At 35.8% G+C, this 288,358-nt stretch overlaps 1 protein-coding gene across 1 annotated transcript; it reads right to left on the bottom strand.

Moving 5' to 3' along the window:
* Nucleotides 1-89,877: 89,877 nt before the first annotated feature.
* LOC138694480 (uncharacterized) lies at nucleotides 89,878-192,023 on the bottom strand. Its single transcript, XM_069818235.1, has 3 exons — nucleotides 191,861-192,023; nucleotides 191,246-191,549; nucleotides 89,878-99,647 (listed from the first exon to the last, which is right to left on the bottom strand). The coding sequence occupies exons 2-3, from the start codon at nucleotides 191,258-191,260 to the stop codon at nucleotides 96,162-96,164; spliced, it is 3,501 nt and encodes a 1,166-aa protein (XP_069674336.1). The 5' UTR covers nucleotides 191,261-191,549; nucleotides 191,861-192,023; the 3' UTR covers nucleotides 89,878-96,161.
* Between the last annotated feature and the right edge of the window lie 96,335 nt (nucleotides 192,024-288,358).

Below are 288,358 nucleotides of genomic sequence, written 5' to 3'. Positions count from 1 at the left end.
GTGAACCTTACAAAATTGTAAACATTTTACATACCTATATAACATTAAGGAGCAAAAAGTCTCCGTAATTTGTAAGATTAATAATAATAATAATAATAATAATAATAATAATAATAATAATAATAATAATAATAACAATAATAATCATCATCATAATCATAATAGTAATAATAATAACAATACAAAAGTAGACTGCATTCATCATTCTTGATTCTTGATTCATGCCGCTCGCTACAGACGATACGCGGTTCACAAACAACGCATACTATCATTCTGTGGAGCTGTGTACAGTCGTGAATAGTTTGAAGAATATTGTTAATTTATATTAATTGTTTCGTTGTGAACAAAGTGAGGTATTCTGTTATTATTGTATTATTTACACAATGTTAATGTTATACATGAATCATCTGTTATTAAATAATTATGCAAACAGGAGTGTGTAACGCGTTTATTTTTCCCGGATTATTCTTCGTTAAATGTTGACGTCTCGTGCTGCTATGCATTCGGTTGCGTTACAGTCCAAGTTCAACATCGGAATTACGATACGAACTCCTTATTACAATAGAAATGAAAAATATTCATGAATTATGGGTTTAATATTACAATGCTACATACAAGATAGACTATTAAATTCACAAAGTTGTTGTTCACCTGAAGATAGTAAGAAATACTGTATCATATTTTAGATTTGTTCCAGTAACGTCTTGTGACGTAGAATGAATATTTTCTGAGTACAAATATTGTTTTTACGTTTTTCTGAACATAAAAGGGCTATTTCTTTTGATAAAATGAAAATGTTCATTGCTATTTGTTATAAAGATGCTAGTATCATTAGTGTATACTTTGTATGTTATTTTTATATGTATGGGTAAATTATTTTAGATTGGGAGTTACAAAGTTTTTAATTACAAATTATTGTTTTTTATATTATTCGTTTATTATTTTCTTGTTCTAAGGCCGTGGACGATTGGAACACATTCAAGTTTGGTTACCACCCGGCTGTATGCATGTTTGTCGTTCTAGTTCACTGACATTGAGAGCTGCGCTACTAGACTTTTCATTCGGAAGAGATATAATCAAAGTTCACACAACTTAACAGTTTTGAGCTCTGCTTATAAATGACACCAATAAGGCATCACTCATGAAGCAACTAAGCTAGGAGATAATGCGGTAGGGTATAGTCAGTTCCTTTCCCTCCTACACTGTATACATCGCTAACTAGTAATATATTACATTTCAAGTTTAAGACAATATTAGATAAATATTCTACGTCAGAAAACAGAGGACATCTTAATGACAACGAACAAGCGTTCATATTCTAGGCGGCATTCGAAACGGAGGAAAAGGAAGTAAAATCTTAAAACTCCTTCTTTTTTAGAAAGAAAATAGCTAAATATATGAAAAGTCGTTAACGTCTCTGATGGTATCCCACGTCCAGAAATGCTGTGAAATAACTAACGAGAATTTTACAAGCGAGCCAAGTGGTGTCTGATCAATATTTCATCATACTTCGAAAATTCTCACTGCTTCAATTTGCATTGCAAATTATTCACAAATTCTCAAGATATTACTCTGCTACAACATGCATCTTCCTCTGAAACAAGTCTGAAGCCCTCTACTAATTTAACGGGAAATGAACAAAATCCTATAAATTATTCAGGCAAAAGAACGATTACACAAATATAAATAAACAAAACGTTTGAAACAAAAATAATATATATATATATATATTATAAAATAATAACAAACAAATAAATAAAGACCTATAGTCAAATTTAATTAATAAATTGCATAAGAGTAACTTTCAGTTCTGTGCACCGAAGTTCCCTGTTTCGATGTATGAAAATAAAAGGGAAATACCATTCTGTTTGTAGAACGGCAGTCGTTTGTACTACACAGCCCGCCGCTGTTACGTCACCTGTGCAGTACGATCACTCTCTTATTCTAGTCATAGACCAGGTCTTTTTCTTTCCCACAGTGTAACAACATAAGATCACAGCGCCGCTGTTTACGTTTCACGTATAAAATGGTCACCTAATAACTATATAATTGTAAAAAAAAAGCAGTACCAAACAACATAAATACCTACTCTAAATTTTATAAATTTAAATTATGGTTTATTTAATGACGCTCGCAACTGCAGAGTTTATATGAGCGTCGCCGGTGTGCCGGAATTTTGTCCCGCAGGAGTTCTTTTACATGCCAGTAAATCTACTGACATGAGCCTGTCGCACTTAAATGACATCGATCTAGGCCGAGATCGAACCCGCAATCCCGAGCACAGAAGGCCAGCGCTATACCAACCAGGCTACCGAGGTCGACCATTTTATATAAAAACTATTGGTCCGTTTTACATGTCATTCTGTAATGTATGTGAAGGTAATATCCTTTCAAAAGTCTTGTGCGACGAATTTAAATGCATTTAAATGTGTAGGCCTATGAAATGTACATTTAGATATAAAGGTTGCTCCCAATTTTTCGAAAACATTTATAACAAGTGACAACAGTTTTGGGATAATAGTTACAGAAAATATGTTTTAACCATTTTTGTACTTAAAACTTACGTAAATTAACCAACCCTTTATTTTTCTGTTTAATATGTGCTTATCGGGAATGTTTCATTATATCTTGTGGCAACAAAAAAATTCTTCACAGATAGATATAGAAGAATCACACCAAAAAATTAACAATGTAACCTTCGTTCAGAAGAATTTGAAGTAAATACATCTTCTATTAAAATTAATTGTTAGGCATAGTAACCCTTCGATATAGATGTATTTATGTAAAAAAAAATACAATTATGGGTTCGGACATTTAATTAACAAATTTTGAAACGCAATAGTCCAAATATGCCCTATAATTACATAGGGAATGGAGCGAGACGGACTTCTGGAAACCAATGAATCAATGAGGGAGAAAAGAAGAAGTGTGAATTAAAAGGTACATTGTTATCACGTCCTTCCAAGGGTTCTTGGGACCATCTTAACCTAAAGGTAATTTGTCTCCTTCGTTCACCGTCTCCCACTTACGGAACTTAAATAAACTTTTCAGAAAAAAAATCGAAAGAACAGTCAACTATGAGTGGAAAGAACGTTAAATGGCCGCACAATTAAGTCAGTCACGCACGAATATCCACAATAGTATAGACAGATATACCGTCTCATCACAGCGTGAAAAACCACTGAAATTAGTGAGCAAGTGAGTGAGTGACAGGAGAAACATTTAAAAAGCACCGGTACGCGAAATCGCGTCCTTCTCAAGGAAACTGAGGCAGAGAAGAATTGTGTGTGTGAGTTCAAAGCTTGTTGACCACTTGTCTCACTCCGATATTCGCCGTTTCACATGAAGGAATATTAGAGAATTTTGAAGAGAAAGCCGAAAATAGATGTAACCTATTAGTTACTACATACGGAAGGAAAAGGCACGATAAAACTGCAACAGGGCAGGATCGCTGAAGAGTTAAAAAGCCTGCACAATGAGTGGGGAGAGGGGGCGCCGCGGCCCTCGCAAAAGAAGGGATCCGAGCCCTTTTGCTGTGCGAGTGACACTCGTGTAAATTCGCCCTAGAGTACCAAAGGCAACACGCGAAAGCCAAGGTTCCGATTTCAGAACGCTTTAATTTGGAAAATGCCGACATAATATGTAGGATATGTAGAGCCATAGTCCATTTGTTTTAGGGCTCATCCCGACATTTACATTTGTTCTGATAATTTTGGAAAGCTACGGAAAGCAGGTGGTGATAGGCTTATGTGTGCTAATTACAGAGGTATAACTCTCTTAAATACTGCATATAAAATTTTTGCGAAAATTATGAACAATAGAGTGAAGTCCTATGTTGAGAAAAACATCGGAATGTACCAGTGTGGATTCATGTCTGGGAAATCAATCAATCAGATATTTGCGATAAGGCAGATACTGGAAAAGTGTAACGAGTATAACATAGGACTACACTTTTTGTTCCTGGACTTTAAAGCAGCTTACGATAGTATCAATAGAAACGAATTGTTTAAGGCATTGCTCGAATTTCAAGTTCCAGAGAAATTGATAAGATTAATAATGGCAGCAATGGAGAATAACAAATGTAGAGTCAAAGTAAATGCAGAATTGTCGGAAGCATTTGAAATAAGTAAGGGATTAAGGCAAGGAGATCCTTTAGCTTGCCTGTTGTTTAACGTCGCCCTAGAGAAGGTAATAAGGGCAGCTGGAGTGCAAATAACTAATACTATTTTCTATAGAACATCCCAGACCTTGGCATTTGCTGATGACGTAGTTATCATTAGTAGAAACATCAAAAGTCTGAGTAATGAATTTGAGAGACTGAATGAAAAGGCTGGACACATGGGATTAGCTATCAATCAAGAGAAAACAAAATATATGTTTAGTGGGTATTCTAGAATATCAATACCAAATGAGCCTAAGGTACAGGAATTTACGTTTGAGAGGGTCAAATCTTTTTAATATTTGGGATCAGTAATAACAGAAAACAATACCATGGATAGTGAAATAGGAGCTAGATTAATAGCAGCCAATAAGAGCTATTTTGGATTAGCAAATATATTAAAAGCAAAGAATGTTCCTTGTACGATCAAAACTAAAATTTATAAAACAATGATAAGACCAGTGTTGATTTATGGAGCGGAGACTTGGACCCTGACAAAAAGAGAAGAAAATTCTCTGGGAACTTTCGAAAGAAAGATCTTAAGAAGAATATATGGAACGATTAATGAGGGAGGAATGTGGAGAAAAAGGTTTAACCGGGAATTATACCAGTTATATGAAGAACCAGATATAGTGGCGATTATAAAAGCAGAAAGGATAAGATGGCTTGGTCATCTCATGAGAATGAGCGAAGACGAAATAGCCAAAAAGCTGCTTTTTAATGAAACTGGAGGGATAAGGAAAAAGGGAAGACCTAAGCTCAGATGGTTTGATGGCGTGACAGATGACTTGGTGGCATTGGAATTGAGAAATTGGAGGAGGAAGGCACAGGAAAGACAAACATGGAAAAGAATTGTTGAGGACGCCAAGGCACATGTGTGGCTGTAGTGCGGAGATGATGATGATGATGATGATGATGATGATGATGATGATGATGATGATGATGATGATGATGATGACGACGGAAAGCAGGTAGGATGAGGTGTTTTAATTTAGTAGACAAGCCAATGGCTGTAATGACTCTAATAAAATAGGTATGACCGGTTGTCCCTAAGAGCATAATATGGGGTGTGGTTTTCTTACTAAGGGGAAAAGGGAAAATGTGTCCCTGCCCCATGTATGGACTCGTACTGCGCTTCTTTTCCAAGGTTACTTCTTCGTCATGCATCTTCTCTGCAGACCTTCTTCCAAATCGCAGTCACAATTGCAAATAAGGCAAGAAATTAAACGCAGACATTGGTGGCCTAACACTTTCAGGAACAAAAGCCTAAGAACTCTTTTACTGGAGAGTATTCCTTTTCTTGGTGCAGATATAGTTCATTACAGTAATGCTCATTCACATTCTTCAGTTTAAATTGAAATAAAATCTATAATATGTAACTAGACTCAAGATTCATGAATGCACGAAAAGTAATATTATTTCCCTCCTCTAGCAAACTGCCAGCATTACGTCTGAATGAGTTTTAAAATAATTAGTGAATCAGTACAGCAGAATTCTTGGGGCGTCACATCATAAAATTAGTGTTATATGAAGGCATCTACGCAAGTTTTGAAATTAGTGAATCAGTGTAGCAGATTACTTGAGGCACCATGCAATGAAGTTAGTGTTAATTACTTATAGAAATAATTACTTATAGAAATAAATAGAAAGCTTGAAATTCACAAATCACAACTACTGAAGTGCCAGACCATGGTTTTCGATAAAACAACGAATGGACAAGCGTTTAAGCAAAGGATATGAGATGCCAGTGGCTACTTTTATGTCATATATCAACATCAAAATATTTTTCAAATAGCTAAAATCCTCCATTTAAAAGTCTATTAAAGATTATTTAAACATAATTAATTTGTTTTCGAGTCTGTTTCTTTTCCGGTACGGTAACAGGGAGTTTTTATTTTAGACGGTGCGGCGTACCGCCCAACTGCAGCACTGATTACGCCTATACAGAATCGAGTGAGACGAACTGCGAGAAGAAATCACGAAACACCTGGAATACTATACATATAAAACTTACGGCAATAAATTACAAAAATATTTGTTTATTAATATAAAAATAATGTGTGTATGTATCCGATGCCCACCCATTTCACTTGCGTGATTCGGGTTCAACATATGGTGGACAGACGGCAGGACTGTGACCCATTTTAAAGTTGCACACCATTTTGACGGACCACGCTATGCATGATGCATATCTGTGGAGAGTTATGCCGTGTACTAGGGTGAGCGAATGTGTAAGTGTAGTGTAAGGAATGGGTGAGGATGATGAAGGGAGAAGGGGAAACCGGTGCCGGCACGTAGGAGTACTTTCGAATAGCACCAAGAGGGCCGTCAGGCTTAACGTCCCCGTCCGATGAGCGAATCACTACCAACAGTGACATATTATGTCTTCTCTTCATATGCACTGCGGAGAGATTTGGGATTTAACCCAGGCATAGTGATGCACAATTTAGTGATTAGAAGTTGTGCACCGCCACCTCCCCTAGTCCGGAGGTAAAAATTTTACGTGAAAATATCTGACCGCGCCGGGAATCAAACCCGGGCCGGCTAGTCTGGAGGCAAACGCGCTACCATAGAGCTAACTCGGAGGACTTAATGTAAAATTAATGGAGAATTGGATCGAGCATAGGAAGGTTTAATGTTGCGTAGTATGCAAAGAAAATACAGGTTCAGGAGATATCAAGGTTACAATATTAGTATACACCTGACTTACATTTTGTCCATTTCAGTTTAGAATTCAGCAAATTTTTCAGATTTTTCAGTAAATACGTCTATGCGCGGAAGGGTCATTCGACAAAAATAGCGTTACGTTAGACACAATTGAGGGGGTTAGAAACAAAGGGATGTGAGTGACATTTCTAATAACATGACTTAAGTGTATCCAAGGTAAGCTAAAGCATCTAAAATTTTATTAGTGTCAAAGGGATATATTATTTTTAACCACATCACACATTAAAATTTAAATTAAAAATTTCACGTAATTTAGAAAAGCTTAAACACTTTCAACTTCATTTTCTCAAAAGTAACTTACCTGCACTTACATCCCTTTGCTTCTGATCCCCTCAATTTAAGTGTAAGATCCAGTGCTGATATATATTCAACTGTTGATTACTTAGGATTGGATAGTGTATTGGTAATACAAACTCTATGTAAAATAAGCAGAAAATAATGGCATTTACTAATCTGTATTGTATTTTATTGTAGATACGAAACTTCAGTTCGTAGTAATGCAGTACATATTAGAATATCAAACCTTCATTTATAATATATGGGTATATCACGAAAAAAATAGTACAAAATTGTCGTATTAGCCTATATTTCTACGGAAATGTGCTGGCGTTCAACAATCATCTGATTCAATAATCCATAATTTAGTGGGAAAAGTGAGAGAAAACGGCTCCTTATTAAATAAAAAAAAGGAAGCGCATAAATCTAGTTATAATGTATGTATACAATTTGCGCCACGGTTGGGATTTTAATTCTCAAATGTACGAGTACACTGGTAAACATTGCAACAGCGCCACAAGATTAGAGCAATTACTGCAAATACAATATCAAAATGCGCCACGGCACCTTAATTAATTTTAAATGGGCATAGTCTAAAGCTGGTAAATTTTTAGGTTGCTCTTTTGTACTTCCATTTCCACCAATAATGATTATTGAAGACAATGATGACTGCTTCACAAATGACTTCATGGTTAGCAAACCTAAAGGACACAGAATAGATTCCTTTTGCTATTACGTATATAGCCTATTCAAGAACTAAATGTTTCCAGATACAAATTTCACCTTTTCACAATGTAGGTAAACGTAATGGAAGAAATCACAAATGCCGTAGAATCGCTCATTTTGAAGTTTAGTTCTTCCTTTTATCACAACCATCACAACACATTTATCTTCATTGACACTGTTGGAATTCTACACCTTAACATAAGTAAAAATTCAATGCAGTCATCAACATGAACCAGTAAGATGAATTCGTAAAGTCTATGACTGATAGGAATGAACTGCGATTCTGAAAGAATAGTATAGGCCTACTGAAAACAAAATAACTTACTTACAAATGGCTTTTAGAGAACCCGGAGCTTTATTGTCTCCCTCACACAAGCCTGCCATCGGTCCCTATCCTGAGCAAGATTAATCTCGTCTCTACAATCATATCCCACCTCCCTCAAATTTATTTTAACATTATCCTCTCATCAATGTCTCGGCTTCCCCAAAGATCTTCTTCCTTCTGGCCTCTCAACTATCACCCTATATGCAATTCTGGTTTCGCTCATTAAGTGCTATATGCCCTGCCCATTTTAAACGTCTGGATTTAATCTTCCTAATTACGTCAGGTGAAGAATACAATGCATGCAGTACTGCATTTTGTAACTTTCTCCATTCTCTTGTAACTTCATTCCTCTTAGACCCAAATATTTTCCTAAGTACCTTATTCTCAAACATCCTTAATCTCTGTTCCTCTCTCAAAGTGAGTATCCAAGTTACATAATCATAGAGAACTACTGGTAATGTAACTGTTTTATAAATTCTAACTTTCAGCTCTTTTGAGAACAGACTGGATGACAAAAGCTTCTCAACCGAATAATAACAGGCATTCTCCAAATTTTTTCTGCATTTAATTTCCTCTCGAGTAGACTGCTGCTTTGAGATATTTGAATTTTTCCATCTCTTCAAAGGATAACTTTCCATTTTTTATATTTCCATTTCTTATTATGTTCTGGTGACGAGATGTAATCATATACTTTGTCTTTTCGGGATTTACTTCCAAACCTATCTCTTTAATTGCTTCAAGTAAAATTCCCGTGTTTTCACTAATCGTTTGTGGATTTTCTCCTAACATATTCACATCGGTATTGTAACCCGTTCAATTCCAAACCCTCTCTGGTATCCTGAGCTTTCCTAATGGCATATTCTAGAGCAAAGTTAAAAAGTAAAGGTGATAGTGCATCTCCTTGCTTTAGCCCGCAGTGAATTGGAAAAGCAACAGACAGAAAGGAACTGACCTATATGGAATCTGCTGTACGTTTCACTGAGAAACATTTTAATTAATCTAACTAGTTCCTTGTGAATATCAAATTCAATAAGAATATTATATAAAACTTCTCCCTTAATCGAGACATATGCCTTTTTGAAATCTATGAATTACCGATGTACTGTGCCCTTACACAATCATTTTAAAAGAAAATAACCCAAGCACATTTTGTTAAGAGATCATCTTATGAAAACAGATACTGTAAACCAGTGGTTGTCAGCACTCGCTGAAATGTGCAAAGGGTACGCGGTGCTGTCCCGTGTGCACTGTCGTGCAACAGGGAGAGATAGAGAGCATACCCGCTAGCAGCTACGGAGTGCACCCTAGTGCACTGCGTTTTCCGCGGGTAAGAGAGACTACCCCAGCGTGTTCTGTGCTGACGACCCCTGCTCTAAACTTAAAGAACAGTATTAAATGATATATCAATATGGTAACGCTAAAGAATTGTAACCAATACTGACAAAGTGTATTGAGCAATTACTATTTTTAACCACACTTACTGTACGTAATTTCGTAGCCTGTCCTAAACCTGGTGAAGTGATAAGGAAAAAGATATGTCATTAGCCAATTATGAAACTATGGCGTATCTCGGACCTGGAATCGTGGCGCAGCTAACATTATCTCGGACCGGAAATCATGGTGCATCTAGGATTACGTCGGAGGTCAGTTAAGGTGATCGTGGTGCATTTCGGTGTCTCCCGTTCTAACTAAAGAAAAACTAGATACAATAGGAAGGCCTACAGTTTCTCTCGATATAGAAAGAATACACCGTGTGTCTATAAATCTTTTCAAAGGGTGTTAAATGTGCATTAGATATAATAGTCGGCAGCTCCAGCACTTATTATAAGTTAAGCCAATAAATTAAATCTGCAATGTAATGCAGATGTGGCGAGTTTTTATTGCCGAAAGCTGACAGCTGAATCACGACTAAGCGGACTGTTACTTCCAATGTCACTTTTCGACCGGCGCTGTACTAACAGTAAGTGAAACTCGTTTCTCGTCGTAAACCCGTTATAATACTCTTAAACAAAGTATGTCTGTTCACCTTATCTAACCTTTGTTGGTCTCAGAAAAGGAGTTATACTGCAGTTTTTAATGCACTGCCTAAATTGTCTTAAAGCTTTAAGGACTAAAAGGAAAAGTTCAGAATAGAATTACAAAAATTTCTCCGTATTCATATTTTTCACTCCATGAATTCTTTATATTTGTAAATTAAATTAATCTACTTAGTATGCATTGTAAATTAATTACATATGTTTGTATAATTTGTTGCACATCTCAAAGCTACAATGCTCATCTAAGATCTATGAAATACAACAAATGAAATTAAAATGAAATAAATATACAATAATCATTATTTTTATTCATCCTCTCGCCGTTTTCTTGATCTATTAATTGTCTTCAAAGTGTATTTATGTAAAAAAGAAAGTTTTGCATAACGAAGGAATATAATCATTATAGTTCAGACGATTAAGTTAAGTGTACTGCGAACTAATTTTAACAAAAAATGTGTTTTATTTGCAAATTAAAAAGAAAAAGATAGTAAGGAATAAATAAGGAAAAGGAGGCGTGGTGAAATCTTACAGAAATTCAAAATTTGTATAATATCCTAACCTAGCAAATATTCTGGGAAAAATTTTGAGGATGTTTACATTTTGGTTTCTGAGAAATCAGAATTGTTACTTAAAATGTTAGGATTGTAACAGAAATTCAAGAATTTTCACCATAAAAACAAATCGTCATTATCCTTATTACATATTTAACACCAAATTACTTTAAACTTTCCCACAATTTTCGCAAGAAACATTTTATATATTTCGGATAATAGTTGAATTCTATCCAGATTCAATTGAAATTTTCACAAGATGCCACAAGTAAGATTTTGACATCTCCCATCATTTCGCCGCGTCTCTAATTATTGTTGTTTTACTGTCGATAATGTCTTTTGCAGTAGCCTAACTTTTACACTTCCTTCATTCGTGTGAACGACATTCTATCAACACCTTTCCACTTACTGAAATTCTGAAACGAAAGCTACATTTCATAAGAGTATCTTCTATTTATTATGTTGTACTGGACAATATTGTTGAATATAGGAATATGGTCCAACATGCAATGTTTATAACACAACACGAGAATAATAATTTAAAAGGAGAAAAGGGGGTAAATGTTAAGAATTGGTATAAATTGGTAATGTTCATATTATTTTTAATGAGAAAATGTCAAGTATTAAAACCTAACAATAAGGCGCAGAATTAAATTTCATCACATAAACAATGAACACAGAAAAATGCTCTGCTAATAAATTGTTAAAAATAGCTGGCAATTAAAGCAACGTCACATTGAAATTAAAAATTAAATACGGTTTCTGATAAAAATTGGCGTGTTTCCTGATATATGTTACTAAATTTAACAATTTCCCCTGAGTCTTGTTTGTAGTGAATCATAAACAATAACGAAAAGTGATAAAATGAAAATAACAAGCATTAAAATTACATTTTCCGGTTCACTTTTTGGATACAAAAGGACATATGATAAATCGAAGAAATTAGGCGAGCCTAAGAATACTAGAACGCTATGATACTCGTAATACAGTAAAACACATATCGCTGGCTTACTTTTAAAACCTCGCAACTAGATTTGAGGAACTTGCACAAAAGAGCAAAATAACGTCTTATTCTTTTTGTAACCCAGCTTACAACTGTTATGCATTTGTTATATATATAAAATATAGAAGCATTTGCGTAATTACGAAGTGTTGTAAGCAGATTCTTTTTACAAATTGACAAAGATTTCGACATTCCGGAAAAATTGGACTTAAGAGGTTTTAGAAGAAAACCGACGATATGCAGAAAGTATATCAATCAATCAATCAATCAATCAATCAATCAATCATCAATCATCAATCAATCAAAGGACATTGCGGAATAGGTCGACTCCATGTAGATTTCACAAAACGCTTCCACTCTGTTCTGTCTTTTGCTAGTTTCTCCCAGTTGCTAATTCCCAATTCAATGCATTCCTTCTGAATTTCATCTTTCCATATACTTCGAGGTCTTCCTAGTGGCCTTGTGTTGTTAAAGGTGTTCACATATATTCGTTTTGCACTGCTGGAGTCATCCATACGTATAACACGTCCTGCCCAATTTAATCTTCTGGTCGGTATTACATATAAAATTGACGGTTGATTGTAAAGTTTGTGAATATCATTATTATGTCGAATTTTCCACTTGTTTTCAAGTGGGTCAAAAAATTGGACCAAAAATTTTCCTGGACACTTTATTTTCAAAAACCATTTATTTGTGTGTTTACCTTTTAGTTAAGCTCCATGTTTCCGATCCACATAATAGTACAGGTTGGATTAGTGTTTTGTACAAAATGATTTTTAAATTTTTTATTAAAAAACGGGAACATGATAATTTGTGAACAACATAAAAAGTTTTATTTGCATTATGTAGTCTATTAAGTATTTCATATTTTCTGTCATTAGAATTGTCTTTCAAAACACCAAGATATTTGAACTGGTTGAGAAAGTGATATAGGCTTCTCGAGATAATATGAGTATAAAGGCTTTTTTCTATGGTGAAACTTAAGACAAGGATTCAAGGAGGCCAAGGAAACGCGGAAGGAGCAGTAATGAGTTATACAGTAGGCTATATATGTACTTTTAGTGGGTTATTTTACGACGCTGTATCAACATCTCAGGTTATTTAGCGTCTGAGTGAAGTGAAGATGATAATGCCGGTGAAATGAGTCTGGGGTCCAGCACCGAAAGTTACCCCGGAAAAAACCTCAACCAGATAACTTGCCCCGACCGGGATTCGACCCCGAGCCACCTGGTTTCGCGGCCAGACGCGCTATCCGTTACTCCACAGGTGTGGACACTACATATGTAAATGTAAAACCTCATAAAATGCAAAAGGAAAACGGAAGACGTATAACTTCGAAATGTAATATGTTTGAACATTGGAAATCCTTGGTTCTAAAACTCTCAAAACAATGAACTGAATTCAAGTAAGTCCTAATTTTTGTAACGAAGAAAATGTTAAAATATAAAAAATAGCTCAAGACAATTAACTAAGCCTTCAAAAGTCATCCTAATATAGTCATACACAGGCACAATGGACGAGTTTACTCGACTTCCACTCGTATTGCGAAAGGACGCGGCACCTTTCAATGTGCAGGCTTAAATCTCCTTCATTTCTCCTCTCTCTCTTTATGTGGTAGCTATTAGGTTACGTCCATTTTCGGCTTTCCCCTAAAAAATGTTCTAGAGTTCCTTCAATGGAACAGCAAAACTCGGAGTAAGACAAGTGACCAACAGGCTTGGAGCTCACATAGTTCTATACAGTTTTTCTCAGCCCAGACGTGTTTTCGCGTAGGTACCATTTAATGTTTCCCCTCCCATTTACCTCTCATTCATTCATTCATTCATTCATTCATTCATTCATTCGTTCATTCACTCATTCATTTACTTGGACACAGCTCAGGCGATAGCACGTCACATGACTGATGTTCTACGCATGCTTCATATTCCTGCTACAATGAACTAATAGGTGACATGCCATTCCGAAATTTTACGGTGAAAGAAATTACATTTTTTTAAGGAAATTTATATGCAGAACATAAAACTGATCTAGATCAGATCTGATCTGTTATCAGGTAGTACATGTCACTTGTCGATATGTGTCAGAAGAATAATAATAATTGTTTATATATGTGAAGTCTGATTAGTGTAATATGTTACTAATCAGTGATGTTTGCAATGGAGGGGGAAACGTCACCTTATCCCATTATCTCCTGGCTTAACTACCTTATGAGTGATGACTTATTGGTGTTACTTATGAGGTTCAAACTTGTCTTTGGACAGTTGATTAAAAAAGCATACACACACACGCACGCACTCACACACATATATACACACATACACACACATAGAGATATGCCTGTATGTCAGGTATTATGTAACAATTGAAAGTGTTAAATTGTTTGTAACATCTTTGCAGATTTGAAGTTGGTTTTGATTAATTGAAGATTCGTCTATTGTGTAATGCCGGGAAAGAACTGAATTTCCATGACAAGGTTGATTTTTGTCCGTTTCGCAATACTTCTATATCGTGCACGTGAAAGTACAAACAATCGAGAGAAGTGTGGTATACAAAGGTACAGATCCCTTCACCGCTCTTGTTTCTATGAGTCTTCAAGAAGAGCCGGAAGTCCTTAGTGACCGAAGACATGTAGAGCGAAAGTTAAAAGCTTTTCTGATGTCATCACTTTATTATATCATAACCATAACCTGATTTCATTATTTCGCAATTTTAGTTTTAAATGGAACTGTACTGACATGTTTGCGCAAAATACTCGTCTTTCTGACTTTCTGTTTAAGTGGAGTACAGATAATCGCTCATTCCGAGTGTAAATCTGCGACTCCGCCGTTCACTTCATTTTCTTGTAAGATTTCTGTTCTAATTTTCACGCGTCGTATGTGCCTGTTATTCTGACTCCTTCAGCGTATTTCTTCAGGAAATCAAAGCATTTATGATTACAAAGAATCCTACATATTGTAAATTAGAATTCGGAGAAAGAATATGTAATACAACATTTAATACAATTTAAATTTGTCTGCAAAATATTCACCAAAATGTAGATTACATAAATTAATTAATTAATTAATTACACTAAGTAAAATGAACAAATAAAATAAATTAATACATTAACTAAATAATTGATATAAATAAAATAAATATATATAGTATAAATAACATGTCAGGATTTATGGCTTTATTTTCGACATGTAACGTGAAATGTTAAATAACAACTGATTATTTCTAAAATAATGAGTCCTAAAAACATTGTCAGAAATGTAAAATTGTAACCTCAGAGTAATTTTTGTCTTCGCTTAGAATAATAAGAAATAATGTTACAAATATCAAAATTTAAACTTATAAAATAATAAAATTATTACACCAATTCAGTGTATATCTATTTATAGTATATTTATATTTATATTCATCTATGAAAGTGAGTCTCGTGAACAGAAAATAATCCAACTTCTAAGTACAGAAGAAATAATACAAAAGCCGTGCTGGGTAGAATTATTAAAACAGGTATAGACCTACGAATTGAATGTGATATTACAGAATTCTAAAATGATTAAAGGGATGCCACAGACACTGAGATAAGTATGTTAAAAGAGCAGTGAAGTTGAACTTAAGCTACAAAAATATAAAAGAATGAAAAATCATTGACCAGAACTCGTGTAGGAAGACTATCATCGGAAAGAATGATTATTAACAGGAATCTCAAGTAAACATAGATTAGAAAGAACAAGGAGAAGAAGAGAACAAAAATTGTAAATGTCAAATTTCGTTTTGCATTCAAAATCAGAATCAATTTCTTTACGCTTCAATACGAATTATGATTTATTATTATCGATACTCAAATTATAAAAGTAAACCTATTTTGTCCTATTTGAAGTAACTGTTAGCGCGTCTGAACGTGAAACGAGCGGCCCAGGTTCAAATCTTGGTTGGAACAAGTTACATGGTTGGGATTTTTTCGGAGTTTTCCCTCAACCAATTGAAGGAGAATTACTGAGTAACTTTCGGCGTTGGACCTCGGACTCATTTCGCCACCCTTAATTCACATAACATCATCCATACCACAGTCCGGGTTGAGTTCACGGTGCAGCGTGCTGTACTTGTACAAGAGCGGGGCCGTTCGGCTACCCAATCATTAACACAATAGGAGTGGTAAACACAATAAGCCTCAAGGAGCAATGTTAGCCTTCGCGTCCCTCCTCCATAAAAGAAACAAAATCTCTTATATACTGAAAAATGCCAAAATCATTGTTCCCATGTTTAATAAAATTTTGTTAAATTCTCTCAATATTATTTGCTCAAAAACTTTTCTTCCATAATATTAATAAAATAGGCTGACCTTGACCAATTTGCATGCGCTAAACACGAAAATGACAGTGAAAAGTTCGTAACACGTCACGTTTTTGTGTTATAGATATTTACTTGATACACTGAAAAATCAGGATTTTTGACCTATTAAAAATTACTTTGTTCTCATTTTTTGTAGGAAAATTTCCAAGGGCAGCTTAGATGTGATGAAACTGATACATTAATAACCGACCAGCTATTAAGGCTTATAAAATCACTCTTCGTGCAATAAAATAGAGAAAGATAAAAAAATACCTTAATTTTTTCTCTTATGAGAACTGGAATCTTCCCTTTTTAAAAACCAGCAACAATCTCCCACCATTGCTGGATCCCATCTTTCTTGATACCGTTGCTCCATTGTAGCAATATCCTGGTGAAATCGCTCTCCCTGCTCATCAGTTACAGCCCCCAAGTTCTCAGGAAAGAAGTCCAAATGTGAATGTAAGAAGTGGATCTTCAGTGACATACTGCAGCCCATTTTTTGTAATTTCTTAGTGACGTCTCTATTAATTGACGACAATTTGTTGCCTTGTGTTTCCCTACAAATCCTTTGACGACAGATGCAAAAGACTTTCATGCTGGTAATTCCTTGGGGTTAATTCTTTTCTGAAAATGCTGTTCATCAAAAGTTTTCTAATTTGTGGACCGACAAATATGCCTTCTTTTAATTTAACATCACTAATTTTAGGGAACAGAGTCTTTAAGTATTGAAAGGCTTCTCTACTCTTATCTAGAGCTTTCACAAAATTTTTCATTAGCCCTAGTTTTACATGCAGTGGAGGAAGAAGTACTTTTTCACGTTGCACTAGCGGAGGATATTTAATATTATGCTCACCAGGAATATAACCTTGTCTGATAGGTCAGTTCTTCACACACTGTTGTGCTATTGCTCGACTGTTCCACAAACATAAAAAACAATATAACTTAGTAAACCTTCCTTGCAATTCAAGCAATAAAGCCCATTAAGCAATAAAACTGATTTTAAGCTTAGTTTTGATGAAACGATGAACAGTCTCTATTCTTCTGGATTATATTCAATACCTAATCCATCCATAAGCACAAACAGAATTTTCCATTGCAGAATATCCAGTCATCTTATCGTTTCGTTTTGTGAACATTGAAATCTTGGTATCTTTTGCTAATAAGTTCCATTCTTGTAATCTAGAACCTAATAGTTCGGCGTGTTGCTTGGAAAGACCTAAATTCCTAACTAGGTCATTAAGTTCTGCCTCTCGTATCAGATATGGTGTTTTGTGATGTTCAGGAATGTAGGTGCGGTCAGCAGAAGTTGAAGGGTAGTCTGAGGATGCTGATAGTTCGTGTTCTTCTGGAATGACATAATCTTTCCCACTGGGCGGAGGGATAGGGACAGGAAGTTCAGAAGAATGTGGCACGGGTCTTATGGCTGATGGAAGATTAGAATACACAATGTTATCTTTACTTTTCCTTGAAAATCCCTTTGTTTCGGTAATGCAAAAGTAACAATCTTCCAGATGACTAGTAGGCTGTCGCCAGCAAAAGACGTTTTTTTTCTCCCCCCCCCCCACTCTGTTAACTTCACGTAACACGTTTCACAACACACGTGTGGTGTCTAATTTTTATCTTGTTCATCCACTTTACAGCCAAAATACAAGTAATATGCCTTTTTTTACATTGTCTGTAATTGATCGACGTTTTGATTTCAGAGTTAATTCCCCACAAACATAGCAGAAACTATTTGGAGAATTTTTACATGAACGACGTTTTCGACCATTTAACACTATTACAGAATAACTAGTACCGCCCACAACACTTCCACAATCAGTACTAATTGCTAAATTGTTCATTTCTTGTCTCACAATACAACAGCAACCATATTTTCTTTCAGTTAGGCCTATAGCCGAATATGACCTACCCTCCGTGCAGCCGCATAATAAGGGTAATAAAACAATAAACCACCGCGAAGGGTAACACTCATTCAACCCACAAAAGTGAAAGTATGTTTCAAATGGTACCTTAAAAGAATGGAAATGATATATAATTGTCTAAAAAATCTACGTTAGAGAAAAGAACCTTTTTCAAAGTAGGTAGGTTTAACACAATTTTATACGATTCACTAACTAAAAAAAAATATATATATAAATAAAAGTTTCTAAAAATATGACGTGTAGGCACATTATTCATAATCAGGACATACAAATTACATAAAATTAGTTATTATTGTCCATGTTATAAAAACCTTGTTGAATAGTGTTATTTATTGCATCTTAATAAAGTGAAATTTTCTTTACATCCGAAAAAATATTTACAGTATTAAAATTTTACTCAATACAATATTAGTGGTGTAAAAGCCTACTCACTACAAACAAATTAACTTTTCCTGCAGGAAATTCGAGGTAAAACAAAAACCATTACCGTTTCCGCCGCGTTACAAGAGAAAGAACAACCTCAAGAAGGCTGTGAGTAATGTTACATTGTGCTGTTCTTTATTCTGTGACGAAATGCCGCATTGTTTTATCTCTGGCGTCCATGGTAATCGATCGAAGTGGAGTATAAAATTCAATGCCCCTACAAATAATTGTGTTTGTAGCTAACGAAGTGTTCGCAAGGATAGAGTGCATCATTAAAACATTCGGGGTGAAGGGCCCAACAAGCTGATAGCTGCGAGGCAGTTGCGAAATGCTGCAAATGGATAAATGATTAGGTGAAGAACTGGAAAATTAGTTACAGTCGTACTTTTAGGGCTTTTGATTAAAGTATAAGCTCTGAAATAGCATTTAAATAAAGTTAACATTTTTAATCGATACCTAAGTGAACAATAAATGAAAATAATATCTACAAAAAATGTGAGGATAACATTTGATGATACTGAACCAACTAGAAAACGAGAATAAATTACTACCATACGTATTATATTGCCTTAAAGAAGTTATTTCTCTTAATTATTTGGCGTATTCAATAGAATATTGCGATACAAGAGAAGATCTTTTTAGAGTTTAAAAATGTTCTTCATTTAATTTTAATAAATTATTTGTTGGTAATTCTGAATAACTGTGTTCTGCAGGGGATAAATTTTGTAATCATTCAATTGAATTTCTTGTCTGTGTTGGAAATAAGATTTGTCGATTAGTTCCTATTCTTTCTCATATAATGAAGGTAAATATTAATACGCCGGACTGCCTCCATTTTTAGGATTTCTACCAAAATGAATTATTATTCAACATATAATCATAAACAATTTCTATATTATTAATTATTATGTCTGTATTAATAATTAATAATAATAATAATAATAATAATAATAATAATAATAATAATAATATAATAGTGGGTAAGTGCATTATAACAGAATCGAGGAAAAGTGAAAATAGACGGGACGAAGTCTATTTTCGAGATTATGTTACGCACTTAACACATGTGTATCGCATATATATATATATATATATATATATTTTTTTTTTTTTTTTGCACGATCATGTTTTTAGAATTTCAGATAGGCCTACAGTGTAATTTCAAACAATAAGTTATATATATATATATATATATATATATATATATATATATATATATATATATATATTGCATTGAAAAGGTACAATTTATTTTTCAAGGGCTTTGCTTATTGTTTCTTTGTAGACCAATAGGCAACTAAGTAACCTCAAGAATAGAGTTTGTTGATGTTTCGTAATTTTAATCAATGTAACTATTATACATTCAAGCGATACTTTTTGGTAAATATATTAGTAAAAGTTGATCTTATAATACATTCCACACTGATACAGCATTACAGCATAGCAAGTAACAAGTAAGATGAGCGAATGCGATGATATTCTGACTTGTTAGTGGACATAAATATTGAAGAGTTATGGAAAATTGGCTGCAATTCATGGTTCCTGAAAAATCTACTCTAGTACTGTTATAATTATATTATGTCCTATAACAAACAGCACTAATGTTGTTATAAGTTGAAATAACAATTTGTTTCTCTAGCAAGTAGCAACCATCCGCGTGTTGTAAATCCAACTTACAAGGACTGCCAAAAATAGCGTTAAGAGCAAAAAAATAATCCTGCCAAAAAGATCATTAGCCATAGACTTTTAGTTCTTTAACGTTTAATTTCTTCCCAGTGTTTTCTATTACTTCACTTTGCTCTTCTGTCGCCATAGTCATACGTTTCTCTTGCGTCATACAAATACTTAAATGTTACTAAGTTCATGATGTGTGACAAGAGAAGAACGATTCGCGTGCTTCTACGATAAACTAATACTGTATAATAAAACTTAACTACAAAATCATCTACCGAATAAATTTGTAAATCTGAAGGTTTTGTTCAAGAGTCACAATAAAAATAATGCCAGCCTGACAGAGAAATCTCGGCCAGTGAGGTTTTCGACATTGTTGATGATGCTCTGTGAACTTCAATGGAAGAAGTATTATTAGCAAGCATCTGATAACTTCATTATTGCCAGCGACACTACTTAGTTTTTCGAAATCTATTCTTTTCTGTCACTTTCAAATTATTCAGTTTACTAATGGTCTTCACAAGATCAATACGAAATGACGAATGCACAAGTCACACGAGGAATATATTTTTATCTGCGTTAACTACTCCACACTATTTCCTATTAAGTATAACCAATTCTGGGACAGAACCATCACACATGATGGAAAGTTGAGAATTTTACGCAATCCAGACAAAATAAAGCAGTGGTCATTCTACAATCAATAATAGCAATCAGCTTTAAGCACTACACTATAGTGTAACGTTTGATCGAATTTCCATATGATGTTTATATTTAAGTGTATTTTTAACAACTTGGTTGTATGTACGACGTTTTGAAAAATCAGTATCCGTCTTCAATGAACCGAAAGCGTTTTCTTACCAGGATGACGACGCTTCAGCTCATGGACACACATAATACAAACTATGATTCAGCAACTGAAAATCATTCAGATTTCACCGCATCGAACTTATAGTCCAGGTATTGCCCTTCTTACTGTAGCTTATTTGGACCAATGACCCAGTTTCATCATGAACGACATTGGCTAATTTAATAAGATCAATACGACTCCAAGTCTAAATAATCGTTTCATTGCCAAATTGCACTAATGGTAGAAAGATGACACAGAGTCATAAAAAAGGGACTTTATTTCGGAAAATGACTTGTGCTTGTTACATGTATGGACTTTCGAATTAATCTAGTATTTAGTATTTATTAAAAGATATAAGGTCCAATGCAAATAATCCAATGAGCTAAAAGGTCCAACAGAAGTTGTCCAGACAACAAAATGTCCATGATATAAAGTCCAGAAGAAATTAGTCCAAAGCACGAAATGGTCCAATATTTATATAATCCAAAGTACGAAATGGTCCAATACTCACATAATATGATCCAGATAAACATACTGTCCAGTTAAGTTATTGTCCAATGCAGAAAAGGTTCTATAGAAATATAGTCCAAAAGAAATAAGGTACAGTACAAGCTGACATAAAGTCCAACGGAGAAGTCATTGAGTTTTAATCTGAACAAGTCTAAGTTTTCATTTTTGTATGTTACCAGGTAACTATAATTTCAGAATTCTCATGAAGTAAGCTGTAAAGGAATTTCGGGCAAATTGAACACGGCAGAAATAAAACTGACGCAAAAAGATAAGCCTATTTTGCTGTAAAGAAAAAATTTATATCACTATCATTCAGAGAACCGAATTAGAACGTAAAAATATTGGAAATGTTATAACAGAAAAGTTTGCAATGCAAGATGTGTTAGAAATTCAGATATGCAGGCTATAGTTGTAACTAAAGACGATACTCGAATCACCTGCATTCTCCGAATGTGGTTGATGTACAGGGACATCATTTTATTTTTACTTCAATTTTTATTGTACCTGAGTTTTTTAATGTACTTCACTCCCACCCCTTCTACTAAGGAAGTTCCAACTCCACACAGAACCAAGACCGCAGATAGTAAGCAGTACTGACTTACTGAGTATAGTACGTTCCAGAAATATGTTCGCGTTTTCCAGTGACGAAAGAGCTTTCAATATTGAATCATATTTTCGCACAGGTACTGTCCGTTTGCCTACGTCGCATCCCGATTTCCCCCACCTGCTTCTGCTCGCCCCTCTGTAATAGCTGGGCTGTCTTAGCTCTTTTCTGAAAACATTAATTTCTCTTAGGAATTGGAAGTTTACGTAATATTATACAGCTGTTTAATTTAACTTAAATAAAAGGGCCTCGTTAAGTAATTAACTGTCACGTGATTTTCTCCCTTTCTACAATCCTGCGACATAACCACTTGGACGGACAATAGATAGCATGTCTGAGTAATTTTATATTTTCGGGTCGGGCAGAAGTGAAGATTGAATTTACAGTACGTAGAGTAGGTACAGAATTATTTCAACATGAGTTACTAGTACGAAGGACGAAACTGGCAATTGGAATTAAATGCAATAGTCTATAGTGCGATAATATGCACAAAAGAACTGAAGCCTGTATCGAAATGAACGGCCACCATTTTCAAAATTGTGTTTAAATATTCATATTATGATTATTTTTCAATTTAACTTCTTTCCCTATATTGTACGCTAATGTGCTGTAGACAGTATAATATACACTGCATAATGAATACGTTCGCATGGATAACTCACTTCGTGAGTAAAACACTTATTCTTAATACAGTACTGTACTTTGATTAAAGAAAAACCTAATGAAAATTATCAAACTCAAAATCGCGATATTTCCTAGTTTACGTAAATGGACGAATTACTTTTCTTCCTTCCTATACCTAGTAGAGTGATTTGTGTTTTACGCCAGTATCATCGAACTCCAGTCTTGGAGGGGGGAGCAAGCGGTGTTTCCGGTTCTCTAAAGGTATAGACAGGTTAATATTAAAAATGTTAGTAAAAATAAAATGATGTCCCTGTAGAAGTAAGACAAATACTACACATAGTTCGAACAAGGACTCAAGTAAATCCAAGTGTGCCTCCAAGCAGCGTGGCTCATAATGAAGTTGTAGAAGTAGAAAATGAAGTTCTAGTGAGCATTCCTCATAGAAATACTCTTATTAGAATGACATCTTATCAACAAAATAAACACCGACATTGATTTTTTTTTCTTATTTACTGGTTAAGAATAATTTCTTATTTTGGTACATTTACCACTGTCACTGGACAATTATTTATGTTTGGAAATTGAGCATTTTGAATGAAGGGCTTATTTCAATGGATATTATGAAAAAGGGATTTTTCACTTCGCTGGACCTTTTGGAAAGTGAATATTTTGTGTATTGGACCTTTTGGAAAGTGGATATTTTGTGAATTGGACCTTTTGGAAAGTGGATATTTTGTGTATTGGACCTTTTGGAAAGTGGATATTTTGTGTATTGGACCTTTTGGGAAGTGGACTTTTGTGCATTGGACCTTTTGGGAAGTGGACATTTTGTGTAGTGGACCTTTTGTAAAGTGAATATTTTGTGTAGTGGACCTTTTGGAAAGTGGATATTTTGTGTATTGGACCTTTTGGGAAGTGGACTTTTGTGTATTGGACCTTTTGGGAAGTGGACATTTTGTGTATTGGACCTTTTGGAAAGTGAATATTTTATGTATTGGACCTTTTGGAAAGTGGATATTTTGTGTATTGGACCTTTTGGGAAGTGGACTTTTGTGTATTGGACCTTTTGGGAAGTGGACATTTTGTGTATTGGACCTTTTGGAAAGTGAATATTTTGTGAATTGGACCTTTTGGAAAGTGGACATTTTGTGTATTGGACCTTTTGGGAAGTGGACATTTTGTGTAGTGGACCTTTTGGGAAGTGGACATTTTGTGTATTGGACCTTTTGGGAAGTGGACATTTTGTGTATTGGACCTTTTGGGAAGTGGACATTTTGTGTAGTGGACCTTTTGGGAAGTGGACATTTTGTGTATTGGACCTTTTGGGAAGTGGACATTTTGTGTATTGGACCTTTTGGAAAGTGGACATTTTGTGTATTGGACCTTTTGGAAAGTGAATATTTTGTGTATCGGACCTTTTGGAAAGTGGACATTTTGTGTATTGGACCTTTTGGGAAGTGGACATTTTGTGTATTGGACCTTTTGGGAAGTGGACATTTTGTGTATTGGACCTTTTGGGAAGTGGACATTTTGTGTATTGGACCTTTTGGAAAGTGGACATTTTGTGTATTGGACCTTTTGGAAAGTGGACATTTTGTGTATTGGACCTTTTGGGAAGTGGACATTTTGTGTATTGGACCTTTTGGAAAGTGGACATTTTGTGTATTGGACCTTTTGGAAAGTGGACATTTTGTGTATTGGACCTTTTGGGAAGTGGACATTTTGTGTATTGGACCTTTTGGAAAGTGGACATTTTGTGTATTGGACCTTTTGGAAAGTGGACATTTTGTGTATTGGACCTTTTGGGAAGTGGACATTTTGTGTATTGGACCTTTTGGAAAGTGGACATTTTGTGTATTGGACATTATGGAAAGTGGACATTTTGTGTAGTGGACTGTATAGAGACAAGGACGTTACCTTGAAGACTTTATTTCAGCGTGGACGAATTGAAATTGGACATTGTCTCTGATAATCTTAGTATTTGATATTTTTTTCACAAATTATATAAATGTTTATAAAACATGAAAAAGAAATTTATACGGTACTGGAACATATAACATGAAATAAAATACGCATATCAACACGTATTCTTAAATGTTCCAAGTAACGAATAACATAACTTATCTTATCGTTGGAAAGTGCTATTTTAAAAAAGACAGTTAAAGGATTAAAGTGAAATAAGTGTGTAGGTATCCTAAGAGTAGAAGCAATAGACTACAAACTATTACACAAGAAATGGAAAGAAGATGTATGTATGACAAACATTAAGTAGGCCTATCAACAGCCTAACTTATAAAAGACAAAAAGTCCATATACGTATAATGATACGCCACTGAAGCGTATAAGAAGCAATAAGATTGGTCAGCCATACTTTCGTAACCGGACACTAAAAAGAAGTGATTTGATAAGCACACGCTCCGGTCTCTTTTACTGTCCGGAAAACCTGGTAGACAAGTTTATAGGAAGCTTACTGGGCTCCGGAGCTATTCTGGAAGTTACAGAGAGATGAAAAATCCTGTTTTTTTCAGATGATGATGATGATGATGACGATGAAATAAAATAAAAGGACGAAACGCCTAGAAGTTCCTCGACATTTTCTCTAAATTGAGTTGAGGAAAACCCCCGAAAGAGACCTCAACCATGCAACTTATACCTACAGTACAAGGATTTGAATCCTGACCTATTAGTTTCGTTGTTAGACGCACTGAAAATCACTCCATAGCCGACAGCGAAATAACTAACATGTATCATTAAGACATTATTTAAGAAAAATGGAAGAAACTATTTGTCACAAATTGAAGATAGGCCTACCATAGTTTAATAACTAAAACAGATTATGAATACTGACCGAAAAGACAAAGGCTATAAAATTAGGATGTTGTGAAAAGTGTTGGAATGGCTAATTTCGTCTGAAGACAGAACGAATCAATTTGTTCTAATCCTTAATGTTACTATTTCTGTATCTCTTGGTAAAGATGATGGTAGATGATTCGTCGATATTAAAAAAAAAGTATGTACTCGTATTTGGGAACAGCTGAGTTAGGTCTAAATTGGTTTTGGAAAGAAATAGGGATTTTGGACGTTAAGATTATTATTGAAAGAAACGGTAAACAAAATTTCGAGACAGGATCTTTTCAATATTATACAGCAGTTGGGATCTATAGGAAAATGAAAACGATTTGGGAACAGAAAGATTGCATTAGATTAAATGCACGAGAAGAAAGAATAGGACGAGCATGGTAGAGTCTAAGCACACAGGAAGGGATATTAATTGCTCCCTATGCGGGGAAGTGAAGGACGCGATCCATAATATAGGCCTACTCCTAAAATGCACAGCGACCAATGATTTGATAATTGTCTGGATAGAGAATACATTTTTTAATATGAACGAGAAGATAGCTAATAAAAAAATTAGTGGGTTTTTAAACATCAATAAGCTAAACAAATTATAAAAATTCCCATTCAGAATATAAATAAGGTGGGAGGAGAAGATAAAAGATAAATATAAAGTATGAGTACAAAGAAAAGGCGTACAATTTTAAATGAAATTTAGATACCAGTAATGGATAAAAAGTTGTATAGCACACGAGAGTAAACAGATTTTACTCTCTTATACTATAAATTACTAATATATACATACATATAAACAAATAAAGACATAGATAGACAGACTGATAAATAAGAAAAAAGTATATTAAATAAATAGAATATCCATTCCTCTATCCAATCCCCTAACCATCTATCCATCCCTTCATACGTCCTTCTAGCGATCCGTTTGCCAGTCAGTACACCCATCCACACATCCATCCATCCATCCATCCATCCATCCAGTCGACCTGGTTGGCGAGTTGGTATAGCGCTGGCCTTCTATGCCCAAGGTTGCGGATTCGATCCCGGGCCAGGTCGGTGGCATTTAAGTCTGCTTAAATGCGACAGGCTCATGTCAGTAGATTTACTGGCATATAAAAGAACTCCTGCGGGACAAAATTCCGGCACATCCGGCGACGCTGATATAATCTCTGCAGTTGCGAGCGTCGTTAAATAAAACATAACAACATTCCATCCATCCACCCATCCAATCACTCATCCATCGATCTATTTAATCAATTAATTTATTTATCATCCATTAATTCATTCATTTATCCATCCACCCAACCATCCATCCACCCACCCACCCATACACCTACTTTATTTATTTATTGTTCTTTCATTCATTAATCCATCCACCCTCTCACCCATCCATTCATCCACTCATTCATCCAGCACATACATCTATTTTATTTATTTATGTATTATTCTTTCATTCATTCATCCATCCACCCATCCATCCATCTATCCATTTTAATTAATTCATTCAGTTATTTATTTGTATATTTACTTATTCGTTCCGACGGTCGGTCATTTAACCATTTTCCAAATTAATTAATTAATTAATTAATTCATTCATTCATTCATTCATTCTACTTTTCCACTACCCTCCATTTATTTCTTCAATTATTGTCGTATTCATTCATGATCCATTTTTTTCCTTTCTTTCTGTATTCGTTCATTTATTCACTTCCTTCATAGTTAATAATATGTTTCTCCACTTATTTGCTCGTTATTTTAGTTATTTATTATTTAACATATCCAGTTCTCTCTTGTGTACAGTATTTTTTCATTCAATCATTTGTTTATCTATTGCCTCTTTCGTAGTCGTCGTGCCATTATAACTAGATCCGCCACTGGCAAGAATCTAGAATCCATAACGCATTCCAATGAAGTAAAATTCCATTGGCTTTTACTTCAAACATAGAAAGCCCGAGAGAAACTCCTTAGCACTTAGTAATAAAATTGAATGATGTGTACACACACGGGGTCAGTGGAGGAGGAACAATATCGGTGCCGCAGCCTCCTTACCTCCTTCTGCGACTGTCAGATGGCTCACGCGGGCCAGGGTCGACCAAACACGCGGGGAGGCCTACTTGCGCGTACCGTCAATTCATCTCGATAAATGGAACAGAATGATCCAACCTCCCCAGCTGTCGGAACTTAACTACTGAACGAAGAGAGAAGCTCATGCCTATTCAGCAGCGCCAGATCTCGAAGAGAAGGTTAACAAATTGGGTACTTATACACATCATAATTAATAACGGTAGAGTAGGAACAGATACTCTTGTAACGCGGACTTACTATTCCACGAACTCAGGTTCTATTTCCGGCGTTGACTGAAGCAATGCTTGTGATGGACAAAATGAGAGAAAGGTTTTTACCTAGTTTCCTACTTTTGTTTTCCTCAACAATACAAATTTCATTTCACCAACACTCTCGATTTCGTCCTACTCTTTTCTTTGTTTCACATATTTTCACGTTACAAAAAAATCTACAAATGCATAGTTTTGCTACGCTGCGTATCTTAACGTACAACTACATGTGGTACGACCACCGGTCGACAGGTGCATAGCTTTACTATGCTGCATATCTTTACGTAGAACTACGTGTGGGTACGAACACCTGTCGACAAGTACATAGCTTTACTATGGTGCCTATCTTTACTTAGAACCAGAGGCCGGAAGTTTAGGCATTATGAATCATTAAAATAGGCAGGCAAAAAGGCATCATAAATAGCTAAAATAGGCAGGAAAAAACGAATTATAAATAGCTAAAATACGCAATAAAAGGCAATTACGAGAACCTTGCATTAGACCCACAACCTTTCACTTTCCACAAAGGGATTTCGGCAGCAAGAAAAGCTTTACATAAATCGAATGCAAATTGAGATTTTCGACTCGATGTTGCAATTACTGTTGGAAGCAAATAAATCTTCTTCCCAGTAGCCTTGGAAAGCGTATTTTTGTGTTTGGTTGTACTGATATGTTGCGATATGAAATATATAGCTACAACAACGTTGCAATGAAAACTGAAAGAAAAATAACCGTTAAAAATAACGTTAGACCCGCACTCATTGTTTATTTTTTATTGGGTTATTTTACGACGCTGTATCAACATCTAGGTTATTTAGCGTCTGAATGAAATGAAGGTGATAATGCCTGTGAAATGAGTCCGAGGTCCAGCACCGAAAGTTACCCAGCATTTGCTCTTGTTGGGTTGAGGGAAAACCCCAGAAAAAGCCTCAACCAGGTAACTTGCCCCGACCGGGATTCGAACCCGGGCCACCTGGTTTCGCGGCCAGACGCCCTGACCGTTACTCCACATGTGTGGACACTCATTGTTGCCTTGTCAAATAAACACAAGCGATAATTAAAACGCTTACTGTTGTACATTTTTGCTCGGCAGCACTCACTGTTGCAAAGAGAATATGAACTGACTGAAAGACAATAATATACATTCGGTGAAGCCACTTTCATTGTAGCGGTTATAGAAATTAATTAAAATATACCTGTAGGCAATTTTAATAATAAATATTAATAAATATTAGACAAATAATCAAATAAAGGTAAAAAAACATTTATTTTGTAAATTAGGCATTTATATTAAAAAGGCAGAAAAGGGCAACATAAAACTGTGACGTTTCAATCACAAAGATATAATTCGTACAGATTTACTTTCAAAATGAAGCTAGATTTAACACATTTAAAAAGGCATTCTGCCAAAGTTCCGGTGTCTGTTTAGAACTATATTTTATGTGGCTGGTGCAAGAAATGAAATGAAATTGCGTGTGAAATCACCATTAATTTATTGCGCGACAAATCACTGTACATTGCAGATTCAATGGAAAATTTCTTATGAAAGTCATACCGATGCACGAGCCGTAGAGTGTCGTAGACACCGTCATCGAGACAAGGTATACAAAATCAATTCCAGGAGAACAAGTGAATATATAGAAAACAAGAGGAATATAAGAACAAGAAAACATATGGAAAATAAGGGCAATATAAGGAGAACAAGGGGAATATAATAATAATAATAATAATAATAATAATAATAATAATAATAATAATAATAATAACACAATGAAAACAAAAAAACGACGAGAACTACAAAGGGAAAGCAAGGAAAACAATAGGAGAGAAAGGAAAACAAGGAAATACAATTATAACAATGGGAATGCAATAAGAACAAGGGAACGACGAGGGGAACAATAGGCAGACAAGAAAAACAAGGGGAAGACAAGGAGTATGCAAGGAGAATAAGGGGAATACACTAGGAGAAGGAGGGAAAGACAATATAAACAAGGAGAACAAGATGAGAGGGTATTGAATTTTTATGTGATTGTCAATTTCCAAGTTATCACCTCTGTATCTAGTGAAGAGAAAGGCGTAGCTCTATGTTAAAATGTGGTTTCATAGGATGCCGGATAGACCGATCATTCAGACTACTGCTTCTCTGTACAACGCTCGCTATCATGTACCACTGCCAGGCGGAGACGCTCAATAGGTGATACTACTGGCACCCGGGAGTGTTCTCGTTGCTGAAAGAAGGACGCCTTGCGTCTAGACTGCTATAATCCGAAGCGTGGTCACATGGCGCCAGTTGATGCCCATCTAAATAGCGTCGAACTGGAATTCGGGAATGTTTTGTGATGTCTGGTGACAGTTTTGAACCTGCTTGAGTTATCTCTATAATATTTCCGGAGCTGAAAAGTCACCTGTAAGGTTTCCCACTCATCTTACCCCTGCCTCCTCTGGATTGTAAACATAATTTGCATGCAGGAAGAATATAGTCAGTCCCTTTCTTAGATACAGATCTACATAAGAGAATGACTAGAGAGGGTAAATTTTAGCATATTAAAATTACAAAATTCGCGTTTTATAATTAAGATGAAGAAAAATTTAGCATTTTCACGTTAGCATTTAGCGTTTTTTTTTTTTTTTACTTTTTTTACTAAACTTGTTTCATTTAAAGGAATAATTAATTGTATGGTGGAAAATTAACTTTGCACTTTATTGCTTTCTCAGTTTAATATTTTTATTGCAAGCAAATGAACAGAAATTATAGTTATGAAACCACATAGGACATAGTCATAGATTATCAATTCAATCAGATAATCGTTTTGAAAGCATACACATCACATGCATGTCTAAATATATATATATAGGGTGAGTCTCGAGAAAGGTACACGGTTTGAGGGGTGATAATATTGATGATTCTGAACAAAGAAAAGTTTATGTATGTATGTCCTGTTTTTAACGGTTTCGGAGAAAACTAATGAAAACAATGAGGAATGGGAAAAATGCAGGCAATAGTAAATTAAAACATTATTACCTTAAGCATACAGAGAAATAATTTATTACAGTTGTATGAACACAGTGTTCATACAACTGTAATAAATTATTTCTCTGTATGTTTAATATCTCATTTATGAACACTGTTGAATTTGACCTTACTTATGCAAATTCAATTATTACCTTATGTTCTGTTTAATTGTATACTTTTCTTTACAGAACATATTCAGAAAGTCCATCGTTAACTTCAAGGCACTTTGCAGCTCTTGTAGACCCTGCTGTGTTGCTGATCTGAGCTGATTCAGATATTCCTTTACTTGAGCACAAGCATGTAAAATTCGAGCGAAAAGTTCCTCCCTTGTTTCCACTTTGCGCTTGTAGACTTCGCTCTTAAGCCAACCCCAAATCACAGTAATCCAATGGAGTGAGATCGGGTGACCTCGGTGGCTAAGAAATGACTCCACCGCGAGCGATACAACGCCCAGGATACTTTCATTGATCTTACTACAACCTAATGTGTTTTCTTTGCGTCCGCATGTGAGTACTGATCTAGGACATGAGATTGAAGACCGTGATTTTCAAACAGCTGTATGACAGATACTTTAAAAAACAGGGCATAAAATACATGTGGAATAACGGTTAGCGCGTCTTGCCGCGAAACCAGGTGGCCCGGGTTCGATTCCCGGTTGGAGAAAGTTACCTGGTTAAGGTTTTTCCGGGATTTTCCCTCAACCCAATATGAGCAAATGCTGGTAACTTTCGGTGCTGGACCCCGGACTCATTTCACCGGCATTATCACGTTCATCTCATTCAGAGGGTAAATAATCTAAGATGTTGATAAAGCGTCGTAAAATAACCTACTAAAAAAACAAGGCATATGTTCATATGAACTTTTTTGTCCAGAATCACCAATATTATCACCTCTCAGAAAATGTACCTTTCCTCTTGACTCACCCTGTATATTTATATTGAATACCCCTTCTTTCAATTAACCTTAAATCGCTCAAAGTTTAACACAGAATAAATTGCAATATTGCTCTCCTTTAATCTGTTTCGTCTGTCTGTGACAATTAAATTATAGGTATTTGCTAAAAAATCGTTCTGCATCTACGCTATTTGTGCGTGCCCAGATGGACTGAATAGCTGCTTCAGCGAAGTGTAGAAATTTCAGTTTCAGTACTAGTAACATATGAAGGCAGTTTACTTTTGAATTATTTTTATCTTCAACAGCTACTCTAAGGTTTTTATGAAAATATTCATAAGCACATAAAAATTATCTGCATCTAGGTTCCTAAAATAAAAAATATTTGACTTGTAAGTTATCACTTTCTAAGGATTTACATTACAACTCTGACCAGAAACTCCTGGATTGAAGAGCTGATTGAGAGCTTGGAAAAGCACAAATGATACATTTTCTATGATGTCGTTACGATTAGAGAGTTTTATTTGACACCTTTTCATACATACAATAAACTTTTTGTAATTTTTTTTTTTTTTTTTTACTTTTTTATTGGAGATACGCTTTAAGATTTCGTATGTGTCAGATGGCAACCCTCCAGTAGCATATCTATCTAAAGCTAAATTTAGTTAAGTTCATCCCACAATTTATGGGCAAAAGGGTAGGTACACTCTTCAAGTTGTGTTATTAACTTACTAATTTGCTCTCACACCTCACTGACTAATTTACATTGAATCTCTACTGTCATAGAACTAATTTCATCTTTCAAAACAGCCTATCTACAATGAAGGAGAAAATACTATTTAAACATTTTTTCCTCAAATGATAGGAAGAAGTCTTTCAAAGCCAAGAAGTATTTGTCTAAATATACTACGCTTTGAAAACATGAATTCCAGTGTGTTATAACCGGGCTAGGAATGAGAACAGGAGCTAGATCTCGCCACTTTTCCCGAAGAAAATTTAAATACGTACTTTTCATTTTTCTAGAGTACGAAGAGGCAAGCTTAAGCTTGGACACAAAGGTATTCAATTCTGATATATATCTCAAAATGGTATCTCCTATAAAGTTTACTTTGTTGCGCAAAAGGCCCGAAAACATACTGTCATATATGGAGCTGAATCTGAAACCAAATTCAGGACGTTATCGAACTCAATGTTGTAATCTTTCAAGGCACTGATAATAGCTCTACTACTGGTTGTACCATTCGCCCCATCAAGAAAACAAATATTTGCCAGATGCACCTCCTGGCTTTTAATTGGTACCATCGTTCTGAAGAGCACAGCGAAGGCACATCTGCGACAACGATCGGTTTGCCTTCCAATGTCGTTATGTACCGCCGTTTCACATCGAGGCAGATACCTTCTCATTTCTCATTCTTGAACACGTAGGTAGATAACCCAAGCCTGGCACATACCTATAAAGATAGAAATAATCGAATTAGTTTTATTTAGAAATATAGTAATATGCATACACTTTTGTGCGCATAATGTCTTTAAAACAAACAAGACTGTAAAATACGTAAAGTCCTAAGCTTAAATATAGAAATATTAAACAAAACAGTATTTTTAACAGTTTAAAATATTTTCAAATCCTGAGTTTCATTTTTATTTTAATGTAGCACTTACGTATTCAAATATTCCCGTACAGCTGGATGATCCAGTTTATTCATTGGAATATTGGCTCGCAAACACATCTTCACCGTGTCTTCGGCAAATTCATTTTTTCTTCACGAGCATTCTTTGCTTTTCTTTCGAGCTCTGATAATATTGCCTGCCGTTTAAGCCCATGTTGTTCTTCAGTTGTTTTTGAAAGGAAGTTTTCCTTTGTGCGTAAGTGGTGATTGGATTTTTATGTGTTTTTCTAATACAGCTGTTTTCTCCCACAACAACTTCTTATTACAATTTGAGCATTAAAATATTTGAATCGCTTACATAAATAAAACTGCTCACGTTTATAACTATTTGCTAGTTATTTAATAGTGATTTTGTCTCGGGCCAGCTTCATGCAATTCGTGTGCAACCTGCAAAAATGGAACAGGACAGAGAAACGAACAAGTCAATAATTACTTTTAAATACATCGAATTCAATTTAAATGTCTTCGGCAACAATGAGGAGGCAGTTTATTTTATAAAGAGTGACCGGAAGCAAAGGATGTCCCAAGTGTGAGAAAAACTTAAGGGCTGGCCAAAATGCATGCAAAATTTAAAAAAATGGTATTATAATTTCCCACTTATTCGCAGAAACTCCAACATTTCGCATTTTGTATTAAATTTCTCATTTTATCGCAGACTAATAAACCAACTTAAAGTATGAAATTCTTTCTCTAATGGGCAATTACGTGATTACGTAGCATTTGGATACTTTAGGCTTTTTTCGCGACTGTGAAATTCTACTATCTCTAAGAATAACGAAACAGATTAAATGGATAATACTCGTAATTATTTATTTTATTTGTTATAATATTAATACTAATACTATTACTAATAATTTAATGAGTAATTATTATTATTATTATTATTATTATTATTATTATTATTATTATTATTATTATTATTATTAAACATAGTTATTTCTGTTGATGATTATCGGGGGAAGATGCTTATTTCTTTGTAGTTTCACATTCTTCCAAGAGACAACGCCACGCGCATGTCTTCATGATCACTGAGACAGTTGAATGTCTGTAGAGAAGAAGCTAACTCATTTTGCCACGTGTTCTTGTTGTGAGAAGAAGAAAAGCAAGAAAACAGCTCACTTTTCTGCTACAAAATAATTGCAAAGGTATGTTAAAATTTTAATACATCCTTGAATTCGTAATAACTGTCAAACCTTTGCAATGGATATTGTAGTAAAGGTTCTAAAGTTTGTATTGTTAACAACAAACGACCTTCTTCCGCCATCTTAGGCTGCGTCACAGCACTAGGCATCTTACGCCGATAATTGGAGAAGATGATCACTTTTTTCGGGGTAAGATGACAACTTGTTGCAAGAGTTTTATTTTTTGTTTTATTGCAGGGAATGTGTAAACATTACGTAAGATCTTCTGATAGAAGTCAGTGGATTGAGGACAGTCTTCAACTTGCTATGGAACATGTTATAACAGAGGGTATGAACTCTTTCAAAGTATCGAAATCATACGGGATTCCTTACCGTACCCTTAAACGCCGCCTAAAAAAGAATGATGACAAAAACTGTACTGGATTGAACTCATTGTGTGCAAGAAGTGATTTCACGAGTCTTACACATGACAATAAAATATGTGCAATGACTGTGTTACTAAGTAGTGATAAACGAATGAAAAAGTGTCCATGAGCTTTAGATTAAGTCAATTTTGTTATATACATGTATCAAACCAAGTTCAGGTAAAATACATATATTAGTAAATGCGTTAATTGCATTTGCCATCTTACCCGACTATCGGGGAAAGATGCCTACAGTGCAGAAAAGAAGAAAACCTGTATCTATAAACAAGGTTGTTAATGTTTTCTGTTTTGTAACAAAAATATAGTTTCAAAATACCTTCCAGACTTTGATATTTCAATATGAAATTCAAAACTAAAATGAACAGTATCTTAAATTTTCAATCAAAGAAAAAGTCAGGCATCTTCCTCCGAGCCACTCTAATGAACAATGAAATATGAATTATGGTGATGTTTACGAAATTAATAATAATAATAATAATAATAATAATAATAATAATAATAATAATAATAATAATAATAATAATAAGTGAGAATCGTAAAAGAAAAGAAGATGAATAATTGCAATTATCTTGAATTTTAAAAAATTAGTCTCTTTTGCCTGTTTTATCCTCGGTGTTTGAAATATTTTAGTTCATTTCCTGATAAAAGAAGATATTTTATCATGAACTTTCTACTAGTGTACGGGACTTGTGCTCTCATCCAGCTTCGTGATGAATCTCGAAAGCTGCAGTCAGTAGCGAAATCCGGTTACGGAAGCCAGCAATAGGTTGGAGGATTACTGTGTTAACCAAACGTTACTCCCGCACTGTTTGGATGATCGCACACCTTTGGTGAGGCATGTAACAGTGAGGTCAGCAGTTGGCTGTTAAGACTTGGCCCTCTATGGACTGGAAGATTTTGTTTGTATTATTTGTTTAGTATATTTTAGTCAGTGCTACACATCCTTAAGTACCGGAACTCTAGTAATGCGATCAACAGGATGCAGGGTCATCATTTAAGGGGACACAGAACATACAATAGACAATAGATACGCACCCAGCCTCTGTGAAAGGGAGATATATCTTCAGTTCCGTTTTAGGTCTCCCACTTTTGTAATCGGTTACTATAACGCTTGATCCACACAGTAAAAGATATGGATGATGATGATGATGATGATGATGATACAACATGTAAGACTTAAAAAGAGAAGATTTATGTAAAAGAATGAAGAAAAGATGTAAACGAACGAGAATATTGTTAGTGAAGTGAACTGTATAAGCAAGGAACACAAAAAACGAAAGAGAAGGAAAGCATGAAGACAAGAAAAAAAAATTGAACGAAGGTGACACATACCTTTTCATTATTCATAGAATGCATATTAAAACTACTGAGTTCCTTTATCATATTGTGAATTATACAGTGCTGAAATAAATTGTTGCATAATATTTTATTGCAAAGTTATGAAATATGCGATATATATGTTTTTTCCTAAAAACAATAATTGTTGCATAATATTTTATTGAAAACTTATTAATTATGCGATATATTTTTTTGCTAAAAACAATTTGTTGTTGCATATTGGTTTACTGCGAACTTGTGAAGAAATATGTAATATTTTTTGCACACAAAAATAAATTTCCATATTTCTTCATAAGTTTGCATTAAAATAATATATAACAATTTCTTTGAGCACTGTATAACTGTTTATACGATATAACTACTTATTTACAGAGCGAATTTCTCATGTTGTATATAACAAAAGAAGACTGATACCATGATGGTCGGAAGTTCGTAGTTTTCTCTGAAAAAACAATTGTCAAATGTTTAACACCCTCTAATTCGAAAACTATAGTGAGTGAGATCGTGATTTCTGTCCATGTCGATAGAAAAACCAATAAAGAATAATTTATCCCTTTGGCGTATTTCAATAGAACGGATGGTTTTCGTGTAAATTTGATTTTTGAAACCACACATTCGAATTTAGCGTGTAATGCGAAGAGGTTGCAGTACCTAGAAAGACATGCTTAGAGAAATCAGCTGTATAGGATTTGCGCGGTCGGTTTCGTTCCGGCCGAACATTTCTACAGGACAATCCATGAGCAGGGCATGCTCTCAAGACTAATATGCCAAATTCAATTCATCTTGTCGATGCTTTTTTCCGATAGAATAGGAGAACGTCCACCGCTGTGGAATAACGGTTAGCATGCCTGACCGTAAAACGAGCGGGCCCGGGTTCAAAGCCTGGCTGGGACAAGTTATCTGGTTGAGATTTTTCCGGTGTTTTCCCTCAACCCAGTAAGAGGAAATGCTGGGTAACTCTCGGTGCTGGATCCTAGACTCATTTCGCTGGCATTATCACCTTCATTTCACTCAGACGCTAGGTAACCATCTCAGTTGAAAAAATTTGTAAAATAAACCAATACAAATTAGGAGAATAATAACCGAATTTAGTTTAATACTGAATATCAGCCAGAACCTCAATGAAAGAAGATATTATTGTTATTATTATTATTATTATTATTATTATTATTATTATTATTATTATTATTATTAAAGATTTCACGTACAATTCCCATCTCGTGCTTTTCACCTCTCGTAGGTTTGTGGATCTGATGTTAAATGCGCTCCATGATTGTGAAGAATGATGCAAGACGTTTAGTTCAGTATTTCGCCGATACGGCTGGACGCTTCGTCGCATAATATAATGGTAGATTGTCGAACAAATAGACTTCATTATAGTTATTATTACCATTAAAGTTATTATTACTAATACAACTACTGCTGTCGTCAGTAGACTGCGATAGTTTATGCACTAAAAAATTAGAAAATATACACAAATTTATGCACTTAATATTGCAGAAAAATTCACTAAAACGTTTTCATAATATGCAGTAAAAATGAATGTTGAGCCAAAGTATTGTGTTGCTACTTTATTCTAGCCAAATGTAAAATATTTTATAACATAAATAATGCAAGAATAGTGATATTGAAATAATAACATAAGTTTATATTAATGGTAATAATGTAAGACTGGAATGGAATATCGAGAGAGGGGCACTACGACCCAGTACTGAGACATTTCAAGATCTATTGCGCTAACACTCAAGTTAGGAGCAGTCCCAAACCTGCACCGGCTGACTACACTAAGGTTCGTTGCGTTTCGAGCAGGCAACTCCACTCTACCTAGGCCAGTACCTTCCTTGCGTCGCCAGCCAGCATTCGGGGAATGCTATTGAATGATGAAATGGAGAAATGTTGACGGAATGTTGTAGATGCCAAGTAGCCTACAGGGAAACGGGAGAACCCAGAGAACCACGCCTGACCGAGACTCTAACCTGGATCGCCTGCGGGACAAGGCTGAAGGTCTGATCACTTAGCCACCGCAGGGGTTATTGTAGACCTATACTTTACATTTTCAAAACTAAACAAAGAAAGAACATTCAAACCAATACAACTGTAATTTCATTTCTGAAATGGAGTGACGTATTCTATGTGCCGCTGTATCCCTGATAGAGTTAAGATTTTTTTTAAACAATAGAGTTCTTAGAAGAACTCAAGGGCGCCGCGAAAGCACTGCAGACAACTGTGAAGCCGGAACGAGCAAGATGCCTAATCCGTGAAGTGATGATGATGATGATGATGATGATGATGATGATGATGATGATGATGATATTAATAGACTACTAATGGTGATGGTGATATAGTAATGATAGTTATGGAGAAGAATGCGAACATACAGGTAAAAAGTAAGCCTACGTGGTAATAAGTAATAATAATGATCTAAAACAGTGGTTTTCAGCACTCACTGAAATGGGTATCGGGTAAGGAGTGTATCGGAAAACGAATTTTAGTGCAAGGAAGAGGAAAAATGCAGTCGTAGCTGATGTGGGTGATCAGAAGCTGACGAGGACGCTATTTGCAGCACCGTTAAACATTATCATGTCGTAGATCCTATGACATCTTAGTCTTGGGCTCACAAGCAACCATAAAAAAGTTAATAATGTGTTTATACAAATTTTGGCCACTCTACCGCAATTACGAAGCCGTCCAGAAAGTGATTTTCTCTGGGATCGTTTACAGAAAAAAGCATAATTTAATGGAAAGATTTATTGAAATGGATACAGCAATTGTTGCGATATTTTTCAACATATTCCGCACTGGAATTGAGACATATTATGTCATGGGATCAATTTTTGTATCCTTATGTCGTAGAAGACTGCCGCCTGGATCCGAACTGTTATGATAAATGTCACTTTCTGGTGGGGAATATGTTGAAAAATAGTGCAACAATTGCTGTATTTGTTCTAATAAATCTTTCCATGAAATTGTGTTTTTTTCTGTAAACGGCCCCAGGGAAAATCACTTTCTGGACGGCCTCGTAATTGCGGTGGAGTGGCCAAAATTTGTATAAGCACTTGTTTTGGCATTTTTAACATGGTGGAAAAAAATAACATTTTTATCTGCCCTCATGAAAATGTTTGCTTTTCAGATGAAAGGTAAAAATCCCAATAATGAGATATTCTACATATCAGTGATGATGGTTACGATTGTTAAAATGATGATGATGATGATGATGATAAGGGAGAGGAAGAGGAAGAGTAGGAAGGAGGAGGGAGAAGAAACAACTATACGGTTTCAGTGGCAAATAGATTCAAATTTCACTTTCGTTTTTGATTCCGTTCGCGGAACTGAAACATCGACCGGCTGCGAGAGACGGGTTTTTCCGCCAATTGCCAACCTGTAACAGAGTTACACGCAATTTGTTAGTAATAACTACATTCACACGCCTGCGCTCTACAGTATCAGTGGTGCGTGTCAGTTGTTAATCTTCAATCGAAAACATCAAGGAGGGTTGAGGAAAATTTTTCAGCATTTTGATGCATCGTTCTATAATCAATTAAAAGATCGGTGAACCACTCAGAGGTGAGAAACATTATTCTTGCATTAAACATAGGCAATTCCTTAAATTGATATTAAGAGTGCAAGTGAAATAATCTTGCAGATTTTCAGAGCGAATAGCTCATGTTATATGTAACAAAAACGGTAATATATCGGTGGAAAGTTCATAGTTTTCTCAGAATTTTTTTTTTTTTTTTTGTAAATGCTTAACACCCTCTTATTCGGGAATTATTGCGAATAAGATCGTGATTTTTTGTCCATATCGATAGAAAAGCTAATAAAGAATATTTTTCTCTCTGACATATTTGAATATAGTGGACGGTTTTCGTGTAAGTTTAATTTAAAAACCACTAATTTCAAAGCAGTGTACAATGCAAGAGATGGCAACATAGTAGCTAGAGTACCGGTAGGTTACCTACCGAGATAGATCGAGTTCGTTGATCTCTTATATCTGTATTACGAGAAGAGTGCGTTAGCGCGATGTTGCCAAACTGCTGAAACTTTGAACTTAATTTTCTAATTAACCGTGCATTTAATCACAAAACGTAATATAGGTTTTCTATTCATTTAAGTGTACTCTATCGTCCCATCCATTCTGCAATGTTATTTCACTTCATTCTGTATAGTAATAATGGAGCAATGAAGAAACGAAAATTATCCAATGTGGCTATTACGGCATCTCTTTTTATTTTATCTTAATTCTTTCTTTCTTACTCCTCCATCTTCTTAACAAATACGGTTAAAGTCACAAATGACCTGTTCTGAGGATAAAACTGGTCGTCCCACCTTTTACGGGGTCGATCCGTCCAATTATGGGATCCTAAGGATAAGATGGTCTTTCCACTGTCTTTGAGTCCTCTTCCACGATTTTGATTTCTCCTAATTTTTTCATTATATCGACGTTTCTCCGTCATGTTTTGCAACTCCATACAATGATAATATCATAAAGGTAATTTGGGCTGTCTATTGTCTTTAAGTACTGATCATATGTCTTAACGTTGATACGTGTATCACTGGCGTAGTTTAGAGCTGTTCTTTTTTTAATATTGTTTCAATTAATAAGGACAGTATTAAATTCTTCTCATTTACAAAACTGTTTTCATTACAAAGAGAAGAGAAGAGAAGAGAAGAGAAGAGAAGAGAAGAGAAGAGAAGAGAAGAGAAGAGAAGAGAAGAGAAGAGAAGAGAAGAGAAGAGAAGAGAAGAGAAGAGAAGAGAAGAGAACTATGAAGCATAATAAAGTTACTTCCATGAGAAGAGAAGAGAAGAGAAGAGAAGAGAAGAGAAGAGAAGAGAAGAGAAGAGAAGAGAAGAGAAGAGAAGAGAAGAGAAGAGAAGAGAACTATGAAGCATAATAAAGTTACTTCCATGTAAAAAGTTTTACGGAGTGCAGGAATATGATTAGCATCACTTTAGTACTACAGATGCTATTAAGGCACTACGAGACGGCATGGCGACAGTGGATTATTGTAAAATGGGAATGACAAGGCAAGTCGAAATACTGGGAGAAAACCCGTTACTCAGTCGTTTCATGCAGCGCAGATGTAGTAAATAGTTCTTCGATGAAAGTTGTGAGCTAGATGAACTTTGAAAGCAGTAGCAACGGCTCAATCGGAAAGACTGTACTCTGGACAACCCTGCTGTAACGACAGAAGAAGGGGAACGTGAAATTGTCTGCGCTGTCGTGCGCGCGTCTGGGTAACGGCCCGCTGCACCGAAACGCGTTAAAATGAAAAGTGGAGACCAGCTAGCCGGGAACTGGAGCCACCGCCTCGGCATCGTGTTGATACTTTCATTTAACACTATTCAGAAGCAATGGGATTACGGTACGGTACTAAGGGAGCAGTGGCGAAATGACAACGGCACGGCAGTAGGAGAGAGAAGTATTCTCATAAAACCTACCACAAAGTCACTGCCTCGACCTCGTACTTCAAAGAATCTACACCAACCCCAAACCCGATCTTCTTTGGTAAAAAAAAATTAAAACCGATAACTACTGCGGTACGGTGAGGATAATGACACGCTACTGCAGTGACAACAATGTCGGAATGAAAATATTAGGGTACACCGAAGTACTCCGAAATAACAGATCTACTGTTACAATTTCCACCACACGCCCAGAACTGAAATACTATATGATTCCAATGAGTGAGAAATCGACACTTGACAGAGATGTAATTTTTAATTAGTTTATTTGACGACGATTTATCAACTGTGGTGGTTATCTAGCATCTGAGTGAAATGATGGCGATAATGCCAGCGAAATGAGTCCAAGGTCCAACGTCAGAGCTACCCAGCATTTGATCTAAAGGGTTTAAGGAAAACCCCGGAAAAGCCTCAAACAGGTAACTTGTCCCAATCAGGATTTGAACCCGGGTCCACTCGTTTCATGGGCAGACATTATAACCGTTACTTCACAGCGGTAGACACTGAGTTGTAATAGAATGAGATATAATGTTAATGGAGCAATGATGAAATCATAATGGTAGGCCTAAGAGTATCGAAATAATTTTATTCTAAAATACCCGGTTCATATTTATATACAAAGAAAATCAACAGAAAACAATACATTTCTTTGTTGGTAAGAACTCTTGGCTTAGCCTACTGATTGAAATAAAACTGCATTACGAAAAGATACAACGAAGTGAAGCAATAGTGGAATTAAAACGACAAGGAAGGCGAACTTGTTACAGAGAAACAGCCTTATAGTCACTTCAAACAAATCTCAAATAGTATCGAAGATCAAATATGTCAGTTCTGACAAAAAGCGACTAAACCATGAGATTATGTTGTGTTAATTATAGAGCACTAATGAAATTACAGTGTCAGAGAAGCGGAATACTGCCTCTGTCACTATATTTACACACATTAAATTATTGTCACATTACGTCGCCTTAGACAATCTAGTCGTTAATAGAGTTTTTAGGTGCCGGTACGACAATGGAGTGAGAACTGCAGAAGAAATTGATGTACTCGGAAAACTTGTCAAAAACTAATTGTGTGAATTGCAAATTGTTCAGGCTTATATATGTACTGAATATAGACCTACATATAAATAGGCTATCCCGAAAAATTTTACACCAATTCACTCGCCACTTTAACACAATATCTTTGTTAACTTTACCATAATTTCATTTTATCACATCAAATGAAAAATCTTATATTCTGAGACTGAAAACTTTAGTTAATTAATTTCCAATTAAAATTTATTTTTAATTTTTTATAAGAAACAAATATATATATACAAAGAAAAAGTATAATTACACACAAATAATAGATGGAAGGATCATGAGCAGGCACAATAGTAATGTAGTTACACATATGACGTCTCTTTTATCGTGAATCTCTGAGATGTATAGTCTTCAATATGAAGTTCACTATGTTCAGAAAGCCTGCGAGATTTTCAGTGAATAGAGCGACTGTAAACAACAATATTTCCGAGAACTTCGTTATTATGATCTATTAGGTATTGGTCTACTTTCATAGGATCTCATCAGACTTTCAGTATTGAGAAAATTACAATTAGGGTTTTTAGATGCCTGAGTTTTTATAGATTTATAGAACAGAATATTATAATATACTTTGAAAGAAGGGATTGCTTACAAAATACAAATTACATTTTAAAGTATTGTTCTCATTGTATTATCCTTTCAAACACTTCGATGTTCATCTTACAACATTCAAACACATCACATAACACATTTTAAACAGCAATAAAACAAACAGAAGGCCTTACAGAATTCGTATCAATTAATTTAGCACTTATTAAATGACACCAAAAATAATTTACGATTAATTAATTACTGATTTAATTTAAATTACCAAACTTACCACCACAGTGGTTTCCCTAACATGACAAAGTATACTAAATAAAATGTAATATTATACATACAGTGTATATATATATATATATAGAGAGAGAGAGAGAGAGAGAGAGCGAGCCACCGGCGTAGCTCATTCGGATAAGGCGCTTGCCTGCCGATCCGGAGTGCGTTCGGGCGCGGGTTCGATTCCCGTTTGGACTGATTACCTGGTTGGATTTTCCCGAGGTTTTCCCCAACCATAAGGCAAATGTCAGGTAATTTATGGTGAATCCTAGGCCTCATCTCGCCAAATATCATCTCGCTATCACCAATCCCATCGACGCTAAATAACCTCATACTTGATACAGCGTCGTTAAATAACCAAGTAATATATATATATAAAGAAATAACCTCCAAATTACATCTTTCCTATTTCATCAAAGATTCATATTTTACTCATAGCAATTTGATGCTTAAAATAGATTGAAATTTCGAGATTATTAACACAGGATATAATATATTAGAATCTAAAAGCATGGGTTCATTTACCACCACATAACATTACAACTTCAACTGATAATAATTTCTGTAGTTTATAAGAAACAGATATAATAGACATTGTTAATATATTTATTCTTTCTTCATCTCAGACGATCCACCTCTTTTCTCCCTTTCGTTTGACTGCCCTCTCTCTTTTGACATTTATTTACTCCTGTGTCTGTATATTTCACATTCCTTTTTTCTCCATCTCTTCTACGTTATTAGCATCACCACCATCATTATTTTTCCTCATTCTTCACTCTTAATTTTTAGCAATGTTCACTTTTCCAGTTTTATTGCTTTACCTTTTCTTCAGTCCTATTTCTTTGTAATATACTTTTCCACTTTTACTTTGCTTTTCTTTATTTTCGGTTTCTTTTCATCATTATATTTTCTCTTCTTCAACTTCCTCCACTTCTATATTTCTATATCTCTTGATTTTATTATCGTTCTTTCTTGCCTACCTACTATTATAATTTTTCTTTCAATTTATTCTTATCACATAACATTCTTATTAATAAGATTTTTTTCCTCTTTTTCCTTTAACATTTCTTTCTGTTATTGTCCTTCTTATATCTTCTCTTCTTTCTCCTACATTTACTCATCTCCCGGCTTCCCTGCCTTCTTCTCCTCTCTCATAATTTACAGTCACCTTCCTTTTCCTCTTATACCCCCATTTCTCATCTCCCTTCCTCTTGCCCGTCGTTTCCTTCCTCGTTCCTGTCGCACCTCTCATGCAGCACGCTTGCCGTTTGCTCTGTTATGTCACAGGTCCGTGTGAATCCGGAGCGTGTCCAGCAACAGGTCATTGTTTCGTAACTGCCGGGCATGCGTGCGAAACAATTATTTGCACAAGTGCGTCTCTAATTACACTTTCCCACCTTCCGACGTGTTTATATTAAATGTTGATGTTTAGGCGTGTTTCACTCAGATAAACCAAGTCTTCCACTTTAAATACAAGCAGAGAAGGCGCGTGGGACATCTCCCATGTTTTTTGTAACATCGGCTTTTGAAAACAGAAAGAGGACGATTGTGTCAATGGGTGATTTAGTAAGGCGGATGGGGGAGTTCGCAAGTGGACGTATAAGTGAGTGAGGTGATAGGGTTAATTACTAGGTAGGTTAGTGGCAAATTGGGCCAATAAGATTGTGGGTTCGTGAGCAAAGTGAAAAAGAATTTGAGTGCACGATTTAGTGACTGGAAAGGTTGATATCTGATGATTGAATGTGTGAGTTTGAGATAACTGAGGAATGATTGGGCCGAATGAGTGAGTTAATTAGTGAGCTAGAGGGTTTTTGTGTGAGTGAGTGAGTGAGTGAGTTAGTTTAAGATAATTGGAATAATGGAGTGGATCAAATGAGTGACGGAATTATGGAGCACGAGGACTGACATAGAATGAATAATTTTGAGATGATTGAGTGAATGATGGGTCAAATGAGTGAGTTAATTAGTGAGAGAGAGAATTTATGAGTAAGTGAGTAAGCGAATGTATAAGTTTTTATTATGCAGGATGTTTCCGGGTTGATATTACAAACTTTAAGGGATGATGGGGAAGGGCACATGTATCAATTTGAGATAAGGAACCCTGGTCCGGAAATGACTGAGTCGAAAGTTATAAGCAAAAATAGTTGTGTGGAAATGGAATTGTAATTTCGCACCACGTGCCCTCCTTTCCTTAACAGTCGTGGAAAGATGGTATGGGCCGGATGTCTCCTACATGGGTACTTGTCCCGATACAATCTGTGAGCTTGTCTACTGTTCCCATTGGCTCTTCTGTATTCGAAAATCAGGTCTGCATATTCCGCTCTCATGCACTCCTCCATTTCACTAGGACTGATCGACTGGACACTGCAACTTGTACACATACACTGCTGTCTACAGACATGCATATCAGGACCGACCATGTCCGTTACACATTACTCTAACAGCACTGCTTTAGTGTAGTTTCCTGTCCCCACCCCTCAGACAGCGCACTGAATGGAATACTGCAAGCAGACAACGTAAACAACGTCAGATGAATACAATATGTGTAAGATGTACAGATAAATATACATAAGTAAGGTGTACAGAGGAATAAAATTATTTCATTTCTACACGACTATTTTTGCTTGTAACTTTCGATTCAGTCATTTCCGGACCACGGTTCCTTATCTCAAATTGATACATATGCCCTTCGCCATCATCCCTGAAAGTTTGTAACACTAGCCCGGAAACACTTTGTATAAATGAGTCAGTGAATGGGTTCGTGTGAGAGGTTAGATTAGTGCCGCACAGTGTAAAAGAGATTGGGAAATGAGTGGATGAGACAGCGTGAAAGAGCGAATGGGTGGACAGGAAAATATTTACGTATAAGCTTAAGCGTGTAAGCGAGGGGATAATTATAATGTGTTTCGAACACATGTAATTTACGTTCTATGAGTCTGAGATGCATGAAAATAGCACCTATGGAAAGAGAAACTGAAAAAGTTTAGTTGTGGCAACACTGGTTTCCTAGTTGGTAACACTGCCTCATAATAGCGCATATAAACAAATTTGTTTATTGTTGAGGCGAAATGGCTGCTATAGAGGGCAGGAAAGCTTGATTTTCATGTGAACCAGTTGGTTATTAATGTGCAACAGCATTACCGAACAAAGTTTGGTGCAGATCCACCCAGTGAGCCTACAATCCGTAAATGGTACACTGGTTTTAAGGCAAGATTCTTCGCAAGCGGTTGCGATTTCATCCGTACCGACTAAAGTTGCTGCAAGCCCTAAAACCAGACGACAAAGTGCTATGAAGAAATTTCTGCATAAGTATGCACTCTTTTATTCAAAACGATTATGAATTTATTTGTTCCGTGGTATTTTCTGACGAAGCCACTTTTTCTTTCTGTTGAGGTAAACAGACATACAGTAACCTCAGAATCTGGAGATCGGAAAATCCGCGTACCTACGTTGAACTTGACTATATGCTTGATGTGTGCCGTGTTACCAAGGGGGGACCATTGAATATCTTTATGGTAAGGAACTAAACTTTTTGAGTTTCTCTTTTCATTGGTACTATTTTTATGTATCTCAGATTCATAGAACTTAAATTGCATGTGTTCGAAACCGGGAAGGTCTTTTGTAGGAGCCCTGTATAGTAGAAAGGATGTAGATATTGTAGACGAAGGAGTGAATGTAAATGCGATATTCTGACAAGTAAGACTTCTTGTCTAGTTTATTCTTGTAAGTTATTTACGGTAACAACTCTCAAAGCATACAATTAAAGCAAAGGAATTGATTCAGATTAATATTCTCTCCCGATAGTCTCGAAAGGAAATTGAAAACTGTCGGCTTTATACGGTACAAAATAACATGACAATAATAGTCTCTCGGATTCATAGATGCAAATTTCTGCAAAATATCTTTAATAGTTTCTAACGTAAATATTTAATGAGAAATCATGTGCAGATCTTAACACTACTGTATCAGCATATCAGCTCACTTTTGTTACTGACAGAAGGGCCAAGCATTCGCGCAAACTATGGACAACACTGGTCAATCAGATTGCGACAGTTGGTTTTATGGAACGGAAAAACCAGAACAAAGTAAAATTGACAACATGGCCGGAATATCTGGATGTCAGGTCGGGGTCATAGTCAGCAAACAACTCCATTGTTCTTCATTCAGGGCGTAATATACCCTGCATCCAGCATCCCCATTGCTGCGAATTGCGTCTTTAACGGTGAAACATGGTTTCATTTGACGAGACTTCCACAGCAGGTTGCCCAGTCCTGGTGAAACTGTCACTAGGATTCCGGCATTTTTCCAATACGTAACAAATCAGGCTTTCAGCATAGCGTTGTTGCTTCTTTATGATTATAAAGCGCGCATTTACACAGAGGTTCGGCATATCCGGTGTCAAGCTGCCAGGGAAGAAAGATGGAAGAGAGAAATAAATTAAATAAATATGTATATAAGAAAGAAAGAAAGAAAGAAAGAAAGAAAGAAAGAAAGAAAGAAAGAAAGAAAAAGAAAGAATGGAAGGAAATGAGGGAGAATATGAAGGAAGAGTGTACAGATGGGAGGGAAGAACATAAAGAAAGAAAAGAAGAAACACGAGATATAAAGAAGCAAAAACATACGAATGGAAAGAAAGGAAGATGCAAGGGAAAGAAAAGAAAGAACAGAAAAAGCAAAAAGTAATTTTAAGAAGAAACAGGATACAGAAAGGACGAGTAAGACGTCAAAAAGAAAGGAAGAAAATAATTTTAAAAAGGAACAAAGGCCGAAAAAAAGAACACAAAGAGAGCTAGAGACAGAAAGAAAGAAAAGAAATTAAAAAGAAAATAAAGAAATAACGGCAAAAAAAGGAAGCATTAAAGTAAAATGGAAAATATCGAATTAAAGAAAGAAAGAAAGAAAAGATAAAAGAAAGGAAAATAAGAAGGAAATACAAATAGGAAATAAAAAAGTAAGAAAATGAATGAAAAGTAGAAGAAGAAAATAAAGAAGGATGCAAATGGAGAAACAAGTAAGCTTACTGCAAGTAAAAGTGAGTGAGTCAGTGAGTGAGTGAGTGAGTGAGTGAGTGAGTGAGTGAGTGAGTGAGTGAGTGAGTGAGTGAGCAGTGGAAAATAAAATTAATAATACTGGATATTTAAAAAGTCTTCCTTCACATCTGATAGCGAACGTCTTTCCAATTTTTTTTTCCTAGTAAAACTTACAGCATGGTTGTAACAGGTCAGATAGTTATGATCATATAAATCGCATATAATATTGTATTCGACATCATTCCTACAAGATCGACTCGCGAACGTCTGATAATGAGCAAGTATCATTTTTACCTAAGTTCACTTTCAACTGAAACGTGATTTGACGACAGTGTCGGTCGTGCATGAAATAAACACACCTACCACGTCCGACTACATCTGCGAGAATTGCACAGTGCTTTGCAAAATGACAGAAACAAGAAAAAGAGTACTGAAAAATAATAATAAATACTTTCACTAATGAGAGAGCTATGCCTGTGATTATAGCATATACAAATAAGATTCAAGTTTACACTAACAGACAATACCTTTCAAACACTTTTATAGAATTACACGTCTTCCTGATAACGTGAACACTGATCATTATCATTGATTTTTCTAAAGAAGAAAAAAATAAATTGAGATGGGAGAATGGAAAGAATTATGCATCAAGAAACAAATGGAGAAAGAGACAAATGAAATTAAAGATATTCATTCATTCATAACGTTCTGCCCAAGGGCAGGTCTTTCACTCCAAACCCAGCATTCTCCAGTCTTTCCTATTTTCTGCCTTCGTCTTTGACTTCTCATATGATCCAAATATCTTAATGTCATCTATCATCCGAAATCTTCTTCGGCCTCGAACTCTTCTCCCGTTCACCACTCCTTCCAGTGCATCCTTCAGTAGGCAGTTTCTTCTCAACCAGTGAGCCAGCCAATTCCTTTTCCACTTTCTGATCAGTTTCAGCATCATTCTTTCTTCACCCACTCTTTCAAACACAGCTTCGTTTCTTACTCTGTCTGTCCATTTCACACGCTCCATCTTTCTCCATATCCACATTGCAAATGCTTCTATTCGCTTCTCTTCATTTCGTGTAATGTCCATGTTTCTACCCCATACAATGTTACACTCCACACAAAGCACTTCACTAGTCTCTTCCTTAGTTCTTTCTCCAGAGATCCGCAGAAGATGCTCCTTTTGCTATTCTCCTTTTGACTTCTTGGCAGCAGCTCATGTTATTGCTTATAGTACACTCCAAGTACTTGAAGCTGTCCACTTGCTCTACTGCCTCATTTAGAATTCGCAAGTTCACCTTCTTTACTGTTCTTCCTATGACCATGGTCTTCGTCTGAGGAACAGAAAATGAGAAGTGAGATAGAAAAGAAAAAGAAAGAAAGAAAGAAAGAAAGAAAGAAAGAAAGAAAGAAAGAAAGAAAGAAAGAAAGAAAGAAAGAAAGACGGAAGGAAAGATAAAAGTAGAAGTTAGAAAGAAACAGAAATATATAAAAGGAATTAAAAAAGTAATTGAAGGAGAAAATAATTTTTCCTCAATTATAACTGGTCTACGTATACCTGTATCACATCACAGGTCTTTCACTGCAAACCCAGCTTTCTCCAATCTTTCCTATTTTCTGCCTTCCTTTTTGTCTCCTAATATGATCCATATATCTTAATATCTTCTATCATATGATATTTTCTTCTGCCTCGAAATCTTCTTCCGTTCACCATTACTTCCAGTGCACCATCCAGTAGGCAGTTTCTTCTCAGCCAGTGACCCAGCCAATTCCTTTTCCTCTTCCCGATCAGTTTCAGCATCATTCTTTCTTCTTCCACTCTTTCAAACACAGCTTCATTTCTTATTCTGTCTGTTCATTTCACACGTTCCATTCTTCTCCGCATCCACATTTCAAATGCTTCTATTCACTTTGTCATAATGGCCATGTTTCTGCCCCATACAATGCCACACTCCACACAAAGTACTTCACTAGTCTCTTCCTTAGTTCTTTTTCCAGAGGTCCGTAGAAAATGCTCCTCTTTGAATTAAAAGCGTCCTTGGCTATTGCTATCTTCCTTTTGACTTCCTGGCTGCAGCACATGTTACTGCTTATATTCATAAGAGTCTGTATTCCGTGGTAATTAGTTGTAATGGACACAACACTGTCGAGAGTCGTTTACTCCGAACAGATATCTGATTGCCTTCCTGTAGCTACAAGAACATAAAAACATGTGTTGTAATGTTAAAATCTGCTTATACACCTAATCTCCCTAGTTACACATTGCTACGTTAAAGTAGGAAGACAAAATGAGTTCAGAAGATATTACATAACTCTTAGGAAATATCACGACTTTAATGTTACCTTGATACTTCCTCGGCCACACATTACTTTTGCTTTTAATAAAAAAGGAGCATCCTGTGCGGACCTTTCGAAAAAGAAATAAGGAAAAGACCAATGAAATGCTTTGTATGGAGTGTGACATTGTATGGGGTAGAAACCTGAACCTTACGACGAAGTGAAGAGAAGAGACTAGAAGCATTTTAAATGTGGATATGGAGAAGAATGGAGCGTTTGAAATGGACAGACAAAATAAGAAATGAAACTGTGTTGGAAAGAGTGAGTGAAGAAAGAATGATGCTGAAACCAAACAGTAGTGATGGAAGTTTGGACAGCGAACCTATGAAGTTAACTACGCCGCGTGTTATGCAAGTTGTGTTGTTTACACCAACTCAAGATGGTACAGAGACTTATACAGAGCACTACTTTGCCTGAATCAAAACATTGCCCGGGATAGTCAGGTGACTAAAACGAATAGGATATAACACACATTTACGAAATTCCATCGGGAATCCAACTAGCGACCTACCGACTTCTAAAGCAACACCTTAACCGCGACGCTACCGTGTGTCTCCAAGTACTCGTTTAGCCAGCAATGAACAGCACAAGTATAGCACAGTTTCGTCGCCTTGTAAAAATACGATCTACAGTTTCGTTTAATCTAATTCACAGATTTTGTCAGAACTCTTTTAAATCGTATAAATGTCAACCATCGTATAAATTTCAACCAATTCATGTAAGTAAAATACCATGTCACTCAAAAAAGGAATGGGGTAAGCTATACTTAAATGAAAATCTACAGTTTCGTTTAATCTAATTCACAGATTTTGTCAGAACTCTTTTAAATCGTATAAATTTCAACCATAAGGTTTCACGTAAGTAAAAATACCATGTCACTCAAAAAAGGAATGGGGTAAGCTACATTTAAATGAAATTTGCCTTCAATTGTTTAAGTTCCGTAGCTTTGTGATGGTTTACTTCAAAATTTAACAAGTCAAATTTATTCCATTCCAATGTGGATTATCGCGCTCCTTTTCAAAGATTTATATTACGTACGTAAAATAATAATTTTGCATCTTAAGTCCCGAATTTGTATTATGTATTGTACTACGAATGTAATATACAATCTGACAAGGCCTGAGAATATTTAGAATTCTGAATGGCTTTAGGTGTGAGAATTGTAACCTGTAGGCCTATATTTCAATGCCTGTTATTATTCGGTTGAGAAGCTTTTATCATCCAGTTTGTTGTCAAAAAATCTGAATGTTAGAATTTATAAAACAGTTATATTACCGGTTGTTCTTTATGGTTGTGAAACTTGGACTCTCACTTTGAGAGAGGAACAGAGATTAAGGGTGTTTAAGAATAAGGTGCTTAGGAAAATATTTGGGGCTAAGAGGGATGAAGTCACAGGATAATGAAGAAAGTTACACAACGCAGAACTGCACGCTTTGTATTCTTCACCTGACATACCTAATTAGGAACATTAAATCCTGAAGGGCATGTAGCACGTATGGGCGAATACAGAAATGCATATAGAGTGTTAGTTGGGAGGCCGGAGGGAAAAAGACCTTTGGGGAGGCCGAGACGTAAATGGGAAGACAATATTAAAATGGATTTGAGGAAGGTGGGATATGATGATAGAGACTGGATTAATCTTGCTCAGGATAGAGACCGATGGCGGACTTATGTGAGGGCAGCAATGAACCTCCGGGTTCCTTAAAAGCCAGTAAGTAAGTAAGGCCTATATTTCGGAAGCTTAGTGCATAATTTGAGGAGATACGTTTTGTGACAGAGAAAAATATTCTGAAAACCTAAGTCCATAAAATACGGTACAACGCTAAGATGATTGTTACGAGTGCAGTAAATAAGTGGAAATCTCGAATGTGGAACATGCAGTACGAAGAAAGTTGTGAGACAGGTGAAGATGATCTGGTCAGCAGTGTGATAAACTCTCAGAAGACAGCTAAAACTGTATTCCTATAAAATTGTAGTGGTTTATGAACTTAAGATAAATTACAAGGCGATTCGTGTCTACTTCGCTTCTTACAAATCAACAGATCTCCAAATGAACTGGGAATGACTGGATACATTTTGTGTACGAGTGAGAAGAATTCAGAGTTAAAAGGGTATTCCTGTACTTACAGCTGCGGAATTTTGTAGAAAAATAATTCCAATAACATAATTAATTTCCTTTCAAATAATTAATAATGGACACAATTATGCTGGTATTTTCCCAACACCTGGCCTTCACGACCACCATACATAAGTTAAGTCAATTCCTAGCTACGAGGATGTCTATAAAAAGAGGTTATATTCGTCGTCATTCCCATTCTGAAGAACTGGAAGAACTGAAGCGATAGAATACTCGTGAAAACCGGAACATGTTGCAGAATTTTCTTCAGAATTGTCTACAGACTCTGGAAGAGAGGCTATTGCTATTTATTAATGGTTGAAAGACTGACAGAGGATTTGAGGAAATCCTTATGATTAGGAATTAGGATAATGGAGTTACGATAAATAAATACTTTTTTTATTTAAATGTGTCTAATGAAGGAATAAATAAGGTATGAATAACAGTTAACCCTTCGATAATAATAATAATAATAATAATAATAATAATAATAATAATAATAATAATAATAATAATAATAACAGTGCATCAAAACAGAATGTACAATGAGTAGGACAAGTAAAGAATTGTTTTTGAGCCACAGACAATTAACAATAAATTAACAATTAATTATACTCTATGTAATCACATAGGAATATAGCGTAAATATTGTTATTCTTATTTATCCATATGTATGTAATATCAACCTCATAGAAACTTTCTATACTTACGCATGTATTGTGCACGCATCTTTTTCGCGTCCATGGCATAGCACAAATTGAATTACATTATTTTTATAACAGACGAAAATCACCCATGAATTTTATCATAATAAACTCTTCCAAGTAGGTTATGTATACAGGATGTATCAAAAGGTCAGGTCAATCCTTAGGGAGGTGATTCAGGATCTTATTTGCAACAAAAATCCTAATAAACTTTTTCAAAATGCATCCCTGTTTCCGAGTTATACGAATGTCACCTACCCTATTTAGTTCCATTTGATTCCATAACTAATGGACCTGTCTGCTTGAGAGAAGATAGGCTAATTGTCAGTTGTCTAGAGCAGATGCTCAAAATGTCTCCCACACGCTTCAACACGTCGTCTGACCTCTTGCTGCACATTATCGAATCCGTGCTGGTGTTGTATAACGATACCTTTCCATAGTTACGGTTTCACATATCATTCAAACAAAATTATAGGTCGAAGGCGCGGTTATGGGAGACAGCAACCCCCTTTCCCCACCGAACATATGGAACTGCTATGATAGGATCTTAATGGAATTGTCAAGAACAACAAACACCTATGAAGCTTGGCATAGGCGACTTAACCTTCTAATGGGAAAAGCGCACCCCTCACTAGGTTATATCATCTTCTGACACTCCTTCGGAGAGAGATGGCAGAAATCAGCGTGGAAATAGAAAGAATAGCAAGTGGCATATTTCCATGGAAGAAAAAGAAGAAATATATTGAGTTAGATAAGAGAATTCAGAGAATTGTTGAAAAATAAGGGGAGTACAAGGATAAAAGTTATATGTTGGGCTACTTACGGTCTCTTGGACATAACATAGCATGAAATTTTTTACTTTTATATATTAAAACATAATAAAATTAATGATATTTTTAAAATTACAATATTCATTTGTACTGGCAGCAAGTAGTACTGTGACCAAGTTGTCATTGTAACGAACATGTCACATGTTACGAAAAAATACTTGTGACCAACTTATCATTGTGATCAAATTTTCATTGTGACGAACTGCCGGTGACTAAACTAGCCGGTGACGAAACATTTGTGACGAAACGTCCTAGATCCATGCTCAAGATTCGTCCCTTAAAAATTTCCATTGAACATGTACACCCTATACGTTTCAAAGCATAGAAACAACAATAAAAAGTAATAAGTAATTAACAGAATTGTAAACTGTAAAATAAGCAATTTTACATACAACTTACAGTATTGCTAAATGAGGCAGGATTACATCGTTGAAACATAGAAAGCGAAAAAGTGAGAGTTTTAACGAGCGAGATTGGCAGCCCTGAGATCTAATGTATTATAAAGCAAGTGACCATGTGACCCGCAGAGTAAAGGTCGCCCGCTCTTTCACTGTTGCGGCCCCTTCCAACATTCTTCTGCCATTAGCGCCCGCATTTCCTTGTCTGGCGCAACTTGCTGCAATCCAGAGCTGCACTATCTCTCGCAGGTGCAAAGAAAAGTGTGGTTTCAGACTGCTATTTAACGTCGTCTTTCAACTAGAGATGCTATTATCCGTGCGAGTTATCTAGGAAGTTCGGTTATCCCTCTTCTAACTGGAACTTCTTTTCTCTTGGGTGGTTACATTTTTCAAGGAAGAAAGCCCCAAAGGTTTGCACTGCAGACTTGTTCGTAAACAGCACGCTGCACCGTGACTTAACCTGAGCTGTAGCAATGATGACAATGGCATTAGAATTAATTATTGCAAATGAGTCCAAGGTCCAACGCCGAAAGTTACCGAGCAATCCTGCTTCAATTCGTTAAGGGAAAGTTCGGACAAACCTCCAACCAGAATTTGAACCCGGGCCCGATCCTTTCACGGTTAACCGTTACTCCACAGTGATGGACATGTTTACATATTTAACGACGTTGTATCAACTACTAGATTATTTCAAATCAATAGAATTAGTTGATAGTATTTGGCTAGATGAGGCCGCCTGACATTCGCCTTACGATTGGGAAAAAACTCAGAAAAAACCCAACCAAATAATCAGCCGAAGTGAGAATCGAACCCACTCTCGAGGGCAGCTCCAGATCAGCAAGAAAAACCACCTGCCACCTGAATTACGCCGGTGGCCTGAGGCTTCTTAAGCAGTTGTACTGACTGTTACAGAACATCGTTAGGCTTTATTTTAGACATGTTCGCACTTCATAGGAGCGTAAAACGTGTATTAGTAGTAGTAGTAGTAGTAGTAGTAGTAGTAGTAGTAGTAGTAGTAGTAGTAGTAGTAGTAGTAGTAGGCCTAGTAGAATTGAGTGGCCAGGGGCGGGTTAGGGACGACCCTTCAGCATGTTGCACAGTAGGATATTTGGCCGATTTAGGCGGCCAAAAACCGATTTTCTAAAACTCATTCTAGGTGGGGAGGGAAACACATGGCAAAGCTGAATAGTCGGAGAACAATTAACTACCCTACTCCCACCGTTTCGCGCAAACCTTGAAGCTGTATGATAGTCGAAACTTGATCATTTTTTAGTGCACATATCTTTTCTCGGCATTGTCTAAGTTTACATTCTACAATTAATATTATTTATTCGGTGTAAGGTTTGAAGTGAATAGTTACGGTACTGATTCTGATGAAGTCGGCAAGTGTGAATACATTGTAAATATTTTCATCGATATTGTAACTATCTTGACGAAGACAAAGCGCTCTGAAGAAATGTCGTTTTTTTTTTTTTTTTTCATTATTTTCATAGGCTAATTTTAGCAAACTCGAGTATATTAGTTCGCTTCCGGGTATTTCCCGGTACTGTTTTTACTGTAATAGAAAGGTTAAGGTTTCTGCTTCACGATTTCGTAAAAATCAGCTGCAGTATCGCGCAGTTTTCCAAGATATAGGTTCATTAACCCTTTCCGACCCTGTGTGTATAATTATGTACGTCACCAAAATTTCGGTTTTTTCTGCAATAAGTGCAAAGATTTTATAAAACTGTCTTTACTTTAGGACGCTGAAATAGTAATCTATAAATTACTTCTTAAAAAATATATAAACGTGTTGAAAAAGACGGAGGGGAAGCTAAAATCAGTTTTCAAATTTCGAAAATTTAATTTTTTCAAGAAATAACCTTTAGCGCTCCACATTACAAAGTATGAAGGGGAGGAAAATAGGCCTATATTATGTAAAAGTGAGAATTCAGATTTGAAGGGATGAAGTAGGGTATTAGTGAAAAGTAAACTAGGCCCGTTAGTAGAAATGTATATATTTTTCGACTCTATGTTTACTTCCATTTTATATTATTCGAATTTTTAGGGCAACCGGACGTCAATACAATGAATCGAAGGAAGTTGTGTTACGTGATGCAGCGGTAAAGTTTACCAAACGTTGTGATACAAGTCTTCCGTGCTAAGATGCCGTGGTCTACTGGTGTTGTTACTACCAGACGTTTCGCCTGCTACTGCGGCAGATATCATCAGTGGTGAATGAAATTCTATGTCTCTCCTGTATACTGTATCTCATTTGTCTTGGACTTGCCAACATGTAAGCTCATAAATTTCTCTAATTATCTCTAATTTGGCAAGTTTTTATTCCATTTCGATAAGAAATACGTATAATGTATGTAAACATTCGAAACGAGATGAAGTGCGTTGATTTCATGTTGTAGTGTTTCATGTTCAAGCACAAATACAGGTGAATCTAAAGTTTTTCTGTGTTTAAATTGCAGCGTTTTGCGTCACCAATCCGGCATGTTTGGTTAGATTTTGTTTTGTTAGAATGTTTAATATTTTCCCATCAATTAAGAATGACATCAGACAAATTTTACATTCGCCGTATTTTCACTGCTTAGAGTTATTTAAACGTTTTCATCTCGTCGTTTTGGTTGTCGATATTAGCCTTCTCTTGCAGGGCATACTCTTTCGTTTCTTTGATATGTCGTAAATTCAAAGGGCGACAGAATCTTACTGGAGGACTTGGTTGTTCCAAATAATATTTAGTGACGAACTAATCATTCGCAATGGAACTGTAGTTGTTTCAAACAACACAGTCTAAATTAACCGTCGCTTACCGACTCGAAATGTGTGAATTTCTATTTGTATAGTGCTTACTCCAAACTTTTATCAAATTCATAGCTACAAATTAGTTCCACATTGTATGTATGTATTTATTTACATTGCAAGTGAGCAAGCACCTGGTGGCAGTGGTATACACAATATAAACAATACACAATAAAATTACAATACACAATACAATTATATACACAATACAATAAGAATACACAATACAGTTTAACACAATAATTACAATTAATAATAAAACATAAAATAACCTAATTTTTACAATACAACCTACATATGTATAGGCCCTACATAAGTTTCAATAGTCTTTCACTTTACTCTCATCTCACTCACTATAGTGGCACTATGACGCATTTCACTGACACTTTAGGACACATTTCACTGACACTCTACAACATATTTCACTGACACTATAGAACACATTTCATTGACGCTATAAATTATCACTGATCGGAACTATTCACTGCACTGTAAAACCATAACTTCACTGACTCACCTCGCTTCACTGATACAACAGTTCAAATAAGACAAATAATTACACCCTTATGCATACTTATAAACAGGACTACATTTAAGCTAAACATTTCTAATCTAAGGCCCTCTTACACGCTATTTTTAATAATTTACAATTCAAACCAAGGGAGTAACTCGTCAGGCTAAATAAATACATGTCACCTTAAAAAATTAAATGTTACATGTCACCTTAATTTTAACTTACACTTCATACACAACTTTTTAAGTTATTCTTGAATCTCCTTAAGGAAGGACAGCCCTCAAAGACCGCTGCAGGTAGGTCATTCCAATCATTTATAGTTCTATTTAAAAATGAGAATTTACCTACATCCGTTTTCTGTTTCCTACATTTTATTTTGAAATCATGATCGTTCCTACCATAGTACGTTAGCTTCTCTAACCGAGCCGTTGTGTCTACCCATGCTTTCTGACCTAGATGTGCTCTATACAATGATGTTATTCTAGTTTTCCTATATCTGTTTTCCAAAGTTTTCCATTTAAGTTCTTTTATCGTATCGTTTTCATCTTCTCTTTTACCTTTAACAAATTTAGCTGCCCTATACTGGATTCTTTCTAAGGAATTTACCTGATATATTCTATAGGGATCCCAACATGTGTTTCCGTATTCCATTAACGGTCGCACTAACGTTAGATATGCTATTTCCCTCGATTTGGGGCTAGCCTTTTTCAAGATTCTCATAATAAAGTGAAGTGCCCTCCATGCTCTATCCGTAACATTATCAACATGCTCTCCCCAAGAAAGTTTGGAGTTTAAATACACTCCTAGGTATTTACAACATTGTTCTTGCGGAATTACAACACTACTGAATTCGTAATTAAGACTAGTTTCCTCTCGGGTTTTACAAAATGTTATAGAATACTTTTAGAACCATTTATTTTCATCCTATGCATTAACGCCCAGTTATAAATTTTATTCAAGTCTGTTTGAATAGCATCCACATCTGAATTATTTCTAATATTTCTATAGCTAATGCAGTCGTCTGCAAATAGCCTCACATTTGATGTAATATTCTGGCATAAGTCATTTACGTATATTATAAAGAGTAATGGCCCCAGAACGCTGCCCTGTGGCACCCCTGAACTTACATTTCCAATTTCCGATATTTCATTACCTACTCTAACTCTCTGGGTCCTACCTTTTAAGAATTTTTGGATCCATAGCACCACTCTTTTATCTATTCCTAGTCTACTTAACTTATCTATTAATATGCCATGTGGCACCAAATCAAATGCTTTCGAAAAATCAATCACAACTGCATCGATTCTTCCGCCTCTATCTACCTATTCAGCTAGATCCTGAACCAGCGACGTAATTTGACTATCACATGAGAAGCCTTCCCTAAAACCATGCTGACGGTTGTAAAACCAGTCTTTCGCATTTAGAACACGACGAATATAATCCGATATCAAATGCTCCATGACTTTACATACGACAGATGTAAGGCTAAACGGTCTGTAGTTTCCGACATCTAATTTATTTTCACCTTTATGTATGGGTACCACTATAGCTGATTTCCAGTCACATGGAATAGCTGCATTGTTTATGGAAACATGAAATATATGCATTAAGTATGGAATTATGGCCTCGGAACCTAATTTAAGAATATCTGTAGCAATACTATCTGGACCTCGAGACTTCCGATTTTTTAATTTCGTTATTCTCTCTCTAACCCCTTTGGAAGTTATTTTGAAAGTCGAATTTAGTTCACATTCACGCTCTGTGACACAACCACTCCTATCAGCGGGATTATTATTATTATTATTATTATTATTATTATTATTATTATTATTATTATTATTATTATTATTATTATTATTATTATTATTATTATTATTGGAAACCAAAATGAAATAGGAATTTAATAAGTCGGCCTTTTCTTTGTCATCAGTTATACTTTCTCCGTTATGATTTCGTAAAACCGCTACTCCTTCATTTTTTCCTTTTCTCCTGCGTACATAATTATAAAACTGTCTCCAATTGTTACTTTCATCTTCTTTTGAAATGGTTTTTAGAAACTTTCCTGAGCTATCCTTTTTTCACACTCAAGTTTCTTAATTAATTCGACATATTTATCCCAATGCTCAAGGCTTCGCTTATGTTTACTAAATGCGCGCCTTGTATTTTTCTTTAAGTAGCGAATATAATTAGTGTAATATTCTGGGTCCGGATTTTTCTTAATTATTTTAGAAGGTACACATTTTACTAATGCCTCAAAAATTATACTCTTAAATTTATGCCACACATTTTCCATATTTCCTTCAGTCCTTAGAAAGTCATCATGCTTTTGTCGTAGAACCGTTTGTAATTCATGGACATCGGTTTTGTTGAAGTTCCAGCCAGACACTGGACTTGACCTCGGATATACTGTGTATTCCCAGAAGATTTCAAATAAGACGCTATTATGGTCACTTATTTTATAAAGACTTTCAGACTATGAAGACTTTCAGAATTATGAAGACTGCAAAATTCGCTATTATTTGTTAACATGTCTCGTAGTATTATTCCTTTCTTAAATGAATATAATCTTTTAGCCCTGTGTTTCAGCGATAGATTCAAAGGAATTTCAGCTCATGTGTCACTAATTTGTAGGCCTAAAGATTTGATTAAAGTTTTGCTTCCTTAATGCTTTGATAAAAACGGAAATATCGGCGTTCTGGTTTTTACATATAATCTGATAATCACTTCAAGGTACTGGTAATGGATTATTGGATTATTGTAATAAAAACATTTTTTTTTTCTGGAAAAGGAAACAAAATCTAGCAAAATTGTATGAAACGTTTTTGCTTGAAATATCTCAAAGAATAATCCCTTGAAATTAATGACCTTACTTACGGTTCACTATATATATATATATATATATATATATATATATATATATATATATATACATATATATACGTATATATACAGGGTGTTTAAAGATACGGGGAAAATTTCCCACATGTAGACAATCAAAATAGTTCATTACAACATGTGTCCGGAAATGCTTCATTTCCGAGTTATGGCCTTCACAACATTGAAATTCACCGGAACGTTTTTCTTTCCGCAGGTCGTTGTCATTACAGAAGATGTTCAAAATGTCCACCTCCTGCTTGAATACAGATCTCACATCGGTGTCTCATTGAACTGCGAACACGATCCCAAACTCCAGGAGTATTGCGTATGTCCTCAGAACATGACACAATTCGATTCCGAAGGGATTCCAAATCAGGCACCGGAGACGAATAAACCAATGATTTTAAATGGCCCCACAAGTAGAAATCGAGAGGGTTCAGATCAGGTGAGCGTGGAGGCCAAGCAATTGGGCCACCTCTACCTATCCATCGATCAGGAAACCTTCGATCCAGGTACCGGCGAGCCGTACGACTGAAGTGTGCAGGAGCACCACCATGCAAGAAGTGAATGTGTTGACGATTCATCAGTGGAGTGTCTTCTAAAACATGAGGTATGGTGTTTTCCAAGAAGTTTGTGTACGCCTGCCCCATAAGTCTGTTTACAAGTACATGGAGTCCAACTAATCGATCACCAATGATACCGGCCCACATGTTGAGGGAGAACCGCACCTGGTGATGAGATGGAACAGTTGCCCGTGGGTTTTCATACCCCCATACATGCTGATTGTGGAAATTTGTTATGCCAACTCGTGTGAACTGTGCTTCATCTGTAAATAATAAATACTAAGGCAGGAAAGTTCGGATTTACACCACACTGCTGCAAGAACCACTGACAGAACCTAACTCTGCAGGGTAATCTGCTGGTGACAGGGCCTTTACACGTTGCAAATGATAAGGATACAATTGATACTCTTTCAACAGTCTCCAGACAGTCGTATGAGGAACATTGACTTGCAACGCTACCCTTCGTGTGCTGATAGAAGGAGTCATGTTCACAGCCTCCACAATCTCCTCCTGTACTTCTGGAGTTGTAGATCTTGGTCGTCCCCTTCTCCAAACCAGGAGAGTTAAATTTTCCATACTCGCACAGACGGTAATGGAGACGTATAAATGTCTTCCGATCTGGACATTGTCGCTGTGGGTACCTCTCCTGGTACAAACGACGAGCCAGCGCAGTATTGACGTCCGCCTTACCGTACATGAAGTGTATCTCTGCCAGCTCTTGATTTGAATACATGTCGCACAGTCTAACGCCTACACAACACTGAATGTAACCGTCGCCTCGGAATGAACTGTCAGAGTGCCCACTTAATGTCTCCTTTGACGGCAACGACCTGCGGAAAGAAAAACGTTCCGGTGAATTTCAATGTTGTGAAGGCCATAACTCGGAAATAAAGCATTTCCGGACACATGTTGTAATGAACTATTTTGATTGTCTACATGTGGGAAATACATAACTGAAATTATGCCCTGTATTTTTGAAACACTCTGTATATGTATACAGCGTGAACAAAATTCAATCATTAGGAGACATTTGTCATACCGTGAGATCAACTTTTGTATCTGTGTTGTAGAAGTCAGCCGCCTGGGGCCGCAACCAGCGTTTGACATCCGTCAGCACCTCTCTGTTGATCCCATGATATGACACATGCCTCAATTCCGGTGGGGAATATGTTGAAAAATAGCTCAACAATTGCTGTATCTGTTCCAATAAATATTTCAATGAAATTGTGTTTTCTTTCTGTACACAGCCTCAGGTAAACTTACTTTCTGGGCGGCCCTCGTAATTGCGCTCGAGTGGCCAAAATTTATATAAACACTTATTTTGACATTATTAACATAGTGGAAGAAAAAAAACTTTTTTATCTGGCCCCATGAGAATATTTGCTTGTAAGTAGTCGGAGAAAATTTGCCCTACAAATGCACTGTCGAACACAAACTTAATAGGATATGCCTTAGCTCTACTTAAAGTATCTTCTTCAATGCAGTAGGCTACCAAGCGGAATTACAACTTATAGTCGATTACTAACGGCTTGTATACGGAGTGTCCCAAATTGATCTATACACACTTTGAAATACTATTTCACAGCAAAGAAATTAGATAGAAATATGATATTTGCTGTTTATGATTCAGAAGGCAGTGGAAATCATGGAAACATGTTCATCTGTTTACAAACAAACATGGCCGTGCAATTATCGTTAGATGAACGTAAGTGGAATCTGAAAAGTTATTTGAAAGTGGAGAATGTTGTTGAGGATCAACGACGTTGGAGGGTTGAATTTGGAACACAACCACTAACAAGATTAACTATAACAAGAATCCGAGACAAGTTTGAAGTCGACGGAAAGGTGCAAGATGTGTTGAAAGGGTGGTGCGGAAGAAAGAGAAGTTCTACCGATAACGAGAGTGTTAATGCAGACATGCAGACTTTTGCACAATCCCAAAAGAAGTCAATGAGGCAATGTTCTCGTGAGATTGGTATCAGCAAATCCAGTGTCCATCGAATTTTGCGAACTCAAAAATGGATGCCTTACATTCCGATACTTGTCCCCGCAATAAATGAGGACGACCCAGAGCTGGATAGGACGAAGAGGAAGTACTGCGGAGTCCCGCCTCGACCTCCGGATCTAACCTCGCCAGACATCTACCTATGGGGAGCTCTAAAGGATACAGTGTACGTCACAATACCACAAACACTGGAGGAACTGAGAGTTCAGATTGAAAATGCCTGCAATGATATTTCATTAGCAACAATCCAGTTGGTATGTCGCTCTGTTGTACGTCGTTGTTGGGAGTGTATTGTGGCGGAAGGGGGCCATTTTGAACATCGGGCTTAAGGAATACAAAACCGCAAAAATCGCATTTCTGTCTCATCTCGTTGCTGAGAAATAGTGTTTCAAAATATGTATACATCAATTTGGGACACTCTGTATATCGTAATAATACTAATAATCATTATTTAACCTACATGTTATCATTTACCTGACTTAGCTACGACTTAAATAAATGAAAAAGAAACAAAATTAACAATAAAATACAGGAAAGAACAAGAATAGAGATATAAATAGGAAGGTAAAAAGAGAGAAAAGAAAGTAACAAGAAATAAACAAGCACGTATGGCGAAATTATAAAAGAATTGAGGTGACAATAGGAAATACCTGTAGGAAGAAAAAACGAGTAGAATGAGAGAAGAAAGAATAAGGAAGTGAAGCAAGAAAAATGACATTACGGAATTCAAGGAAGGTGGTAATTAAGAGAAGAACAGAAAACAAGGAAAAAGAGAAAAGATATACGAAATAGGAAGGGAGAAGAAATATACAGAAAAGACATAAATTAAAAAATAATTATAGGAAGGCGAAATTATTAATTTAATGTAACAGAAGAAATGGTAAAAATTAATAACAAAGAAAATAAGAAAAAGAAGTAATAGTTCCAGCCGTAAATAAACCAGTTGATGTAATGTCACTAAAAGGATCTAGGCTCGGTTCCCGGAATAGCTTATGCATTTGTGGTGGGGAAAAAATCGAGTTACCAACAAATAACATAGAAATCCATTACAAAATATAAATATAGAGCCAGTAAATAAAAAATTCTCTTAAAACAATAAAAATAAAGTCTAGGTATGAAATAGGTCCTTTAGAGTTTCAGCATTCCTTCATTAATAAGTTCTCTGTTGGAGGTTTCCGACCCATGTTTACATGTAACATGTAGTAAAAGTGGGATGTGAGTGTGAACGTAACGAAAACAGACTGAAGAAGGCCTTGTAGGTTACTGTGGCAACTAACCAGAATATAAAACATGTCACATACGATTTATTTCTTCTGCAACATCCAACACTTCAACTTTCACAACTTTTACGATATATTCTACAAACTGTGGGGTATGACATTGATAGCTATGTAGTAAATATTTCTGCCTTCGCTATAAAAAATTTTACGGGATTAATTTTGCACAAATAAAATGCATCTCAGAGAATTCAGTAACACTCCGTATATTTGTGGCGTGGAAAGTCCTGGTTAAAAACCGGTTTCTACAACATGTAAAGTAACTAAGGTTCTGTAAAACATAAAAATTATATTAGTTTGGTGCATAATTTCGTAGCGTTTTTTCATAGGTTTATTAAACACATGAGATACACATAAGAAAGAAGTTAATCATCAACAGTATATTCTCTTTCACTATTTACAACACACTGCCAACGCTGGAGTAGTTTTTCGATTCCATGCCTTTAGAAATCGCGTGGTTTTGAGTTAAAGAATTCGTCAAGCCATGTTCGGAGCGGATTTTCATCCGGAAAGGAAGTTTCTTGAAGGTTGTTCGATAGAGAGCGGAAAAGGTGAAAATCTGAGGGCTCAAGATCAGGTGAATAAGGTGAGTGCGGATTGACTTCCCAACCCAACTCCTGGTTAGTATTTTGTGTCAGGTTAGCGGGGTGCTGGAGGGCGTTATCGTGGCGTAGCATGCAGTCTTGTTGGTCGTTTTTTTTTTGGATCACGTGTGCAAGACGTCTCAGTTGGTGACAATAAATGTCGCACGATGGTGGAATGGTCACAGTTCATCACATTTGCCAGTTCTCGGGTACACTAACGTGGATCATTGTGGATTAATGTGTTTAAATGGTCTTCATCAAACCCCGAAGGCCTCTATGAACGTGGAGTGTCACTAATGTAAAAACGACCCCCTTTAAAACGAAAAAAAAAAAAACATTTTCTTGCCGTGCTCTCTACAATAGCATTGTTCCCATACACGGTGCAAATGTTTCTGGCCGCCTCCGCTGCTTTCGCCTCTCTATTGAACTCAAAAAGAAGAATATGTCGGAAATGTTCCACTTTCTCACTTGACACTCCATTTCCTAGCGTCCACGGCTCCACTCAGTAGCTTTAAAAATGAAAACTTCAATATGCAAACTCAATCACAACAACTGAACTTCAAAGAAAAAATGACAATCGATAAATAAACTCATAGCAACCGGAGTACCAACATGCGAAACAAAAACGCTATGAACTTATGCACCAACCTAATAATATTACCGTGTCGTGTGGTGATTTCTTCCATGTGTATGTATTCGGCTTCTACGCCTGCTCGCAGTCTCGGTGTTGCCAATATTCTTAGTTCCAACATTTTCCTTCCTTTGAGTGTTTGAAGATCGTCTCACTTTCATACAATGGCTTTTTTGGCTTGTCTATCCTTCCATTTCTTCCTATCCTATACGAATATAATACGATCTGTTTGTCTGCTTGCTTGCCTGCCGCCAGGTCTACTTTCATTACCTACAGTACACAATCTATCCGCTATCTATACACCCATCCATCCATCCATCCATCCATCCATCCGTCCGTCCGTCCATCTACCCATCCATCCATTCACCCATTCATTCATTTCTTTATCCTTCTACTTTATCATTACACCAAATATAGAGAAAAAAGTATTTTAGTACTGCAAAAATCGAATTCGAAGTTTTCACGTAAATAAACCTTTCCATAATCCCCGATACAGAAATGCTTCTCTGCATGCAATCTGTGTACGACAATTCTCTCTAAAACTATTACAGTGTACATAAATTTTGTTCATATTCAGTACCTGCAAGTCAACTAAACTGTAATATATGTAAATGATGCTCATGAAATATAATATTTTTCTCTGAGAATTCAATGTGTCTTAATTTAAAAAGAAACACAAAATGGTGCTGTATTGGAACTTGATTCTAATGATTCTTTCCAATTTTTGTCCTTGCATAAGTTAAAATTATAAATTAAATTATGAACGTAGTTATGTCCCCAAAAGTCTCGTCTTCCCGAGGAATTAATTGCTGCTTATCTAATTAAACATCCAGGAAAAATCTTTAGACAAAATAAATTTAAGGTTTAGAGATATCTATCCTAATTGGATGCCACATTTTTGGATGTTTGCACTGTTGTAGATTTAGAGACATCCAACATTTCGGAGCTACAGTCTATATCGGCTCCATCTTCAGGGAAGGCAAGGAAAGGAGAACCTATCTGTTTGATCCGCTATCAAGAGCTGAAGTTCTCCAACTAGGCGTCGAGTGTAATGCGGGGTGAGTCTAATAAGTTTATATATAGGCCTATTATAGTGGTAAGAAATGGGTTGGAGCTATTGAAAGAAATGCCTGCTTAATGGGTTATTTCGAAGGTTCAATTAGCAAAAAATACAGCAACATAATTCTTGTGTGTTCAAATAACTAGGCCTAAATTATCTCGGTCTCATAAATTGAGATCACTCATCCTGCCTTTGGTTTCCCTGTGGTTTCTCTAAGGCGTTAAACCAAATCTACTCTAAGACCTCGTAAGTCCAAATTTTCTGTAATGTTGATATCTGACATTGAATATGATCAAAATCTGTCCACTTCTTTAGCAGAAGTTTTTGTACACTGGCACACCACCTTTCTGTATCACTGATATTGTGAACGAGTATTTCCTCAAAACCTTAAAATCTAATTTTCTGCAACATCGTCAAACTTCCTCTTAGAATTTGTATAATGAGAAAGTAAAATAATAGAAATAATTGGAAATGCTTGTAACGATGAAATGTCGTTTTCACTCTGCATTGCTAAAAATTTCCAAGAATGCTACTAAAAAAGATGAAACAATTCTCACGCATTAAAAGTCAGGGTAACAAAAAAATTATATTGGAGGCGTGATAGAACAATTTCAGAAACTGCTCTTGCTGCTGACTATAGTTGAAAGAGACGAAAGGGACGCAATCTGTTTAATGTTCTTAAGCAGTGATGAGGTTCTTTCACAATTCTACAATAGTCTCGAATGACGCTGACGGGTGAAAGCAACGCTCGTTAAATAAAGAATGTAAAAATATATAATCATTACAGCCAATTTAAGTACACAGACATTTTAAAAGTATCCTTCAGCACTCTAGCGAATACTGTTAACCGAACGGCTACATGACTAAATGCAATGCTGGCTATCTCGTTTAAAATGCAGAAGAATGTAGATGGAAGTTTTTCGTCAATAAAAATGTTATATGTTTTCTCAGAATATTTCAGTTTTCAATAAATAATGTTGTCGCCGGTAAAATTTAATTAAACATATTAATATTTTTTCCCGTGCTGCAGCGTCGTGATTTGAGGAACCATGTCAGGACTCGTGTTACGGAATGTGTGGCCAATGTATGGGACTTGTGCCCACGCAGCATCGTGATGTATGTGAGGAGCTACGATAGGTAGCGAAATCCGGGTTCGAAAACCAGTTGCAACGGCTGGGAAAATCATTGTGCAGACTACACGTAACCCCCGTACTGGTTCAATGATCGTTTACCTCTGTTGAGGCATGTGGACGTGAGGCCAGCAGTCGGCTGATAGAATTTGGCCCTTCATGGGTTTTCGCTTCACGGATTACTATTATTACTTTAATGTGAGATTTTTATAGCATAATAACTCGGTTCCACAGTGGTACAGAGATTACAAGCTAGGCATTGGATTCTAGCTTCGCGGGACAATAAATTGTGAAGAACACTAAAATAATAATAATAATAATAATAATAATAATAATAATAATAATAATAATACCTATAATAAATATAATAACACTTATGGCTTTTAAGGAACCCGGAGGTTCATTGCCGCCCTCACATAAGCTCGCCATCGGTCACTATCCTGAGCAAGATTAATACATCCTCTACAATCATATCCCATCTCCCTCATATCAATTTTAATATTATCCTTCCATCTACGTCTTGGTCTCCTAACTAACACTCTATATGCATTTCTGGATTCGCCCATACGTGCTACATGCCCTGTCCATCTCAGACGTCTGGGTTTAACGTTCCTAATTATGTCACGTGAAGAATACAATGCGTGCAGTTCTGCGTTGTGTAACTTTCTCCATTCTCCTGTAACTTCATCCCTCTTAATTCCAAATATTTTCCTAAGCACCTTATTTTCGAACACCCTTAAACTCTTTTCCTCTCTCAAAGTGAGAGTTCAAGTTTCACAACCATAAAGAACAACCGGTAATATAAGTGTATTATAAATTCTAATTTTCAGCTTTTTTAACAGCAGACTGGATTATTATTATTATTATTATTATTATTATTATTATTATTATTACTATTATTATTATTATTATTATTATTATTTCCCTGGCAGAGATCTTATTTCTTACATTCATGATATTTCAAAATAGCACTGACTAAAATAAAATTATTGTTTAAAAGTGTTATTACCTACAAAGTTTCACCCGTTTCAAGCAGAGATTTCTCTACAGGTTGTAGTGTAAATTGCAACTTCAGATGTCTCTACAGGAAAATACTTAATGAAAATATGGGATATATCTTATAGATAAAGCAGGATATTAAGCAGGAAATATGAGAACGAGAACAATAAGGCAATAGGCTCCAATTCCGGGTTCGATTCCCGGTCGGGGCAAGTTACTTGGTTCAGATATTTTCCGGGGTTTTCCCTCAACCCAATATGAGCAAATGCTGGGTAACTTTCGGTGCTGGACCCCGGACTCATTTCACCGGCATTATCACCTTCATCTCATTCAGACGCTAGATAACCTAAGATTTTGATAAAGCGTCGTAAAATAATAGGCTCCAATGTAACAGGAAAAGGATACGATGCGATGGGGGCCTCCCAAATATAAACAGACACGAATAATTCTCCTTATAAATTCACACAAGTTTTAAGTAAGCGTATGCAAATACGTAAATATCTATCTAGCTGCAGCAAATTAATGCTTATTTAGTCTGATATAGACGAAAGCGGAAAACCATAAGTCCAGGGCATGAAACATATGATTTACTTAAGTCAGTTCGCGTATTGGCCATCATGTAGCGCGCATTCAAATGAAGATAGACACAGCGAAACGTGAAGCAAATTGTTAACCCGTCACCTTGACAACCCGCGGCATGTTCAGGAAGACCTCGGACGCTCCTGTGACATACAAAACAAGCGGTATTTCATAATTCGCGGCCAAGTAATTGCTTCTTACTACACGCTGTGTTACAGACGGAATGTCTGGAATGTACAGCAAGCAAAACACGAAATCATTTCGAAAAAGAATAATATGAAAATGTGCATGTCTTTTTTATCATACCTACATTTTGCGCAATATACGATGAAACAAAAAAGGTATAATTTTAAACAAAATTAAATGGGCTAATATTAACTCATTCGTCTTGTGAATTCTGTTTGAAATTCACAATTCCTCATTACTTACAGGTACATATCATATCCGAATAACCAGCTTGGCCAATATGATTAGCTGATAGTAGCCTGCTTTGTCGAAATTTCCGTCCTTTTTATACAAATGACAATTTAATAAACTGTACCCAGTAGGCCTGTAGCAAAAATAGGATGGATATGAAATTACCTCTCAACCGAGCTCTTGAATAAACGCTTTTGTAACGTAACAGTATGCGAAGAGGCATTATAACGCTGCAAAAGAACTTGATGCTGTCTTGTCGGTTGTTTTTATTTAATTGCCTCAAGGCGACTGAGTTGTCGGCAATGAATCTTAGCACAGCAGTGACGATTAAACTGCTTGTAAGCAAATCATAGTGGGCCGAATTCATAGACATTCTTAGCGCGGGCTTCCGGTGGATGATCAGCGAACTAACGTTTTTCGTATTTATAAACCAGTGTTAGATATAAATGATATATGATAAGATATATGATACGATTCGATACGATACGATATATGATATGATATGATATGATATGATATGATATGATATGATATGATATGATATGATATGATATGATATGATATGATATGATATGATATGATATGATATGATATATGATATGATATGATACGATACGATACGATACGATATGATATGATATGATATGATATGATATGATATGATATGATATGATATGATATGATATATGATATGATATGATACGATACGATACGATACGATATGATATGATATGATATGATATGATATGATATGATATGATATGATATGATATGATATATGATACGATATGATATGATATGATATGAATCCTGTGCAAGTAACCAGTTGATAGCCGGGGATAGTTTAGCACGCTCGTAGCGCGGGCTAGCGAAATGTCTATGAATAGCACCCAGTATTACTCGACCAAGGCAAGTGGAGCCGCGGGAGTAATGTGAACTATCTCGATGCGGTATTACGAACGCAGGAGCAGTAGCGCCACGGCTCCGGGCTGCAGGACCTTGGTCGAGTAAGGGTACGTACACGTTGGAGCAACGATAAACGATAAAAGAAACGACCTAGTGACGCTTTGGTATTATCAAAGAATCATGAGTTCATATCGGAGCAACGAGGACGAGGGAAGCGAACATTTTGATTTATCAGTAGAAGATATTCTATACTTCCACTTAATGAAAGAATATATATAGAAAGTATCAGCTGCTAGGTTCAAGATTAATATAACTTAAATACGTACAAAATTGAACCTGTTTCTCATCCCAAAGCTAGCTAGTATAAATTCATTGTGACGTGATTGGTTCTTGTGATCACTTAACCTATCACGAATAAATACACAACTGATCAATTTGCCAATATCCATGATAATTAATTTAATATTCCGAAATAATAATAAATCGATTAATATTCGGATATATTGATAACCACCAGTCATTATACAGATTAATATTATCTTAATCAAAGATCATATGAACGACAAGAGCGAAGAAAATGGAATTTTTGTTTTTATTCGCTTTTATCGTTACTCCAATATGCACACCTCAATGACAATGCATGTTTCAATTCTCTCTGATATAGCATCGCTGCTTCTTTTATCGTTTGTCGTCGCTCCAACGTGTACGTACCCTAATACATAATTGAGGCACTCAGAATAATAACGGCAGGTTCCAACCGAAGTTCATTTTGAGAAAAATGACATTTTATGTTTGTGTTTAAAACTCTGTGAATTTTTATTCTTAAGACTTTTTTTTTTCAGGATTTCTTAAATATGTTTAAAGTTTACCCATAAATTCTTGAGTCTTTGTCGTTAGTACGAGTAGTTTTCCTGCTTTTGTGATGTTTAGTTAAACAAAATATATAGAAATTAAAAAATTGGGATAATGATGAGCTTTGTTTTATTTGTATATCAAATTAAATAATTCCATTTCACACTCCTCGGCAACATTAATACCATCATGAACAAGATTTTTATATAAATCATGATAGATGGATGGTAGATTTTAAAATTTTCATATAATCATTGAAATTAACTTTGTTATGTCTTCCTTTGCTGGCTGTACGTCTCCTGTAGTTTAAACAATGAAACATCCAAGCTTTTACCTCTGTTTCTAAAATTAACAATTTGATATAAGTTAATGCCGGAATAATGTGAATGAAATTTTACAATATAAGGATTATTATGTCCTACAATCATGAATGTAGCCTTACGTAAAAGCAGAGTAACACAGTCAACATCTCTTTTCTTCTGAATACAAATTTGAAACTAATAATATCAACAAAATCTCCTCTAATCCGTGGCTCTACAGCCCAGAAAGGTCCAAGACCGATCAGCCGGCTGAAGGCCTCACGGCCACATGCTGAAGCAGAGAGGTGGACGATCATCCAACCAGAATTGAGGTATCATGTGGTTAGCACGATGAGCCGTTATAACTGGTTTGCGTAACCGAATTTCGCTATCTATCGTAGCTCCCGAGTCCCATACATTGGCCGAAATTTCATGAGAAAATTTCTTTCCCCATGAGGACTCGAACCAGAGCGCATTCCGTAACGCGAGTCCCAGGCAGGATGCCTTAGACCACGACGCCACGGCGCGAGACCAAAATTTCCTCTACTCATTCTATAAAGAATGAAAGAGTTTTTAGTTTTCTGCTTTAATGACACTACACGATTGGTCGAGACTGTACACACATTGCATCTTTCTTTTCCTCTTCTCATTAGCTGCAAAATCCCTATTAATGCCATGTATGAATGTCCTAGTGCGAAATACCTATATATGATTGAATAGAAAACTTTCATTTTTACTAACTTGTAAGCAAATCCAAAGAGCAACAGTATGAAAATATTTGTTTTGTTCAGTAAAAGAGTTAGTGGACGCCATCATATTGACTACACTGCCATGAACTTGTACTGGACGTAAACAAAAGCCCGTACAGTTGAGATATGCCATTTATTCACTGATAAAATTTTCTTTCTCACTAAGGACTAATTTTCAATGTGGAATATGAGAGCTTTGGCATATCCCAATTAATTTGATATTTCACCATGTGAGAAGTAAATGGCAGGAGTATAGTCGTACACCTATCTCAAAATTCGAGTACGGTTGGGATCTGACGCTATTATTCTGAGCGCCTCATATGACGCCGCCTTTTTCCCGTTAGCATACACGGATGAATATCAGCTTTTACACGGATACTAACTTTTGTGGTTATTTCACTTCCACTCTGTATATATACTCTGTATATATACAAGGTGGAAGTGAAATATCCTGTATACATATATATATATATATATATATATATATATATATATATATATATATATATATATATATACATATATATATATATACAGGGTGGAAGTGAAATATCCTTGCAGATTGAAAAGGACGATAGGTTAGACTGAAATGAATAGAAAACCTATATTATCTTTTATGATTAAATGCACGGTTAATTAGAAAATTAAGTTTGAAGTTTCAGCAGTCCGGAAACATCGCCGCTTCTCGTGATACAGATATAAAAGGTCAACGAACTCGGTAACTGGATGTGTCTCGCTAGATGGGCTGGCGCTGTGTTGCAACCAACTCCCAGCGTGCAATTTCTTGAATTTAGAGGTTTTTTTTAAATTAAATTTACACAAAACCGTCCACAATATTGAAATACGCCAGAGGGATACATTATTCTTTATTAGTTTTCCTATCAATATGGACAAAAATCACGATCCTACTCGCAATAGTTACCGAATAAGAGGTTGTTAACATTTTAGGAAAAAAAAAAAAACATTTTTTTTCTTCTGAAAAACTATTAACTTTTCACCAATATGATATTATAGTTTTATTTTACTTACAATATGAGCTAATCGCTCTGAATTAATCTGACAGGCTATTTAACTTCCACCTGCATATTCCGTACTTCGCATAATAAATTACAACAATGTTTCCTTTTTTCCTTGAAGACTGTACCAACATAATTTAGTATGACTGCCTACGCAACTTCAAGGACAGTTGAGAGTGGCACTAACGATTACGATGAAATAATACGCCATGATCATAATTACAAAGACAACAGACTTAATTCTGTATACTCATTGGACACAAAATACATTTGCCCTCGACCTGAAGAACCTTTAGTATCTACCACATATCATAAGCAAAAACGCAAAAAAAAAGTTTATTCCAAAACCTGCAACAAATCTTCATAATACCAGCTTCGCTATGTAACATCAATCCCAGTACATCTACACACAGTGTCAATATAAATTATAAGAAACTCAATAAACGTCGTTGTAATGTTGTATGTTAATAAAATCTATGACATCGAACTCGTTTAAAGACTGTGCTCAAAATTTTACTATCCGTATATGAATTGGCAGTAAAACGTGTGAAAATGAATATTTACATTTAATATAGCTGTAAAAGAATACACATCGCACAAATGAATTTATGCTTTTCTCTTCTGTTGCAATACAAAATGAAAGTTATTCTGAGACTTCTCTCGACGAAACATTTAAAATTTACCTCTGAGACAAACAGAAAAATATGTTCCTACTGCAAAACATTACCAGTGTCCACATTTTGCAGAAATGGAAAACTGTAAGGCAAGGTTCATTCTTATTTGTGTACGTATTAATATTTATATAAGTTAAACAAAGAGAATGAAACATAACTACAATCACAGAATTAAAAAAAATATAATAACAAAAAAGAAATATAGGCCAATATCCCACTCTACTTTTAGCAATCAGATAATTCTACGATAAAAAAAAGTTCAATTAGTCAGTCATTTATACAGAGTGATTCACGAGGATTTCCCGCCACTTACGGAGCTTATTTCCGAAGATATTTTGAGCAAACAATGTCATATAAACATGTATCCTACTCTCAATATTTTCTAAGTTACACTAATCCGAAATTGTTTGTAAAGTAACTTTCCCTTTAGTTTTAAGAATAAAAGAATATTACAAATAGAGAATGAACTATTCAGAAGTATTATTTCTTTAATTGGCTAGTATTCTGAAACTAAAAATTTCCATAGTTGCTTCGTAAGATTTTTTTTTTCTATTTTTAACTACAAAATTACATTATTCTTACACATTTATCACGACTGTTACAAATCATACAACTAATGCAAACTCTTTAAAGACTGTACAGCTGTCAAAAGAAAAAGTGGCCGCTCTCCTGAAACAAAGTTCGCTTCGGGTATCTTCGCTACAATTCGGAGACAGGCGATGTTACATGTTGTTGGACCACGTTGCCTGATATCTACAGTTATAATTGAAGTATACTGTGTGTTATTCGATAGCATAATGGTAGCGTTCAGGCCTCTTATTCGTGAGGTCCTGCGTTCGACTACAACCTCGTGCTTTTTATGTCCTTTTTTGTTCTGTTTTTGAGAGACACAAACTAGACATAATGGCTCCTTTCTGTTGTATGATTATTTTAGTAATTAACTTCAGGTTCATTAATATATTATGCCATGACTTTATCATTATCATTATGATATTGTGGCTGCAAATGGAAAGAAAAAAGATTTTATTCTCAATAAAATATCTTTCATGGCATAAACATAACAAATTTACTGGCGTCGGCCTTAAAACATTCAAACAATTAAGCGTTCAAAAAACAAAACAAAAAGCCACAATTCAATATTTAGTCTATCTTCCTCTTATCTCGATCATCTTGCAGTCGAGTGGGCATGGAATTGACTAGTCTTTGCAAATAGCGACTGTTCTTAGACACGATATTCCAGGCATTCTGAACATACACACATAAATGTTCTGTCCATAGGCAGGTCTTTCATTGCAAACCCAGCAATCTCCAATCTTTCCTCTTTTCTGCCTTCCTCTTAGTCTCCGCATATGATCTACATATCCTAATGTCGTCAATTATTCTTTTCAACCAGAGACCCAACCAATTCCTTTTTCTCTTTCTAATCAGTTTCAGCATCATTCTTTCTTCACTCACTTTTTCAAACACAATTTTATTTCTTATTCTGTCTGTCCACTTCACACGCACCGTTCTTCTCCACATCCACATTTCAAATGCTTCAATTCGTTTCTCTTCATTTCGTCGTAATGTCCATGTTCTTTCCCCATACAATGCCACACTCCACACAAAGCACTTCACTAGTCTCTTCCTTAGTTATTTTTCCATAGGTCCGCAGAAGATCCTTCTTCTTCTATTAAAAGCTTCCTTTGTTCATGTTTGCAGTTTTCTTGGGAAGGATAGGCCTAAATGCGGTAACATCCCGTTGCTTTCCGCACACCACTATCTCTTTCGCATCTTATTAAATTCCTGGGGGCCCAAGCGTGGAGATGAGGAGAGTGGATTTGACTAATTGGGCCCTCCGGACTTCACCGAAAGTCATGGCAAGGGTTAAATATTAATTCTATCAGGATGTTTGACCCGGTCAGAGACCGGGAAATCTCAATTAGCCTTTGCCCCCCGCATCCTGGACTAGCTTCTACGAATCATCAGAAAATCTTAGAGTGTGATTGAGCCAATTTTTCCGAAAATGTTTCCACACTTTTGCTCTCGTAGCTCAGCGGACGAACGTCGGAATTTAGATGTCAACGTCTCAAGTTCAATTCCTCGTTACTCCTTTTCATTTTATTGTGGTTCAAGATAGTATAATGTAATAATACAAAAAGAAAAACTAATACCAGTATTATGCAACTGGATTTTTCCAAACCTAATATTAAATTTATGTTATTTATATCGCTAAAGAACGATTACAATATAAATAACTTGAATATTATTTATACAGTATCACTAAAGAACGATAACACAATATAAATGATAAATATCGGTTTGTTTAATTAATATATTGCGAAAGAACAATAACAATATAAATAACTTGAATATTGTTTTATAATGCTAATGAAGGAAAACAGAATATAAATGATAACTTGAATATTAATTAAATCGCTAAAGAACGATAACAATATAAAAAACGTGAATATTATTAATATCGGAATTTCACAGATTTATTACAGATGTATTTAACAAATTGTAGAAGAATAGTAATTAGTAACAGTGTCCTATTTATTCTTCTTGGAGCCAAATTTGTAACTTTTAAAAGTGTGGTTACTATGTTGAAGTGTATGTGTTGTAACGGATGCTTGATTTGTTATGTATGTGAGTCATTTATGGGATGCTTGATGTCGTCGCAATGTCGTAACTATAGTTTGATTGTGTTTGTGTGACTATTGTGTATTAATTTATGATGTATGGTACGGAAAGCTGCATATTTGTGTTATAGAAGTGTTACGTATGTGTGTTGTTAATGGTTTTGTATGTTTCAAATGGATACCTGATATTTGTTTAGCAATCGCAATGCCTAATTTACGGATTGTTTATGTTTTGTTTACATCGCCTAAGCTAATTTAATTTTCTTTTCCATTTCTCTTTATGCTTATCTTTTTTGTGTATAAAACTATAGCCCTAACATACATATGTAAAATAGGGCTAACCCCCATTGGAGATACAATAATAATTATTATTCATATCGTTATAATACGATAACAGAATACAAATGATGACCTGAATTTTATTCATATCTCTAAAGAACGATAACAAAATATAAATAACGTGATATCCATAAAGAACGATAACTGGATATAAATGATAATTTGAATATCATTTACATCGCTAAAGAACGATTAAAAAATAAAATGAAAACTTGAAGAAGGCCCTAACCCACGACCTTTGAATCATTAAACAAGCACTCTACCTCTGGTCTACGAGGCGCAGATATGGAACACTTTCATAGTTCCGGAACTCCTTGTACAAGCACATGCATCGTGTAACATCGCCGCGACCCGAAGTGGACTTTGAAAATATTCGCTGTTCACGAGTGCGGCCACTTTTTTTTTTACAGCTGTACATTAGAATGCAAAATTGAACTCTAAAGAATTAAATTAAGTCTCTAGAAGTGGTGTGGTTTGTAACAATTGTTATGATAAGTGTATAAGAATAATGTATTTTTTAGTTAAAATTAAAAAAAAAAACATTTTTAGCTTTGGAATACGAGCCGATTAAGAAACGATATTCCTGAATAATTCATTCTCTATTTGTAATATGTTTTTAACCTTAAAACTAAAGAGACTTCAAATCTGTATAATTCTGAAAATACTGAGAATAGGACACATGTCTATTTGACATATTTTGTTAAAAATGCCTTCGAAAATAACCTCCGTAAGTGGCAGTAACTCCTCGTGAATCACCCTGTATATTAAAATTATTACAATTTCCTTTCAAAGTTGAAGTAGGCCTACTGCGGAGTGTTAACGGCCATGACAAGATTAAACATCCAATGAAATCACAGACGTGGCTTCGTATGAGAATTGCGAACCAAGAAACCACTGAAACCTCAGAGGTGACTGCGTTGTCTACACCATGATCCTGTTGCATAGCAGTCTGAGTTTGAGTCGCGGTTAGGCTCGGGACGAGAGGTGTTGTCGATAGAAAAATCGGAATACTCAGCGAACCTTAGCGTAGTCAGCTGGTATGAGTTGGGAATGCGTCTAGCTAGGTTAACCGTAATAGTTATTTCAGTCGGATATACTGTAGGACTATGGTTCGCCCTCTCCTTTCAGGATAATACATCGAGTAACAGAGACTTCTTCCTCACGTGATTGTTAGCATATGCAATGTCACAGATTAAGACAACACAGTAACACATCTAGTTCACATGGAAGGACATAAAACCGTACTTTTCTGTTAGGAATCGAAATCAGTTCAATTAGTTTATTTAATATACGCTACAACTTGACTTATAATAGTGAATTTAGTAGCTATTGGGTTACGTCCGTTTTCTGCTTTCCCCTTTAAAATTCTCTCCGTGGTTCCTTCATACGAAACTGAAAAACTCGGAGTGAGACAAATGGTCAACAGGCTTAGAGCTCACATATTCACTTCCTCTCAGCTCCAAATTCCCTTGCCAGGAGGCGGAGTAGATGACGTCATTGTATGTATAACAAATACGCTACATTATTTTAAAGATCCCTCCAGTCGATCAGTGCTTGACCGAAGGCTTATAACTCTGAGCCCGCAATAGTGATACCTGCTGGAGAGAGCAGTGAAGTTCCTAAGACTAGCGAGGGACGATTGATCTTGAGCCTTAATGAGAGACGTTAGGGATGTTTGCTGTGTCCCTTGATTTTTAACATGAAGCGTTTTCCTGCGCACCACTTGAGAAAAAATGTAACAAAAAATTAAGATTTCTTCTTATGGGAGTTGCATCGATGTCACCCGCAATTCTTTCGTTTGCTGCTTCACTTGTTCGTTCACGATCCAGGTTATGTTTCTACTACAAAACTGATGAAATGGAAAACACAACCTATACTTACTATGTTAGTGGATCCTCTTATTTTGTTTTTATATTTTAAGACGTTATGTGCACTGTATCACTTTTTAAAAGACACCACACAGCCTATCGTTATGTCTCATTATTAGGGAAGGTAGTTCGGATACCGAACTTATAAAGTTAACTACGTCGCGGATTATACAAATCGTGTTGTTTACATCAACTCAGGATGGTATTATTCGATCAAGGCCAGTGGAGTCCTGCAGCCCGGAGCCGTGGCGCTACTGCTCCTGCGTTCGTAATACCGCATCGAGATAGTTCACATTACGCCCGCGGCTCCACTCGCCTTAGACGACTTGTACAGTGCATGCATTTTGTCCAGACACTCCCCCACCCTTCCTACAGAGCTGTGCACGAGATCGGATGAGTCTACTTACGAATTATAGGGGAATTGATTAATATTTGCCTTGAACTCGGTAGACACACGCCCGACCTTCCCTTCTACTCCAACCCGCTCTACAGAAACGTTATTCCCGTACTGCACATCGCGAATGTCTTGACAAAATGCATGAGCTGTACTGAGCACTGATGTTCTTGAATCAAAACATTACTCGATACAATCAGATGACTAAAACAAATAACATACATTTACCAAAGCGACTTACTTCATTCACTTCTTTGTGGAAAATGGTGACAGATTTTTAAACACAAATGGTGTACTTTGAGTGTCACTAATTTTCTTATAATGTACAAGTGTGTACATTCGTAAATTATTAAATATAAAACTGTTTCGATTGTCTTCAAACAAGAGAAATGTTCTTCCGATATCACACGATGTTATTGTGTGAATTTGAAATAGTTTTATTTATTGTAATTTTGTGCCTGTTCACTACTTAGTTCATATTGCACTTCACAGTTTCGAATATGCAGGACTTTTTCAAGAACACACTTCAGTTTTAGGTTAACCCTTTTATTGTTATCAACAGTTTATCGTATAGAATCGGGTGTATCGATAAGCACAAAAAGCGTTAGGCCACCAAGCACGATAATATAATGGCAATAAGATGCATTACTTAACGTAAACTATAAAATTACAAAGAAAATCAAAGTGAAAGTTCGAAGATTCAAACCTAAGTCCTCATGTGTAAAAGTCTACAGTGTTCATCACGTCGCTATCCCAGCCCAGACTTGATTACATTGCTGCAATATGTGGTCAGTCAATAAACCTGCCAATAGAATATTTTCAACACTTTTTTTTTCGAAAAAAAAATTACTTATTTTACTAGGTTAGCTGAAAAGTTTGGTTATTTAACGACGCTGTATCAAATAGGTACTAGGTTATTTGAATCGATATTTGTTAAAAGGGCGGAAGTCACATTTTTTCAAAATTCATTTTTTTGTTGAAATGTGTTCTCTTAGCATAAACATATCAATTTATGTTAAAAGAACTAAAAAAAACAGTATAAATGGTTTAAATTGAACATAACATATTATAATTTATGTTAAAAGGGTGGATATTCTTGACAGTTTTTTTCTCTCCTGCAAAATTTATATTTTTGGACGTCCGCCCTTTTAACAAATAGCGATTAATTTAGCGTCGATGGGCTTGATGATAGCAAGACGGTATTTGGGGAGCTGAGGCGGAGAGTTCGCCATAGATTACCTGATATTCCCCTTACGGTTGGGGAAAACCTCGGAAAAAACCTAACCAGGTAATCAGCCCAAGCGGGAATCGAACCTACGTTCGAACGCATGTATCTGTTGATGGTACCATTTTGAAGTATACTTTAAGAGGAGTGAAAACATGTTTATAAATAAGATATATCCTGCGTATCATCATCATCATCATCATCATCATCATCATCATCACCAGCAGCAGCAACATGAATTGGGCCCTTTGACCAGTTCCGGCTTCAAGATTTGTACTGTACATTTATTGAATTTAAAATAAAATTGTGTTGATTTATTATATAAATTGTTTGAGTAAAACTGTTCTCTCCATCTCTTGCAAGAATGACCTCGGTTTCTTATTCCTGTCGGGCTCTATTCTCTGTGTAAGCTGCAGCCATTTAATTTGATATTCTTTAATGCTTGTATTTATATCTATTATAGTGTGTTCTTCGCATATTTTATCATTACGTTTATGATCTATTAGTCGATACCCCGCCACTGTCCTCAAGAAGCGCATCTCTGCTGCTTCAAGTCTTTCCTGTTGACGGTTAGTAAATTTCCAACATTTAGATCCATATAGAAGTGTAGACACTGCCATGATCTTGTATAATCTCGACAAAATTTCTCTTCTCATTTTTCCAGCTAGGGTTCTTTTAATTGTGCTACATATTTGTTGAAAACGTTGCAGTTTTATATTAATATTTGTTTCTTTATTGAGACCCACATGAAATCTTAAATAATTAAAATTTAGAACTTGATCTAAAATCTTTTCATCGATTACAATCTTCATTCATATAGGTTCCTTCCCTTCTTTGCTTTTGTCTGTGGATATTTTCATATTGCATTCAGAATAGAATATGTAATTTATATACAACTCCCTGCAGGTCATCCTCCGAATTGGCCATTATCACCTGATTATCAACAAAAAGGAGGGTATTAAGTCCCGTTTCGTGTATATGTAGGCTAATTTGTGTTTAAGTTGCATCTGCCATCTTCTTATGACATCGTCAATATACAGATTAAATAATGCGGGCGATAATGAACATCGTTGACTAACTTCCTGATTAATGTGAATCTTTGTATCATTTCTTTCTCCTTTATCAATTTTAATTCTAGTTTCATGATACAGACTTTGTATGGCTCTTACAATATGTTGTGCAAACCTCTATCAATTATTATGTTCCAGAGTTTATTACGATTTACTCTATCGAAAGCTTTTTAATAGGCAACAAATACGAGAAAAATTTGAATATCATATTATTTCCTTTTTTTCTATAAGCTGCATTATAGTAATTATACGATCAATAAAAGAGCGTCCTTTTCGGAAACCATGTTGGTTATCTAATAAAAGAGTTTCGATGATGTTGCTTATTCATATTCTGCGTATATTCTCCAAAATATAACCAAGAATGTGCGACGAGAAAATCGCAAATCGCTTCCTTTTTTAGATCCTTTTGGAAAAGTTTTGAATGGAAAGTCACCAGCCGAATGAAGGTGAAAGTTTAGTTAATACACTGCTCCGCCGATTTAGTAGAATGTGTTTTAGTCTAAAGAAAGCAGCAAAACAGTACAAGGTGTTCTGTTGTTGTGACGAGTATCCAAGCCACCACGTTCTGGTCAGGCATCATGTCACAAGCACGTTCACGTCTGAGTATTTCTCACAAAGTAAATATTATTCAACGCCTTGAAAACTCTGCAAATATTAAGGATATTGCTGGAAATTTTAAGTTGATATCTGTCCGGCTGTCTAAATTATTTACTAATTAATTTTTATTTATTTATTTATTTATTCAAAGATTTATTCCTTACTTTCTTTACTTATTTAATTATTTGTGTTTTCTTTTCTTTATTTATTTTTCTTTTCTTTTTTCATTTATCTCTTTATTTATGTACTTACCAATTCATTTAATTATTCCTTTCGTTATTTATTTTTTTATCTATTTCTTTCTTTATTTATATTTTATTTATTTATTTATTTATGTATTTATTTATTTATTTATTTATTTATTTATTTATTTATTTATTTATTTATTTATTTATTTATTTATTTATTTATTTATTTATTTATTATTGTATTTTATAGATAGATATCTTTTAGGAAATAAAATCAATTTGCATTAACGTTGTATCAGATTCACTTCTTTTCATAAATTAACAACTCTTAAATAATCAACCCATTCCTGTATAACCGATTTTCTACTGTCAATAATATTCCTTGGCTTTCATGCTCTACCTAAACATGATGCTTGCCGATTGCAGGGGACATGCTTCGGGTGTTATATCTAAGTAGGTAAACATTGGCGGCGCCCTTGGTGGTACAGTCTGTATAGCGCTGGCCTTCTGTGCCCGAGATTGCGGGTTCGATCCCGGCCCAGGTCGATTGCATTTAAGTATGTTTAAATGCGACAGGCTCATGTCAGTAGAACTACTGGCATGTAAAAGATCTCCTGCAGGACAAAATTCCGGCACACCGGCAACGCTGATTTAACCTCGGCAGTTTCGAGCGTCGTTCAATAAAACATAATTTATATATAAACATTGGCTTTCTCGTATATCGACGGAGCAGTGTATTAAAATAGCATCAAATGAGTTCAGGCGATTCAGTGATGGTGACGACAAACCTCGTTCAGAACGACCTTCAGTTAAAGAAAATGAAATTGTGCGCACACTGCTCGAAGAACAGCCATTTGCCAGCGCCCGTGAATTTTATTATTGGCAAGCCTTGCTGCTTCCAAAGTCACAATCGCTACACAATTTCATCAACTCGACATAGTGTACAAAAGTCGACGAGTACATCCACAAGCTCACCGCAGAGCACGAATAGATATTTGCAAACAACTTCTTGAAAATCCCCTAGGCAAGAGACTCTGGAAACGTATTGTGAAATAAGGGGAAAAATGGCTCTTTTTGCGTAATTCTGAGAGGAGAAAGTAGAGGGTACCTCGTGGGAAAGAACTTCAACTGTGGTTCGTCAGATCGTTTTGGCAAAAGGTGATGATCTGCGTTTGCTGGAGTTTCGAAGGCGTTGTCCATTTCTAATATTGATCCCAAATGACCGTGCAGTTGACTCTTAGGAGTTTTACTGTGAGCAACTGTGATAGAGTTTTAAAGTGATGTTACTCAGCTTTTAAACAATAGAAAGTGCAGCAAGGCAATGCTTTTGTCTATCGAGCAAGATTGATCCAGGAATTAAATGGAATAAATTTCTGCCCCATCCAGTATATAATTCAGATCTTACACCTTCAAACTATGGTTTGTTCCGGTCAATGGGAATATTTCTTCCAGGAAGGCGATTTGATAATCACTAACACGTGTGCAGAGTTCTTCGCAATTAAATTCCAGGAAACGTATAGCCAACAAATTCGGACAATGGCAGGGAAATAGGTGAAAGACATCGAAAATGATAGCCTTTATTTCGATATATATATATTTCGAAATAAAAGCTATCATTTGCGATGTATACATGTGTATATATATATATATATATATATATATATACACATATAAATACACGTATACATATTTCTCACTAACACGTGTGCAGAGTTCTTCGCAATTAAATTCCAGGAAACGTATAGCCAACAAATTCGGACAATGGCAGGGAAATAGGTGAAAGACATCGAAAATGATAGCCTTTATTTCGATATATATATTTCGAAATAAAGGCTATCATTTGTGATGTATATATATATATATATATATATATATACACATATACATACATACAAGTATACATATTTCTATTTTCACCCAACGTAGTACTTCAGGATTATAAAAATTCCCTTCGTCTGAGATAAAAAGAAAACTTTATGACATGCAGGTGCACAGTAAATGATTTCATATATATTTTGAATGCGAATTGAAAATGAAGTATGAAATAGAACAGCAATGATAACAAGGCCTATAAGTAGTGTCGTTTTCACTACATCGATGTTTCATTTCAAATTTACATACATTTGTGTACATTAAGAGACGATAAAATACATTATTTTTACTCAGCCCTCCGTTCGCAGTAAAATATTTATCTCCCATCGAATTAATTCCACAAAACTAAAACTGGTACACTTTACAAGGAATACTGAAGTCTAAGTCTTGTTCATCAATTTATTGTGCACATATTTTAATAATTTTAATAATATTTTATATTACCGGTTCTGTATGGATGTGTAAACTTAGACTCTCACTTTGAGAGAGGTGTTTGAGAAGAAGGTGTTTAGGAAAATATTTAGGGCTGAAAGGAATGAAGTTACAGGAGAATGGAGAAAGTTACACAACGCAGAACTGCACCATTTTATTCTCTACCTGACGTAATTATGAACATTAAATCCAGACGTTTGAGAAGGACAGGGCATGTAGCACGTATGGCTGAATCCAGAAATGCATATAGAGTGTTAGTTAGGAGGCCGGTGAGAAAAAGATCTTTGGAGAGACCGAGACGTAGATGGGAGGATAATATTAAAATGGATTTGAGGGAGGTGGGATATGATTGTAGAGACTGAATTAATCTTGCTCAGGATAGGGACCGATGGAGGGCTTATGTGAGGGCGGCAATTGACCTTCGGGTTTCTTAAAAGCCGTAAAGTAAGTATATTTTAGTAACGTTTAAAGTCGATTGTCATGTAAATTACTGCCATTAGAATGCTGTGTTTAATTACTGCTACTAAAATCTTCCGAAAATAGTACACTTCATTTCTGAAATGGAGGCCTAGGCCTACAACTTTAACTCAAAACTGAATTAAGACACTTTGTAAATATATGGTACCTATGTTAGAAAATTTTCTTTTTGTGATTTCTTCCGGTACAAAGATATAATAGTGGAAAATTCAAAAACATTATTTCTAGTTTAAGTAGACAGTTATGCAAATTAAGGTGAGATTATAAGACATAAAAATTAACGGTATAAAAAAGTAAGAAAATTTCAAAACTGACTATGAAAATCTCAATTATGGCGTAAAATCTGTACTAATAATTGAGGCGTTCTGTAAGTGAAGGGCGAGCCCGCCAAGAGTCGATTTTTTTTAACTCCTCCGAATATTTAAGACACATATCTACAACTTAAGCCTGGCAGACGTTGGCGGGCTCTCCCTTGATACATCGAAATTATCGTTGTTTGTAAGGTTGGAGAAACTGCGTAGGCTGTGACAGGTTCATAATATTCATATTACTCCGTACGAGAAGGGCGAATACGCCACTCCGCCTGAAGGCGCGCACCATTCATTGTCTCAGTGTTGGTGTAACCACACAGACGAGTACAACCATAGTGAAGAATTACGTGTATTTACGGACATTGTAATTGCTTAGGCCTAATATGAATAATAGTGACAGTGATAATCAACCAGGCATATCTGGTTATTGTAGGAAACGTCAGAGACATGTCGAGAAATGGATAAACGTACAAGCAAAGATTAAAAGGAACACAGGTGAATCATACATTAGTATGAAAACATTTCGACACGTACAAGCTCGAGGTATAGGCCCGCCATGTACTTGTGGGTGCTTCAACGCATTAGGTATGGAGAAAATACAACCTGTATTTCGTAATTTCTGGGAGTTTGGTTGATTATGACCTCCAGAATTCCTATATTTTTAAGCTCGTAACCAGTGTTGATGTAAACAGATGTCGCATTAAGAACAGGCCGACCTTTGTCAGCTGGTATTGCCAAACAGGTACTATTTCACGCCAGTGAAGCTCACTTCTGATAAAGTAAAGGATCTGAAAGCTCCCCTTATCTATGTGCCACAGAACGTTTCTGGATGACGTGATCAACAACCAAAACGTGTAACTAGCTGTGACCGACTCAGAGGAACATCTTCATGAAGATGAACGGATTATTAGCACCTCTGTTCCCAGAACAAGTGAGACCACTTTTGATAGCAAGGGTAATAACATGACAGACATCTACTTATTTTTGCTTATTAATAATTTCAGACACTTTGTGAATGTCACATCACTGTGCGATTAAGTGTATATATTATTATTATTATTATTATTATTATTATTATTATTATTATTATTATTATTATTATTAATGTCTGCCACTACTGAGTTCATTCTACACCCTTTGCTTTTTCTAATATACTGTTTTCAAATAATTCCCATAATACTGATGACTTCATAATGTCATCAATGATCACTATTAAGCTGGAATATTAAATTGGACCTTTAATTGCAATTTTCAATAAAGGTATTCGTTTTTCAGTGTACAAAGTAATTATCATTATTTACAGACGTATCCTTGGCGGCTTCGCCTTTATCTCGTTTACAGGTAAAATATTTTGAACATCGATTATCTCTCAAGGTGCATTTGCCGGGTTCGCCCTTCTCTTACGGAACGCCTCAATTGTATGAGGCCAGACATCGTGACGGTGTACGCTATGAATTTTTTCGTCGCTTATTTGGAAAATAACAAAATTCCTTGTTGAAATGCATCAGTAGTCAATGCTTATATTTCGAACACGGCCCGAATTTGAATGGCGTAAGTTATAATTTTCTATTGATAATTTAACCTACAATTTTAAGATACTTATAAATCTTGATAATGAAATCCCGGTTATAGAAGTCATAATATAGTAATACATATTGGTAAGTTCAGCTAGTTTAGGATCACTTTTAGTTTTCGTGTTGTTGTTGTTGTAGTACCACATTTTTCGTCTAAAATGTACCATGTTGCCTTTATAATTCACGGTTCAGTTTGATCATCTTTTGTATTTCAGTTTGCAATGACATATTTGTCTTTCAGAAGTCCTAACAAAGTACATACTCCAACTTTTTTAATATCTCAATGCAGAGTTACGCAACAATACGTGAGTGGTTTAATACAAATGCAAATACTTTCCACGTGCTCAAATTCTGCCATGGAGAATACAGAAGAGAGACATAATTATTCTGCGCCTGGATATAATTGAAGTCTAAGAGTTCAGATCGTAAAAATCATCGCCTCCGTTAGCCAGTGGTATACAGAGCGGAAGTAACATAACTGTACATATTTTCATAGCTCATTCCTTGGATAGAGTACAACAAAAAATTATAATACCATATTAGTCCCGAAAATACTTTTCTGAGAAAAAATGTTCCTTTAAATGTTACCGCTGTTTTATTCGATAAGTACTATCCGTACGATTCTGATTTCTAGTCTTATCATTAGAGAAAATGATAAGGGATTCTTTATCCCTTTGCAGTTTTTCAATGAAATTCATGCTTTTCTTGAAAATGAAATAAAAAGATTTACATGTATCGTTATTTCCAGTCTTTAGGAAGTCTGACAACCCTACTTGAGTGACTATGGGACGGAACCCTTGCTGTTCAGATGGAGTGAGAGAGAGAGAGAGAGAGAGAGTGTGTGTGTGTGTGTGCTTTCGTACGTAAGCCGGCGACACCTTGTTGCCAAACTATGCAGATTTTCAACCTAATTTTCTACTTAACCACGCACTCAATTACAAAACGCACAATAGGTTTTTATTTATTTATATATATACTATTGCCTCCTTCAATGTGCACATTTATATCACCTTCACCCTGTACAAGCACTCAAGTGAAATATAATTACAGTATAATGTATGTGGAATAGAGTACCACCACAGTCGCTTCCAAGAAACATTTCAAGTAGTAACATAGCTAGCTAGCTTGCACAGATAATGGGCTGCATATGTACTTAAATTTCACGTTTCGAAACATAGCTAGGAACATAATCGGCTTGGTGTAGGTATATCGTAGTGTTTCAAGTTAGTAGCATAGCAATGGACAACAGAAATGCGCTTTGTTTCGACTTGACTTTTTCAGTCTGCGTAACTGTTTTGAAAGAGTCAGGTTTTCAAAGCTAGAGCGCAAGTGCTAAAGTAGTGAATATTCATAACAAAAATGCATCAAGGGCACAAAGTGAGGCCGAATGATATTAAAGTCACATAACAGTTACATAATATCGTATAAATGAAAACGTTCTTGTTAAATTTTCAGCGTCTTTTGTTTCAAAATTATAAGCAACTATTAAGGATTTGGAGATTTCTACTTATTTTGGAAATGTTTATGTAATCATATTTCTAAAATAAGTTATTAATAATTGTGAGTAAAATGTTGAAGTAATTATCATGATTCCGTTACAATCTATGTATGAATTATTACAGATTTACATTATGATTTTAAAAAGCACATTGGAACATTCTGTGTACATTACCACATGTAAACTTATTATCTACATGAATATGTAACTTTAAAATATTATGTATATTTTAATGAGATGTCTGCCACATCTGCAGCTGGAATTAATTAAAGTTTCATCGCTTTAAATATGACAAAGGAAGATCAATAAAATACAACACAGTTTAAAAAAATACAACAAAGATATATTTACAATAATGTTGCTCATGGTACATGACACAATATACAATCTTCACACACAGAAAATGAATGAAAGAGTAACGTATATCTAATTACATCACAACAAAGAAAATTGTTACATACATAAAAACTTGTTTTATTTTATTTATGACTGCTATAAAAGAATCTTAGACAGTAATTTTTATACTTTAGTGAAGTTTAAAACTCTCAAACATGATCGAGCACTACAGAATAAATGTTTTTATTTAATAGATTAATAACCATTCAAGAAAGAGCAATTCTTTAATATAGACTCAATTACGCTTTGCTTTATTTTATAGTGTTTTGTTACAAAATAGTTTTCGTACAACCAATAACAAAATGTACATTCAATAATTTTATTATCCACATGTCACAAGAAAAATTGATGATCAGAAGACAACTTTGATACCTTTCAATTCAAGATTGAATGCTGAATTACTTTTCCCTCAGAAATGCAATCTTTTAATAACTTATACGCTATGTATCTACATTAATAGATAGGCATACATCAGATTTGCCATTGTTTTTTTTTTTTTTGGAAAATATGTTAAACAACACACATAAACATAAAAATTGTGTATTCTAAATCCATTAATAAATTAAAAGAAGCATTCATTAACGTTAATGCCGTTTGCATTTTTTCTCTCTTACAACATATTCATATATTTCAAAAGCACACATAACTAGAAGTACATACATTTATATGTTTGCAGTTACAAGTAACTTTCATTTGACGTTCAATTTCTTGTAAAAAATTAAGCATAACATAATAGAATGTAATCGTGTTTCATGCACTTTTCAGGTAAAACATTACTTAATGTATTAATAATGCAGTTTTTCTAAGGCATTGCAAAAAATAAGGAAACATGTCTCCTTCAATGCGTAAAATAAGTTGGAAATATGAATATATGTCACTCTTACATTACAATGTTGATAATATCGTAGAATTTATAGAAATATAACATAGTTTCCTCCATAAATTACACACAAGTAGTTTTATCGGATATATATGTTGGCACACAATAGTAATAATAACAATACAAAAGTACTATGATTCCTCATCTTGATACAGTCTTTTTCAGCCCAAGTTTTAGTGGTGAAATGCCTGAATAGTCTCAGTGTCTCCAGCTTGATAAACTCTATCTAATAATATATCAAATCCCTTGGGACGCAGTAAGGGAGAAAAGGAAACGAGCAGGGAGATTTTCTAAAAAGGAATTGAAGGGAAAACAAGGCATAAATTATTTAAAAAAACACACACTATCAGCCGATGGTAAGAAAAAGTTGGGACCACTGCAAGATACAAATAACTAGGTTTGTTTTGTTTACGAGGGTCGTAACTCACATGTAACTCTGCAGGGGTTGCAGAATGGCTATTCCGAAGGGGGGGGCAAGCATTCTATGGTCAGTTGCAATATAGGACTGTGACATGTCGTTAAAATTTAATGTGTACAAATATATCTCCTTGCGCATTTTCTTGTTCTGCTTGCAGTAGTTCAGATATGTTTTTTTTTAAGACTTTACAGACCCATTCAACGCCATGGTGCCGGTTTTAAAGAACTCATAAAGTTAATTATTTCATTTTAAATGTAGAGACATTTATTTACATACTTTAAGACATCACATATATCAATATTTTAAATTATGTTAAACCTCTAGCCGAATAAGTAGAGAGTCGATTTTACACGCTTGAGGTCAGAGTTCAAATCTCGATAAGTTCAAGTGGATTTCCTGGTGGAGAAACACAAAGCTATGGCCATATTTTCCAGGGATATTCCAGTTTTTCTACAATTATTTCCCTATAATATACGATAATTCTTATCATCAGTCCTGTAGAACTTCCCGAGACCCTTTCAACGAAGTACTATTAAAAGGTAACCACGAAGTCCTGGTGTTAGTTAATACCGAAGGCTGAGTATTGGGTATGACATAAAATAAGGAAGCATGGAAATAAACACGCAGAATATAGTTTTCATTTTTTGGTTCGTTGTATGAACATCACAGTTGTGCGTTCGAATCCCGCGCAATATATGGTTGGTTGTGCATTGCCCACGTTATGTCATATGCTTCTTTTAGGTGCCGTCACGGCGTCGCTTCCAGCTCCTAGAATTATTATTGTAAATTCAAAGGCAGAGCAGGTCGCAATAGGTGCATATGAACTCGTGAATATAAATTAAGTAATATAAACTGCACAAAATGTCAGCCTTCTAGTCACTATGTTAATGACCTTACAAGTCCCTAATCACTTTCCACTATCGTATCTTAGGCCAGAATTTCGGTAAACCTTGCTATTTCTAATTCCACAGTCGCACCTTTTCAGCCATATTGCGCACTTGTCATTAGAAATTATATTACATATTATAGCATTTTCCACGAACTGATTATCCCTGATAGAAAATGGTCACTAAATTAGGGTTTTATCTTTTATCGATATATATTTTTAGATTCTTATCTTGACTTACATAAACCAGTATACATTATTTTGAGATGCAAGTTATATTACGTAAAAGATTTCTATTATAAAATCTTTAGCTTTATCGACGTCCGGAGAATTATATATGCCATAATAGTAATTAAAGTAATCATCATCTTTAAAATTAGAGTAGAGGGACTACAAGATACCAAAGGCTGAAAATAAATAGAACAAACACAATTCAAGAAACGCACGTTCAATCTGTACGAGTGGGGAAATAAATAGAAGAAATATTAAATCAAAACATTCAACATATTTTGTAGACGATTTCACCCTAACAGTGATACAACACACTCTAAGCTGACAGTCCGAGTCCAGATCTGACTGGAAGAGGAATTTTTGAATCCCTTGTAACTTCAAGCATGGTTCCAGAATCTACTCAGGCTTTAAGATAACTGAGAACACAACTTAGTAACAGAGTCATTTAAAATTCTAAAAGGCGGGCAGAGCCTCATGCTGTAAATAAGCTATAATGTCCATCTAGTGTCGAGATTCAGAAACACATGGGAGCTCTATTTTTTTTGTCTCCTGCACGTTTTCTACGGACACTATAACTTTATCTTCAACATTTCTCTTTTATCTTACTGTAAATGTTTGACATACATATAAGATTAGTAATCTATGATAATTTTTGTTAATATTGTTAGAATATTAAGAAATTATCCTGCATAGAAGAAAGAAGCATAAGACGAACTTTCACATTATAGGCAATCAAAAATATTATAAAAGTTCTTTGAGTTGTTAAATGTTTAGAAAGAGTCACAGAAGAAATAGACCACAGACTTGATTGTTCCCTACTAATTTTACATTTTTCCAATGAAACGTTTATGGTATGAATCTCTATTGACGAAAAAAAAATAACTCAACTAAATCCTTGGTTCGAATACCGGTGATTATGAGATATGGTTCTCCCGCCTACAGACGAAAGCGCGACTGGCTCTGTGGCTAGTCTATGATTAAAATAAATAAACTATCCCTCAATTATTATTACATCCGTCTCTGAGTTATCCTCCATCAAAAATTAATAGAAATTCCTTTAGTGAAAATCGATGTGAGATAAATAGTCTACGGGCTTAGATTTCTCATAAATTATTTTCCACAGCTTCACAATCCCTTACGAGTCATGTGACTGCTGAAACAAGAAACAAAGTGCTCCACATTTTATATTTTTATGTTTGTATGACAGTAATTACTATCATATGGATACATAATTCTAATACAGTGTGTGCTAAAACAAACAGTACTGAAATTACTTTGCGCATGTTTGGCTAGCAGCGAAATATATATTTATTTTCAAGAATATTTAGACACAGTGATTCAGTAATTGACTTGCAATATGATCCTTACCACAGAGGAAACAGTCTTTACTGTTGAGCATTATTTCTGTTCATACGGACTGGAGTGTAAATGGCCTAAGTTTTAAACATGTTTCCGATTGCTTTCAAGAAATGCTTCACAAGCCGTACTTTAAGCGTTCTCATTAATCACACGACCATAAACACATTTTGGAGAACGTATAATTTCCCGTGAAATATTTTTCCTTAACCATCAAGCATTCACTTGACCTTACACCACCCGAAGTCTAAGTATGGAGTAAGTCCATCTTTGTGGAGAATTCAACAGCAACGATTTGTAGAATTAGGGTGAAAGAGAATCGCTTTTTTCTACCAGCTGCAGCAACCTCTATTTGCAAACGTGTTTGAGAATGTAAGTGAACGTAATGAATGCTGTATAGTAAATAATGGAAAGCGTTTTGTACATGCCTTATAAAAGAAAAAGCGTCGGTCAGTGAACATGGCATTTTCTTTTCAAAGTGATGTTTATGTTTTAGTTTATTAAATCGCTTTACTTTAACTGCAGTTTATAGTTTACTAGTTACAAGAAAGCATAGTATCCATTTTCAGTTACGTTTCTTTTGGTGCACACTGTATAACAGAGAACGTCAAAATTATTGCAGATCAAATTTCAACAGAAAGTGAAGTTTAGTACGAGCTAACAAACAACGGACTAAAACCGTAATAAGGCACATTACTTAAGGCATGGCTGGATAATTGTGATGATATCATTGTCATTGTCAAGGAAACACAAAAAGAAATTTCATAGTAAATAGTTCTGTCAAAAATATGTAGACTTCATTGTTGTTGTTGTTTAGTCTACTGTCCGAAGATAGGTTGGAATTTTATACGTGACACCAATAAAGCATCACTTATGAGACAACTAAGCCAGGAGATAATAGAATAGGGTGGCCAGTTTCTTTCCCGTAAATTGCATACATCGCTGACTAGTAATATATTTCACTAGCCAGACTTAAGATGTATAGGAATATAAATTTGTTATGACAAAGTAGGCGAAGTTTTCGATATTCAAAGCGATATTAAGCTTTCATAATACATTACGGTATGCAATAATTATCGTTCTTACAACATCAATTCATTTTAAACATTACTAGAAACGTACAATCTAAAGAGAAATGAAAAGATACATACGTAAATTAAACAATATTGTACACATCTTAAATCATAATAATAATCATGATCATCATTCTTCAAACGTTATGTTTTTCCTTTATCCCACATGTTCTTTTTTTCGAATTTCTGAGCCAGTATTAGATATTAAGCTGCAGTTCTCTCTAGTCAAGCCGCCAGAATTACGCGTAGCGAATGGCGGAATGCACCATATAGTAGGACTAATTGAAGGGTTAGGAGAAAGAAACGTCGATGTCCATAATACGTTTCGAGAAAATGACGTTTTAACGCGTTGACATCGACTATTCTTTACCCGGAGTACATATTTTCAAAGCTGTTTTACAAGGACTACGTTACTTCTTAGCGCGTGGTGACTCGACAGGCTCGTAGAACCTCTGGAGAACAACAGATTGCGCTACTTAACTAAAAAATTTCAAAAGGTGGACATCGACGTTTTTCCCCCCTGACCCTTCAACTATGGCAAAGCAGAAAAGTATAGTCCAATAGAAAATAAAAAAAAAACATGTCGAAAATCGAATCTGGGTCCAATGGATTAGTAAATGGTAACGCTACCTAGCAGAGGACATTGGAGTAAAATTAATTGACAAACGGTGGAGACTCCGAGCATTTAATGTGATTGTGTTGTTTATAATATTCAGCTTTTCTCAGTGGGCAGTTCATTACGATAACTTTAAAACCCAAAGAAAATAAGTAGCCCCACATCTCTTAAACTTCAATAGTGAAGTCATGAAGACTAACGGTTACGTTTCTTTGTGGATAAACTAGTCAAAAATTGAGTATGAGGAAGCACTAGTACGTGTGAGTGAAATGTGATACTTTAGTGAAATAAAATATACAGCTAATTTGAAGCTCGCTATTAAAAATATCGGAAAATTGCATTATTTATCATACACTTATAATCGTCTTCATCAATTCACTTTAATGTACCATGGAAGTGTCGGTAATAGCAGTTCGCAGTAGGCTGAGCATCCGGTGCACAGCTGCCGTTGTCACCTTGCCGTTCTGCAGAGCCCATGGAGGCACTCCTTACCACTTGACTGTCTGTGAGCAAATAGTCTAGCAGCGGACTGGTAACTGGACATTGGCACGATCAAATACCGTATTAAAATATTCCAGGAGTCCGAAATCAAGTACCCGTTAATAAATACATGTTCTTAGAAACACGGTTTCCCAAACTGTAAGCTATATAAAATCCTATAGGACTCCCATCTCAATACTGTATTTGATCAATGCGTTCGAGTTACTATATATACACAGAGTTTAAGACACATTATCAGTTACCTCCCATCATGTCGTAGTGCTGTCTACTGTGTCTGGAGGTACTGGCAAACTTGAGTTGAAACCAGATTGAGCAGCTCCTTCGAGATCTCCGTACACATAATTAGAATGCGGAGCGCTGAATGCAACAAAACTTCCATAGTCTTCTACATTCTTCTGCTCATCAGAATTTTGTGCTTCCTTACTTTCTGAATTATAACTGTTACCAACAGTTGAGTTTGAGTTTGATACAAGTTCTACATCCTCTGCGCTCTGGTTGTTCTTTTTTGGTCTGAAAAACAGTGCAATTTTATTGTCCTTCAATGAAAACGGCAAAGCGCGCGGCGAGGCATTTTTGGTCTCTGGTTCTGTTGTTGATGGCACAACAGAGTTGCTCTCTTGTTCCGATTCTGGTGGAGGGGTTACCGTGACCTCCTTTGTTGATGATCCTTGCCCTTGAAGTTCTTGCGACGACTGATATTCAACTAGAGAGCTTGCAGATGCGTGTTGAAGATCATCAGAAGGACCATACTGCGTCGATGCCTGGGATGGTTGCTGTTCTATAGCGGCAAGAATGTCTTTTAGAAGACCATTTGAGAGCACTTGTTCATGATTAATATCCGCAGCTGCGCCTGTACCGCCGATGCCACCAGCTGGTTGTATCTGTAACGTATAACTTCCTTGGGAACCTTGCACAGAAAAACCACGAATATCTTTTTCGGATGTTCTCGGCTCTTCATTACCTAGTGCAGAAGCTGCTGATGACTGTGATTGAAATAACGTGTCAAGATCTTGAGGTAGACCATATCCGGAAAGAGCTTCAGCAACAGCGTTGCCGCTACTACTGCTACTAAATGCTGTAGCGGAAGAACCTGTAGCTCCTTCCTTATTTGAACTGGATGAACTGTGTTCACTTACAGATGAGGTTTGTAAAGCAGTTTGGTCTGGTGAGCCGTATGTTACTGATACAGTTGGGGCTGAAGGAGCACCGTACAAAGTAGAAGGCGCAGACGAATGGAAACCTCCGGAAAATGAAGAAGATGAACTAAAGGCGACGTTTGCATCTGGTGCACCGTAATTTTGTGAAGGAGCTCCATAAGTCTGGGATGGTGCTGACAGACCAGTACTAATTCCACCTCCACCACTCGAGTGCAATGGAGCACCATATGCTGAAGAAGGCACAGGCTGAGAACCGGCGAATCCATTGGATGGGACGAAGCTAGTGGCCCCACAATTGTGACCAACTGATGTATGAGACGTCGGAGCTCCGTATGTGTCAAGAGGTGCTCCACCAAATAGAGCTAAAGTCTGTGATCCTCCAGCAGAAGAACTGGAGAACCCGCTGGGGGCAGGAGGGGGTGATAAACCGAAATTAGAGGAACCAGAAGAACTGGAAGAGCCGAAAGATACGAAGGGCTGGGCCTGCGGAGACCCATATATAATGGGAGGTGAACTAGTGTCACTACTAGTACTGGAAGGATCAGGTACGGGTGGTGGAAGATAAGTAGGACCCTTTGGAGAACTTATTCCAAAAGCGTTACTGTGTTCAACTGTTTTTCCGATGGATGTGATGAGACCTACAGGGACAGGCTCCCTGAACTTCACCGGCTCCTTGGGCCTAATCCTCTGATTTGTCGCCGTGCTTATACCAGGAACACTGAGTTCGAAACCTGGGCTTTTAGTGATTACTACTGATACATCTGATGACGGCGGAGCTCCGTATTGGCTGCTTGGTGCAGAGGGGCCAGGCCCGCTTGGCGGTGCACCGTACTGTCCGCTAGGCGCTGTTGGAGCGCCCTGACCGCTCGGTGGGGCGCCATACTCATTGCTTGGTGGCGAACCTGAACCACTAGGAGGGGCTCCATAGCTGCCGCTGGGAGCAGGCGGTAGTGATGGAGCTCCTCCACCACTAGGTGGTGCGCCGTACGTGGTACTTGGTGCATGACCAGAAGGAAGAGGTGGTGGACCAAGACCTCCAAATGGAGGTGGGCCGTAATCGCTGGATGGAGGTGCTACTGATCCTCCACCCGTTGGTAATCCATATGCACCACTTGGTGGTGGTGGTCCTCCAAAATTCGATGCACCATGTGGACCACTGGGAGGAGCACCGTAAGATGTGCTCGGCGGCCGCGGTCGATGTCCTCTTCCAGGAGGTGGTGGTGGTCCATAGTCATCGCTAGGTGGTACACTAAACGAACCACCAAAAGGTGGAGGGGGCCCGTATTCGTCACTAGGTGCCCCTCCGAATGATCCGCTTGGAGGTGGAGGTGGTGGCCCGTACTCGTCACGAGGAGGGCCTGGGGCTGCTCCTCCACTAGGAGGCGGTCCATACGAGTCGCTGGGGGGCTTTGAGACGAGTCCAGGTATAGGTTGCCAGCCGTCGTACTTAATTTCGGGTGGCGTTGGTGGAGCACCCACACCTGGAGGTGGGCCATATGAACTACTTGGTGAAGGCGGCGCACCATATGCAGAAGAAGGCGGTAGCGGAGGTGGACTAAACTGTGGTTCTGGAGCACCGTAAGACGATGACGGTGGTTTGGGAGGTCCGTATACGGGTTTGGGCTTCGGTGGAGGACCATACACTGGTTTGGGTGGAGGGCCATACACAGGCTTCGGAGGACCGTAAACGGGTTTGGGTGGTGGTCCATATACTGGTTTTGGTGGAGGACCGTATACAGGCTTTGGAGGTCCATACACAGGTTTCGGTCCCTTCGACGATCCAAAAGAATGTGATCCAAAGGAACTGAAGGAGGATGGTAACTTGCTCGGAGGACCGTAAACTGGCCGTGGAGGTCTTGGAGGACCGTATACAGGTTTTGGTGGGCCATATGATGGTCTGGGTGCTTTCAAAGGTCCGCTGTGCGGAGGTCCATACGATGATGATGGCCTCCCAAGGGAAGGTTTGGAGGATCCAAACAGACCTGGCGGTGGTGGAGGTGGATCTGGAGGAGGTGGAGCATATATCACATCAGATCCACCATGGCCTCCTCCTCCTCCTCCACCGCCTCCTGCAAAGTTAGGTGGTCCATATGAACTACTTGGAGGCCTTGGTGGACCATAGACCGGCTTTGGTTTGGGAGGCCCATAACTTTGTGACGGTGGTCCATATGTTTGAGAAGGTGGTGGACCATGTGATTGTGATGGGGGAGGGCCGTAGGATTGTGAAGGAGGGCCATAAGATTGTGAAGGAGGAGGGCCATAAGATTGTGAAGGAGGAGGGCCATAAGATTGTGATGGAGGAGGGCCATAAGATTGTGATGGAGGGGGGCCATAAGTCCCTGAAGGTGCTGAGAATCCACAATCGTGCTGTGCACCTATGCCACCAATGCCACCCCCGTCCCCACCATGTATGTGAGGAGGTGGTACGAGATCCCCCGAGTCTCCACCACTCCCGCCGCCGTGGTAACTGCCGTCACGACGAGAAGCCTCTGCGTCTGAAGAGGATGTAACAACTGCCGACGCTGGAAATGTCGTTAACAGAAGACAGCTTATTGCTGCTACAAGCACTGCTGCTATCTGAAAAGAAAAAACAAACAAACATGAGTATAATATTGTTTCTAGTGTTGCAAAAATGTGTAACCAGGATCGTCCATAAAATACCATGAACTGGACCTATACATACATGTATGGACACATACATACATACATACATACATACATACATACATACATACATACATACATACATACATTATATTATCATTACATTACATTTACATTATATTAGCTACCTAGATGATTGAGCAATTTAAAATTCGACATATTTCCGGAACGTTTCCATTTTCTGCATAACTGTTCGAAAATATTCCTATGCAATACTTTAGAAAGTCGTGAAAACTGACTAGATACGTAAATTCTTTTCAAGCTAAATAAAAGATATTAAGTCCTTAACATATTTCGTTTGAAAGTGTTATTTTCGCATCATCATTTATGTAAAATGTGTATGTGCTTAATTGGCATACTTGTTCAATCTCTTATCATCACAGATATATAAACTGATATTCTAGTATGACTTTAAATTATTAATTATATGCATGACTGTGTTACACTTTGCCAATTTAAATGTACTTTCATATTATTCATAACATAACTATCTGTATACGGTACACTGAACTCTGTAATCCGTTAACACTTTGTAAGCAGTAACATATCTATCATCTATAGCTATCAATATATACAGCGTTGCTTCGTTTGACGGAAGCAATCGTGATATTGGTTAAAGACAATTGAGTTGAGATGAAAATGAAGGATTCAGCCGAAAAATCGAAGATGCACGAAAAAAAAAATTGTTTAAGAACCTAAGATGATTTTCAGTTTGTCTTACAGTTAGCCAATCAAATACATTTTTAAGGATAGAACTGATCATTAAAATATAATTAGTACTAGCGAACTACTGAAATTTGCAGGCTCTCAAATTTGCAAATCTTTGAAACTGTATAAATTAAGCAGATAAAAACTAGAATGGGTTGCTGGTTCTTCTAACAGAAAACTGTACGGTATGAAAGCGGTAAAAAGGTATATATGTCGCGAAGGTATATGGGTGTATGGAGGTAGAGATCAATGTCTTCAGGATCTCGGCATTAAAATGAGGTATTATGGTCGTATGCCATTTACCTCCAAGAAATAACTTACTCGGTACTAAATTTGGCAGAATACTGGGTGAACCCTGGAGCCATTTTTTGAAGTTCTGACAACGAGAATAATCTCACCGCCACTCGGGACTGAACTCGAGACCTTCTAGTTGCTCTAGCAAGGAGCTACCCATATGAAAGGAATAGGTATATTCATTTTAAGTAAAGTTGCTGTACGAAGACTATGGATGTGTGAAATATGAAGTGCAAGCGGGGGCTCGTTGTACTGCTTCTAGAATTTTATTTTGATAGTTAATTTTTCCTGTACGCCTCAAATTCAGGGACTTAGGTTTTTTTACATATCGTAAATGCAGGACATGGCCTCCCAATATCACTTACCTTCCAAAGGAAAGCAGGCTCGGAATTTTATTGCCCTCGACAGGTTTCAACGCGTGAACCTTGGATTCAGTGGAAAGCATGTCAACTTCTAGACCGCCGTGGAGGACCAGTGAAAGCCATGCAATAAGATTAGCTTCTTATGTTTGGTTTGGTTATTGTAATTGCTTATTCTATAACGTTTTATCAACTGCTTTGGTTATCTAGCGTCTGATTGAAATGAAATGCCATCGAAACGACTCCAGGGTCCAGCGCCGACAATTTTTTTAACGTTGTTCTCTAACGATGCTGTGTCAACTACGAGGTTATTTAGCGTTGTTGGGATTGGTGATAGTGAGATGGTATTTGGCGAGATGAGGCCCAGGATTCTCTACAGATTACCTGCCATTGACTTTACGGTTGGTAAAAACCTTGGAAAAATCCCAAGTAGTTAATCAACCCAAGCAGGACTCGAACCCGTGCCCGAACGCAACTTCGGATCAGGTGGAAAGTGCCTTAGCCGACCGAGCTACGCAGGTGGCTCGCCGAAAGTTACCCAGCATTTGGTCTTAATGGGTTGAGGAAAAATCCCGGAAAGAACCTCAAGTACGTAACTTATTCCAGGATTTGAACCTGAGCCCGCTCGTTTCACGGTGAGACATGGTAACCATTACTCAACAGCGAAGGTTATGTTTTGTTATGTGAATAGATTTTATTTGAAAGCAAATGTAAACTGCTAGGAATTTGTGTGAATTCAAATCTTAATACAATTAAGAATTTTCATTTTGCGTGCTTCTTGTTAGTCCCAATTAATTTTTCTCAAGTTGTTCAAAGATTCAAATACGAGATGCGCAATTAATTTTAAAGGTTGCGTGAATACTGTTGGGTATCGACTATCTCTTCATAATCTTATCAACTCCAATCTGATAGCTTTGTAGCAATCCACTTCAACAGTTCATCGATGAATTAATGTCTGCAGTAGCACAAAGTAGGGAAGATGAGACTATTTATAGACTTAATGGGAACTCATAGCCATACACCACTAAAGTACACTATTTATTTATTTAAAAATTCATTTGCTTATAAATATCATTTCCTTATTTATAAATTTATTTATATACTTATTCATTTATTTATTATGCATTTACATTTTTACTTATTTATATACTTATTCATTTATTTATTTGTCCATTTATTTGCTTATCCATATATTTGTTTATCCATTTATTTCTTTATCCAATTGTTTATTTGTTTGTTTGTTTATTTATTCATTTATGTAAATCTTTTGAGTATAATTTTTTATTCGTTTTTACTATTGTTTTAAAATGTGCTAATTTGAGTAAAGAGGCAAGATCGCTTTAAATTTTAAGCCGATCGGGAAGCAACTTTGTACACCGTACGGAACAAGAGAACATCGAAGCACGGAGACTATGAGAGGAATGTGGTTTCTTTTCACATAGCAACACGGCCTACGTAATAGCTTCTTCCCTTATATGGCTTCAATCTTTCGAGCTTGTTTGCGGCTTCTTTGAGACCATACACAGATATTGCCGGTCGTTAAGTACAAGAACCGTGTGAATATGTAACAAACAAATTACATAATTTACTTTGCCTAATAAAAAAAGCATTTTCTTCTATTATTAATTTATTCACAACATTCTATACAATTTAGTCAATAACATAGACCGTATGTGACTCAAGTGGCAACATATCCAGGTAAAAAACTAGATGGTCCGAGTTTGCTTTCCAGCAGGGAATATTGTTTTTATCTCCATTCGTAAGTAGTGTGTGTGTATGTATGTATGTATGTATGTATGTATGTATGTATGTATGTATGTATGTATGTATGTATGTATGTGCTAGTATACTTACGTTCATATTGTGTAATCTAACGAGCTGATCTTGAACTTCACTGACTAAATATAACGAAGGAGTCCCGAAACATGCATTGAAGATTCAAGTACACAAGAAACTGCTACATTTAGACAGCTACAAACTAAGATGGGTTTTTATTATTAAAACAGGGTTCTGCGCACTACAAGCAGAACTCCAGAGGATTGGTATCTCAGAAGATAAACCATGTAGAAGATGTTAACTCAATGATGAAGCTGCACAGCGTCTACTGTGTGATTAGCTTAGGCTAGATATCGATATCCAGGTCTGACATTTACCAAAGCAAGTGACTTCCACGAAATCCCAATCAGACAACTAGTTCTCTTCACTGAGAATACAGGGCTGATTGAAAGTACAGTATTTAGAGGACGTATAGTAGTTCAGGAATAGCGTTAACTCTAAAGGCTAGTGACCTACCCTTCCAACATAATCAAATTGTCGATTTAAATTCCTCAAACAAACAGAATGACCCAAACGGCTGACTCTTCAAACAATGAAGCCGCACATGCTGATGAATATGATGGTAATTAGTAAATTTCGATTAGCTAACTGTACAGACCTTACATTTAGGATAATATGAAATTGTTTTCCAGCAGTTAGTGCAATAGGTTTCCTACGTCGGAACGACAATAAAATTTCAGCGAAATAAATACTGAAATAAGGAAAGAATGAAGGAAAATTTAAAAAACGAACAGAATGAACTGACTCTTCGAACAATGGTGCCGCATATGCTGATGAATATGATGACAATTACCTGACTGTACAGACTTTACATTTTAGGATAATATTTTCCAGCAGTTAGTAGCAGTTATGTTTTCTACGTCAGACATAAGGATAAAATTTCAGCAAAAAGAAAAAAATTCCGAAATAAGGAAAGGATGAAGAAAAACCTAGAGAAACACCAAGAAATACAAGTAATCACAAAATAAAGAAAATACGAGATAAAGGGAAGCACGAAATAAAGAAAAAGCACAAAATAAAGAAAAACACGAAATACATATACCAATAAATAAAGTGAAAAACGAAATAAAAGAAAACACGAAGGAAAGAAAATAAGGAAATGAAGGAAAAGACGAAAAAGACAAAGCACAAAAAAATCGAAAACATGAAATAAAGAAAGACATAAAAGAAATGGAAACATGAAAGATAATAATAAATCCAAGTAAGAAATTAAGCAAAAGCGAAATAAGAGAAAACACTAAATAAATATAAGTACGAAATGAAGCAAAACGCGAAATAAAGGACAGCTCTGGAAAGAAGGAATAACGAGAAATGAAGTGGAGAATAAAATAGAACGGAACATGAAATTAATTAAACCACCAAATAAAGGAAAACACGAAGTAGAGACAAGTTTTCGAAAGAAGGAATAGTGCGAAAGAAACTAAAGAACGAAGTAAATCACAACATGGAACTTAGTAACTTACGAAAATAAAGAAATACACGAAAAATGTAGAGCCGAAAAAAGAAAAGTATTTGAAGAGGAACGAAAGATAGTATGAAAGAACGAGTAATGAACAAAAGAGATAAAACAGCATAACAATGTAAGAACAAAGGATGAAACAATGAACCTAAAGCGAACGAAAAGGGGGAATGAAATAACATACGGATAAGAGGACGACACGAGTTAATGTGTTAGTAAAGTGAAAGAAAATGAAGCGAATAAATGTGAGTGAGTGAGTGAGTGAGTGAGTGAGTGAGTGAGTGAGTGAGTGAGTGAGTGAGTGAGTGAGTGAGTGAGTGAGTGAGTGAGTGAGTGAGTGAGTGAGCGAGCTTTTCAATCCTCAATATAATCGAATCTAGTGACACTCCGTTAGCTGAACGACTAGAGCGTCGTATTTCCATGCTGGTAACCCTAGTTCGAATCCCGGAAAGTCCAAGTGGAATTCATTGTGGACAAAGGCAACTCTTGACGGTAGGTTTCCCCTGGATACTTGTTTCCCCTGCTGGAATTCCACCATTGTTTCGTTAATCACCATGCGATGTTATGAAGAGTGTGGTGCACCGAAGGCAACACTACAGAGGCGGCGAAAAGATCTACAGCAGTATCGGTGCGATACTCAAGGGAGATTCTTAGAGGAATGATGCGAAGTACAAGCCATTGGATGAACATAGCCTATATAAGCTAAAGTTCGTGAGAGTGTGTGTACATGAATCACTAACAACTACAAATGAGTGTTACACTGCGTCATCATTAATCGCCCGTCTTAAAACAGCACTTATCACTGACCTACAATTCTCAACATATAGTTAAATTATCGAAAGCGCCCAATCTCTCTCAAGGTTACTCAATTTCTACATAATTACAGTACAAGGTACGACTTAAGTTTTCTCTGTTAAGTCTCACTTCCACATCTGGGTTAATGGCATCGAACGGCGCTTCCAAACACGAGGTAAGAACTCCCATCGGCGACAAAAGCTGGAGCCAGATATTAGTGCAAAGGGAAACCGACGTACTTGAAGGGAACATATTCCACAGTCTTTTGTCTATTACAAATCTCGCAGAATCTGTTTAGAATCGTCCTACGATCTGCATTGGGTGAGATCACGTCAGACAACCGAGTTAAGTTTGTAGACACGAAAGTTCCGTTAGCAATGTGATGTTTTGTAAATAAAAAAAAATAAGCTCTGCAACTTGCATTTAAAGAAATCATGAAATTTTTGGAACTGTGACATGGTAAAGCCCTTTTCATACAGAGAAACTATGAAGAGACTGTGGACTATAATGTTGTGATAAGGACAAATGACAGAGAACATTGAATAATGGGACAAATTATACAAAAATAAACCGCAGTCTTCTTTTCGTGGAACAAAATAATACTGGCAAAGCTCGGAGAGGAAAAGCAAGCAAATCCACCCACCATCACAAGTCGCCGCACCCCACGAGATGATACAAATTAATTCCATTCGAGCTTTACCAATTTTATTCAGTACACAGAAGATGCCTTTCTTGGAAATAACGAAACCTCGTTTATTGCAGGCTTCTTTTATTTTCACTTAAATGTACTTGGCATCGGAAAGGGTTGTTATGTACCCCTCCCAAAAAGGCTCGATTTTCTTGGGAATTTCTACTGACAAGAATCGCCGTGCACTCTGACTATGAGATCATTCACTACTGGTCTGTCACCTCGCGCCACAGTTCAGCTGTCGTCTGACTCCTGACGCACATGTCATTCAAATTGGTTATCAGAGATCGAAAACAACCCTTCATTAGCAGTAGCATAAGTAGTATTAGTAGTAGCAATAATTGTATTAGCATCAGCAGTAGTAGCAATAGTATAAGGAGCAATGTTAGTAATACTAGTAGCAAAAGCAGTAGTAATAGCATTTTATGTAACGACACTTTCAACTCAAGAAGTTATTCAGCATCGAAATTCATCGTGAACGAGAAATGGCAGACGAATATTGTCTGGAGCGCTACATTAGAGACAGAATTCTTTACTTATCGTAAATCTACGATATGGGGCCTATAGTTTTAGCCCTTTTCCGAAAGAAGCCATGCTAAGGATTTTATAGCGCTTTGAATCCATCGCCCTCGGCCTGGTTCATCCGCGGGCCTCTGATACAAAGGCCAGAGTAGTAACTGCGAAACTAAAGAAGACATTGTTCTTGTTTGACATATAGCTATAGGTCAATTGGACACTTCAGGCCTTGAACCCTCTGTTTTCGACGTGCAAGTTCAAATGTCTAGCCCAGTTTTATACTTTTAGCTGTTCTACAGTGATCCCAGCAAACATGCCTAGCTCAGTCACCTCGTATGCTAAACGTGAACCAACACTGTCGGTGCAGGTGAACTAGATGGTGAGGGTGAGGAAGTCGCGTTCTACAAGTACTAAATGTACTACATTTGCCGACCGTTGATCTAGCCGTTCAACCAAAGATGAGTCTAATAATGTATTGTAGTAGTCAATATGGCTCTGGGTAAACGGCAGTTTCAGAACCAGTGACGAGGAGAATTTAACGTAGAGACCCCAAGACATCAAATTCAACATCTATTGTGTCATAATGCCTATTTCATTTTATTTAAATGAATATTGGCAGGTTGAAAAGGATGAAGAAATGAACAAACAATTCGTGTAAAGAGTACAGAAATGAAGCAATGGAAAATTGTAGAAATGTTCGTCGGAGAATGAGCGAAAATAAGCAGTTTCCATACGGAACAATGATAGAAAGAAGCAATGTTTTTATATGGAAAGAAGAACAGTAATTTATGTGGGAGGAGCAATTACTGTTAAATTAATATGTTCGTGTGAAGGAAAGAAAAGAAAGCAGTATTCACACGCTAGACATAAAGAACAAAGAAAATATGAAGAGAAAACTATCTTCACCAGAGGAATGAGAGAACAATTAATACATTTTGAATTTAAATTATGAAATTAACATGTTATGCAACAGTTTGATCGATGTAATAAAATTGTGATTCTGATTTTTGCAGTAAACGCTTATGAAATGAATGTACATATCTTGAAATATACCTGATACAGGCATACTCGTACTGAAAATAAAACAGTATTGAGTGGTGGTGAATAGTGTTGATTGTCATTATAAATTAAACATATCTATTGTAATTATTGTATTTGTATTAAATAGCGACTATAGCGTACATACAGTAGTGAATGTGTCATATTAAAATTAAAACAGAGATAGAAATTATATTTTAGATAATTCTGGTGCTGTTGAACACAGATTTAAGAATTTAAAAATATAAACAAAAGTTATATACGAAAACAATGTACAGAAACAATTGAAAACAGTGACAGGGGATCTACGGAATCCTGTTGATATGGTTAATACATCTTTGTTTTATTGTTTTATATGTTATTCTTATTTTTAGATCTACTCAAGTTTCCATTTGGAAACTCGTTTTCTACAACATTTATCGGTTTTAAGTTTTATGAAAGCCGTATATGATCGCGTAGGCCTATATAGCCTATTATACAAGTACAATTGAAAACTATTTTCAATAACGTTTTACTGAAATCACTGAACATTTCTTTATAACACACTTTGTGAAGTATTATTCGATACGCTATTATATGTAATTATTATAAATATATTCGATGTTTTATTTTTGGACTTTCATAAATTCTCTATTTCGTTTCCTACTACTTTCCTTTATCCGTTTATGTCAATATACACAGGTTGCATTTACACCCTCTTTAACTTCTTTCTCCCGTTTGCTATAGGACTACTCACGCATATATATTGGTTTTGACTGTGTTCTGCCCATGGCAAAATAATACTAATGGATTAATGCATTGTTTTAGTCTATCCTCTTGTACATAAGTAATAAACTGTTTCATTTTCAGTTAACTCCCTTCTATTTCACGGACTCATCCAGTAACATTATTGGCAGTATCCGGTTACATGCAGATAACGCTAGTTGCTTATCAGATAACGATCGACACATCCAACAGCAAGTATGTTACGTAATATCCGACAGATAGCAGCTGCGTATGCTTTGGCATATGCAGCATCAAACAAAGACTTCCTGAACTAAGTGTTACGGTATAAACGTTAAGTTTTTCTCATCAAATGTCCCTCGAATAAAGATGTATTCACTAAGAGATGGGGTGTAACAGCGTTTTGTCATCGCAGCTCCGAACTGTGACAGTTCCGGAAAAATCGCTGTGACAGGCCTAATAATGATTTTGTCATAGTGCGGTTCAGTGGCGGCTCGTGGGTATTGAATTAAGGGGGGCTGCATACAAAAATAAACCAAGCAACTTATTTTATTTAAAGATTAGTTCCATGCGCCTTGTCTTGTAGGTTGCAAACTTTTGAATCATCTTCTTATTAAAATCCAGTATGTCGTTTAACATAATCTTTGCAATGGAAAACATAGCTAATGCTGTCACTTGTCACATCGTATTTCTAAGATAGGATTTTACTCTCATCAAACACGAAAAGCAACGTTCTGGTTCGGAAGTTGTCATTGGTATGGTGATAGCTATGCGTAGTAGTTCCACAACTTATGAAAATGAGGCCTGCAAGTTCTCAGATAGAAGAAACTGCAAGAGCTTGACTGCGTCACTGATATTTCTGAATTCTTGTCTCTGATACAACGCAGTGAGTTCCGTTTTTAGTTTGTCTTTATCGAACATTAGAAAAAGTTTCACACATACATTTAGGTCATTTTCAGGAAATGAGCTTCTGTAGCATTCAAATTTTTCTTGACACAGAAGAGAAGATAATATCAGATGATCTATGAACTGAAATCGGGTGTTAGCTTGTGTGATAATGAGGTCACACACTTCCTTGGCTGCAGCAACCCTTGTCTGAATCCCTTCGACCTTACGACGGTTTTTAGGATTTTCATTTTCACAGATCTCGCTGCTCAACTGTGCACTGTTCCGTGCTTGCCTCATTTATTGTGATGTTGTTAGATGTTTCAGATTCGATAAATTAGCAAAAAATATGCGGGCCTTTGTATTTTCTTTAGCGGCTCTTTCCATTATGAGATTCAACTGATGGGCACTTAATTTCACATTTCTCTTGAATTGTTAAGGTACTGAACTGAATAGACTGTAAATATTGTACAGAATTAAACATTGTTGCACTTGTTATACTCACAACATTAAAGAAAATGTATTTAAAACTGCGCGCTACTGACAAACTGCTGCAAATTTTGCAGCGCCTGGAAACTCTGGATTCCTGGCGAGGGGCTAGCAGGGACGAGGGGTAAAACTAACTCGCAAAGCCTCCGAGACGAGACTGGCAGCTCCAGGGGAGGAAGAGGCTTCACCCATAGTCCTTGTCTCTGGCTTCGCTCTGGCAGCACCAGGGGAGGAAGTGACTTCAGTAACGATTGCGTGCATGTCAATGAGAGCGAAATTTTAAAAAATTCGAGCCGCTAAATAGAGACTGTATAATAAATGTATTTCACAACATAAAACGAGATAAGAGCCACAAATGTCTGGGGGTGCTGCAGCTCCGCAGCACCCCTTCGAAAGCCGCCCCTGGTGTGGTTTATGTACAGTGTGCTTTACAGTTTGCTTTAAACTCAATTTTTTTTTAATTTCAAATTTATTTTTTTTTTTTCAAATTTCAAATTTATTTATTTAATACACAAGGTTTACACTACATTAGGCATTGCAGTCTGAAAGAGCAGAAGCTCGTGCTTGGGCGCAGTTCAGTCTACTTATATAAAATTGAAGAGTGTTAATTCAGCACAATAATATTAATATCTAGTAAAATACAGACCATGTAATGCCATATAAGAATATAGAGAATGCAAAGTACACGAGTATTAAATTAAAATTTTAAACTTATACAGCTTAATAAAAGACAAAACAATTAAATAATTAATCTAATTTGTTTCCTAAATCTGAGTGTGTTCAGAGTACCTAGTTCAGGTAAGATCTAATTAATGCGTTATATTCTGGGTCTAAAATTTCTGCTGTGTTTTAATCCAGCAGTTGTGCGGCATTTGGGGATGTTTAGAAAGAAACTGTGTTGGATAATTCTTGGCGATGGCGAATGTTTTCCAACTCGAGACGACAGATACTTAATAATTATGTTTATTGCTCTTCTGGGATACAAAATCACCGGTGGCATAACTTTACATCAACAATAGACTACTGATTAGAGCGGCGAGTAACAAACAAGCGGTTATCGCTGTGTGGGCGCGTATATTCATCCAAGAATATTTATGACGGTTAACTGAATCATTCGTGGCAAATTTAGAGAGTACGTTCGGTGATACGTGGACGCAGCTTGAATATCAAAGAGTTGCCGACTTTTACCTTTTGATTATAAATCTAAGTTATCTTGCCCTTCGAGATAATATGAATCTTATAACTTGCAATTGTCTGGAGCTGTCACATAATATGGTCACATGTACTATACGTACATCAGTCTCCATCGCTATGAGTCGCATATCGGACGGAGAAGGCAATTTCTCGGCGATTTAGAACTGTAGTCAGATTCGGAACCAGGGAAAAATCAGTCACAGCAACAAATCACAGGTCTTCAAATGACATCCCACCACTAATATTCAGGTCAATAAATCAGTATGATGAAAAAACAAGTAACGAATGCCAAATAATAGGATTCCTGAGACTACAAGTACCTAAATAACCGCCAAGGATACATGGAAATGTTGAACCCCCGAAAAGAGACGGAGGGAACCTTCTTCTATAAGATGAAAACAGAATCTGTCGGTCTTACCTCATATTCAGCATTAGAAGTGTACATTATTAAATGTTCAATGTCTACTGTATATTTGTACTATCTATTAACATTTTATACATTCAGTAGAGTGTAAATCGTACAGGTACCAAATTCCTTAATAAATATTCGTTTTAGTGTGCTGAAACAGAGTAACCTGTTTAGCAAATTGGTTCACAGCATATCAAATACTTCAAAAGAACAACACGCATCCGGTCCGATATCTGAAACCACAAGTCAGGTGAACGGCTTTTGATAGTCAAGAAGCAGGTGAATCCAATAGAGGCCGACAGAGCCGAGAAAGAAATTCTCATCCTACTTCCGCCGTTACACCTGATACCACAGTGAGTCAGACATAGCAATTTACTGCAATTTTCATTGCTCTAGAGCCTAGTACAAACTGAAATATATTAAATGGAATTATTTGTTACGTTCGCTTTATAAAATAAAGTATTTATCGAGGTTATCAATGAATACAATAATTGGGCCTATTACTACATTGTATACCTATATCACTGACTGTCAATTTATATTAAATATGCTTTACTCTCTCTTTTTCTCTTCCTTATTTTATTTATTTATTTATTTATTTATTTATTTATTTATTTATTTATTTATTTATTTTTTTGCTCTTGTGTGTTATTTATTGGTTTGAATTAAGTTATTTACTGTATTTAGTAAACTGTTCTTGTAAATGTTATGTTATATTATTGGTTAAGACCACACCGTACACGAGCCTGGCTCTTACGGTAGTGGCTATAAACATTTTTGTTTTATAATTTTATTTTAATTTGTACTCACTAGCTAGCTAGTTAAATAAAATAAATAAAACATAAATGAGTGAATATACTTACTAACTAAAACATAAAGAAACATATTAAAATAAAAGAAAATAAATGAAAACAGCGAGTGAGCGAGGAAACCTTAGTTAAATGACAGGAATTAAGAGAAGAAGGAATAAAACTAAGATAAATCAAGAAAAAAAGAAAATAAGAGGAGAAGATAGAAACAAGACGAGAAATAAGAAGTAAAAGAGGAGAAATAATAAAAAAATGCATGGCGCTACAGCCCATGAAGGGCCAAGACCGAACAGCGGCTGCTGGTCTCACGTTAACATGGCGAAGCAGAGGTGGACGATCATCCAACCAGAATTGAGGTATCGTGTGGTCAGCACGATGATTTCTCCCAGCCGTTATAGCTGGTTTGCGAAACCGGATTTTCGCTAACTATCGTAGCTCCCCAAGTGCATCACGATGCTGAGTGGGCACCGGTCCCATACACTGGCCGAAATTTCATGAGAAAATTTCTTCCCCCATGAGAACTCGAACCAGCGCGCATTCCTTAACGCGAGTCCTAAGCAGGATGCCCTAGATCACGACGCCACGGCGCGGGACGGAGAAATAATAACATGGAGAAATATACGATAGGCCTACAGCAAAAAAGAAGTGACAGGGAATTAATCGAATCCGTATAATTGCGTACAACGTCCTAGATTGTCACTGTGAACAGTTTGGATTGTAAGGATGTTGGGATTTGAAACGAAAATCTGATATTTCTTTTCATTTCTGTCTTTATACTTCCCACATTTAAGTTTAACAAGACGGAGCCTTCTCATTAATAATTACTTCATAATTTGCTTCCTCATTTCATTAGCCTAGTCTCGAGAAAACAATGCAATCCATAGTCGAAACGATTCACAATACAGATTTGCTCCAATGAAAAACTTTAAAGAGAAATTCTACTATTCATGAGGACAATCTCTGGATTGCAACCTCAATACATGTTTCTAATGTATTATTCATATAAGTTATGTTCATTTGCAAAACTGTAAATATCTTAATGATGTAATAAACTTTTATATAATTAAAGAAAAACATCAATATGACGTCAGTGAGTTGTTTCGAAACTGTAATAAGTAATAATAAATACGTCATTACGAAGAATTGGACTCATTTATAAATTAATACTAAGGTTAAGTACTCTAGAACCAGATTATGTTACGCGAACATATAGGTGAAATTTCTATTCCCTAAGCAAATTTAAAGATAGAAGTCTGAAATGTTGTAGAGTTAACTCCTTATAAATAGTGTATACCAAATTTAATCAAATTTGGTTTTAAAATGTGTTAATTATTAACATTTTTGTAAATTGAAATTTAGTCTATTTTTAAATTGCTATTATTCCTATAAATTTTAAAAATTTTGCCAGAAATTCCACTTTTATAATTTTGAAACACCCCAAAACAAAACTTACTATCCGGTGTTTTCATTTCTTTTAATCCCCAAAAAATAACAAAAATTATTTTACATTGTCAATTGTAAAAACAGCGGAAAATTAGCAACTCCTGCAAAGAAATATATATTTAACATACAAAGGGAGAATTAAAGAAAATCCTTACAGTATGTTTTGTTACACACAATCACAATCACAATCGCAAAAAATCATTCAAGTAGTACAAACTTTGTAGGATAAGCATTTTTAGCAAAGCAAAATGTGTGAAAAGAAAAGCGGACAAAAATTAGTTTGAAATTTTAAATAAATATAAACACAAACATGTGCCTTTTAAAATGGCTGCCGAAACATGCTATTGGAGGGGCATAAGTGGATGGAAATTAACCCAGAGCTTTCTTAGACATAAATAATTGTTTAATGCCAAAAACTAAAAATGACAAATTTTCACCTATGTGTACCTAACAGAAGGGGAAAAAATAGGAATTTAAAAGAATGGGAGCAGAAGGAAGGAAATGAGAAAGACTTAGAAGAAGAGAAAGCTAGAAAGTAAGATAACAACAAACAAAGATACAGAAGTAGCTAGAAAATGTGTAAGAAAGGGGGAAGGGAGGAAATGAGAAGAGAGGTTTATAGAAGATTAGAATAACAAGAAGATAATGATAAAGAGTGTATTTCAAAAACAAGAAACTAGGAAGGCGGAAGGAAGAGAAATGGAGAGGCTTTGAATGAGAAGCAGGAGAAGAACATGGAAGATTCTGTAATAAGGTGAAGATGGTCGAGAATAAAACAATAGAAGGAAAGCAAGGACAAGAAATGGAACAAGAATGGTTAGAATACTCAATTGGTTGTTTTCTTCTTACAAATTCAATTGTCGAAAATAAAGGCGAATTGGTTCCGCGTCGTTACTGAGGTTGCGTTGTCACGACCATGAAAGAGCTGCAAGCAATTCGCTACACGAGGGTCGCTAAATAGAGCAGCGCAATCAGGTAGCTTCGTTGTCATATACAACCACCATTAAGGACTATTCCACAGGAATCTGAATAACAATTGTGGCTATACGGATATTATAGCATATTCAGTACACCTCATTCACTTTCTAAATAAAATGTAGAAAAAGTACAATTGAAAAAAAATTCAAAGTTGAAATACATTACAGATAAATAAAAGTTTTACCATTTTTCATTACTAAAAAGTGATATTCGGTATGCAGACTATGCATGTATTGTATTTTATTTTAATTTACACAAAGATTTGTTCATCTTTAATATTTCATACAGTATTTATATGTTAATGCAGTGGTTTTCAACAGCCGGTGTAGGTCCGCGAAATTATTTTGGTGGTCCGCGGTGAAAATTCGTAGATTTCAATATTAGTATTAGTTTTTTTCCGTAATTATGCAAAAAGCAGAGTTTCTATTTTACCGGTCCCCGACATTACTGCCTGACTTTTACCGGTCCGGGAGTGTCAAAAGGTTGAAAATCGCTATATTAATTTACGAGTTAGATCAACAAAGTTTGCGATTCTTTGTTTGAATAATGTATCTAACTGTATTAATAATTTAACAAAAATGAAAAGAAATAGCAATTCCTTTTTCGAAATCAGCACTATTACTTTTTAATCAAAAATATTTCCTTGCACAAAGAAAAAAAAGAGAGTGAGTGAGTGGGTAAGTGAGTGAGTGAGTGAGTGAGTGAGTGGTTGGGTAGGTGAGTGAGTGAGTGAGTGAGTGAGTGAGTGAGTGAGTGAGTGAGTGAGTGAGTGAGTGAGTATCTAATGACTACCCACTTCACTTGCGATGCACAAAGAAAGTTGCACTATTATAATGTTACTGCAAGTATAGGCTGTATGTTCCCAAAAAATCCCAGTTTAGAAATAACTAATTTCCGTTAAGTACCATCAAATGATGGCGGTACACTATAAACATAGGGCTAAGCTGGGTGCAGTGATCTTGCAGCGAACTAGCCGCTAGGTTTAATGCGTTGTTACCTAGATAAATAAACGAGCTACCTCACCATGACGATGCTTTTCTTTATTTCTTTACTCACACGAAATGCATTAGCTATGTTACTGTACTATACTCTAACCACTTGGACCACAATGGTAGAAAATAAACGAACAAATTAATCGGTGAAAGTAAAGGTATTCCTTTTAGGCGTCATGAAGGCGGATTTGGGGTAACAAGAAGACAGACCTCCAAATATTAAAAATATAAATAAATAAAAAGAAGCTGAGGTACACGCAGCTATTAAGGATGTAGCGTAAAGGCCACGATCATCAGTTCCAATCCTACCCAATGACGGATTAATCACTTGGCCAACCTATGACATGGTCTAATGCCGCGGGCCCTAGGAGACCAACCAATGTGAAAGTAGCGCAAGGCTAGTCCCGAAACTGCGCGAAATTTTCCCAGTTGAAGTTGTCAACAATAAAAGGAAAATCATGCTCTGTTTAGCTCTCGATTTCCCGCGACACAAACATGCCGTTACAAATTGTCTGCAACATACTGTTGAACCCTGAGTGAGGAGTGAGTTTAAGACTATGGAGGGAATCAAAATATGATTTAAACTCGTCGTTGTTTAAGAAGGCCGAAAATCGACAAATTAAAACAATATGAGACATGTTTTAACATCATCACATACGTTAAAACCCATTAATTCATGTTCAGAGGAATTTCCAGTCTCCTCCGTTAGTACTCGCCAGTTGATAGATTTTGTTGAAACTTTAAGTAAACAAGCAACAGAGCACACTAAATAATACAACGCAGAACGCAGTGTTTCCTTTGTGTTTCTTATTTTCGGCAAAAATAAATTATTATTGTTTAATACCAATTTACTACTTTTATTTTAGAGCAAGTAACAGATCCCTTTTTCACCCTCTTTTTAAAGTGATGATAAAGAACATTCATAATACTTTGAATAAAAGGTGCAGAATACAGAATATTCTTTTTATGCAATGGCAAGTGCTTGACTTTATATCATTCACTGAACTAGGAATGACACGCTGTAACTGTAGATTTGTTCGCTGCCGCATCGTTGCCCTCGGTGTACCACGTACCATCTACATAATACCGCATGATGATGATTAATGAAGCAATAGTAGAGAAAATGAAAGTTTCCGAGAAACATATCACGATGCAATCTTCGTCCATAAATCCACTTGGATCCATCGGGATCTTTTTACTTGGTTATTTAACGACGTTATATCAACTACTATTCGTAAGTTATTTAGCGTCGATGGACTTGATGATAACGATATGGTATTTGGCGAGATGAGGCCAAGGGTTCGCCTTAGATTGCGTGACATTCGCATTACATTGGAGAAAACCACGGAAAAACTCAACCAAGTATCAGCCCAAGCGGGAATTGAACCCACGCCCGAGCGCAGGCAAGCACCTCAGCCGACTGAGCTACGTCGCGTCGATGGCTCCCACCGGAATTCAAATCCGGATTACTAGTGTGGAAAGCCAGCGAACGCTCTAGGCTTTTGGCTAACTCGAGCCATAAAACCTGAATATTGATTATGCCAGCGGTGAATATTCAAGCCCGTACAGGCAAAAGCGCGCGCGGACAGATTGCTCTGCGCGCGGGTTGCCGTTTTTCTACTAGAATGAAAAAGCTCCTATGTGGTGTCAGATTCCCCCGACAATAACGTCCTGCTTCTTCATTTCACTGAAGAGTGCGTAGTCGCTGGGTGCGAGGTCTAGTGAGTGCGGAGCATCGAAGCAATGGAGGCACAAGGACAGTTCTGTACCAAAGAAGTTCCGGTCCACTGGATCCTTTGGAAAGCAAATGGCAACGGTCTTCTGAGACGAAAATGGCATCTTGATGGTGAATTGACTATCGCCGAAAACCACCATCAACAGCAATGTGTGGTGTCAGATTTTCTGACAATAACGCCCTGCAAGCAGTTGTCTGAGATTGGGTGCGTGACACCCCAGAGAATGGTACCATGTGGCCATTAGAAAGCTACCGAAGCGATAGCAACGATGTATATCACTTTAGGGAGAATACGTGGAAGGACTGAAACCTAACCTGGAAGCCTGAACCATCCACGACACGGTAAATATCTATAATCTAAATCAGGTCCGTGCACGCTTCATCCATATGAGCGTGCCCAGCGTGCTCTTTCCCCGTTGGCAAGGTGAGTCCGCAGTTCCGCTCTCTGATCTAAGCTCACCGCATCATTGGCGTCCGTTGTATTTTTTTATTTTTATTTTAGTAGGTTATTTTACGACGCTTTATCAACATCTTGGGTTATTTATTTAGCATCTGAATGAGATGAAGGTGATAAAGCCGGTGAAATGAGCCCGGGATCCAGCACCGAAAGTTACCCAGCATTTGCTCATATTGGGTTGAGGAAAAACTCCAGAAAAAATCTCAACTAGGTAACTTGCCCCGGCCGGGAATCGAACCCGGGCCACCTGGTTTCGTAGCCAGCCGCGCTAACCGTTACTCCACAGGTGTGGACTGCGTCCGTTGTATAGTTTTACGACACGAAGTGTACTGTAATACATATACTACAATATTAGCACTAAGACATAAATGTGATAAAACCAGTTTTAAATGCTTTTTATTTTATTCTTTTTATTTTTTTTAATTGGGTCTTTTTACGACGCTGTATCAACATCTCAGGTTATTTAGCGTTTGAATGAGATAAAGGTGATAATGCCGGTCAAATGAATCTGGGGTCCAGCACCGATAGTTACCCAGCATTTGCTCATATAGGATTGAGGGAAAACCCCGGAAAAAACCTCAACCTGGTAACTTGCCCCTGACCGGGATTCGAACCCGGGCCACCTGGTTTCGCGGCCAGACGCGCTAGCCGTTACTCCACAAATGTGGACTTTTAAATGCTAAATGTTTAATAAAAATAATATTACAATACATTTCAAGCATATTTCTGCTTACAAATTAACTTTTACTTTTTTTTTTTAGCAAAACATTTCTGAGTTTCACAGTGCTGAGTGACATGGAAATGGACTGACACATTTTCATCAGGTTAGGGTAAAATTCTTCTGCAGACATTATTAAGCGTTCGTTAATGATATCTTCATCATCAACATTTTTGAGACGTCTTGCTAAATGTAAACAAATTCGGTAACAGCCGATAAGCTGACTCGCTGTAGGCTATATCTGTTCTTCGGTGTCTCTTTAAAAGCAAAATATATAATATACTTAAAATATGACAGTGATATTGTTATTATTATTATTATTATTATTATTATTATTATTATTATTATTATTATTATTATTATTATTATTATTATTATTCTAAATTTCACTTATTTCATGGGGTAACTTTACTCCTGACCGCTGTGATCGAATGTCCCCCCCCCCGAAGAGTTATTTTAAGTTCATTTAAAATTCTTTTGACAATTGTGCTTCTTTCATTTATTAATTTCATTTCCTATTGACCTACATAGTCATAATGTTGTTGGCGGTGATATGCGGCGTAATGTATCTTAAGATCGAATTTTTTTTATTGATCTGAAGTTTTTGTATATATTAAACACTGCACTTCCTTCAAATTGAATACAAAAAACTTCTTCCCTATCACACTTCATAGTAGGCGTGGTAGATCTCTGCTTATCGCTTGGAATTTGTTGAGATATGTTTTCTCTGTACATTTGTTAGTTACTGATTTAACGGTTAACGCTGTAACTTCACTGATTTCATGACAACTGACGTCACACGAGGCAGCCAACCAGCGTATTCCGAATCTCACTGGACCGGTGGACAACAACGACGTCACACTGCAGCGAAATAGAAACAAAACTGCTGGAAGGTTCGATGGCTGTCATGGCGGCTGTACAAGTTGTTGTCTGTGCTACACTAGCAAGATTTTGCGAAATTTCCGTATTGTCATCTCGTTCAAAGAAAAGAGAGCATAAACAATTTATTTCTTGAACCGGTAGTAATAACTGGTCCGTTGACATGTTCGCTCATAAGTCATTAACATATTGGTTTTACGTTGTGCTCATTACAAACAATACAGCAGAACACACCGCCATGACACAACAGTACACGATGTCATTCGTCTGTTAATTCCCGCCCTATACAAGAACCAATCAGATTCACCGATGGCGGCTGATGGAGACTGCCACCACCTCTGCAAGCTGATGGCACCTGTGCGACACCGGTGGAGCATCAGTGACGTCATCGTTGAAAGTCGGAACACCACACCGTGATGCCATCGGATTGCTCAGCGCTGAGATTCGGAATACGCTCAACGCTATCGTGCATGGATCTGATCTAAATCATTTGTAATCAACAAGTATATTTATGGTGAACACTGGAAGGAGTGCAGTCTCTGTAGAATAAATAATAATAAGTAATGGTTGTGTTTAAGGGCACGGAACGACAATAGACTACAAGAGGTAAGAAACAAACGCATGAAAATGCCCCGGATGTAACCCGGACTTTCTAGTCTCCCCTTGTTGAGGTTGGGTTAACCGCAGCTTGCGGCTCTTAGCAAGTTTGTTTCAGCACCCGGGCTTTGAAAATCTGCAAGGATCCGATTTCCAGCTCGCTGTTATGGGGACACACGTGCAGGCACTCAAGTAATCAGGTTCAAAGCCAAAACAAATTGCTTTCAATAATAGCTGCAGACATTTCAGTCTATTAATACGAGTATATAGGCCTACTATGTACTTCGATGTCGAACATCTCGAGTGATCGACAATATTGTCCGCAATAATTCATGCGACTCTGTTGATAATGGCAGCAACTAGGAACACACAACAGTGGTGGAAACCATCACGCATTTCAAGCCATTGTTAAATTGCCCGTAACGGACCCTGGGGCGCTATAGAGCTTGTATATGCACAAGATAGCTTATATGCAACATTAAACAAAATCTACAAGGTAGAATGCACAATCTTAGCTACGTCAAGCAGCTGATAGTTTCCAGTTTGAGGCAAGGATTCGATTTATGGTGAAGAGAAACGTACTGAATAATAATAATAATAATAATAATAATAATAATGATAATAATAATAATAATAATAATAATAATAATAATAATAATAATAATAATAATAATAATAATAATAATAATAATAATAATTTACTCTAGCTAGCAGAGTTAAGGCCGTAAGGTTTTCTCTTCCACTCAACCAGCAAACGTATACACATACGAGTGTACATACATGGATTAGACTATTATTTCGACACAATGTGCGTGTCATAAAATTTACTTTAAAATTATTTAATGAAGGAAAATAGTGTAATAAAATTTTTATACCGGAAACTAAACTTAGTAAGTATGAAGTTCTGTTTCTGATTATGATTACGAGAAAGTTTTATATTCAAAGACCTCTCTGGTGCAAAAAAATGAATAATCCATGCTAAAAAATATCAAAAGATATAAACGCTATGCAGGAGATTTAAGCAAATAATGGAGAAAACAAAGAGGAAGAACGCTTAATAAATTAGAAAATTAAAAAAGAGCGATTCTAACTAAGGAAATAACACAAACATAGAATAAGTTAAATTAAATGTTTCCACAAGACTGAAGAAGAAGAAGAAGAAGAAGAAGAAGAAGAAGAAGAAGAGATGCATGAAAGAGAAGACAAAATATCTAAAAGGAAGACAAAAGCACGTGGAAAAAAGACAAAGAACATGAAAAGCAAAAGTAACTTAAGTGAAAAAAAGACAAGATACATGAAAAAGAAAATAAAGTACGTGAAAAAGAAGACACAGTGCTTTAAAAAAAGAAAATGTACATGAAAGAAGACAAAATGCGTTAAGAAGAAGACAAAATATATGAAAAGAAGACCAAGACTACGTGAAAAATAGGACAAAGTAACGTGAAAAAGTACATGGAAAATAAGACGATGTGAAAAAGTACGTGAAAAAGACAAAGTGCATAAAAAAGAAGACAAAGTACATGAAAAAGAAGACAAAATGCATGAAAAAGGGGACAAATTTATGAAAATGAAGAGAAAGTGCACGAAAAAGGCGAAGTGCATGGAAAGGAAGACAAAGTACATGAAAAGAACAGAAGAAGTACAGAATATAAAAAGAAGACCAAGTGCATGGAAAAGAAGATAAAGTACATGAGAAGAAAATACGAAGTACAGTACACGAAAAAGAAGAAGTTGCATGGAAAAGAAGACAAAGTACATGAAAAGAAAATACCAAACACTGTACATGAAAAAGAATAAAGTAGTGTCGATTTATGTAGATGCTTACAACTCTTCTACATGGATATGAAGTTTAGGCTACGAAATATAAAATTTTAAATGTCCACACATTCTGAAGTTTCTGAAGGCAGAAGAAGGCTACAAATTATAAAACAGAGGAATAAAGACAATCGGTTGAGGTATTAAACAGTGTATATTGTATTCCAGAAAACCCGAACATGAGACTGGTTGGAAAAAGTTACCTGGTTGAAGTTTTTTCAGGAATTTTTCCTCAACCCATTAAGAGAAAATACTGGGTAGCTTTCAGCTCTTGACCCTGGACTCATTTCGCTGGCATTATCACCTTCATATCATTCAGACGCTAAATAATCTTAGATGTTGAAAAAGCGTCGTAAAATAAACCACTAAAAAATTCAGACTAATATAACTCTTAATAAGCTGCAGCCGAAAATAAGAAGACGTTTGAAGAATAGACATGCCAACTCTGAAGAACGTAAAGGCTCCATATGAAACTGATCCTTGAAACTGATAAAAGTGATGATTAGAGTATGCCGACGACATGGATGAGCCATTTGTATTCTTGAGTTCCTCCAATATCCCCATATTATCACATCATAGACTCTGAAAGAAAGCTATCGGACTAACAGTACCTACTTAGAACAGAAAGAATTGATTTCACCAATATAATCAAGAACGTTTTGGTTAATAAAATAGCAATGCTATCAATAATTAAGTTATGAGGGCATCCTCAAAAGGAAAATGTAAATCTACATCACATATAATGGTTAATATTATCTTAGAATCCATGAATATTTCGGCACGTAGGTCTAGTTCATCCAATTTTTATGTACTGCTTTGTCCAGCAAAGGCATAAAGGGTGTTAAAAATAACGTTTGCAACGTTTCAGGTATGATAGAGGAGGTAAAAACAAACATCTGTTTTAAGTGACAAAACTTTAGCAGATGCGCCGTTTTGCCGCTAGATGGCCTGAAGGATAGATGACTTGACTTCCGTCACAACACACACTGGTTAGTTCTGTTTGTGCACGACCATCTTGTAGGGCCTTATCTGTTGCCTAACAGTCTCCATGGTGATAATTATTTTGTTTTTTCTAAGCGACGTTCTACCAGAACTTTTAGAAAATATCCCATTGAACATCAGAGAATGAATATGGTTTCAGCATGACGGTGCCCCTCCACACTTTGATCGTCGTGTCAGTAACCACCTAAATGCTACATTCCCCAATCGTTGAATTGACAGGGGTGGGCCGGTACCATGGCCACCTCGATCACCAGACCTAACTCCACTGGATTTATTTTTCTGGGGAGACGTTAAACGTTTTGTGTATGAGATACCGATCGATACGGCAGAAGGCTTAGTTGCTCGCGTTGTTGAAGCTGCACATGTTATTAGAGACAATATTGGCCTTTTTGAGCGTTGCAGACACTCCATAGTACGAAGGTATCAGTTGTGCAATGCCTTCAATGGACGGCAGTTTGAACATCACCTCTAAAACGACAATTGATCTTGTTCTTGATGGATTATACTAACACTTACGTACACAATAAACGGCGCATCTGCCAAAGTTTTGTCACTTACAAAAGGTATTTGTTTTTACCTCCTCTATTATTCCTGAAACGTTGTGAACGTTATTTTTAACACCCTGTATGTGACATCATGAGACGTTCTGCTGAGACTTCTTCAGTCTCAAGCCTTTGTCTAGTAAAGACATCTAACCTGAAAGTAGGAAACAAAATCGAATAGCAATTTTCCGGTAATTTTGTCCTTTTTATTCTTTGGAAGGCATAAGACTATGAAGTAAGACCTATTGTTTCATTTTATGTCATGTTAGGGTCTATAACTCTCGTTGAACATCCATCGTCATAGGGTGAAATTTAACCTACAAATTTAGGAACCAAAAGTAAGGGCCATAATCATTATGCTACGAGGACGACGGTCTCGAGAGAAACGTAACGCCGACGTCATTAAAGTGCCTCTATCCATGTTCATGGGCACTCTCCCCCCCCCCCGATTTATGTGAGTCTTCAACTATACACATCACATCATAGAGACGATGACATGTCCATATTACGATTGTAACGAGATAGAAGAGGGAACCGTAATATTCAGTTTTGTAATATGTCATACAGAATGTGTTCAAATTCGAAAATTTGACACCCTTCGTGAAAAGTCATTATTTGATCGAGGCATGTTCGAGTAATTAATTGAATTGACAAAAAAATCGCTCGAGTAATTAATTGAATTGACAACAAGCGCTCGAGTAATTAATTGAATTGACAAAAATCGCTGAAGTAATTAACTGAACTGACAACAAGCGCTCGAATAATTAATTGAGTTGACAACAAGCGCTCGAGTAATTAATTGAATTGACAACAAGCGCTCGAGTAATTAATTGAATTAACTAGTAAGTAAAAACAAATGCATAGGAACAAAAACAAGAAAAAGAGTAAAAAGAAAGAGAGAGATAAATTAAGAAAAATAGCCCTATTGAATATAGTGATGGATATAGCTATCTATTTCTATACCAGATCTATGCACACATCCTGAGTTTCAAACTCTAAAATTCGGTTTAAAAATACAAAATTTTTCAGAACACAACCATTGGTATAGCGTAACTCTTATATATATTACATGTCTTACTAACATTATGAAGCGCTAGGATATCCACTTCATTAACAGTAACATAAGCCATCATCTGACTGAGCTATCGTTGGTTATTGTAAGAGAAGGAAGTGAACATGTGGAAATACAGATAATGTAGGCCTGTATTTAAGCGGTAAGCAAGCAATGATTCGTGTGACAGAATACTTATTAGGCTCAGGCCTAACATATCGAAATTTCTATGTAATTTAATATTCTTAGATAATTAACATTTTTTTAGTAATAAGTAGGCCTGTTATCAAGAAAAATTTGTCATTTTTACGATAGTTTATTTACATATTATGTGGTAGGATATCGTTACAATATTGGAGCACATACTATACTTGGTTTCTTTAGAGATGAGTCTGTATTTCCTACTTAAACAACATATCAGAACTGTTAGCTTTCTATCCTTTCGCTTTCTCTAAACAGCATCGGTTGATCTGGGAAGATAAACAGAAAAGAATTGTCAGTGCTTCCTAAAACAAGCGCAAACAAATGACTCGCTAATTTGTTTATTTTACCCATGATTCTTGCATGTCTAGCACATCCGTCTTTCAGTGTATTATCAGATGAATATAAAGCATGAAATTTCATTATATAACATTCTTTCCTTTTTCCTTGTTTGTTAATGCCAGACTCGTGTTAAAAAATTAATCTATTCGGCATGTTTTAAAACTCTGGGAATGGAAATGAACTTTTCTTTCTAAACATGTAACAGTTAATTAATATCCTACATCTTCTTTAAAATAAACTGGAAAAATGGTAAAAGTGTCATATACTGTACGAGAAAGGTGTTCTGTTTCGTGATGTAATGCGAAGTTCAGAAACGGACAATTCTTATTCCTGTGCCTTTCTAGTGCGTGTGAAGGAATTTATATTATTTTTTGTGTGTGCGTGCATGTGTGTATGCGTGTGTACGTGTGCAGGCGTGCGTGCGCGTGTGTTTTTAAAGGAACTGAACAAAAGTATTTGGACCAACATAGTTTTCCAGTACCCAAGAATGAAAGATTGCAAAAGTAATTAGGCCTAATTGATTGACTAGACTACAAAAAATCCAATTTGGTGTCTATAAAATAATTTTTAAAACATTTAACTGGATTAAGCACTATAATCATGGAAGAAAGGCCTACGGAGTGACCGCAAAAAAAGACGTCGATTGAAATGTCTAAAGAGATCTCAAACAGCAGACATACTGATGTTAATAATAATAATAATAATAATAATAATAATAATAATAATAATAATAATAATAATAATGGGCCTAATAATAATAATAATAATAATAATAATAATAATAATAGACTAATATTTACTGGATATTCTCATGTATATACGGCATACCAGTTAAGCTTAATTGTTAACAATTATTGTCTGCAGCTCAAAAATAGTGTTTTACTTGTCCCAGGGGCGTACGCAAGGGAGGGGGGATTACCGAGTTTGAACCCCTCTTTAACTTAAAAAAATGACATATTTAAATGTGAGTACTTTTTCTATCCACAATCGTTTTCCCTTCTCTAATTTTTCACTGTCAGAGTAACAAAATCTACATTGACATAAGGCATAGTCCTCCTATCCCTCCTTCTCTATAATCCCTGTGATTGGTGGTACAGCACGTTCGAAATATAACATTGCTATCTTTATTATAAAGAAACCTGTCGCCTACCTATCATATAGAAATAACTGTTGACTAAATATGATTATTGTGTAAGTGTAATAATGACACAAGCATTTTTTATTATACAAAATTAAACAGAAGTTAAAATTTGTTAAAAATAGGACGGCTGTGAAAAAAAAATTACGTTCCAAAGATTTTATAAGGATATTCATCAATATGTTCTATTGGAACATAGTAGGCTATAATATTAATAAATTTACCATAATAATAATAATAATAATAATAATAATAATAATAATAATAATAATAATAATAATAATAATAAAGTAATAATATACAAAATTTAAAGTATCGATAATGTAAATTGTAAACAGTTTTAATAATGATTCCCCCCTTGACAAAATTCTACGTACGCCACTGACTTGGCCTATTAATTGTACATTCTGTTTGTACGTGCTATTATTATTATTATTATTATTATTATTATTATTATTATTATTATTATTATTATCATCATCATCATCATCATTATTGTTGTTGTTATTGTTCGAGGAGGAGGAGTATCTGTTATTCATAGGTTATCATTCCGTTCATTAGACAAACTTAACTAAATCTTACAGCAAATTGTAGTTATCCATTACTCTAAGGGCCGAATTAATAGTCAATACTTATCGTAAGGAAAACCTTAAGCAGTCGCTTATAATCATTTCCAATTCATAAATCCCACTGAAGTGAACACTTATTCAAATAAGGTAGCTTGTCAGTTTACTCAAGTGTTTCCTCAAATGCATTGTAATCAGCTGATTCGTATAAAATGGATGATGATTATGATTTTATTTTATTTATTGAGTCCTATAATGAAAATAAAAATGTGTTTCGGCAAAACAAAACATATATCAGAGATATGGAAAACCCTTTAGAGATGTAGGCTACAATGACCAACAATTTAAGAGGAGATACCGTTTCGACAAGAACACTGTTGTGGATATTCTGGTGCCTCTCATTGAAATTCACAATACAATCATGAGGCTTACCGATTTCACCACTGGTAAAAATATTGGTAGCTTTGAGATTTTATGCTACAGCATCATTTCAGATAGGTTTGAGAGTTTTTTTTTTTTTTTTCAAAAAGTATTCACGTCCCAACAAAGTGCCATTTACATTTTTGTTTGTACTCTACCCAAGGAATAAGCCATTAAAATTTGCGTAATTATATAACTTCCACTTTGTTTACCACAAAAATAACTGAAAAATAAATTAAAATGATTTGCTTACAGGAATATTTGCGGAGTTTACATTAAACTCAACTTCAATTTTGTCCCATGTTAATTTCTTCTTTTGGAGAGAACATTATCGGATTTTTTACTTTCGACAATATCTCTATATTTCATAACTAGTTCTCTTAGCTCACTTCTTTCTTCTTCTGTAAAAATGTTTCTCGATATTTTGTATAATTTTTAGTTCTGTAATATTTACTTCTGTATTTGTGTACGATAATAATGCCGATTTAACAATTTGAAGGCGCTGGAAAACAATTGAATGTACGAAAGCGCTTACGTCTAGCCATGCTGCCATATTTCTTTCGATGTCAAGGGAATACTCAGTGCATATGGAAGAGTAGAGTCTCTGCAATACGATCTGAAATAAGTCCTAAGGAAACACTTATTACTTAAGTGTTTCCTCATTTTATAAGTGATGACTATGAATTCGATCCTTATTCCTGTATAGACGTTATATGCAATCAAAAGAAGTTCCTCAAATCTTTGTCACTATTTCTTTATCATACATTGTTCTGATTCACCTTAAATACCAGGTTCCAAGCAACAGTTCCGGAATAGAAGTTTGACAAATGAACTGTGAGCTGAGACGTTGAAGCTGCTAGCTTATATCGCTCCGGAAAAAGTTCTACAATCTAGGAGACTGACGTAACACGCTGCTGGGAATACACGATTCGAAAGCGAATACGACCCCTGTCTGGAAGACGGCACTTCAGTCTCTGGGACATAGCCGCGCATTCTCCTGCTGAAATTATTTTAAACATGTAACTTATTTTGTTTTCGCTTGTCCGACTCCAGATCCTATAAAATATTTAGTCCATGATTGTGATTGGTTACTTTAACATTTAAACGTTTTTATTTCACATTTTGATTGACAGCCTTTGAATGAGAAAATTTCACGAGCAGCAACTACAAGTTTTATCTTCTTAAAAGTTGTTTCAATAGTAAATGATTTTACATATGTATTATTCTAACATAAAATCAAAAGTTACACGAAATTTTGTGCAACCTCATTGCTGTTTGTGTGTATTTTGCAGTTTACATTTTGACAGCATCGTCAAAGAAAATTCATTGCTGGCACTGCATTGTTCGATAAGGAAGGCAGGCTTGAAATTGTGTTCGAAATGGAGTCTGGGTCCGTAAGTCGCTTTTCTGCCCATCAGAACTACTGTATTCAGGGCCGTAACTACAGCATGGCTGGACTGGCTAATGTCCTGAGAGCCTACCCATTATTATTATTATTATTATTATTATTATTATTATTATTATTATTATTATTATTATTATTACTATTATTTATTATTTATTATTATTATTACTATCACAATATTTTAACTGTTTCTTTTGCTTCTTTTAATAATATTCTTAACATTAAATATATTAAATACATGGCATTCATTTCTGTGTAATATACAATGCATTGATAAGTAACAGACCGACTCTAAGGTTTCTGACTTGAAATAATAATATGATATAAAATTTAAGTGACAATCTTCTGCATAAGGCTAAGGAGTTCGCAGATATGTACAGAAAAAGATATTTCTTCAGTATTTTCGTGAGACATTATGCGTTCGGCATTTATAAGGGAACCATCCCAGGCCATGTTGCTGGAATTTAATGAAAATGCATGTTTAAGTTAATTTTCATTCGTTAAGAAATGTCGTTCGTTTCGCTTTTCCTCGTTTATGAAAAATATTGACATGAACATTGTTGCTACGTAGGTCTATACCGCTTCTTGCGCTACTGCTCATAGCTCCGCGAGACCGTATCAGAGTTCTCGCATTCATGCTGTAATCAATTTTTTTTTCTTAAGGGATTAGGTACAGCTTAAAGCAGTAAAATTGTGGAAATATTCGACATTTTTCCCTCCATTACTCTATTTGTACAATAATGAAAATAAGTATGTGTAAAACACTATCCTTCTGCTATACGAAAAATATATATATATATATATATATATATATATATATATATATATATATATATTTTTACGATTTTAAAAATTATTTACTTTTTTTTTTTTTTTTTTTTTTTTTTTCAAAATTCAGTTCACTGTGCAGTCATGAGGCGTTTCCGACATAACTCAAAAACTATCCAACATTCTGAGATGAAATTTCTTGTGTGTATTAATGCATGTCAACAATATGATGCAAGATCTATCTTTGATAGATTGTCCGATAAAAAATAAATTCATTTTACAAAATGATCAAATATCAGTATTTTCTTCTAACACAAAATAAAAAAACTATTATTTATTAAGGAATGTAGTTGAAAGAGCATGATATTGTAAACATGAGTTTCAGCAATAAAATAAAAGAGAGAGAACACGGAAAAGTTAACAAGTTTATGAGTTATGAGGGAAACGCTTCATCACTACACAGTGAACTACACATTTTGAATTTTGAAAAAAAAATATACATAAATAAATATTTTAAATCGTAAAAATATATTTTCATACAGCAGAAGGATAGTCTTTTACACTTACCAATTTTCATTATTGTATAAGATATAATAATGGAGGAAATATATGTTGAATATTTCCAAAATTTTCACTGCTGTAAGCTGTACTTAACCACTTAACTCACACAAATACAGTAGTAGAGCAATCCATGGCATCTGTCACTCACTCGTACACCGCTCAAATCCATATGTCTGCAGCTGGAAGTCTAGGAACACGACTGAGCATATCGTCGTTGTTCCTGCAATAACTCCTTTGTGATATATTTATCGTTTTTCAGACATTTGCTCTATTAAATAATTTAAATAGTGATAGAGCAAATAATAAAACTCCTATATGTAATTATATTTCTTTGTTTCGAAAACGTAAGAATTCACAGTCTCCTATGTACGGCTGTCATAGGATGAATAAATGTGTTATTTCTTCCTACTGAAAAATTTTATATTTTGCACATAGGAGTTATTGCAGGAACAACTATGATATGCTTATAAAACCGAAAGGGGAGTTTGTACCTAAAATAAAACAACGTGTAGACAAAGGTAAGTAATTTAATGTAGTGGTCGATGAAAGTAGTTCCTGTAAACTGACAAAAAAATTACGTGTGGAGATGGTTAAGAGATGTATTTCCCCCGGATGTTAATGAAGACAAACCCCTATGTGCAAAGTTTGCACAGCTTTGATGTTGTTTCTGACTATTCCTGTTACAACTGCCAGTGCAGGGTGTTCATTTTCCAAACTGACAATAAAAAATCTAACTGGGAAGGATCATGGGCCAGGAAAGATTTGAAAGGTTCAGCTGGTTTAACACTTCTATCCATCGAATAGTCCGTGGCTAGAAAGTTAGACCTCGAAGAAGTAGAGTCTAATAGATAACTTAGCCGAAGTCAAAGCGAGAAGGAATATATTTTAGGGTATGAAAAATTAAATGCACACAACTATAAAATTTAACTATGAATAAATTCTGAATATCTATGTTGTATAGACATACTTATTGTATTTAGAGTTAAGTACTCGTATTTCTAATATGCGTGATATATAAATTGTTAAGATAGTACTAAACATATAAAAGGAGTTCTTTGTAGAATTCAAAAATGATGGGGGCTCATCTTAGAACCTTCCAGAGGCCTCCAGGTCTGTAGTTACGTCACTGATTATTATTCCGAAACATAACATTCCGACTATCAGCTCTTCTATGGAACTAATACAACTGTTCAGTTAGTTTTCTTCGCTCCTAATGCAGTAATCAGAAAATCAACAAGGTCTCGCGAAAGGGTTGGTTCCATTCAGAACAGATAATGCCTACTGTAATATTTACGATGGATGAATAGTTTTGGGGAAATTTTTCTCTATGTAATACGGTCTCCCTTACCATTCTCTGTATAACAGTGCGAAATTGTCGCCGTAAAATAGGCTCTAAAATTGAAAAGTTTATTATTTATTTATTTATTTCTCTTCTATTAATATATTTCTTATTTACATTTAAAACTACACGGCTTATATCGGAATTTAAGAAAAATTAAGTTTTAATCATTTTAATTACAATTACAATTCCGGAACTTTTCTACTGTAGGAACTGAGAAAAACTTTAACTACGATAGCCAAGTTCGGACATCGAAGCCAACTTTCTAAAATACTACATCGCGGCTAACTGAATCTGTCTACAGTCGGATAATACTGTTAAATAACAAATTATTACAAAAGTAGTAAAGGCTGTCGGAACGCGGTTCTATTTAGCCCACCTGAGAGAGAGAATTCAGCATGAGAATTCAGCCTTCCGCCTCCAGTACGCCTTCATAGACTGTATACGGAAAAGTTAAGTTACTTGAACAACATTCTCAAGGCCATCAAATAACCTCCGATTTTAAGCAGTCTCGTTTAACATAGCAATAAACCGCAAGGAATAGGTATTAGCCACATCCACATGGTTGCACGCCGGGGCAATGATCCCGACCAGAACTTGCAGCGTGGGTCTAGGAAATGAAGTATGATCGATACTTTCTATTAAAATGCAGTCACGAACTGTGTCAGCCAAGATTTGAACCACGAGTCTCCCAACAACTTCCATACCCAATGCTCTGAAGCACCTACTGGCCTATTAATCATTACGTTGCAGCTCACAAGTCCAGTTCTCAACTCTCCCGGGCTGGTTTCAACCTCTGATGTCATGAGGGAATTTATATGTGCAGCGTCAACATGTATTCACCGAGTAATAAAATGTAACGTGAATTAGAAAATGTAAGGAAATTACAGTTGTCCTACATAACGGCAACCAATATTTGTTATCAACGCCATCATCAACCAAGTCGAGAGTAAATTTGTGAATTTGAAACCTGCCTAAGGCACGGATGTTGTATCCTGACAATATGATATCCTTTGTTGTTTTATGTGGAGGTCCAACGTCGTGTTGACCCCATTTCACAGAAGTTCCGCAATGTTTGCGTCTAATGTCAGGTCCAAGAAGTAAAAAATTGGTTAACAAAAGGACTCCGAAGAAATATATAAAATCTATCATACATACTCTTCATTATTATTATTATTATTATTATTATTATTATTATTATTATTATTATTATTATTAAGCCACCGGCGTGGCTCAGTCGGTTAAGGCGCTTGCCTGCCGGTCTGAAGTTGCGTTCGGGTGCGGGTTCGATCCCCGCTTGGGCTGATTGCCTGGTTGGGTTTTTTCCGAGGTTTTCCCCAACCGTAATGTAAGTGCAAGGTAATCTATGGCGAATCCTCGGCCTCATCTAGCCAAATATCATCTCGCTATCACCAATCTCATCGACGCTAAATAACCTAGTACCCTAGGTGATACAGCGTCGTTAAATAATCAACGAAATTAAATATTATTATTATTATTATTATTATTATTATTATTATTATTATTGATATCATCATCATCATTAGTGGTGGCCAAAAGAATAATTAGCATGCTTGCCATTAAATTCAAGCTCGCAAGTGCAAATCCGGATCTGGATATGGATGACATTACAGATCCTTAGAAAAATATGTTTTGAAGCTTTCACTCTGATTGAATTATGTTGAAAATGAATTTTCCAATCGAGTTTAGAGATTGGTATTATCACTCGAGATCTGAATGGTATCCAAGCATAACGGACCCTTTCCAGTTTTGCGCAATGCTAACCTAGGAATCGAAACTTAGAGGAAGTTAAATCGCAACCAGTGCTTACAAATACAAAGATCCTCAGTACGGTTTCCTTCCGGAAACCTGTCGTAAAATTATGGGAAAATTCACTGGCATTTCATCGTCTACATTACAACTCATACGTTTTTCCGTTCCCAATGTGACAATTTTTCTTCTTTTAAGAACAATATCAACATGAATCCAAACGCGTATCCATGCGGTGTATAATCAAATAAAATATGGGGCACCGCAAATATTACAAATTACTATGGAGAGGGAGTTTAGTAAGTATACCATCATGTTAAATGACTTGGACTAAATGAATCCGACTAGAATCCTTAACCTTGCAGTTTTATCAGTAAACAAATCGAATATTCACAGGTACAAGCTACTCCAGAAGCAATTAAGCATGACTGAAGGACACACTGGAATAGAATACACATTAAATAATTTTATGATCATGTTAACTCACTGTGTATACGTGTGTAATTTACAATTTATATATTTTCTGTAACATAACTGATTTCTCTTATGCTTGCTATAGTGGTAACACCTGGGCTGTTGACTGGAGAGAATATGACAATTTTAGTTTCGATGATTCTAAATACCTTATATTGCACTTAATACAGAATTTAATTTTCTCTAAATATTATATAAAATATTTTCTAGAAGTTGTGGTAAAACTAAAACTTTTACCACAGTTATAGAGGAATTATGCTCTTACTCAAAGGCGTTTATTATGTGAACAATTACGTAATAATTTTGAGCGTAATATTATAAAGCTGCATATAACCATGTCCACAATCGAATTATAATCGGCCGCAGAGGCAAGGAGGTTCCAGGTGTCATTTCCTTCCTAGGTAAGTTAGATGTATTAACTTCGGATAAGATCGTTGTACTTCTTTTTGTTTCTCCATTAAGTTACACGAAAAGTGTTCATTAGCGGAACACTCCACAATAATGATGCCAATCTTGATTTCATTACCTACTCTTCTTTGTCTTAGGCATGTTGATACAGTTTAACCACCGCACCGACTGTTTTTATTGACTTGTAGACTAATTCGCAGAGGAATATACGAAACATTTGAGAGAACTTGTTGTGGAGTGGCATGTTCTGCTTAGGGGTGCACAACACGATATCTAATTCCGTGCTTTAATCTGATTGCTTTCGTTACTTACTAAACTCTCTCTCCCTAATTATTATTATTATTATTATTATTATTATTATTATTATTATTATTATCGTCCTCGGTAGCGTAGTTGGTAGCCTGTAGCGCTGGCCTTCTATGCTCGAGGTTGCAGGTTCGATCCCGGCCGAGGTTGATGACATTGAAGTGTGTTTAAGTGCGACAGGCTCATGTCAGTAGATTTACGGACACGTAAAAGAACTCCGCGGGACAAAAATTCCGGCACACCGGCGACGCTGATATAATCTCTGCAGTTGTGAGCGTCGTTAAATAAACCATAATTTATTTTATTATTATTATTATTATTATTATTATTATTACTACTACTACTACTACTACAATTATTATTACAGTTACTATTGTTATAATTACTACTACTACTACTACTACTACTACTACTACTACTATTACTATTATTATTATTATTATTATTATTATTATTATTATTATTATTATTATTATTATTCGTGGTGGTGATAGTAGTAATAGTAGTAAAGATTCGTTGGGCATATGGAGGAAAACCTAAGCGGATGACACGGAAGAAATGAGCTCCAAGACCTTTTGTGTGTCCATAATTTGAACCTGGGCTTCTCATCACACGGAATGCTTATTAGCATCGATGTTGTCAGGTTGATGTCACACTTGAAGACTCTTCATTTCGCTTGGGTAACTGTATGTTTCTATCGCCTGTGAACTGGTTCCGAGAGCGTGTAACAAGACCCGGTAACAGAATCGTGCCGTAAGCAGGCGGTCTTGACCTTGTTGCAAACGGAACATCGCTTTCATAGCTGCAGGAAGGAAAAGAAAGATGCCGGCTGCATATACTAGCTGCGTTCCCATGACGCCATCGCCAATTTCAGTGTCATGGCTGCCCATAATAAATGAATTGCAAATGTAGAACAGAGGAGAAACAAATGAATGGGTGTCACTATTCTTTCAGCGTAATTAACAAATTAGTTAATTAAGCGATGTCTTCATAAGCTAAATATACTTTCTTCCGTCTGAAGCTTTCACCTTGTATAATCTCTTCAGAAACAGATGTTTATGGCATTCTTCCTATTTAAAAAAGGTTAAACATCGTAAAATCTCGGTACATTTTATTATATTGCTGATATACGTATATTTCATCATTATACGAACATGCTTGTCGGCAGTGATGTACGCAACAACTAACACGCAGCTTTAATGATACGTGGAAGTCAAATTCGTGGGTTCAAACTATGCTTACAGCATAATAGTTTTTCCGTTAACAATGTGATGCCTTGATGTCTGATTTGTCTTACGTAAAAATTCGGTGCCATGTCAGGGAAGGATTCTACAAGGACTGTAAATCGGCCCCTGTAAATGTGATGTGCAGTGTGAGCAAAACATCGCTATACCGCCCTGAGGATTTTATTTTCCACATCAGCATGAGAAACGTACATACAACTAATTCCATATTGTGTTCTTTGTTCAGTCTGCGAACATTACTGCCTTTGCCTTCGTTCTAATAGCGGGAAATCGCCAATTGCTCGTAAGAAACATTTCCACCTGATTTGAGTATAGTTTAGTGCAGCCCTGGGCGTAAAGGGGAAGGAAAAAGGAAAGGGGATACTCCCGCCCATGTCTTTCCGCTTCACCGCTTTAGAAATGAACCCACAGTAAAGCACTGTGCATCAGTGGTGGATTTTAGGCAACCAGCGAGAGCCGAAAGCTATGAAGCATGCTTTATACCAGTGACCATCAACTCGATGTCCTGTGACGTCATCTCAGCCTGCCCTACCTCCCATTTTACCCATGTTTCGCTGCCGCGGCACAGCGGAGGCTTGTGGTGGTGGCTCCTTTTTTGTAATTACTTATTGTTTCTCATATTGATCAAATCAAACTTAAAGTAATGTGAATGCCTGATACTGATATTTACGTGTATGAAACCAATTGATTAGGTTAGGGATGAAATGAAAGCTGAATAAAACTAAATACTGCAATTTAGATTTATACTTTTTCCTTTCATTTTGTTAATGCATTAATAGATTATTAGTGAAAATATTTCCTGATTTTCTGTAATGTTAATTTTAATAGATTTTTAGCCCATTATTGCTTGCTAATTGCTCAATATTATGCACTATGATCTGGGCAGTGCATGAACTGAGGAAATTTTGTAGATTGTAGCCAGATGAATTAGCTACTTCTGTGATGAGATTTACTTACTTTCATTAAAGAAAATAATGTTCGCATATGTATGTGGATCCGAACATGTACAGTATGTCGGAAGCGTACTGATGAAGCCTAAGAAATATGACAGATGAAAAATGTGAACAAAAATCACACAAACTTTTTCCTGCTTTTTATATTTCACCTTCAGTTCACTAGCACACTATCAGTCTGTAATTTCTAGCAGAACCTCAGCAGGAGCATCATCTACATTCACAATCAATGGATCTGTGATAGAGATAGGGAATAATAATATAACAATACTTTCGGAACAATTCCGAGAAAATAACAGTTCCAAAAAAAAAAAAGAACTGTAGGTCGGAACACTCTGTTAAAAAATAACAGTAGGAGTTTCTGACAAACTGTCCCTCATGGGAACTCGAGTACTGTGTAACGTACCATCCAACCATCTTGTCTGGAACATTCCGGGTACTCTCTCAAAGACCATAACAGTTCCAGCCTAAGTGTTCTCCTTGGATGTAATGTAGTTCCTTCACAGGCGAGTATGATGGGGGGAGCGTGTGAATTTTCTGAGCGCGTTTCAATATTAAACAATCAGTCTGATTAGCCAATCAGCTTCAGTTACATTTATATATTCAGTTACATTGTTTGCTATTAATATAGCAACAGGAATGAAAAAGAAATCAAATTAGTCAAGGTCAGAAGCACGTACTCGACTCTACGTGCTATAAACCACAGTGTAGGTGCAATGAATCTATTCTGCAACCAGTAGCGGTTAACAAGAAGGGGTGAGCAAAATGAACTCTATTGGGCTACCACTGCGAGCTGAATTAAACTGCTTTTAAGCAATAGATAATGTGTTACATTCATACAAGACAACAAGAAATAAAAGCAGGTTTTGCAGCATGTTCCCCTCTAATAAATGTAATGAATTATAAATAAGTACAATTTAATAATAAACATAGGCTCTCTTTAACTTATACTGTTTCAGATAATAAGTAGGATCTAATTAATTATTATTATTAGCCTATATAGTTATCTAATGCAATGAGTACATAAACGGTGTTTTTCTGTTTTAAACTAATACAAAAAGAAAACAAATCATAGGACATTCCGCATATGGTAAAACGAAATAATAGGCCTACAACAAATAATAAACATATAATTCTCTTTAACTTAAGACATTGTAGATAATGAAGGCTACCTAATTAATTGTTATGTAACTATTACATAGGAGTAATTATGTAGGCTACTTTTTATATGAACATCACACTTGAAACAAATTTAATTCTCGCCTAATTCAGAACTGCATTTTTTGCTTTTAGCCGACACCAGCGTTCTTATGTTGGGCAAAATGTTGTCTCTTGAAGCAAGATGTAGCATAGCCCGCATATTATTATCTGACAATTCTGATTTAGTCCTGGGTTTTTTTTTAGGTTTACAAGTGAGAAAAATTGCTCATATACATACGTACTGTCAAATATAGAAATAAATTGCGCCGCAAATCTTCGTTCTCCCCGAATATACAGTAGCAGAGAAAGACACTCTACAATACATCCATACATATATTTACTACTATTTAATGTCAAAATTTGAATACATCATTCTGTAGATTGACTAATAATTTCAGACGTTTGCATAAGAAGCATTGATAAAGAAACAAATATTTTTATTGCATACAAAGGTTGAAATGCCATTAAAGTTACGAAGATTCTGAAAGAAATTGGCTTCTCGTGGAATCTCGTTTGGCTAACACTTTTATATGGCGTGGTAATAACTCAACCAGTTCACTCATTCTTTCAGACGGGGACCAAATTAGGCGGAAGTACATAATTATATTCATATAATTTACAGACAATATAATCAAATTGCTGGAGCCTTACGGTTTACTGCCGTAATATACCTGACAATGATGGCAGTGTTGGAATTCTCCTTATGGAGAAAGAGGACACCCGCACCAAAGTCATTACGACTGTTAGCATTCCATTGTAAATTAGAAGTCTCCGTAAATGGCAACAGTCAACAAATTCCATATTCAAATTAATATGAAGATTATCGTATGTTTTTATTGTCACATTTTGACCTCGATTGTCTAGTGATTACAGTACTTCTTCTGCAGTAATGAAGTGCGGCTAATTTCGGCGAGGACGACGGATTTTTAGGCGAAAACGTATCAAATGATCATATACGGCTTTTGAAGGATATAAATGATAGTACAGTATCATGTAGTGTAGTTGTTGTTGTTTAGTCAATTGTCCGAAGACAGGTCTGAACCTCAAAAGTGGTACCAACAAGGCACCACTTATGAGGCAACTAGGCCAGGAGATAATGGGGTAGAGTGGCCAGTTCCTTTCCCCCCTCCATTGCATACATCGCCGACTAGCAACATATTGCAATATAGTATGGTATGGTATGATATGGTATGGTATAATATACTATTCACCTCCTTCCTAATTGTCAGCCAATAATAGCGCGTACTGATAGCAGTGATGCGTCAAATGACTTATCAATCAGTAGCGACAGTGGTTCAGATTAATGGAGCGAAACTTCAGACTCCGCCTCCAGCACAGGGGTAAGGTTTAGTAACCTCCTACAACGGAGTTTTGCCAGTTGTAGGTCTATAATTCTGCCGATGTATGTGCATGTACAGGATGGATAAAAAAGCCGAGGTCATTCCAGAAGACCCAATGATCCAGTTATTAACTGTTTCATATTAGAAACCAACAACCAAACATCTCATTTTTGGCGTGGAATAGTTACATTCGGCCTACACTAATAGAATAAAATGAAAGAATTTTATGCAACGAAAATTCATTTTGACTGTCGTAGAAATGCTTACATCATATCCGATAAACACAACAGTATGAACGAGTCCATTTCTACACACAAGGGAGTCTGCATGCTATATAACCTATTTGGAAAATTTTGTTATAATCCATAGGGTAAAAATTGCAATATATTTTAGAAATAAATGTTATTCAATTGTGCTTTGAAATGAAAGCGAAGCAACGCGTGCACAATACATATGTAACTATAACGTGTCAACATACACTTGATATTACATACACAGATTGCTAAATAATATCACTTACGCAGTATAGGTATTTCCTCAAATCCTCTGTCTCTTGTTTTAAACTTATGAAGTTATGAAGCTTAGACTGCAATTATTTGACATTCCTTTTCAGCTACAACAGCAACTTAGACACATCACAATAGAGAAATGGTGTTATAAAATTAACAAAAACTGAAGTGCTCGAAGGAAATCTGCCTATCCCCTTAGTTTATAACAGATGTCTTAATTTCTGTCCTTAATAATGAATTGCAAACTTGACTCACTTTGCTTTCTTTCATGAGTGGTAATCATAAAAATTGTGATGTACATCTAAGCAGATTACGAGATGCTCACTTTCAGCAGAATAATGAAGATGATTTATGGAGAAATAGTGAAGGCTGCAACACTACTGTTTATTAAAAATGACGTGTCTTTGTATAATATTCCAGAACAATAGATTTAATTCTTCTTAGCTTTGTAAATAGTCCATGGGTTTTATTTATTCTTTAAATACAAATATAATAACTTCTTGAGAGGATGCACTAAAACCTACACATTTAAATTTAATTTTAGTCATGGTTTCTATAAATGTTAACACACTGTGCTTCAAACTAAAGAATTTCTTGCAACAAATCCGTCAAATTAATTGTCTATCTGCTCAAGATTTATTCAATAAAGTAGGCTAAGTTATAAATGAACGTGAAAGTTACGAGTCTATAAACAAGAGTCAGGTGTTCAAAATTAGCATCATATAGTTGAGCAGAAGTTATTGGAAATAATTTCGATGACTGAATCTTACGTTAGGTCAACAACTCTTTTTATATATTCTTCCATGAAAATGTCATTAGCCTATAGATCTACCCGTAGTTTGTTAATTTTATGTAATTACTGAAAACAAAAACATTACAGATGATTATAGAGGGACAGACAAAAGAAAGTGCTTCAATACAGATTCCTGGAAAGATAAAAAAACGTGTGAAAATACTACAATACGTAACCCTTATGTAAATGAACCATTGCGTTTTTTATTGCACTGTGGATGCAACACGATCCGTGATGCAACAAGAAAAAACTTCTATTTTTTGTCCTTTTATTTTATTAAAGCGCTTTCAGCAAAATATCTCAATGGCATTTTAATGTATAGCTTTCATTATTATTTTCATAACATTGCTTAACTTGAAGCGACAACCTCTATTCTTCGACTGGATTCCAGGAAATGCTAACAACCATTGTCCTGTAGGACATCAATAATTCTAAGTAAGCGACGGTATTAGTGTTCCTTGGATATCATATTGCGCAATAATTTCTTCTTTATTTCTTCACCTCTGATATATTGATGGAAAATAGTAGGAAGATGGCAAGAACAACGAAATTAAATGGAGGTAACTCATCCTAATGTCGTCACTTTCTCTATAAAAGATTCTAACCTGATCACATTCGGACGAAAAAAAAAGAACTGGGTAATAGACTAATCATTCAGCGAAAGGCAAAAATACATCTAAACTCATTGGCAAAAGAATCTTCAATGTTTGAATTAATAAATACAAGGTATATCGAATACAATGGGGAATTTATACCTACAAAATTCGCAAACTGTTGCGCCATTGCAAAAAAGACTTCGTAAGCCCCAAGCCTATCCGCAAATACTCTCTAAAGCAGCTGTCATCAAAACACTGCACGCTCGGGCTAGCGTTCCTTACCCGCGGACAAGAAACAGCCCTAACGTGCAATCGTCTCTGCTGGCGGGTATGCTGTCTCTCTATCCCTTGTGCACGACGGAGCAGAGTTCCTTACCCTCCATGCACTCTACCCATTACAGCGAGTGGTGACGACCGCTGCTCTAAAACCATGATTTTACTGAACCGACGCATGCGACGTGAGAGACCCGCTTCGCACAAATCCGGACTACACAAGAGATAGTGAGTGGTTTCTATCACTGAGAGATGTGAGATCTGCGCACCTAGCAAACACTAGCGCACTGAGACAACTGTTACACATACTCGTAGTCCCAGCTAGGCCTAACCCAACCCACACTATCTGACTACACTAAAGGCCAATTCACCCGGGGATAGTTTACAGGAGTCAAGTGCTTGAAGTAACTCTACTTTCCCCGTGTGATATGGTCGAGACATCAAGTTGTGACTTGGCGGTCAAGCAGAATTTGAGTTGACGACTCGTCAACTTTTAAGTCCATTTTCCCATCACGTGACCAACTTGACTCCATCACTTTCCTCGTGCGAATGCTAACTTGTAGCAAGTAGCAACTTGCAAGCAGATATTGTGAATAGTGTGTGATTGTTTAAATTAATAGCTAATTAATTTAGGTATTTAATTTGAGACTAATTTAACTTTCGAACCCCACATTTTAACAATTACTAATTCTGCTTACAAATCGCTTGGATTTGTAATTTGAAATTATTCAAGCAACCACCTGTTTTTAGGTTAGGCCTGCACCTGGTTAGAAGCAAGTGGAATGTGCTACAATAATTTGGAATCCTCGTTTCAAAAACAACGTTCATTCTATCGAGTTGATACGGAATAAATTCCTTTGGTTCATATATTATAAGATATTCAAAATACCTTGTCCATTCCAGATCCCAACTACTTAGATTATTGAGATAAATTTTTGGTTTCCATACGTTCAATGACAAAAGAACAACTTACTCGATGATATTTCTCAGAAAATTATGAACAAAAATAATACCGATTCCGCTGAAATACTCAAACTAATTCCAGTTTACATCCCTCCAGATATATATAGCATAAATTTGATATTTAATATCACTAGATCGAAAAAAATTATCACAACTTTTCCCTTGTTTTGGTCCTACAATTTATTATCAATTTATAAAATTTCTTATCTTTTTGTCAATACTGAATAATTATAAGCTATTAATACATCTCTTTCATGTTTTCATTTCTTTTATTTCTATTGCTAATGAGTTGCATATAGGTACCTATTTTATAATTGCTGCTTATGTGAATCATTATCAATAATACATTATAAGTTAAATTGTTCATGTATATTTATGTGAAGAAGGTGCTTTGATGGACATCTAGCCTTGTGTACTTTTCCATAAGTTATAATATATATATATATATATATATATATATATATATATATACAGTATATATATACACCTTATTGTAACATTTTTAGAATTGCATGAGATGTACGAACTTCCGTGGAATACATACAGCACGAGAAATACTTAAACAATAATAAAAATTAAAATTAAACAAGAAGGAATTATTTTCAAAAACTAGTTGCGAAATTTAAAGAACAAGGTGTCCATAACTTTAATGTAGAAGTGGTTCGCAAAAAGGTCAATAAAATACTTAAAAACATTGTACTTTTCAAGCATACAACATTCAGCGCGCGTTTCTTACATGAGGAACATCAAGTTTAGTGTCTCCGTGTGATCACAAATATGGCGTCAAGTTTAGAGGCTTCAAGCACTTGACTCCTGTAAACTATCCCCGTATGAATCAAGTATAAGGTTTGCTAAGTATCTAGATTCTAGATCAGCCTTTTCCGTACGTTGTCAATCGGCGATCGGGGAATACTATGGGATAATGATGTAATGGAAATCGGACAAAATCATGTTCATTCCTTTAGTGGGGAAACGCAGAACCCCGAAAAAAACCACAAATGTGACCTTGTCGGCCACAAGTGTCATTATGGTCTTTAATTAAAATCCCAGGCATAGCCGAGATCGAACCCAGACCATCTTCATAACAAGCGGATGGTTTAGAACGCGCAGCCAATGCAGGAATTTACAATAAGTTACCTTTCTGCAGGCAGTCTAATGTCGTAGGCGTTTATTGTATTTGTTCAAAAATGTTATAGCTCGACAAATTGCTAATTACACTTTTGGCAAAACTGTTAGAACTACGAAGAAGTCGCATAGGAATTTTAAATTAGTATTGATTTATCATCTGTTAAAACATTTCACCCATTTTTCTGACATAGGTCTACTGTATAGCTAATGTAGGCCTACGTCTGCATTCATATTATTTCACACAGAGATAATTTAAACAGGTTAATTAAAATGTTAATTATGATGAAGCATTCGCACCGTGATATCTGGACTACCATTTCCGCTGTAGGCAGCGTCACAATAGAAGCAGATGTAAAGTTAACGTGTAAATTGATAAGGCTTAGATTTTCACAACCACAGTGAAGCGTACGTCGAGAGGAAAGGAGGAGGTTAAACAGAAGAAAGAAGAAAGAAAGAAAGAAAGAAAGAAGGAAAGAAAGAAAGAATGAAAATATTTTTCACAAAATTATAATTAGTGAAGGAAAGAAACCTGAAAACAAGTGTAGTTTGACTTTTATTATTGCCGATGATGAACGGTTCCTGTTTCTTGAGATAGTTACGAATTCTAAATCCACTAAAATGACCCTTTTTTCCGGCTTTTATAAGCTGTCGCTGCATACCCATCTCGTCAATGGGAATTTCAAATCAAAACTTGACACTTATGTTGCACACATCCCTATTCGTGACGGCAGCAAGAGCAAGATCAGGACCACAGTTGAGACAACACTAGTAGATACGAGTATTACTCGTTGTACGAATGATTGCCGATTTCGAGAGAGGCAATGGCGCTGCGTTACGCGATACGATCCTTCTCCTACGCAGTGTTCATACTTTAGTTCGCCTACTGGCCGCCGGCAGTCATTCATGCAACGAGTAATATATGAAAAGGAAGAAAAAGACAGTCGTGTGGTGGGAAGATAAAGGAGAGTTAACAAGAGCAGTCCATAACAAATATTGTTGCTTTAAGCGGTATTATATCAGGCGGTAAGGTATCTTACTACAAATCCAGCAGACCTGGTTCTATTCACGACAGAGAAGTGGACAGTGTAGTTGATCTACCTTCCACAAGGATAATGTGTGTTTCCTATCTCTTGTGTTTGTTGCCTTGAGGCGTTTATGGTCCTCTCAAGAGGGGAAACAGAACGGGAAAAAGAGTGTAATCGCTGATGGTAGATCACAATTATAATTACTTTTACATTATTCTTTTGTTGCGCCATGTTGATTATATTGCCAGACAGTAATGAAACTTTTAAAATGTTTGAAATCTACTATCTTTACAACAGTCCAGGTGGAACAATTCAAAGGGAAAAATTCTTAATTCTTATAGACGATATTATTATTATTATTATTATTATTATTATTATTATTATTATTATTATTATTATACTAGACGGCATTTCGGAAGGCGGTCGGCTGCTATATGCGCCGTAGCATTTCTGGTATGTGACGTCACAAGCTTGTACAGTAGAAACAATCGGAATCAGTCTATAACAAGTACCTACTTCCCGAGTTCGTTTGTTCACATGTGAGTGTTTCAATACATTGCATAAGTAAAACTAACATTTACTGTGTGTGTGCGTGTGCGTTTGTGTGTGTAAGATAAATAAATGGAAGAAGAGGGTGTAAAAAGACAAATATTGCACAGGCAGACACGGAAAGTAATGTTTAAGGTGTATAATTATTTCAAAAACGTTGACGAGCAGAACACTGCCGGCCATCTTGATGCTGGCTGCAACGTTGCCAACGCGCAAGAAACGACTGCAAAAGTATGTGGTGTGGGATTGAGAATCGTGCAAAGAATATTGTTAGTGAAGGAAAGAGAGTTTGTTTGGTGTCATGCTTACAGTAATCAACGGCTAAGGTCATTATTGTCTTTTGATAATTTAAATTCTCTTCTGCGCTATTTGTATTGCACGTGCGCGTGAAGTACGATGTGGCTATGTTGTACGCTGCCTTGCTCTGTCTCTCTCGACGCAAACGCTAGCAGATTACCGCCTTCCGAATTGCCGTCGACTCTAATCGTTATTTTGCAATGTACTCGTGTTTAATATAAACCACTATAGACCACCAGACTCTTGCACATTTCACTAATTAATTATTTCTTGGCTTCTTTGACGATGTAGGCTACCTTCAACCACTCAGGCCAGAGAAATGTTAGATGACCAAAATAATTTGCAAAATTATATTCTTTCAGAGTATGAAAGAGCATATAAGAAAGACGCGAAGAAATAATGTGCCTGTGAGGAAGCCAAGCAATGTCACTGCGAAGAAAGAAACACAATCTCTATGTGATAAATAGAAGGCTCTGTGGGAGAATCAATCTCGATATGATGTTACTTGAGGAAGAAAGAAAACAAAGGATGCACATGTAAAGGAAACTGAGAGTTCTGTGATACCAAGTTTGACACATGAAAGGATTGCTACTGAATTAATGTAAACATAATAAGTTCATGCCGTCCTTTCTATCACTCACCTACAGTTTTCATCTTCAGGTGCAGGTAGCTGTGACGGCTAGCACCAGGTGATACCATAGTCTAGTACAGTATAGACAGTCACGAAGCTCAGTACGTAGTAAATATGTAACCATAGATAGTTGCTAACCACTAGGATCGCTAATATCGCCTCATTACAGACAATGCGAAATAGTACCGGAACAGTCTATTGTTCGTAGCACCCTCACAACTCAAGCTTCGTGACTGTATATACTAGACTGTGGTGATACCCTCTTGTATAGAAAGCAAGAAACATTATGAAATATTCACTGACGGTTTATGGAATTTTAATCTTTCGCGGTATAATGTTCAGAGCAGAATTTTGTGTATTGTACCGTGTACTGGAACTTAACATGTCTAAAGGTTCGGAACTACATAAGGGTTACACCTTCAGGGCAAATGGTACGACATGAAATACCATCTACTCTTTAGGCCTGATGCCTACTCTAAGCAACGGAACCAAACATAATACGACCAACAAGTAGGTGACCCTTCAGGGCCCTATTCCACAAAAATATGGTATAATACATTACAGGTAAATTCATCCGAAATTTGTACAAATTATGAGCAAAGTGTTCCACAACACTATAGTGTACAATTATACTTTATTACCCCATACTTACAAATTACAAGTGAAATTACCAATGTTCTTTTGCACGAAGATATTAGTATTAGCACGCACATGAACAATTGTACAGTTTGCTCTATCAATGAAAGGAAGCTAATATTATTAATACAAGAGCACCTTTAAAACTTTTATTAGTATCATGTCAACGTTATAGTAATTTATGAAATATGTGGTCTAATAGCAGTGGAAGTGATGGACATGATAATGAAAATCGTAAAGTTTATAAAGAAAGAAAGAATTTGAGTATAATAAATGTTTTAGATTTAGTGCTGTAGAGGTGAAAGAACAGAACATTGTTGGTAGTGTAATCTGTTCAATAAAATTGGTACTAATGCAATTCATATGGAGCCAAAAACTAGGATTTCCTTGGAAGAAAACTTTCCTCACGTTATATTATCAAAAATACACTGTACAAATGTAAATTATGTTCGTTGTAACTTAGAGTTCAGAAAAAAATATTTCGGTAACACTTGCCACAGTTTCTTAAACGCGATATTAGAAATATTGTAGATAAACATAACCTTATTACAGGTGTAAGGTACTAATGCAAGCAGCCTGTATGTACGTCATCAATCATTATTATGACATAATTACCTGTACATATTTTCATACTAAATTTTGTGGAACAGAAAGACACAACTCAATACTTTGCAACAATCAGTTGTAATTTATAATGCATTATACCAAAATTTTGTGTAATAGGTCGCAGGTCGTACCGATATCACTTGTTCTGAAGAAGTAACTTGTTTGTAGTTCCGAGATGCTAAGTTCCAGCACACGGTGTAATCAGCGAATAGGGATTATAAAGAATGGACACTGAGCGAATTTTCCTGTGTTTTGTTTCTCTGTGCGCCAGCGTTTAGTTCCACTTTCAAGCGCTAGAGGTTAGTGTAATCGAGCATACGCTAAGATAATAATTGATTATAGAATTGAGACACAGGATCCAAACATCGCCTACCTTATTGCATAATCCAGTAACGCTTTGCTTCAAGTAAATTCAAGTTAACAGCTTTTCCTTATTTCTCAATGACAAACTAGTAGTAATAATAATTTTTTAATATTTCAGACATAATAAATTATATTATAAAATAATATAATATATTATAAAATTATGTATCAAATTCGTTTAATATTTGTATATCTATACTAATAATAAATATGTAGCCGAAATTTTTATGATAATTTTCGATTTTCCAAAAATAATTGGTCCTAACATATATAATTAACCACGCTGAAACCGAAAATCGCTTTTTTTTAATTTTTGTTTGTATGTCTGTCTGTCTGTCTGTATGTTTGTTACCTTTTCACGCGATAATGGCTAAACCGATTTATATGAAAATTGGAATATAAATTATGTTCGTTGTAACTTAGATTTTAGGCTATATGGCATTCAAAATACATTATTTAAAAGGGAGGTTATAAGGGGGTCTGAATTAAATAAATCGAAATATCTCGCTTATTACTGATTTTTGTAAAAAATGTTACATAACAAAAGTTTCTTTCAAACTAATTTGCGATACGTTTTATTCTTTGAAAAATTTTGATAGGACTGATATTTAATGAGATAAATGAGTTTTAAAATTAAAATAACTGCCATCTAAGGCCGTATAATGAAATAAAAAACAAATGACTTCGTCTATAAGGGGCCTTGGATAGCAACAATCGAAAGCTATGAAAGATAGCCTACAGAGAATGTTTCTGTGTTTGTATGAAGTAATATCGGAAGCTAAATTAACGGATTTGTATAATTAATTATTATTTCACCATTGGAAAGTGTAGTTTCTCTAGATGGACATAATGCTATAATGTTATTACAGTAACTTCTGATATAATATAATATAATATAATATAATATAACATAATATAATATAATATAATATAATATAATATAATATAATATAATATAATATAATATAATATAATATAATATAATATAATATAATTTAAGTTATTTGAAGGGTTCAGAACCATAGTGGGCCAAACGCCATTTACTGAATACGTAGAAAACAAGGGTTAAAATTAAGTTATTACCATAATTCAATGGAAACCTATAACAAGTAAAATAAAGTATACACATTAAATCTAAATTATGTCAATCTTCATTAAACTATGGTTGCATTTAATAAAAATTAGAAACATGTTAAAGGAATTGTCATTGCACCAATGAGTGGTCTCTGGAGCAAAATGATCGCATTTTAATTATTTGGATGCAATTTAAATTAAGTAACATATTAAACGATTTATCCTTCTATCAAACACGAATGTTCCCTGGATCAAACGTCCTATTTTAACTATGTAATTACTTTATATTTATTTCTAACGGGTGAAGCGGAGCGCACGGGTACGGCTAGTAATATAATATAATATAGGTATATGGTTTTACTTCTCATAAGAGTTTTGTTTTTCCATTTTCACTGCTATCAAATCATTACATATTTTAATTGTTGTTGAGGTCAACGTCTCAACTCTCATTATAAAGGAACTCTAGAGTCTAGACATTACAGTTAATGACGGATTTATTATTTTATGGATCCAATTTATTTTATTTGAGTACATAATGTACCTAGATGTATTAATTATATATGTTATATTTCCGCTGTGTCGACTGCTAGCTGGTGTGATGTCAGCGCCAACTCTAGGGAGAAAGCAGAATCTCACGCTCTAGCTGGCTTGAAGGTCATTGAAATCAGTCCGGCTACATCAAAGGTACCGACGCGAAGTGTCCATTCTTTATAATACCTATTCGCTGGTGTAATACTCAATAGGCTACTTCTGTCTCTGATAGCTATTATCTTTGACTTTCATCTTATCATCGCGCACCGGTGGTAGCCTAATAAACTCCGCTTTACAGATGTGTCTGCTTCAGACATGGAATTCGACTCTTCAGGCTGTGAAACTTTCAAAAATAAAATGAACCCATTAACAAATTAACCATCTTCACACAATTAGTAACTGTCAAAGTAACAAATTATTCGTGTTTACGTTAATTTTACTAGATGCTTCCCAAACGGTACCATAAACTTCAGCATCTTCATCATTAATCACTAGCTATCTGCAAGGAATGAGACCTTAGGCCCTTTTCGTCCCCTCTTGTGTAAACAATAAGAATACCAGACATTCAGAAATAACGGGACCCCCTTGTCATGTGGTTAACTTGTTACTGTTGACAACACCGGATAAACACAAAGGATACATTCTCTATGCAGCCTCTGTGGGAATTAGCTAAAGCTCCACTTCTCTGCAGGAAATTTAATTTGAAGCCGCTAATTTCCTATTAAAATGTTATTATTTAAGCTACAACAGAATTCTATAACAACATTCGCCCTTGCATTTAAATGATTTAATACATAAGGATACAAAATTTAAAAAATCAGAAGACAGGCAAACGAGCAGCCTGGAAATAGTTTACTACGTTTTAAATCGCTCGCGTGATCTTATTATGATTAATTTTGAATTTAAAATGAATATGTAGTTCATTTTATGAAAATACGAGCCAAGTGGATTACATAAATGTTTATGGGAGGACTAGTGCTAAGCTGCGTTCACAAAAAAAACCTTGTGGTGGCTGATGCGTGCAAAGTCCATTGAAAATGCGACCACTAACGCAAATTTTTGTCCTATCTCTTAAATAGATATCATGTGTCAAAAGTAATTTATGTGTATCTTTTTACATCCATTAAATTTTGCCTAACAAAAGAACCATTTATTTCAAGTAGGCCTACATGTAACTAATTTTTATTTCGAACCAATTATTCTAGGAACACAGTTTTGCGTTTTTACTATATATACTTTATGTGAGGAAAAAACAAAGAAAGTAAATAGAGTCAATTTCGATTAATAACCATTTTTAACATTCAAATTGTAAGAATTTCCAAATTGAAGACCATAACAAAATTTCTATTTCAAAATTATTTACTGTCGATTGTTTTAAAATGAAATGCTAATATCCCATAATCATACTTCATCATCATAATCATCATCTTCTTCTCCCTCTTCATTTTCTTCTTCGTTAAGATTTAAGCCTAGTGGTATGTTCCGTCTTCGTGGAAAATAATCTCAGCATCTCATCCTCGGTCTACCAACGTTTCTTTTTTTTTTTTTTTTTGCAGGTCTGCATTTTGATATTACTTGTGGTGCACTGTCTTCGTTCATTATGTCAACATGGTCGTTCCATTGCTATCTGTATCGTGCTATTATATCTAACTTTAACTCCCCAACTCTCTTCTAATATCTACATTTGAGGGCAAAATTTTCTTTACATAAAACACCTATTTAACAGGAAAGAGACTTCAATTATTTTCATTATATTGTGTAATACTCGTATAGGCTACAGATGATAGAGATGTACAAAATAAATTCCAAACAATATTCATTCATTCATTGTGTTCTTCCCAAGGGCAGGTCTGTCACTGCAAACCCAGCGTTCTCCAGTCTTTCCTATTTTCTGCCTTCCTCTTTGCCTCCGCATATGATCCATATATCTTAATGTCGTCTATCATCTGATATGTTCTTCTGCCACGAACTCTTCTCCCGTTTACCATTCCTTCCAGTGCATCCTTCAGTAGGCAGTTTCTTCTCAGTGACCCAGTCAATTCCTTTTCCTCTTTCTGATCAGTTTCAGCATCATTCTTTCTTCATCCACTCTTTCCAACACAGTTTCGTTTCTTACTGTCTGTCTATTTCACACGCTCCATCCTTCTCCATATCCACATTTCAAATGCTTCTATTCGCTTCTCTTCACTTCGTCGTAATGTCCATGTTTCTGCCCTATACAATGCTACACTCCATACAAAGCACTTCACTGGTCTCTTCCTTAGTTCCTTTTCCAGAGATAGTCAGAAGATGCTCCTTTTTTATTAAAAGCGCCAAACAATATGTGGTACAATAAAAAGAGTTCATAAAAATCGAACAAAACAACGCTACAGAAACTTTTTAAAGTAATGGACATTTTGAAATTGCTTTTGGCCTATGGATGTGAAAATTGGATTCTGACTGTTCAATAAGAAAGAAAAATAGGGATGGCAGAAATTAAGTTTCTACCATTGGTGGCAGGTTACAGACTTATAGATAAGAAGATGGACGAAATTATGCTCAAATGAAACCAGATCTATACACCGGGCGTTGTCCTAACAAATTGAACAAAATTAATCCTCGTACTTTTTTGCGGATAAGCAAGTAATAATTGCTAATTCAGAAGATAATTTAAAGAGAGAAATATTTTTAATACAGAATACAAGAAAAGTTTTTGGGATGGAAATATCTACAGAAAAATCCAAAACAATGACAATTCTAAGACAGGATCCAATAAGAAGCAAAATGGCAATAATTATTAACAGGTGTTTATAACAAGTAGGATATAAAATTATAATTAGGTAGCTTAGCTGCAAACTACTATAACACATTATGCAAAATACAGAAAAAACTCACAAAGTTCACACAGATTTCAGTAATACTGAATAAAACTCTAAAACCTAATTCAGTACAGAGATTCTCTCAGACAATAGTATGTAATACTTTAGCCCTTCCTGTACTTTTATATGGTATGAAATTTGGGCGTCAAACAAAAGGATAAACAGAGATTAGAATAGTTGGAATTAACATTTTCAGAAGAACAGCAGGCGGAACTCTTTTCGACTTGAAATAGAACAAGACAGCATAGAGGAATTCAAGGTTGAATATTTTAAAAATTAAATTAAATTGAAGACCGCCCAGGAATAAGGATATAACCAATAAAACTGTAATTCAAGAGAAAGAAAAATAATCTGAAGGACATATTTCATTACGTCTATATTTACTAACGTAGCCATTTGACTAAACAAGGATATAAGTTTATTTATCCATAGAAAGCAATAATTTATTGTTTATAATAAATGCTTTAAAATGGCTTTCTCCACTTACATCACATGTTTAATGAATTTGATGTTACATCCTTCTTCCGAGGAGGTCTTCAATTACAAATCAATTGGCTACACTATGTCTCCAGAATGGATAACAATAGAATCCGAAAGATCATGATTTATTACACAAAAAAAAAGGACACAGACGACTACTGGATAGGGCCGAAACAAATCTACGAAGACTAATTCGTGAAGGATGATGATGATGACGATGATGAAGTCATAAGCATTACCATAAAAATGTCCTACAACTTATTAACTGTATCCAATCCTTTCTGGTGTTTCACTTCCCTCTCCTAAAGGGAGAAAAACAGTACGAAATTATGTGGACTTGACCGATGTTTATATCCGGATTTTTTTTATCTAGTTCTAGATAATACCAGATGTTCTGTAAGGTTGTGAAACTTGGACTCTCACTTTGAGAGAGGAACACAGATGAAGGGTGTTTGAGAATAAGGTTCTTAGGGAAATATTTGGGACTAAGGGGGATGAAGTTACGGGATAATGAAGAAAGTTACACAACGCAGAACGCAGAACTGCACGCTTTGTATTCTTCACCTGATATAATTACGAACATTAAATCCAGACGTTTGTAATGGGCAGGGCATGTGGCACGTATGGGCGAGTCCGGAAATGCTTATAAGAGTATTAGTGGGAAGCCAGAGGGAAAAATACCTTTGGAGAGGCCGAGACGTAGATGGGAGGATAATATTAAAATGGATTTGAGGGAGGTGGGATATGATGATAGAGACTGGATTAATCTTGCACAGGATAGGGACCAATGGCGGGCTTATGTGAGGGCGGAAATGAACCTCCGGGTTCTTTAAAAGCCGTTTGTAAGTAAGTAAGTTCTATATAATACAGAACATTACATTATAAATGTCGATTTCCATTCATAGGTGGGTTTCGAACTCACAACCATGCAAGGTTAAAGCTACTGTTTAGTCGGTTGGTATATATCTGCATTCGAAGTCGAGACAGTAACATTTCATTACTTAGAAATGATGTCACAACAAGAGATGTGAATGCATGGCTGAATTAGGCAATATAAATAAAACCGGCAATGGGGAATGTTCGTAGCTCAATCTCACATGTATTGGTGTTACCTGAATTCAGTCGCGTGAGGAATCCTAGCTATAAATCTCTCTAAGCAAGACTTCGTGTCCATCGAAGTCGTGATGCAATCACACGCACAATTCACACACAATGTTGGGTTAAGCGTCCATATGTGGCTGAACTGCACCCTACTTAATCGGGGCCACGGGCAGTTTCAACCTGTCATAACATTCACCTGTCATCAGAAGAAAGTAGTTCCTGTATACCTATTATATGATGTAAAATGTAAATCATTCAGAAGTTTAATTTGATTTGGAAATAACAACGTCAGTTGTGACATCATCAACTCTGCTAGGTTAATTAGTTGGTTTAGAATTACTGGATTCAAATATTAGTCTCGTGATGATTTCGTCACATGATATTTTGCCTCCCTTAAGTATAGAGACGAGATAAATGTTTCTTAAATAACCGCAAATATCAGGAATGGCTGAGTAGATATCAACCGCAAGCGAAAAGAAGCTATTACTGAATTAAGTTAGAGTATATTTGGAACTTTTTTATGATTTCTGTTATTAGAGTAAGAGAAAGAGTACAAGAATCTTGGAAAGATTCTGAGAAATAGGTTGTGTTGAAATGTGTAGCAATTATGAATATCGGTAACGTTTACGTTTTATTAAATTCGCTGTCTTTTAGTCTCAAAACGATATAGGCTTACTTTTTCATTAGGCCAGTATTAACTCTAAAGGAAGTTTTGTTTCCTTGCAAGAAATATACGTAGGTCACTCCGTAGGTCTACTAATTATTACGTAAGCACACAGTTTCAGCATATTTTAAGAATAGGCTGTCTGTCTCCGTGTAGGCCTATGTACCACATTTTCTCACGAACTATGACAGTTTTGACGTGTAATGTCTGTATTCGATCTACACTTATAGACAAAATAAAAGAACTCTATAGAGCTTACTATGGAAACGCATACATCTTATCCGATAAACTGAATAATATGAACGGTCCATTCCTATATACAGAGTCCGCATAACCTAGTTGGAAGAGATTTTTCTAAATACATCTAAAAATAATGTTTTTCAGTTGTGGCTTGACATGGACAGGATTATAAGAACTGTGGTCACATCACAATGGCAGTACAGTTTCAAACTCAGAAGCTAATTTGCAACGAGCTATGAAACAATTACAATAGTCTATATTTCAAACGAATTAGCTTTAAAATTTTATATGAAAGATAATAATAGCTTTCAGAGTAATAAACCTCTGACTCTAGTATTAATATAATTTGTCCGAATATGACTGTTTACTTTAATTTTTACTTTGTTGCTACTCTATATTTTTATTATATTTTTAGTAATAAATTTGGTACATTTGACTTTCACGTAGGTATTATCATTATCATTATTATTATTCTCATGATATGAATATGCGCCTAATGCAGTGGTCGTCAGGACTCGCTGAAATGGTAACAGATAAAAAGTGTATCTGAATATGCACCATCGTGCAGAAGACAGAGGGAGGAAGCATACCCGCCAGCAGCCACGGATGCACGCCAGTGCAATGTCCTATCCGTGGGTAAGAACGCTATCCCGAGGGTGCACTGTGCTGATGACCGCTGGCGTAATGAATTTAATATATTCTGCTAAGGATAAACAAATTTAATTACAAGTTCTATACTTAACCCTATTAAACCAACTAAGAAAAGTAGTAATTAGTCTGTATACGTTAGATTAGCTCAAAGGTTTCAATGTGCAAAGATAGTTTTCTATTGGTGAGAGCCAATTTTTTCTGGGCTAATCTATATCATTACTGAAGAGAAAACAGTTGTTATTCTAATCCAGTTTTTGAAGTTAAACTTGTCAGAAATGGTTTAAAATAATGTAGATACACCTTAAATCCCCTGGGAGTGTAGATTTCCTCCCATCCCTACCACCTTCTGAATTGGTCTCTATTCACATCAGACTGCAAATTTTTAATAATTTATTTAACGACGCAGAACCAACTTAAACGTTATTTACAGTGCGTCTAGAGAGAGAGAGAGTGGAATTGCCGGCTGTTTACATGTAAATCTGGCAGCAGGTGCGGCAACTCTAGCCAAGTCCAAGGCCACCGCGGCCCACTCTATCTCTAGACGCACAGTTTAGTAGTTTAGATGGAAGTTATCATAGCGAGATGATATTTTGGCAAAAAAAAAAAAAAAACAGACCCAAGATTCGCAACGAGATAATCTGAAATTTGTGTTAAAATTAGAGAAAAACTTGAGAAAAAAATATCCAACTAGGTAGGATTCAATTCCATGCCCTAGCGCAGAGTAGAATCACGAGACCCGATCCCTATCCGTAAGCTATGCCGGTGCCTAGGACAAATTAAAAATAATTTCCCGCTGATGCTCAATCTAATTGATAGCGTTTTTATAGAAAATTCAGTGGACTAAGATCCTTTGTAAGCAAAGAAGTTAAAAATAATAAATTGATCATTATGAATGGGTATATGCAACCCACTGTCTTGTGATCATGGTTTGCCTTCTACCGTTGGATATGAAGCTTTTTCAGTACATGATCTGACAAAGCTTACACACCAAATTTATGACTGAATTGTACTCAAATGTTCTTTCAGCAGACATTTGACTTTCTTCACATGTCATAGGCTACAGCTACGATATGAGAATTAGTATGTGAAAAGTCATGCCAACAATTTATGTCGCCCTCGGCACACATTGGACACGTTATCATCGGATATAAAAACAAGCAAATTCGAATAACTTCTCTAGTTGAAAGTCACTAAATTTATGTGTGTGAAAGCGTTGAAAACAACCTCTCTTGGCTGCGATTTGAGGTTAGTTTGGTCTTAAAACGAGACAGTCAAGAAATCGCTACTAATTTACACGACAGTTATCAAATCAACAATTCTAAATCATGAGTTCACCTTGACTCATGCAGCGAATTATTATCTGGGAACACACTTTTTACACAAATTCTCCTTTGTTAACTGACGCTCGCAACTCTATAAGACACTCCCCAAAAATGGAATGAATAAAAACAGTAACAGCGATAGTGATGATGATGATGATGATAATAATAATAATAATAATAATATCATTATCATTATCATTATCATTATTATTATTATTATTATTATTATTATTATTATTATTATTATTATTATTATTATTTTGTCGCTTACATGATCAGCATGATGAAAGATCGGGGGAACTCACTCTTTCATTGAACACGAAACAAAACATACAAAAAAAAAAAAGGTACGCACATCCAATTTCTGCCGAAGAAAGATAAAATTCCACTTTACTTACCTCGAACCTACTCATAGCCTTCTCATTATATAAACATGTACATAATTTCTGTCAAAAAGAAAAGTGTTCCATATTTTCTTATCCACAGTTTAGCCCAAATGGCCTCTTTCGACTTCAAAGATTATGTCGATCAACAAACGTGTTCTCAGCATTCCAATATTCGTATTGCTAAGGGATTTATAGTTGAGGAGTAACTGGTATTTGGTAGTCTACTCCCCTTTGAAAATCACCGGTATTATTACATCCCTTGGCCGCTTTTCCGGCGCGCAGTACAGACTTAATAATAATAATAATAATAATAATAATAATAATAATAATAATAATATTATTATTATTATTATTGTTGTTGTTATTGGTTATGAGATTTAGTGCTTGAAACGTAACTAGTCTACGTCGTACAAAATTTTGTCCAATATTATTTTGAGAAGATTAACTCCATATGTAAACGAAATTATTGGGGATCATCAACGTGGTTTTAGGCGTAATAGATCGACTATTGATAAGATTTTTTGTATTCGACAGATATTGGAGAAAAAATGGGAGCATAAGGGTACAATACATCACTTATTCATAGATTTCAAAAAGGCATATGACTCGGTTAAGAGAGAAATTTTTTATAATATTCTTATTGAATTTAGTATTCCCAAGAAACTATTTCGATTAATTAGATATAGACTATTATGTAGTTGGGAGGCCGGAGAGAACAAGACGTTTGGGGAGGCCGAGACGTAGATGGGAGGATAATATTAAAATGGATTTGTTGGAGGTGGGATATGATTATAGAGACTAGATTAATCTTGCACAGGTTAGGGACCGATGGCAGGCTTATGTGAGGGCAGCACTGAACCTGCGGGTTCCTTAAATGCCATTTGTAAGTATTATTATTATTATTATTATTATTATTATTATTATTATTATTTTAGTAGTAGTAGTAGTAGTAGTAGTAGAAGTAGTAGTAGTAGTAGTAGTGGCAGTACAATAACAACATATTATGCGGTATCCACAGGACGAAATAGAAGCTGATGGTAAGTTTATCTATTCATTCACCTGCTATTAACTTCCACGCTTTGTTGATAGTTGTAGCTCTGTGAACTGTTATAGGAAGATCTGGCGTCCAGTTTCCTGCACGTTCACAGTAAAGGCATGAGAGATGCTCCTTTCACTAATATAATTGACATCATTTTCGCTTATTACAATTTCCTCACGTTCTTTAGCTAAACTTTTATATTAACGGATTTATTATTTTTCATTTTGTTAAAATTAGTACCGATAGTTAAGGAAATTGCAATATAACTTGTTACTGTGTATCGAAATGTGTAATAACACTTTACTTGAATACACTGTCTCGTTACCAACATTATTATGAATCAATCCGGTACAATGAAGTTTCATTAGATTCTGCACATGGATTTTATTTAAAATATGGTTGAAAGTTCACAATATAATTCAGGGCTAGAAGTATAATATATGATAATTAGGTTATTTTTAAATAGTCATTTTCAGGCAGTATCATGCAACAAGGTGTGATGTGTCGAACCGAGTAGCCTGGAGAGTTAAATTTTCTGCATAACATGTGCTACTGGTATCATCATACTACGGATTAGGACTCCTGTCTTACTCTGATTACAAGCAACTTCTATTGATTCTCAGTACCATATCACTTTCTTTCTTTCTTTCTTTCTTTCTTTCTTTCTTTCTTTCTTTCTTTCTTTCTTTCTTTCTTTCTTTCTTTCTTTCTTTCTTTCCTACCGACTTGAAATTCAATGCGGTATAGGTGAAAGTACAGGCCTATAGCTATGGACGAACATTAGACAGGCACAAACTGCGGGACTTTCTGGTCGTGTGGTCAGCACGATAGAGCGCTACCCATGAGACAACACAAAACAGAACACAAAAAGAGACAAACATTCAGTCCCATGCACAGAAAATAAAGCTCTTCCACTGTCTACGCCGGGGATCGAAGGAAATTCACTTTAAATTTCGTAATTTTATTTTTTGTACACCAGTATTATGAACAGTGTTTATTGTTTCTCAAAACAGTTTATAGAATAGCACTTTATGGCACGCGTGAAATAAAATTGTCGTAGCAAATTACGGCATTAACTAGTTTGTATTATTATAACAATGCTATACCATAATATTAATATTTTATTAAGCAATAACGCAATCTTACTTCAGAATATTAAAATCAAACGCAAAAATGTACCGTAACTTATTTAATCAAATGACTTGTTCTGATACATCTGCCAGAACTACTGTTTCTGCAATCTCTTTCGTTTTTTTACTCTCCACCAATTGTAGTGCTTTGTGTGGAGTGTCGCAGGAACATGGACAATACGACAAAGTGAACAGAAACAAGTGGAAGCATTTAAAATGTGGATATGAAGAAGAATGGAGAGTGTGAAATTGACAGAGATAATAAGAAATGAAGCTGTTCTAGAAAAACGAAGAGGAAGGCGGAAAAGAGGACATAGGAAAATGCTGGGTTTGCACTGAAGGACCTGTCCTTGGTCAGAAAAACTATGAATGGATGAATTAATTAATGTACGTACCCATCTAATACATTTCTCGAGTTCTGTTTCATAACTTTCACGAGATTTTTTAGGAAGTAGATCCAATTCCGCTTTATAAACTTCTTTCAAAATATCTCCTAGTAAAATGATTTCCACATTTAGCAACAATGTCAATAAATTCAACAAACCAAACACTGACGTCACGAATAGATTGCAGGCTTTTGTTTCAGAATAGCTAATTACAAATTTCGTCTTTATTAATTCTGTTATAATCCCGTTCTACAAAAGAATTGCACATAAAACTTGTTTACAATTTTTTTAATTGGTTAAATTTATTACGCTTTATCAACTGCTATGTTTATCTAGCCTCTGAGCGAGATGGTGATAATGCCAGCGACATGAGTCTAGAGTCCAGCGCCCAAAGCTATCAAGTATTTGCTCTTAATGGGCTTGAGGAAAAACCTCGAAAGAAACCTCAAACAGGTAACTTGTCCCAACCAGGACTTGAACCGTGGCCGTTCGTTTCACAGTCAGGAATGCAAACTGGCCTAACGCGTTTGTAATGTTATACAGTTATTGCATTCGTAATACCTCAAGCAATAAATTATAACATTATAATCTAATTTCATCATTTAGGCCTATACTCGTACTATTATGATTTGTATGTATGTATGTATGTATGTATGTATGTATGTATGTATGTATGTATGTATGTATGTATGTATGTATGTATGTATGTATGTATGTATGTATGTATGTATGCATGCATGCATGTATCTATCATCATCATCATCATCATCATCATCATCATCATCATCCGTCTTAAACATTAGTTTAGCACGATGATGGATGGACACGTGGTTGTCATGGCAACAGGCAGGCGGGCCCCCAAGACGTGCACACACGCGCCGTATCGCGCCGCCGCGTCGCGATGAGTTACTCCTCAGTTCCGTGTCGTAAATTACGAAGATGTTCCAAGTCTCGCTAGTATGCGGGCTACCGCTGCGGCTGGAAGAAGAGGCCTTCGAGAGATTTACATGCGGCTTTGATGAACGTGTTTGTAGCGTACTGTAAAAGGCCACAGTAATAGCTGAGTGAAAGGAAATAACAGTTTCAGTAACAGGAAAAACAAGTGATGAAAACAACGCAAGATTTTATAAACGTAAACTGATCGTAATACTCCAAAATATAAGTCTCCCTGAAAATGGCCCCTTCTAATTTCATTTCAGTCACCGAAGATCGAACACATTTAAACTCTGACATACTGAATTTAAGGTATTTAGTCTGAATAGAAATTAAAAAAAAAATCTGCGGAGGAACAATCAATTAAGAGCCAGGGTCCACCAGCCGACTACTGCCATCACGTCCACATGCTTCTGCAGAGGTGAACGAGCATTCAACTAGAACAGAACTATTGTGTGGTTAGCATGATGATAGCCCCAGCCGTTATAACTGGTTGTCGTAAACGAATTTCGCTACCGTCGTAGCTTCCCAAATGCAACACGATGCTGGTTGGGTACCGGTCCCATACACTGGCTGAAATTTCATGAGAAAAATTTTTCCTCCATGAGGGCTCGGAACAGGCGCATTCCATAACGTGAGTCCTAGGCAGAACATTAGACCACGACGCCATGGCGCGGGACGAATTGCAATTATAGAAACTTTCCTCATTAGAAAACTGCCACGAGGACAAAGTACGTATACTCTAACAATTTGTGTGATTGTATGAAAGAAAATTAATATTACACATATAAGCCTTACCTAAAACTAATAAGGGTGTGACAAAGATTTATACAAATATACAGAAACAGAAATATAGAAATTTGCAACTGTAAGTTATAACAATTATTTATTTGAAGAGCTATGGATCCTTTAAGAACTAACAACACAAGAAATGTTAATTTATGGATTTCTAGATTATGTGCTTGCCAAAATAATTTTACAAATAATTGAGGAATAACTCCTCTGGCTCCTATCATGAGGCCTATTACTTTGATTTCTCTAAGTTTATATTTTCCTATAATGGTGGGTTCGTAAATACTTTCCTTTTCTTTGTCAACCTCATCAGGTTGGCCGTTGTAACTTACAAAGCGAACAGTTGGTCCATCACTTAGCCACTACCAGAAGTAGTTAAGAGAACAAATCCTGAAGGAAAGTGATTTTAAGGGAAGCAGCCTTAAGGAAAGTGTTCTCTCCCTCAATAAAAGTATCTACAAAGCTTTTCAATGAGTAGTGTGCCAGGAAATGTCTTGTATAGAGCGGTTAGCAGCGTTCGAGGCTGTGAGACCAATTCAGTGGCTCAGCTATACCTCATGCTGTAACCGGCAAAAGAATGCCAACGCAGCCGCAGCCCCTTTGTTAATAAAAGCACAATTTGATATTTAAGTGATAATAATGAGCAGGGAACGGATTTATATGGACTAAAAATATATGAAATATGTAAATATATATGTAGTTATTTTTACCAAAATATGGAATTAAATATGGATTTTTACCAAAATATGGAATTAAATATGGACTTAAAATTATAAAAAAATGACTATGTACGTTAAATATTGGTACATTTTAATCAAACTAAACAAAAAATATAATGGACGTACCTTATCTTCCAATGTAGTTTCAACAAAACACAATTTTTATTGTCTGTTACCATAACAATAGGTTACAAACATTTCTTTCAAGTGCTGAAAAGTGAATCTTCTTCTATTGTCTCTGAGGATAGATTTATACTGACTAAAAGAGCGTTCGACGTCACAAGAAGTAACTGGTACATAATTCAATTTCACAATGTCTGCTAGGGATAAGTCCAAGTTAATCTTCACTGTTGATTCACCACTCATCACAGCAACAACCTTTTGTAGTTCTTCATATCCAGGGTTTTTTGAAAGTACAGTGTCCACCTTAGCTCTTACTGCATCTGCAACTTTACCTCTACCACGATTCAGTTGTTCCACAGTACTATTTATAATTTCAAAACTTTCAGATAGTGAAAGGTGCCTATTTTGGAGACTTTTGAGCGTTTTTATGATGCATGAAAATGTATGCTGAATGTGAGCTAAGTCATTCTTCACACTTATGTCACAGGTAACTGTTTTCGCAGTATCAATTGAGACTGCATCTTCAGAGTCCAATGCAAGGAGAACATTGTTAATAGAGTCTATATGTTCGGCATAATATTCAACTGCTTCTAGCCATGTACCCCATCTAGTTAAAATTGGCTTTGGTGGCAATGGAATTTCAGGGTACATTTCTTTCAACACGTTAACTCTACTGGGAGCTTTGAGAAATACTTTTTTCACTGATGAAATCAACAAATCTACTTTAGGGAAATTGTCTCTGACCACTTCTGCCACACGATGAAATGCATGCGCCACACAAGTAAAATGAGTCAATTTAGGATATACAACAGATAATGCTTGTCCAGCTTTGACCATATAAGGGGCAGCATCGCTAATAAAGAATAACACATTATCGTACATAATACCCTTTGGCCACAGGATACCCATAGCTTCGTTGAACAGTTTAACTATAGTTTTGTTAGTGCACTTTTCTAGAACATCACAATGTAAAAGAATTCGTTCAGAATATTGTTCACTTAACAAACCGATAACTACATTACCAACAAGTCTACCTTCTTTGTCGGGAGTCTCATCAATGGAAACCCAAATTGAACTATCTTTAATTTCATCTCTTATCTTCTGTATTGTATCATCGTAGATGGATGGAGCATACGTCTTCCTAAGTGTTGACTCATCCGGGATTGTATGTTGAGTATATTTTTCAAGGAATTCCCTGAAGACCTTATTCTTTAGTTTGTAGAGAGGAATATCAGCAGAGATGAGAGAACGGCACAGGTCGATGTTAAACTCAGATCTTACATTCGATGTTGTTGGTTGTGTTAAAAACAATTGTCTCTGCTTGGAATTTAGTTGTTTGTTGGCCTGATGTTTACTAGTTGTAATGTGTTGTTGCACCAGGAACTTTTGTGTAGATGATACTGCACACTGACACAAATTACAAAATAATATTTTATTGTCAGTTGATAAACCATCTTCTTTAAATTCTGAAATGTAACTTGTTAGTTTTGATTTTAAATTGACTGAATGACGTACTTTTGGCATATTTACCGTCTTTATAGTATGATTTACAAAACTGAACCTATGTGTACTCTGACTGGCATTTAACTGTTGAGCTGCACAACTGAAGTCTGTTAAAAATTTTAAATTAAATTAATACAGTTTTGTAACTTACTTTCCCATTGTTGATAGGACTGCTAATTTTCAAATAACTCTGATGTTAAAGGGATTACTGAACATGTGTTTAAATCTCTATTGTTGAAATGTATTTTTAAAAGTTAATGGAATTTTGTTTTGTTTTATTGTTAAACCTAATATAATATGGACTGTTTTATATGAAATATGGAAAATATATGGAAATTAACGAAAATATGTACTAAACTCTAAAATATGGAAAAATATGGAAAATAAAAGTAGGATTTTTCAACCCTACACATTGTGAAACATAAAGATAATGCAAAATATAAATTATATTAGCTTTATAAGTAAATATGTATTTACATATAAATCCTTTCCCTGATAATGAGCATTAATATATAGTATGTTACAAGAATTATTTAAAATGATGTCCTTCAGCAGCGACATATTCTCGACATCTGCGTAAAAGATTCCTATTGCCACGCTAAAATTTCCCAGGTGTGATTAAAATAATTTCTCGAATGGCATTTTCTTTTAGGTCCTCTATTGTGTGAATGTTATCATTACAAATTCTGTCTCTTACAAATAAAAGTCACAATGAATAAGATCGGATTTAAGGGACCATAATCGAGTGCTGACAACTCTATCCACAAAAATTTCTGAAATAAGATCTGGTGGCTCGTAAGCAGTGTGTGCAGTGGTAGAATCCTGTTGAAAGAATGATTGCTGTCATTCATAGTCTATTAGTTGTTCGAAAAAAGTTCTTAATATTTCTGTTCGACATCTGGAAGCATCGATGATAGTTCCTTCATAAGAATAGGCCCTCTTATTCTGTGTGCATTGGAACCACACCACACAAAATCTTTTCATCATTAGTTGAACTCCATTATGCACAAGACGGGGATTTTCTGCGCTCTAGTACGGGTTGCTTTGTGAAGTTAAGTGACTATGTAATTCGAACCATGCTTCTGATTAATTCAGGATCCACTCTTCCATCAGCAACACAATGCAGCTACATTTAGAAAACCGGACTTTATTCGCAATTCGTGAACCACAGTAGATTAATTTAGAGGGTTTTAATTTAAGTAGTTTAGTGGCAATTCTGAAATGCCTGTTTTCTGAGCAAGCTAACGGAGGATTTTTTTTATTTCTAGGTATGTTCCAGTTGTTCATCTAATTTTGTTTCGGTAACAATTCTAAGTCTGATACATATTTCTTTTTTGTTATTGAACTATTCTAATTGCCATAAATTTTTAACAGGTTAACGAACAGTTTCTCTACCTGGAATAGGACTATTGGAATATTTTCTTACGAATCTCCTTACCACTGTTCTGCACTAGTTCGTTTTTACTCAACAAAACTGAGTGGCGTGACTCAGCACCTCTCGGTGTCTATTTTACTCCGCGAATACTTCTGAATTATCACGGTTAGCAGCCGCTACTAACCGCTCTGTATCTTTTTTGGTGTTCCTTTTCGATTCAATTGTCATTTGTAGTTATTAACAGTATTCCATCACTGCAAATTGTTTCCTCATGCTATGCCTGTAATGCCAGTATTAAAGTTAGGAAGTGGACTAGTAAACAGAATTCTTCCAATCTTAGAATATTTGTCCGTAATGTTTATTAGAAATACGGGAAACCTCAAAGTTCAGAATTTAATAGGAGAACGTAATAAACCACGTAATTATAATGAGTACAGAAAGGATATCCAACTGTCTTCCTCATATCAGTCAGTAGGACGAAGAGATTTGGCGCGACCAAGAAATAAATGAAATGACCAAGAATACTTCAAGAGAAGTAGCGAAACAGGGTCTATGAACCTAATTCGGAATCGTTCAAGATGATGATGATGACGATGATGATGTACCTCTGGAATTATCCGGAGAATAGATCAATCTGTCGAATTTAGTTCCCATAAGAGTTGAATTAGATTTAAAAACTCATAACTTCCTGGTTATATTTTGGCATAGAACTGAATATTTACCTTCATCCTATACAAACTGCATCTTTTGATTGTGTTTGTAGTGTGCTATTGTCTTAATCAGTTTATTTCATTTTGACCACATGACAACTGCATTTCACTTTAACGAATGTTTAAGGTTGACTTATTATCCTCACATGAATTTTGGATAACAGAGGCTGAAATAGCCTAATCCTTCAAGATATATTACTAGAGATAATTTTTTTACTAGGTTATTTAACGACGCTGTATCAACTACGATGTTTTTCAGCATCGATGTGATTGGTGATAGCGAGATGTATCTGGCGAGATGAGTCGAGGATTCGCCATAGATGACCTGACATGTGCCTTACGATTGGGGGAAAATCCAACTAGGTAATCAGTTTAAGCGGGAATCGAATCCGAACCCGAGCCCGAGCCCGAGCGCAACTCCGGATCGACAGGCAAGCGCCTTAACCGGCTGAGCTACGCCGGTAGCACTAGAGATTATATTATTATAATTATAATTATATAATTATAATATATTATTATTACTACTACAACAACGCTATCAAGTATAAAGTTTATTCAGGTGAAAAAGGTACTGTGACAATAAATTATGAAATTACAAAAGGAAAGAAATTTCAGAATAAATTGGTCACATCCTGTATTTCCCCACTGCCCCAAAAATTATCCCGGTGGCAGTGACGACGACGACGACAACAACAACAACAACAACAACAACAACAACAACAATAATAATAATAATAATAATAATAATAATAATAATAATAATGATATCAGTGTAAGAGTAATTTTTTCCGACTGTTCATAAAATAAAATAATTTCTCCCTTTCCTCCTCTGCCGAAATTTTTATTCCATTACAAATGTAAACATTTCCGTTGACTACTCTCAACAAGATAATCATGCTCAGAAAGTATGCCTGCCATTTCCTGAGGTTCTGCTGTGTGCTTCCTGATTCAGGCACATCTCAAGGGTCACAAACATGGCAGAGTTTGAATTTGACACGATGAGGTCATGTGACCCACTAAATAAATCCGCCCATCATATCGTCCTGACCGACATTTCATTCCAGCGGTTGCTCAGTGATGTTAAAAAATAAATACATTTATCATCATCACTACTATCACCATCATCAACAACACAACCAATTTTCGAAAATCAGTTCTTTTAGTCAGAATTCATCGCACAGTATGAAGTCAACTAGGAAGAAACGGGAACAAACGAAAAGAATTTGAAGGATAGTAGAAGACGGAGAATGAAAGAAGAGAGAAAAGAAATAATTAAAAACGACAGAAAATAAGGAATCATACAGACAAGAGAAAGATAATGAAAGAAACTAGAGACGGGTGAATGAAAGATACAAGAATAGATCAAGGAAGGCAATAAAGACAAGAGAAAGAAAATGAAAAGAGGCACGAACGAACGAAAGAAGGCAGGAAAAAATGAATGAAATAAGGCAGAAAAGAAAGAACGAAATAATGCAAGAAAGAAAGAACGAAATAAGGCAGCAAAAATGACGAAAGACTGCAAGAAAAAAAGAGCGAAATAAGGCAAGAAAGAAAGAACTAAATAAGGCAGGAAAAAAATAACCAAAGACTGCAAGAAGGAAAGAGTGAAATAAATCAAGAAAGAAATAACGAAATAAAGCAGCAAAAAATAACGAAAAACTGCAAGAAGGAAAGAATGAAATAAGGCAGGAAAAAAATAACGAAAGACTGCAAGAAGGAAAGAGTGAAATAAGGCAAGAAAGAAAGAACGAAAGACTGCAAGAAGGAAAGAATGAAATAAGGCAGGAAAAAATAACGAAAGACTGCAAGAAGGAAAGAATGAAATAAGGCAAGAAAGAAAGAAATAAATAAAGCAGCAAAAAATAACGAAAAACTGCAAGAAGGAAAGAATGAAATAAGGCAGGAAAAAAATAACGAAAGACTGCAAGAAGGAAAGAATGAAATAAGGCAGGAAAAAAATAACGAAAAACTGCATGAAGGAAAGAATGAAATAAGGCAGGAAAAAAAAATAACGAAAAACTGCAAGAAGGAAAGAATGAAATAAGGCAGGAAAAAATAACGAAAAACTGCAAGAAGGGAAGAATGAAATAAGGCAGGAAAAAAATAACGAAAAACTGCGAGAAGGAAAGAATGAAATAAGGCAGGAAAAAATAACAAAAAACTGCAAGAAGGAAAGAATGAAATAAGGCAGGAAAGAAAGAACAAAATAAGGCAGGACGTAAAGAACGAAATAAGACAGGAAGGAGAGAACTAAATAGGCTAGGTCAGGGGAAAAAAGAACGAAATAAGGCAGGATAGAAAGTAGAAAAGTAAGAATGAAGAAAATGCACAAAAAAGAGAAGGAAAGAAAGGAAGTATGAAAAAAAAGGCAGGAAGTAAATAACGAAAGAAAGAAGGAAATATAGAATAGAAGAAGGTACGATGCAAAAAAAAAATGCGCAAAACGACTAAGAGAGCAGAGGAAGAAAGTAAAAAGAAATAAAAATGAAAAGAAAGAGGAAATACTGTAAGGAAGCCATTAACATTACGTTCTATATATTGAGAAAATCAATTAAATTAACGATGGAAATAATACAGAAGTGATGATAAAAAGGAAAGACACGAACGAAAGTAAGAATGAATGAATGAATGAATGAATGAATGAATGAATGAATGAATGAATGAATGAATGAATGTCCGGAAGAGAGATGTCTGCATTCTAGGTCGCGAATCTAAGTTTAAGGTCACGCTTTACGACGCACTAAGGGAAATATATTTGGCTGTGCTTATGAACTGTGAGAACATCAGTCACGGGGTTACCAACTTTCTCCGCGAGGTCCCGTTAAAGATTCGACTTGGCCGGCTCCATTGATCACGCGAACCGAACCTGTTTACCTCCGCGTGTGGACTGCATTTCAACGTTACAATTCGAGCTATTTACATATCCCACTTCAAGTCGTTAAATAGAAATGCTAAGGAAAGTATTTAGGAGATTTGAACCGTGCTGGTGAAATGAAAGTATCCGACGTTTTGGAATAAAATTATTTTGTATGCTTCAGATTTAATATACTACACGTTCCACAGGTACTTGTAGACCTATCATTATTTTCTCTTTAGAAACTCAAACCTTGTCTCACGGTATTTCTCTTTAAAGCGACACGGGTTAAAAACCCACGAACTAGTACTGTCTATAGTACACCAACCTTTTTGGAACACGTTTCGCCCTAATACCTGTCATTTCAAATTTAGGCTAGGCCTACTGCATTTATTCTGCATTATTTTCTGATCGGAAATATTTCGATAAAATTCGCATATCACTTAAGATTCAAACGAGTTCTACGAGTAGATTGTGTTTGAATTACGTATTATTACAACTACGAGGTCACACGATTTGAGGCATTACGGGTGATTCATTTGTGCAGCAGATTTTGAGAGTTCAATATAATTCTGAATAGAGGGCTGTCATATTGCTTTACTAAGCCAATGATCAAAGTTAAAATCCCGAGTCTAAGCAAAAAGTTAAATTGATATTCACAGCAGCAATAATGACAATATCATCATCATCATCTTCATTGTCTTCATAGCCATCGTCTTTCACAGATTTAGGCTGTATTGTCTATATCCACATCAAGAGAGCAGTCCTGCCAATAGTTCTTCGTCCCTATCATCTTCGGAATTCTTTCCTCGTGCATCCTCTAGACCAGCGGTCATCAGCACACTGCACCCTCGGACTAGCGTCTCTTACCCGCGGGAAAGACAGAGCACTATGGTGCATTCGTAGCTCCTCGCGGGTATGCTCTCTACCTCTTCCTGCTGCACAACGGGGCACAACACGTTGCTCCGCTTACCCTTTACCCAATTCAGCGAGTGCTGACGACCGCTGCTCTAGACGTACCAATTTTCTTTCATTTAGTTATTCTACCTGTGAGATTACCCTATTCAGTTCTGTTCTTGTAACTTCACTGCGTTGCTCATCGAGGAAGGTTCCACCTGCTACGAACGTAAAAATCGCATCTCCGCTGTCTTTATTTTCCTTCTGTCTGTCCTATTAATTGTCAGTTTTCAGACCCATATGTTAGTACCGGTAGTGCCATCAATTTATAAAATTTAATTTGAAGGGCTACGGGTGGCAATCTGCAACGTAAGAGGGCTAGTACACAAAGAAGAAAAACTAAACAATGAGCTGAAAACAATGACAATAATAATAATAATAATAATAATAATAATAATAATAATGATAATAATAATAACTATTTCATTCACACAGTCATTCACCAATGATGTATAAGAATTAGTTGAATTTCAACCAATGAAAGCAGTATAGGACAGTCGTAAGACGGTGCATTGCAGTGACTTATAAAATAAACAAGACTGAGTGATCAGTAAAACATTATATACAAAATATAATTACAAACGCAAAGTCTTGTAAGTTTAAGTGATTTATTGCTTATTTACAAAAGATTTTAAATAATTTGTTGCGTATTTAAAATGGCCTTCCTGAAGTTACGTTTCAATAGCTTCTTCATATTAAGTTCAAAATTTGAATGTATTGCGCAATACAGATGAAATATTGATTTTTCTATCTTTATAAAGGTAAGTGAGATGTAGTCAAGGTCTCAAGGCCAGCTGTAGTTCGTAAGCCGATATCGTGACAAAATAATGGTTATTAAATCTGTTTACGTCTGGTGGTATATTACGTCATTGAAACACGAAACCCAAAACATGTAGCCTAAGTTCGTCATGACCATGTTGCAATGACAACGAAATGTAAAGAAAGATTGTCTTTTTGCTCGTAATTATACATTTTTATTAACGTCTTAGCTTATTAATGATATATGTTACAGTCACAACACAAGTTTCCCTTTCCTCAATTATTGATGTTATTACTATGGTTTTGTAAAATTGACTTGTATTTATTTCGTTGTTTTGTTTTTTAATGTCTCTCTTAATGTGCCGCAGATCGAGTTAAATTTATTAAACTTATTGTTTGTATTTCCTTCTTTTATAATAATATATGTACGGTAATTTCTACCCCTAAGTAATTAGAGTGTGATAGACCCACTTGTTTTTTTTTGGGTTATTTTACGACGTTTTATCAACTTCTGTGATTATTTAGCGTCTGAATGTATGAAGGTGATCATGCCGGCGAAATAAGTTTAGGGTCCATCACCGAAAGTTACCCAGCATTTGTCTTAATGGATTCAGGAAAAAAACCTGAACCAGGTAACTTGTCCTAACCAGGTTTGAACTCGGGCCCGCTCGTTTTACGGTCAGGCATGCAACCCGTTACTCCACAAAGATGAACCGCGTCGTTGTGACTTGAATTTTTCTAGTTTTACAAAAAGCTTTTCATACAGTCAATCACAGTATACTTTTGGATGAAATGGATAGATTGGGAATTAATGGACTGGCTTTAAAATCATTCAAGTCTTACCTAAGTAACAGAACTCAATCAACTAAAATCAATGATCACCTTAGTGAATCATGTAACATTGATATAGGTGTACCTCAGGGAACGATTTTAGGTCCTGTTTTGTTTTTATTATATATCAACGATTTACTTAAAATTGACATTGAGAAATATTCTGGTATTTTGTATTCTTATGCTGATGATACCGTGATTATATTTAGCGGTACGAGTTGCAATGAAACTTATCAAAATTCTAACAACGGTATTAACATTATTAAAGAATGGCTGGATGCTCATTTACTTTCTTTGAACGTTTCTAAATCAGAACTAACACCATTTTCATTAACATCACATGGCCTTGAACATCTAAAAATAATTAATAATAGAACTAATACCATTTTCATTAACATCACATGGTCTTGAACATCTAAAAATAATTAATAATAGAAATATAACAATATATGACTGTAACCTACCAACTTGCTCATGTCACGCCTTGAGTATATCCTCAAAAGTTAAATATTTAGGTATTATTATAGGCATCCAACAAGGAAAACTCGATGCGCAGAAACCAGCGGGCGTGACTGTCTCGCGCACATGACGTATGCTCCCGTTTCCAGCATGCTCTCAAGCCTACTGCAGGGGTGTAAGAGGGGTATAGCATGCGCGCCGCGAGGAGCTGAGTTTTGTTTGTAGGATACCTATATTGACCAACATTTAAAATGGGACAAGCATATCTCCTTCCTGTCCAACAATCCACAAATTTTTCATTCTATGTTCTCATTTACCTATTTATGTTCTGTGTAATGTGTACTTAGGTCTGTTTCGCTCAATAATTCAGTATGGTATAGTAGGATTTTTCAAAGGATCCCCAGTCGGTCTCTTTTGTTGCTAGAAGAACTTAGCCGCACGGTCCACCCGGTCATTAAGGGACGCGTGCGGAAATTTCTAGGCGCGCAGTTGTCACATTTTACATTAACTTCGCCACGTGGGTATGAAACAATCGTATATTTATTTCTATACAACAAATTGTACTTTAATTCAATCAATCACGAATTAATGAATGGTTAATTTTGAGTTACTGTGTGCATAAATCCGTTATAGAATCATTGTACGGTCAACTTCTTCAAACTAATATATTTTCATACTTAGACTATATCAATAATAATAATAATAATAATAATAATAATAATAATAATAATAATAATAATAACACCGAAAGAATATTGTCAATTTGTTTTTCGTGTCTAAATTCGCAGCGACATTTTTCTTCTCTTACCTCTATTCGTCGCCACTCTCTCCTAAATGAATCACAAATCTCTCTTGGTTACTGTCCCTGTCGTGCTTCATATATAATTCCCTTCCGTTTTAATTGCATGTTGAACACAGGAGGAACAATTATGAGGACCGATTGTTGCAGCTCCATCACGCAGAAGTTAACACACTAGACTCAAGTCGCGATAATATTGTTTTTCCTAACATTAGACTTCAGTTGATGCCATATCATTTCCCAAGGTCGACCTGGTTGGCGCAGTTGGTATAGCGCTGATCTTCTATGCCCGAGGTTTCGGGTTCGATCCCGGGCTAGGTCGATGGCGTTTGTGTTCTTAAATGCGACAGGCTCATGTTAGTAGATTTACTGACATGTAAAAGAACTGCTGCGGGATAAAATTCCGGCACACCGGCGACGCTGATATAACCTCGGCAGTTGCGAGCGTCGTTAAATAGAACATAACATTTAACATTCCCAAAGGATTTAGAACACAGTGGTACGGAGGAAATCGTAACGTGTCCATATGAGGCTGCGAGCTCCTCCACTGCATGGCTGATTTGATAGCCTGCAACATAACTCCCTTGATGGGTATGGGGTTGGGTAGGGTTATATTATTGTCCTAATAAAGTTAATTATGTCTTTAAAATTGCTGTTCATCTACCATTGCTATCTTGGGGTTGTAAACAACTAAGTAATTTACAATATACTCCACGAAATAATAATAATAATAATAATAATAATAATAATAATAATAATAATAATAATAATAATAATAAAATTACAGAAGACTTTCAAACAGCGAACAAAAACACTTGTGAATTGTTTGAACATATTAAGAAAGACTGCAGTTAGTTTTAGCATTCAGGGGAGAATTGGCAACATTTATGTTTGCCTCAGAAAGCGGAAACAGAGTTTACCCCATCCCCCGAGTGGGCAGAAAAGGTTGGGGGGACCGTCTTACTTCAAAAGACAACCGCTCAGCGTGCGGTAGCCTCTGTCTTTAACTGGGGATGCATAGAGCGAGCCTACTTTATATTAGGTTCGGGAGAAATGGCAAAATCGACACTCCACCCTTTAAATTTGCTCCAAAAAAGAATTGTCAAAATTTGTCTATATAAACCTTTAGAATACCCAACAAAATTAAGTTTTGAGGAATTCTGGTGTATCAAATCTAGAACAAATTTATAAACGAACATTGCTGATTTACTTCCATAAAAATCACAATAAATTTAAATTTTATCCTCATAAATACTGTACGAGACAAAACTACAGTGTCTTTCTGAAAACCCCCAAATGCCACACAACTGCTGGATTAAAAGACGGCAGAAATTTTGGAACCAGAATATATAATGCATTAATTAGAGCTTACCCTGAACTAAGTACACTTAACACACATACATTTAGGAAACAAATTAGATTAATTATTTTGTATTTCTTTTAAGCTAATTGAGTTAAAAATTGATACTCTATTATTCATGTAGTTTTGTATTTTCTATTCGTATATATTATACTATTGATCAGATTTTTTGTATTCGACAGATAATGGAGAAAAAATGGGAGTATAAGGGTACAGCACATCAGTTATTCATAGATTTCAAGAAGGCATATAACTCGGTTAAGAGGGAAGTATTATATGATATTCTTATTGAATTTTATATTCCCAAGAAACTAGTTCGATTAATTAAAATGTGTCTCAGTGAAACATACAGCAGAGTCCGTATAGGTCAGTTTCTATCTGATGCTTTTCCAATTCACTGCGGGCTAAAGCAGGGAGATGCACTATCACCTTTACTTTTTAACTTCGCTTTAGAATATGCCATTAGGAAAGTTCAGGATAACAGGCAGGGTTTGGAATTGAACGGGTTACATCAGCTTCTTGTCTATGCGGATGACGTGAATATGTTAGGAGAAAATCCACAAACGATTAGGGAAAACACGGAAATTTTACTTGAAGCAAGTAAAGCGATCGGTTTGGAAGTAAATCCCGAAAAGACAAAGTATATGATTATGTCTCGTGACCAGAATATTGTACGAAATGAAAATATAAAAATTGGAGATTTATCCTTCGAAGGGGTGGAAAAATTCAAATATCTTGGAGCAACAGTAACAAATATAAATGACACTCGGGAAGAAATTAAACGCAGAATAAATATGGGAAATGCCTGTTATTATTCGGTTGAGAAGCTTTTATCATCTAGTCTGCTGTCAAAAAATCTGAAAATTAGAATTTATAAAACAGTTATATTACCGGTTCTTCTGTATGGTTGTGAAACTTGGACTCTCACTGAGAGAGGAACATAGGTTAAGGATGTTTGAGAATAAGGTGCTTAGGAAAATATTTGGAGCCAAGAGGGATGAAGTTACAGGAGAATGGAGAAAGTTACACAACGCAGAACTGCACGCATTGTATTCTTCACCTGACATAATTAGGAACATTAAATCCAGACGTTTGCGATGGACAGGGCATGTAGCACGTATGGGCGAATCCAGAAATGCATATAGAGTGTTAGTTGGGAGACCGGAGGGAAAAAGACCTTTGGGGAGGCCGAGACGTAGATGGGAGGATAATATTAAAATGGATTTGAGGGAGGTGGGGTATGATGATAGAGACTGGATTAATCTTGCACAGGATAGGGACCGATGGCGGGCTTATGTGTGGGCGGCAATGAACCTTCGGGTTCCTTAAAAGCCAATTGTAAGTAAGTAAGTAAGTAAATATATTATTACATGCTGTATGTATTTTACCATATATTAATGTTATTGTGCTTAATGAACTGTCTTAATTTTGTTAAATATTTTGTATAACTGGTCTGAACTGCGCCCGAGCACGAACTTCTCCTTTTTCGGATTGAAATGCCTAATGCAGCTCAAGTGTAATGTATTAAATAAATAAATTTGAATTTGTAAAATACAGCTTCATATGATTATTTTTGTTTCATCTGGGAATTTTGCACGAACTGTAGTGTCGTCCCCTTAGTTTTCTTATATTCTGAATTCACATTTCTTAAAATTTTCACTATTAAACTCTCTATTTCTTTTTTATAACTTTCTACCAGCGCGCGTTTAAAATCCTGAGCCATAAACCATGGATAATATTGCCAGCACCTCGTTAAGACTCCTTTAGTGTTAGAAGCCTTATTTTAATTTGTAAAATATTTTTTTTTTATTTGGAATTGGAATTTATTTCATTAGGTCAACTAAATTTCTAGCTCTTGTTATGCATATTATGAATCACATATGAAAGGAATACTTCGCATACTTTTTATATTTTGTTCTGAGCACGGTATTTTGACGTGTAGCATATATATTCGACTTAACAGTATTATAAAAAATTATAGAATTTGGTGCAAAGGAAATTACACTGACACCATTCGACTTCGGTCGCCATGAAAATGCATACGTCCTGTCATCCGATAAACTAAATAATGTAAACTAGTCCATTCCTGTACAAGAGAGAATTCCGCAGATATGCATAATCTGTTTGGAAGTGTTTATTATAAATATTACAATAGAGGGGATTGACATATATTTTAAAAAATTATGTTAGTTGTGCTTTGAGATGGACGCGAAACAGATTTGTGCACAATACATACTGTATGTAACTATTGGAAGTTCATACAAGGTTGGCATTACAAAAAGACGAATAAATAAATATAACAACATTTACAGGATATTCTGATGTACTTACATAGAGGATACCAATTTAATTGTTAATTATCTGTGGCTCAAAACAGACCTATACTTTTCTTCCTATATTCTTTTAAATGCATTATTATTATTATTATTATTATTATTATTATTATTATTATTATTATTATTATTAGAGGATTGACTGTTATTCGTAGCTCATTTCATTCTTTATTAGACACACTTAAATCTTACAGCGCATGGTGTATATTCATCCTAATTACATTACCAATTCCTGTATAAACGTTTCACGCAACCATAGTGATTGCATGAAATTCCATGTCACTTTCTGCTCTTTTCGATATTTTCCTACAAACACTGGGAGAATAAGAAATAAGAAAGAAAATGAAAATAATTTAAATGTTCGTGAAATAATTGTGAATGATTTTTGTGTCTGCCAACTAATAGTTAATTGGTAATAACCAGAAAGCTGGGAATTCCAGCTTTCTCGGGCAAGACTTGCAGGGTTTAAAGTTCACGATGACATTTCACTAATTAATCTTACTCACGTTTGTTATTAAAATTTCTATTATATTTCCATTTAGATTTCTATTTTTAATTAAGGTAAAAATCTTCGTGAACTTGTCACCAAGTTATACGTTTTACATTCTGAATTTCGTCACGCACAGGAGGTGTTACCAAGATTAAATAGTGGCAGGTTGTGAAAATGAAATAATGATAATAATAATTATTAATATCATCATCATCATCATCATCATCATCATCACTTTACGCAATTGTTTAATCAGATGGTAACAGTGAACAAATTAATGTTACCGGTGTATGTCAAACGTTTCAGATGTCTTCTTAATGTTCTTTTCCATCTAGGCCGGTAGTTCAGAATTAATTCATTCCTGTAACGCGTTGAACCAATAATGTTTATGATCCCTAGTTTTATCGGGAATGGAGTCGAGATTGAGTATAACAATTTATAGTCTGTGAAATACTGTTCTTTTAATTTTTAAAATGACAGAATGCAAAAAAAAAAATCACTTTTTTATTTTCAATGTTTTGCATGTTTAATCTTCATTACTTTTATTTCCGAGTAATAAAGATTACGCTGATAAGTGAAATCCGGTAATTAAATAAATTAACTTTAATAATAATAATAATAATAATAATAATTTATTACAAGTGCCATCTTAGCATTCTAAGATCATTGGATTTCTGGTTAAAATTCGTCTTATGTGCTTGTAATGAACAAAGAAATATCTTTACAACAGAAAAAGTATTAAAAATTTGTTTAAAAAAGCAGAAAGATTACTCAACTGAATTGTTGTTTAAACATTTCAGAGTTTTCAACATTAAACAAATTTATTATTTTATTTAATTAAAATATTTTCACAGAAATCTTAATAACTTTGAAAGGTAAATACATACTGTAAATATAGAACTAAAAATATGAATTACCTGCGTTTATCTGAACCTAAATGTAAAACCAATGCAGCTTTTATCATAGCATGAGTCAAGGTCCTAGATTATTAAACAAATTTTATTCTAATATTATTCTAACCACTAATTTTCTCCAAATTAATACAGAAATTAAAAAATTGTATTAGATTTATAGTTTGGGTTTAAAGATATTTAATACTTTTTAATCTGTAATTTATTCACTCTCGATTTCATTTTTGTCTGTACTGGAATCCCCTCCTGAGCACGAGTCTTACTCATTTAGGAATGAGCTAGTTTATATTGTATTGTATTAACTTGTATTCATTTGAAACTTACTAGCAATAAAATAAAATAAAATAAAATAAAATAAAATAAAATAAATAAATAAATAAATCTGGTATCAAGCAGATAAAGTTACGAAGTAGGTATACATGAAAAGAAAATTGTAGAGTTTCTATGCTTATCAGATCTCGAATGTGAAAAGAATAAGAAAGGTCAGCATGCTGACCATATCACACAGGACGCTTCGGCTACCTATTGTATTGGAAAGGACCCAATATTGTAATTTACTGCATTCGAAACCGATAGGACCCAGAAACCATTGTCGAAGTTACGAGACAAAAAAAATCTCTTTCTCCTATACTTGAACCTAGGCTGTTGCATTCTGTGATTCGTCAACTAACAGACAGAGCTAACTAGGCTTCTGTAGTTACGTACACGGGACATTGAAAATAATTTCACCAACTTGCATTTCCTCTCAAGACTGAAAATATTTGCGTCTACAGTTTCCATTCATGAGCAACTGTTGAACTCTCTTCGTATGACAACATCGCGACTATTGCTTCACAGCACATGTTGGAGCTGGGCATCATGCAAGCCTTTCATTTGCTTGTTTCATCTACGACTCTTCCGTGTTAGATACACGCTCCGGCATCGCAACGCTCTACTCAAATTATGAAACCTCGTGATTTCTGTTTCCATGGTTACTGTCTTAGTCTAACCTCAATGAAACTATCTGACAGCCTCTTACCAAACAATTTTCTTCTGACACCATGCATATCCTTAAGTTTTCTTGTGGATATTATTTTTCCGGAGATTATAATCACATGCTGATCAATTATCTATACAAATTATCTGTATTTAAACTTATTGTCCTTATTTAAGCACTATTTAATACATATTTAATTATTTTAATATCACTACGGTATTTTTAGAGGCATTTAAATATTCTTCCCTCTAATACAGGCCCGGGCGTTAATACCTCAATTAATGTCCGCAAACTACCCCTTAACTCCCCACTCCACATTCCCCGGCAGATACATTATGTATCGGACCGGTACGAGTAGACCTGAAGGCAAGCATTGCCGAGTGGTGGATTGTAAAATGCATGCATCATAGCTTTCGGCTCTCGCTGGTAGCCTAAAATCTACCACAGACTGCACAGTGCTTTACTATGTGTTCGTTTCTAAAGCGGTGTAACGGAAAGGGCATGGGCGAGGGTATCTCCTTTCCTGTTCCTTTCCTCGTTATGCCCAGACCTGCTCTAATACGAGAACGTGACAGTAACATGATGATGTTCCTTGGAACGAACTAAGTTGCATCCCAGATCACATATTGCTCATCCCTATGTTAAAATCGGTAGCATTTTGAAGAGAACAACCGCCAAGATCGCCACCCATCCGCCGTAAACGAACATGAGATGGCAGTATAGTTGTTAATGCAATTCAAATGGGAGTTATGACGTGACTCCTTATGTAAAAACTAGATGGCAGTATACTAAATCTGACAAAAGTTATACCGTCAAAGCCTACAAGGTCGAGCAATCTGGGTATATATGATCTAGGGTTATATCCAACATTTGTATCAGGACTCAATATCAAGGATTGCGCGTGGCGGTGAAGTTGCAATATTGAGTTCATAACATGATGCTGATGAAACTGTTACATAGGCAAAGAATGTTCTCGATGAAAAATCATCCACCCCTCCAAATGACATACGTATATTGGGCCTACTGTTGAACAGTTATCCTTACTGAAGCATGCCCCAGTGATATCACGTGACAAGAAAACAAGTTTTTCTAGATTAAAAGCCATATTGAGGATACCATACTTTCTATGTAAACTCAAACCCTTCATGTTTTCGTTGTGAAGTGCAATTCATCCCTCTTCCTATAGAGCGAATCAAGCCCTTCAACTTCAAAGCAGCCTCAAGCCCTTCAACTTCAAAGCAGCCTATCTCGATGTCTTAAAATATAAATATTTAATGCATATTTACTATCATATTTTGAAGTTCGAAACCACAAATTTAAAGCATATTTAGCAATTTTTTTGACATGAACTGCCAGGGACTAGTAATTTATTTATTTACCTGTTTGTAACTGGACAAAGTCCCAATTACAACAAACAGCACAAAATGATGGTCACTATCTTATGCCATGACAATAGAAATGAAAAAAAGCACGAAAAAAAATAAATGCTTTGCTTGCGCGCAAAATCAGTTGTTGCAGCGAAAATACTTAGTTTGAAAACGCTTTCGTAAGTACTTCTAGTATCGCGTAGTAGTCAAGAAAAGTAAAATATTTCTGCCCATAGCCGTTGTAACTCTGCATAGCTGTAAAACGTTGAGGGAATATTCAATGTAAATACACGTACACAAAGAATATCCAATAAAAAAATCAATCAATCAATACAATTCCAAAGGCTTCTACCATGTTGCTCTTTTCTCTGCTGAATTTTATTTTTAATTCTTCATATTTGTTGCACTTCATTCTACTGAGCATATCTTTAATGTAGGTATTTTCTGCTCGATCTTCCTCCACCTTTCCTGTCAACAATCTTCACTGCAATATATTAACAAACACGTGTTATAACTGATTGTATCACCAATGAACTTTACTTTCATCTAATTCCTAATTAATTTCGTATTTTCATGTATGCTCTTATATTTAAATATTTGACATTTCATCTCTCCATGTGTTTTTAACACTGAGCCACATGCACATTCTCGTGGCTTCTAAACGATTCTTTTCTTGGTTTCCAACATTCCAACTTTTATTTGCAGATAAGAATAAACTCCAGACAAAATGTTTAATAAAGATTTTCCTTCGTTGTATGTTTGCGTAGCGGCAGATCAGTAGGTGTTTCTATTAGTGAAGGCTTGTTTAGCTTAACCAATTCTTGGTTTAATCTCAATTCTACATTTATTAGTATTTGTAATGAAACTGCTAAGGCAACAGTACTCATCTAATTTTTATATTTTAACATTTCCAATTTTGATGATGTTAGAATGGTTCAACGTTTCAGTCACTACTAATAATTTTGTCTCCTAAATTTAAACTTTTAAAATTCATAATGATAACTGTAACATTCTTTCATATTCTTTTCAGGATCTTATACAATTACAATATCACCCGCAAATGAAATAATGTCTATTCTTCTACAATTTACATACCTCCGTTCAGCATGTTTAATAATAATGTATTCAATAAGTGAATTGACAAGGGGCACCCCAGCCTTACACGTCTTATATTTGCTCTCATTTCACTTACATTTATATTAATTATTACTGAATTCTGTGTTTTAAACAGATTTATATTAGACCTAATTTCCAATCAATTTCTTAGTTCTCCATACATCTAAACAATTAAATGGAGAATACCAAAAGGTAATCTAGTAAATCCAGTATATGCCCAGGGGACAAAAAAAATGTTAGAACGAATAAGATAGAACGAATATAATTTTATTATTATATGCTTGGTTTTGTCTGTTCGAAAGTCCTCAATGGGCTGAGATACGACTGGGGAAAATCTTCTAAACGAATAAAATAAACGCCATGCACATACAAGCAGCGAACGTGAGATTGTTGAAGCTCTTCGTAGGCCTACAGTATTCCTTTCACAAATCTGAAATAAAGATGTGATGGCCTATTTTTAGATACCGGTACTATCTCTGTGGTCACGTATAAGAGATGAGAGAATTTACGAAAATATGAACCGAGGACAGTGGGTGCCATGGCCTTGTTCGGAACCGGTTGCCAGCGAAAACCTCTCTGGTGACAAGTGCAGTTTGATTGCACGCTAATTACACGCGGTCCTACTTTCACTCTTACGTCGTTTTCCTCAGAAAGTACGAGTATGAATATATACACCGATCCTTCGTATTTGTTACATTGATGTCACGTGCAACCTACATTCTCGGTTCTTTATTCCTCTTAGAGTATAGCCTATAATGTTTTTAATGTTATGTTTTATTTAACGACGCTCGCAACTGCAGAGGTTATATCAGCGTCGCCGGATGTGGCGGCATTTTGTCCCGCAGGAGTTCTTTTACATGCCAGTAAATCTACTGACATGAGCCTGTCACATTTAAGCACACTTAAATGCCATCGACCTGGCCCGGGATCGAACCCGCAACCTTGGGCATAGAAGGCCAGGGCTATACCAACTCGCCAACCAGGTCGACTATAGCCTATATGTTTCAGTATTGTCTAAGGTGGAATCTCGCCGTCTGTTCAATAAGTATGAGATGAAAGAAACCCCAATTTGGAATTAGGGAAAAACAGACATGGCAGCGCAAACCTTCATACTTCTTATATCATTAGTGTTTATTTTTTATTCTGTCATTCAATTAATAAATAATTTTGACTACCAAAATCCTGAAGGCATTTATTTAATTGGGCCTATTTATCTAGGTGTAGGCTATAATTATATTCTTTATTTAATTCATTTTTGGTATTTATTTCTTGAATAATTCGTCATCATTTTAATATGAAAAGTATATACGTGTATGTATGTATGTATGTATGTATGTATGCATGTATGCATTTATGTATGTATGTATGTATGCATGTATGCATGTATGCATGTATGTAGATGTTTGTGAACATTTTAATTTTAGTTATTTACTTACTTATTTAACTAATTTATTTACTGCGGAACAGTAAAAGTAGTTTCAGAGGAAGAAAAAATATTATAGTTTTTTAATTACCAATAACAAGATTCATTTGACTTCTTAATAAGATTAATATGTTTTTCCATCTATTTACACATTCCACCCATTTCTTCATTAATTAATTATTTATTTAAATGTTTATCCATGACTGACATCTAAACTGGTTTTTATTCACTCCCTTAGCAACCTAAACGATGGCTTTATTCACAGCAGTAATTCTTTTTTAAATCACTCTCTCCATGACAAACAACGAATTAGCAAAAGTAAAATCTACATTTCACTTATTTATAATTTCTTCACAAACAATACATTACGAGGGAAAAGGCCTACAATTTAACATTAAATTTTGGTACAAGTAAAGTATAAATACTGTATAGCATACAAGAGTAAAGATTTTACGCTCTCGTGAAAACATCACCCTCGGCTTCGTCTCGGGCGCTAAACTTTCAACTCGCAGATAAACTCTAATTTTACTTTCTTATACTATAGGCCTATATTACTAGTCGACTCATTTTCTACTTAATTAATTATTTATTTACTCACTCATATTATTACGCGTTTACATATGTATTTACTCATTTACAAATTTAGTTATTCATCCCATATATTTATTCATTTACTCATTTACATATTTACTTATACTCATTTATGTATAAACCCATTTACATATTACCTCATTTACTTATTTCATTACTCAAGTATTAATTTAATTGCTCATTTATATAATTATATTTACTCATTCAATTATTTATTTATTCATATATTTACTCATTTTCAAATAATTCACTTACTTATTTAATTTCTCATTTATTAATTTACTTATTCATTTATATATTCACTTATTTATTTTATCATTTAGTAATATACTTATTTATTTCCTCATTTATATATTACTTCACTTATTTCTCTACTCACTTATTTACTTTAGATAATTATGAAAACACCCATTCAGTAGATACATATTTTATCTATTGCCATTATGCAAAACCAGTATAGACAACCACCAGTACTTCTGCCACCACTACAAGCAAAAAAAAAAAAAAAAAAAGTTAAGTTATAAAATCTGTTTCCTATTCATACTGCTTTCTTCTTTCAATTCTATCGAAAGTGTCTCTTTTTCTTGTTTATTTATATACTTTAATTGGTTCTGAAATCACTTTTTGTATTATTTATTTGCATTTACACATGTATGTATCTATTTATCCGCTTACCTACTATTAATTAATTAATTAATTAATTTATTTATTTATTTATATTTTTATATTTTACGTTACATAAAAAAGATTAAATAATTTTAAGAGGAGAAGAAGATTGAACAGAACAGAAGGGCCAGAAACAGAATAAAAAAGAAACAGAGACGAAGAAGAGGTGCAAGTAAGTGAAGACGTAGGTTACTGTGAGGACAACAAAAACAAAATGAACCAATTTTATACTGGTTTGAAGCAATAACAAAGCCAGGGTTGTTGCCGGAAGAGACATGTCACTGAGACCGGAGTCCCCGTGTAAATCCCGGAAACAACTCGAGCAGACGTCACTAGACCCTCCCGTTCCGGTCGCTATAGTAACAATAACGCACGCGCCGGGAAGTGCGCTAGATTAGAAACAAATGACAGCATTTTCAGGGCAGAGGTCGCTGCCAGCAGGAAGACTGCTACGTGACAATATTAACAAAAGCCGGAGAAACCTTTCACATTCGTTAATAGTTCACAGTCCACTGGGCACCAGGGCCCCAAAAAACCGCGGAAGGGTCGCAGCTCCAAAACTTTTAAAAGACTGGAGCAAATAATTACGATTTCCTGTTACTTCTGTCACTGCACGATATTTTAGCTTAGCGTATGATATCCTTATTTCGACTACCGGGTTACATTTTAAATTAACTTCGAAATAGGAGAATCGCTTTTCAAATATATTTTCTATTCTGTAATATTTATAATGTCTTTTCTATAACTGAATTTCAGGCGCCGGTACTAATTTCTAGATTCTAGAATTATCTATGTCAGAGGACTTTCGTCGCAGAATATTACAGAATACGGAGCAGTGCAGTAATTCTCTCTTACTTTTGGACCGGCAAAGAATGATAGTGCATTAAGGGGAATTTTTCAATTTATGTAAAGCGAAAGAGTTGATGCCCAGAAAACCTGATTCAACTTTGTTTTAAATGAAAAAATCCATAAAGATTGGAGAAATTGGAATTCAAGTTTCCAACGTGGTAAGCCAATTGTCTTGTTGTTCGATAACAGTACAATCAGATCATCTACCATTAAACAACCCTTAATTTGATGTAACATGCTTTAAATTTTTTTCTTATATTCATGGATGACTCAACCAAAACAGTGTATTTTTTAAGAATATTACAACCCTAAATTTCTATCTTGTAACAATATCAATGAACACCCCTACAATTGTAATCTCCGAATTCAGTCAATGTCTTTAATCCTTTCCAAAAAATAATAAAAACTATATAAAACTTAATTTACATAACTTGTTAGAATATACGTACATAGATAAAGAGAAGTGATTATCGGACAACACATGGAGCATCCCTAAGAACTCTATCCAAATAGACTTTTGGGTACCGATGGAATGAGTTGCGTGCCTATTATGCTACCAGGCTAAGCCGGCTCCACCATCCGCCACATTACGCATTCCTCTCCAGCCATCAAATCTCTATACTATATCCCTAGTCATGGTCTGCCTTAACTCACAGATCTACACGAGTCATCACGTACCCGTCACTTAAGTAAGAATCGGAAGAGCTACCAGCGTTGCTCAGACGATAACGAGAGTTGCCTGTTTATCCGTGACTGCGCTTGGAAGCGGGTTCGATTCTGGTTTGGAATGATTAACTCGTTGGGTTTTTCCGAGGTTTTCCCCAACCGTAAAGTGAATTTCAGCTAATCTATGGCGAATCCTCGGCCTCATTTTTTCTCTATCACCAATTCCATTAACGTTAAATAACCTAGTATTTGATATAGCATCGTTAAATACATACATACGTAAGTGTTCTGCCCATGGGCAGGTCTTTCACTGCAAACCCAGCATTCTCTAATCTATCCTATTTTCTGCCTTCCTCTTAGTCTCCGCATATGGTCCATATATCTTAATGTCGTGTATCATCTGATATCTTCTTTTGCCCCGAACATTTCTTCCGTTCACCATTTCTTCCAGTGCATCCTTCAGTAGACAGTTTCTTCTCAGCCAGTGACCCAACCAATTCCTTTCACCTACTTTTTCTAACACAACTTCATTTCTCATTCTGTCTGTCCACTTCACACGCTCCATTCTTTCCCATATTCACATTTCAAGTGCTTCTATTCGTTTCTCTTCACTTCGTCGTAATGTCCATGTTTCTACCCTATACACTGCCACACTCCACACAAAGCACTTCACTAGTCTCTTCCTTAGTTCTTTGTCCAGAGCATCGTTAAATAATAAACTAAAAATAACCTGGAGGCTCCAGTGCTTCTGATGCAAATTTATGAATCGTTTAGGATCCATCATCACTGTCACCTACTAATCTCCGGACAAATCGTGAGGAACATCCACCATGGTGGGCGATTGATTCGGCGTCACGTAAACACAAGAGGTACCTTAATTTCACCATGGGAGATTGTGGATAATGTTGGTGGAATGATGAGGGGGGAAAAGAGAGAGAACTTCTAGAAAGATCCTCACTACCTTGACTTTACCCACTGAAATTACAACTCCGTCATCGCTGAGATCTGAACTCTGTTCCGCGCTCTATCAACTGAGATACGAATGCGGCTAGACAGTAGTTATCAATACATACGGACAAAAGGTCAGAGAGAGGTAGAGACACAGACAGACAGGCGGATGAACAAACAGAGAAGAGGGAGGACGGACGGACAGATAGACAGACAAACGTAGACAGGCAAACAGAAAATTGCGCTCACAACTCTTGAAAAGCCTTGCAAGAGTCCATGCTTGGACTTTTTCAATAATTAAATAATATTAAACTGACATGTAGTGAACTCCAGATGACGTAAGAAGAGCAGTCTCTAACAAACACACACCCCGTGAGTTGCTTAGACAAAAGGCGAGCAACTTCCTGGCATAAAACAGCACATCACACTCACACTCCATGCTCTGAGTGGGATTTGAACTCATGATCATAGATTCTACGTGGTCCGGCGAGTCCAGAATCATTCGTGTGGTACGAGAGGTGCTGAAAACGTATACTGCCATAAAGATTCCGAGAAGGATGTTTTAGTACCATCACAACAGTTTCTCCAGGTCTACACGTTGTTAAACAAGGGGAGTAAAATTCACTTGCACTTCCGTGGACTTGGCAATGCATGAAATCTCATTTTTTTATACATAACACATTAAAGTAAACCGAGCGGAACTGAACCTGTTGTTGCTTTTTCCACACTGATACTTTTTTCAGTAACACCCACGACGCACGACAGCCGAGACATTTCAACTAACTTTAAGCTTGTCGTCCACGCTCATCTAATAGTTAACAAGCTTGTCATTAGATGCGAAGTTCCCAAGCAAAAGAGCCGAGATCGATGGATTTTTAAAAGGACCTAGAAATCCTCAGCGTAGCTTTCTTCAGCAGGGAAGTGTAGCAGTGCCGTACCTTCACTACACGTAAAAGAAGGTATCTATCAGTTTTTCTTCGTCCTGCTCTGCAGACATAACTCTGAGAAGCAACGTCTCGATGAAAAATAACGCAGACTTCCTGCACTACTACGTCTTGTGAGACCACAATGGTTTCTTGACGGTCATAGCAGAAGGCGAGCAGAGTAAGCCAGTAGTCTGCAACGTATTCAGAGCTAGATTAGTAGACATGCTTTCGAAAAAGGAAAGAACAGCCATCAGTTCTAGTTCATTTACGTGGTAAAGTGATAGAATTCTAGATCTTTGAAATACGCACGAAACTACTATATCGATTCACGATGGGTTTTATTTATACAACCTAGCAATATTTTTTAAGACTGAGGACGCAGATGAAGATTCTGCAGTTTACCGATAACACGAAGTTGTACACATTGCCGTCTCTTTATTCAGTTTTCACATGTGAGTTATACGGCATCAAAAAGCTTTAGACTATACTCTGGAAACACAGTCTGATAAATCTTATCTTCTTCACACTGATTCTCAATCAAGTTTGGAATACGCAAGCTCCTTACCGAGCTGATGAAACAAGGACGAAAAATAACTCTAATATGGATCTCTTCTCACAGGGCGTTCCTGGTAATGAAATTGCATATGCTGCAGCAAAAGAAGCTACACGACTTCCATTGCATATTTTAACGTCTATTCCTCATACAGACGCCATTAAATACGTATCCAGAAAACTACACAACTATTGGCAAACATCATGGACAGAGTCATCATTCAGCAAACTTCACGAAATAGTACACAATTCCAGAATGAAATATCCACTACAGAATTTTAAACGTCAAGATCAAGTTATAATCACCAGACTGAGAGTTAGCCATACCAAAATTACACATTCTTATCTTCCAGATAGAACTCTTCCTCCAATATGCACCAATTGCCACAGTAAGATCTCTGTACGCCATTTAATTTCTGAATGTCCACTATATCACCTTCATCGAGATCAGTTCCATTTACCAACAGATTTATCAACAGTTCTAAACAACCCATCATTCAGTTCAAACTTAATTAAATTTCTGAAAGCTATCAACATTTACAAATGTATCTAAAATGATTATTGTAATACAGTAAACTCTATGTAAACTGTAAAAATTGTTTATGTACTGTCGCGATATGACTTTCTAAGTTAAAGTGACATAAAATAAATCAATAAAAAAAATTCTTCGTGACTGCGACCATGCACCTACTCTCCCTTTCAGAAGGAAGTGATAATGACAGAACTCCAAAGGTTGGATTTTCAGGACAGCTATGGCAGACAATTTCTCACACACAAACCGGGAGGAAGAATCGATCTTTTACATCAGTTTATGGTCTTTGCAGCGGTACGGACAACAGTGTACTCTGCAATAGGTCACAAGTTGTTTCGAGGGATCTGAAATAGCAATTAACTACTTACTAGAAGAGCATGCGTTCTAGTTTATGTAGAAGTAATGGATTATTCATAACAACTTCCTTAAATGATAAGAAAATTCAATAAGCGAAATATTTTAAGATATCAGAAGTTTTAGATTTTTACATGCAATAAGAGTGAGAGGAATGAAGTACTGAACAGACACTTCAACCATTTTCGGGGAATACAGATAATGTAAATTCTGCCTTTGTGGTGCACACTGCACTGGCATCTACATAAAATCACTCACTGTAGTAAATATAAGAAGAGTACTTCAAAAATTAAATTTTGCCCATCCGTCCTTCTAACTATTCGTCTCTATTTTTGTTCGGCAACTGAGAGATTCTCAAAGAAGATACTTTATTAAATTTCTAATTTATCAGTTTTACAAAACCGAAAACAAAAATTAAAGTAAGAGATAAAGGTTGACTATTTATCTAGAAAAATATATTATATGAAATAAAAAATGTTGGTACCTTAATTGCATCACCAGATGAAGAGATTAATGTAACAAATTGATACGGATGTCATATTGCACATATTTTATATCTACTGCTATTCACAAAGAATTAATAACTTTTCAATCATTTCAAAATGACTCTTGAATTCATAATCTAGAAATAAAAAGCTCAAATTTCGAGTTACAAAAATCAATGGAAAAGTGGATTATATATAGTTTTTGCGAGAGTTTGTCTGCAACCCTAGAAAAAGCATAACCACAACTGTGAAAACTTTCATTTTGTGGATATGTTGCTAAATTTTACACATAATGTCGTTGCACGTAGATAACAGTAGTAATCGCTAAGTTCAGATTATTATTTTCTATTTTATTTGGAGAGGAGATATATTTCATCTAATTATTTTTTTGCCTCTAATTTGTTTTCTTAATTTATTTCCAGATTAATTTACTTTAACTTGTAGTAGTCTTGGTCCGAAAAGTGTAATATGCCGCATGTGATTCTAACATACCGACTGTAAAATGACTAACAGAAACAAGCAATATTGAAATAAACAAACCCCGATCAACATGTATGTTAGTGGATTTGTGTAACTTCGTCTTTAACCGCATAATAAGAGCACAATTTTAATAAGAAACTTCATAAACATTTGTCTGAAGCATGATTTATACAATTCAGTAGGCTACTTCATGCTGCAAGTACCACCAGCAACGCCTGGCGAAGACACGCACTGTAGTGATTTTTTGTCGTTGTCAGCAAGCATGTAGAAACATGCAGGTATGCGTCACAGCATGGACATCCAAATGAGTACAGATAATAATCCATCCACATGTAAGTGTTTCGTGACAAGAGTTTAAAATTAAATAAATGCATTGTTCTTATCTGTTGCGGTTTTTAAGTAGTGACAATATACTTAGGCTATAAATTTAACAGATTTGAATAATTTCAACTTTAAGGGAGTTAAGTATACTGAAAGCTTGATTTGCTTAACAGATTTGGTTTCGTTTGCTGTCTGGTAATTGGAAAACCTATGGTGTCTGGTTGTTTTGTGGTTATGTGTCGTATGCTTTTCCTACGTTATATTAATCGCTGACCTTAATCCATAACATTAATATGTAATCAAGGGAGTCGCTGCTTATAAATGCTTTTTCAAAATTCTGAAAATAGTGAGAGCAGAACGGGCAAATGACTCAAAATCTGAAATATAACGATAACTATGAAAGTGAGAATGCTGGTGATGGTGATAAGGGTGGAAATGTGATAATGGTGCTTCTTTTTAGTTATTTAACGACGCTGTATTAACTACCGAGTTATTTGGCGTCGGTGGAATTGGTTATAATGAGATAGTATTTGACGAGATGAGGCCAAGGATTCGCCATAGATTATCTGACATTTGCCTTATGGCTTAATGGTGCTCAAGGTAATAATTTTTTATCAGTTATTTATCGACTCGATATTAATTGCAAGGTTAACTATCATCGACGGAATTAATGATAGTGAAATGATATTTGACGAGATGAGTCGATGGAATTGCCTAATATTCGCCTTACGGTTAGAAAAAACCTTAGAAAAACCCAACTAGTAATTAACTCAAGAGGAATTCGATCCCACACTCGAACGTAGCCTCGATTCAGCATGTAAACACGCTACAGTTATGCTATTTCGGTGGTTTCAATGTGATGATAATTTTGGTGGTCATGGTGACGATAAAATCGTTATATTATAGTGGTCATAGTGATGATAATGTTGATATGATAATAGTCATGGTGGCGTAATCTTGGTATGACAGTGATCATGGTGACGATAATGTTGATGATAGTGGTCATGGTGAAGATAATTTGATATGATAGTGGTCATGGTGACGATAATATTGATATGATAGTGATTATGGTGGCGATAATGTTGATATGATAGTGGTCACAGTCATCATAATGTTGATAGTAGTCATAGTGACGATAATTTTACATGAAAGGGATCATGGTGACGATAATGTTGATACAGTATATAGTGGACATGGTGACGATAGTAGTGGTGATAAATATGTTAATCGTATGCTGTGAAGAGGATGGTGATTGGGAATGCCGATAAAAATTACGATGAAAATGATAATGTGGGGAATTATAGTAACGAAATAACATTAATTAGCTGTATAATGTTAATGCTTTTTGGAAATTGGTGTAACCATTTACACAATATTCAATATAAAATGTCCATTCGGTATAAATAGGGACGCTTACTAAATCTATTGACCATTGACCCCTATCATAAAAAATACACCGTTCGAAATTCAATAACAATATTAATTTAACCCAACGATCAAATGCTGATATCCTATCTCAGTTTAACTCTAGGACAAAGTCCTCGTATTTTAGTAATGCGCAGGTATAGCTACTATCATACGAACGATAACAATTTTATTCTAACTTCCGCAAAAAGGTACAGTAATTTAACTTTTGCGGACTCGTAAACTACTGTGAAAGTAAGTTCTTTAGTTTCACTTTAGAGTAATTTCTTACAAAAATACTTTTCGAAATATGGATTTTTGTTCCGATCCATAAAAGTTGTCTAATTCTTATTCGGTCGCCTAACATAATTCTTCCCACACTTGATATGTAATTAAAATAAGATGAAATGTGTTAATTACAGTTATTTATTCCAAAAATGTAGGCACAATTAAATGCATATCTCAAAAATTGGGTAACAACTGTGCCTGAAACCGAATTCGGATATTTCTAAAAACAATACCGGCCGGTGGCAAAATTAGCTTTCAGAAATAAACTCTACCATTCGTTAACTCCAAAATCATTCACTTTCCTTTTAATTTAAGTTATATTTTTGTTTCAATAACTATTAGAAAATTTTATATAAAAATAGCTTAGACAAGGAAATTGTTCTTTTATATTCAATCCCCTAAAACTATTTCGCTCCATTCTCAGTACGCAAGTAACGTGGATTAATCAGAATAGACAAAAATGTTAACTACAGTACACAAGGGCAATAAATTTCATGGCTATTGAGGAAGACGTAAAGACTGTTGTCAAACATGCTTCAATAAAAACATGCGGAACAATGTCTAATACTACAAAACTCTCACCTTGTTGCTTGTCATGGCTGGATGCAATCGGCTGCCTGAAGGTCTCTTCCGATCTTGCGCTATCCACAGTTATTACCAACTGTCATTCACTGACCCCCCCAGGAAAAAAATCACTCACACTACACTAAACACAAGTCTTCCACTGTGTCCACTGTCTTGGTCTATGGAGAACAACGATGATGTTAAACATTTAAGCGTTTATTACACATGTTGGCTCTGCATATTTCTCTCCCCGTGTGAAGTCAGTATCAGGACACACATCCTTCGAGTTGAGCGGTCTACGGTGTTTGAAAAAATGGTGAACCTGTTGAGACGAACAAGGCTTTATAGACTTAAAGATTCTAAAGACGGGGAAGATATATGAAAGGCGTGTAAGAGGTTCAAGTAGTGTAGAAGATGAAGCTGTCTTTAGTAGGTGGGGGGGGGGTTCTGTCCCTCTTTCCCCTTCCTTGTCCCCACTATCACTACGTTTGTTGTACACTTTGTGTTGTCTACCAATCGGGTTACAAGAATCTGTTGTTGGAATCTTGGAGAAGCAATGGCAAAGTAAAAAGACTTGCTGCATCCAAAGAGAAAGTAGGCTACCCACTCATTCTAGCATTATTAGATACGTACCCAGAGCCAGCGGTGCTTCTCCGACGTCTGCCAGCTCCTCTTGAAGAAAGTCTTGGAAGTCATCGCGTTCTTCTCTTATCTTAAGTGGCATATTGGAGCACAGTTCGAATAAAAAACAAGCCGGTTCCGATACATCCGAGACCGGTCTGAAGAACATCGCTCTCAAGGCTTCCCACTGTTACATTAAAACTGGAATTAATACAAAACTCTTTCCGACAGTGAAATTGTTCTAAGAAATACAAATAAAGCATGAACTGATTAACGTCTTAAACTACATTCCAAAAATATTTTGTCTTATTAACTGTTTTGTTTGTTGCAACAGTCCGTCTGCTTGTAGTAGGCAAAATAATGCACTTTAACTAACCATGCTGCAATATTTCATTTTACCAATAATGACATAAGAAAATGATAAAGTTTATAATATAATAAAAAGTTAATTAAAAAGATCATAATAAAACCCAATAAACTTTTACAAAACATAGGCATTACTATTAATAATTAATAACTAATAATCCTGGATATAATAACACACATGAACAGGCAGACTATATCATATGGGTTACACATACCAATGTCCAAAATATCGTTGTAAGAGAAACTATAGATGTGAGAAAGGCAGTTATGAACTTATACAAAAGACTAAGGTGATATGTACACCTAAAATACAGTATGTAAAATTAGATTATTCTAAACAAAATTTTAGACTGTCCCGCAGCAGGAAAAAGAAGAAAGGAAAGTGCCAAAGGAAAAATTGTGGAGTGGGTGAGATAAAGCATAGAGCACTATGGCCTTATGTATGTATGTATGTATGTATGTATGTATGTATGTATGTATGTATGTATGTATGTATGTATGTATGTATGTATGTATGTATGTATGTATGTATGTTTTACATAAATATATATGTATGTAAGTTATACATATACGCATGCATATAAGACAGAACACCTACAGTGCATAGAATGAATCAAGAAAAACGATCTAATTTCAGAATATCAATCAACAAGAAGACGAAAAATTGGCAATCTTAATAGAATGACATATTTCGTTAAAACAGGCAACGTTTGATGATATGATGATGGCGGCGGTTATAGTGGTGGTTGTAACTAGTTGATGTCTATTTAAGCTACAAAGATTAGTAAAAATTCCGTCATTTTTTACGCAATGGCTAAGGAATAGCTCAGAAATGGAGTAGAGGTGATACTCGTAGACGCAGATTCAAAACCCACTTAGAGCATGGCTGATTCTCCGATCTCAAGATAGGCCTAGGCTTAATGTCCGCTGTGAGGGCACTACCTCGGTTGACTTCAACGTGATGAAATCTAGTCAGAACTGGGTTGATGATTCACACAGAAGGGATACGGGTTCGAATCCTGTAAGACTTTTGATGAAAAAGTAAACGTAAGGCAGGCTTCCTCCGTTTCCTTCGGATTTCCCTGGAATTTTCCTTACACAATCACATTATTACCGTCACAGCATCATCTTATTACATGAATAGCTCCGTAGTTAAATAAAAGTAGGCCTATTAACAATACGAAAGTTTCGTATCTTACCTGTCAAATCTTCTTCCTCAGAAAGCAAAGCATAAGTCTATATGCTCTGTGACATTCAGCGATGTTGAATAATCTCTACCAACAGGAAGCGTCGTATGTTTTTGGGTGCCACAGAGCCGTAACTGATGCAGCAGAACTGCTTGAAAGTAACTTCACAATATACAACTGAATCGCAACACTTTCATTTAAATTCGTCACAAAGGCCCACATGTTGGCACCTCGCGCCAATGCCACCATTATCAGTAGGCCTACTTGTAAAAACTTGAGGTCATTAACACGACTAAAATTTTCATTTCCAAACATTACAATAATGCCACAATCCTTTAGTATTTCTAATGTTGCTTATCTGAAGTCTGATTAGTGGAATAACTTATGTAAATTTAAAAGGCATGATGGGACCGATAAGCTAGTTTATTATTAATAACAATCAAAGTTTTATTTCATATGCCGTCTGTGCTTATCATTATTAACAAATTTATTGGTTTAACAATATTTTGTTACATATTTTGAATTGAACGTTTTCGGCTCTATTGAGCCATCATCAGAACCATTTTTGCCCATATGCATGATAAAGGTACACATGTATTACAATACAAATAAACCCAAATTTGGGTACATGTATTGTAATACATGTGTACCTTTATCATGCATATGGGCAAAAATGGTTCTGATGATGGCTCAATAGAGCCGAAAACGTTCAATTCAAAATATGTAACAAAATATTGTTAAACCAATAAATTTGTTAATAAGGATAAGCACAGACGGAATATGAAATAAAACTTTGATTGTTATTAATAATAACTTATGTAGCTAATCGGTGATGTATGCATTGGAGGGGGAAAGGGACTAGCCACCCTATCCCATTATCTCCTGGCCTAGTTGTCTCATGAGTGATGCCTTATTGGTGTTACTTATGAGGTTCAAACCTGTCTTCGGACAATTGACTAAACAACAACAATGTTGCTTAAAATAAAAACAACCGACGTCTTAAACCGTAACAATATATTCCACAAATATTTTAATATTGTAGCAATATGTTTGTAAAGGAAACTACACTTACATTTAGTTAAAATACATGCAAATAATAAGATTAAATAATATGACAAGTCTATCATCAAAATCAACTAGTTCAAAAACAGAGTCTTGATTTATTCCGCCCACATTTTTCTGACGATTTTGAACCTAACTACTACTAGACCAATAAGCAGAATTCCATGGCCTTACAGGGTGCAAGCTATAAAGTCATTACTTAAGGAGACATTTATTTCCTATGGGAAGAACACAAGTCTATGAAAATATTATAAAGAAATTAATCACCAATCTACATGAAAGGATAAAAGCTCAAAGAAAGACAAAACAGTAAAGGTAGGAAAGTATGCGAAAAAAAATGAAAATGAAAGATATGTTTTAAATGGAAAAGGGAGACAAAAATCAAGAATCTTAAGTTGCAATACAAAGAAAAGACTACAATGGCTGATACGAACAGACACAAGAAGCAAACAGTAACAATATCGATTCAATACTCAATTACTTCCCCATATTTTTGTTTCTTACCTGTTTAATGAAGTTACGCACTTAGTCACTCCTTCAAATGACTAATTAAATAAAAATTTAGTGTATTAATAAATTATATAATTAAGTAAGGAAACAAATGTAGAATAAATTAGTGAGTGAGTGAGTGAGTGAACGAATGTACGTACCTAATTAAAGAGATAAATACGAGTAAGTAACGAACAAAAATAAAATAAGCATGATGTAAGCAAAACGTTAATAAGAAAAAGAGAGAAAATAGAGAAAGAGAAATAAAAACAAAGGAAAATCAGCTTAGGTACAAGACAGAAACACAGAAGACGCAAAGAATAGAGAGAGAAAGGTAGAAAAGTAGCCTAGTTGTAATTAAACATAAAGAAACCGAGTAAAACACAGAGGAACGGAGAGGAAAGCACACAGATTGAGGGAAACACTGAGAGACCGAGCGACCAAGAGAAACTCTGAAAGACGAGCGAAACGCTGAGCGACCGAGAGAAAAGCTAAGAGACCGAGAGAAAAGCTGAGAGACCGAGAGAAAAGCTAAGAGACCGAGAGAAAAGCTGAGAGATCGAGAGAAACGCTCAGAGACCGAGAGAAATGCTGAGCGATCGAGAGAAACTCTGAGAGACCGAGAGAAACGCTGAGACACTGAGCGAAACGCTTAGAAACCCAGGGAAGTCTGAAAGACTGAGGTAAACGCTAATAGACCGAGGTAAACGCTGATAGTCCCAGAAAAACGCTGAGAGACCGAGCGACAAAGAGGTACAAAGAGGCAAAGAGGAGCAGAGACTTGATTTTTGTAAGAGTAGCAAGTTACGTTTACTATTAATGTGATAGTTTCTTAAACAATGTTCATAAGGTCGAGGTTCAGTGACAGGTTAGATTTTGTTTGTTTAGGCTCTTGATATGCCTTGCATATAGGTGATTTGATTGATAAATAAGTCTTAGGTTCGTAGGTTTGCCCTGGACTATTCGGTATGTAGATCTGCAATTAACGTCTCGTGATCAATCTGTTACATGTGATCATAGACATTACGCAGATACAGATGGATAAGATAAATAACAATAATAATGCAGGGTGTTTCAAAAGTGATGGTCAATAATTTACAAATGAAAGCTACAAACTGAAACGAGCGAAAAAGCTCTACTAAACATTGGTCCACGAATTAACCGTTCATTTCCTAAATGCTATCTGGTATCCACCACTTTACAAGTTTCTAATAGTTAGGGAGGTATATAGTCTATCTCATCTGTAAAGGTTTGGGATCTCCTCCTGTTTTTTTTTTCTTTTTACGCATGTGCATCAACTTTCGTTCCCCTCTTGCAGTCCTGTACAGTACAGGAAAGTTCACAGTTGGCCGGAAAGAGTCAACATGTGTATTATCTCGTTAACGGTTAATTTGCGGACCAATGTATATTGGAGCATTTTTGCTTGTATTAGTTTGCACTTTTCATCTGTAAATTATTGACCGGCACTCTTGAAACATCCTGTATTTACAGGTTATCCTCATGTGCTTACATGCAGTATACCAGTTAATTGTTAAATTATGTATGGCTGAAAAACAGTTCTTTGGCTTGGCTTGACTTTTGATCCAGAACGGATCCGTATACTTAGGCACGGTTTGACCCATTGTGCGCCCTGATATGCGATAATTGTTCAAGTCCGAAAGGTGGCCTGGGTGGCATTCGTGAATTCGATGCTGATAGAAGGACCATCCTGCCTTAGTCCCTGATAGAAAATAGTCTTCACTTGAAAAGTACATTCCGTTTAATGCATTATTATTATTATTATTATTATTATTATTATTATTATTGTTATTATTTGATCGACTGTTATTCATAGCTTATTATATTCCGTTCATTAGACACACTTAAAACTTACAGTATATTGTACGAGTAAACGACTCGCATTTTTTGTTTAGTCAACTATCCGAAGACAGGTTTGAGCATTATAAGTGACACCAGTAAGACATAATTCAGGATGAAATAACCTAAGAGATAATGGGATAGAGTGGCCAGGTCCTTTCCCCTTCCATTGCATATATCGCTGACTAACAACATATTACACTAATCAGACTTCAAATGCATACAATAAATTTATACTTCTTCTGACACATATCGTCAAGTGAGATGTACAGCCTGATACTAATAGACGTACATATCAGCCACAGCCTCGAACAAAAGTAAAATTGTATTTATTTATCCTAATTTCCTTACCCTAATCCCTGTATAGGTCTCACACGCAATCGCATGAATTTTCACAAATCTCCTGTCACTTTTTTACTACATTTTCAACTGCAGAAATTATTCAGAGTTAAAATGCAACAAGGAGGAAAAATAGTAAATTTTTCTTCATGTGTTCCATCAGGGGTTGCATTCTATTTTTAGTGCCGTAAATATTTGACACGTGGCCTACAGCTTTACTTCTCTCCAGAAAGTCATGCTAAAGTCAGAGTTCATGTCCGAGGTCGAATCTGAACCCATGGCCGCGACTAACATGCAACTTCAAAGCAGCTTTATACTTTGCCTATGACGGGAAAGGTGGTGTTTTTTTTACTTGGTTATTTAACGACGATGTATCAACTACGAGGTTATTTAGCGTCGATGAAATTGGTGATAGCGAAATGATATTTGGCGAGATGAGGCCGAGGATTCGCCATAGATTACCTGACATTTGCTTTACGGTTTGGGAAAACCTCGGAAAAATTCCAACCAGGTAATCAGCCCAAGCAGGAATAGAACCCGCGCCCGAGAGCAACTCTGGATCAGTAGGCAAGCGCCTTAGCCGACCGAGCTACGCCGGTGGCTGGAAGGTGGTGGTGGTGGTGGTGGTGGTGGTGGTGGTGGTGGTGGTGGTGGTGATAACAATAACACCAATAATAATCTTTGATTGAGGTTCTGGCTGATATGTACATCTATTATCAGGCAGTACATCTCACTTGACGATATGTATTAGAGGAAGAACAATAAATTGTTTGTATGATCTGAAGTCTGATTAGTGTAACATGTAGCTAGTCGGCGATGTATGCATTGGAGGGGGAAAGGAACTGGCCACACTACCCCATATCTCCTGGCCTAGTTGCCTCATAAATGGTGCCAAGTTGGTATCACTTGTGAGGCTCAGACCTGTCTTCCGACAGTTGACTAAACAATAGAAACAAAAATAATAATAATAATAATAATAATAATAATAATAATAATAATAATAATAATAATAATAATAATAATAATAATAACCTGCCCCATGACACTTTCCTCAGCACAGATGTAACAACAAATTGGGAATATCGAATCCCGGTTCCTTTGCGACAAGCTATTACGTGAGCTATGGTCCTTTAATAATCATGTTCGAAATTAGAACCTCGGCTTTGTTGGTAACGTGACACACTAGGACTGAAAGAGCCGTGGTTCAAGCCAGTTGGAGGCTGGGTTTTTCATTCTGTCATAATCTTCAGAACGCAATCCCTTATACATATATAAAAAAACATGCTTCCATGACACGCACAAAGACACTTCCTTTCCGGTACAAGTACGTGCAAGCCTACGCAGAAGGCTACTCAAGTTCACCGGCCGATTCCTACGCAGAATCGAGGTAAAGGATGCGTGGAGTTTATCTTCACGTGCCCCCTACGCTCAGGGTGTCGTTAACCCAGATGGCGCGTTCTATAATTTTACTTTTGTTGGAGGCGAGTGGCATTCTAACAGGTGTGTATTGTGCTGCGCTTTTAAGGTCACTGTGACAACGCTCAGGCGGCCAAGAATGTGGAAACGCAGCGTGAGTGACTCGTTAACCAGCTGAAATTTGATGCTAATTCTGCAGTGTACACAGTGACTAAGACGTAAGTTATATTGAATGTTGCTTTTAAGCCACGATGGTGCTGCTAGATTCGAATTTTCTATAGGTCAATGGACAGTTCAAGCAAACAATAATTTTCACCTTAATCCTTATTATCATTTGTAGGCCTATTATTGAATCTGGGGTTCCGATCACATCAAGGGGCAAAAAGGTATCTTATAATGATTTTCTTTCTCGGGAGGAAAGTAACGTGGGGATCCGTATCGTGTAACTCCATTTCCTTGCCCAAACTTCCTGAGATAACTCTGCAGACTTACCAGTTTACAAAGGTCTGTGAGAATAGATTTATTGCGACGGTTGTGAAGACTCCAAATTCGTTGAGACTTACGAAAATTAATAGTGTTATAAATTAGATTTTAAAGAGCTATCCACAACAAAACCGTTGGGAGTTGAAGCACTCAGGTTTAGCATACAGTAACAAGCCTTACATCCGTTTTATCATGTCATTCTTTATCCATCATCATTAAAGTAACTTTCATCACCATCGTCTTCATTATAATAATTATAATCATTATCTTCGGCGTCATCTTTGGAATTCGTCAACAGTTTCCGACCACCGAAATTTCCGGTACTCCTACCTAATTTTGACACGGAGTTGAATGAGTCACGCTCTTGAGTTAGGGTATATAATAGTTCAAATTTTATTAGAACACCATAACATTACGAAAATGATTAAAACTGGCTCGGTAATTGTTCGAAACAAGTTAAAAAATATATTCTAGATTGGTTATGAAATGTGTAGTAAGGTCCAAAAGTCTTGTCCCCCCCCCTTATTTGTACGTATGTTGATGTGCATCCATTTTGAACTTGTCATAGCAGATGTGTGACAATGATACTTTACGTTCCAGCTTGTTTAGTGGTCCTGAACATCAGTATGGGACCATCATTGTCGCGGCACAAAATGATGCGGCGCCATGTCCTGTGTGAAATTTTCCGCAGCAAAGGCGGTGGTGTGATTACCTGAATGCCTCCCTAACAGCTTACTTAAAATCTTCAATTGTCTGATATCGATGTTTCGAGACATGCTGCTTAATTATTCCCCAAAGGGAAATCACACCGCCTTTGCTGCGGAAAATTTCACACAGGACATGGCGCTCATCATTTTGTGCCGCGACAATGATGGTGCCAATGTCACATATCTGCTATGACATGTTCAAAATGGATGCAAATCAACATACAAACATGTGGTGGCGTGACGAGACTTTCGGATCTTACTTTATAATGAATTATTAGAGACTTTTTTATTTCCAACAGTGACTCAAAATTAGAATAAGAACATAAAAATTCTGATACCCCATTTTTATAACATGAGGCAGTCACTTCATGTGATGTCGAAAAGAATTTTTCATGAATAAAGTTTAAGTAATAACAGGATTTATTAAAGTAATGTGTAGTCTTTACTGAACCTAAATTACAAAAAAAGAAAAAAAAAAGAAAAAGAAAGTGTTAACAACTACATGTTGAAGACATTCCTTTTTATTTTATTATGAGTATGTCAACGCCTTTTTTTTCTTTTTCGGTTTAAAACCTTTTTTCTGCGTCTACTTTATTTTGTCGCACGTTGTAATATGCAAAGAATAATTTTAACAATATTACACTTAATCTTAATGATACAGACATAAATACAGTTCAATCTCCTCCTTACTACTTTATTTACGTGTTGTTATTGTTGTTTTTGTTTAGTCAACTGTCTGAAGACAAGTCTGAGTCCCACAAGTGATACCAACATAGCACCACTTATGAGGCAACTAGGCAGGAGATAAAGGGGTAGGGTGGCCAGTTCCTTTCCCCCTCCATTGCATACATCGCCGATTAGCTACATATTTTACATGTTGCCCCTGCAATTATCTCCACTTTTCACTGCCACCATCCTTCTGACAGAGTTTAAATGTACAAGTCTGATATCATTAAACTGTTTTTGCAACCGCCGCCGGATTCTAGCCATCGTCATCGACATCATAATCAATACTATTATCACCACCATCATCACCATTCAAGGACTGGGCTATCGATTGTTTCGTTCTCAATACTGTCGCTGAGATCAGAACTCCTTGTTCATGTGGTCACCATGGTGCTTGCTTTTCATCCTGTAGGTTTATATCGGGACGGATTTGTCTATCATCATTATAAACTGTGGGATATTGGACATTTCTGCCCATTAACATGTGGAGAACTATAGTGACTTTCCCCTTGGGTAGAGAAATAAATTGAATGGGCATATTGCTGGCATGTTAAACACAGCTAATAGTGAGCACATTAATTTGTTGTATAGTAAAATTAACGACTGGATGCTATTCATCGATTTTTTTTTAAATATATGATGCCGGTGTTTTGTTCATGGGAGGTAGCTTTGGTTTATGCATGTTGTCCTCCCTACAGATTTCAACTATTCACAGTGGTCGGTTTATTGTCAGAGTTGGCAAATAACAAATGGCCTCCATTACACTTCATTTCACGCTAAACTGTAGTGATAAATGAGTCAAATTTCCATTCAGCCACTTTCCAAAGCTCTGTGATAGACTCGTTCATGGTACCGGATGTTTGTGCAGTAACCTCTTTGCATAATCTTGCTACACCTCGGCGGCCTCTGATTTAACGCACCTGTAGGCAGAGGCGTGTTCAGGGTGGAGGACAGAGAGAGCACATCGCTCCCCTTCAAAAATTCTCCATTGAAGAAAAATAATGTAGGCGTTTCGCTCCTTCAACATTATGTGAAAGTATCCTAGTGTACGAAGAGAAAGACAAAAATTTCTACAATACCAAATCTTTTGCTCTAAGTAAGGATCCATAGATCAGAGATATCAAACATGAATGTTTAAGTGTTCATACATATATCCGAAAATAAAAATTTAGAAATTGTGCTACCCATATCTTAAGATACCTAAATCAATCAATTTATTTGGCCATTAAGATATACAAAAGCACAGTCAAATACGAATATATACAATATGCATTTAGATATGATATAATGTAATATAATATAATATTGTTTATTAATTCAGTCTAATTGACATATCACAAATATAAAAAGTCAATGACACTTACCCATGTAAGTGATCATTGTGTACTATACAAATATAAAAATTAAGCAAACGTTTTCGCCCTTCGGGCATCATCAGGCTTTTCTACATACAATATCTTGTACATTTTGTCTCTTATTGTGGAACAAATGATTAATCACAACCTTTTTAATAATGAAAATAATAACTATTTAAAATTTACTTATGGTAATTAACAATCTAAAATTAATGTACAGATATGAAAATACATAATATACATAATATAAAATTCTATAATAGATATGTAGATGATACATTGATAATTTACGAAAATAAACAAATAGACGAACAAATATTAACCTCTTTTAATGATCTACATAATAATTTGAAGTTTACACAGGAAATTGAAGCTAATAACATGATTCATTTTTTGGACATCATCATAAAGAAACACAAAAATAAATTTGATTTCAACATTTACAGAAAACCTGGAACCACTAATCATGGTATTCCGATAGATTCTGAGCACCCAACCGCACATAAATTAAGTAATTTCAACTTTTTGGTCAATAGATTAACACAAATCCCTTTAAGTAAAAGTAACTATAACAAAGAATACAACAAAATAATTCAAATAGCCAATGAAAATGGTTATAGTAAAACTTTAATCAAGAAATTAATAAATAAGAATGAAAGAATTAAAAAACTAAATAATACATCCACTTTAACAAAACAAAAAAGTAATACTAATAGTAAACGTTTTGGACTATCATACAATAAATACATATCAAATAAATTAACTAACTTTTTCAAGAAAGAAAATATTTGTATAGCACATAAGCCTGATAACAAACTCAACAACAATTTAAATAACAGACTTCATAAATTCAATAAATTAAATAATAACAGCATCTACAGATTAGAATGTTATACTTGTAAACAAAAATACATAGGACAGACCAAAAGGAATTTCAAAATTAGATACAGTGAACATATCGCCGACTTCAAACATAATAGAAAAAAATCTACATATGCCACCCACCTAATTGAAACAGGACATGAATTAGGCCCTCTCCATAAAACTTTGAACATTTTAAAATCTGGAATAGACAGAAAACTAATAAATTCCGCCGAAGAGTATTACATTGCCAAACAAATTCAAAAAGATAGTTGTGTTCTCAACGAAAATTTAGTTCACATCCGTAACCTCTAGACGTAATCCCAATCACAACCCAATATTCTTCCGCGTCAAATGCTCAACGTAAGCACCACAGGTCGCTCGCGTCACATCAGTCGGCAAGATCATCGTAACTAAGTCAACCGCATTTCATCGTAAGTACGTTCATACAATTATTATATTCATTTACACAAAATTTCATATATTCTGATATTAGATTTCATTACAGATAAAACCCAGTCCCAAAAATCGTCTCAATGTAAATGTCAACACAGATAACCTGTGCAGTACACACGATCTTAAATGTGAGTATTTTCGACACAATTTAATAAATTTTAACATTGCGTCATATAGGATTTTCTACATAATAACTAATATATTTCAGATTGATTTCACCATAACAAGTAATGAACCATGAGACAAGACTAGCAGTAAAACATCCAATTAATGAAATTATGAAGTTTAAAGAGGAATGAAATATTTTTATCATGTTCACAGTTTTATGATGTTATAATTTAAACACAACACAGCAGTGCAGCCACAATTTTATATTATGTATATTATGTATTTTCATATCTGTACATTAATTTTAGATTGTTAATTACCATAAGTAAATTTTAAATAGTTATTATTTCCATTATTAAAAAGGCTGTGATTAATCATTTGTTCCACAATAAGAGACAAAATGTACAAGATATTGTATGTAGAAAAGCCTGATGATGCCCGAAGGGCGAAAACGTTTGCTTAATTTTTATATTTATATAGTACACAATGATCAATTACATGGGTAAGTGTCATTGACTTTTTATATTTGTGATATGTCAATTAGACTGAATTAAAAACAATATTATATTATATTATATTATATCATATTACATTGACTATCTGAACATTTCAACAAGCTTTCTAAGATGCATTTAGATGTTAAAAATAATGCAAGTACCTGTATTATTTAAGATTAAAACATTAAACTAAACAATTCTTATTAAAATTTATATCGAATAACTTGCCAACTGAATAAAATGGGTTAGTAAAGACATCTATGTGTACTATTTTTTAAAATCCTTCATCAGTTATATTACAATCTCTGAAGGGATGGAAGTAATTAAAATATCATGTTGATGATTTAAAAGACGGTAAAATCTAATCATGACTTCCTCCAGAGGAAAAGAAGTCATGTCGTACATACGATCGAAGACGAATTTTTAAGGAAGATAAATGCATCGAGACCTCCTTGTTTTACAGCACATAGAAATAACTACGAGTGACTGATAGGGATCCATGGAAAAAAGCGGTCGTTTCTTGTTCACGTCAAAATCGGTCTCTCTTAGTCATCGTCCTGATTTTTCATCGTATTATCCTACACCTTCAGCTCAGAAATGGAATCGATTACTGCCAGATAATTTTGGGTCTATGAATACGGTCAGACTGTAATTACCTGAAGACACTGTAAAACAGCCGATCAATATAAAACAAAATGCGACACATTTGGCTTGTATATTTTATTCCATTGACCAAGAATATCAGCCACCGGAGCAGCTCGGTTGGCTGAGGCGCTTGCCTGCCGATCCGGAGTTACGTTCGGGCGTGGGTTCGATTCCTGGTTGGGTTGATTATTACCTGGTTTGGTTTTTTCAGAGGTTTTTCCAACCGTAAGCCGAAATTTCAGATAATCTATGACGAATCTTCGGCTTCATCTCGCCAAACACTATCTCGCTATCACTAATCCCATCGACGCTAAATAATCCAATGGTTGATATAGCATCGTTAAAGAACCATAAATATAAATGCCACTATTAATATCATTACAGTGGAGTCCAAACCAACTGACGTTTCACGAACGCCAACAGCGTGCAAGCATGACGTGGTCAAAGCTATAGAGCAGCGGTAATAATAGGCAAAGTGCACTCTCGGGCTAGCGTCTCTTACTCGCGGATAAGACATTACCACAGTTTAGTATATACAGTTGCGAAGCTCAATACTTACTAAATATGCAAACAGAGATAGTTGCTCACCACCAGGATCGCTACTATCCCCTCATCACAGACTCTTTCCCTAGCAGACGATAAAATGTATTGTGTACTTCCGATATCATGTTCTTTTCAAAAAATTAACAACTTCCTTCCACTATTGAAATATGAAATACATAAGGTTTATATATTATTTTCATAAAATATATATTATATTCTATAAACTCACCTTTTTGGATCTTTCGGGAGAAGGATAACTCTAACTTAATTTTCTTACAATTTATAGTACTACAAACGTATCCTTGTCCTATATTATTATTCAGATTATTGTATTTTAGCCATTTACAGTTATTACAGCCGATAACGAATATTTCACAGTTTACACAACAAAGCGAAATACGGCACAGTCAATGCCTTTTCGATCTAGGCCGTAATATTTGTTCGGGTTTTCTATTTCAGTGTATGGAGCTCAGTGAAATATTATATTATAACTTTATTGCGTATCATTGCTAAGCTTTATTTAGTGTAATGTGTCCATAAGTTCAGTTTACTTCTTGTTGCATAATATGTTGCAGAAATAATTACAAAACTGTGTTATTTTAATGTGAAGAGAATTTTACGTGTTAACATAATCTGTTCGCATCAACATTTTAGGTTTAGGATGGAAGCTATTTTGAGGTTCAATAAAAATGAATTTATATTGTGATTTTAATTTAGCACATCTACCTTCCTCAATTGTAGCCAGAAAATTTACCATACCATTGCTATGAAATTAGTGTACGTACGATTGTGTTACTTCGTCTCTTAGGTAGTAGATAAATACAATAATTCAGTACTCAACTGCAGTATTAAAATACACACAAATAGAATGTGACGGGTGTCATACATGACATTATGTTTAATTAGAATGTATAATTGCGAATATAGGAATATAAGTTGAATATAGTAAACATAACCTACAATATCCATATGACATAACATACATATGTAGTGGCAGGGCATTGGAGACCACTAAAATTAGACAGAAAGGGGCAACTGGTACAGTAAACATAACCTATAATTTCAACATCTAAATATTCGTGCGGTGCAACTGAAAATTATTAAATCGTGCATAAATGAATGTACAAGAATTTTGCAATATTTAATCGAAATAAAGGCAAGTATTACACATACGAACAACGTAATTTTCACACCAAAAATAATATTATACCTTAACTCGCAAGGAATTATATCTGAAGTGTCCCCTATTCATCGTTTTAAATTTTATTAATGCAATTACACTACATTTTAGAGAAATATATGTTACTCTTTATGCATTCCAATTAATTTATATGGTTGAAATGCCGCCCTTCGTGATCGGGTTAAGCGAGTCACATGGTCTGCCTTACGGCCTGTATTAGATCACGATGGCAGTGACACAGTCTATTGTTCCTAGTACTCACAGCGCTCCAAGCGGCTAGCAACTATCGCGAGAAATGCAACTCGTTGGCAAAAAATCATCCCAAGCTTCGCGACTGTATATAGTAGACTGTGACATTACCCTGTCGTGCATTCGTGGCTGTTGGCCGGGTATGCTTTCCCAAATGTTTAACACCCTCTTATTCGGTAACTATTGCGAGTAGGATAGATTTTTGTCTATATCGATAGAAAATCGAATAAAGAATCCATCTAGCGTATTTCAATAGCATGGACGATTCTAGTGTTAATTTAATTTAAAAGCTACTGATCGAGGTGACCGCCATCTGTAAAAAAGAGGGATGTGTTAGCAGCGATGTTGCTGAAACTTCCAACTCAATTTTCTATTTGGAAAACGTATTATATAACTTTCACGTGTTAAATTTTGTTACCTTGTTAACATGTTTCGGCCTGCTATTGGTCTTCATCAGAACTCAGAACTGGTCGTTGCTGGTCTTGGCGCCTTTTGTTTTGTTTCCTGTGGGGGTGTATTTGTGCAGTGTAATGTGGATTCAAAGAGTCTGTGTGTGTGTTCTGAAATTGAGTTGTGTGTTGAGAATTTCATTTGGATGTGTTTTTATGTGTTTGTATATTTTGTATTGTTCTAGCGTATTTAGTTTCTGGCTTTTTGGTTGGATGTGTAGAATTTCCATGCCTGTGTTGATGTCTCTATATGTGTAGTTAGCATTTGTAATGTGTTCTGCATATGTGGAAGTGTTTTGTAATTTTGTTATGGTTGTGATGTGTTCTTTGTAACGTGTTTGAAATGATCTGCCTGTCTGTCCTATGTAGAAGTTGTTACATGTGTTAAAGTTGAGTTTGTATACGTCTGTGTGGTTGTATTTCTTTGTTTGTTTTGTATGTGTGTTGAGATGTTTTTGTAGAGTATTATTTGTTCTGTATGTGAATTTAACATGTAAAAGTTATATAACACGTTTTCCAAAATGATATAGTGTTAAAACTTGTGTAATCAAGATGTCAATTTTCTAATTAACAGTGCATTTAATTACAAAACGTAAGGTTTTCTATTAATTTAAGTGTACCCTATCGTCCCTTTCAATATGCAGGATTGTTCTATCCTTATACGACATTTCTACATGTAATTTATTTTATTATTATTATTTTTTGTAATCAGGTTTCACAATCGTAACTCAATGGTTAATCGTGCTTTCCTTGTTTTCGCTCTCAGTATCACTTACTGCAGTGTAATATTATTAAATGCTTGTAACTTGATATTTACACAATTTTCTTACTTCTAGTGCTGCACCCTAAATATTTACGATATTTCATTTGTATAATTATTTTTCATTATTGCTTGGTGTTATAGGATGCATTTCCAACAATTAGAAAGAGATCACACATAGTTTCATGGTCATTTGTAAGAAACAAAAAACACCATGAAAAATAATTATAATTATTAATTACGTTTCTCCCAGATTTTTCTCCGAAACTTTACCTTACATTTTAATTTCCAATATTATCAAGTTGTGTCTGTAAGTTTTAAAGTACATAACCATAATATCTTCGTCAGAAAATGCCCATTGTCTGCACCACAGCAGCAACTTCGACAATTCCCACTAGTATCCTATAAAAGAAAAACAATTATATTCATATAGTTTTCCAATTTTACAGTCAATTTGAACAGCTGTAGTCTAATAATCATTTAACTCTGTAAGTAACAGCTTCCAATTCAAATTCTGGCATCAATGGCAGAAAATTTTTACCGAGTGTTGTGACGGGTAGCGTTCTACCTTCGACTTCTTCTCTCCACAGATTATTTAATAAATCTTATTATAAGGAAGAAGACTATACTTAATACTGCATTTGAATCGTTTATTGTAAAAAACACCACAACCGATATTTTTTACAAAATGCGTTTTTTGTGGATTTTGATTGCCAGCATGAATGCATGACTGTAACATGTTAAAAAATTGGACAAGAAATATGCATTTATTGTAAAAACCCCACAACTAACATCACATATGGTGTTTTTCAAATAAACTAGTCTGCCACACTGGCTGACAGCAGCACTGTCGCACCCAACAGCTGATTTCAATCACAGCCGGATCAGTGTTTTGTTATGTTTATTGCTGATTAAGTGTTGCCCTTATATTATTATCAGTTTTCAGTATTTTTTGTTACATGATGGTTATTTCAAGTGATGAAAATGTTGCTAATGAGGATTATTGAGAATTCGTCTAAGTTCAAGGTAAAACGAGTCACAGCTAATGATGCGGTTAACTTCAAAGCTTGGTGGCGAAAATGTTATAAGCTATGTAGCATGTCTGATTTATCTTATGGCCGTGGTGTACCAAAGAATAAAAAGGTAGGCTACATTTTTAAATTTCGATGGTGAACGAGTTTTTTCACTGCAATGAACTAAAAGGTGAAGTTCTTTGAAAAGAGTTCATTGACAGCACTGTACCGGCAGAAATATTCACCATTCGAATTCCTCAGAAAAGTGTTTGTGCTGAAAATTTACCGTTTGAACTGCCAACAGATCTAGCTTATAATAGCACGAGCCTACCAATCAATGGAAAACCTTAAGAAAATTTTGTAGTACATACCGGATGAAGTGAAAGGATTCTACACAGAACTGTACACATGGCCTATCACCAACATAGATAGTAATGACAGTGGAAGAAGACTAGAAAAATAATAAGTCGTGATAAGAAAAATATCTGTTGCAACAGAAAAAATTTCAATTTTTTGTGATTTTATACTGTAGTTTTTACATAGATTATAAAGTTTGTTCACACGTACTTTCATTCGCTCTGATACTTGGAAAAAGGCAATGCTTTGCTTAGTTTCAGTTTATTTGTTGGAAAAACCCCGTAACATCCTAATTAATTTAATTTTTTTGGGATTATATATATTGTAAAACACAAGTAATGGCAAATAAACCTCATATTTAGCAACTAATATCACTTGTTAAATTACATTTTGACAATCAAGATAAAAGTAATGAAATTAAACAGTTTTTATTGGTTTCCCAAAAGTTCTGTTTTTGTCACTTGTGGGGTTTTACAAATAAACGATTCATTTGATATCGGGATCAACTTTGGTCAATGACAACTGAAGCAAATAAAAGCTCTTACATGGAGAACATTAAGAGAGACCCGAATACACACATACCGAATAGCTGACAATCACAACAGGGAAGACCATTCTGAGATCACAGCGAGAGTGCTTGGCTTGCATTGTTATAACGACAGCAATATCACTTGCTGATTCACATGTGAAAGTGTCATATCAGAAATGATTCAACACTTGGCACACATAGAAATACCAATGTATTTACGAGTAGCTTTCTACAGTTGGATCAGAATTACAGAAATTGTATACGTGCACAAATGCGCATAGAGAAATGCATGCATATATGCAAATACACAAATGTCCGTAAGTAATTTAATTAATTTCAGGGGGTCATTCTTTCAGATATTTCAAACAAAAAGGTTTAATACCATTTTGCTCGTTTTTGCTTCCTTTTCGAGGAAAAAAATATATGAAATGTTTCACAGCGTATTTTCGGAAAGCTACTGAATTAATCCCCAATATGCTCAATTAAATTAAGATAGCAGTGTATTATAACAATGATTGAAAGAATTTTAGTTTTGTCCTTTAAATGAGAAAAAAATTGATCTGAACAAACGTAACGTTTTAAAATTCCTTTTCAAAACGAAAAGTTATATTTGTTCAAATCAAATTTCTGCACATTTAAAGAACAAAACTACAATATTCTTTCAATAATTTATTATTATAATACACTGCTCTCTTAAAATGACAGAGCATATTGAGAATTCAATTAATGGGTTTCTCAAAACACGGTATGAAATGTTTCACATAAAACAATTTTTGTCTCCAAAAGGAAACAAAAATGAACAAAACTGTATTGAACTTTTTAAAAGTTACTCAAAGAATAACCCTCGGAAATTAATTGCATTACTTACGGTTGACTCTGTATAAGTAGAAAGCCCCACACACAACACATACACAAAAACACAAGCCCACAAACATTTAAGCAGGCCTACACATAGACACATACACAACATATACATCTATTATTATTATTATTAGGCAGTACATCTCACTTGACGATATGCGTCAAAGGAAAAACAATTAATTGTTTGTATGCATTTGAAGTCTGACTAGTGTAATATGTAGCTAGTCGGCAATGTATGCAATGAAGGGGGAAAGGAAATGGTCACCCTACCCCATTATCTCCTTGCCTAGTTGCCTAATAAGTGGTGTCTTCTAGGTATGACTTGTGAGGTTCAGACAACAACACATGTACTTTCGTGGAAAGAAGATATTACCAACACTGATAATCGAATAGCGCGCCAGAGCGTACAGTTTCGAAGTAAATTTCACGCATTTATGTGTATTTTTACAATGTTCGTTTTTTGCGCTCTGGAATGGAATGGAATTTCTGGAGCACTACGACCCAGCACTGCCACATTTCAAGATCTATTGTGCTAACCTTCAAAGTAGGCGCATTCCCAAACCCGCACAGGCTGACTACACTAAGGTTCATTGCGTATCCAAGTTTGGAGCAGGCAGCCCCACCCGCCCTAGGCCCCCTTCGCATTTCTAGCCTTTAAACGAGGTGTCACAGTGACGTAGGCTCTCTTTTAAGCGTACACCTACATGCGATTTTGTAAGCGAAAGGTCTCCAGCTAAATTGGAAACAGATAATCGCTGAACAGCGGAACACGAAGATAGCATTATGCAAAATTTTCGTACAGGTGTACCGCATGGCCCCATGAAGGCATCGTTATACATACATTACATTACATTACATTACATTACATACATACATACATACATACATACATACATACATACATACATACATACATACATACATACATACATACATACATACATACATACATACGAAGGCGTGCTTAAAAGTAATGTCTCCTATTTTTTTTATGTGAAAAGTTTTAAAGTTATTTGAATTAAACAAAACTGGTAACTTGCTACAACCTTGCCTCACTTCTATCTGCACTGCATCGTCAGACTCAAAGAGATATCCTCTCAGGTGTTCTTTAAGTTTTGGGAACAGATAAAAATCTGATGGTGTCAGATCGGTTCTGTATGGAGAATGATCAACAACAGCGAAACCAAGACGCTGAATGTATTCTGTTATCATTGCACTGGTGTGCGGACGAGCGTTGTCATGCGGTAGGAGGGGCTGCTCCATATCTGGACGAACCCTTTGAATTCGTGCTTTCAGTTTTTTTTTTTTTTTTTTTTTTTAGGGTTTCATAATACCTTACAGAATTAATGGTAGTGCTTTAGGCATGGATTCTATATGCACCACACCTTGTATATCCCCCCAAAAAAACTGTAAGCATGAGTTTACCTGCTGAAGGCACAGCCTTGAACTTTTTGGGTGCAGGTGATCCTTTGTGACGGAACTGCATTGATGACCTCTTGTTTTCCGGATCGAAGTGGTTACTCAGCTTTCGTCACCTGTGACAATGTTCTTTAAGAATTCATTGCCTTCCCGTTCGTAGCGGAGAAGCAACTATTGGCAAATGTCCAGTCTCTTCTGTTTCATGTGAAGGAGCATTCGAGGCATCCATCGTGCGCAAATTTTCCGGAATTCCAATTCTGCAATTATCGCCTGCACACACTCACTGGATTGACAGGTGTTCCTGCGTTATGCGACGATTCGCTGTAATGAGTTCATTGACATGATTCCGATGAGCGTCATCAGTCGCAGTATATAGTCTTCCACTGCGTCCTTTGTCACACAAGTTGAGAGTTGCACCAGGTTCATTACGTGCACGAGCAGACCAACGTCGCACAGTACTGATGTCGGCACATTGATCGCAGCCTTCAATCTCCGATGAATGTCTATCGGGGCACATTTTCTGCTGTTAAAAACTCGATCACACCACGCTGCTTCACACGCACCGACATTGTGCTGGTACACGCCGCCATGTTTCAGGCTGTAACTCAGAGCTCTCTATTGGCAGAGATACAAAACTTGCGTCACTGAAAGCAGAAAGGTCACGGAATACAATGTACTATCACTAATATTTTTACTATATTCACAGCGACAAAAAAAATAGGAGGCAATACTTTTCAGCATACCCTCGTACATGTACAGAAATAAAATATAATACATACGCATATAGTGTGCAAATATATATATATATATATATATACATATACAGGGTGTTTCAAAAATACGGGGCATAATTTCAGGTATGTATTTCCCACATGTAGATAATCAAAACAGTTCATTACAACATGTGTCCGGGAATGCTTTATTTCCGAGTTATGGCCTTCACAACATTGAAATTCACCGGAACGTTTTTCTTTCCGCAGGTCGTTGCCGTCAAAGGAGACATTAAGAGGGCACTCTGACAGTTCATTCCGAGGCGAAGGTTACATTCAGTGTTGTGTAGGCGTTAGACTATGCGACATGTATTCAAATCAAGAGGTGGCAGAGATACACTTCATGTACGGTAAGGAGGACGGTAATGCTGCGCTGGCTCGATTGTACCAGGAGAGGTACCCACAGCGACAATGTCCAGATCAGAAGACATTTGTACGTCTCCATTACCGTCTGTGCGAGTATGGAGAATTTAACTCTCCTGGTTTGGGAAGGGGACGACCAAGATCTACAACTCCAGAAGTACAGAAGCAGATTACCCTGCACGAGTTAGGTTCTGTCAGTGGTTCTTGCAGCAGTGTGGTGTAAATCCGAACTTTCTTTCCTTAGTATTATTTACAGATGAAGCACAGTTCACACGAGATGGCATAACAAATTTCCACAATCAGCATGTATGGGCGTATGAAAACCCACGTGCAACTGTTCCATCTCATCACCAGGTGCGGTTCTCCCTCAACATGTGGGCCGGTATCATTGGTGATCGATTAGTTGGACCCCATGTAGCTACTTGTAAACAGACTTACGGGGCAGGCGTACACAAACTTCCTGGAAAACACCATACCCCATGTTTTAGAAGACACTCCACTGATCAATCGTCAACACATTCACTTCTTGCATGATGGCGCTCCTGCACTCTTCAGTCGTACGGCTCTCCGGTACTTGGATCGAAGGTTTCCTGATCGATGGATAGGTAGAGGTGGCGCAATTGTTAGACCTCCACGCTCACCTGATCTGAACCCTATCGATTTCTACTTGTGGGGCCATTTAAAATCATTGATTTATTCGTCTCCGGTGCCTGATTTGGAATCCCTTCGGAATCGAATTGTGGCATGTTCTGAGGACATACGCAATACTCCTGGAGTTTGGGATCGTGTTCGCAGGCAATGAGACATTGATGTGAGGTCTGTATTCAAGCAGGAGGTGGACATTTTGAACATCTTCTGTAATGACAACGACCTGCGGAAAGAAAAACGTTCCGGTGAATTTCAATGTTGTGAAGGCCATAACTCGGAAATGAAGCATTTCCGGACACATGTTATAATGAACTACAGTATTTTGATTGTCTACATGTGGGAAATACATACCTGAAATTATGCCCCGTATTTTTTAAACACCCTGTATACACACAGTAGATACGGATACACAATATGTCACATACATACTAACTACATATTTTCGTGCGCAATTGGCCATGGAGAGTTAAGGCCAGCCAGTAAACTGCTGGCCTCATATCCATATGTCTTAGCAGAGGAGAACGACCATCCAACCAATACGAGGGTAGCGTGTAGTTAATAAAATGATACTCCCTCAGCCCCTATAGGTGGTTTTCGTAACCGAATTTCGTTAAAATTTATTCACTGCAGGTCTCCAAATTCAACATGAAGCTGGGTGGGCTCCGGTCGTATACACTAACCGAAATTTCATGAGAAAAATCTTCTCTCCATGAAGTCTCGAATCAGCGTTCATTCCGTATCGCTAGTTCTAGTAATGAACTTAGACCACAAAGCTACGTTGGGGGATACATATCTCGCCGGGAGTCGAACCACGGACCGAGGAAGTGTACACGCTGTGTGCAAGGTCACGGCGGCGGATTTACTATAGGCGCTAATATAATTAAATCTACTTTACGAGCCATTCCAGAGATGTGATGCCATGCCTCCACCATTATCAACAAAAGGAGGATATGAGCGACCTGCTTGATGATGAGGCCCGGGTACCGTTAACGCGGCGCGAGTCCTTGGCCAATATTGCGCTCTCCTTGACATCGACCTCTATGCGCCGACACCCGCGGGCAGCAGAGCGGTACCGTGTGTACTCGCTAACCCGTTCTGCATGTGAGACTATTCATGCACCACTAGATACTTCGCTGCTATCGACAATAACAAGGCAAGTCTGCCTTCCTAAAGAGGAAACGCGTCGTACAAGACCATTATTTGTCTGTGTGTTTTGAAAGTCGTGCTGGAAATCCAGAATAGGTGGGATATAAAATAGCTGCTATAGGCTACTCTATATTATTTATTCGACGGCTAAAGTGTACGCTTTGTACGTTAGGCACTTTCGTTCAAATATTGGCAACTTCAAATAAACTTTTGCTGAAAAGTAGTGTGTTGGAGAGGTTTTCTTCTAATAATCCTTCCCCTACCATCATTCCACAAATTCTTCACCATTATTAGAACTAACATTACTTCATTACTGTGTACTAGACAGCTAAAGTCATATTGCTATGTGATCACTACGTATGCGATTTTTATGCATACGAATTTTTTTCTATTTTGGTAAGAGCCATACACTGCTCAGATATCTAAACATTTCGTAAGAAAAGAAGCTAAGTAAAGCCTCGGTTTTTCTGAACCGACGCATGCGACGTGCGAGGTGCGAGACCCGCCTCGCACAAATCCGGACTACATAAGAGATAGTAAGTGGCTTCTATAACTGCGAAATGCAAGGTCTGCGCACCTCGCAAATATAGAAACCGCTCACTATCTCTCGTGTAGTCCGGATTTGTGCGAGGCGGGCCTCGCACCTCGCAGGCTGCATGCGTCGGTTCAGAAAAACCAAGGCTTAAGCGTATCTGTTTGTGCATTCTTTTAATTTTTTTTGCCAATTTTGTGGGATTAGGAACATTTTCTTTGGTAGGGGTATGGAACTTAGTGTTTTTTTAACAATCTTTAAATTTTATTCTGTGTTTCCTTATGTTTTCACGAGAAAATGGGAAATCAAATATAAATATGATGTAAAGAAGGTTCTTATGATGAAAAACAGATACGTTCTTCACTTAGCAATCAAAATCATAAAAGAAACACACGATTGTCTGGACGCAGAGAAGTGGTATCCTACCACTTAAGATGAAAAGAATTAAAAAGGAGTGACGTCATAGTTCGAACAATTGAGACATTTATTAAAACACACACACACACACACACACATGAAAACAAGATAGTGTAGCCGATACAGTTGAATAAAATTAGAAGAACTGTGGACATAATTATCTCAATCGGGCCTTAGTGTGTCACAAGAAGAACAATCCACCGCTGTGGAGTAACGGTTAGCATGCCTCATCGTGAAACGAGCTGACTCGAGTTCATATCCTAATTGGGACAAGTTACCTGGCTGAGGTTTTTTCTGGAGTTTTCCCTCAACCATTAAGAGAAAATGCTGGGTAACTTTTGGAGCTGGACCCTGGATTCATTTCGCTGGCATTATCACCATTTCATTCAGACACTAGATAACCATAGCAGTTGATAAAACGTCGTAAAATAACTAATTAAAAATAAGTACAATACTAGGTATAAAGGGCCCAGGTTAGATTTGCTGAAAGAAAGTGCAGCTTTATCTCCTTTCCGTATGCAACGAGAGCGATCCTTGCACAGTGGGCCAGAATTCAAATCTAGCGGGAAAAAATTAAATAAGTATGGAATATATTCTTAAATGACTCTGTTTTACTAAATAATGATTTCTAAGAGTTTATGGAATAATAATAAACCAGTATGGGATGTTATCCACAGTAATTAGCTATGAGTGCGAGTTTGAATAACTATTTTCATGGAGCCTACTAGGTACTTAATTATATCACTTGTTCTTTTCGTGAAATTATAGTTTCCAATATTCTCTGATAGGAGAAGTCATCGTCTGCACCATCGTCCTCCTTATCTTCCTTCCTCCTCCTCCTCCTCCTCCTCCTTCTCCTCCTCCTCCTCTTCCAGCTGCAGCTGCTCTTCGTCCGCTTCATCATCCTTCCCTCTTGTCACACGCATGTTTTCACTTGTACTATAAATATGGGGTTCCTTCAAAATTTGTCGCACTTCAGCGGGAAAGGAATTTGTCTTATTTTTTAAAACGGATAAATACTTGATATGATAGGATCAAGAGTTACAAGAAGATGATTTAAGATATATTACATTGTTTGAATTCGTGAAAATGTTCTTAAATAATCTTTACAGTACTTTTTAATGTTCTAATATCTAGCTTCTTGGGTATACCTATAGGTAACATTGCACATTGTATTTACGTTCGGTGACGTTATCTATTAAAGTCTGTATTGCTTTCTCTGGCGTATATCGTCTTGACAAAGTTGGAGATTTATTATAGGCTATCTTATACTTTGATGCTCTTTTTGGAGTAATTTGTGTGATTTGTTGTAGAACGTATGTTGCATCTCTTTTCCCTGAACCTCGCAAGACATTTGAGTAGCTAGAACTAATTCACTTTAAGAACGCTGATGTTTCAGAGACCGTAGCCTACATGTTTAATTCTTGTTTTCACGCCACTTTCTTCAAACCATTTTTGAGGGCTACCTACTCCTGAAACGGATAGAATTATATCCTTGGACGTTTGGCGAGTTTTTATTTATTGTAGAACTCTTTCGGGAAATTTGATATTTTTTTTTTTAAATTGGTGACACATGAATTAAAGTGAAATTTTAATGGCAAGCAGAATAATTATCTCATGCCTCCATGTTAAGTTTTATATTAGTGCACTTTAATTGAACCAGGTACCCAGGTTTGAAGCCGTTAGCCCTGTGAATTTACAGTGTATTTAACTTCCTTGTTAAAAGTTCCAGGTTTTACTAAAATATTGACAATAATTTATTAATGGGGAGAAAAAAGAGTCTGGAGTAATCGACCAGGCATATGGGAAAAGTAGAGGGAAGAGAGGATGAGGTCCGTGGTCCATTGATTTCACTAACCATTCCGAATCTTTACGCAAAAACCTGTCCTTTTGCCTGGAGCACTGTTTCAAGCGTTTTTCTAAATTACTTATAACGTGCGCACAACTTTTTCGACACATCGTATAATATCCTTGGAACAATGTTGTATTTCTAATTTTCTCACTACGAAATCAGTGAGAGTTTGAGTTGACCCTTTTTTAGTAGTCATCACCTCGTATAAGTCCATTCGAGTCACAGTGGACTGGATATGGGGATCTACCCCTGAAATAAAAACGCAAATATAAAAAAAGGAAATCAAACGTAAGCAAATCTTAACTTTTGTAATAAACTGTAAGGATTGCTTTATAATGTAACGTTGATTTTAAGGTGACACGGTGCAACATTTTTTATATCTCTAATTTAAAATGAAGTAAAGACATAATTCCTCAATATTTTAAAGCTATGTTTAACGCATACCTAGCAATATTTCACGTATACAATTAAAGTATGAATAATGGAAATAGGAAGTACGAACCTTCTGTTAAAACTTCCATCACAGAAAGACACTTTTCTCCACATCAACAACACACAGATCGCCCTCACATCACTCCCGCCATAAACCGTCTGGCACTCGGCGCTCGGGTTCTTACACTTAGCGACTTTTAGCAGCCAGCCCTGTTGTGATTTCGCTCGGTATAAATTGATGGGATACAGATTTGTGAAGATCAGTTTTAGTACTTCGAGACTATATAGCGAGAAAACGTTATTTAAAACATGCAAAAATTCAATATTTTCCTGCTAGATTTGAATTCTGGCCCACTGTGCCTTGTCTCGTTTTTCTATGCATTGTAAATGTCTACGGTCGGTTCAACTTTCTTCCTACAGTTAGAATGGAATGCGCCAGACATTGAGACAACATTCGAAATGACTGATTCTTAATATCATAGTCCGGAGACTAGTGTATGAATCTAGAACTGAACCTACATTTTTTCCATAGAATAATAAGATTACTTCACGAATCTACAAGACCATTGTTTATCTTGTCAACATCTTCAAGCTTTGAAGCTATTCATAATATGCATTACAAGAGAGCTTTTATATTGAAGACAACCTTGTATATTTTGCCGAAAATCAAACCGCAGTCCCATGAACCAATAACGAAGGTCTCTTCTGCAGAATGTTGAAAAACTCAAATTATCCCTTGTCATATTTTCTAAAATGTCTACGTTCATGAATACCATCCATCAAAGTGAAAAACCATCTTCCTGCTTAGTTAGATACGCACGTAAAAACAAATGCAATCAAGACATCGTTAATTATTCATATAAAGATTAATTACAGAGCTTTCACAGAGGCGTTGATTCTCAGTGGGTCGTTACAAATTCCAGTTACGGTGTATACAAAGTTTTTGTGCTTAAACAGAGACATGGGCAATGAAGGAACTTCCCTGGTGAGGGATAAGCTCGACGCAAGGACCACCTCCTATAAGACAACACGAACATACATATACAGTATAGGATGATTTACGAGGAATTACCGCCACTTACTGAGCATATTACCGAAGACATTTTGAGCAAAAAATGTCATGTAAACATGGGTCCTATTCTCAATATTTTCAGAGTTACATTAAATTGAAGTTGTTATTTTTTTATTTATTCATGAAATACATCAGCTCAAAGAATTTGAGTGACCACAAGGGTCCTGAATACAATAAACATGTACAATATAATGTGATTTGAAACATTAAAGAAAAAAGAAAGTTAATTGTTGAAGGCAAATATATAAGTGGATTAATTGAAATAGATATGATGATGTAATATTTGAAGAGAATCCTTGATAATATTTATAAGAATAGACATTACACAAAAGAAATGTGAAGTTCCTTTTTTCTTTAGTCTTAAGAGTAAAATATTATTACAAATTAGAGAATGAACTACATATACAGAAGTACAATTTCTTTAATTGGCTAGTACAGTATACTGAAGCTAAAAATGTGTTGTTAATTCCATAGTTGCTTCGTATAGATTTTTTTCAATTTTTAACTATAAAATCACATTATTCTTATGCATTTATCAGAACAATTGTTACAAATCACGTCATCTTGTAAACTCTTTAAGAATGTACATTAGAATGCAAAATTGAACTGTCAAGAATCAAGTTGCTGGAAGTCGTGTAATCTGTAACAATACTGTTGTGATAAGTGCGTAAGCATAATGTAATTTTTAGTTAAAAATTAAAAAAAAAAACTGTACAAAGCAACTAAGGAATTAACAACACATTGTTAGCTTCAGAATACTAGCCCATTAAATAATGTATGCTTATGAATAGTTTATTCTCTATTTGTAACATTCTTTTACCCTTAAAACTAAAGAAAGAAAATATATATTTTAACAACTTGGTGTAACTCTGAAAATATTGAGAATAGAACACATGTTTATATGACAGTTTTTGCTCTGAATGTCTTTATAAATAAGCTCTGAAGTGGCAGTAACTCCTCGTGATCACCCTGTGTAGACAATGGATAGAACATTCGGGGTAGTTGTTTGTTGTTTTAGTCAACTATCCGAAGACAGGTCTGAACCCCACAAGTGACATCAGCAAGGCATCACTCAAGAGGCAACTAGGCCAGGAGACAATGGGATAAGGTGGCCAGTTCACTTCCCTCTCCATTGCATACATCGCTGATTAGTAACATATTACACTAATCACACTTCAGATGTATACAAACAATTGTTCTTCCTCTGGCACATATCGTCAAATAGATATACTGCCTGATAATAGAAGTACATATCAGCTAGGACCTCAAACAGAGATACATTCGGGGTATATGGAAAGTAAATTTCAAACCGGCATTTGCCTTTGCGAATGGATAAATCCTCGAAAACACCCACACTCAGATCGGCTGGCCTCGGAATTTGAACCCGTGCCTCCTGAATGCGAGTCCGAGACGATACCGTCTCGTCCATCTTGCTCGGTAAAATACTTACACATAAAATTAGGTCATCATCAACATCATCAATATCAAGGTGTGAGTCCATGGCTCGTCCTGGTTTCAAACTAAAAGCTATGTTGCTCCCTCCATCGTTTTTCAGGGTGTCCTTTATTTCGCCGTAGACAGGTGCAGTGAAGAAAAATATATGGGAGTCCATTTCTATCCATCCTTAAACATCATTTAAGTATTCTTCTTGATTACTTTGAATCTTTTCATTTAAATTAAATATACTGAGCCATGATCTAATTACTTCATTTTAAATTTTGTCTTCTGCCAGCTACTGGACGCTCGGTTGTTTGAATTCGTTATTGCTGTTGTTTTTGTTGTTCTTCTTTATTTGTTGACAAATTAAAACCTAGGTATTTAAAATGTCCCACTTGTTCTAAAGGAGAATTATCCAATATTATTTTGGTTCCTATCTGATTCTTTCCGCAAAACTACGCAACTTTTGCTTTTCTTTTAATATTTGGAGATTATGTTTCTTTATTATTATAGACACGGTATACAGGGTATACGTTTCTTAATTGAAAGACTAGGAATTAATAAAGACGTTTCCTATGAAAATTCTTTGTTTTGAAGAGCTCTATCAAATGGTACTCTATTGGACCCGACTCTCATTTGAAATTTTAAAGTGATACGCCACTGACCCTACTTCCTGTTAGAGCTGATTGATGAAATCAATCTCTAGTAAAAGTTCACATGTGGTTTAGTTAAAAATATTTTTGTCTCGAAAATTTTAATGCACTATTTTCCGAAATAAATGACTTACGGTTGGTCCGAATTGACCATTGCCTTTTCGTACGTTTTCTCATTGAAAGAGTAGGAATTAATAAAAACGTTTCCTATGAAAGTTGTTTCTTTTGAAGAGCTCTATCTCATGGTACCCTATTTGACCCCGACTCCCATTAATTGAAATTTTAAAGTGATACGCCACTGACCCTACTTCCTGTTGGAGCTGATCGATGAAATCAAGCTCAAATGAAAGTTCACATGTGGTTTAGTAACAAATATTTTTGTCTCGAAAATTTTCATGCACTAGTTTCCGAAATAAATGACTGTTACGGGTGGTCTGAATCATCCTGTATACACTCGTTTGAAAGTTATTAATTAATTAAGCGAGTCTCCTTGTAAAAGAGTAGATAATCTTGCCAGTCTCTGATGGCATGGTCAAAATAAGATTGGAGACAGGGGGCAACCTTGCGTAACTCCTCGATTCACTGTAATTTTGTTTCTTCTCTTTTCTTTTCCAGTTGATACAATTAAATTAGTTTCGCTGTACAGACTCTGAATGGCTCTTATTAAATGTTGCGGTAAACTTTTCAAATGTAAGGTTTTCCATAATAGTGGACTCTTAACCGTATCCAATGCTTTTATATAGTCAATAAAGCAAACATATGTTGGGAGATTGAATTCTTTCCTCTTTTCTATTAGCTGTTGTAATGAGAAAATGCAATTCTTGCAGGAACGTCCCTTACGAAGTCCATTTTGTGCTTCTAACAGATTTGTTTCACTAATGAGTCTCACTCGATTGGTTATAATTTTAGCATATATCTTATATACAGTGGAGAGAAGACTTACTCGTCTGTAATTTCCACATATTTCGCTATCTCCTTCTTATATATTGGTACCACAATTGCTGAGCTCCTTCTTTTGGCTCCTTTCCAGCCGTTCAGCAAAGATTCAATAAGGATAAGAGCTTTAAAAGAAATGAGGTAGAAGAATAAGATTAGGTAATTACTCTTAAATTATTTACCTAGACACCAAATATGAGCTATACTTTACTCAATAAGAATATACGCCTATTCGTATGTAAATATAATGGATGTTTCTATGAATGTATGTGTGAATGTCTACATGTTAACGTTCATATGAATATGCAAAATGCATCGCAGTATGTACCCGTATGTTAATGTTGTAAAAGTATGTTTTATTGTGTAAAAATATAGGTAGGTATATGAATATGAATATTAACGTTGTAAACATGCATGTGAATGTATACATGTATGAAAGTATGTGAATGTGTATGTCAATGTCATAAATGTATATGTGAATGTGTAAACGTGTGTTTCAATGTGTGAAAGTGTATGCGAATATGTATACAATATTAAGTTTAAACTTGCATGTAAGTGTGTAGAAGGATGTATGTTAATGTAAATGAATGTGTATGTTATTGTAATTAAAGTATATGTGAATGTGTAAACATGTACTCATAGGGTAAATTAGGGTCTGCTGGACAGTCGGGCATGTTGGACACTTTGTACTTTAAAGTGTTACCTCGCCACTTGTGGGCACCACATTCTGCTAGAAGTCAATGACGGATGTAGCCCCACTCATGGATACTTCCGTCATTGACTTCTAGCAGAATGTGGTGCCCACAAGTGGCGAGGTAACACTTTAAAGTACAAAGTCTCCAACATGTCCGACTGTCCAACAGACCCTAATTTACCCTATATTAATATATGGCAGTGCACGTGAATGTATTACGTTAATGTTTAACCGTGAATGTGAATGTGTAAAAGGTAAGTGAATATGTATAATCATGTTAAACGTGCATGTAAATGTGTATAAGTATATCAGTGTGAGTGTTAATGTACAAACACATTATATGTGAATATGTACATTAGGCCTATGTATGTAAATGCTTGTCAATTTATAAAAGTGTAAACAAATGCGTACTATGTTAATGTTTAAACGTATATGTGAACGTGTAAAAGTATGTGAATATTAATATAAATGTGTGTAATTGAATGTGTAAAAGATATGTAAATATGTAGCCTATATTAATGTTTAAATGTGTACGTGAATGGTATGTTAATATTGTAAATGTGTATGTAAATGTGTAAATGTTTATAAAATTGTATATAAATGCGTATGTTAATGTTTAAAAGTATACGTGAATGTGTAAAAGTATGTAATTGTTTTTTTTTTAATAGCGGGTGCATGACTATTCGTCATTCACGCATAGGCTATGAAGCCAGTTGTGAAGACCAACTTACCGACTGAGTCGTTGCCCAGGATGTGTCATACAAGGATAATCTAGCTACACCGGCAATGAGATGAGATTGTGGTGGAGAATAATTGTCGGGATGACACAGGGGAACCAAAGATCCCACAGAAAACCTCTGTGTTACCTGGACCAACGGGCTTGCCCAACAAAAGTCATAAATCGGGGATATGCCAGGGATCGAACCCGGGTCCAAAGGATTATGAGTCCAAAGCTCTAGCCAGCGGACGTCGAGGCAATTCTTGGAATGTGAACGTTAATGTTGTGAAAGTGTATGTATATGTATTGAAGAAGTTGTTCTCTAAGTCCATCTTTCATTGAACCTAACACATTAAGAACCGGACCATACATTAGATTTAGCGAGACAGTCCATCGAAATATTGTACGCGGTCTTTACATTATATCGTTATGAGGAAAAGGCGACTTTTATCTCTGCTCGTATTCGTATAATCCGGATGAATATCCATCTTCACCAACATACAGTGTGTCTCAATATATTGTAGTGGACTGTAGTATATTGACACAAATGACTGTGGTGCATTATAGAACCAAATTTTGAAAATGTTTATGTATTTCAAATCACACTCTACATCACACCGCTAATATCTTACCTTCATAAAATTCCTTCAAAAACACAAATGTGAAACGTCTCACCCAGAAAGTCGTTTCGAAACTGAAAACTTTCTACTTAAACATAAGGTTAATGTACCCGAAGTACTATCACAACCCAACAGCCATAGGAATTTCAAATGTCATATGCATCTCTGAAATATCTGTATTGTACCTGCTCATAAATGTAGGAAACTTTTCATTTCGTCACTCGTTGATATATTCAAGGACTGTATATCAATCGTAAGACTCATGGAAACATTAAATTTGGTTTGATCATTGAGGAAAACGACGCAATAAGTTGTTACAAGATGTTGAAAATATTTTGCTTCACCACATGATTGACACATACACGGAAAATAGCTACACTACAATGAACTGCTATGAAAATATATCTTGAAATTTCATTTAAAGCTCTGAACGACATGACTCCCTAAATATTGAAAGTCTTCCATTTGAGCACATTTAAATACCTAGAGACTACGCTACAGTTATCCTCTGTAAATGCCTCAAATTTCGTGACAACCATGTTATACACCCCTGAAATATCTGCAAGCGGAGGCGAGCATGTGTATAATTAACGTGATGACAGAGGTACAGGATTTTATTAAATTAAAAATGTTTACAATTTACACTAATTATCCCGCAAGTTCTTTCTTTCAAGCTGTAGTCCACACACACTGGGAACCGCCAACTCGAGATGGCGCAGGGACTCTAATTAGTATCTGCGCTTTGTGACACAAAAGCCAGGCAATGGTTCGAATACATGACGTCAACACCCTGCAAAAACACGGAGTTGTTAAGTCTTCCTGACTCAGGCGTTGATGCTAGAACCAGGGGCCTCCATTTGTTACTTTCCCTCCAGGACATAGAAACCATGACTAATATACCTTTGAAAATACCGAGTATCATAAAGGTATCATAATTATAATCTCAATATACGTTTTCGCGTTACGGGACAATTTAATACTTTAATACAAACTAATGAAATTATATTCCTGTGCGTAATTTATTTTCTTGACCAATCATTCAGAAGTAGAGTTACCATATTACCCGTATCTACCGGGTACTACCCGTTTTTAGACCCTACTTTAGCCTCCGTTTAAGCATTTCTAAAATACAAAACAAAACACCATTATTTTCTAAAAATAATATTTTCCTTATTAAATATTCAGTGGATGGATCAGAGAAATAAGTTCAATGTTGAAACTTAGAAGTTACTGTTCATAGTAGGCCCTATTGTACAATATGAAGCATTGCAACATCCACAATACTACTACAGTCTAGTATATATAGTCACGAAGCTTGAGTTGTGAGGGTGCCAGGAACAATAGACTGTGCTGGTACTATTTCGCATTGTCTGTAATGAGGTGATATTAGCGATCCTATGGATGCATATTTACTACGTATTGAGCTTAGTGACTGTATATACTAAACTGTGATACTACGATGATACCTTAGATAAGAGAGATTTCTTTAAAAACGCTCGAGGCAGTAATACATAAAATAGGTATGTGATCCGGATCTCCCCACTTTTTCAATTCTAAAACATGCTAACCCTATTCAGAAGATATACACATATACACAAACTGCATCTTATTGGTGCACCAAAGGCATTTTTATAATTTCTTAAAGTAACATTTCTGACTTTATTCATAATATTATTTCGCTTATGTCAATGTGTTCCGCGTCGTAGCTGGGTGGTCTAAGGCGTCTTGTCCTGGACTAGCGTTGTTAAATAAGTGCTGATAGAGCCTTCACAGTGAAAAACATTTTCTCATGGATTTTCTGCCTACCCAAATATCGTGATGAATTTGGGAAGCTACAGTGAGTAGCGATATTCGTTTTCGTGTACCAGCAATAACGGCTGAGGGAATCATCATTCTAAGAACACACTAACGTCGCACAGTGATCCTTTTTCTCTATCTGGCAGCACAAAATACAAAAATTGAGTATCTCATATTTCCATGTTTTATGGAGTTTTTAATTACTATAATATCCAAGGATACGAGATTTGTTGTAGTTATGCTTATTTGTGCAGCTCTTGTGTTGTAAAAGAAGTCAGAAGTATGACGTTTCTTATCGCATCACCGGCCTGAAGTCGAGCTTATAATTTATGTTCGATAACTGTGCTTGAAAGGATGTGTCTTTTCCGACAATTTTCATCTGTTACTGGTGGATATTGGAGACCAAGTTATGTGCTATACATGTGATAGTTTAAAAATCCCACAGGACTTACTACTTTAAAGGAAATTTGCTTGAAAAATTTAGAAATTATTGCTATTTTAACTTCTAGTTTTGAGTAATTTTACACCCGGAAATCTAGAATTGTCAACGATTGGTTAAAACTTTTTTTTTCAAAAGACTACGCCTAAAGCCAATACCTTATTCTTTCTCCTATATAAAAACTAGCTGCTACTTTTTGCAACTTTCAGATTTTTTTTTTTTTTTTTTTGATATTCTCACAAGAGGTATCGCGGAACATTCTTTTTCATGTGTGGCGCCATACAGATGACAAAGCAGAAAGAAGTGATGTACTATTTATCTGTTTACTGTAAAATAATGATTTGAAGACTTACAGAGAATCTGTTTTAAAGATACCGTTAAGACTGTTAATTTTACTTGCTTATCACCGAATCCTGAGTAAATTCTAGTCATTAAAAGCAGTGGCTAGAGAGAAATTTATTTTATATGAACAAAATATAGAAAACGTTTCCACAAGTGGCTTGTCATCTAATGCTGAATATGCTTTTGGTGTCGCCAGATTGTGTAATAAGCTGTCTCACAAAGAAAATGCGAAAGGCAAGTGAACCTAGGCCTGTACTTAATGAAGTTCTTTGTTTATCAAGACCCCGCGTCCGTTTCAGGAACTTAATATGAAGCTTACAGCAGCACTGAGAACTAAATATTATTTAAAACACTTTTAACACTGAATTACATTAATACTTAAGTAGTCGCGTACTATTTTGTGACATTAGTACATGTAACACTCGGGGTCAAGATGACTCCCACGCGACTACTTAAATGTTAAAGGAAAAATTCTGCACAAACCTTTTCTGATAATTTATTGACAACTTACACTGGTTTATGTCGATTTGATTTTTTTCTGTATGAATTATTGTAATGGGAGGAATACCTATGTATTTTTTTCCAAGCGAACAGATGTTCCGTAAGTTGTCAATAAATTATCAAAAAAGGTTTGTGGAAGCTGACTTATGTCACTTTTCCCGAGCACTACAGAATTAGTAGTGACAACTGTTCATTATTAATGTACGTCATGTCATCGTCCTCATTACTTTATACTTGTAACATTTTCGTCACAATTTACAGTATAATAAAAAACTACCTATGTCATAATTGAAAACACTGAAGTAATAAATGTGTGGTACATCCCTCGAAATGAATGTTTGATTACAATACCACCCTCCTTAGAAGGACCACATAAGTAGTACATAGCTGCAGGAATAGCACGCTCCTTACTGCAACTGTAGAGGTGAAATCATTACTATGAGTATATAAATAGGCCTATAGAGAATATGAAGGAATACACTCACCTGTATCTAGTTTTAATGTATTATGTATTTTGTTGTTAAAATTTGAGGCACCCACTAACTTTCTGTATGGAAATAAAATGTATTTACTGATTGTAGTAAAATATCTTACTTAATTAACATAACATGTAGTGTTTTTATTGAAATATTATGTCATGTGTGAAGTTAAGAGTGCAATTAAAATAATAATTTATAATGTAACTGATTTCTTCCAAGTATTTACTTATATACAATATTTCATACATGCAGTGATGAAGACTTGAAGTCCTACAATGTTGTTGCCCTATACGTCTGTCACTGATTTAATATTAAGTCTAAATTGTATTCGAATCATGTCGATATGGATAAGGAAAATGCTTAACATATGCACAAATTGTTATTTTAATGTTTCTACATCATTTTAATGCTGAATCGAATTTTGCGCGGCCAGATAGCGTAAAAAGGATCACTGTGCGCCGTACATACTAGTTGGATGATCGTTCATCTCTGCTGAGGCATAAGGACGTGAGGCCAGCAGTCGGCTGGTGAGCTTGCTCTTCATGGGTTATCGCGTCAAGTATACATTTTTATGTAAATGTTCATGTAATAAGCTACATGGTTTAGGGCCTACGTAAATTGTAATTCTTTCAAATATTATTTCGTTATCATCCTTTAAAATTCACGTGAAATTAAAAATATTATTTTAATTATAATATCATAAAAGATATATACTCGTATATATTGATTGATTTATGATAAGAGGTTTATCACAAAGATTTTGATTTTCATATGTGCTATTTATTAGAGCGCATTAAATCTTTATAATAGGAATACCTACAGACCTACTGCTTAATTATCATTCCGCGTGGTTCGGCTTTCTTCTTCGATTATCTACAGCTAAAAGCGAACTTGGACTGTGATAATACAATATTGCGACATAATCTGCAGACTAGTGAAATGTTACAGAAAAACAAAGGCTCTTCATTTTTGTCATTTTCTTAGCCGCTGGGATTACACTAAATGAAAAAATAATGCCGAAAATTCAATCATCCGATTAATAATAAAGGCCTAATTATCACACTTGGCTAACAACTCCAGGCATTCAATAAATAATAACTGATCAAACTAAATCGACAACCAATATTCACACACGAGGAAACCAATGGAAATCTGCCAACCAAATTATTCACGAACAACCTAAACAAAAAGAAATGATATTGAAGAAAAGGGAGAGCAACTGACCACCCTACCCCATTATCTCCTGGCCTAGTTGCCTCGTGAGTGGTCCCATGTTGATATCACTTGAGAGGTTCAGATCGATCTTCGAACAGTTGACTAAACAACAACAATAACTGAAGAAAATAACAAATCAATCAATCAATCAATTTCTAGTAATGAATCGAACGAATAGGAAAACTAACCATGAATGAACCAAAGAAGACCAACTCGTCAAAAATACAAAACATGTTAAAAAAAATTATCAATCAATACACGTATCTGTTAATAACATAATAATAACCAATCGCCCGCCGTTGTTTAGTAACGGTTAGCATACCTGACCGTAAAACTAGCAAACTCGGGTTCAAATCTGGTTGGAAGAAGTTAGCTGGTTGAGGAATTTTTTCAAGGTTTTCTCTCAATGTTGGGGAACTTCCGGCGCTGAACCCTGGACTCACTTCACTCGCATTGTCACCTTCATAACATTCAGACGCTAGATAACAATAGCAGTTGATAAAGCGTCGTAAAATAACCAATTAAAAAAAAATAACAATAATAATAATAATAATAATAATAATAATAATAATAATAATAATAAAACAAAATCACCAATTGACCCACCACTAACAAACTAAATCAAACCAAATGACATTTCTCAACCGAACATCAATCAATGAATTAATCAATCATCTATCAAACAAACAAATAACCAATCCACCTAGAAACAATTAAACGGAGTAAATACCCGACCACTTACAAACTAACCAACCAACCAACCAACCAATAGCCAACAACCCAAGGAACAAAATAATCAACGAACCGAATATCAACCGAAGCGGATAACAGCAATAAATCACATATATTAATCTATTAAAAATAGTCAAGAAACCATACTAAAATAACCATAAAACCAAGTTTCGCCAGACTTGGAAAGCATCAAGAGCTGTGTCAATGACTTCAGTACACGGCAATATTGCGGTGCTGTGGTGCAATATCCCAGCCACAAGGCCTTCATTAGCGGATTCTGTATTAACATAGATGGTATCGCAAACCGAATACTGCAAATTGCATAAACCAAGAGCCAAAAAGCATGCTGTGCTGACGTGCAACAATACACAGCTGTGCAGTTGAATGTACATCTTCCAACGCATTTTCATTATTATTATTATTATTATTATTATTATTATTATTATTATTATTATTATTATTATTATCATTACTAGTATTCTGTTTTTTTTTCACGATTTAAGACCAGCCAATAATACTCTAGATTTATCCCTTCCTGTTAACGCTGATACGGTAATGATAATGATAATGCTGGTACATGTGATTATAGTGATTATTACTATTATCATTATTAATATTACTACTACTATTACTATAACCATTTTGTCGTTACGATTAAGTTAATCCAAAAATGCTCTAGGCTTTACACTTGTTGACGCTACTATTGTCGATAATTATAACGCTGGCGTATGTGATTATTTGTCGTTATAATAAGTTAACCCAATAATACTCTACGCTTAACACTTGTTGACGCTGATATTGTTGATGACAATGATAACGGTGGTGATTATTTGTCGTTACGATTATTTAAGTTAACCCAATAATAATCTAGGCTTAACACTTGCTAGCGCCGCTACTGTTGATGAGAATGATAACGCTGGTGTATGTGATTATTTGTCATTATGATTATTGAAGTTAACCCAATAATACTCTAGGCTAAACACTTGTTCACGTTGCTACTGTTGATGGGAATGATTATTTGTCGTTATGATTATTTAAGTTAACCCAATAATACTCTAGGCTAAACACTTGTTCACGTTGCTACTGTTGATGGGAATGATTATTTGTCGTTATGATTATTTAAGTTAACCCAATAATACTCTAGGCTTAACACTTGTTCACGTTGCTGCTGTTGATGGGAATGATTATTTGTCGTTATGATTATTTAAGTTAACCCAATAATACTCTAGGCTTAACACTTGTTCACGTTGCTACTGTTGATGGGAATGATTATTTGTCGTTATGATTATTTAAGTTAACCCAATAATACTCTAGGCTTAACACTTGTTCACGTTGCTACTGTTGATGGGAATGATTATTTGTCGTTATGATTATTTAAGTTAACCCAATAATACTCTAGGCTTAACACTTGTTCACGTTGCTACTGTTGATGGGAATGATTATTTGTCGTTATGATTATTTAAGTTAACCCAATAATACTCTAGGCTTAACACTTGTTCACGTTGCTACTGTTGATGGGAATGATTATTTGTCGTTATGATTATTTAAGTTAACCCAATAATACTCTAGGCTTAACACTTGTTCACGTTGCTACTGTTGATGGGAATGATTATTTGTCGTTATGATTATTTAAGTTAACCCAATAATACTCTAGGCTTAACACTTGTTCACGTTGCTACTGTTGATGGGAATGATTATTTGTCGTTATGATTATTTAAGTTAACCCAATAATACTCTAGGCTTAACACTTGTTCACGTTGCTACTGTTGATGGGAATGATTATTTGTCGTTATGATTATTTAAGTTAACCCAATAATACTCTAGGCTTAACACTTGTTCACGTTGCTACTGTTGATGGGAATGATTATTTGTCGTTATGATTATTTAAGTTAACCCAATAATACTCTAGGCTTAACACTTGTTCACGTTGCTACTGTTGATGGGAATGATTATTTGTCGTTATGATTATTTAAGTTAACCCAATAATACTCTAGGCTTAACACTTGTTCACGTTGCTACTGTTGATGGGAATGATTATTTGTCGTTATGATTATTTAAGTTAACCCAATAATACTCTAGGCTTAACACTTGTTCACGTTGCTACTGTTGATGGGAATGATTATTTGTCGTTATGATTATTTAAGTTAACCCAATAATACTCTAGGCTTAACACTTGTTCACGTTGCTACTGTTGATGGGAATGATTATTTGTCGTTATGATTATTTAAGTTAACCCAATAATACTCTAGGCTTAACACTTGTTCACGTTGCTACTGTTGATGGGAATGATTATTTGTCGTTATGATTATTTAAGTTAACCCAATAATACTCTAGGCTTAACACTTGTTCACGTTGCTACTGTTGATGGGAATGATTATTTGTCGTTATGATTATTTAAGTTAACCCAATAATACTCTAGGCTTAACACTTGTTCACGTTGCTACTGTTGATGGGAATGATTATTTGTCGTTATGATTATTTAAGTTAACCCAATAATACTCTAGGCTTAACACTTGTTCACGTTGCTACTGTTGATGGGAATGATTATTTGTCGTTATGATTATTTAAGTTAACCCAATAATACTCTAGGCTTAACACTTGTTCACGTTGCTACTGTTGATGGGAATGATTATTTGTCGTTATGATTATTTAAGTTAACCCAATAATACTCTAGGCTTAACACTTGTTCACGTTGCTACTGTTGATGGGAATGATTATTTGTCGTTATGATTATTTAAGTTAACCCAATAATACTCTAGGCTTAACACTTGTTCACGTTGCTACTGTTGATGGGAATGATTATTTGTCGTTATGATTATTTAAGTTAACCCAATAATACTCTAGGCTTAACACTTGTTCACGTTGCTACTGTTGATGGGAATGATTATTTGTCGTTATGATTATTTAAGTTAACCCAATAATACTCTAGGCTTAACACTTGTTCACGTTGCTACTGTTGATGGGAATGATTATTTGTCGTTATGATTATTTAAGTTAACCCAATAATACTCTAGGCTTAACACTTGTTCACGTTGCTACTGTTGATGGGAATGATTATTTGTCGTTATGATTATTTAAGTTAACCCAATAATACTCTAGGCTTAACACTTGTTCACGTTGCTACTGTTGATGGGAATGATTATTTGTCGTTATGATTATTTAAGTTAACCCAATAATACTCTAGGCTTAACACTTGTTGACGCTGTGACTGTTATGCTTTGTGTGGAATGTGGGGTTGTATGAGGCAGAAACATGAACATTACGACGAAGTGAAGAGAAACTACTAGAAGCATTTGAAATATGAATATGGAGAAGAATGGAGGGTGTGAAATGGACAGACAGAATAAGAAATGAAGCTGTGTTGGAAAGAGTGGAAGAAGAACGAATGATGCTGAAACTGATCAGAAAGAGAAAAAGGAATTGAGTGGGTCACTGACAAAGATGAAACTGCCTATTGAAGGATGCTCTGGAATGGGAGAAGAGTTCGGGGCAGAAGAAGATATCAAATAATAGACGACATTAAGATGCATGGATCATACGCGGAGAAAAAGAGGAAGGCAGAAAATAGGAAAGATTGGAGAAAGTTAGATTTGCAGTGAAAGAACTGTCTTTGGGAAGAACATTATGAATGAATGAACAAATGAATGAATGAATATCTGATGAAGCAGAAGAAGCCAGTTACACTGTGGCTCAAATATTAGCTCAACAAATATGGAACTTATAGTCCTATAGCTGCTAAATCTGTAATTTTATCTGAATGCGGCAAATTTGTAAAAATAATCTTTAGCAAAGACATTGAAAAAAAGATATAATGAAAATTCCCGCATCAGACAACACTATTATTAATAAGCGCATTCCAAATATGTTTAAAAAATATTGCGTCTCAATAATTCCATCAGGCTGAATATTTTTCTATACAGGTGGACGAGTCAACTGACTTCACAGCTAAAGTACAGTTGATAGAACTTGTCAGATTCATTTATGACGAAAACATCTTAGAAAAGTTTTTTTTTAAGAGCTCTCTCAAACAACAAAAATAGAAGTTGGCTTCTGAAACAGAAGAAAAATGTGAAGGAAGGAGACGAAAATAAAAAGAACAAAAAAGGGATGAAACAATAAACAGAGAAGGAATATAAGAAAAATGAGGATGAGAAAAAGCAAAAAGAAGAAGAGGACAAGAAGAAGATTATTTGTTGCTCAAGTCTTCTAGGAGATGAAAACAATGACCCCCTGGATCCTTCAGCTAATTCGTTGTACATGCATTAAAAACACGTGTAGAAATGAAATTACATTAACTGACCTCTGCTACCATTTCCTCCGAGCCATACTGAATCAATTAACCGAATACCTCGTGACGGAATACTGCGCCCATGACTTACCCCTGAGGATAGACGCAAAAAAAGAGTGGGGAAAGTATCACGGCACAATGTTCCCAGTGAAGATTGCGGGCATGGGAACAGAACCCTTTGTTGTCTGCGTCAATCAGTAGCGGGCAGCAGCATTACGCATTCGTACAGAGAAAGTAAAAAAACCGTTCCCATGCTGGGACAGTGCCCAGCGTCGTTCCCAGCTAATAGCATCAAGTGTCCATGTTACAATAACCAATGTGCACTACAAGCCTCATACTATGCTTACTTTGGACACTGTAAAGACATTGAAAGCAGCTTTTACTTTTTCATTGTACAAAATATTGCGAAAAGTAGTAGGCCTACCGAGTTTGACAGTCATATTCATGTTATAGTAAGTTTCACACAATGCTTATGACGACCTTTTCCTTTCTCATTAAGCGAACTACGTTAACGATTATTTAACGATGCTTTATCAATTGCGCAGTTATTTAGTATGGATGGAATTAGTGACAGCGAGATATTATTTTGTCGCCCGAAAGGGAGGCCAAGAATAATGTGGGAAGAAGTTATCAAGGAGTTAATCGAAAAAAGGGGAAAGTCGATTGCACAAATAAAACTTCTTGCAGCTGACCGGGATCAATATAAGAAATGGATCAGAGGCAACCCCTCCACGCTGCTTAGGCGGCAATAAGGAGGTAGTGGAAGAAGAAGAAGAAGAAGAAGAAGAAGAAGAAGAAATGGTATTATTTTGGCAAAAAGAGCCAAATAAATAATTGAAACTGGTATTTTTTGTATTTAAAATATAAACATCTCACCTTCGACAATTTGTTTCACAAGATGAACAGTCATATATCATTTTCGTATATCTTTTTTAAATTACACAGCGTTGGTGGAATTTTTAAGCTCTGTTCCAGACAATGGTTCACCGCATTCTTTCATACTAATACACCACTCTGATTCTTTCTTTATCCTTATTTTTGTCGCAACCTATTTTAAGAGATGGACTCTGTGAACTGTGCTCTGGGAAAAAAAAATCTCTTCACCTTCAACAGTTTCATAAAATGCAAGCTTTAATTTTTGTAGAAAGGGTTTCCAAGAAATCTGGATTAAAGTAATAGAATATAAACTTGAAGAATTTTAATTAGGCACTACCTAAAATGCCAAGAAGAAATATTCTAGAACATATTATGACAACTATCAAGACAATTCAGCATAGCAGTTTTATTCAGTGTCGCAGAGAAACAAGAGTCTGTTCTTTGAAAGCACCGACAGGATTGTCAATTCTTTGGTTTCACGATTTGAAACGGAATCTTTGAAACGTGACCTTGATTCGCCAGTTCGAAATGCATAGATTTTAAAAGTCGTACCTGCATGTTCCAAAACACCACTGTGCACCTGTGTAGTTATATACGGTACTGTTATTTCGGAACTGTTACTTGCAACCTAGTATTTTCAAGGAACTGGAACAGTTGGAACAGTTACGAGGAGAAAATAACAACTTTCCCCATCTATAATGCTTAGTACATGGTCCCTACAGCACTTTCAATAATTTCTCTCATGCAAGTAAGTATGGTGTTAAGTCACTTCTGTAGAAGTGTTCATTTTTCATATTCCACTTGTGTATTATTTAAATATTTTCAATTATTTCCCTCTATTATAACAATCATTCCATTTAGGGTAAGAAAAAAAACAAACTTGACGACAAGGCCAAGTTAATATTCTTGTGATCAAATACATTCTATAAATGTCTTTCTGGCATTACATTTAAAGTTGTTCTTGTTCTTTAATCAACGGTCCGAAGACAGGTTTGGTTTAAAACTCATGAGTTACACCAAAAATATCACTTGTGAGGCAACTAATGGGGTAGAGTGACCAGTTCCTTTCGCCTCCATTGCATACATCGCTGATTAGTAACATATTATACTAATCAAACTTCAGATGTATACAAACAATTGTCCACACCTGTGGAGTAACGGTCAGCGCATCAGATGGCCCGGGTTCGAATCTCGGTCGGGGCAAGTTACCTGGTTGAGGTTTTTTCCGGGGTTTTCCCTCAACCTAATACGAGCTGGACTCATTTCACCGGCATTATTACCTTCATTTCATTCAGACGCTAAATAACCTGAGATGTTGATACAGCGTCGTGAAATAACCCAATAAAATAAATAAATAAATAAATACAAACAATTGTTCTTCCTCTGACACACATCGTCAAGTGAGATGTACTGCCTGATAATGTACATATCAGCCAGAATCTCAATCAAAGGTAACATTCAAAGCAAGGCCTAGTAGTCTCCAATCAGTGGCGGTTTCTCGGGGGAGGGAAGGGAGGAACGTCCTCCTCACATTTTTCTTCATTTGAAAGTAAATACCAAATGAAATATATGCCTTGATATTCGAGGAAGATTCGATAATTTTTAAGTTAACAGCTATAAGAAAACCTCGGTTGATCGAGTTTTAAATGACGCGCACTCATGTGCTGCTAGAAAACGTGAGAAGGATGCGAGATTGTTATGTGGAGGAAAGTCAATCCATTCCTCCTTTACTGCAGTTAACACACATGGACAACAGCGCGCTAGCGGCCAGAGAAAGAAGCAGAGTTTTAAAGCAAGTAAATGAACGGATAGGGAGGAGATCCTCCTCTGAATCAGTCATGGGCGGGAAATAGAAACCGACTGGTCTTGCAGCAAGCTCGCTACCGCTGCCATCTAACGATGCTGCATTCAACCAGACTATAACACGTCATCAAGGAGGAGACACAATAAAATAGTAATATGCGTTACAAGAGCGGTATGTTGAAGTTTTCATGTTCGAGGAAAAGTTTGAAAAAGCGAAACGTAGTTGAGCTTTTTTAATTTCCGAGAATTGAAAGAAAACATACCGCTCGTGTATCGTACATTATTTTGTGCGAAGATCGTTTATTACATACCTGAAAGAGGAATTTCTAATTAGTTGCAATGAAATCTCCATCTTGGTTTCTGTTCAATGACGGCAATTTTGGAAAACAAAAATATCTATCTTCAACATTGTTGCTTTAAAATGTTTTCTGTGTTTTATAGTCCAGCAGGCCGTGATATACGTCTGTCTTTTTTCCCCCAGTCTATAAATGCGAACTTAAAACAAACGGCTTCCTTAATGTTACATGCATCACGAAATGCAGTAACTTTAGTGGAGTTGTAGAGTTTACTTAATTTTTGCAAATATTTAAAAACAATAATTAACAGTGCAATTTAGATGAAATTGCAGTGGTAAGTTTCCAATTTATAATTATTACTATATTGAACGTCTCTAAAAATAATATGTTAAAAGCCTAAAGCAGTAAAATGAATATGTCACTTAAGCGGTAAGAAAAGGGAAATTGTTATGTGTTTTCGGTTGGGAATACTGAATGTGGAATTTTAGACTTACCGCGGGTTGGTTTTATGCGGAAACCAAGCAAATACGCACGATCTCGCACAAACAGTTTTAACGCAAAGCTATGTAAGACACCATACAAACTTTTTTTTTTAACTATAAATCAAAATATATTATTCATTGTGCTTTATATAAGCTATATTCATGGTTTGAAACTTTCGAGGATATCTGAAAGTTGAAGTTGGAGTTATATAAAACTGAGAGGAAGTAGTTCTAAGTTAGTATCGCAGATCTTTTTGGCCTCTGAAATTCACTTCCATTCATTGTCTACTAGACAGGACAACAGCCAAGTTGTCAGTTTTGTACAAGTATATTTTAAATTGAAAGTACTGCTAACTACATTATTTTTAACATAAAAAATTAATCGGTCACCGGCAGCTTTGAACAGTAATGGTAGTATGACTTTACAAGAACTGACATTTTCAAAAGCATGTGATACTGAACTTGTAAAATGTAGGCTACATGTGGCAATACAGACCACGTGGGTGGGTGCAGTGTTCTCGCTTTCCTAACAGATTATTTTCTGTTCCCACTTCCGTAAAACGGTTCAGGTTACGTGTTAGTAGCTGGTCTCTTCCAACACATGTGATGCTGTAGTGTACGCGAAAAATGCTGCAAGGTTGTGAATTTCCTTGTAATTGTTAATTTGTGCAATTATTCAACAATGAATGTAAGTGGAAACATATTATATTTTGGACAATTTAGGAAACTCTGTTTACAAAAACAGATATTGCTATACAAAAAGGAAGGCCAACTCTAACATTACCTGGTCTTACATGTATGCACGTAGGCTAATTTGTAGCTTGTTTCTCTCAAGAAGGTTTCATTTTGCGCTGTTAACTTATTTCCTCCTCTTAAGAAATATCCAGGATCCGTCACTAGCTTCAATCATTGTTTGTGATGTCTTTCAGTGGATGTTTTATCTCGTGGCATGAAACAAAGAATCTGTGTAGGTATTCTGAAGCTTTCCATCCTTTTTACATGTCGAAGTCAATGTTGCCTGTACGCTTGTAAATATTGAATAACGGATGTTATTTTTAATTTATCCGTTATTAATTCTTCATTCCCTTATGATCCAAAAGACTATAGCCAGCAGTTCTCCCTAAAAATATAATTTCTACAGCTGTTAAACGTTTGTCGTTCATCTTGATGTCGAATAGTCCAAGCTTCACTGTCATAGCGGGGGATTGATCCTGCCAAAATGTTGTAGACTTGAGTGCTGAGTGTTTTGGAACTTTGTGACTTGGTTAATGATTTTCGATGCTTTATTAATTATATAATTTGTTCGATATATACACTCTTATAGGTATATCAGACTGAAACCTAAATATTTAAAGCAATTTTAAAGTTCCAGTATGAAATTTCCAATGAAAATCTTGCTTTTTGCTAGCAGTTTACCCGTAAAGGCGATAATTTTAGTTTAATTTGGAGAGAATTCCAAAGTATAACTTTTGCTATAAGATTTACGTGATGTACTGAACACAGTAATTCAGATTCATTAGTCCCGAATAGCACTGGATCATCCGCATATGACGAAGTAGCTAATATGTTATTTCGTTATAGTGTGCTAGATCCACGCATTATCAAACGGCAGCGTTTAACGATTGCATTGACCCTATAGATACTGAATAATAAGGGCGACAGAGAGCAACCATGTCGAACACCACTATTTGAGCCGTTGAGAGCAGATGCGGTGTAAGTCAAAAATGGGTAATGAGGGTTAAAGTAAACATTCTGTAAAATACAGCGCAAAATAGCAATTAATATTCAATTTATTTAAACTATTAGTAGTCAGTGGATAGCACGAAGGACATATCAAATGCTACTTTGCACTGTATTTTACAGAATGTTTATTTTAAATCTCATTACCCAATTTTGACTTACACCACTTTTGCTCTGAACGGCTCATTTATTGTTCTCTATGCAAAAGTTTCTGGTAAAATGTTTACCGATATTACATTATTTTATATAAGCTATGTATCACAGATATAATTTGATTTGGAGCTCCATCGTCTGCCGAAATTTGTAACAACTTTTTTGGGTTAATATAATCAAAACGATTTTTGTAATGTATGAAAGCCATGTGTAATTATTTACTGAATTCTTTGTTTCCAATCAAAAGTTTACAACATAAGATAACTTCATCACCACACGATTTACCCTTTCTAAATCCATTTCGCTTTCCAACAAGTAAATTTCTATCGTGAGCAACGCAAGAAATGTATTCCGTCTACGGGACTGGGTGTTTGTATGTTGTCTTCTGATTGTCCTGTGATGTATCTGCGGTGGCCCTGTGCCATCCTAACCCCTTAATCAAGTATGCCCGCACTTGTGAGATGTCTTAAGTCTCTAGTGTGTGATTTAGCGATTCTACCTCCCCTAGCCGCAGTGGCGTGTAAGACGGAAAAGGGAGGAGGTTAAATCGACGAAGAAATAAAGAAATTTATATAGTGAGTTTCTAAATTTGCTCATATGATTCTGGAACGTATTTTATATCCAATATTGAGAAAATTTATGCCTCGGTAATCTTTATAATTTTCTAATATTTCCCCTCTTGAAAATCGGTGCAACAAATGTCTTTTCGCCATGAACTTGGTGGCTCTTTATTATTCAGTATTTTGTTTAAAAATTTATTTCCATCTAGTAATATAATACCAGGTAGGAATAGTTAAACAAATTCGGTATGGAGTGTTATATTCTCACAAGTGTTACTTCCGTCAGACTCATTACTAGCGGGTGCTAGTCTGTTGACTCGATAAATCACTGTCGGTGTCTCACAGTGCCACATCATAATTATGAGTCTTCGCACACTTGTTACATCACCAGCGTTGCTCCTACCCACCCGCAGAGTGAAGTATGTAATATCTTTCAAATCACACATGATTTGATATAAACTGAGTAACAGCACAGTAACGAGAGAAGAAGAATGTTAAGGCATGAAGATAATATCTGCTCCAGTATCGTTTTTTTTTTCAGTTAAAAAGATACACAATCTGCTGGGAACCAAATTATTACCTACCTGATGACAATTACTTTGGGTTAATGTATGTAGACAGTTAGCTAAAATTAAGCAGCAGTGGAATAAGGAGAATTTACATTAAAATCTTTTTATATTGCATCATCGTCATTTCCAGCATGGATACTATTATTAATATTATTAATGTGCTATTCAACAGCGATTAGCAGGTTTTATCTAAGGTCCCTAAATGTAACATATTTTGTGGATCTTTCGTAAACAACATTCTCATGAAAGACATGAGAAGTCGCTATCATTTGTTCAACAGAAATTTTAAATGTATTGATTGCCTCTGTCTCCAGACGCATTAAAATTGCCAACTTGTTTAACATTCAATTTGATTAATTAACTTCATTAATATGTAATTATTTTGAATAATAATAAAATGCTTGTAATAAGTATTATTAATGTTGTTATTATCATTGTTACTAATATTGTTGTATTATAGTATATCTGTGTCAACCTCTTATTAGCCTGTTTTAAGCGTCTCATCCGATATATTTTAAGACCCTTCATATTATCTTATCCCCTGATTGAGGTTCTGGCTATTAAATATATCTATTAGACAGCGGAAAAAAGTCAAATAAAAATCTTGTTTACGGTTTACAGGTACTGTACGCATAGACTATGAGCGTATTCCGAATCTCACCGGTGAGCAATCCGATGGCATCACGGTGTTCCGAATTCCACCGATGACGTCATTGATGCTCCACCGGTGTCGCACCGGTGCCATCAACTTGCAGAGGTGGTGGCAGTCTCCATCAGCCGCCATCAGTGAATCTGATTGGTTCTTGTATAGGGCGGGAATTAGCAGACGAATAACATCGTGCACTGTTGTGTCATGACGGTGTGTTCTGCTGTATTGTTTGTAATGAGCACAACGTAAAAACAATATGTTAATGGCTTATGAGCGAACATGTCAAGGACCCGTTATTACTACCGGTTCAAGAAATAAATTGTTTATGCTATCTTTTCTTTGAACGAGATGGGAGTACGAAAATTTCGCAAAATTTTCCTAGCGTAGCACAGACAACAACTTGTACAGTCGCCATGACAGCCATCGATCCTTCCAGCAGTTTTGTTCCTTATTTCGCTGCAACTTGACGTCATTGATGCCACCGGAACGGTGAGATTCGGAATACGCTGTATGGCATGAGGTGTGCACGCTTCCCAAGTAGGTAGCTACAACACGGTACCGTCCGCAGAGAGCACCACGTGAACACCGAAAACAACTGCCACTCTGCGTTTTCAGTCAGTCCTCGTCCGTACGTGAACAGAGAACATTGATATATGTAAACATATTATTCATTTGTGTTCAGTGAAGTGATTATAATGCCGAAGACAGATGTTAAAAGACATAGGGTGTATTCTTTAATACAAGAATATGGTGTCCACATTTTTAGTAGCGATACTGGTGAAACACTTAAATGTCGGTTATGTATGTGTGCATTAAAAATATAAAACAATCGATAGAACATCAATGTAATACATAGAAACACATGAAAAATGTTGCTCTATGTATGTTAGAAGAAAATAAGGTTTCAAGTTCAAATTCCGCCTCAAATATGAAATACGATTTTTGCCAGAATTTGTGTCGAATGATGATAAGTTGCAATATACCATTCAAAACGTTGGACAATCCTCGCTTTAAAGGGTTTATAGAAAAGTACACAAAATATCAGGCACCTTCTGAATCATCGATTCGAAAACAGTTCTTACCTGCATGCGCCTATTGTATGCCTATTGTTCTTACGTAAACAACAACCCTCTGACGAGAAAAACTACTCGCGTTATAGTTACCTTCACATCCGAATGACATTTTTTCCGCTGTCTAATTATCAGGCAGTACATCTCACTTGACGATATATGCCAGAGGAAGAACACAAATGTTTATTTTTATTTTTATTTGTTTAGTATGCTGCGTCTTTTGGCAACTCTTACTGAAGGGCAGCTACCCTTGTGGGATTTATATATATATATATATATATATATATATATATATATATATATATATATATGCATGATTCTGCAGACCGATAGTGTAATATGTAGCTAGTCAACGATGCAATGGAGGGGGAAAGGAACTGGCCACCCTACTCCATTATCTCCTGGCCTAATTGCCTCATGAGTGGTGCCTTCTTGATATCACTTGTGAGGTTCAGACCTGTCTTCGGACAGTTGACTAAACAACAACAACAACATATTATCATCCCCCTTAACAAGCCATGAAGGTTCACATAGTGCCGTAAGACTCCAACCTGTACAAACTAGGTACTTTAATGCCTGCAAGGATGTCATCCCTACGTGCCCGCTCCTTTACCACTGTCAAGTAGCTGAGTAAACTTCACGGCAACAGTGCTGCTAAAGGATTGGATGAATGGAGAAAATTCACAACACCATCGGGAATCGAACCCACAACCTTCCCGTTTACAGAAATACGCCGCTACCGCGCGCTTCATTCATAGGCACAGTATATTTCGGACAATGTAACTGGAGTGTTGAAGTAAAAGTGTGTGTAAAATAAATTGAGTGGCGCCAAACAACCTTAATATTTTCTCTACTCACATCTCAAAACGAAAAGATTCACAACGTGTAAACCCGCCTCAAGAGATTCATTGTTCTCTTGTCGTAACAAACATCTCACAACACTCAAGACAGACAGAATGTGGCAACCATGCAATTAATATATGCGTAACCGCGTATTACTAAAATTTTTTCTTCCAAACGACCGTTTCTTCAACAGCCAAGATGCTGAAAAGAACACCACATCATTACGACAGTAGGGTTGATTGTAGTGCACATGATCTAACAGCATCACTTTCACCGCCTCAGTTTTGTTTTGCATTTGACTATTTATCATGCATCATGTTTCCGTTTCCTGTGATGTGCTTTGTTACATCACAGCACCTTCCTTTGTTCTTTACCGTTTGGATGGTCAGCCGACAGGAAAAGCTCACTACGAAATGAAATGTAATAAAATGCAAATTAAAAAAAATTATGCCGTTAACAGTTTTGTTCCGAAGAGTGAAAGAGAACGGCAAGTAGTTTTCTTTTACCTACTTAATTTAATTACTTTCACTATGTTCAATGTGGAATAAGATTTTTTAGTTTTGCACCGTTTCGTAATTTTATTAGGAAACTCCCAACTTCTATGAACTACTTATTAACTCCATCACCAAGCAGGTGTACAAATCTGCTGGATCCGTTATCAATAGCTATTCTCAAGCCCTCATAAAGCGTCCAACATATAGGATCTTCTTCCCTTACCTTACCTCATGATGGAGGTAATACACAGCTCCGAAATGTTGAATGGTTCCTTTATCCACGAAAATGTTCAAACCAAAAATATGTCGCACTATATTAATTAACCTGCATGTACTAATCAGTTGCCTAAGTTCTAATTTGAATCCCTTTAATAGTTTGCAATTTACCGTATTGTTTTCTACCTAAAACTGTACAGATCAAACACAGAGTTGTTAGAATATATTCAAAATGTCAATGTAATGTAATAATTTCACTCAAAGTTTCTTACTACACGGTGCACTTATCTGCAAACTGGAAGCGTAAATATGATTTATTTCGAGCTTAATCTGAGAAGGAAATCTTCCAAAACCATCAATTCGAAACCCTCATTGAAAAGTTATACATGAGAAAGTACAAGCTACAGAGAAAAGGATAAATACTGTAAAATTCTGTCAATACGTACTATAAGGCACAGGAAAAAACACAGATATTACATTTAATAGTATACTGCGATATGAGTGTGATAAGCGCGTTTTTACCTATTACTGAATTGAGAAAAAGCTTGAAAAAAAAAAAAAGAGATGAAATCGAGTTTTGTTTCTATTTTCGAGATTCTGTTAATACAATGTTGTTTAGTTAATTGTCCAAAGATAGACCTGAACCTCACAAGCGATACCAAGAAGGCACCACTTATGAGGCAACTAGGCTAGGAGATAATGGGATAGTGTGGCCAGTTTCTTTCCACCTCCATTGCATACATCGCCGATTAGCTACATATTGCACTAATCAAATAAGACTTCAGATGTATACAAACAATTGTTCTTCCTCTGACACGAATCGTCAAGTGAGATGTACTCCCTAATGATAGATGTACATAAAGCCAGAAGCTCAGTCAGAGGAGAGAAACAGGATGTATTGTATAATATTTTTAGACGATCGTCATCTAAATATTAAAATTATTTAATATATTACGTATCAGTTTTTTCATAAGTAAAAACTACTGAGCTACAAAACACATCTGCATATCATTGTTAGGGCACTATGTGGTTTCTCTTGTTTCGGTGTGAATAGTTAATTCAATGTTTATTCATACAGTTCATTTTGGATGCTTTAAAGTAATATACGCGTATATTTGACTAAATAGTGTCGTGATAATTGATGATGGTAGAAGTATTAGTTGACGTGCCAAAAGATGCAGAGATTGAAGAAGTATGGAGAATCGGTTGTGCTGATTTAATACTGAAAATGTCTAAGAGAAGGTATGAGAATACGTATAGCACATTTGTAAAATTGTTAGATGAAAGAAGAGTGAAAATTATCGAGACAAATTTGTTGGATTAGTATTTATTAAGGAGTAAAGGGCTGAAGTCTGCAATGGAGTTGTGCACACCGGTAACGAAAAATAGAAATTATATATTGCTATTGAACGCCTGGCGCTATAGTCAATATGCAAAACTCTCACATCTAGCGGAGTGTCTCAGGTTCGGTTTATCGAATATTCGAGTTGTTTCTCATTCTTTGAAGGTGGACCGCAAAGGCAGACCACATTGAGCCATGGCCCTGGCAAGGACGCGTTTGTCATTGTGTAGGCCTACCATTAATCGATAATTCATCCACTCTCAGTACAATCAATTAATCAATCAATCAATAATCCATCATCCATTCATCCATCGACTCATTGATTCATTTATACATTGTTTCATTCAAACATCGATTCATTGATTCATTCATGTATCGATTGATTGATTCATTCATCCATTGATTCACTGATTAATTCATTGATTCATTCATAGATACTGTACATTGATTGATTCTTTCATAGATTCAATGATTCATTCATTCATCCAGTCCAGGTATTACAGTTGGGTATCTTCAAGGGCAACAACATGCTTCGTGAAAGTACAAGCATTTGAACTTCAGAGTACTTTTCCTTTTGTTAATAAAACTCTATCTTCTTAAAAAATTGATTTATTAATGAAATAATAACGCAGCTCTTTACAGTAATTAAAAGTCATTACAATATATTACTGTTTTACAGGCATGCATTTTGAGTTTAAAATGTAAATATTACACTAGAATTATTATTTCATTCTCTTTTTTATATTGATTGTATTATTTTATTTCTATTTCTATTGTTGTAATTATATTCTATAGTCTGATGTATAATTCTGTATTATGTGTTCTGTTCTGTATTATTATATAAATTTAGATATAAAATATGATAAATAAATAAATAAATTTGTAAATTAAAAAAAAATGTAGGCCTACGTACTTATTTGTTCTTCTCTTTAGTCAGTAATTGTAATTTATTTTATTCTTGCATTTCTTTACGCACCAGATTTCATATTCTGCATTACACTTATTTCCTTTGTTGTTACTGATGTCTAGACTTCGTGGAATTGCCACGAGAATCGCAAGGTTTACTACGCACGCGGTATAGACTGTATGAGAAGGGGGCGTGCAAAGAATGGAGTATTCCTCTGATGTAAACACTGAGCAGTATACTGCGGTTACAATAAAACCTGTATCCTGCATTCAAGAAATATAATGAATGATCATTGAAGTAGGAAATGTCTAAACATGTAAATATACAATTATTTTGTAGTGAGATATATTAACTCTTACAATTTAATGTAAGGTACTCACATCATCCTTGAATATGTGCATTGCAGTGAAAAGTTACGTACATTTTGAGCGACTGCAAAGTAATCTCCTTCGATGGTCACTTAAACAGTTTTTATTTTGGGAAAATGTACGTTCAACATCACACGATGTAACACGTACATATTTGAAGAACGGAAAGTCACTACTTTTTAGTACACCAACTTCAGATAGCTTGTAGTGACCTGATGGTACATCACTTATAATACGAAGTTGTGAATAGGCAGAATTTTTAGCAATAATGTTTCCCAACTTACATTTCACCTTTTCTGAAATTAGTGAATTGTTATTTTGGATAATGATTTGTGATACTTTATTCACTATATTAAGGGCTTCTGAGAGTTGTAGTTTAGACGATTCCAACAGGATGATGCTTTTGGACACGATTTTAAAATTAGAATCAATGAACAGAATATCTTCCAATAGCTGTTCAGAAGGCAATGACTTTACAGCTGCAACAACGGAACTGTCTGTGCTATCCAATGCATCAAGTACCTCCATTATTTTGCCGTAATGTTCTGCATAATAATTAACTGCATCTAACCACGTTCCCCAACGGGTCAAGACTGGCTGCGGGATAATATGTTTGATTGAATTCTTATCTGCACTGAACAAATATTAAGCTTTGACTATTCCAACCACAATAATGCAAAAACAAGTGCTTACATAGGTATACATTAGCTGTAGCTGCTCTATCTAGTTGGACCGGTCACGTCTCATAACATGAACTGCTTATACTACGAGACCGGGCGGTCGCTCACCTCCTCTATACTACCGTACATCGGCAACCTGATTGCATCCTGCGTGTGGCAATTCAACGAAGTCTACTGATGTCCATTTGTTCATTTATGTATTAATTATGAAGATAAGTGTATTGTGGTGTAGTGTGAGGGTTTAGTTCCTCACCACTAGATGGCACCTCGTATTAGTTATTACGTATTTACGTTAGATGGTGCTGTACATTTTGTTTTGCCTCTATGCCCACTAGGTGGCATAATTGAGCCTTACTTATGATTGGGTCCGAGATTAACCAGCCTTACTAGTGTTAAGACGTGCTATCTGATTGGCCGGTTTAAAGTCTAACCGATTTTCTTGTTTGGCTTGGCGAGCTCGTTCTTGGAGAAGGAGTTGACGGTGAGAGTTCACTACGGGAGTTCATCGGTGAGAGTTGACGACGAGACCTCATCACGACAGTTCATCGAAGAGACTTCATCACGAGAGTTTTCATCACGAGGAGAGGTTAAGACAGTACCTCTGAGAGAGGAGTTGGTTGCAGGACGTCGCAGAAGAGAGTTGGTTGGGGTTCCTCTGGGAGAGGACCTAAATCCAGGATACGTCAGAGAGAGTCTGACTACAGCACGGGGTGTTGGAGAACAGTCGACTGGACTTTTCCGCAGATGGTATTCCTGTAGTGGACTTCGAGTCTGGAGATATCTACGCGTAGGGAACGGGCTGCGAGCGTGCCCGCTCATATTTGAGTTCGTGTTCTGCTGAGTACACGAAAGCACCGCTTCGTGTATACGAGAGTGATCCGGCGGCTACGTACTGGGACGGATTGGTGTTGCCGTCCGGAGTGGAATCCGCTGGGAGTGAACCGCTACGTTGGAAGGAACGCAGCAAATTGTGATTGGGAATCACAATGTCTACGGATGGTGTACAGACTACGCGGCATCGGCACGTTGGGGTCGAATTATCCACGGAACGTCATACACCTGTGTCTCGAGTCGTTTATGGATTGTCAGCGGTATGTTGGAAATATGCTGCCAGGTAGTGGACTTCTACTCAAGCCGCAGTGGTACATCTCGGGTTTGTTACGGTGCGAGTGATACCGAGGTATGTACTCAGTTTGATGGTAGAGGTCAAATTACGGTTGCCCCCTTTTGTGGGAAAAGGCATGTGCGTCAGCGAGACAAGTTTGTTGCTTATTGGAACTATGTGTTCGTCTCGCGTGGCGCAGTCATCAGCAAGAATGGACCTCTTTTCTAATTGTAGTATTCGCGGGATTTTCCCCAGGACTCATTAATCATCCTCTCACTCATTCTAGTATAGTTAGATGTATCTCTCATTTTAGTATAGTAACGTGTATCACACTTTTATCATTGTTAATTTTTAGTTTCTCATTTAGGTTAATAAATCATCATTTGCTAATTGTTAATGGTTTATTATTATTTGTAATTTATTCGCTCCCCTTGTAACAACGGGACAACTCGAAGGTGCTTCGATAGAAGCACGATCCACGGACCGAGGGAAATTGGACACGAGGCAACTGAGAGAAGCTTATGTCACAACAGTATTAAAGTGTCCAATCAATATTATTGTAGACCTATATCAAGCAAACACTTTTTTAATAAGACAAAGTAAATTTCCTTCAATTGTTACTCCGTGTGTGTACTCAGAAAATGTCGGTTTCATGTATGATGAAGTGCGTCTGGTGTTCTGTCTACCTGCAAAACACAAGGGGTCACCGGTTGAAAATCTAATATTCGGTCGCTTGCCCGATCTTGACGGATGTTCTCTAACCGGTCGAATCTAAACCAATTGAAAGCGCTGTTTTGCGGCTCTTCGGTCTCCAAATAGTTTGTAGGCTGAATATTTCATGCTGAAAACTATGACAAGGTTGAATTATAGATTTAACATTGTAGAATTCGGTGAGTTAATTAATAAGTTAAAGAGAAAAGTGTTGGAAATCGTCCTAAAAATCCGAAACTTTTTCCAGAGAAGATATAAATACGTTTTTGAATGAAATTCCCGACGAAATTTACCTGGTGATGAAGACAGTTATGAATGATAATAAATATCGGTGGGAACTTGTCGCAGGGAGAAGCATGTGAGAATGACAATTGATGATATTGAAGATAAGGGTTATTGTAAATGTGCCAAATATCAAGAAAAACATTAATCGATGTTTCAGTATTAGCCGATTAACAAACGTGATTAGGAAGTTGATATCTTGGCAATTTTTCGAAAATGTGTAAAATTGAGGCCAAAAGACAGTAAATACCGTCGATATTTTGAGGGAATTTCACATTTGGAAAATGTTTTAATCAACCTGTAGTGCCTTCAAAGACTGCGAAATATCTTAAACTAGAATATGCTAATTATTTAACTGGACATGCCTTCAGGAGAACATCTGCTACTTAATTCATTAATTAAGAAGCTGATATTCTATCTCTCAGAGGACATGGTGAGTGCAGGCAGATCATCTCTGTTAGCAGAGGGGGAATGTTGAAAATTCAAGTCAAGATTACATTTGTCGACAAGATTTTGCACAGCAGAAATGGTATTGTTCAAATTCCCAAAGAGATAGCAGTACCATCCACTTCTGGAGAAATGAATAACACCTTGAAGTTAAAAATGATGAACAATACTGTTTTTTTAGTTGGTTATTTAACGACTCTGTACTCAGTTATTTAGCGACGATTGTATTTGGCGAAATGAGGCCGAGAAATCACCATAGATTACCTAACATTCGCCTTACGGTTGGGGAAAACCTCTGAAAAATCCAACTAGGTAACCAGGCCAAACAGGAATCGAACCCATGTCCGAACGCAACTCGCCGACTGAGCTACATCGGTGGCTGACAAATGTTCCAGTAACGTTCAATAATTGCGAAAATTGTACTATCGCAATTAATTGTTCTAAATAAAGATTCTCCCTTGTGATCCTGTGAATTAAGTAATCATTAGAGCCCTATTTTTTTCTTTTGTTTGTACAGCAACCAGACAACAAAGTATGGTACTATCAACTTATGAGGTATGTAAACAACATCGGTAAGTACGAGAAAAGAATACGATCGTCAAACATATCTTTAAACCTTTTCAGGCTGTTGGTACAAGTGCTTCAAACATCTCACAGCTAGATATTTAGTCCAAATACATACTGTCTTCGACGTTTTATATCATACAGTATTTCTATTAGCAGATATGGTAGCATTTCCTCAGTGTCCAATAAAAATACTCGTAAAACAAACAGTTCACAGTACAGACTATAAAGTTCCATTCACATTGAAAATTAAACATAACATAAGAAGGTAAACGTTACCGTAAAATAAAAAAGTTGCACTATCATTCACGATGGGAACATAAACATAACCGCAAAGATACTTGGTAACAATAGACACACAAAAACGACGTCATTTAGTCATATTCTATTGCATACTCTACGATTGTGTATTGTTTCCAAATAACATAAGTAAACATAAAAATGGAAGTTTGGAGATTGTAAACTTTCATGTTAACGTCTAACGGTAATGTTAATCTAAGTGTTTACAGTATGTGAATCATTGTGAATGATCCCATTTGGTACCTACCTAACCTGACAGCGAACTTCTGTGTATATATTAAGTTTATGTTTAATTTTTATTATAAATGGACCTTAAATTATTCTATTCTATAAAAGTACGGATTTTAATTAAAAAAGAATGAGTGGTAAGAACAATCTACAACTGACGTCGCTTATTTGGGGCTGAAGCAGAGCCCAAAAAGTTACATAACAATAAAAATAGGAAATATGTAATTCAATCCTTACTCTCCATATCAAAATAGCGTTCACTTATATGCAAATTATGTAGATCCCTCGCCGCACTCTCAGAAATAGGCATATACGAATGTTTTTACGTTTTTTAGGTTAACCCGGGCTATTGTATGGATGATAATATGTGAATTAATGATGGTGCAATGATTCCGAGATCCAACGCCGAAAGTTACCCAGCAATTCTGCTTCAATTGGTTGAGGGAAAACCCCGGACAAACACAACCAGGTAACTAGTCCCAACCAGGATTTTAACCCGGTCCCACTCGTTTCATGGCCAGACGTGCTAACCATTACTCCAAGCGGTGGACCAGATTATATTTACTTTTTCAAGGTTAGTTTTAGTTTCTTTAGATTAGTTCTTGTTTTGTTTTTCTTCGTTTATTTAGGTTACATTTCGTTTAGTTTTTATTTGTTTCGTTTAGTTTCAATTTATTCAGATTTTTGTTCACTTAGTTTAGTTCCAGACTCTTTAGATTCCCCTAGGTTTGTTTACCTCGGTTTCAGTTTCTATAAGTTAGTCTTAGTTTGTTCAGATCGTTTTTAATTAAATTAGGCTACTATATGGCAGGTTTGTTCAGGTTAGTATTTGTTTCTTTACATAAGTTCTTGCTTACATGGAACAAATTTCAATTTTTTTAGTTACACTCGAATGAAAATAGGTAGTTTTATATTGCGGTCTGTAGTCAGAAATTCCCTATTAGGTACCGATTTTTCGGGAAATTTGTTTTTAAATTTGTCACACAAATACACGAAACAGGGACAATTTAAATATTATCGTAACTACCTATGACACAGAACTCCATAAATGTCTAATTACGCAGAAAAATTTTCGCTTACTGTAAGTCGTAATACACAATACATTCAGCCTTCAAAGTAAAGGTCATTTAATTCTCTGGTCTTGATCCATCTTTCAGTCAGTGCCATGATTTCATGACGATATCAGTCCTTATTTTTGACGTGAAGGATTTGCAGGTACTGACTTCGACTCCTTAGATGTTCCCGAAGTTTCTTCTCCGTATAAAATGAGTGATGGATCGGTACAAATGGTAATTCAAAGGAGCAAGATCAGGGCTGTAAGCTGAATGTGGTAGAGTTCGATTGCTCACAGATCCTGAAGTCTTTACTTCTAATTTGTAATTCTACTTGTAATTTGAGCTGTGTGGGGGCTTGCGTTGAAACAGAACTACGAAGACCGCCCAGAAAGTAAGTTTCCCTAAAGCCATTTACAGAAAGAAAACACAAATTCATGGAACGATTTATTGGAACTGATTTGATTTGCACTTCTGCAATAGGACATAGGTGCTCACTTTCCTCTGTAAGGCACTTTCTTTTTCCAACAGCAGCAACGTCCTGATGAAAGAGTTCTCCATGTTCAGCAATCAAGGCAACCAGATTGGGAGGAAAGAAGTCAAAATTGGGAATGTAAGAAATGTATTTTCAATTACATATTACACCCCAAAGTCTTATATGCCTTTAGCATATCCTCAATTATTTCTCTGCAGTTTTCAGCATTTATATTTCATAGAAAATTACTGCAAACAGTCTTCAATCTAACCCATGCTGCTTTCTCATTGTCCAATAGCATATCTTTAGATACTCTGTCTTGCATTATTTCATGGATTTTTGGCACAATAAAAACACCATATTTCAAATCAGCTTCACTTAATATTGATCATTTTCATTTTTAAAATACTGCAAACCGTTGCAAAATCTTTATAAAGTTTTCATTAAGCCTAACTTAATGTGAAGTGGCAGTAGCTACATTTTGACTTTATGAACTAATGATTCATAATTGACACTCTTTTCCTATGGTAACCAAGCATATCTTACAGGCCACTCTCTTACTTCATTTGTTTTTCTTAGCATGACTGTCCCACTCACATAAAGAAGCAAAATTTGTGAAAGCAGTCTGTTTTTTAGAAATAACCCTATTACTTCAAAGCTACCACAAATTTATCATTCATATTTTGGCTGCCTACCAACTCGGTCCAATGCAAATCTTATTTATTAATGAGCTAAAATGTAAACATACCAAATGGTCCACAGGCACATATTAATTGGATCTCAAGAGTAAATAAAGCAGAATTGTGATAGTTACAATAGATTTTAGTATAATATGGTATGACTGACAGTACTAGACACGTGGTTACTGAGAGACAGGTTACACAAACATCTTGCAAATGATTTTTCTGGTGGTGCTATCAGGAATTACGTAATCACCTTTGACTATAGGTTTCGTCGTGGTGGCAGTGTAATGTGGGTTTTCATCGGTATCAACATGGAGTGTGAGGGAAAGCTATAGTAATCCACGATAGTAAAAGAAAAATGAACTAAAAATACAACACAAAATATGGAGTAAAAATTTGTGGTAAAAATAGTAAATGAAGTTTGTGGTAAAAATAGTAAATATTACCGTGGATCACTATAGTTTTTCCGAGTTTGAAATAATGAAGAGTCAAAGGGAAAGATATTTAATAACTGTTATTAATGAACATAAATATAGGTACACAGCAAAAAAAAAAAGCTAACTGATGGAATTTAACTCTGGAGGAAAACCATTTGAAGGAAAGAACAATACGTGGCAGAAAAAATGCAAACATTTCGACAAAAATACAATCTGTTCTACAATTCATGAAATGTAGGCCTATGTTATAAATTTCAATCAATTCAATTTTATTAAGTTTATTTAGATTTTTATTAAGTTTACTCATGTGTTTTAATGTAGGGTACCCATTCATTCATAGTATTTCACCGTAAACCTACTCGTAGAATTCTCCAAAATGTCGTATTTTCCGCCTTCCTCTTAGTCTCTGCATATGATCCATGAGTCTTAAAGTTGTCTGTCATCTGATATCTTCTGCTGCCACGAATTTTTCTTTCGTTCACCATTCCTTCCAGTGCATATTTCAGCAGGCAGTTTCTTCTTAGCCAGTGACCCAGCCAATTTCTTTCTTTCTTCCTGATCACTTTCAGCATTATTCTTTCTTCACCGACTCTTTCATGCAGAGTTTCATTTCTTATTCTGTCCATTTCACACGCTCCATTCTTCTTCATATACACATTTCAAGTGCTTCTAGTCGCTTCTCTTCACTTCGTCGTAATGTCCATGTTTTTGCCCCATACAATGCCACACTACACAAAGCACTTCACTAGTCTTTTCCTTAGTTCTTTTACCAGAGGTCCACAGAAGATGCTCCTTTTCCTATTAAAAGATTTCTTTGCCACTGCTACTTTCCTTTCAACGTTAATATACTAATATTATCAATATAAAATTAAATCTTCTTTAATATTGAATTGCTAATGATCAGCGTTTGTTGTCACCATCCATTTGGCATCCCTGAATTTCCTGTTTCGGATACGGTTGATATCATAGCACTCCGGTATTCAGTTGGTACTAAACACAAAATGACAGGAATTCTGTTGGTATTTTTCGAGACTCAGTTAGTGCACAGGAAAATATTTTCTATAGTTTACCGCTTTTGAAAGTAAATCCATATTCTCGTATATTTCTTTTAAACTAGCAATACCAGCAATAGGCACAGAAGTATACAAGTTACCAATGTGAAGCTACACTGCCTTACTTAACTTCGACGAATCAATGAAAAGACGTCATTCTAATTTAAATGAACATTCAGTTCTTTCGCTAGCCTACCAACGTCATTACAATATACTAGTTCGTCATATAATTCGTATGCATTTTTCACTATAAGATTGCGTCGAGATTTTTTCAAATATTTGTCACAGATATAAAAAATAAGTTCGGCTATATTAAACACTTGCCAGACATAATATTAGCACTACAACAAAATAAACCAATAAAAATCGTCACACCTGTATTATGGTACAAAAATGACTTGCTTTCTTATGGCTTTTAAGGAACTCGGAGGTTCACTGCCGCCCTCACATAAGTTCGCCATAGGTCCCTATCATGAGCAAGATTAATCCAGTCTCTACCATCATATTATCCCACCTCCCTCAAATCCATTTTGATATTATTCTCCCATCTACATCTCGATCTACCCAAAGATCTTTTTCCCTTCGGCTTTCCAACTTACACACTAGGCCTATATGCATTTCTGGATTCGCCCATACGTACTATATGACCTGCCCATCTCAAACGTCTAGATTTAATGTTTCTAATTACGTCAGGTGAAGAATACAATGCGTGCAGTTCTGCTTTGTATAACTTCATCCCACTTAGCTCCAAATATTTTCCTAAGCTTCTTATTCTCAAACACCCTTAACCTCCGTTCCTCTCTCAAAGTGAGAGTCCAAGTTTCACAACCATACAGTGCAAGAATGAGTACTATTTACATAACTCTATAAAGCAGGTATATAAATATAATACATGTGATGCTTGGTTGGAACAGGGTTGGAACACAAGCAATAAGCTTATACGTACCCCGCCGATAACATAGGCTACTGCTCGCAATGAATTTTCTTCAGAACTTTAGGTCATATTGCAAAATATATTTCACTTTCGAAATTAGAGCATAAAGATACATTAGACTAATTCATTTTTACCAGGTTCAAATTTCATTGTTATACGTTATGTAATAATAGTTCTCGACATGCCATAGGCCTACTAGCAGGAGACCAGCAATGTTTTTACAAATCATCTATGGAAGTACTCGTACTAGTCAACAATCATCAACTGAACAACTTTTCTTTGATGGGCGAATAACAACAGGTAATGTATGCCTGGAGCTCCTTTACATTTCTTTTCCGGTGCAGAAACTAAAGAATTTGTAATCGCCCTTGGCAAGGTTCGAACCTGCGAATCTAGAATTTAACGGCGAGAAGAGTCCAGGAAGGAAGTACGTTTGAAAGAAGCAGCTAGAGTCAGCATTAGCTGCAAGATGCGGCAGGCAGGTAAGCGTGAGAAAACGCGTAACAAGGCCAGCGCGATTCCCACAAGCTGCACTCGCCCCTTTCTTCAATTCGTTAATTGCCGTCGTGTCTACTACATTGTGCGCTCCACGGAGTAGCACCCATCACGAAGCTTACTTCCTTCACTTTCCTCTTCCCTTCCTTTCTTTTCCTTGCAACCATTAATTTACTCCGCCAACAGTGCATATTTAACGCTTCGTTGAAGTCAGGTTCGAATCCCACAAAATCTTGGACTTCGATATGTGTTAGTTGTAGATCTGAGGCTTTGGGTTAGGGATGGGAGGTTATTTTAAAATTAATTTAACCTGAATGAAGTTAACCGATCAAAAATAACCAGTTAATTTCCAGTTATTTTTTAACTTCTTAAAGTCGGCAAATTAGTCAGGAAAACAAACTGAGAGGTTACTGCCAATAGGCATCAATGAACAATTTACATTTAACTGTAAACTAACCAGAAGGTAGCTAGAAGAATGCCATTAGATGCTGAAGATCATGAAAGACGTCCCTAAACAAATTACAAGAAATTGTAGTCCAAGAGATGATGAAATCTCAATATACGATTTGGGTGAGTACTTTACTCACATTACGGTTATAAGCAAGGTACTTAAGAATAACACAAATTACATAATTTTTACGATACTGATCTTGATTATGACACATTTCAACAGGGAATCGATTCTCCTATAACCAATAAATATTAAAGTCAAAATTTCTCGCCGTTTGAACTCCTCCAATGCCCACACATTTTATATAAGCGAATCAGAGAAAGTCATCAATTAAGAAGGCACAGATTATTTACTGTAGAATAGGAGTCCAATCTCATTTTTCCACCTATGGATAGATGAAGCAAGTAAAGCAGTAATCCATAATCCATCTAGGAATGTCCCAAGTTACAACAATTGGTTTGCAGGGCTGAATACATAGACTACAAATAAAAAGAAACAATGGTCGACTTTACTCTGATTGATGTTCTGGCTGATATGTGCATGTATTATCAGGCAGTACATCTCACTTGACGATGCGTCAGAGGAAGAACAATATTGTTTGTACGCATCTGAAGTCTGACTAGTGTAATATATAGTTAGTCGGCGATATATGCAATGGGGGGGAAACAAACTGGCCACCCTACCTCATTATCTCTTGGTCTCGTTGCCTCATAAGTGGTGCCTTCTTGTGAGGTTCAGAACTGTCTTCGGACAGTTGGCTAAACAAAAAACAAATGTTTGACTGACATTTGAGATTCACTCAAAGTGCATTTACATATTAAAAAGAAAAATAACCAGTCATTCGGTTTTTGATGAAAATGACTGGTGTTCAAGTTAAACCGGTAAGCAAAAATAACCTACTAACCTTATTTTGTCCATCCCTACTCTATGTTGTCTCAATGGTGATCAGAAGTGTTGGTCCCATGTCACTCAAATGTGCACAGCCTATTATCACATAGAGGAAGAACCTAGACATGAATTTGGACATCCACTTAAATATATCTAATAGTACCATATCAATAAGGAGCAGGAGCTGTAGCAGTAAGGGCAGTAATAATAGCAGAAATGAGAGGTATTATTAGTAGCAGTATTGGTAGTGACAGGAATAATAGGAATGGTGATAGTGTAGCAGGAGTAGCAACAAGAGTAGTAGTAGTAGTAGTAGTAGTAGTAGTAGTAGTAGTAGTAGTAGTAGTAGTAGTAGTAGTAGTAGTAGTAGTAGTAGTAGTAGTAGTAACGACTGCAGGAGTGGCAATGGTAAGAAGTAATATTGGTATGAGTACTAGAAATAGTAGTAGTATCACTAGCATTAGCAGTAGGATCAATAGTGAATGAATTGAAGTGCATTTATTGATACATAATTATACAAACTCATGTACACAAGATCCTTCGCACGAGCCTGTACGGCCGTTCGTGCTATAACTATGCACAGTTTGAATCTTCATAGAAAACAAAAAGAATACTACTAATAATATAATAGTAAAACAACAACTAATCTAACTTCATACAAAACTTCACAAAAATAACAAAAATACAATAAATGTAAGACATGAAAGGAAAAAAACAGTGAAAAAAAATATATAGGGTTATTTTATGACGCTGCATCAACATCTAGGTTATTTAGCGTCTGAATGAAATGAAGGTGATAATGCCGGTGAAATGAGTCCGGGGTCCAGCACCGAAAGTTACCCAGCATTTGCTCGTATTGGGTTGAGGGAAAACCTCGGAAAAAACCTCAACCAGGTAACTTGCCCCGACCGGGATTCGAACCCGGGCCACCTGGTTTTGCGGCCAGACGCGCTGACCGTTACTCCATAGGTGTGGAATATATATATATATATATATATATATATATATATATAATTCAATTCAATTCCTTATTAAAATTGCAGTAAATAATACAAATAATAAATATAAATGTAAGACATAAAAAACACATACACACGCAATAAAAACAAAGAGAAAAAACACAATAAATACAAAAAGAACATTATCCCCTAATTATCTTATTCGGTCAGTGTTAATACTATTCATTGCAACACTAATAAATAACTCTTTCCCCTTATTTCCTCGGCCCCCTCCCCCTCGGACAGTTCCACCCTCAGCTGTCGAACTTTTGCCATAAATTTTCACACACTCTCACATAATTTAGCGTTATTTAATACATCGTATGTTGCCAAGTGCCCCCTGCTAGATAATGAAGGACTCTAGCAGGAATCGTTTCCTGAGGGCTTCTGTGACTTCACACTCCGACAAAATATGTGATGTCTCGCCTCTACCGCAAAGAGGACATATTCTCGCCCTCTCTTCGTTGACGATTTTAAGTGCCCTCCAAGCTCCTAGACGAAACCTGATTAAGCCCAGCCTGCCCTCTTTGCTCCCTCCATAGAAGTATAACTCGGTTCCCCAATTTCTTTTGATCATCGATTGGATCTCCAGAGCAACCTTATTGTGGTAGCAAGAGCAGTAGCAACAGCAGAAGCAGTAGTAGCAATAGGACAGTAATGGTAGCATGATCAAGAAAGCATATCAGAAACAGTTGTAACAGTAGTAACAGGAGTAGCAATAGCAGTGGCAGAATGGTAGCAGGAATATTAATAGTACATATTACAGAAGTATTAGTAGTAGCAGTAGTAGTTGTAGTTACAGTAGATAACGACAGAAACAGCAACATTGAGCTTTCAGAGACGATAAAATGAAAGTATAATCACAGTGTAGTATACAGTCACGAAGCTTGAGTTGTGAGGGTGCTAGGAACAATAATAGACTGTGCCGGTACTATTTCGCATTGTCTGTAATGAGGAGATATTAGCGATCCTAGTGGTTAGCAACTATCTATGGATGCCTAGTTACTACGTACAGAGCTTCGTGACTGTATATACTAGACTGTGGTATAATGACATTTGAGCAACAACGAATAGATTAATCACAATGGAAGGCACAAGTAGTGAGAACGAACCTCGCCAACAGCCGGTTTTCTACCAGAATTGTCAGGATATCACTATTGTCCTAATGATTCACTCAATAATTGATTCACCAGTAACTTATCCGCACATTCCCTCAGTTGCCCATTCATTTAGTCAACAATTCACTCTTCGTCCATTTATTCATCCATTCACTGATTCACTTAACGTTTCATTAAATCACTCACCATAAACTTTATCTATTACTATAGTTTCGTATTTAATGATATTCTTTTCTTACCTACAGATAAGTTATTTGCCAGGTTTCAGTTTGAAAGAATATTTTAACTGGTTTATATTACGACGCTTTATAAACTACGATAGTTATTTAGCGTTTAAGCGAAATGAGTCCAGGATCCAGCGTCGAAAGTTACACAGAATTTGCTCTTAATTGGTCGAGGGAACACCCTGGAAAAACCTCTACCAGATAACTTGTCCCAACCAGAATTTGAACCAGGACTCCAATTTTCGCAGTCCGACATGCAGACCATTACTCCATGTGCTGGACAGTTTGAAATACGTCGTGGTGTATTTAAAGCTCGACGTTGAGATTGTGGGAGTAAACAAATGCTATCAGAATAGGCGTAATCGGATATGAAATTCCCATTAGAAACCTAACACCAAACTCTGTGGCTTGTCCTTTGCATCCAAGTTTTGTTATGGAGGAAATTATTCAATGTGCTTGCACCGTTCGTTTCTATAATAATAATAATAACAACAACAACAACAATAATAATAATAATAATAATAATAATAATAATAATAATAATAATAATAATATTAATAATAATAATAATAATTCTGAGCATTGTTTTATTCTATTGACACCATTAACAGAATTCTACCCCACAACAAACGCGATTTGAAATAAACAAAATGATGTGGGAACTTGCGGGGATCCGATCCGGCGATGCCGTCATCGCCGTAGAGGGAGTAGGTCAGGCGGGATTCCGCGTGGCCCGGCCGCAGCTCCGTCTGACCCTAACAACAGCCCTGGGGTCAGGATGCGTCCTCATACGAGTTCTCCAAGGGTTTACAACTAGTTTCATACAAGTTCATTTAATTACATTTGCTTTTATCTCCTCTGTCGGTCTCAGTGATCTAGTTGTTGCTGCGCTTGCTTCTGGACCTAAGTTACTCGGCTTCAATCCCGGCCAAGGTTGATGCATTTGTGGGCGAAACGAATTCCAAGTTCGACTTTATCGGTCGATGATACTACACAGTACATTTACTGCATGTAAAATGTCCTTTTATTTATAAAGGCAAAATACTATGTCCAAACCTGACATTACTTCCTTTGCTAAGCTTGATAACACATTTTTAGGCCTACTGGGTAAGAATTGTGAAGTTATGTTATAAAGACAAATAGATTAAAATTCAACATTTTACACGTTTATATCTTCTATAAGGTATAACCACAGTCTAGTATATACAGCCACGAAGCTTGAGTTGTGAGGATGCTAGGAAAAATAGACTGTGCCGGTACTATTTTGCATTGTCTGTAATGAAGCAATATTAGCGATCCTAGTGGTTAGCAACTATCTATGGATGCATATTTACTACGTATTGAGCTTCGTGACTGTGTATACTAGACTGTGGTATAACTGAATAATTTTACATACTATAAGGGATTACAGGGGAGCCAATAAATAACTTTTAATCATTAATATGTAGTCGGAAATGTCTCCTTCATACCCAAAACAGACCTTTGCACAGTGGGTCAAAACGCGAATCTAGCTGGACACAATTAATAACGTTTCTCCTGTCTAACAGATTTTTATGAAATTTTGTACTCGTAATAGCAGTTACAGGTAGCATAATATATTTATTGTGATAACGAATATATCAGAGTAACTACCCCTATATGGGGGTTCATTTAAACAAAATTAATAACTTCTCTTCTATCTAACAAATTTTTATGAAACATTGCACAGCAGTTAGAGGTAGCACATAATATTTCTTGTGTGCTCTGATTGCGATGTCTAAGAGAAACTATCCCTTTATAAGGGTGGATTTAGACAAAATTAATAACTTCTATCCTATCTAACAGATTTTTATGAAATTTCGTTTTTTAGTTGGTTATTTAACGACGCTGTATCAACTACTAGGTTATTTAGCGTGATGGGATTGGTGATAGCGAGATGGTATTTGGCGGGATGAGGCCGAGGATTCGCCATAGATTATCTGGCATTCACCTTACGGTTGGGGAAAACCTCGGAAAAAACTCAACTAGGTAATCAGCCCAAGCGGCGAGCGAACCGGCGCCCGAGCGCAACTTCAGACCGCAGGCAAGCGCCTTAAGCGACTGAGCCACGCCGGTGGCCTTGAAACTTTGTACAACAGTTACAGGTAGCTTATACTTACGTGCAGAAATTCTGATTACGATTGTGTAGCCTGAGGCTTATTGTGCTTACCACTCCTATTCTGTGAATGGTTGGCCGCGCTCCTGTACAAGTAAAGCACAATGCACCGTGAACTTAACCCGATCTATGGTATGGATGATGATATGTGAATTAATGATGGCGAAATGAGTCCGAGGTCCAACGCCTAAAGTTAGTTAGTTAATTAGTTAGTTAGTTAGTTAGTTAGTTAGTTAGTTAGTTAGTGAGTTAGTGAGTTAGAGGGGTTTAAGAAGGGCGCGTCAGCAACTATGGGTATTAGCGTCCTTATCTAAAATTGTTCACAAAACATAAAACACAAATAATAGGCCTACAATAACCAGAATGATAAAAAACTAAAAAAAACGTTGTCACAGTAAAAACGATGTACACAAATGCAGTATCAACAAGGTGATTCTTAAAATTCATAAAAGTGAGCAGTTCTCAGATCCTAGGTAGTATTCGAAACGAACCAATAAAATAATAAAACTAAGCGCCGAAAGTTACCCAGCAATCCTGCTTCAATTGGTTGAGGGAAAACCTCGGAAAAAGCCTAACCAGGTAACTTGTCCCAACCAGGATTTGAACCCGGGCCCACTCGTTTTTGCAAGTAATGTGTCGCTGCAATCAGTTGCACGGTTTTTGCTGTTGCGCGCTGTGTCACAACAGTTATCAGGAAGTTGATCGTCTGAAATAGTCCGTACAGCCATGTGGTCCGCCGGTTGCAGGCGGTGTCGTTGCAAATAGTTGATCGTCTGAAAGCTGCTTTAATCGTCATCGCTGTCGCTGCAATTATAATAGCTTCATACTTCCTTCTTCATCGTCTTCATCACCTAACTTCCTTCTGTGGTCCTCAGTGATACAGTACAATAGTTATTCTGCTTGCCATTAAATCCAGCTGTGCGGATTCAAGACAACAGGGTTATGACGACGGTTAAAGTTCTTAATATTGTGTCTTTCGGAAGTTAAATAAAACTGTGCAGATCGTGTCGTAAATATGTGGTACGTAGGCTGTTATGAGAAGCAAGTCCCTGAATGGACGAATTTAATACTTAATTCTCTAGTTATTTTCCTGCTATAAGAGAGTCTTCATTCTCGACTACCATTCTGTCAGAAGGGGAAATAAATTTCGCTCCCAGATCCCTCACTTAAGAAACTTAATTTTATTCTTCACATTGTCAGAATGTCGTCAATGGTTGTATCTAGAAGTGTTGGCAACCAATTGTTTTATTTTTCTTCTCTTCTTCTCATTGGATCGTCAACGTAGATTCATGGCTTCTGAAGTGTTTATTTGATCCAAAATATCAGAACTGTTGAGTTTTAGAGTATTTTCTAAGCATTCGGAACTTGTGATGGAACCCACTCGAACCCTGCAGAACTTCTAATCGGTTAAATATTTAAAACAAAAGCATTAAATAATAATCGTCACTTTCAAAGTCCTGTAGGAACATGCACGAGTAGTAGAACTTTTCCCTGTACCTGCGTGGAAACTAACGGCACTAGAAACCTTTTATTATCTCAATGACAATTGAGGGGGTCAGAAGCAAACGGGTACAAGTGACATTTCTAAGAACATAAGTTGAGTGCATCGAGGGCAAGCTAAAACATTTAAAATTTTAGTGGTAAAGGGATACATCTTTTAACCACACCACACTTTAAAATTGAAATAAAAAATGTCACGGAATTCACGAAATCTTAAGTACTTTCAACCACATTTTCTCACAAATAACTTTAAGTGTACTTATACCCCTTTGTTTCTGACCAACTTAATTTTACTCGTATTCCTAACTAATAAATTAATTTTCATTCATTTATTTTAACTTAAATATAAACTCATTCACTCTCATCTCATAATTACTCAATCGGTCACTTTTTAAAAATTCTGGTTCTTTTTTTTTTTTAAGATAAAAGTACAGTTTATTAGTTTTCTTTCATTCTATAACATTTATAATGTGTACACTGTATACAGCCTAATGTAATATTTTTATTTTCCTAAAAAGAACATCTGAAAACTTGAGACAGTATTATATTCGAGATCGTACCAGATTCCGACCAATACGGTAATATTGTTTAGTCAACTGTCCGAAGACAGATGTGAACCTCACAAGTGATACCAATAAGTCACTACTTATGAGGCAACTAGGCCAGGAGATAATTGGGTAGGGTGGCCAGTTCCTTTCCCCTCCATTGCATACACCATCAATTACCTACCTGTTACAATAATCAGACTTCAGATGCATACAAACAATTGTTTTTCCTCTGACACATATCGTCAAGTGAGATGTACTACCTGTGTATATCTACATATCAGCCAGAAATTCAATCAGAGGTGAATACGGTAATATCACAGTCTAGTATATACAGTCACGAAGCTAGAGTTGTTGAGGCTACTATGAACAATAGACTGTGCCGGTACTATTTCGCATTGTCTGTGACGAGGCGATAGTAGCGATCCTAGTGGTTAGCAACTATCTATGGATACATATTCCCTATGTATTGAGCTTCGTGACTGTATATATTAGACTGTGGTAATATAGCCTATTGAAAATATATTATTTATCGTTACAATTTTACATTTATGTTTTTGACTGTTACGACGTTAATTCCAAATAAAATTTCAGTAAGCGTATTGTAATAAATGTACACCTGAAAATGTAACTACATTAATATCTAGTAATTTGCTAACGGAATAGCGCTACATATTAATGTTTATCGAAATTGCAACATCAATATATTGACATTAGGATTATTTCTTCCAGTCCGCATGTTATTTGTGGATATAAATACCCACTTCAAAAATTTTCATGCCAGCCATACCACGGTACAGAATACGCAGTATAGAGTTCAGAGCTGCATACTGCTCTATACAGAGCTCTATACTGCTCTATACTGTGGCCATGCACCAAGTTGACCGTGGTCAATCCTTAAAAATATCTAGAATGACGTCAACCATTTGCAGGTTCTTCAAATCAAATTTTATTCTTAATTAACTTGTTTTGTATTCCATAAGATTAATGGGTTATCTGTTATTACTGGAAAAAATTACGTGTTTTAATTTAAGCATAATGGTATAAATATGAAACAATCCCATATCCCATCGTTTATTAAAAACAAAACTTCAATTTTAAAGAAAAAGTGACAGGCGATTCATCGTATCCATTGCTTGAACGTTTATGCTGTTTGTGATCGCGATTGTGGGCTTGATTGGCATTCTAAAAGGATGTTTGGGATTTCAAATACTGTACTATTTTTATTTATTTTTTGTCATTTCTGCGTTATAGCAAATCATTTAATATACACAACGAATTGAATTATTCTTGAAGATAAATTACAGCAGTAAACTAAGGATAGTTAAAATATTACCATGACAATATACGGTCATTTAGAGACATCTCGACACACTAAGGAAAAATGTTAATTTTGGTATCAATTTATATAAATTTTATTCCAATTTTTCCTCTAATATATATGGACATGTTTTCCGTACATTTGGTGCTAATATGATAATTTTATATCACTGTAATTAAAAAAAAAAATACAAACTGATGCCGACATGTCGAATTCACTTACTTGCTTATTCGCCCAGTCGCGCACGCGATCATTTGCTCACCTGTTTACTTCGTCATTATTTCATTAATTTATTAATTTACTTCTTAACTAATTTATTTACTCATTACCTAATTAACTTATATATTTTCTAGTTCACCAGTTTATTAATTGATATACTTAATCAGCACCAGTTCATTAATTCATTCATTTACTTTTTCACTAATTCATTCATTTACTCGTCCATTAATTCATTCATGTACTAGTTCATTAATTCCTTTACTCGTTCACGAATTCATTATATCATTAATTCACTCTTTTATCAAGTCATTAAAACATTTCTTTACTATAACTTATCACTAATTCCGTAAATGGTTAATTCGCTCTATTATCTCTTCGTTAACCCATTAATTTATTATTGCACTAATTCATTAATCAATAAGTAACTCTTTAACAATGTATTAATCATTATTTTAATATTTTACTAATCCAGTAAATCATTAATTCACTCCTTTATTAATTATTCAAATCATTTATCTACTAGTTCACTAATTCGTTATATCATTAATTTATAATTTTATTAATGCATTAAATCATTATTTCACTCTTTTATCAAATCATTAAATGATTCATTCGCTAGTTAACTACACCACTTATCTATTCATTCACTAAGTCACTACATAATCCACATATCATTTCAATACATCATTTATTTACTCACTCATTAATTCATTAATTTACTTATTCACTAATTCAATAATTACTCTTCACTTACTAATTCGTTTACTCTGTAACTACTTTACTAAATCGTTCATTTGCTCCTTCATTAACTCTATCAATAGTTTGTTTACTCGGACACTGTTTCATTAGATCATTAATTCATCCATTTACAATTTTTTATTCCTTTAGTTATTCGCTCAGTAATTCACTTATTATATTAATCCCAAGATATTTCATTCATCTTTCCATTCATTCATTAATTTACTTATTCACTAATCCAATAACTAATTCATGCTTATGACCACTCACTCGTCCATTCTGTGTGTACTGAATCATTCATATGCCCATTCATCCATTCATTAACTAATTAGTTCGCTCACTCACATGCTCATCCACTCATTCATACTCATTAATTTATTCCAGCCTTGCGATGGCGACTAGTACTTTAGAGCGAGAGCTCTTTTCTGCCCGCTGCGCGCGCGGAGCTCTTTACCTGTAAACATTGCTAAAGGATGTACAGATCTTAGAACACAGCGCATCGTGACGGAACTGAAGCGCTTAAAGCTTTCAAGGAAGAGTGGAAGATACAATAGTTATGCTTCGAAAATATATCATTTGCAAAACAGCGACATAAAACGGCATTATGAGACGCACATGAATATATATATATATATATATATATATATATATATATATATATATATATATATATATATATATATTGTGGGGGGCGGTGGTACGATCATCCACTCCTCCTCTTTATCTTTCTTATATTGGCTGCTTTCGCCAGGTGGATGGCACATTGAAAGGATTGGGTGTGCGCAGTGGAAGACTTTTAGAATGAATAGTGTGAATTTGTAAAACAAATATAATTAACAATAATAAGTAACAATGTACATAAATGAAAAATGAAATAACAATAAACATGAAATAGATGAGTGAAAATAGGACAAACTAATCTGAAATGATATCCCCAGGAAATGTAAATCGTGTAAGTATCACAAGGCTGAGGCCAACACACTTATAAGTGATTAAACCATCTAATATGGTCGTCTCTCGACCATCAGTGACTAACTTATTAACCATATGTTCATGAACCACTCTTTAAATATATATATATATATATATATATATATATATATATAGTTAATATAATATAATATAATATAATATAATATAATATACAGATAGTTAATATATATATATATATATATATATATTAACTATCTGAATATGAATCTGAACACAACACCCAGCCAGCACATTAACTTAATACATGATCCATTCGACCATAGATACCACTCAGTCTGACTAACCAAACTAAAAATACATGTACACTCAATAAGAGACAAACTCTACCCAGCATAAGGCATTACATGACAGATCACTATACATTACCCATTGCACATATTGCTCACATAAACTGTGCGAATAGCACTAACACAAATCTCTGCACTTTACAAAATGAATACCCAACGGAGAGAGAGAGGGATGGAGACAGATGCACGTAATAAGTAACGGACGATAATTCCAATTTCAAGGATCATTTAAATAGCAACTAAACTCGACGCACATGATAAGAAAATAGCGACGAAGGAAAGCAACAATCAAAATGGAGCAGGGAAAACACTAAAACCATATGTGAGACCGTAATCGCTGCCTTATCACTCTAACCGTCTCGGAACATGAACTCACATTTCAAATCATATCTCCTTACATAATTCCCAATACAATTTACCTCAAACACATATATCTCACAAATATGTTACTCGATGCAAATACTAAAACTTGCCCCCAAGACGTATCACTAGCAAGCGATATTTCAAACTACGATCCACTAAAATCCCAAACACACACAACGCAATTTAACTACTCCACTGATCTATCTCCAGCACGTACAAAGACCGCGTACCAAAATACTAAGTCTTGTTAAATGTTTCTGTCGCGTACGAGAGCTTGAATCTGAGCCAATTGTTTCCGAATATCTCCCGCGTACGAGAGCCTAAGTCTTGTTAAGTGTATCTGCCGCGTACCGGAACCCAAGTGACGTTCCGTGTATCTCCGTTAAACAGGTAAACTCTCTCCCCCTCTATCCTCGTGAGACGTAATGACCCGGCCAATAGGATTATTTGGAAAGAACAAATGAAGGGATTGATAGCGCTATCTATTCTGTAACGTCTGAGAGCGCTCTGACGGATGAAGTGACGTACTAGGTAAACGGCCGTGGTAGTAGGCACGGCTCAATAAATAAATAAATAAATATATATATATATATATATATATATATATATATATATATATATGCATTATTCAGGAGAAGAGAGAAATAAATTGCTTTCGGAATTGACATCGAAGGTAAATTAATTTACATTTGGGTCATAGACTTTATCTAGATTCCTTTTATTTCTTTATTTTAAATGTATTGTTGATGTTTTATTTGTTGCTTGTTTCTGGATATTTACTTTTATTAGACTACGTGTTTCTTTAATTTAGAAATAATATTTTATCTTTGATTGCACTTTAACTTATACTATTAGTAAGCTCAAAAAGCTAATTCACTTTTATTCCAATAACTATTTTCAGGATTTTGAGCAAATATGAACTAAACATTTTGAAAACTTTGATGCAAGCAGCTTTTTTAGTAACGTCAGTATAAAAATATACTTAAAAATATAATTTCAAAACTATACCTAATTATACCAAATTTTGTACAGATGACATTATTATAGATCTGTTTATATAGTTTAAATTTCTCAAATTTTGGCCGAAAATTGTGGAAGTTTTAAAAATCATACATATCCCTTTAAATGATTGACTCCAAAAATTACGATGGCTCTCAATATCTTAATTTAATCAATTTGTTTTTTCGTAGTTCGTGCATCTCATAAATCGCTCTAAGAAAACTCATTACATAATCACGACTGGAGAGTAAGGCCTACATTTTACAATCACACAATCAATATACTCTATTTCAATCAATACTGTCATTATTATTTTTTCAACGAATACTCAAAAGTACTTAGAGATCACACACGTGGAGCAGGTAGACCCTATTAGATTCTCCTAACCAATGAAGTGAAGTATTTACATAATAAATAATAATACTTCACATAAAATTAACTTTTCCTATTTCTCTTTTTGTTCCTAAAAAACCCTTCCCTTTGCGATTTGCTTATATATGTACATGTATAGTAAATAACTGAATAATTAGCCCTATTACATAGCCAGAAATTTAGTAACGCAAGTTATCGTAATAATTACTGCCTTTATTCCCTGCATGTGCATGTACATCCCTGACGTCTACGTTACGACGCTATGTAGCGGATGAGCTATGCGCTCGTGATCAAGGTCGAGCTCTTCTACCATGACTGGGAGCTAATATCGTCTCATCCCTGATTTATTCTCATTCACATTATTCACTAATTTATTAACTTATTTACTCACATAATCATTTATTCCTCCATCGTTTTATTCACCCATCCACTCACTCACTCACTCACTCACTCACTAATTCATTCACTCATGTTTATTTATAGCCAGCAGAGTAGCTCAGAGGTAAGCTAGTGTCCTGACCCGAGACTACACTCGAGCTTGTGATCGAATGCCTCTTGGACTAACTTATTCACTTAATTAGCTTTACATGTAGCAATGACCGTAGCTACAGATTTGAATACTGTTTGAAAACTGGTGGGTTTAATGTTGAAATTAACGACACAATATAGAGGCTACGGTTCTTCATTTTGGTTTTACGGTCGACAAAAATAAACTAACTTCGATAAGTCCACTTACGATACGCTGTATCTAACAATTTCTTGACAATCTTATTCTGGAATAAAATTTGTACATGGCTAATACAACCAGCCATATCGCAGTCAGCTTCTCACTAAGGATCATGTTCGATCCCGCACAGATCCTGAGAGTTATGTAATGGGTAGAGAGAGAGACTGCAGACAGATTTTCTAAGAGTACTTCGAATTCTTCTCGACATCTTCATCCATCACTACTTCCTTCATTGTCTCATCAACGAATCATCTCTAGACAGCCTATACAGTTTAAATGAGATATTAAATTACATATCTGTCACTTTAAATCTTAGGTGCAATTTCCTTCACCCAAAATAACTTTAGTTTCAGAGTGTCTTTCACCTCCGTAAGTTAATAGTGATTTTACTCATGTTATATAACATATGTTGTAACCTTTTTCAGTCAAATGGCCTAGTCAATTATAAACAGTTACTGATTAAAAAAATTACTGCACATCAAAATTAAATGATTTGAAACAATAACTCAAACAGTTTTATAATTTGTAATGATGTGAGCGATTTCAGCATACTTCAATCAGAAATGATTATAGAAATGAAAATACAAATTATAGGACTTTAAATAGAAACTCCAAGAGTTCAGGAGCTTAGGAATACAGACTCAATAATGTCTTCCAACAAGATGGAACACAACCTCATGATGTCCTGCTCCGCTTAAATATAAAGTTTTTGACATCTGGACAGGCAGAATGGAATCTAGCGATTGGCCTACATGGTCACCGGACCTTACGTTCGTCTCTTTTCACAAAATTAGAAGTGTACTGAAGAATTTCATAAGAAGTGCTCTTGAAACGACTGACGAACAATAAATGTTTGGTTCTGTATGACAAAAATCTAGTATTATTTAAACGTATGCCATGCAACACGAAACGCGCAAAGTGAACCATGGTAAGTAATATTCAAAATTTGTTAATGATGCAAGTTGCATGTTGCTTTTCTCAATAATTTTTACTGTTAAATATGTATAACTGCTCAATTCAGTTTGACTTAACCCTGTAGGCCTACCTGCTATTTTTCTAGGTCTCGTGGCGGAGATGTGAAGATACCTCTCTTGTTCTTCACATAAATTGATCCCCGACTTCTTTAGTAAGACTTATTTCTCAATACATCTACCCTCTATGTTTAATTAACATTAAATCCGTGGTACAGCAGCCGATGAAGGGCCATGGTCAACCAACTGGCTGCTAGCCTGATGTCCACATGCCTCAGCAGAGGTGTACGATCATCCAACCAGAAGAGAGATTATCGTACTGATCCCCATAGCCATTACAACTGGTTTTCTTAACTAGGTTTAGTTACCTATCGTGGCTCCTCAAATTCATAAAGATGCTGGACGGTCACCGGTCCCATTCACTGGCCGAAATTTCAAGAGAAAATTCCTTTCCCATAAGGATTCGAACCAGCACGTATTCCGTAATGCTAGTCCCAGGCGTGATGCTTACAAAGACCACGACGCTAAAGCCGGGATTCCCGATGTCCAATGGACACATTAAAATGACTGTAATAAAACAAAATTAGATACTTAGAATTCAGAAAATACGTATTGACCTGCGAGGTAAAATCCAATGCATAGCTGAACAGAAATAAGAGTAATTCTTGGTGAATATTAGAAAAAAATATTATCCATCTTGATAAACAAATTTAATTTAGTCTGACAAAGATTTCAGAAATATTTCTAATGCTATTTTCCTTTACAGCCGGTAATCCAACATTTGTGGCTGTAGTTCATAATCATTCAGTCCTGTAACATAATTTTTCTAATTTTATCCACTGTAAGTGTAGCCTATGGTTACTCATTCCTGTCGAAGTTTTACATGTTTTGTTATAAAATTTTTAACATTGTTTTTTTCCTTACTTTCCTCAGTAGGGTATGCCTAATTTGTTGTTATTATTATTATTATTATTATTATTATTATTATTATTATTATTATCACCATCATCATCCGGATATTTAAGGACGCAATATCAACTAACATATTATATAACTTAGTATCGATGGAATTTGTGATAGCGAGATGGTAGGCTATTTGACAAGATGAGGTCGATGATTCACTATGTAGTTACCTAACATTCCGGAGTTTCGTTCGGGCGCGGGTTCGATTTCCGCTTGGGCTGATTACGTAGTTGGGTTTTTTCCGAGGTTTTTCCCAACCATAAGCTAAATGTCAGATAATCTATGGCGAATCCTCGCAATATTAACTAACATATTAGGCCTATATAGTATCGATGGAATTTGTGATAGCGAGATGGTATTTGACAAGATGAGACGGATGATTCACTATGTAGTTACATAACATTCGCCTTACAGTTGGAGAAAACTTCGAAAAAATCCAATCGGATAATCAACCCAAATAGCCACCTGCGTAGCTGAGTCGGCTAAGGCGCTTGCCTGCCGATCCGGAGTTGCGTTCGGGAGCGGGTTCGATTCCCGCTTGGGCTGATTACGTGGTTGGGTTTTCTCCGAGGTTTTCCCAACCATAAGGCAAATGTCGGGTAATCTATGGGGAATCCTCGGCCTCATCTCGCCAAATATCATCTCGCTATCACCAATTCCATCGACGCTGAATAACCTCGTAGTTGATACAACTTCGTTAAATAACCAAAGAAAAAATAATCAACCCAAGTGGGAATCGAAATCACATCCGAGTTGCAGCTCCGTATCAGCAGGCAAACGCGCTACCGCCTGAGCTACACCGCTGATGGCTGTGTTTAATATTGTAACAAATTGTTCATATTTCAGTAGTTTATTATTTATGTTTATCGCCATGTGAAAGATATGAAAGATTATATCCCTAATATTTAAAAGTATTCTCCTATTCTAAAATGACTCCCATTACCTTTCCTTCTGAGACAATAATAATAATAATAATAATAATAATAATAATAATAATAATAATAATAATAATAATAATAATAATAATAATAATAATAATAATAATCTCTAGAGTCTAGAGTCTGGCATAAAATGACAAAGAGAGAAAACAAAGAACCAAAACGACGCAAGAAAAGATGGCTCTAGAATGATTTAAAGGTTATAATTAACAAATACACCGTAGGCTATGTTAAAACAAGAAAAAACAGGGCCATGCCTAAATAGAGGAAGATACGTCACATGCTGCATTCGAAGCAAAGAGGATGCTGATTCCGTAAGATTCAGACTACATACATGACGGCGACGTCATGGTAAGTGGAGCGAGTGATAATTCCATGTCGAACCGAGTGCAGTTCTCCAACTGCGCGGTCGCCACACAACCCGTCACCCTGCAGGGACAGGACCGAGGCAAGCAGAGTTTCAACCTATTTTGAGGTATGACGCTACCTCCAACACGGGAGTCATAAATTTAACACTACCTGAAATCCTACTAACAATGTAGCCTAAAGGATTACATACGTTCTGTCTTCACGTGAAATGCCAGGTGTTTCAGCCTGGGCAAAATGTAGACCAAGTTCCTTTCTTTTAAAAAGAATAGTTTCAATTTAAAACACGCACACTTCCTCAGTATCATCTTCATGCAGTAAATAAACTTGCTGTTTGTGTAGGGCTCCCAAACATATTGGAAAAAAAAAATATGGGACACATCAGTTTTCACTGAGTAAGTTTAGTATGCGTACCCATCAAAATGCATATCTTTCAAAGTGTGTGTGTAGTAAAGTTTACTACACAAACACTTTACTAACTAACGGTAAGTAAACAAATAGTAAACAAAATTATTAGGGAGCATATTTGCATTAAGTTTAAGCTTGTTTATGTTAGTTGCCTTCAAATTGTTTTTACTAAGTTATTACAGAAATAGCTACAAAATACGATACTCACTGACAATATTCTTATAAATTAATCCGCCTTGGCCTTGCAATATTTCTCTGAAGTATTAATTTCACTTAACAACTGTTTATTTTGAGAATGATTTTACAACAAGCATTGATTTTACTGTTTTTACAGACAATTTATTTTTCCCATCACTCCATAAATTGTTCATGCGAGAAAATAATCTTTCGGCAAACAAATTTGTTCCAGGGATACACATAATGAACTTCACTACTCTCTTCAAATTTGAGAGTTCTCCTTCAATACTTTTAAAAAGATTCACCCAGACTTCATCTAAGCGTTTGGTGTTGCCATCACTCGCCTTGAGAAATTAATAACTCACAATAATTGTTTCATAATAGCCCATCTACAATGCAATGATTAAGTGCGATGTTTGTAATTTGTAATGTAGAACAGACATTGTAACTTTTCCATTTATTCTCAGTTTAGAACTCTAAAATACGGGACGGAACGCTGTCCCGAAGACTTTTCTCGGGAAAACAGGACGCATTAGCGAAAAACGAGACGATCCCGTATTTTACGGGACGTCTGGGAAGCCTATGTTTGTGTAAAACTCTGAGATGTGAATTTCTACAATCACCATTTTATATCTACTTAGAAACGAAAATTTACAATCATTCGAAGCTGAGTAATTAGTACAATACAAGTAAGCAGCCATGGCATTGTGTTCCTTGAGTTAACAACTAAGAACTAGTTTCGATTTCCGACACGTACGTGAAGATTTGTCTTCTCGCCATAGGAACGGGGCGTGTATCCTTTGCCATGAAAGAAGGAAAGACAAATGACTTAATGATTACATTTATTGCTTACTTACATCGTATCAATACATTTCAACTCAGTCACAAGTTATTTAGAGTGCTGAGTGTTTGTCATCTGTTTCAGACTCGGGCGCATCGGATCCATACAGGATAATTACAAACAGCTGCTTCTCTACAGCTACACCCATTGTGAAAAGTGCTGGCCTCACACTATCTCAGAAAAGCAGAACGTACCATTCCTTTTTACGTAGTCAATAGTACGTAGATGTTATGCGCAACATTCAATAGCTTATATGAACTTTTTTTTTTACTCCGAATAGTCCATATTATCACTCCCTAAAATATTTATTGTTCTTCCTCCTATAACCTATATAATATAATAGATTAACCGCATGGTGTCCACATCTATGGAGTAACGGTCAGCGCGTCTGGCCGCGAAACCAGGTGGCCCGGGTTCGATTCCCGGTCGGGGCAAGTTACCTGGTTGAGGTTTTTTTCCGGGATTTTCCCTCAACCCAATATGAGCAAATGCTGGGTACTCATTTCACCGGCGTTATCACCTTCATCTCATTCAGACGCTAAATAACCTAAGATGTTGATAAAGCGTCGTAAAATAACCTACTAAAAAAAACCGCATGGTCTAGAGTAGAGTAAGAGATTCATGCTACGGGGCTGCGTTCGGGTGCGGGTTCGAATCCCGCCTGCACGAATTTTTTTAGTATGTTGTTTAATGACCGGTAAGAACTATTAGGTTATTTAACATCGATGAAATTGGTGATAGTAAGATTATACTTAGCGAGATGAGGCGAAGAATTCGTCCTGCGATTACCTAACATTCATATTACGGTTGAGGAAACTTAGGAAAATAGCAAACCAGGTGATCGCCTCAAACGCGCGCAGCCCCGGATCCGCAGGCAAACGCGCTTTCGTCTGAACTACTCTGGTAATTACTTGGTTCGATATTGTCAGACGTTTTTGCAAATTGTTTGTAAATTGGTCACGAAATCGAAGTGAATCCCAATGGTAAATAAAAGTTAACCTATGCTTTCTCTTCTCTACTCAGCTCAAGTTCACAACGGTGTTGCTTGCTTGCTGGGGTCTGAAGTTGCGGTCGGGCTCGGGTTCGATTCCCTCTTGGGCTGATTACCTGATTGGGTTTTTTCCGAGGTTTTCCCCAATCGTAAGCCAATGTCAGGAAATCTATGGCGAATCCTCGGCCTCATCTCGCCAAATATCATCTCGCTATCACCAAGTTCATCGACGCTAAATAACCTCGTAGTTGATATAGCGTCGTTAAATAACCTAGTAAAAAAAAAGAAGACTCGGCATCGTGTTGTCAAACATGGCCCGACTCCTCTACAACAGGTCGATAAGAAAGTTATTTTATTATGAACTTAGATATCAAATGGCTGAAGGCGTCATAGAGGAATTACAGGGATAGTAAGAATTTTAAATAGCCACGTTTTGAACGGAAGAGCAACCGAGTGTTTACATCCGAGTGACCGTTATGCATTTATAGCAACCTTGAAGAAATAGAGCACTGAAAATCGTATAAATATTCTTACAAACTGGCATAAATAACAACTTCTAGAACAATTCTGCAGACTTGTTGCTCTTATGGCCAATCTGTTGGAGCGGCAACGATAATTTATTGTCTAAACATGAAACTTCGTCACATACCAAGATGCTGTATTAAATTCATCATATTATACAGAGTGATTTACGAGGATTTCCCGCTACTTACAGAGCTTACCTCCGAAGACATTCTGAGCAAAAAGTGTCATATAAACATGTGTCCTAATCTCAATATTTTCAGAGTTACACTAATTTGAAATTGTCTGTAAAATACCATTAATCTTTAGTTTTAAGGTTGAAAGAATATTACAGATAAAGAATAAACTATTCAGCAGTAAGTATCATTTCTTTAATTACCTAGTATTCTGAAGCTAAAAATGTGTTGTGAATTCAATAGTTGCTTCGTACAGATTTTTTTTTTTTCGATTTTTAACTACAAAATTACACTTTTCTTACGCATTTATCACAACAATTGTTACAAATCACGCCACTCTTGTAAATTTTTCAAGACTATACATTAGGTTAGATAATTAAACTGTAAAGAATCAACTTCCTAAAGTCGTATGATTTGTAACAATTTTTTGTTATACTCGTAAATGCGTAAGGATAATGTAACTTTCAGTTAAAAATTGAAAACCAAAATCTGTGCAAAACAATTAGCTTCAGAACACTAGACAATTAAAGAGATGATACTTCTTAATAGTTAATTCTCTATATGTAATATTATTTTACCCTTCAAACTAAAAAAAAAAAAGGTATTTTACTACCAATTTCAAATTAGTGTAACTCTGAAAATATTGAGATTAGGACACATGTTTATATGACATTCTTTCCTCAGAATGTCTTCCAAATAAGCTCCGTAAGTGGAGTAAATCCTCGTGAATCACCTGTATATACAAGGCCTTCATAAGAGATTTTGATAAAAGCAGGTAAAGTGACTTGTTAAAAATGAGCAAGGAACATCTCTGCTGGGCAATCGGATTCATTACAGGACATTGTGTCCTCAAGAATAATCTGAAAATGATAAGACATAACATCAACCCAGCCTGTACCTTTTGTTCACAGGAAGATGAGTCTGCAGCTCATATGTTACGTGATTGCAATGCATTCGCCCATCAAAGAGCTTTCATCTTTGAAAAACAATTTCTATAGCTTGATGAGCTATCAACTGTCCCAATCCGTAGTTTGATATACGAGTAATTCATCAAGAACATTAAACTATTGGATTGATATTATGATATCTGCAGTGCTTGGGAAAAGTGACACAAGTCAGTTTCCACAAACTTTTTTTGATAATTTATTGACAACTTACGGAACATCTGCTCGCTTGGAAAAAAATACATAAGTATTCCTCCCATTACAAAATTCATACAGAAAAAAATCAAATCGACATAAACCAGTGTAAGTTGTCAATAAATTATCAAAAAAGGTTTGTGGAAACTGACTTATGTCACTTTTCCCAAGCACTGCAGATATTATGACGGGGAAACGCAAAAGATTTTTCAGATCTTAGTCCTAGGGCTGCCATAGTCCTCCCCCCTTTAAATTCAATTCAATTCAAAATTCCATCATAGGCCTACATAGGCAATGTATTCTGAAACGTTTCCACGGTACACGACGGATAAAATATGATTCACTAATGTATTTCAACTGATACAACGAACCATTATCATCCATACCACAATATCGCCTCCTCCACCTCTTCCTCCACCTCTACCTCCTCCTCCTCCTCCTCCATCAACTTACTTACTTACTTACAAATGGCTTTTAAGGAACCCGAAGGTTCATTGCCGCCCTCACATAAGCCCGCCAGCGGTCCCTATCCTGTGCAAGATTAATCCAGTCTCTATCATCATACCCCACCTCCCTCAAATCCATTTTAATATTATCCTCCCATCTACGTCTCGGCCTCCCTAAAGGTCTTTTTCCCTCCGGTCTCCCAACTAACACTCTATATGCATTTCTGGATTCGCCCATACGTGCTACATGCCCTGCCCATCTCAAACGTGTCGATTTTATGTTCCTAATTATGTCAGGTGAAGAATACAATGCGTGCAGTTCTGTGTTGTGTAACTTTCTCCATTCTCCTGTAACTTCATCCCGCTTAGCCCCAAATATTTTCCTTAGCACCTTATTCTCAAACACCCTGAACCTATGTTCCTCTCTCAGAGTGAGAGTCCAAGTTTCACAACCATACAGAAGAACCGGTAATATAACTGTTTTATAAATTCTAACTTTCAGATTTTTGGACAGCAGACTGGATGATAAGAGCTTCTCAACCGAATAATAACACGCATTTCCCATATTTATTCTGCGTTTAATTTCCTCCCGAGTATCATTAAAAATTACAAGAAAAGAATACTACTGTTGATCGTGACCGGAGTAACATTATGCAGATAATGTAAATTAATATGAATATTATGTAACTATAAATTGTTTAGAGGTTAACGGAGGTCAATTTCCAAAACAATCTGGCAACAATGGGTCTCATAATTTTCCTTACAAACTAGTCATTCTTTTTTTCTTTTTAGTAGGTTATTTTACTACGCTTTACTAACATCTTAGATTATTTAGCGTCTGAATGAGATGAAGTTCATAATGCCGGTGAAATAAGTCCGGGGTCCAGCACCGAAAGTTACGCAGCATTTGCTCATATTGATTTGAAGGAAAATCCCGGAAGAAATCTCAACCAGGTAACTTGTCCCGACCGGGAATCGAATCCGGGCCACCTGGTTTCGCGGCCAAACGCGCTAACCGTTACTCCACAGGTGTGGACTAGTCATTCTAGTGTGAAACAATACGTATCATGGTGCAACTCATTGAAAGCGAAAGAATGCAAATCCTAATGATCACTGATCATGGTGATACGAAGAGGATTCTGAAAGAGCTGTGTGATTTGTTTAATCAAGTGAATCCTAACAGAAACATAACATAGTCCACAGTGAACAATTTTTCCCTTGAAATTATTCAAGTCTGCTTCACAGGGAGCTTCATCTGAAAGCCAGATTTGTACAGTCCACAGTGTTAAAAATTTCGGACTCTATTGGTTATCTGACAAAATGTTAGTAAAAAAATCAGATGGGCAAAATGTTTTAATTTAAAAAAAGCAACCATTTTCGTAAAATTATTCTGACATAAGCCAGAAACGCAATTAGATACCCATACACAGATTTTTGCTAACATTACGAAAATTCATAACTAGATGTAGGCCGTCATTTAAGAAAAATGTCTTTGTCACATCCTGTATACCTGATAAAATAAATTTTATAGATTCCATCCATAATATTAACTAATGTACGCCTAATACATCTACTGTTCAATATTTTAATTAAATTAAAAATGATAATGTTACAAGCAATATTCCATCATTTTTATTCATCAAGCATATAATTATTTATTAACCCATTTTCTTACTTTATTACATATACATTTCTATATTTACATATTGTTTCTTTACGTTTTATGGAAGAGCATAGACGAATTACAAATTATTATGGTCTGAGGAACAAAGATAATGTTGCTGCCGAGGAGAGAAATTATCTTGTATTGCAGGAACTCTGTTGTATTGCAGAAAAATCATTTTTGGAATAATGTATTAAAAATCGTTCTGCACTCTTAGGCCAACTTAAAACATGCAGAACGTAAACATCGGCAACGGCACTACATACTCATTTATGGGACTGACAGATCTTGCAGCCAAGTCGTAAGCCTGCTGCAATTTTAAAGGAGATGTTATCCATAAATGTGCCAATATTGGCCGATGGAACAGCCTTAAGCCGCGAGCCCGCTTCCTTTTCTTGTCGAGCGAAATGGCGTGCTTGATCAATGCCAGATGGGCATACCAGAACAAGAGAATCATGAATTCGACGGGTGTTTATCATATCCCAATTTATTTGTTCAGCCGGAATAGCTGGAGGATTTAAGCCCTTGGTCATAGCGTTCCAACCATCAATTGTCTCTGACAAATGGCAGATCTCGATCTTATCACCTTAATAAGAGGAAAGAAATTTGATGAATCAGATACACTTTAAGCAGAAACAAGAAAAGCAGGAATGCAGATATCGTATAACTTACGTACGCCAAGACCTCCAAATGTAATTGGTAAACATGTCGAAGTCCAATTATGGTCCTCCAGTGGTATGTTGAATAGAGATTCAAGACAGTTTCTCGTCAAATCATCTGCTTCAACAAGAAATGGAGGAAATAGCCAAGAGAAGTCGTCCGCAAGAAGTGGGCCTAATTAAGTTTGGGAATGAATAAACAGTTTTTAGTAAGAAATACGCTACACGGAAATTAATAGCCAACAGTCCAGCATAATAATCGTTGTAACTTATGTTGGGCAATTTCATTCACATCAGTAATGAGTGGAGATTCGAGAAGGGTTAGATTCGATTAAGTTGTCACTTTAATTCCAGAAGCAGTTCGTTGAAATTTGGGAACTATAGCATCATCCTTCTCAGAGCAGAAGTAAATTTCACATTTATTGGAATTTATTTTCAGACCAATGGATTTACAGGCATTTGCTATTTTTCCTAAATCCATAAGAATAGAATGCCGATCATCTCCGAGAGTTTCGTCATCTAAATAAAACAGGCTGAGATTATTTTTCAGTTTTGTGACAATAGGTTGAAGCATAAAGGCCCATTCACAATGAACATTAAACATAACCGTACCATAACCACAAAAGTTTGCGCCCAGGCTACCAAATGGGACCATTCACAATGATTCACATAAACATTACCGTAAGACGTTAACATGAAAGTTTGCAAACTCCAAACTTTCATGCTTATGCTTACGTGATTTGCAAACAGAACACAATCGTGGAGCGCTGAAGTATACGACAGAATATGAGGAAATGGCGTCGTTGTTATGTTTCCATGGTTACCAAGTATGTTTGCTGTTATGTTTATGTTCCCATTGTGAATGATGGTATGACTTCTTGATTTTACCGTAACGTTTACATTCTTAAGTTAACGCTTACGTTATGTTTAATTTTCATTGTGAATGAGCCTTAAGACTAAAAAGCAACGAACTTGCAAGATGCCCTTGTTGGGCTCCAGTTTGGGAAGAAATATATTGGAGGGGAATTTAGAAAGAAAGAAAGAAAGAAAGAAAGAAAGAAAGAAAGAAAGAAAGAAAGAAAGAAAGAAAGAAAGAAAGAAGAGGAAGGCTGAGAAGAAAACGTATCAAAGACATGCTCAGTTGAATAAAGTGAAGGATTTAAAAGAACAACAGAAGATTGAGAAACATGGTTCAAGCAACAGGGTAAAGCCGTTAGAACTGGTTAATTTAGGAGATAAATAAATATTTTCTTTTATTCCATTAATTCTTATCTGTTTACTTCTGCATTTATTTATTTATTTATCCATTCATTTATTTACCTATTTATTTACCCGTTTATTTATTTTTACTTATTTAGTTACATACGTATTTACTTATTTATTAATTTATTTACTTTCTATTTACAGCACTTACTTAGTTACATACTTAATTATTTACTTATTTATTTTATACTTATTTATTTACTTATTTATTATTTATTTATTTATTTACTCTTATTTATTTATATATATTTATTTATTTGATAAAATATAGGCTATTTATTTATTTACATAACTCTACCACATGTATTGCTTTATACGCACACACTACAAAGAAGTTCTTAAAAATTATGTCCACAGCCTGTGACTGCCCATATTAAAAATGTACAGTTACCCTTGAAAGGAATGAGACGACTCTTGGTCGTCGGAAGTTAAAGATCTACAGCGCGGTTCACTCGATATCGACGTAACAATAAGTACCATGAGAAACATAACAAGAATTGTTACAAGGACCACAACAAGGACAAGGACCAGAATAAGGATCACGAAGAAGATAGCCATTTAAGGCCACGATTTCACAACATAGCTCGAGTCACAAAATATCATTGCTTCTCTGTACCGAATGGCAAATGCCTGCTATGGGATCTACATTCTGGACTGCTGCTGTCAGTGTCTTGTCTCGGTAGCTCATATAGTAGCGTGTCGGTTCCACTGTATAACCCAAACGTCTCGTGTTCGATCCTAGGTAAAACTTTTTTATTGAGGTGTAATTAATTTCTACAGAGTTCCTCGACTGTCTAATTTGTCGAAAAATATGGAATAATTTATGTCCAATTTCTGGTTCTTACAAGTGGACTGAATCTCGTCAATAAAAAAATAAATCTTACTTGGAAGTTAAAAGTTTTCTTCCTCAAACAAAAATCATAAGAAACAAAAAGAGACCTGTCAACTTAAAATCTTGTCCACATGCCATCAGTTTCTGTTACAGCTCTAAGTCAATCCGGCATGGATGTCACGAGATTGTGGAATAAGTTCTGATCCCCGGCGAGATCTTCCCAGTTGCGAACAACTTGATTCCACAGATGCGTCGATGGGCATAGGTGGCTATTCTTCTCTTTTTCAATTCCGCCCATAAATTTTCGATGACCTTCAAATTAGGTGACTTCGGAGGCCAATTAATGATTTCGATCTCGGGTCTCCTTTGGAACCATCTTTGAATGCATGCGGCATAGTGCACGGGATGGTTATCCTGCTGGAACAGCAATGTTCCTTCGGGAAAACGTTCTCGGGCGGAAGGAAGGAATATATTTTCCAGAATGTTCTCGTAAGTTCCCGCATTAAACCGGCAATCGATGCGTTCTATAACGCCAGGTCCATTTTAAGACATCCACCCCCAACATGTTATGCTAAAGCGCCCCGATCTTTCACGTCGAAGCACATAGCGCTGATCATGTCGGAGACCATCCTCACGATAGACACGGACTGGACCTTTGTAATCACTTGAGATGGTTTTTTCCTCGGAGAAAATTACATTTCTCCAATCAAAATCTACTCTATTGGTAGCGAAGGCAAGACGGTCGACAGCTTGTGCTTCCCCCAATATTTCCATTTGCGCAGCCCTCCGGCTCCTAATACCTGGTCAACCTGCTGATCACAGTCTGTGAAGAACCGGGAAAGTTAGATGCTGCTCTTATTTCGTTAACAGTCCGAAAGGGGTCCTGTAGAACTGTCTCGAATAAGAGAGCATCCTCTTCCAATGAAGAAATCCGTGTAAGGACTCTAAACCTTTGTAAAATTTGTCTGTGTGGCTTAGGAATATTTTTTAATTTCGTTTTAATTGTTAGTTTTATATATATATATATATATATATATATATATATATATATATATATATATATATGCATTTACATTGTATATGTGTGTGTCTATAAATGCATTCATTAGATTAACGTTTATAATATAATAACTTGTAATTTTTTATTGTCTGTGATCATTAACACTTAATCTGAGGACTTTGTAAAACTCTATTTCAACGTTACTTAGCTATTTCAACGTTATTTAGAAAAAAATCGTTGATGAAAACTAGGAATTGAACTCGCTCTCTTCTACACAACATGCTGAAGTCTTAGCGTCTGAGCTATTGAAACGACACGAAAGCTTTTCTTTCTGTGGGGAGTGTCAATCTAGTCATGAAGGTCCATTGTCGATTGAACTATACGATTTATGTATATATTTATCTTTTATTTACGTAGCCTAATATTATCATATTTTTTGCAGTTTTTGAAGTGAATTTCGGAACGATGCTAGTAACAAACCAAATAGCCTGAATTTAAGTAACTCAATATTCGTTATCTTGTGTATCAGTGTTCTGGTCTCCGAACATGCGCAGTGTCTTACATCTGAGACTTAGGAATATTCAATCGTCTCATTCTTTTCCAGGGAAACTGTACATCCATGAATTGTTTATTCCAGAAATTGACATGAAATACATATTACATCTTCTTACATCTTCTAGATCGTTTAAAATGTTACTTACGGCAACAACAGCTGCTTACCGATTACATAAATAACGTTATAATGTTCAATCTAAGGAAAAGAAATGCTAATTATTTTTAGAAGAGCGATTCGCGGTGGGTTTAGACCATAAATTTGTGCGTATGAATCAAATAGGAAAACCTTGAAAACACCAAACACAAATGTGTGAGTATCCTTTCCTCCCTACCTCAATTCCTTCCTGGCACGTGTTAAAATGATGTACACCTTAAAAACCATAAAGTAATAAGAAATTGTAACAGTTGTAAACAGTTTTATAGGGCAATATGGGAATGCAGTGAAAAAACTTTGTTGTCTGTAAGACGCACACAAAGAGATGCCAGTAACCCTACCTGTGTGATTCCAGTCATGTTTTTGTCGGCACATCTCCCACCATCAACACAACAAGTGTTGCGCCATTTCAAAGTTGTTGGGTCTTACCTGCAACATAATTGAATCAATATTAAAAAACGGGAACTGTAAAATATGAGACTTGGGAGTGAAGTAACAATACACACATACTTTAGACCTGCTGCCGGAAGAATAGAGGGCTTATCTGATCCTATTACACCTCTCTTTCGACATTTGATAAATGCTGCGTCATGTAAACCCACAGGGATCATAAAGGTTGTTGCTAAAGGGGTAGGTGCAACAATAGTAAGGAAAACGCTTTCAGAATACACCTCTCCCTTCTAAATTCTTACATCTTCACCTTTCACGATCAATCTTCCATTACTAAAACTGTCCTTAGGGCAGAGCGAACACAAATGTTATTAAGGCTGAGTCTAGGGATTCGAATATGAATATTACAATGAAACAAATGATTAGGGAATCTTAGTTCCAGGATTAACGTTTAATAATGTTAAATACAGTATTAGGTTCTGTATTAAAATAACCTATAAAGTCTTATAGAAGTGGGGAAAAATAAAGTAACAGTTATTTTGGAACAGTTTCTTGCTTGGAACTGTTCCAAAAAGTAACAACACCTTGGAATACTACGTTCCAAAATAACAGTGTTGTTCTGAGCTAGTACAAAATACTTGCTGTTACAAAATACTCGTTTCACTTTGGAACTACATTATGACAACGTCTGTTCCACAGAACGTAACATCTTTGGCACTGCTGGAAGCAGAAGTGAAAATCCTTTCGTCAACTGAAAGAAATGTTAGGAACTAAAAGTAAAAGATAAAATTTATAGTAAAGATACGAAGAACTTTTTTGAAAAAATGTACAGATTATCTTCAAACAGTTACCGAGTATAGGATTCTAGCAAACGATCATTACATAATGCCTGTATTACAGTAGCCTATAGTAACTGTATTGTGAATTTTTATCAAGGAAGATGAAAACCTGATAGGTTAAGTTTTACTTACATAATTTTTCCATTTTTAGTTTCATTATCAATTCTTGAAATTAAACTAAATTCTGTTCAAATAAGAGTATTGCAACCTTTGCGAGACAGCAGGGAATGTTGAATATTTTTTTATTAAAAAAAATACAAAAGTTGTAAATGTATCTGTTTCTTTACAATAAGATTATTACTCTTCATGACGGTATTGTGAATTTTGGAACGACCGAAATTATTATAGATTTTTATTTAGCCTACTAATTTTTGTAGAAATTGAACACCATTGTGAACTGGAGCTGGACAAAAGAGAAAGAATAGTTTAAGTTTCATTTATCATTGGGATCTACTTAGATTTCGTCAACAATTTATAAATAATTTAAAATTACATTACATTTCATACTTCGAAGAAACCTGATCGACGAATTAAGTTTGGCATTAGAAAATATTTCTTTTCCACGAATTCACATCTTAGCTCCTTATGACGTCATACTGCTTCACATGGTATACAGGGAAGTATGTGGTCATTTAGCGTCCAAAATACCACTTAATACATACTAGTCGTAAATACCTGTTCAAAAACACCATTGTTCCATTGCATACTAGTCGTATAATCATGTTCCAAAACACCACTGTTCCATTAGATATTAGATACTGGGTGTGATAATGCAGGTGGGTAATCGATAGAAATACAATTTCATATTTTAATTAATTTCTTTCGTGTTTAGATTTTTGTTACAATAATATCAAAAAGAGGAAAAAGCATGGCAGCGACTCCACCAAGAAAGCGTAAAGAGTGCTGCGAGAATGGGGATAACTTCCCCTACTCGCGTTCTATTCTTTCAGATTTAACCGAAAGAAGACAACGAAGAAGTAATTATGCTCACGGAGGCAGCAATTATAACTAGAATAGCAAAATTATTAGGAGTAACTATTCTTAAGCATATATTTCGTGGTGATATTCGGTTTTCGGTGTTAGTACTAATAATTTCATGTGGTCAAACAAAATACATTTTTAGGTTAGGTCTCGTGAATCAATAATTGTTTAGTCAAACCAATGAAATTCATATTGCCAGACATAATATCTAACACGTTGAACCCTTTCTCGTATAGTTTGCCATAACTTATAGAACAACCTCGCGATCCATTCAAACTCGTGCCTAGTTGAATATCGGATCTTTTTCGTAAAAAGCGGACAGAGCGTGATGTCCACCACATGACCTCTTTCTAATTTTCTAATTGTCTAATAGTGACAATAATATTACAGAAAACAAAACGCACTGACAGTAATGCAGTAAATTAATTTATGTAGATATCTCTAAGTTCTAAATGTTTTGTGTTAAGGAGTTTTGAATTGAAATTAAAATTCAGTTCCAGAATCACTTCTCTGAGATATATATATATATATATATATATATATATATATATATATATATATATACACACTACAAGAGTCCCACCAAACGTTCCCGATGTTTCTGTCAGTGGAAGGTCTCCTACGCTACCTACCGCCGCACAGCTGTTTGCAATCTGCGAAATCACGGCGCTTCGCCGGATTAAACTCGCGTACATCAGAAGAAGGGGATAACTCACCTATTGAAACCGCTCACAGCAACTTCCAACAAAATCCTTCAAGCCGAGGAACTGCCAGAACAATGGAAAATAATCAAAATTATACTATTACATAAAAAGGCGCCAAGGGCGATCTGAACAATTATAGACCTATCAGTCTAATGTCAAATATATACAAACTTTTCTCGAAAATAATCACGGGAAGAATAACAAGGACTATAGACGAGAATCAACCGCCCGATCAAGCAGGCTTCCGCGCCGGCTACAGTACGGTAGACCATCTACAGACGGCGAAACAAATCATTGAAAAATCAGAGGAATTTTCATTCATAGTTTTCTGCCTAAGGGCAGGTCTTTCACTGCAAACCCAGGATTCTCCAATCTTTCCAATTTTCTACCTTCCTCTCCGCATATGATCTATATATCTTAATATCGTCTATCGTCTGATATCTTCTTCTGCCACGAACTTTTCTCCCGTTCACCATTCCTTCCAGTGCAATGTATTAATATGAATACCATTTTCAAATATAATAAATGAAAGCATTAGTACTCAAATTATTTCCACATACTATTTCAACACTGGAATGTTGAGAACCAGCATGAGAATTCAACCTACTCTGTAAGCTTTGATAAAAGTAATGGTAGTTTGAGGAACATACCGACCATATCCGACAGATAGTTTCTTTCATTGTTCTGCGCACCTGACTATGTCCCAATTTCCCTGGAACAAAGGCACTTCTCTTGCTTTTATAAGGATTACCAGAATCTCATAACGCTTTTACTTCATTATTACTCTCTTCGCCTACATTGATTCTGCATCTTCTTCCATTATTTAACTTACATTTGTCCACATTTGTACGGCTTGCCTCCACGTTTGCCATGCATTATCGGTTACAATTATGTACTGCGCAGTGCCAACATTGACGGTACGGTTTCTTTTCAAGGTACTAACTTTCTGTCTTGTGAATATACACAATTTAAAGCAGGCATCAGTTACAACATTATTCGACCATAAATCCAATTTTGATAAAAGTGTGAGTTAGAGCGTTGTTCGAGGAAGGTATTCAATTATACACTCTTGCCAAGAATGTAGATGTCAGTAAGCATTAAGAAGTTTACCAGGCTTGAGTGGGCAAGACATGTAATGAGGAAGGAAGGTAGGGAAAATTTTTAACTTTTCATGTACTCGTAAAAGGCCGAAGAAAGAAGAGAAGGCCAAGATTGAGAGAGATGGACGGGGTGAATAGAGATGCCAAGGATCTGTAAATGAGGGATTGGAAAGTGGCGTCCCTTAACACCGAGAGATGGAGGAAATTTCTTGAGGAGGAGAAGACTCAGAAATGAGTTGTCGAATCACACACGATGATGATGAATGATGATGACTATGATAATTACGACTACGATTTTAACAAACGCTGCAATCTATAGGTTTATTATATTCGCCATTACAGTCTCTACTTTGTTTTATCAGCCAGAAGCCTATGCTCTGTCACAAGGCCTTGTGCTGCACAAACATATGAAGCCTTAACGGAAACAGTGACTCATTGCGAAACATGAAATTTGGCAGTGTTATCCCATACTTTTCCTTCACAGTCTTTCATCAGGAGACAGGCTCTTTTACGTGTCGTATAAAGTCACGACATAGGAACCCGGATTTACTTCCCTTTCGAAGAAAGTTATGTTAAGCCATGCAGGCATGGTAATCATCAAAACACCAAAGATGACTTTCATGAAGAAATATTATTAAACATGTTAAGTGAGCCTAGAAATGTCACAACGAAGGAATTTTAAATCGCGAACCTAGTGGGAATATGGAATATGTAGAATTACATCGCCATCCCTACTACATAGAAG

Source organism: Periplaneta americana, chromosome 2 (assembly GCF_040183065.1).
Source record: "Periplaneta americana isolate PAMFEO1 chromosome 2, P.americana_PAMFEO1_priV1, whole genome shotgun sequence".
Classification (NCBI taxonomy): domain Eukaryota; kingdom Metazoa; phylum Arthropoda; class Insecta; order Blattodea; family Blattidae; genus Periplaneta; species Periplaneta americana.
Note: the sequence above shows the minus strand (reverse complement) of the source record. Positions and strands in the feature narration are given on the sequence as shown.